The sequence below is a fragment of the Neovison vison genome, chromosome 8 (genome assembly GCF_020171115.1).
Source record: "Neovison vison isolate M4711 chromosome 8, ASM_NN_V1, whole genome shotgun sequence".
Taxonomy (NCBI): domain Eukaryota; kingdom Metazoa; phylum Chordata; class Mammalia; order Carnivora; family Mustelidae; genus Neogale; species Neogale vison.
In genome coordinates this window covers 17,977,343-18,202,277 of record NC_058098.1, presented here as the reverse complement: position 1 = coordinate 18,202,277, position 224,935 = coordinate 17,977,343, and the positions used below count along the sequence as shown (strand labels likewise).

The 224,935-nt window shown below is 46.1% G+C and overlaps 1 protein-coding gene across 4 annotated transcripts; it reads right to left on the bottom strand.

Annotated features, from left to right (window-relative positions):
- Positions 1–27,429: 27,429 nt before the first annotated feature.
- CHD6 (chromodomain helicase DNA binding protein 6) lies at positions 27,430–220,562 on the bottom strand. 4 transcript variants are annotated; one of them, XM_044263022.1, is made up of 38 exons: positions 220,486–220,556; positions 207,661–207,744; positions 170,265–170,322; positions 158,447–158,967; positions 140,716–140,863; positions 138,812–138,961; positions 126,991–127,053; positions 126,113–126,171; positions 125,357–125,474; positions 120,829–120,915; positions 120,502–120,636; positions 115,946–116,067; positions 114,515–114,758; positions 113,158–113,334; positions 112,444–112,587; positions 108,739–108,994; positions 107,584–107,794; positions 98,307–98,502; positions 83,707–83,871; positions 82,018–82,197; positions 80,675–80,785; positions 78,707–78,909; positions 77,842–78,041; positions 77,004–77,163; positions 72,136–72,225; positions 69,866–69,969; positions 64,643–64,772; positions 62,785–62,845; positions 51,057–51,117; positions 49,919–50,135; positions 48,298–48,506; positions 45,442–47,019; positions 42,293–42,444; positions 41,715–41,921; positions 40,062–40,514; positions 38,263–38,454; positions 37,148–37,267; positions 27,430–30,783 (listed from the first exon to the last, which is right to left on the bottom strand). In XM_044263022.1, exons 3-38 carry the CDS (start codon positions 170,295–170,297, stop codon positions 29,887–29,889), a joined length of 8,154 nt encoding a protein of 2,717 aa, XP_044118957.1. In that variant the 5' UTR covers positions 170,298–170,322; positions 207,661–207,744; positions 220,486–220,556; the 3' UTR covers positions 27,430–29,886. The 4 variants fall into 4 exon arrangements, with proteins under 4 accessions (XP_044118957.1, XP_044118958.1, XP_044118955.1 ...); XM_044263023.1 differs by lacking the exon at positions 220,486–220,556 and adding an exon at positions 208,450–208,516; XM_044263020.1 differs by lacking the exon at positions 207,661–207,744 and having other exon boundaries at positions 220,486–220,562.
- Positions 220,563–224,935: the final 4,373 nt, after the last annotated feature.

The following is a 224,935-nucleotide window of genomic DNA, read 5'->3' as shown; positions in this document are numbered from 1 at the left end:
TTGACCTTGTAACCACTGGATTTCCCCTGCACTCACAGTGAGAGACATCTGGGTGGGACATAACAGAGCCAGACTCCTCACTCCGGGGCTGGGTTCTGATTGCCCCCTGCACCTCCCAGGAAGTTCTAGAAGAACCCGCCCCTGCCTCCCCCTCCCCCCGTACTACAGAAGCTGTGATCCTTTTCCAAGGGGCCCCAGCCCTGCTTCTCACTCCCTACCCAGCCCAGATGTGGGACCCACAACTCAGACAGAGGAAGCTGGACCCTGTCTGAACTTGGAAAAGTCCACATAACAGGGGGCTGAAAGGACAGTTGGACCCCACTTCCCCCTTCCCAGGTGGCTGACCTCAAACAACCTCTTCAACTGGAACAGTTTCGGGAGCCAGCCCTGGGGCCGCATCCTGGGGGAGGCGGGTTGAGCGGAGGACATCAGCAGAGGAGATACTCAGGGTCTGGCGGGATGCAGTCCTGCCAGAGGCTGGGGTCTCCCCCGCATCTGCCAGACAGGAGACCTAGGGAAGGCAGAGACAGGGGAGGGAGGCATTCGTGTTCCCGCCCCCGCAGTGCCTCCTCCCCACCCCCGCCACTCCCTCCAACCCGACTCAGCCTGGATACTCAACACCTGGATGGAGCCAGGCCGAGGGGCCACACATAGGATCCCAGTTTCTGTTCACAGGGACCCACACATCCATTTGCACACACGTTCTGTCTGTCTGTCTCTCTGACACACACCCAACTTCCATACACACACGCAGGAACATACTTTCCCAACCCTCACTAGCCCTTGGTAACAGATAAGCCACCTCTCTCTCCAGGGATGATGGAGGAGGCCATCAGGAAGGCAAGAGAACCTTGGACAGAGATAGTGGAGCCTCGCACTTGGGGACCATCAGGGAGTGGCCCAGTGGGCGAACATGAGGGGGAGCCTCCGCCAGATACTTCAGCCTCCCTCCTGCCTCCGTGGGCTGTCTAGGGCAGAGGGGAAGAACTGGTGTCTGGGGATGGAGAAGAGGGGAAACTGGGTCCCTGGCAGCTGCAGAGATGCCGGCTCTGCCTCTGGGTGGCTCAGGCGGTTGGGCGTCTGCCTTCAGCTCAGTTGTGATTTCCATTTCCTGAGTTTGAGCCCCATGGCAGGCTCCCTGCTCAGTGAGGAGTCTGCTTCTCCCTCTCCTTCTGCCCACCCCCGCCCCGCTTGTGCTGTGTCTCTCTCTCAAATGAATGAATAAAGTCTTTAAAAAAAGAGAGAGAGAGAGAGAGATGCAGGCTTGCTTGGTGGTAGGGCCACGTGGGACTCCAGCGCTTGGCATCCTGCCCACCTGGAACAGCTCCTCCTGTTCCTTCTCAGGGGCCAAGGAGTTTCCTCTCCCCTCTCCAGGCTCCTTCCACTCCACCCAGGATGTCCTCCCTGCTTTATCCAGGCCCTCTGCATCTTTTAATTCCCCTAAAAGAGACAGGAAGCGAAAGCTCTGGAACAACCAGTTTTGTGGCACAAGCCCTTCTCACCACAGATGAGCCCCCGTGACAGGGAGAGGCAGGCGCGCCCACTGGTTGCCTGGTGGGTGGGGCAACCGGTGGGGGCGCCAGCCCTAGGATACAGGCTCCTGACCATCAGCCCTTTGTCCCTACCCACAATCCCACCCCGTCTCCTTTCTTCTGAGTGTGCACTGCCTCCCTCCCTACAAGGGGCCACCTTTGGAAGTTCTGCACAGCGAGGATCTTTCCCCGGGGCTCACTCTCTCCCCAACATAAACACCAGCATGCTCAAAGCCCAATGGGTGTTTTGATTACACCCACACCATAAAAAACAGTCAAGTCCATACGTGTTTCTGGGGCAGGGGTTTGGAGTGACCCTTTCTAGTGAGGAAGAAGCAGGACTTCTCCAGGGCCCCAGGGGGTGGGTAGAGGTGAGTCCTCCAGGTGGGGGCCTGGGAGAGAGGCCAGAATCATGGAAATTGGACTCCATAAACCCTGGGGGGACTTCTACTGAGTGAGAGTTGCTTAGAAGCAACTTAAAAATTGTACTGATGGGGCCCCAAGGTCGACACATGCAAACCAGATGTAAATCGTTATGCAAATATATGCAAAATACATGCATGGGCCTCCCAACTATTGCAACTACCAGATGCAGGCCTTAGGGACTGTGACTTTAGCTGAGCCCTGCCGTGGGGCATGGAGATGGCCCTGGACGTGCCAGTCCCTTATGGTGGGCAGGGAGGCTTGAGCTCCAAGGTGATTCACATATGGGGGGTGGGGGGGGAACCAGGCAGATCTGGGTTCACTCAGGTCCAGCTCTTCCACTCACAAGTTGCTCCACCTTCATGGAGTCACTTCACCCCTTTGAGCCTCTGTCTTCCCATCTGTACAATGGTAACTACGAGAACTAAATGAGAACATTGGCTAAAAAGCTCCCATCTGCAAGGTCGGGCATCTCTAGGAGCCTTAGTGAGGGGGTAGGACTCAGAGTCCCTCACTGGGTAGGGGGTGGATGTCTGGACTTCTTTCCACTCACTGAAATTGAGGCTGCCATGCGCAGGACCTCCTCCAAGGTCAGCAGTGCCGCTGTGACCTTGGGCTAGGTCAGTGCCGGATGGGCCAAGAACCCACATAGTCTTCATTTCTTTAGAAATCTGTCTGAGGTCCTACTTGACCAGGGGGCAGGGCAGATGCTGTTGGTACCCCCGCCAATCCCCCTTTCCCCAGCTGGTGCCTCCATCATCTCCCCACTGTGGGAGTAATGACTGCAAATGCTCAGGGCCACCCCTATGGCAAATTGCCCCTAGCAGATGACAGCCATCTCCCCAGGAAGTTCACACCCTGCCCCTCTACATAGCGAAGGACAGGCTGCTCCAGGGATACAGAAGACTGGTCTCCTGGCCTACGGGGACAGCTCAGCAATGCAGACAGGCTCTAGAGTCCCCTGGCTCAGACCACATCTAGATGCCACCTGAGATCCCATTTTATTCTGGCTCTCCCTCCCCCCCCTTCCCTCCTCTCCCTCTTGTGTGTGTCTCTCTCTAGTAAATTGCATAGTCCTGAATCCTGTCTCCAGCTCTGCTGCTGGGGAGCCTGACCCGAGACAGGGGACAGACCTGCAAACAGAGAAGGACGGAGCACGTGATACTGTTATGGTCCAGGACCCGCAGGAGGCATGGGGTCTTAAGTCCAGGGAGCTGGGTCTGGGGTGGGCAGAATCCCCTCAAACAAGCAACAATGCAGCTCACCTGTGGGGAGAAAGCCTCCCAAGTGGTAGGCACGGCCTGCACAGGGCATGGAGGCAGGAGACGGCCTGGTGTGTCTGGGAAATACTACGAGCTCTGGGTGGGGACGGGGCAGGTCCCCTGAAAGGTTAGCCGGGGCCAGACAAGAGGAGCCTCGGCTACTTCAGGGAAGGGTCTGGACTTAACACCAAGGTACCAGCGCACAACAAATAGTTTTGAAAAACGTCCTGCAGCTGCTGCAACACAGACCAGGCACTGGAGGCAGGCTGCGCGGCCGCAACTGTCAGCCACAAGGGCGACAAGGGTCCAGGGGGGGTGACGGGGGTGGATTCCAGAAGCTTTCAGGACAGAAGGCTGATGGGCCCTGGTGGCTGATGTGGGGGCTGTGCAGTATGGGAAGGGTTTACAAGGTGCCAGGCAGAGGGAAGACAAAACATCAGGCCTGGGGCAGGGGTGACTGTACGTGACCAAGTGTGGGGAGAAAGGAGGACTTAATGAGCTGTCCAGGACAGGAGTCTGCATCCCCCTGTGCTGCTCCAAGGCAGCCACGGCCGGCCAGAGCCTTGACCGGGAGGCCTCTGGTACGGCAGGTGCTGACGCGAGTCGCGACACAGGCAGGGGGATCCCCGGGAGGCTGGGGGCCGCTCCCTGCAAGGGGGGAGACCCACAGGGCCCCTGGAGTGGTTCACCCCGCTCTCCTCCAGCTCTTCTATTCATGAGCACAGGAGTAAAAACCACACTGGATTACCAGCTGGTAACACAGGAGGCAGGCATGCGATGGGCCCGGGGAAGGGGCTTGCCCTCCACCGGGGAGGGGGCCGGGGGTGGGGAGGTAGGTCGTTGCCATGGCAAACTCATGCCTGGATAGGCAGAACCTGACCTCCACACAGACAATGCCCTTATCTCAGACCTGCTCTGCCTTCATTCCTTAATTCTCTAGGACATTGCTGGGCACCCGCTCGGTGCTAGAAGCACAGGCAGGTGGGCCTCAGGCTGAGCTCCAGGCACTGGAGACTGGGGGCATGCAGAGGTGGCTGTGAGTTGGTAGGAGTCCCAGGAGGGGTCAGAAAAGGGGCCTGGGGAGGGGAGGGGGCAAAGAGAGTGAGGGGTGTTTGTGGAGTGGGGGGGGGCAATGTGTAGGCTGAGGACTGAGGGTGCACGATGCTTGGACTTCAGCCTCGGTGAGCTCACTCACCCGCCAGCCCCTACACGGGCCTGTCACTGTCTCTGCCCAGAGGCCCCCCTCCAGGCTGCCGGTCGCTGATGCAGGGGACGCCTCCTGTCTGTGTTTGCTGGATGGTGAACTGGAGGTTTTAGTCACTCTGGAGCCATGAGGAGGATACCCTGGGGAGGCTGGTGCGGGACACAGGCAGGAGATGCTAGCGACGAGACGGGGCTGCCAGGCATCCATGGCACTGGCTGGAAAGATGGGTCAGGGCCAAGGTCACGGTGTGGACTCACACCCTGGCAGGGTCCCACCCCTGTCTCCCCGCCCATCTCACACTTGGTGCTTGGCCATATATTCGGTATTTATTCAGAGGGCTCCCTGCCGTGGCTTGACTACTCCAGTTCCCCAGAGCAGCCCACCCACCAGCTCTTGCCTCCCACCAGGGGACCCACGGGGTCTTTTCCCCCCTCCCCCGAGCTTCTGCAGCCAGGGACTCCCACATTCCCGGCTACACTGGCATTGGCCTCAGTTCCTTTGGGAAAGGGCAGGCAGGAGGCTCCCACGGTGGGACTTTATCCCTCCCTTCCCTCCCCTGCCCCAGGGCTGTGCTGGGAGGAGGGGAAGGCCACCTCCACTCCACCCCCACCCCCCCCCCTGCCCCCCCGTCCCCCCTGCTGTGTCCTCCCAGCGCCTCTCGCCTCTCACCGGCCAGGCCATTGAATGCATCAGCAATCCCAGCTCCTCTTGCCCTCACCTCCTCCTCCTGTGTCTGTCTGGCCAAGGGCCCCACTGTATGTTCAGCCCTCTCGTGGACTGCCTGGCTGGGTGATGGGGAGGGTGGGGGCCAAGGAAAGGGATCTTAGTGCTAGGTTAGGTTAGGAGGTTAGGTTAGCGCTAGATCCTAGGTTAGGAGGCGATGCTGGTGCCTGGGGTGCAGGTCAGGACTCGTGTGTGGAGGTGAAGAGGGAAGGGAGTGGAACATATCCGGGAACATTAGGAGGATGGGGAAACCCTAGTGGGTTCCGAGGGGCTACAGGATGCCTCTAGGTTTCCAGTGTGGGGGTCCTTCTTGCCGAGACAAAGAAAGAGGGGAGGCACAAGCTTGGAGGGAGGCCTGCAGATACCCTAGAGGAGAAGAGTGTCCATGATATGCACGTATTTGGGGTGTATCGTTTGTCTGCTGCCCCTTCCCATCTTGGGGGGCTGGGGTGTCCTCAGCAGGCCCTCTAGTGCAAGGTCAGGAGGTCTGCCCAAGACATACCACTCCACTGCAGTTTAGGGTTCTTCCCGGAGCCATGGGGAAGGGGCCAGCTCATCGTCCTGGTCGCCTCCTTCCTCCCAGAGGCCCAGTTCTGTCTGGGCAGCTGGCAGAGGCCCTACATGGCCCTGCTGTCCCTCGTTTCCTGGCCTGGCACCTCCCAGGCAGCTGCTCCACCACCAACCCCCCACCCCCCTTTGAGCTGTGTGGTGTATCTTCATCCTTCCTCCTCTCTCCCTGGTCTCTACAGGCTTCCTGTCCCGCTGCCCTCCCCCTCTCCTCCCCCGAACCTCCTCCTTCTCCTTTTCCATAATTAGGAAAAGCCTTGATAGGGCCCACTGTATCTGGGACTCAAGCTGGCAGCAAGAGAAAAAGTCGTTTCTCCCACCTTCAGGGCTTATGGCATGGCCCTCCCAGGAAGAGGTGGGAGATGTCTACATTCTGCCCTGGGGTGGGTGACTCCCCTCCCCAAATGGGCTGAGTGACTTTTAATTCAGGAGGAAATAAAGACCAAGAAAAGAAGTTTTTGTGACTAAAACAAATGGAAGTTTCAAAAAACTGCCCTGCCTGGTTTATCTGAATTTACAAGTTAATTCATTGACCAAAGCTAAGGTCATGGGAATGAAGAGGTATCCCAAGGAGTTCGTGTGGTGTAAAAAAGCAGCTGGGGACATTTAGGGCGAGAGCCAAGGAAGAAGAGGCATTGAAGGAGAGCAGAGAGATGTGCTCAGAGGAGCAACAGGGCTGGGGGGAGGTGGCAGGGGGCAGGGGAGAGGAAGAGAGAGATGCCAGCCTAGACAAGGGAAGGGAAGTCTCCAGGAGACTCAGGGAAGCCATAGGGGAGACCTTGACTTTCCTGACCTGGAGAGAAGGCAGGACGCCCCTTTACTAGGGCCAACAAGGCTGGGCTGAAACAGGGGGTGTGGGGAGTAGGGGGTCTGTGCTGGTGGGGAGGGGAGGATACTTAGAGAAGGCCAAGGGGAAATGCAGAGGCTCGGCCATGGCCATGGCGTCTGTGGCAGAGACACTGTAGTTTGAAGGTGGGGGCAAAGCTGTGGCTCACAAGACTTATCCAGGGCTATAAGCATGGTTTGGGGGAGGGAGGGAACACCCGGCAGAGTAGGGATTGGGTGCTCCTGGACCCAGCTTCCTGGATGAAAACAAATTTAGGATCAGCAGAAGCACGACAGTGCCTTTTTCCCAAGTTACCGTACCTGGTTACGTATATGACAAAGCATGGCTTCTCCTCTTCGTCTTGCAGCAATGGAAAAAGGAAAGAGAAAATCACCCATTTTCAATGAGGAAGAAAAGAAACAATGGAGGAAAACGTGCAATGTTTGGGAGCAACCCAACTGGCATTTCCCTGGGCCCTTCCCACCCGGTCGGTGTCCCCAGCCTGCCCCCCCGCCCGGCTTGTTTCTCACGGTGCCCGCAAACATCTCCTACTCTTCATTTTCCAACGTGTTGACCCAAGTCAGCTGTGGGTTCTTTCTTAGTAGTTGTGATCGGTTCAATACAGCCTGTTGTCATTTCCCCCCAGGAATCTCGAGGCTGCCCAGCTGATTAAGTGATGGTATGCACTTTTCCAGAATCATGGACACCTGGCGCCCAAGTCCATGGACGTGAGGGCGTGCGGCTGTTCTGAGCCAGATGCCGCTTCCTGAGTGAACGCTGGCAAAATACACAAGTTTTGTGCAAATTACAGGATTTTTTTTCAGAGTCTTGGTAATGAGATTTTGCGTTTTGTGACTTTTGCCAGCGTGTCGACCCTAACAAGAATGAACTGTGTGAAAGCTGGGAACTTTACTGGAATGAGAGCGTGCTTCGTCAGTCTTTTTGTGAAGGCGGCATTAGGGGGTTGCTGGAGATCGGAAAAAGGACTCAGGAAAGAGACGTCTTTTCATCGGTAAGGACGAGTGGTGGGTTCTACAAGAGTGTGCCAGTTCTAAGTAAATTGCTAGGAAAAATAAAAACAAATGTCACAGTTTTGAGACAATCAAGGTTTTCTTGGCTTTTGGGGGGGGAAAAATGAGTAACGAACCTCAGATTTGGATCCACAGAGATTCCTTGTGCTGTTTCCTCTCTTACAGTGTGTGTTTAGAAGTTTCCGTAATAAAAGTTTTTTTTTAATTAAAAAAAAAGAGAGAGAGAAAGAAAGGCTGGAACAAGTGACAGTAGACGCTGGTCATTCCTCTTTTCCCTTCCCATTTTGGAAGCTCCACTCTAGGTCACCCTCCGCTTGTGCTGACCTTCCCCTTTTCTGTTTTTTTCTGGAATTCCAAAAAGTTCTATTTTGCGCTTTTAGCTGCAAGCTACCAGGCAGTGTTACTACATCTCTCTAATGTGGTTTTTTTTTTTTTTCGTTAAAGCTTATTTGGTGCTTATCCTGCAAACTCTATCGCTAACGACACATGAATTAGTAGGCTCTCCGCTCACTGCTAGGTGATGGTCTCCTCTTTTCTTCATCTCCCTGGCCTGCAGTCGGATTCAATGATTGCCCAATTAGGTTCCTTTATCTGGTGTTTCCCTCTGTCCAGGGAGCCTTGCTCGGGGCCGGGCATCTTTTGTATCCCCATGAGACCAACGGCACCTTGGCTGGCCATAGGCTGCTTTGCTCTTTTCTCGCTTTGTCAAGGAGATGTGTGGCTTCTGTCTGATTCTCTTTTCCTCCCTGGAACGTGTTCCTTCCTTCGAGAAGCTTGTAAGAGTTTTCCCTTTAATCATGGAATTCAGGACTCTTCCCAGGCCGTGCCTAGATGTCTGCTTTTTTCCATCACTCCTGCCTGGAACTCAGTGAGCCCTTGCAAACCAGAGTCTTTCTTTTTTTTTTTTTAAAAGATTTTATTTATTTATTTGACAGAGAGAAATCACAAGCAGACGGAGAGGCAGGCAGAGAGAGAGAGAGAGGGAAGCAGGCTCCCTGCTGAGCAGAGAGCCCGATGCGGGACTCGATCCCAGGACCCTGAGATCATGACCTGAGCCGAAGGCAGCGGCTTAACCCACTGAGCCACCCAGGCGCCCCCAGAGTCTTTCTTTGAACCACGGAAAATCTTCTTTCTTGTTTTAAAGTTATTGCTTCTCCTCCGTTTCCTGGGTTTTCTCTCCCCTTGTAGGCTTTTTTTAGGCTTCGCATATCATGTCTCCTGGATCTCTCCCCTGCTAGGCTCTGATTTTCCTCCACATGTGTTCTGTCTTCTTCCATTTTATTTTAAAAGATCTTATTTATTTATTTCACAGAGAGAGATCACAAGTAGGCAGGCAGAGAGAGGGGGGAGGGAAGCAGGCTCCCTGCTGAGCAGAGAGCCCAATGCGGGGGCTCGATCCCAGGACCCTGAGACCAGGACCCTGAGACCAGGACCTGAGCTGAAGGCAGAGGCTTTAACCCACTGAGCCACCCAGGCGCCCCACGTCTTCTTCCATTTTTGCTTGGGTTTTGTTTGATCTATTTCACCTGCTCCCAGCTCTCCTTCAGTTCGTGCTAAATTTAAAATCATGCTTTCCTGTTTGGAAAGTATTTTCTTATGCATCTGATTTAAAAAAAAAGCCCTGATTGTTTCCTTTGTGTCATTGTGTGCAGGCTGTGGTCTGTCTCCTCCCGCGGCTCTGACGGGATCGGGATCTCGCGGGCTTTCTCCCGACCGCTGGTTCTCTCTGGCGCTCACTCTCTTCTCTGCATCTTTTCTCCCCCCAGGACGTCCATATGCATCGTACTCAGTTCCCAGGGTTCCCCAGCTTTACTGGGGTATAATGGACGGGAAAGACTGGTACAGATGTAAATGCACGAGGTGAGGCTCTGGTCGTGGCAGAGGGATCGCCGCCATCAGGCTGACGGACGCGTCCGTCTCTTCACAGGTGTTTGTGGGTTCTTTGTGGAGAGCACTCGGGATCGACCCTCTCGGCCAAGGTCAAGTATACAATACAGGCTTGTTAACCGCCGCGGCTGCGCTGTGCGTTGGGTCTGCAGCGCTCGTCCGTGCTGCATAACCGAAACTTTGTACTCTTTGACCTGCCTCTCCCCTTGCCCCCCAGCCCCTGGCAAGCCCTGCTCTCCTCTCAGCTTTGAGGAGTTCAACTCCTTTTAGATTCCACGTACAAGTGAAATCCTGCTGCGTTTGTCTTTCTGGGTCTGGCTTATTTCCCTTCGCACGATGGTCTCAGGGTTCATCCATGTTGTTGCAAATGACAGGATCTGCTCCTTTCTCGTGGCTGAGTGATACTCCATGGTACATATATATATACCACGTTTTCTTTGTCCGCTCATCCGACATCATTCCAAGTATCTTTTCCAAGCCCAGTGAAATGGAGCTAGAAATCATGAACAGTAGGAAAACGAGAAAATTCACAAGGAGGTGGGGGACCAGCTGGTACACTTATGAAAGACCACGGGGTCAAACAGGAAAGCGGAACGGAATTTGAAGAACATCCTGAGACAAATGATAATAAGAACACACGTCCCAAAACTTAGAGGACGCAGCCATAGCTGTGCAGAAAGGGAAGTCTGTCCCTACACATTCTTGCAGCTCTAACCGGCTGGAGGCTCAGGTCGAGCAGACAGGCTGGGCTGGCTGTGCCTGCAGGTGCCCCAGGAGGGTGGGTTCTGTGTCCCCATCTCCTGGCGACAGGGAAGGATTCTGCAGGTCCTTCCAGACCGCCCGCGGCTGCTGGCCCCAGCTCTCTGGTGGCTCCTTGCACCAGGTTCTACCCTGGATTTGGGCAGATCTGAGTCTCACCCAAGTCGCTCTCTGCTGCCGGCCCCTCCTGTCTGGCCGGGGTTTGCAGGGGGGGCCTCAGTGTAGGGCCCTTCCCCCACCCCCACCCCTGCCGCAGGGAGCCTTGCTGTAGGAGCACACTTGTAGTTGGGAAGCAGGGAGGGCAATTCTCCAGGAGGTTTCATTAAAAAAGAGGTTCTTGGGTCTCATGGATGCTGTTGGGCTGACTGGGATGGATGGTCTCCTGCAGGGTCATAAAAATATACCTGCAAAAAAAAAAAGGCAGCAAAGTGGAATTGAGTTGAACGTGACACCAGGTCTCTGACTGCATCTGGAAGGTACCAGCGCGCTGAGTGGCACTGAAGGCAGTTTGAGGAGGTGGGCGTCTTTCGGTTCAGGTAATAGCTCCGTAAGGAGAAGGACGACCTCCGATGGCCTCCCTTATGTTCTTGGCACGACACAGTGCACCTCCTGAAGGAATTTCCCTGGGCTCTGGAAGTGGGGTGCAGAGGAAGTGTGGGGGGAGCTGAGATGATTTCTCTAGAACCCCCGTGGCTGGGAGGAAGAATGTTCCGAGGCCAAGAGGCCACAGCCTATTGTCGTAAAAGGCCCTCCTCACCCTGCGGCTCTCGGGGGGTCCGGTGGATGGCCCTGGTCCCGAATTTGAACTTATCTCGTGTTTTAAATTTCTTTACCGCATGGTAAGTGTCCCAGGAATTTTTTTCTGAAGAGCTTCAAAGTGAAACTATAGATGCTTTCTTTGTCTCTAAAATCCAAAAAAGATCATCATCTGAGAGAAATTAGGAACATTTCAAAGCCGCTTGGGACAGAGTGGATACTTTATGCCAAAAACCAATTCCTAAGGACTTCAAAGTTGAAAAGTACTTCTTTCAGAAGGAAGGAACTCAGAAAGAAAGTGAATGGTGGTGATTCTGACGTTTGGCTTCCTTAGAAGAACAGTATTAAGTCAGTATCTATTATAAAGAAGGGGTTCCTGGATTATGAGAGTGAAATGTAGCCTTTCCTAGAAGTGGTGGTGACAAAGTGAAAGAAACTTCTGAACTTCCCTACTCAGATGGAACAAAACAACAAACAGAAATGGTCAAACATGGGCGCGACTCACGTAGCCTGGGAGCACTTATGATCCCTCCATTCAGGGGGGTTTTTCTAAACCCCCCCAAAGCACCCATTCTGCTGGGATCGCATTGGGCTGCTTGATCTCAGCGGCCCCGTCTCTTGGTCTCCGAGATCATGCCGGGCAGGGCAGAAAGCTCATTTTCTACTCTCTGTGGCCTAGAAACCCACTTCTGCTGCCCTATCACGAGAGAGGCTCTGCTTTTGATGGCGGCCCAGTGCGATAAATGCTTCCTGAGTCCTCACTTTTTCCTGGAAACACGCTGAACTCATGAGTTCATTCCATCTTCAAGCAACACTTACTGAAGGGATTATTAGCCTCGCTTCCTGGGTGAAGGAAACAGTCCTTCCCGGGTGAAGGAAATGAGGCTCAGGGAGCTCCAGGGACTTGCCCAAGAAGATCACACAGAAAGTAAGACTCGAGTTCAGAGCCCTTTGCAGCAAAGCCACTATGATCACTACGTCATTTGTAACCAAAAGGTTGAGATCCCTCTGATGTCCTGGATTTGCCTGCATCCGCTGAGATAAAAATAATGTGCTACTACTTTAATCTAGTTAAGAACTCACTTAGGGAAGTACAATGCATCTTAATACATTTTAGGATGATTAGATGTTCAAGTGTAGTTCTGGAACTGCCCGTTGAGTGGGGCTGCGGTCCGCTCTGTCACTGGGATGACACAAAAGACAGACAGTAGAGGGAAATGTTTTGTTTTGTTTTAGAAGATTTTATTTATTTGACAGAGAGAGAGATATCACAAGTAGGCTGAGAGGCAGGCGGAGGGGGCGGGGAGCAGGCTCCCCCCTGAGCAGAGAGCCCGATGTGGGACTCGATCCCAGGACCCTGAGTTCATGACCTGAGCTGAAGGCAGAGGCTTTAACCCACTGAGCCACCCAGGCACCCCTAGAGGGAAATGTTCTGAAACAATTCTGTTAAAAAATAAACTGCCTTGGCTAAACCAACTGTGGGATACTTATATCACAGGACACTACTCGGGTATGAAAAAGGAACACGGTCCTGATTCATGCAGCAACAAGATGGACGCTGGGCCAACTAAGCCACACACAAGGAATACTTAGTGTAGGATTTTATTTATATGAAATTCTAGAAAAGGTAAACCTGGCCTGTTCCTTTGCGTCGGGGGTCACAGATGAAGCAGCTTGAACAACAGAAACTTACTTTCTCCTAGCCCTGGAAACCGGAAGTCTGAGCTCGAGGACCCAGCAGCGGTCTCTCTCCTTGGCTTGTAGAAGGCTGTCTTCTCCCGGGTCTTCCTCCCATGTGTGTGCACATCTGTGTCCCACTCTCTTCTTAGGAGGACACCAGTCATACTGCATTAGGGCCCACCCAAACAGCCTCATTCTTCCCTCTTCAAGGAAACCATCTCCAAATACAGCCGCAGTCTGTGGTCCTGGGGTCAGGACTTCAACTTACGAATTTTGGGAGAACACTCGTCAGTCCAAACTACCTAGTGTACGGTGAACATAGCCAGTGTGGCAGCTGCCTCTGGGACGACCGGGTGGTGGGGGATGACTAGGAAGGAGTGTGGTGGACTTCCTAGGGTTGATGGTAAATTGTACCCACTGACAGGAGTATGGGTCCCAGAGGTACCAGCCTTGCCAGAATAGTACACTTAAAACTTCCACGTGTCATCGTATGTCAATATCACCTGCAAGAAAATCAGAAACAAACATCGAATTCTAGTTAGTTGTTTGCATGCCCAGTGTTAAGGGGTGAAATATAGTGACGTCTGCATCAGGGGTGAATAGAAGGGTAGAGTCAGCAGCGGGCTGACAACTGCAGGATCGAGGTGGTAGGTTAACAGGGGTGTTCACTGCAGAATTCTTGCAACTTTCCATATGCTTGAAATTTTTCATCACAAAATGTTGGGAGGAATTTTATATATATATATATATATATGTGTGTGTGTGTGTGTGTGTGTGTGTATGAATTTCCATTTCAAAATGTTCACCAGACATTTCTCATAAAGCCTCTTCAGTGCTAGATCAAGGCCCACCCACAGAACCACCACGACCCCAAGCCAAAGTCATCGGTACCTAGGTGACCTCTGGAGTTTTGGTCTGGGGGGGAAGGGCAGAAAGACAATTCACAGACAGAGGTCTGAAGATCCTAGGGAGTTCCAGGGACTGGCTAAGGTGTCAGAGGAAACTGAGGGACAGGGTTGTTCAAGCATTGCTGTTTGGAATCCAGGACACACCGCGATCTGTTTTTTTAAGCCATGACAGGGTAATTAAGGCATGAAGTGTTGGGGGTGGACATATAACAGTAAGGACCTGGCAGCAGACAGTAGGTGCACAAGGACTGAATAAATATTTGAATGACATTCGAGAGGGGCCTCCTGAGCATGTGGCCCTCAGGAGCCAGTGAAGTATCCGGTCTGGTAAAGAGAGTCTATCCCTGCCTCTGCCCTGGCCCACCTCTGGTCTGGCCCGAGTCACCTCGACAAATGGGCCCAGGAGAGGTGGCCTGGGCTCTGGGTTCCTGGACAGCTAGAGTGAGGGCGCTTTGCCACATTCTTAGGAGAGAGCACATCCAAAACAATTTCTTTTTCTAAAAACTCAGTGCTAACGGGTTCCAGATGTCCATTTGTTATATAATGGGGTTTGTTTTAATAGCGTCAACTTCCAGATGTGCAGCCTGGAATCAAGAAGCCCATTGGTCCCCTGAGGACACCACGAGCCAAGCCGAGAGCTGCCCGGGGGGGAGAGGCAGACGTACGTGCAGAACCGGGCACGGGAGAGGAGCTGGTGGTCCCAGCCCGCCGCCTCCTGGGCCGTTCACCTGCCTAGCGCTGCCCCCTGACCAGGGAGTGGAGAGGGCTGTCCCTCCAGCTGCCTGATGGCCAGCCTTGTCCCTGAACAGGGGCTCCTAGGGGACAATCACGGCAACCTGAGGGGTGTGTGCCTTGGGATTTGAGGTGCCCCGGTGCTACGGGGTGACCCTGATTGGGTCCCTTGGCTTTGCTGAGCTGCACTGTCCTCCGACCTGAAGTGGGTCAGCACCTTTCCACCCCAGGGCCATGGGAGAGGCAGGGTGGGGAAAGGGCACAGAGGAGATACTGGGAAGCCTTGGACCTTTTCCTTTGGTTACAGCACAGGGACCAGGCCCCTCGTAACCCACCACTTCCCGACTCACTCTCCCACCAAGCTGGGGAACCCCTGGCCATCCCCAGCGACATGTTCCCCCCAGAACACTGGAAAAGTACCACTGCCGGGCTCTCACCACCTCCCCCTGAGGCTGGGTTCGTGGCCCTGTGGCTATTCTCCCCTGAGGTGAGATTTCGGCTTTCTGGCGCCTTGCTGAGCACGTCACTCCCCGTGTACCTGAGGAGGACAGGGCCTCAGACCCCCAGGCCCTCTCCTGCCGGGTGGCTGATGCTGTAACAGAGATGGATGCAGGTTTAGGTGCCCTGAGGAGGGGTGTCCAAGATCCCGGACAAGAAAGATCACACAACCTGGAGGTAGTCACAAGACACACACACACACACGCATGCACGCACGCACGCACACACACACGCACGCACACACACACACACACCTTTATCCCCAGAAGAAAACTTCACTACCGTGAAGAACATAATCATCCCCAAATTAATCCATAAAAATAATGTGAGTCCAACCAAAATTCCAGTCAAACTGGGGGGGACGAGCCTACGATATCAATGGAAATTCTTGAAAATGAAATGGAAAATTGATTTATTGAAATTGCAAATTATTGAAAATGAAAAAATGAAAAATTGTAATGGAAAATAAATACAGTTACTAATTGCTAGGGACTGAATGTTTGTGTCCACTCCCCCCATTCATATGTTGGAATCCTAAACCCCAAAGGGGATGGTATCAGGAAGTGAGGCCTTTGGGAGGTGATGAAGACCGAAGGCAGAGCCTGCATACATGGGATTCGAGCCCGCATGGAAGGGTCGCACAGAGCGCTCTGGCCCCTCTTCTGTGGCCTGAGGACACAGCGGGAAGCCAGCAGCCTGTGACCCGGATGAGGGCCCCATCCAGAGCCCAGGGGTGCGGGCTCCCTGATCTCAGACTTCAGCCTGCAGAACTGTGAGAAACACAGCTGTTCACACACTGCCCAGTCTGTGGCGCTTGGTCCAGCGGCCTGAATGGAGACCCAAGAGCAGTGAGGTAGGACTGCCCCCAGCAAGCCGTCACAATACGGGCTCACACTCTAATACTTTGTGCAGGACCGTCCCCATACCGATGGGACCAGCACCGGCAGGGCAGGCAGAGAAATGGCACAGCAAACTGGAAGCCCAGAAATGGGCCTGTCTACAGCGCAAGAGGTAGAATGTGGTGAGGAAATGCATTTCCAGGGCGCCTGGGTGGCTCAGTGGGTTAAAGCCTCTGCCTTTGGCTCGGGTCATGATCTCAGGGTCCTGGGATCGAGCCCTGCATTGGGCTTTCTGCTCAGCAGGGAGCCTGCTTCCTCCTCTCTTTCTGCCTGCCTCTCTGCCTACTTGTGATCTCTGTCAAATAAATACAGCTTTTAGAAAGGAAAAAAAAAATGCATTTCAGACTGAAGTCAGTGGGAAGAGTCGACCGGTTCCCTTCGGGGAGAAGGACTTGGGCAGTAAGAGAGGAGGAGGGCTTGGTTTTCATGTTGTCTCTTTCAGAACTGTTGACTTTTCTGACACTGGATGTGTAGTACTTCTCTCTCTCTCTGTATGTGTGAAGATATATTTATGTCAATGATGTGTTCTCTGGAGATCTTTGCTCCTTTTAGGTTTTTCCCCTTTGTATATCTCTGTATTTAAGAGGAACCTAATAAATGTTGTGACGCTAACAGTAAAAGGTCGTAGAGCAAGCTGCTGGGGGCTGTTTTCTCAGGAAGCTGGGCCCGGGGAAGGTGCTCTCACCTTCTGAGTCATCTATGTCTATGACAATCGGATTACTTCTCTCCCATCTCGTCCTCCTCCTGCTTCTGCTTCTCTTTCTTCTTCTTCTTCTCCTTCTCTCTCTCTTTTTTGTTTAGGTTGCAAGTCTGACTTTAAAAATCGGAAAGATGAGAGATGAATTTTGAACAAAATACACCAGTTCGGAAATGATGGATTACTCACTGAACGGGACTGGACAGCTGGCTAACAGTTTGGAAAAAAACGAAGTTAGATTCCTGCCTTCCACCAAAATAAACCGAAGATGGCTTAAAGATTTACATGTTAGAAGTTAAACCATAAGGGAAAAAAAAAAAAAAAAGTTAAACCATCAAGAATCCTGATGCCTGGGGCGCCTGGGTGGCTCAGTGGGTTAAGCCGCTGCCTTCGGCTCAGGTCATGATCTCAGGGTCCTGGGATCGAGTCCCGCATCGGGCTCTCTGCTCAGCAGGGAGCCTGCTTCCCTCTCTCTCTCTCTCTGCCTGCCTCTCCATCTACTTGTAATTTCTCTCTGTCAAATAAATAATAAATAAAATCTTTAAAAAAAAAAGAATCCTGATGCCTGCACAATAATTTTATGATAAACAACAATTTCTAAGAAAACGTCAAATGAACATGCATAGATAGACCCAGACAACAAAAATATAGAAGGCTCCTTTCCATCAAAACAAAATTAAATTAAAGCCAAACTGCAAAAATAGAGAAAGAGAGAGGAGAAAGACAAGATAGCTCTGTAACAAAGAATCAAGAATTTCTATATATAAAGAGCTCTTACAAAAACTCCTGCCCACAGTTTTTCTCTTCGAAGCCAAGAACAGAGGGGACGGAGAGCACAATGAAAGCGGAGTTTCCTAGGGCAGGCTGCAGGTGGGTCGGGCGGGGCTGGGCCAGAGGGTTCAGAATGGGCGTGAAGAGCTCTGTGGGGCAGCTCCAGGGCTGGGTGTCCTCCATGTGGCAGGGGTTCCCCAGTCTCCCTGGCATCCACAGTCCCATCTGGTGCCAGCTTCTCCAGCCCAGCCTGACATACAGCCCGCCCCAGCACATCTAACATTTCCCATTCCTTCACACACATCAGATCCTTCCCATTCCCATGACTTTTCTAAATGCTGGTCCTTCTGCTGAGCTCAGCCCCTCTCATCTCTCCCAGAAGGAAAAAAAAAAAAAAAAAAATTCCAGCTGCTCTTTGAAAGCTCAGCTCAAATGTCCCTTGTTGTGCAAAACCATCTCTGAGCTGCCCTGGGATGGAGGAGCTCCCTCCAGGCTCCCGCAGCACCTGCCCAGCCTTCTAGCCCCCGAAGCACACTTTCCTACTTACCTGTCCCGGTCCCCTGCAGGACTCTTCTTCTGGATCTCTCCAGGCAGGGCTCTCTGTGGGATTCCCCCCAGTGCCCCACCGCTCTGGATCCGGTAGGGAGCAGGTGTGCGAACATGACATGCACAAGTGAACCCTACCGTGAGCGACAGAGCTGAGCGCTTGCACTTGCTCGGTGGAGCTTGAGGGTCAATCAGAGTATTTCCTAAAATAGTGCAGTTTTATTAACAGTAAGGACATGCAAATTATTGGACTATCGTGCAATTATGAGAAATAGGTGAAAGGAGAGGTGTCAAGTCACCATAAGAGCAAAAGAAGGAAACCCACCCAGGGGCAGTGATGGCCAAATGCCCTTGAACTTCTGTGAGCCACTGCTGGGTCTGGCTGTCATGGGCTCCTATGAGGCGTTGAACCAGGCATGTCCTGCCCTTGAGAGAGACCGCAGGGAGAGGGGAGGAGGCTTCGTGGTGACCCCAAGAGGGAAGCCATGGCCGTGCTTGCAGGATGCTGGTGCGGGGAGCCGTGTCTGAGACATGCGAGCCCCCCCAGCAGCGTGTGGTGTGGCGATGGGGACTGGAGCCCGCACGGCCAGAGGATTTGCTCTACCGGTTCCCTGCTGAATGTCCAGCATTGGAATCGTGTCTAATGCACAGCAGGCCTTCAGCAAGTGTGTTGACAGAACGCCTGGAAACGGTCCGGGAGCTGCCTGGGGATGGTGCAGAAGTCCACCGGGAGGGGGTCCCCAGACTGAATCTTCTCGGGCTAGAAAACGGGACTGTTCTCACTGGCGGTTTGGCCCACAGAAGATTTGGCTCTGAGGGAGACAAGGGTAGGCCTGGCCTATTGCAGGGGAAGGGCAGAGCGGGGAGGGGACCACTCCTGGCACCAGGGCAAAGACCCAGAGGGAGGAAAGAGACCGAAGGAAGGAGGGGAGTTGCAGGGGTGTCAGATGTGGTTCTGGGCGCCCCACTCCTCCCTGTGGCCAGAGCAGCAGGAGACAGCGGGGCGCTCCCGCAGCTCCACCAGGCCCGGCGACAGCCTGCTTGGAGAGGAGGCTACCGTGGGCTTGGGAAAGAGGCGGGCCTCCATCTGGGCTTTGAGCACGTCACGGGGGCTCGAATGAACACGGGGCTCAGAAAGGCCGGGTCTGTTCTCAAAGTCACCCAGCTAGCGACAGAGCCAGGATTCAGTGTCACAGCTTTCTAATTCCAGAGCCTGACCTTTTTGCACTGCTAAAAAAAGCGAGGTCCCTGGCCCAAGGCAGGCGTGGAGCCCCGGGGCCAGCTCCACGACCACAGCCAGCCACCAGGGCCACGGTTAGAAGCACGGGTCACTCTGGGGACAGGGCCAGGCACAACTGGGCAGCCCGCAGAAGACAGTGTCCCGGGGTGAGGGCAGGGCCTGCCGGAGCCCCTGGCTCTCTCCACCACCCTCCGCCCCAGCCCCGGCCCCACCTGAACTTCCTACCCAGAAGCCAGGAACGGGCCTGACCCCTGGCCTGGAGGGGGCCGCCGCTGCTCCCGCAGCCCTGGTCCCAGCAGACAAAGGCGCTTTCTTTCCCAGCAAGGGTCTTGATCGTGGGCTGCCTAGGAACCAAAAGTTCTTAAGAAGTAAGTGATTCCCTCCCAGGGTGTGTGTGTGTGTGTGTGTGTGTGTGTGTGTACACGTGCGCGTGCACATGCACGGGTGCATGGGTGTGTGGTTCCGGGGGAGCCGGGCTGTGAGGGTGGTCACGATCCCTCTCGACCTCCTGGGTCTGGCTTGGTGTTTCTCTGTGTGCGTCCTTTGTGCGTGTCTTGGGCGGTGTGTTCTCGTGCCGGGTGGGTCTGTACGTGTGAGCGTGTCCCCGCAGCTCCGTGTGGGCCTGCCTGCTACACGGGACCTGCGCAGGACTCTGTGTACACCAGCACGCGTCTCTACATGCTTCCAGGCCTGTGTATCTGTGTAACTGGGTCAGGACCCAAGTGCTTCTGGGGTCCGTGTAGGTCTCGTGTGTGAGTCTGCAGGAGACACCTGGTCCCCGCCCTCCCACCCCTCTGCCTCTGGCCGCCCCTCCGCACCCTGGCCCAGCCCTGGCGGGGGCTCTGCAATGCGCCAGGCCTCCTAAAGGAACCCCCTTCCTCCTCCCCTACCCTCCGCCCCCGCCTCGGCATTTGCCTGGGAACAACCTGGCCCCTTTCAGCTCTGGGAGGAAGACAGGTTTGTACAGCTTGGCTTGGCCCATATACTTACCAAAAGTTCCCTGGCTCCCAGCCGACTCTTTATAAAAAGGCTTGTGGGAAAGAGCCCAACAGGAAGGTGGGGACCCCATGAGGGGGCTCAGGACCCCCGCTCCTCCCCCCAAGATGAATTGGGAGCATCGGTCAGCTGAACGTCAGCTAGGGAGAGGACCCTGGGTCCTGAGGTTGTGCTTGGTCTGAGGACAGCCCACTCTCAAGGAAGGGACACAGCAACTCAGGACCTCATACCCAGGCTGGCAGAGGGGGCCGAGCACAGAGAAGGGAAGACCCAGAGAGGTGCCCCAGACCGTTCAGGGAGCTGAGCCCCTTCCAGGCATCCTGTTGGGCAGGTCCATGGTGAGCCTTCTGTAGGTCACCCTGGGTCTGCCCGTCTTCAGGGAGGGTGGGTGCTGCTGCCAGTTTCTGAGAGCCTTAGTGGGAGGCTCCGAGGCCTGGATGTCCCCTGCTCCTGGCCCGCAGGGCCTCCGGATTCCAAATCAGAAGGTTCGAGTTTGCACCGTGCTGGTATCTTGGGGTGGGTTTTACCCTGCACCCCTCTGCTTGGACTGATTTCTCCCAGCCCCACCAAAGCGCAGGAGTGGGGGCTTCTGCTCCATTCTCCCCACACTGATATGGGGGGCACCACCCTCTAATGGCACAGGGGACCCAGGGGCCCTAGGATGTTGGAAGGAAGGTTGTCCAATGGGGTGGGATCTGATCCCGAGTGGAGTTCAGAGCACAGAGGGCTGCCACTCTCCGTGGCTGTCCGTGGGGACACGTGAGCTGGTGCTGAAGGAGGTACCACAGCCACAGGGAAGGGCAGGCCGGGGCCACCCAGAAGAGGGGCCCAGTAGGCTCCCAGATGTCCATGGTGCGGACTCGGCTCCAGGAGGCTCCTGGGTCTGGAGTTGGATAGAACATGCTTGAAGAGGCTCCTTTGTTCAATCCCCACTGCCCCTACCCTGGCGGCCCCTCTCCTCTTGCCTTTAGGAATCTTTCCCTAGAAGAAGGAGGGGGAGGTGCAGTACTGGGAAGCTCTGCTCTGACTTGTCGTGTGTCCAGGCCGGGGACTGTGTTTGGAACGCAAGAGCCAGGCAGAGTCTCTATTCTCGCCGCCCGTTGCTGCATCTCATCTCTGAGAAATGAGCACAGATGGGCTGCCTCGCTTAGCGCCAGAGGGAGAGTGGCACCAAGGATCCAGGGGGAACGGAAAACTACCGCCAGCAAGGTCAGGGCTTCGAGAACATGGTGCATCCCCAGTTGACTCTGCAAAGAACCGCTTTGGATGGATGTTTGATGTCTTTCCAGTCCCCCTGGGGGGTGGGGGAGTAGCGAGGTCCAGGCAGTGGAACATGGCCCCTGTGCCCTGGGCTTGTTTGGGGTGCTGGGTTGTGCACTAAGAGTTGCCCTTCTGCTCCCTTCCCCCATGGGACACTAATTATCTCCGATTTGTCTGGGGGAGGGAAGGAAGTGGCTGCGGGGGCTTAGTCAGCAAGTCTACCTGCTGCCGGGCCACTGTCTGTCTGTCCCTGCCTCCACCCCTCTGTTTGTCTGTCCCTGCCTCAGACGCACTCCAACCCTGGGACCACTGGAGTCCGGGCCCTCGTCCTTATACACGTATATTCTGCCTCCTGATGGGGACATTGACAAGGGACTGCGTCAGAGCAGGAGGGTCCTCCAACCTGGGGGGTCCTCCAGAAGCCGGGGCTCCTCAGGCCCCTGTGATCCACCTGACAGGCCTGCACGTGCGACCCTCACTCCTCCCCAAAGACATTCATCCGGGCCTTGGCAGTCCCTCCGGCTCTTCGCTGGCCTGGAAAGTTTGGGATCTGTGAATGGAAAAGCCTGGCTCAGAGCTGGAGTGGGGAAGGGGGTGGGCGGCGTGGGTGCGAGCAGTGTCTAGAGTTTTCCTGGTCTGGCCTCCTCCTGGTCAGAGCCAGGAAAGAGGTTTAACACCTCGGCCGTCCTGACTCACTGCCTGGCCTCCTCAACCTGGACCACCCTCACCCCTGCCTCCCTCTACTCGCACCTGCAGGGGGGCCCTGGGTGCTGTCGCCCCCTCTTCAGAAGTGCCCGAGGACTTGTGGTGAACCCAAGTGCATGAGGAGAGTGGAGGGGGAGGCCCAAGCATCATCCCGAGGGGGGCAGGGGAACAACGGGCCACACACCCAGCAGGACCATGGAGTCCGGGGGCCTCATAATGAGACCGAGGAGGTCAGGCCGTCGGGCCTCCTGTCTGCTGCTGACCAGCGCGTGTCCCTGCAGTGTGGGTCGCCCCCGGGGTGGAGGTCTCTCCCCTCTGGGGGCCGCGGGCTGTGGGCGCTGCACTGACCTGGGCTCCACATGCGTTCCTGGTGTCCTGGCTCTGAGCCACGAGGGGTGACACAACGGTCCCCTCCCTACGACGCCTGCCCCTTCTGCGTCTCGCAGGTCAGCGCTGGTGGTGCGGGGAGCCCGCCGGTGCCCGGAGGAGCCCCAACTCCTCATGCAGGGAACGTGTGCTCTGGGCGCCGGGTCCAACCTGCACACACGTCTCCGGCGGCGGCCCCGGGGGCTTTTGTTTTCTGAAAACCGAGCTGACCGCATACATTTACAAATCAGGCGTTTTAAAATATCTGAATTTTCGTCCTCTGTTGGAGAACAAAAACCCAAAAACCCAGTCAGGGTACCGGGGACACACAGCCACCCTCCCGCGTGGCATCCTTGGGCTGTCCCTTTCAGTCAGGGCAAGAGGTTTCTGGTTTCCAGAATCCACACCCCCTTCCTGTTGCCTGACATCCGGCCCCCGGGCCTCACGTTCGTCAGCCGCCTCGGCCGCGGGGGGTGGGAGTCCACAAACACGGCCGCAGTTTCTTAGTCCTCTTCGGGCTTGGCCGTTCAGGCGGGGACGGACTGAACTCTGCACTCTGCCCGCACAGAGCTGCTCCCCTCGCCCAAAGCGGGTGGAGAGAAGTGTGGCTGGACAAGTTCTTGATGAACCCCTGGCACAACTTTAAAAATCCCTCTGACAAGGGTGCCCACTGGGGTTGATGTCACGCGGAGTTAGCCGGATCGCCCACCTTCCTTTCCTGAAAATTCCTCTGCCACTGCCCACGGCTGCTGGCGCCCGGTGCCTGCCGGCCCATCGCCGCTTCTTCTGGCTGCCCTGGCGTAATCCCACTAGAGGTCGGGAGACCGTCTGGCAGATGGAGCGGTTCCTCGGGCCAGTGCTGTCCTCCCGAACAGACTCTGGGGTCCCCAACCGCAGAATGCTGTCTGATCTGTCTCCCCAAGTCCTGCCTCGCTCAGTGCACAGCAGAAGAGGCCGGGAGTCAGGCAGTGTTCAGGGCCCCCCCTGCTGTCGGTCAAATGAAGGTTGAACTGGCCACGGGCTGGGGCCCCATGAGGTGTGTCTGCTGCCCTCGGTCACAGGTGTGGGAGGCGGAGAGATGGAAACTCGCTCATCCCTGTACAGATGTGGTCCCAGCTGCTCTTTCCTGTATTCCTCTTGACTCTGCTTCCAGGCCACGGAGGGCTCCCAGCCACGGTGACTTGCACTCTGCGCTCCCACGTCTGGCCTCCTGTTGCCCAGCTCTGGGTGAAGGTGACCAACGAGGCCTCCTCCCCCAGGCCTGTCTTCTGGAGGTTTCCCCTCTGGCCACGCTGCAGTAGAGAGCTCACAGCCACTGGCTGAGGCCTGTGTCACCGGCCCCTTCCCAAGGCATGGGCGGGGGGTGGGGGAGGGGGTGTTGCCTTCTGGTCCTCAGGCCATGTCACACGTCTCCCTCTGGGCTGTGTCCTCCTGACTCTGCCCCTCCTGTCCCTGCTGGGTCCTCTCTCTAAAACCTGCCTAGCTCCTGATCTGTCCTCCGGCACTCTCGAGGGGGAGGTGGCCCCTCAGGGCGTGTGTCCATGGTCCTGTGCTATCTTGAAGTCTGTTTTATCTTAAAAGTAGATGTCACTCTTACAGACTACTGTATGATTCATATTTAGGCAAAACCATGTTCAAATAAGTAAAATACCTTACATGACTTAGTTTTTGGACTGAATCTGTGAATAAAACTGATGCTCTATGACCGGGGTCACCGGTGGTTTCCGTGAAGGGCCAGACGGTGCAGAATTCTGGCTTTGGAGGCCTGGCACTTCTGTGTGACAATCCACAAACAGCCACAGAAAGGACAGAAAGGAATGGGTGTGGTCTGGGCTCTGGGCTCTGAAACTGGAATTTGGTGCGATTTTCACATGTCACGAAATAGTCTTCATCTTTCGATTTTTCCACTATTGACAAACGTCGGGTCCCCTCTTGGCCTGGGGGCCGGGCAGCAGCAGACGACGGCTGTGCTCCACAGCTCCGCGCTGGGACGGGGCTGGGCCTGTGGTCCCCCCCGTCAGACCCACCCTGGAATTCCCGCTGATAGCAGGTGACAGCCTTCCCGAGCCTTGTCCTCATGTGGAGGACACGCTGTGGGATGAGCTCCTGCATGTCAGGGCAAGCGCAGGAGGCAGAGCTGAAGCCTCCACAGGGGAGGGTCACGGCCGGGCTTCCCCGGGGCGAGGGGGGTGGGCGGCGAGGAGCTGTATCACCTCCTGCGCTTCCCCAGCTGCTCCTGCGGCACCCAGCACGGGGGTGGCAGGCAACCCACGGACAGACACCCTGGGGTGAGGGGTGAGCAGACTACACACGGAAAAGCTGGATCAGAGCTCTCCCAGCTGGGGTTTCTGGTCCTGCATACTCCAGCCTTGTCGCGGACCCTCGGTTCCAGCCTCGAGAGATGAGCTGCTGTCACTGGCCAGCTGCCCCTCCTCTCAGCCCCGGACTTCCCTGGGGCCCTTCCAGCTGAGACGTTACACACCCCCTGCCATTTCTCACTAAGACCAGCTGCTGCTTCTCATGTGGCCCCCTTCACCTGGGCTGGTGAGTCCGAGGCCATGAATGAGACTCCAAGAACACCCTTCGGCTAGCAGCGCGGGATGGGAAGGAGACCTCTTCCCCCAGGATAACTGGGCTCAGGGTGGCTGGCACCAGAATGGCCCCTTCCTCCCGCTCATCTTTCCTTTCACCCTCTTTCCCAAAGCTGCCTTGGAGGGGCGGCTTGCTCCAGGCCTCAGACTAGATCCCGATCTGCTCAGCTGATGGCTCTGGAATCTTCCTGGGCCCCCAGATCCCAGCTCTGCCAGGTACTGGTTGGGTAAATGGACAAGTTATTTCACCTCTCTGGGCCTCAGTGCTCTCATCTGTAAATTGGGGATTTTTGAATTATCGAGGGGATTGAGAATATGGCCGCAAAGCCCTCAGAGCGAGCCCCCACCCGAGGAAGCGCCTCGGAAACGTGCACTAGGACACTGAGGGAGGTTATCGGAGAAAATACGGGCTGGCTGGTTAAATTCAAATTCCAGATAAAAGTTCTTAGTAAGTGCGTACTGAATATTGCATGGGATATACTTATGTGAAGAAAATCAGTGTATCTGAAATTAAAACTAACTGGGTATCATTTTCCTCCCTCCATCTGGCAACTCTATGCTCAAGGAGGCTCCACGGATCCTGGAGGGGCCTGGGGCTCGGAGCAAGCCCTTCCTTTTCTATGATTTCCCAGCGACATCCTTGATTCCATTACCCTCTTTCTAGGGGACCAGTGCTCCTTCCCTCACCGGCTACTCAAAAGCAGTAAAGACACATTGCTCAGGTACAAGCCTCCTTTTCAGCACTGGACGTTGGTCTTTGCCATCAACCCCATCAACAACTCTCTGGGTGCGAGTTAGAATTCTCCCTTTTCCCTCCTTCTACAGATGAGGAAACAGGCTTGGAGAAGGTAGGGATGTGGCCCCCATGCCCTCCCCCAGAAGCCATCTGTTTTCTCCTCGTCTCCATCTCCATTCTGGGGGCCCCTTCGTCCTCCGACAGGGCTGAGAGCCAGAACTGACAACAGGACAGTCTCCACAGGGCCAGCTTCAGTCATGTCCAAACGGCTCGCTCACACCACCTTCCTCGAGGGGCTATACTTAGCTCACCCCTTTCCCTTACTTCCCAGCTCACCCCACAGACCCCGCCGAGTCTGGATTAGGAGGGGGGCCCGGTGCCGGCCCCTGGGCAGCGTGTGAGCTGGGGCTCTGAGCAGCCACGGTCTAGAACCGAGGTGCTTGTTACTGGGCTTGGTGAACCCCACTGCTGACCTACGAAAGAGATCCTTCTCTGACCAGGCAGATCAACAGCAATTCTTGCAAGAAACCATTGTAAGGAACTCACTATAAATGCATCAAGCATAGAGGTTTCCAGAGGGTGTGGCACAACTGTTCTGTTTTCCTTGGTACCCATTTTTTTTTTTTTTTAAGATTTTATTTATTTATTTGACAAACGGAGATCACAAGTAGACAGAGAAGCAGGCAGAGAGAGGAGGAAGCAGGCTGCCCGCTGAGCAGAGAGCCCAATGTGGGGCTCGATCCCAGGATCCTGAGATCATGACCTGAGCTGAAGGCAGAGGCTTTAACCCACTGAGCCACCCATGCGCCCGGTGCCCATGTTTCTGAGTGCCACTCAGTCCTATCTGGTCTCTGAGGTGGAGAGGGGTTCCCAGATGGGCATCACGAAGGCTGGCCTGTTCCAACCTCAGGCCGGTGGGACCTAGCTCCAGCTCTGTTCTCTGCGCTTGATGACATAGCTGTGCAGCCTTCTGTTGGCTTCCATCCGGCAGCCTGGATGCCGGCGTCCCTCTACCCAGCAACCAAGACGTTCCGAAGACAAGTGAGGTCACTTACAGCACACACACACACAAAACACCGCCAACACGAGCCCAGCGTGCTCCAAATGCTCTCCTCTGCCCTCATGGAGGGAGAATCTACTGGGGCAGGCTCCCAGGTCAAGAGTGAACCCAAGCTTCTTTCCTGCTCTTGCTGCATCAGTTATCACCCTGCCCAGAACGAGGGCGCCGCACATCTGGACTGGAGGTCGAGGAGGACTGTGGTACATCCTTCCTTGAAAAACTGCAGCGGAAGACTCCGAGGCCTTGGTGAACCATCCCTCAGGCGTCCTCCCTGCTCTTCAGCCACCCTCTGTGGGTGGGAGGCACCTAGTAGGGACCCAGCGAGGGCGAAACTGGTGGGTTTCCTGCTCCCAGTCTGGGACTTCGCCTAAAGACCACCGACTCCTTAATGAGCCTCAAGGACCCCAGCTACTGAGGCATTCCTGTGTTCTCGAGCCTGTTCTGAGCCCACCGAGGTACCCCGCCCCCCTGAAGTCCCAGGTGTGTGATTTGAGGGGCGAGCTTCTAGAAAGGGGTTTAAGAAAGTGGCATGGTTGAGGCATGAGCTCCCCTCCATGGCATAGGTCTTAAGCAGTGTTCTGGTGAGGAGATCCGGCCAACCCCCCCCCCCACAAGCGAATCCTTAACGAGCCCCAACAGTGTGCCCAGAACAAACTGGGCACCTCGGAAAGATTGTGGACTGCTGTGTGCATAGGGGCCCAGGCAGCAAGAGACATCCAAGTGCCACTGAATTTGACTTTTAAAATTGTTTTTTTTTTTTTTTTAAATCCAGGATCAAGACCACAGACAATTTATTATGTGAGACACGGGGGTGAAGAATGACCAAGGAAAGTTATGGCTGTGAGTGACATGGAATTTAGATGAAAAGGCTCAAGTTTGCTGAAGAGTTTTAGATTTGGCTTTTGCTCTTGGAAACGTCAAAAATAATCATAAGAAGCACTTATGCCTTACAGAGCAAATAATCCACAGAGTGTCATTTTCATTTTGCAAACAGGGACACAATAGCAGTCAAAGATAAGCCTAAACACCCAGAGAGTTAACATACAGGTTCGGTAAGATATAACAAGGGATTCAGCATGCTGGTGGGTTTTTAAATCAAATCCATATTGAACCCTGTGACCTACGGGAGGTTCTAAGCGGAACCTGGGGAAAGCAGCTTTTCCATACAAAACAACGCCGACACCGACAAAGGGAAACCCAGGCTCTGCTGGATGTCTATAATACTCATTTGCAGTAAGGCTTTCAAGATACATGAATTTTTATAGCATTTGTATTTTAAGGATTTAGGGCAAATACATTTTTTTTCTACTTGATAAAAAGAAAATTAGTACTTAAAAGGTTCAAAAATATATCAATTGAGTGATTTTTTTTTTACATAAATAAATTATATTGATTTTTAGGATTTAACAGCTGAAAAAACCCTTTCTGCTTCCACTGGAGGCAAAACTGAACAAAATGTTAGTTAAATAGAGAGCAGCATTTCTAAGAAATCTGTTGTCAGCATTTAGACCATCTATGCTACAAAGATGTCATTAAATAGGATTTGCTCATTCGCTTGATTCTTTCTTCATACTCATGTGATCAGCTACAGAATTCCTTATTTATATCTGATTCATAACGCTGGGACTCCACTGTCTGAAAATACATCTGATTTTTTTTTTTCCCGGTCACAATTTAACAGACTTCTTTGAGATGCTCATTTTAACATTTACATAATTTATAATCCCAAATGTATAAAAGACAATGACAAAAGCATCATAAATAAATAATGCAAACTGAAATAGTTATGTCGAACTTTTGGACCTTCTGATAAATTAGCAAAACTGTAACAGAAAAAGTAAAAAATACAGTAAATTGTGACAACACAAAGTGAAACTGGTACTAGTAACACTTCCAACATTTCCAACGGTCCTGCACAGCCCTGTGCCCCCCCCACCGAGTCCTGAACCATGAGCTTATTTCAAGTCTCAGAGCGTGATCGGTCGTAAAAGAGTTAAGACCCTCAGGAAGGATGGAACACGAGTGGGGAGGGGCAGAAGGTGGGGTGAGCGCCCCTTAGGCAGGTGCTTCCCGAGGGAGGAAGAAGGGAAAATGATGTTAATTTGCAACGATCTCAGCTAACTTGATTTGGAATCTGGGTCCAACTGCAAAATGGAAACTGGAGAGAGGAAAAAAAAAAAACAAAAACAAAAGAAACAAACGTTCACAGTCATTTTATAAAAGGTGGCACACACATGTTCTGACAACCTCAAATAATTTTGACGAAGGGACCTAACAAAGTGTGAAAAGTGTTGAGTGACGCTACTCTCCCAGGCTCCAGAAAGAGCCTTATTCTTGCTGAAGGGAAGCGCAAGGTAAAAACCCGTGCGGGCCCCGGTAGCGGCCAGAGTGACTCTTGAGAACAAGGGAGAACAGATGCCAGCCGCGTGCTTATGAGCCGCGTGCGGCTCCTCCCTTGGAGGGCGAGCCCCTCACCAGCCCCCCGCGGCCGGCAAGAACTCTGGGGGTGTAAAGCTTTCTCATCCTGAGAGTGAGCCTCCGACCCGGGGGACAGAGCACGTGTGCGCGTGACGATGCCCGGTCGGTGTTTCTTTGCTGCACGTTTCTGAGTGCCATGAAGGGGATGTCCTGCTGCTACCAGTAAGGTTTCTGTTCTATAAAGAAATGAATATATGCATTTTCAACCGTTTGTTATATGCTTCTGTCTACACTACTCATCTAGTCATCATGGTAAAATAGGGAAATATTGGAACGAAAAAATATGCACCAGCATTTCCTGTTTCTGTGCTTTTCGGTTTCCCCATCACATGCTTCCCATTCAACACAGCTCAGGGAAAAGAGGGGCCCCTCGCGGTCTCCGTTCTTCGGCCCTCCGGTGGGGAGTCCCTAGACAGCTTTCTTTTGCCATTGTCCCTCCTCAAATTAGTGGGAAACTTGGAGGAGCGGGGGAGGGGGCGTGTCACCAAGTACTGTATCAGCTACGGCTGCTGGAATGAACGAGTGGGTAGCAGAACGAGAACTCTGGGCCTCCTACACTAGGTCGACAACACTCAGCTAATGAAGTGGCAAGACCCTGCGACTATTAACATCCGTGACCACAGTTCTCAGAAAATTAGGTAGATAGTCTTACTTATGGAAACACAGGTTCTTATGAAGGTGAAGTGAGGAAGTAACAAACCTTTATGGGATAAGAAACTTACAAGTCACAATCATTTCTTAAATGAAAAAGTTCTAATTGGTGTCACTGTTAGAGTCTTTGAGGCCCCCCTCCCTGGCCTGGGCTGCATGTTCTCTATCCGGGGGCCCGGGGGCCCGGGATTCGGGGCAGTTCTGGTCGCTGCCTGGCTCCTTTTCGGACCCGGCAGCGGGCTCTGGGTTGGGGTTCAGACTGTCCCCTTTTGTTTTCTTCTTCTTCCTCTTCTGGCTCTCCAGACCCATCACCTCAGAGTGTCTGGCCTGCTGCATCGCCGGCAGAGCCATGCCCATGCCAGGGGAGAGAAACATGGATGGATAAATGAGTCCAGGAGACACTCCTGGGATGAGAAACGGGTTAAAAGCCACAGGACTACTGGTAGTTATTGCGGGTTCGGACTGATCAGAAAACGGACCAGGACCAGGCTTGTCTTCAGCCAATGCGTCCGTTTTTACATCATGGCTACTTGGCTTGTCCTCGACAGTCTTCTCGGGCGCCGCGGTCCCACTCTTCGTTGTGCTTGGCGGAGGCGCGGGAGCGGCGGAGGGGCAGGCGGCGGCCATGGGCGCGTTGAGGAGGCCTCCGACCCCGAGCATCGGGGGCACCGCGGCCATCCCCGGCAGCATCAGGGGCAGCATGCTCAAGGAGCTCTTGACCTCTTCGCCCGTGGGCATTGCGGCGAAGCCGGCTGGGAAGCCCACCAGGCCCGTGAGGGGGATGCCCGGCATGTTTCTCATGTTCTGGAGTCCTACCAGGTCCATCCCAGCGATGAGGCCGTTCATGAACAGGGGCCCCATCCCCGCCGGAGTGTCCGCCACAACAGCCGGCGCCTTCAGGAGCTCGCTCCGAGGCCGCCTCCCCCTTCTGCGGGGGCCCGCATCTCGAAGAACAGGCTCAGCCAGGGCGTGATTGAACTTGTTTTCTGGGAGAAACCCCTGAAAAAGGACAAAGAAACACAGGATGCGCAAGGTTACCGGGTGGCACGTGACGGGCTGGGGACAAAGACTAGGGTTCTGCACCAGTCTGGCCTGTCCCTGCTGCGCGACGGACCCAGGTGGGAGCCTCCCCCCGCGCCCGCCTGCCTTGCCGGCTCCTGCCTGCCCACCTGCCCGAAGTCGCTCTCTCCAAGGCCGAGAGCCACCAACCAGCACACGCAGGCGGCATCTGCTCTGGAGAAGCCTGTCAGGGCTCTGGGAGCTGGACCCCCGATAAGGACACCCAGGTCTTAGTTGAGACTTGCAGCTGGGAGCCCTTGACCAAAGCGAGCATTCCTCTTCCTCGTGACACAGGAAGCTTTTTAATGGAAGCAACAGCAACAAAGCAGAGGAGGGGAGACAAAGCTTTGCAGCCGTCGGACCTGGACCTCGGTCCCAACTCCGTAACAAGCTGTGGGACTTGAGCCACAGCGGTTAGCCTCTCAGAGTTCTGGGGAGAAAGGTCCGCGACAGCTATCTGGTAGTTACTGAAAACCAAGTGTGCAAGACGTTATCTGGCCCACGGGACGTGCTCACTGAAGGGATGCCAGTATCTGCGCGCACCCCACTCCCCCTGGGTCCCAAGCTCCTGGAGGACCACCGCTCAGACGCCGATCAGGGAGCCTACACGGGTGCCGGGACGAGGGCACTCTTGCACGTTGCTGGGGAAAGGCATCGCATCAAAGTGACGTTCTGGGTGGCCTCAAGGGAGACAATCTAGTTTTGCTCTGATCAGAGGGCTAGGTTGTGCTCGTTTTCCTGCTGAGCGAAGACCCCCAGGGCCAAGTGCCTGCAGCCTGGACTGTGACTGCGCCACGGCCGTGCAGCCACGCCGGCACCCGGGTCACCAGCCCTGCTCATGGGACACCCCGCCGCTGCCTCTGTGGATGCCAGAGAGGCAGGGAGCCGCAGGGCCAGTGCGAGCCTGGCAGTGGGATTGCTGCAGCCACACTCGCTCCTTCCTCTGTGCCTGTGGCCCAGGAGCCCCGGGGGCGAAGAGGACGCACCAGTCCCCGCTGGGGAGCCTGCTGTGCCAGGCCTCACTGCCTGCCTGCAGGGAGAGAACGGAACTACTGCTGCAATTACCAAGCATCTATCTCGAATCTGCTTCCAAAATAGCCTGAATAATCTCTGTATCCAGAGCAATGTTTTGCCCCAGGAAGCCCCACCCCTTCTCCCCCCTGCGGTCGTCCGGCTCATCTAGGAGGTGCACATCCACGGACGGCACTGGGGGTGCACGGGCACGGCTGCCACGCAATCTGTCTTCTCCGTACAGAGGAGCATAAAGAAAACGCCCTTCCCTGTGGGCCCCTGAAGTCCTCTCCTCCTCCTTGTCGTTCCTGTCACAAAGCTGGTATAATTCTACCACCTTCTCTTTGATCACAGCCACGGTTAGCCCCCAGATGTTCAGAGTGGCCCAGAGGGACCTGTAACCCTGGGTCTGTCCTGGGGACGCGTGTTGCCATTGGGGCCGGAACGCGGAAGCGGGGACGGAGCCCTGCACAGAGGCAGCAGGAGTGAGGCTCCCGGCGCTGCTGAGGCTGGAGGAGCCCACGCTTCTCCAGAGCCACCTCGGCTGCCTCTGCAGGATTCTCAGCCGTCTGTGTCAATACCTTCCCTTCCTGCAGGGCTGGAGTGGGGGGTGGGGACGTGGCAAGACACGCCTGAGGGTCCAACTGTCTACTTGGAGGCTCGGACTCAGGGATCCAGATGCAGGTCACACCAAGAGACGTGAGAAGGGCCCGAGAAACACTTTTATTAGGGCTGGAGTGCTAAAGGAGACAGGACAAGAAGGCCAGGTGCCCACAGATGCTTAAGGGCTGAGACTGGCAGCCAGGTGTGCGCACAGGCAGGAGGCCTCCTCACAGCCTGCCTGAGGACGCCCCCTTGGACTGGATTCCAGGATCTCTGGCGTCCCCGCTCAGCTCACTGCCTAACTGCTGAAGAAGTCAAATCCTCGAAAATCCAACACCTCTCTGCTCAACGGGGCAGCTGCGGAGACGGGGATGGGGGGTATCATGGGTTCAGGCTCTCCGGGAGCACACGTGTGGGGCAGCAGCTGGGAAGGGAGGCCTGAGGCCCATGGCGTGGGCAGTACGGGAAGCCGGCGACGGTGGCCGTCCCGGGGGCTGGCAGGGAAAGGAAGAGCAGCAGGAGTTAAGGACAGCACCATTCACCACGCTTTTACCCTGAGTCAGGCAGATGCTAAGGGCTCTGTGCGCATGATCTCAATTAGCAATCCCACCAACCCTGCAGCTCCAGCCCAATCATCACAGCCATTTCATAAAGAACTTCAAGATCTGGAGACATGTGAAAAACGTGTACTTGAATGTTCCCAAATCCCCAGGAATTATGTCATTTTTGAAATTCTACATCTGTCCTTCAAAGTCTTAAAGAATATTCAAGAAAAACCAGATCGTGAGCAAAATGCTTTGTGACGGTCGACTCTTAAGAAAACTCTTCTCAAAAAGCCTTGTTTAGGGGCGCCTGGGTGGCTCAGTGGGTTAAAGCCTCTGCCTTCAGCTCAGGTCATGATCCCAGGGTCCTGGGGTCGAGCCCCGCATCAGGCTCTCTGCTTAGCAGGGAGCCTGTCTTCTCCTCTCTCTCTGCCTGCCTCTCTGCCTACTTGTGATCTCTCTCTGTCAAATAAATAAATCTTAAAAAAAAAAAAAAAAAGCCTTGGTTTAGAATAGCAGAGGGAAATGTGATCGTTATGCTCTGCGCCCCCTTCTTTCTCACAGAGTAAGAGAAACGGGACCTGCTCCCCAGGGCACAGGGAGCCTGCTCTTCGTGGGGCAGCCGCTCACTCCGGCTCCAGGGACGATCACTTGCAGAGCCATTCCCGCCTCGTTCCTATTTCCGGAGACAGAGAGTAGGGCTTGATGGAACCAGGGCCAGACTAAAAGCAGGACTTCTGATGCACGCCACCTCAGCCGACGGCCCTGGCCAGGGGAACCACAACAGGACCACTGGGCATTTCCAAGACCTCTTCCCTGAAGCCCACCCACAGCCAAGAGCCAGGGAAAGGCGCCGGGGTGTGTCTTTTTCCTTTATACCCACGGAGTTCCTTCGTAACTCTCCAGCGGGGAGGGTGTGAATACAAGTCCGAGGTTGGGAAGCAAACCCAGAGCTTGCTGTCAATCAGATGCTCTCTACCATATTCTGAGTTCAACCGGGCATCTAGGGCCAGACAGCTCATCCAGACCAGCCTGCATCCCGCAGGAATCTACGACGCTCCTCAGGTATCGGGACGTCCAGAAGCATCCTTCTGTTGCCCTTGTTGTGAGCCTCTGATGTAGAGAGAGTGCTGAGCCCTCTCGGAACTGGGACCCTGCCAAGGAGGCAAGTAGGAGTTGCCTTCTCCTGCTCGGATCGGAACGGCAGCAGCAGAAAGGCCCCAGGGGTGAAGAGAACAGCTCCTCATCCACAGCGACAGACACCAAGAGGGGTGCTGGCACAGGAAGTCGGATCTCACCACTTCCTGTGGGAGCGAGAGTCCCTCTAGCCGCCCAGCTGCTGCCCACCCCCTCAGGTGCCCCTCCCAGCCGCTCAGCGACCACACACAGCGGCCAAGCTGGGATTTGGCAGCTCTCCCTCCTGGTAATTATACCCCGAGAGCAAACCTGCTTCCTCTTCCAGGGGAAGCCTGGGGAGAAGGCAAGGAGAGCAAGGAAAAGGAGAGTCAGATGTTAAGCAACACTGGAGGCAAATGTGCTTTTCCAGATGATACACGGGCATTCCAACTCAAGACATCGCCACCAACACAGGTAGCGTTTACTCCAAAGCCCATGGATTACAGCTCTCGAGCTGAACTCTTGAGTAGAGGTGGAGTGGAAGGTGATGACCAAGACGTCCCTACTCTTCCCAGCAAGGTGAGGAGATTTAGCCCACAAACATTCACTGAGTGGAGAGAGGCCTGACAACCAAAGAAGGAAGTACATGTGGGAATGAAGTTAAAATTCCGAAACACACAATAAAACAAAAACTGGCTCTAAAAGATGTTTTTTTGGGCGGGGGGGTTTGCCGCATGAGTGGCTCAGTTGGTTGAGAGTTGGTTGTCGGCTTGGGTCAGGATCCTGGAGCTCCTGGATGGAGCCCCGCGTTGGGCTCCCTGCTCAGCGGGGAGTCTGCTTCTCCCTCTGACCCTTCCCGCTCTCATGCTCTCTCTCTGTCTTGCTCACTCTCTCAAATACAAGAACAAAATGTAAAAAAAAAAAAAAAAAAGACATTTTTGGGGACAACTTGGGGAAATCAGAATGTGGACTAAATATTACTAACATTCCCGTGTGTGATTATGGTAATAGTTAGGTAGGAAAATATTCTTAGGAGGCACACGCTGAAGTGTTTAGGGGTGACGGGTTATCTCTGCAAGTTACTGTCCAATGACTCAACAAGAAACGAGCAGAAAACCCTACACACACGTCTGTGAGACAAAGGTAACTTCCGCCTACACGTGCACGTGCCCACACACCTCTCACGCGCGACCACCACGTACCGGCCGTCCTGGGAGCTGAATCCCACGTGCAGTCCATGGCGCTGGCCCAGCCGAGCCACAGCGCACACAGCAGAAGGGGCGGAGGGAAGGGAAAGGCTTCCTGATCTGAATCTGTTTCCAGAAGCAGGGGGTCTCCACGGGAAAGAAGGAGCGCAGCACACCCGAGAGGGCTCCTGTCCCAGCAGGAGCCGAGGGAGACGGGCCCTCCTGGAGTCAGGCAGAGTCCGGTCTGCGCTGTGCCGGCTCTTCCCCACCGGGGAGGCTGGGCAGCCCTGGGACCAGGTGCACGAGGGCTTCCTCGCCTCACCTCCCTGCAGGACAAGGGCCTCTGAGGCAGGGACTTGTGTTTATTTCACGAAGGAGGGAACATGTGTCTCTGGTAAAAGGCTGGCTTGCAAAACAGCTTAGAAATGGGTTTTCTGGCAAGGCATCAGTGTCTGTAGGAGCGTGAACATTAATTTCCAGAGAACACGAGGGAAACTGTTAGACATGTAGAAAGAAATGGAAAAGCCAAGGAGGAAACCATGTGGTTTTTCTGATGTGTGTCTACAGCAAGAGCTAAGAGGCTACAACAAAGCAAGGACCAGAGTCTGTCCTGGATGACTTTCGCGTGACGCCGCGTGTGGAAACGCCGGGAGATGGGGCGGCGGCCTGCGGGCTGGAGAAAGGCCGTTGGGCTAAGGACTACAGCTGCACCAGCGTGCACAGCACAGGTTGGTCTAAGCAAACGGGTGCTAGAGACACCCTCAGACAAGAGAACAAGACAGGGGCCAAAGGGCACCTGCCCAATGTGATGGGTTTTCTAACAAGCAGCCAACCTCGGGACGGGGCCCCGGCCCCATTCCCGCAGTGGCTGTGGTCGGGGACAGAGGTGAGGGGGCGCAGTTCTGTCTGCAGAGCTGCTGGAACAATCCAACAGGTGACAACATCAGTCACAGACTTCTTGAAAACATTAAGTTACAGCGTTCTTTTGCAAAAGGAGGAAATGACTAGGGTGGGTGGTCTTCTGGAGCTGAAAGAAGAAATCACATCCAGGCCATCCCACTAGGAAGGGAATTCATTCCCAGGGAGAGCTGCAGCTGGCGGAGCCTCGAGGAGAAGGCGTTCGGGGAAGCCTGTGCGTCTGGGGGACAACCCGAGAAGAGCAGATGCCCATGACGCTCTTCGGATGCTCCCTGTTTGGGGAGGACGCACTTTGCCGAGGTTGAAAGCACAGTTACGGATCATTTGCCCAAGCCTGACGCATTTTCAGGTTGGAATGTTATTACTGCCCCCTAGAGGTTATGACTTTCCTATTCCAAATCGGTCCTCCTCTGTGAGCTATAATTAACTCAGATGCGTTAGACTACAACTATTTCACAGATGTCTTTTGAAGTCTCTTCCAGGCTCAGGATTCTATATGAGGAAAAGGGCAGTGCTTGGAGTCGGCTGCTTTTCATTGCCAGTGGGGATGGACTAGGAGGAAATGTTTTAAATGGAAATTTCCAATAATGACATTTGTTAACACTAGAAAGAGATTCCTGATAGGGGTTAAGGTCTATTTCCCTGAACGCGCTACACTGTACTGGGACGCGGGTGCCAGATATCAAATTTTGGGAATAGTTTTACCAATTTAAACCAAAAGTTTTGGTGGTAAAGGTTGAAAACAAATGACCACGGGAAGTCCTATTGCTGCTCAAGAGTTCCCGATACCACTTATCACGACTTATCAGCTTCGTGTGCCGGCCTCTTGTCCTCTGAGCAGACGTCCCCTGGCTCCCCACTTCCCAGCTGGAGCTTTTCCCGAGTCTGCAAGGCTTGGCTTCACTGGGACACATCCCTCTTCCTTACCCGTAGTCCTGGCTCCTTGGGGACAGCAGGAACCCTCTCTTCCCCACTCAGGGAGTTGATGTCTAATTTTCCAGGTTCCTTACAGCGTGGCCTCCTCTGCTTTGGTTTGTCTGAAAAATTCTAGGAGGCAAATGGAAACCAACATTACAAACCATCTTGTCACAGATTCTTCTGATGAGGGTCGTGTTTTTCAGCTGCTTTTGCTCTTCTCTCATTAATGGACCTCTGTACAGGACCCCGTCAGGTTAGGCTGACAAAGGAAAGAGCTACCGGGCCCTCACCCAGGCTTTCTTTGAAACAATGGCGTTCCCGCAGGGAGCTGGAGAACACGCTGTGTGGGCCTCTTGGGTCAGACTAGAGCTGACCCAGTGCTCTCTCGTGTACTGCTTACTCCCTGGCCTTCTCCTCCTCCTCATTCCCCAGATTCTCTCTCCACGACTACCTATCTGGCGGGCTTTGTCTCTTTGGAGGGTGTGCGTCTGTGAATGTGTTCTCCTCCTCGTGAGCTCGCCACCATCCGCATCTTACTAGTCAGATATACCCAGGACAAAATGGCGACGGGATAGGCGAGCACGTGACAAAAGAACACCAAGAAGAGACATCAGCGGTCAGGAGCCCTCTCCTACAGACTTCTAATCTGGAGGATCTCGGGCAAAGGCAGTTCAGAGGACTTGAAGGAAGAGCGGCAAAGTTGTGACTCAAACAAAGAACACACCCCCCACCCCCTAAGGTGGTGATGTGTTAACTCAGAAAGAACACAGAGAAACACATTCCTGCACTGGCAGTGTTTTATGCAACCTAAAGATTTCTCCGTGCCCTTAGATCTTGCGTGGTAATTCTGGGGGAAGGGGGTGCTGAGCTTAGGCAAGTCCTGTCCTTGTAAGATGCTGCGCAACGACCTGGCAGAGCATTCTGACGTGGGCTGTGATTTCTGTTACTAGAAAACTTCATCAAAATGCAAACTTAGAAACAAAACCCTAACTTGAAAATGATGTTCTCAGTTGATACAGAGATCTCTGTCCAACTTCCTGGTCTCCCCGAGCACGCTCCTTATCAAACGCGGCAGCGGATCAGCAGGAAGGAAACGGCAGGGTCAGAGCAGCGACAGCACTTACTGCTCCAAAGCTGGGAACCTCTAAGGAGTAGTCCGCCTGCTGCCTCAGCCAGTCCAGCAGACTCTTGCTGGGAATGGCTTTCTCGGCCTGGCTGCCGGCTGCTGCGACTGGCTCGGGGGCCGAAGCGGCAGGCACCGGCCCTTCAGGGTGTGAGGTGCTCGGCGGGGCCAGCCCTGGGTCTTCGTGGACTTCCTGGACAAAGGAGAAACAAGCGTGTGAAGTCAGCACGACAGATTGAAAACTGGTTTCTGAAAGGAAAATGCACCTTGTGTCTTCCCATCCCTTTCCGAGTATTACTGTGCTTCGGCAAGAACCCTCCGCAACACTGACCCACGCGTGGGCCGCGGCACGCGCTGGCCCTCCCCGATGCTCCTCACCTTCCCGTCTGCTCAGGTTGTGCTACCGCCTCTGCCACCGTCAGGGACAGTCCAAGGCCACCCTACTTCCCGCACGCTGCCTCCCATCCCCGGCCCCCAGCACCGCTCACAGATTTTCCAATACCAGGTAATGCCACACTGCAATGCACTTACCTGTCTCTCCCTCTACGGGCGGAATGCCTGCCTCACTCATCTCTGCATTCCCAGTGCCCGTAATAGGTCTACAAAGTACCATGTGGCACTCAAGAAATGTCCGCATGATACATTTAAAAAAAATACTCTGATCACGACAGAAGAAACTATGGCTCTGCACTTCTAAAAAATGAGACAACTGTTTTAAAAGCTTGCAGGATTGGGCAGGGAAAGAACCTGTCACCTCAGCCTCCCAAATTATATAGAAAGTCTAGAAGACAAAACTTTAAAATACACCAAACAAAAGAGCTTAAGAATAAAGCTCACAGGCGCTAGTGAATGACGTCTTTGGCTTGGTTCCCTGACCTGCCACCTTACTGGATAATCCTGGGCAAGTTATTCAATCCTAGTTCGCCTCAGTTACTTCATCTATAAAATGGGAGTAATAACATCTTCACAGAGCTGCGAAGATCAAATAGGACAGTTACATGAACACCTGAACCCAGTGCCTGGCACAGAGCAAACACTCAATGAATACTGGTTATTATTATTCCTTTTAAAATAAGAAAACATGAAATGTGATTCCTGCTTTAGAGCCTGAAATTCAATAAATGGGAAGACCAAAACACAAAGGGAAGTCAGTTGTCTTTGACACATTAGGCAAAGTCTGAGGCGACCTCTCTTGGCCAGGCATACAGCTTCGAACCTTATCTGTTGTTTACAATGATCTCCTCTGGGTTTAGGCCGTCTTGGCGTGACGCTGGTGAACCCTCACAGCAGCAATCTGGGGGAGATGCGACTGGCCCAGTTGTGTCTGGGCCAGTGAGGCACCGCGGTGCGCTCCACGGAGCCCAGCAGGTCAAGCAGAAAAGCCAGGATCAACACAGAGAGCAGAATTGGGATCCTGACCCCTGTTCCCCCCACCCCGAAGCCCAGCTCCTGGAAAACCCGCTAACCCAGAGCAACCACTGGCAAAACTCAGCCCCGCTGTTCTGCTTCACTCAGTCACCAGCAGCTCTTCTGGAAATGGGGGGCGGGTGTCTGGACTGTGTGTGTTTGAAACGGCAAGACCCCTGGCTCGTATCTTCAGGTTGCACGCAGGTGAAGGGTCTGTAATGGGTTAAATGTGTTTCTAGAAAAGACTGAGGGCAACTTGTAACAAGAGAAATTAACCAGGATATTTGAAATGGGATAAAAGATCCACAAATTTAAAAATCGTGTGTCTGAGGAAGGGTTTATTACTCAGGGTGGAAAGGTCAAGGTTTTTACTTAATGGTCTCATATACCCACCAAGATTCCTGCCTGAAGCGTCTGCTCCTTCAGAAAGATGAGGTCCATCCCTCCTTCAACATGTTTCCGTCTCCCTCTCCGCCTCCTCGTGGCAGCGTCGTCTCTTCTGAGGCTTCCGTTGACAATCTGTCCTGTCACTGGATGGATCAGGCCGGCTTGCAGAATCCCAGACAAGTCCATGCCGAGGGCTCCTTGAAGTGAACCGATAGCCCCGATCTTAGGGGTGCTGGCGCTCACCGGGAAAGGAGACGTGGCTCCTGGGGACCCCTCTGACGTGCAGGAGAGATCTATTGCTGACTCCCCGTGCCAGCCATTGAGGACGATGGGGGGGTGCCCGTGGGTGGCAGAGAAGTGTTCCAGGCTCCGGGCCTTCACATCCCTCTCCACCTCAAACTCGTAGGGACGTCTGTGCTTCTGTTCGTCCTTTGTGAATACTGGAGCCAGGAAGCTCTCCTGCAAACACACACAGGTGGCAAGAGAGGTCTGAATGCCACTTCTGCGGCTGAATGGCAGCTCCTTCTCTGGGCCTGACTTCCTCGGGCAGACTAGGATTCCTAATCAACTTCTGAGAAGTTCTTTCCACTCAAGCCTTCTCAGATTTTAGCACCAAATAACCTGGAGAGCCTGTTTTCCAATTTTTTTAAAAAAGATTTTATTTGAGAGAGAGAGAGAGCGCGCACGCTCAGCAGAGGTAAAGGCAGCAGCAGACTCCCCTGTGAGCAGGGAGCCCGATGCAGGACTCGATCCTAGGACCCTGGGCTCATGACCTGAGCTAAAGTCAGATGCTTAACCAGTGAGCCATCCTGGCACCCTCGCCCGGAAAGCTTGTTGAAATGTCAATTCCCTTCAGTGGGCCTGAGATTCTGTAGGTCTAACAGGTTTCCAGGTGCTGATAACGCCGCTGGTCTATGAATTACCCCCGGAGGTGCAGGACCGTAATCTGGGGAATCAACCTCAACTGTACATTAGAATCCACTGGAAAATTAAAAAAAATTCCAACGCTCAGTCTACAGCCCTGACGCATTAAATCAAAACCAGCAGCTTTTCAAGTTCCCTACAGGTTCGCATGTGCACTTGGGAGAGCGTGAGCCCATGTGCTAACAATGTATCTCAAATTAAACTTGAGTTATAGCCTGGGCTTATAAAAACCGTTCTCTGATTTCCCTAATTTCTATGAGCTGCCATCATTCTCGTGGTCGTCCAAGTGTGGAACACACTGGTCCATGCAGGCCTCCCGCTCTCAGTATGTTGGCCAGTCACCGGGCCATGCCTGCCGACGCCCGCCCCCTTGCTAGTACCTACCCCGCAACCAGCCTGGTCGAAGACCTCATCTCCTCCTCAGATCCCCACTCGGCCTCCCAGCCTCTGGCCCTCTTCTTTCCCGACCCTCCTCTCCCAAGGACCTGCACACCACTTACTCCTGCCGAGCTGTAAAGCCCTGTTTTCATCATGCACTTCCCGGAGCAAACTTCCGTAGCTCCCTGCTGCCTACAGGATAAAATCTAAATTCTTCAATGAATACCAGTGACTTTTAGAAGGAAAAGGAAGAAACCAAAGAGAAAAACCAAAAGTAGAAAGAGAAGGAAGTCCTCTCCACTCAGTATTTGCTGAATGAATGAATGACTCGAGTGAGAAGTGCCAAGCGGCCCTCACCTTTTGGATCTGGGCCACCAGCGCCGCACTGCTGCTGAAGCCGTGTTCCGAGGCCTCCGGCTCCGAGGCGCTGCTCCGAGAACCAGCACTGCTGCTTAAGGCCGGTGTAGGCAGTGTGCCCGAGGGCTCATATGGCTGGGTGGAAGGCCACTTCCCCTTTAACACCACATGGCAGATATTATCCAGGCGGTTGATTATCACGCGATCCTATAAAAAAGACCAAAAGCTCTGAGGAGTAAGTACCAAGCTACCCAAATTCAGAGTCCCTAGAGATCACGTGTCACATTTTTCTAACCAGGAGGAGTTGATTAGGAAGATAGCACAGTCAGATGTACTCACTTTACAAGTCTTAAAATACTGAAGTTCTATGGTCTGGACAGTGAAAATTAAAGCCATAGTGCTTTAAATATGAAGACAGTTTTATCTTCTGGTCTAATTAGCCAAGTCTCTCTTTCTTTAATGTTTAAATGTGACATTAATACTTTTTCAAGACATCACACATTTCTCTGAGTTTATACTCAGAAATACTCTACAAGCTGAGAATGCTTTAGGTAGAGAACGCATGCTCTGGGGAGTACCTTTGGCCACTCGGAGAAGGAAAAGAGGGTCTTCTCCTGGAGCAGCTGAGCAATGGTGGGAGCCCGAGCCTCCTGCAGGTCATCCCCAAGGTCTCCTGCGATGCCTGATGTCGAGCTTTTGCTCTCCTCCTCAGAGTACTTCCCTGGGTAATCTGCAAAGAAGGGTTTAGAAAATTAATCTGGTACTCGGAAGACAGTAATGAGCTGAACGATTAGGCCACCTGATCTGTCTTTTCAAAAACTTAGCCCATTTAGTGCTTATTTGAAATTGAACAGTAATTACCATGCTATTTCCGGCAGAACCCTATCAGTTAAGCCATACATGCAGATCCTTTCTCTAGGGCTACCTGTGCAAGTCATGTGGTAACTCTGCATGCACACACAACGGAAACAACCAAAGAAAACAGGAGATTGTCCTGTGTACCCAAGAGTGAGAGTGGAATGAGCACCGAGAGGCTTGTACAGGCAGTGCGGCTGGCAAGACGAAGCTGAACACTGTAACACTCCCGTCCGTTTGAAGGCACAGTCTTTGAAATGTAGCACAGCAAGATGCTGATGTTAATGACAATAGGTGAAAGGTCCTGAATCTTACAACAAAGGTAAAATAGACCTGCTTCATGTAAAAAATGATGCAAAGAAAGCTAGAACACTCAAATTACTTCACTGATAGAAAGAAATGGAAATGCAGCTCATTCTTTTTTTTTTTTTATGGTTTTTTTTTAAAAGATTTTATTTATTTATTTGACAGAGAGAGAGAGAGAGAGAGAGATATCACAAGTAGGCAGAGAGGCAGGCAGAGAGAGGAGGAAGCAGGCTCCCCGCCGAGCAGAGAGCCCCATGCGGGGCTGGATCCTAGGAACCTGAGATCATGACCTGAGCCGAAGGCAGAGGCTCAACCCACTGAGCCACACAGGCGCCCCTGCAGCTCATTCTTTAAAGTTTCAGTGGTGAAACTTTATTATCCGTGTGAAATGGATCTTTAAAGACTCACTTACTACTAAGGGAGGGAATGATAGGGAATGAGCACAGGGTAGCAAAACATCCAGTGCAGGAAGTTGTGAGCCTCTTTTCTGGTGAAATGACATGGAATTTGATCCTCTGAAATGTGGAGATTTCACTGGAGACTGTGCACCAAGTCTAGGGAGCTGCAGGGACCTCTCACCACGAACAGGTCCTTGCTAGGCCAGCGGATTCAAGGATATACGAGACAGATCTGGCCCTCAGGCTCTTATGGTTCACGGGGGACAGACAGTCAGGAAAACAGTAATAATAAATGAACACAATTATAAACAGCGGCAAGTGCTCCGAAAAGAAACAAGCTACCATGATATGGAGTAAGAGTGGGCAGAAGGGAGGGCTTCTCAAAGGAGAGAACCCCCAGGAAGAGGAGGACAATGGTTATTCTGGACGTGCTGAGGAACTTTCCTGGGGGAAAGTACAAAGGTGAGAGTGGAAGGGTAGAATCATTTAGATAATGCTGAATTCGGTAATGGTAGACAATTTCAATTTTATTCTCGATCTGAAGGGAAGCATCACTGAAAGGTTTTAAGCAGAGAGGTTGGATTTGAGTTTTAAGAAAAAACCCTGGAAACATAGCCAGGAAATCTGGGGCTGGCCCTGACAGCTGTACCAGTCACTGTTCCTTTATGGTCGACTTCCAGGTGCAGAAACAGACCGAGCCCTTCTGCCCCACCTGTTCCATGTCTACTGTGTGTGGAAGACCCCTTCTGAGGGCTGCAAAAGCATTCGGAAAAGCACTGGTGCAAGGGGGCCCACCCATGGGTGTGTGTGCCGCTCACCGAAGCTGCAGCAGACGGCATTGGTGGACAGATGCTTCTCCTCTAACCCATACTCTCCCAAACTCTGTACTCAGTTCACTGCCTCGATTTCCATGGACTATTTGGTGATTTCCCCCACAACAAGGTTAAAAGAACAATGTGCGTTTTATAATCTAACACATGGCAGCGATCCTCTGTGGCCTAGGCTGAGGACAGACAAAGTCAGAGACGGCCCCCCTGCCCCCCGCCCCGTGTCAGCCGGGGAAACAAATCGATTAAATTCCTTTCAGAAGCCTCTCTTCATTATCCTAGCTAGCGTGTAAATTTTAACTTGAGTTTGGAAACCGTCTCAAGGGAGTCACTAATCACAAGGACTAGACCAAGCGTGAGCTTACCAAAATAAGGAAAGTTAGATCATGCAGGGGAGCTTGCCTGAGCTCCCCTCCCGTTCCTTCTGTGATATAAAAGTCACTGTCGCAGAAGGAGACGGCTGTCTCTCTAAATCCCTGAATACCAGTCCCGGCATCAGGCCAGATGTGAACAGGGATTTTGGTTTTTTTTGACAGTAATAAGGATAAACAGAATGATCTTTCTTCACTATAATATGCCCTCTTGGGCCCGAAGAAGTAAAAACAACAGTAAAAAAAGTTAAAAACCATTTCTTGTTGCTCAGAATCTCTAATCAATGTATTTAAATCCTCTGAGGCACAGAAATATCTGAGTCATTTAGACTCTTAACATTTAAAAAGTCCTCTTAACTTAAAGCCTTATTTAAGACTTCCCTATTTAAAAAGCTCAAATCTATCTGTATTTTTGTTGAGTTACTTGTAATTGTTATTTTTAACCCTGTTGAGTTATTAAAATGAATCTAAACCAAATGCACCAATATCAAATCACAAGGTTTGGATAATGATATGAATAAAGAGCACTACCTTTGCTCACCTAAATGAGATCACATTTACTCGTATTTTTGTGGAGTTCCTGAAAAATTAACTCTCCCTCTAGAAAACCGTAGGTTCTTGATGTTCCTAGGCTTTTCTCCTTGAACCGGCTGGAAGGTCCTCACCTGCTGGAAGAACAAGTTCCTTCCCCTCCGAGCAGCATCTAGTGTCTGCCACGGAGAAAGCAGCTTGTAAGCCCCTCCCACGTTACATGGCTGATGCAACAAAGATGCTACCACTGTTCACAATCCTCCTCAGTGTTCTAGAATGATCAGCGTTAAGCTACTTTGTCTCACCTTCAGACAAGGCCTGGTTTTAGACCACAGGGAACGTGTACAGGTGTGACTCAGAAGCCGCACATCTCCCCACCCCGCACCCCGCCACGTGAGGACTGGCTCACCAAAAATACCACAGCCCTCACCAACTGTACCTTGAGTGTGGCCGTTCCCCTCTCTGTCATAATCGTCTTTGCTCTCAAAATCCGCATCTTCGGACTTGAGCTCACTGGCTTCCGGATACACAGCGAAAGCTTTCTTCCCCTCTGCACTGTCTTTCCAAGGCTCGCTCAACAGCTCGTGCTTCCCCTGGGCGGGCTCTGCGGGAGGAGCGGGAGGCTCAGCCTCCACTGGGATGCTACTGGTTTTGCTTTTGTGCGCATCTGCGTTATAACCCTTGGGTTTCTCCACTTCTAACTCCTCGTTCTCGAGGCCACGCGCCCACCTCCCCGTGTGCTTGCAGTGACACTGACAGGCTGCTTGAGGAAGCGCCCCCCGCAGGCCAGGATTCTGGCTGACGGCCTCCAGGGTTCCTCTCTCGGCCTCCTCCACATGGAAGCCTCGGCTCTTCTCCCTCAGGATGTCAGCTGTGGGACCGGCTAGATGCACGACCTCGGGCCTTTCCCTCAGGCCTGCAGCCACGCCCACATTCTCCTCTTCATTCTCCTCCTCTTCCTCCTCCTCATCGCTGTGGCTCTGACTCAAAACCAATTTGCTTTCTAAACTTTTGTTTTCTAATAAGTCAATTAATTGTTGATCTGATGACAGGCTTCTTCTGGAGTCACACACACTAAGATTGCACATGTCTACAAACCCACTTTCATTTCCTTGATCCAAGGAAGGGGAAGCTAAGCACTTGGCTTCCAGCTGCCCGATGCTCTCAGGTCTCTGCCCTGTCTCACTGCACAAGTCCCCTTCCCTGGAAAGAGAGAGCAACAGATGTTTTCCATTTCTGATGTTCATCTGAGCTACTCCTGCTTCTAAGCTGCTCAGAAAAGAGGGGCCCGCAGGTAGTTCTGCCTCTGGGCCGCCAGGCTGGCAGTTCCCGTCCTCGCCTGCTGAGAGGGCCAGCGCATCCTTTCTGGGTTCTGTCCTGGTAGTGGGGCTCTCCTGGAAAGAGCCTGGCTCCCGACTCAGGGCCTTCTTACCATACATCATGCCCTCCAAGCACTCGGGCAGCAGACTTTCGTCGTGGGTGACGGACATGACATCCTGAACTTTAGAAATAAAGTTTTCACAAGTCATGTCAGATAAACTGACCCCAGGTGGAGCGGGGTGACCATCTCTACCTTCTATTTTCACGAGGTTCTCAGGCTCATTTTCAAGGGGCTCTGAAGTCCTGCTCATCTGAGTGTACGTGAGAGATTCGTATAGTTTGGAGTTGGTCTGGTAAAGGCAACAGAGACTTTCTGGGGCCTGGGTGTCCATTCTCTTGTGCTGGGCGTAGTTCCTGTAGGCGTCCAAGAAGGACAGCTGGGGGTCGGTCATGATGTAATAGTCAGTGCGGTTCAGGCCGTGTTTGGCGGTGCCGACGAGCAGGTCTCGGTCATGCTTCCCGCACTCCCACCAGACCGGGAGGTAGAGGCTGGGCCTGCAGAGCTGGAGACGCTCGTGCAGCTGCGGACACCTCAGCACCTGCTCGCGGACCTTCCGCAGCAGCTCGATGCGGTACAGAGTCCTCGCGGCCCGCTCCTCGGTGATGGGCTCCACGTAGATGCTGGGATCTGGGGGACCTGGAAAGGCCAACACAGAGCCTATCACTGAAGGCAACCCCAGGACACCCGCCACCCACCTGAGCCCCTGTGCCTCCGGTCGAAGTGCTTCCCTCCCTGGCATACAGTCTTTGGTGTGTGTGTCCCCGACACCATGAAAAGCTACGAGAAGGGAAGGTTTCTGTGAAACTAGGACAGACCCAGTGAGGGTGAGGGAGGAGCACGAGAACTCTGGTTCTAGAAGATAAGCTCTCGTTTAGTAGCCATGTACTCTGTGCCCAAGTACTGTACACACATCACTGAGTTCTCACGGCAATGCTAGGCTGGAGCATCACTGCCCCCGTCTGAAGGATGAGGAAGGAAGCTCAGATATGCTCCAGGTGCCAGAACCAGGATTCGAGGCCAGGTCTTGTCAGTGGGGCAGCACGGCCCAGGTCCTTACAATCTACCCAGCTCCCTGGTTTTAATGAAAACACCCTAACCACATCACACGGGGCATGCTGCTGTCAGCCCAGGACCCACACGGGCTGGACTCCAGGCTTGTTTTAGCTTTTCCACAGCACAGTCAGATGGGCCGTATCTAGTTCAGCTACAGGCGTGAGGCGGGAGAGGGACGAGGAGGAAGCTGCTGCATCCCAGCCAGGAAGCAATTTCTCAGAAGGCGTCTCTCCTGGACTGGGGCATGTGGAAAGACAGCCATTTACTTTCCGTAGCTACAAGTCAATACACGGGAAATGAGTTCAAGTTCTTACAATATAATTAATGTACAGCAGAAGCGAAGTTCACCAGAGTCAATCTCTGAGACTTAACAATACGCTGGAGAAAGTAATTAACACTAGCCTCTCGATACTTCTATGTGGTGTTAACTTCAATTTTTTTTTTTTAAGATTTTATTTTTATTTATTTATTTGACAGACAGAGATCACAAGCAGGCAGAGAGGCAGGCAGAGAGAGAAGAGGGGAAGCAGGCTCCCCGCTGAGCAGAGAGCGGGATTCGGAGGAGCTTGATCCCAGGACCCTGAGATCATGACCTGAGCGGAAGGCAGAGGCTTTAACCCACTGAGCCACCCAGGAGCCCCATTAACCTCAATTTCAATTTCTGTTGACATGGCATCGTTTTGGGAGAGAGATTTCATTTTATGAGAGTGGACCCAATGAGCAGTTCACGAATTTGTGAAAACTCACTTGTCTTTCCCTGGATTCTTCAGGCAGATTCTACTCTTAGAACCGAGACTACCCGAAAACACACATGCCCTCTCCCAGTCTCATCGGGGACCCACGGACAGAGAGCATTCTCACCGCCATCCTTCCATGTGGGCAGACGACACACGTTCCGGCACATAGCCACAAAACTATAGAAGTAGTGCTCCAGGCTCTCATCCGACTTCTTGTCCAAACGGGAAATGATGCGGAACTGTGTCCAGTCAAAAGTTTTCTTTTCTTGATCATAAACGACGCCAAAGGAGGACACCGCTCTGTAGAAGTCTGCTTGCTCTCTCCTAGTCCACCTTGGGATTTAACCAGAAAGGGAGAGTGAGCTGCTTTCCCTTAAGGAAAAAAAAAAAAGCCAACAACTACTTACTTACTGAGAGCCTACTAGGAGAGTCCGCAGACTCAAGAAAGCAGGTAGGCCTGGTTTGCCTACTTTATACTTATTATTTAAGTTAAGTTGGGGTGAGAGGCTTATAATGAAAACAGCCCGTTATCCTACCACTACTTTCAAATCTCAACTTTTTCTCCCAGTATTTATCTATGTTTAAGTGTGCAGACTTGCGATCTCTTCATTTATTAATTTTAGAGACTACCTAGTTTGTATCCACTGATGGGAGATGAAGATCTTAAAATACTATGTATGTATGACAACACAGAATCCTGGAGGGACCTGAAATTCACCCCCTTTCTCTTCCCGATGAAGAGACTGGTCCAGAGAAGGGAAGCAACTCCCTGAGCCACACAACCCTCCCCACCCCTAGTTCATGTTGGCTTTGTTTTGGTTTTATGTAGGCACGTAGCCCGTATCTGGGACGCTAAGGTTCTCCAGCCTCTACATTCTTCACAGTTGAGATAATGACAGGAAGTGGCTGGATTATTATCCCCTACCCACGGTCTTCATGAGGGGCTCCTGGGCACGGTACTCTCCATCCCCAGAGCAAGTCAGACCAGGAGTGTGGGGCTCAGGGTTCGGTGGAGGAGTGAGAAGCAGGGAAGACGGGCTTGAGTTCTTCTCTTTGGAGTTGTGAAAGACAGTATTTTCCCTGAATTACCAAATTTCATAAAGTCAGAAGGTGGTTTTACTTTGTTTTTGTTTCTGGTATTCTTTTCATTCACTGGATGGTACATCAGAAGGGTGGATAGACAGACTCCAAGAACTACAGCTTTGTTGATTTTTCGTGGTGGCATCCTTCCTAGCTTGGGCTGGCCTTCTGTAGCCATTTTTGGTGTTGCTCTCAGATGGGCAAGTAATTCCTGATAATTCATCTCCTTGTTCTGGGCTGGCATTTTATAGTACTTTCTGCTCTCACAGGCTTGATAAGGACTGGTAGCTACAATATGGCAGCTTCAGTGCACACTATTTACTTGGCTGCTAAAAGAATGTGATCTGATATATACGCTAATTTTAAACCACATTTCCAGGGATTGGGGTTCAACTTAAGAAAGAGGGTCAAGTTGGAAAATCATTAAAGTCTGGGGATTGTGAACAAAGGTTTTCCTAGATCTCATCAACTCCCCAGCCAACTCCCTAGACCTCGTCAACTCCTCAGCCAACACCATCACTGGAGGCTGGACTGAATTAGTTCTGGAGACCACCTAAGTCCAAGATGAGCACACTGAACGCGTTTGGTCTCTAGCTGTATCAGCATCCCCTGGTCACCTTTACTCATCGGCAGCTCCGTATGCCCTTTTAGCCCTTGACTTTTACCTCTTTTGAGCTTCCTTGTTGATGAGATCCATTTCTGAGGTTCTCCTGAACATCTCTTCCTGGACCCAGTATCCTTGGTTACCTGGTCCCAGAATTTCCGGTCGGCAGAGTTCTTTGCGGTTACAGCGCTGGTACACGGTGACCAGACGCCGGAGGCGAGCCGTGAGAGCAGATGAAACTGGCCAGGGTGATTTGTCTGGGTCGGAGCCATCCTGGGCTTCAAACATCAGTGAGGATATTAGTATTTACAAACGGAACCAAAACAAAGGCGGCTATTTTGTTGTTTTGTTTAAATAAAACCACAGCTGACTCAAGGACCAGATCAACCCGCTCAGGAGCCCGGCACGGCCGGAATGGCTGCGATTCTGCTCTAGAAACAGCTTTCGCTGTGGCTGGCTCGGTCATCTCTCGCATACGGATGTGTCCGTCCACGGGGCCAGAACCGATCCAAGGATCTTGCTCTGAGGCATGGGAACAAGCAGACCCTCTATGGCCTTCTCCATAATAGAACCACGGGCTTTTGTGCAGCTGAGTCTTCCAACTGCAGAACACTTTATTGAGTTCAAATTCAGAAAAAAACAAAACGAAAGAACAAACCCTCTCTAACATTTCTCTCTCTAAATTAATTAAATAAATAATAAATCAATAAAACCACAATTCCTTTTTCTCTCTCTGACTCCATCCTGACCTCAGATACCACAGATCTCACTTCTGAACTTTTAAGAACGGTGGCGGGAACTTGCCAGAACTACATGAAAGCTCTGTGTGCGACTCCAGGAGAGTCTGATGAAGGTCAACTTGGCTTTAAAAGAGCCTCCTTAAAAAAGCCTATTTTTAGGGACGCCTGGGTGGCTCAGTTGGTTAAGCAGCTGCCTTCGGCTCAGGTCATGATCCCAGGGTCCTGGGATCGAGTCCCACATCAGGCTCCTTGCTCGGCAGGGAGCCTGCTTCTCCCTCTGACTCTGCCTGCCTCTCTGTCTGCCTGTGCTCACTCGCTCTCTCTCCCTCTGTCTCTCACAAATAAATAAATAAAATTCTTTAAAAAAAAAAAAAAGCCTATTTTTACTACATGTAAACCCCAAGATAACTACAAACCGTGACCTTACTTTTCTTTGCCTTCAGAGGGACATAGTCTCACCTGCCCGGCTGTCATCCTTCTTTTCGCCAAAAATGCCGTCGCCTCCATCACTGGAACTCTCCTAAGGGATAAAGGAAGCCATGCCATCAGCAAAAGCCGCAGCCCAGGACAAACTAGCTCAGACAGCCCTCATAGAGCAGGGGTTCTTTCCTGCCCACGAACACCTCAAAGACCTCAATCGTCCCCGGTCAATAAAGCTTACTTGTGCAGTTTTAAAAGAACCAGAAAGCAGTTTATTTCAAATAAGCATTTTTAACTGGGACTGTACGAATGATTCTGTCTACAGAGAATCAGCTGAAGGAACGATGAGCTGGCGTGCTCTCCCCGGCAATTACATTTTACAAGCACGACTTTAGCTGTGAATTTAAATATTTGCATTACCATCATCTCTTGCAATTTAATACTGTCACTTCACAAAGGTGGTGCCTGCATTCTGGTTTCTTTTTTTTTTTCCTTTGCTGTGGAAAAGTATCATGTTCATGTTCATTACGGTTAGCTTACTTCACAGCAACAGATGCTCTTGTCCTAAAACGTGACTGCTCCAGACATGAGTCCTGATGGCGCAAAACCCCCAGGAATTTAAAATTAAAATCACAACTGAGGCTCCAAGTGAATCTGGAGTAATTTTGCAGGCATGAGCTTATCCAAGCTGGAGTGTTTGTCAAACTAGCTCTAATGGATCCCTTTACAAACCCTCTCTTGGTCTCAGAAGGGAACTCTGAAAGTTCTTTATGTATGGTGTGTGGGGGAGTTTGGGGTTGGGAGAAGAGAGAGTGCTATTTTTCAACTGGACCCCATTTTTAACATGAAAACTTACTGTCTTTTGACCTGAATGATGGAAGAGAGTAACCCCAGGATTTGAGACTCTGGCCTTGTTAGGGAGGGTCATATCAGAGTAAGGGTCAGGAATCTGTGTGGCCTGTAGAGTCTTTGTATGTCCCTCAAGTTACGAAGAGTTTTTACACCTTTGAACGGGAAGGGAGAAGAAGAAAATGGGGACGTGGGAGAGGCAGAAGAATATGCAACAGACTGAATGTGGCTCCCACGCCTAAGATACTCACTACCGGGTCCTTTACCGGAAATGTCCGCGGCCTCCTAGAGGAGTGCACACAGCACAGACCAGGAATCTAGGCTCGGTAGGAACGGACTGACACCTGTGATTGGAAACAGTAAGAATTCTATCCATTGTCCTACGTCCCTAATACCACGGAAGAGGCTGAATAGAGAAAACTGAAAAGGCAGAGAGGAGCAGGGGCGCATTTTCTCTGTTACAAAATAGTGATAACAGCTAACATCATGCAGAACATGTGAAACCCCTTACGTGGCTCATTTTTAGTTCTCAGCAGTGCTTCACGAGGTAGAAACTACGACTCTCCTCCTTTTACAGATGCAGAAAACAAGCCCTAGAAAGGTTCAGTAATTTGCCCAAGGTCACACAGCTGGGTTTCACACACAGTAGTCTGATGACAACCACTCCAACCATCCAAAAAAGAGGGAAAACAGAGTCTGGGTTGAAGGTCTGCTCTGGGGCGCGAACATACTTAGAGCTGGAGGACATCGCTTCAAACTCTCTCGCTTGGCCCACACGGCTTCTGGCCTTCTAAGTGGAGAGAGGGCGGCCTCAGGCTCATCTGCTGTACCGTTCTGGAGTGGTACTTAAATATGCTACCTCGTCCTTTCCCGCTTCTTGGGTGGGTACAAAACAAGCAAAACACTACCAACCATGTCCTGGATCCTTTCCTGCCACGGAGCACATGTCTGAGTATCCTCACAGAACCCGCAAAGATCCTCTGAATGCTCTCATTTATAATTATAGATGCTTCCAGCCGGAGAAACGTCCTACAGCCTACAAAACATGGGAGTGAGGCGCCAGAGCCACCATGCTCCTTATTACGTCAACGGGTGGCTAAGTTGGGCTTCCCCAAACCCCAGATCTGCACGAGGGCTCCCAGCTTGGGGTGAGGCAGACACGCAGGCCGTGCACGTTTCCCTTCAGGTCCCACTCGTGGCTTCTGCAGGTGCACAGTTAGGAACGTGAATGGCCTCAGGCGGACTCTCGAGTAAGGCAAGACTGTGGGATCGGCAAGTGCCTGTCCCTGTAGCCTGCCCTCTCCTGGAGGCACTTCCTCCCTCTGGAAATGACAGCACGGAGGCCACCTGGCCCAGCCTGAGTGGGAAAGCCGTCATGACTTCAGCTAACGGCCGCGGCAGAGTGAGCGTGGTCTGCGCGGCTGCCGTGGTGGGCGGGGCCACAGGGAGTCCCCGGCAAGTCCCGCCTCTGAAGGACACAGGCTAGCGTTGAGCGTTTCAACGTGTGCTCTCTCAGACCGTGGATCGATCTGAATTTAGTATTCATTTTCGAGGAGGTGTGAATCTGTCATTTCAGCAAGAAGGGTCCGGACTGCTGACCGCAAGAACCGCAAAATAAAGGAAACTGGAAAGGCAACAACAGCAAACAACACAAAGGAAACGGGTCACACCACGTGCTGTCCCCATCTGGAGCGTGCGTGTGATTTGATCTGGGTCTGCAGTCTGAGGGTCCCCAGCCCCTTGGCCTTGGGCACGCTGTTTCAGTCTCTCCAGCTCGTTTCTTCATTTGCAAAGTGGAGGCAGTAATACTTTATAGGGTGACTGTGGGGCACACATGAGTCGATTACGTGACATGTTGAACCAAATGCGGGCCCAAAGCAAACGCCTCCTGAGTGGTGGTGGGGGCTGTAAGATGCTGACCAACAGTCCCCACTACCAGACAGAACCTCCCTGGTCCTGTCTTTCACCTGCGCGTTGTGAGGCTGGCTGGAGGACGCAAGGCAGCAGCAGCCACGGAAACTCTCCTGGGACCCGGGTCAGCGAGTCTCCAGACATTATGGTACTTCTGATGCAGTTTCCCTTCATTCATTATTCCATTTAGACAGGGGGGACACTGGAATGGGGAGGATGATCATTCTCACCTAAGATCATACATAGTTACTAAGCGGTGAAGGTGGAATTGAAACCCTGAAGATCTGACTTCAGAGGCTGAGCTCTAACCACTGGGCAGGACTGCTCTGGCCAGTGGAAGCCACAGGGGGCGGAATCCAGAGCAGTGTTCTTGAACTAAGTCCAAACACGTCACTTCTCCTCTGAGGGCAGTGACATGCATGGACTCCTAGTTACTGAGAACAGAAGGTCCAGTCTCCCGTTTGTGGCCAGCCCCTTTGGGCCTGGCTGCCTGCCCTATTTGGCCTTGACGTGGATGGAGGCGGTGGCAGCAGCACAGACCCCGTGGGACCTGCAGACCCGGGGAATGTCTCCCGAGTTCTAACAAAACCCTAGGATCAACACAACAGGCAAGGAGCTGTCCTCTTAAACTGAGCAAACGAGTATCTCAAGTGCTAGGAACTGCACTGGATCCAAGGGCTGTAACAGTGGGAAAAATGGAACCTTTGTCCTTCCAGGGCCCATAGTCTGGAGGTCATGAGAGATAGCTGGAGAATACGGGCCACGCTGTGTGATCAGTGCTCCTAAACACAGTGGGAAAATAAGACAGAGTCACCAACTCTACCAGACCCAAATCAAACAGGGGGAAAGACATACACGAGGCTTTTGGGCTCCCTACTGAAGGACACAAAGAGGAGGTGGCCAGAAGTTAAGAGCTCTGTGAGAGGTAACAGGATAAACAGAGGCAGAATTAAAAAGATCCCACCGTGGCTTCCATTTCACAGGACAACATATCCAGCATTCTACTCTTGCATAAACTTCATGTGGAAAGTAGATGCACACCAAATGTCATTATGTGACTCAAGGGTTTTAACAGGGCAAGAGGGCAGGGTACAGAAAAAGACTGAGGAGGAGAGACACAGCTCTCGTGCCCTCTGGCCAGTAGGACTTCTTTTTTTGAAGCTGATGAAAACGATTTCAGCTTCCTGCTCTCTCTAGAACGGGATAAGAATAACGCCTAACTGGACGGGAAGCACGCTGTTAGCTGCGAAGTACTTCACACTCAGACATTACTACCGAGTGCAAAGAACCCTCAATGTCTGAACTTGGAAGAACAGAATAATTATTACTTCCTAACTGACTTCTTCTTACGTTGGGATTTAGACCATTTTAGGCATTACGTTTCTCAAGAGAGTTTTTCCGAGCTCACTCTGGCTCTGACTTCCTCCTCCAGCGACAGACCTTCTGTGTCAGAAGTGGGCACGGCTGCAGAGCGAGGACAAGACACCTCATTAGAAGATGTGACTGTATCAGTGGGCTGCTCCTTGTCACCGTTTTAGTTAAAAGAGCTGTTACTCTCCCTATATCATACCGTGTTTGATAAAGAGAGATTCTGTTTACAGTTCGAAGCTCCAGACCATTCCAAACACAAGTAAACTTTCAGCCTAACTGCTGCAGAAAGTCTCTGCATATTCACGGACTCCAGATGCGTGGGCGATGTGTAACTGTTTACCAGTCAAGTTCTATTGGTATTAAAGCAGGGAGAGCGTGGGGGAAAGGGAATAAACTAGATCTCAAATGTCCCTTCTAACTCTGACATCCCGATTCTCTGACCCTCTGACATCTTAAGGGGGCTGTATCTATAGTGTGCTCTGGAAGGCGCCAGAACAGCGAGGGTCTGGAGACAACACAATATAAAGAAAGCAGAGAACTAGGGGCACTTCACCTGAAGAGACATTTAAAAACACGAAGGTTAATAGTTAGCTGGCCTCAAGAATTTAAAATCCTGGGGCACCTGGGTGGCTCAGTGGGTTAAGCCTCTGCCTTCATCTCAGGTCATGATCTTGGGGTCCTGGGATCAAGCCCCACATAGGTCTCTCTGCTCAGTGGGGAGCCTGCTTCCCCGCGCCCTCTCTGCCTGCCTCTCTGCCTACTTAGGATTTCTGTCAAATAAATAAATAATTAAATAATTAAAAAAAAATTTAAAATCCTATCAGAGAGGAAAGAAAGAACAGTTTTGTTCCACAGTTTTGTTGAACAGCACCAGGAGAAAACTAACAGAATGCAGGGAACGAACTAGGAGCCAGATTTCTGGGACGGTATAAGGAAGTCTCCTTGGAAGCCAGTTTTTTCTCTTTCTTCTTCCTATGTACTCTGAGAATTACCTAAACCTACCTGGAATGACCTGACGGCAAGGCTGCGGAGGGGACAGAACATTCAGAAACCACTGACACACATGCTAGGGCTCCTTGCGATACTGGGATTGTGCCAATCTATTTAATGTCCCCTGTGCCCATGTGTATTTAATTCAGAGGAATTCCCCTAGTTATAGACAATGCAGGCTCTTTCGGCAGCTTTAGCCCTGCTTGATGATCTGCCTGTGAACAGAACTGGGAGAAGGAGACACCCAGTCAGTGTACTTGGAGTTGGGGCAGGAGGTATGGGAAGGGAGGATAGCAGGGTGGGGAGAGCAGACTGGGTTCAGACGTTGACTCTCCCTCTACATCTGTTATGTTAGCACATGGACCAGAGGTGAGCTTACTCTATTTATAATCTGTCCACATCAGAATCTGGCAGAAGCCCCATTCTATCTGCTTCTGATTATATTCTATAGCCCAGGTTTTAGGGTTTCAGAAGCAAAATAAACAATACAGGTGTTAATTTAAAAAATGAATAAAATGTAGTTCTAGAGAAGTTTAACCCTACTGTAAGGAAACTTGAGTTATTTTACAATTCTGTCATAAGGCATTCGGTGCCCAGATGTCTCCCCAATCAAAGATGGATCAGCTCAGCGTATAAGCCTGACTGTGAACATGTTTCAGAGCCGGGCTGGCTGTGGCAGCCTTTCCACAGAAGCGGTAGGTATGGCAGCTGAAATACTTTCTGCTTTCTTGGCTATGAAAACAATACCTGATTAGGGAACACGAGACGAGGATATCCAGAAAATATCTAGTCTGAACTCTATCCCCTGGTAGCTGTACGAATTTGGCAAAGTCCTTAAAAGCTCCTGGGCCTAAGTGACCGCAGCGCTCCAAGGAGGGCAGTAACATCGGAAGTGCTTATGTCCTCAGACGAGGTAAGGATCGATGGCAACAAATGGAAAAAGTATTTTGGAAAAAGTGAATTTCCATGAAGTATAAGGCATTACTTGCATTTCTCTGGTACTTGAATTGCTTCTACGGAAAAACACATCCTAAATTCCAGACAAAAGGGGTAACAGGAGAAGACAGGGACCGGAATAGCAGAACCTGGATTTCAACTGTTGACATCAGAACCCAACTTCCTTTAGGTCAGGGTCAGAAGTTTCATACTGATCTGCTTCAATCCACTGCTTCTCAGACTGAGGGGAGATATGGAAACAAAACTTTGAACAATAATTATTTCCTACTTTGGGGAAGTGATGTCATTGTTACTGTTACAGGAATTAGAGCTGATGGAAGCCAAAGTAAATACCACACATTCTCCCAACTAGAACCAAAAGAAAAGAACTGGTAACTTCTGGGTGGTGGTGAAGAGAAGATCAGAGATTATCCTGGCAATGCACTCAGTTGGGGACAACTGTACAGTAACCTCTGGGATTCAGAATCCATGAAATCCTACCAGATTCATCTGCTCTCTAACTCAAAGCCAGGGAACACGTGTGGTCAAATGGTGCTGGGGCCCTGGAAAGGTCTCAGTCTGCTTATAGAAAGCCCCAGAAACTCATTTGTAAAATGCAATGCAGACTTCTGGGAAAATGCACGTACCCTATTGCTCACTCTAAGCCCTCTTAAAACCCGGACATTATATATGAAACAAATGTAAGAGAACTCTGAAAGGTGAGAGAAAGCAAACCAGCTAGGGACTCTGGGACCCAAAGAATGACATAGTGGTGAGTTTCATGATTTTCTTTTTGAACTTTTATTACTAGATTTGGGAAGAAAGAAGCTGGCTACCTAGAAATGCCAAAGGGTACAGACAAAACAAAACAAAACAAAACAAAAAAGAGCCTCAACAAAAGCATGTTAGGAGTACACAAAATGTTAAGGCAATACCTGCTACCTCCTAGCCCAAGAACACAAAAAATACTGGCTCAGCACACCCATGGCCAAACACATCCGAAGGCCAAGTGGAGAATCTAGACCTCCACCTTCACCGGGCTGCAATAGAACACCCCATACTCCTGCTGGGGTGGTGTTAAAAAGCCAAGGAGGGAGCTGGGACTTTCATCGCTGAGAAGGAGTAATGAGGTCCCCATCCCCATCCACAGTGTTAGCAAGACCACGGGCAGAGGTGAACTTCCATTCTGGTGTAGCAATAATGAAAAATATCCCCCTCAGGTTTCATTGGGGGCTGGCTGGAAATGTGGACCTCTACTCCAACCTGGCAGCGACAAGGCAGGACCCATCCCCCACCCGACTCCCCTGCAAGACAGGAGTCAGAGGTAGTCAGCTAAAACAGAAGTTTCAGTAAGATCCCAAGTCTTACAATACCAAAATATCCAGATTTCAGCAAAAAATCTTATCATTTCATAGCAAGAAATAGGAAGATCTCAAACTGATTGAAAAAGGACAATAAATGCCACTGAAATGACAGAAATCTTAGAATTTGACATAAGAATTTAAAGCAGTCGGGGCGCCTGTGTGACTCAGTGGGTTAAAGCCTCTGCCTTTGGGCTCAGGTCATGATCCCAGCGTCTTGGGATCGAGCCCCACATCGATCTGCTTCCCCCACCCCGCCCCCGCCTGCCTCTCTGCCTACTTGTGATGTCTGACTGTCAAATAAATAAATAAAACCTTTAAAAAGAAACCTAATAATTAAAAAAAAAAAAAAGAATTTAAACCAGTCATCAAATGAGCAATTCTGAACATGCATGCTACAAATGAAAAAAATCTCTGCAAAGAAACAAAAATCTAAAGAAGAACCAAGAAGAAATTTTAGATTTGAAAAAATACAATAACCAAACCCTAAAAAACAAAATAAAACAATGACGACGGACAATCTCAACAGCAGAATGCAGGAGAAAAAGAAAAAAATTAGGGAACTCAAAGACAGAAAACCATAAAGTACCTGATCTAAAAAAAAGAAAAATAGATTAAAAAAAAAAAGAGCATTAGGGGCCTGTGGGATTGTACCAAAAAAAAAAAAAAAAAAAAAAAAAAAAGATTTATTTGAGAGAGAGAGACAGACTGAGAACATGAGCGCGCACACAGAGAGAGAGGGAGAGGGAGAAGCAGACTCCCCACTGAACAGGGAGCCTGACATGGGGCTCCTCGCTGAAGGCAGATGCCCAACTGACTGAGCCACCAGGCTCCCGAGATCAGTGAAATTAAAAGAGAAGACAAAGAGCTGAAATAAAGAGCTGATTATTGAAGAAGATAACGTACACAAATCTCTAGTAAGACAGATAAAGAAAAAAAGGGAGAAGACACAAATTTCCAGTATCAGGAAGGAAATAGGGAACAGCACTATAATTCAAAAGGATAAAAGAATACAATGAACATCATGCAGATTTGACAACTTAAATGAAATAAATCAAATTCCTTAAAAAACACCAATGACTATAACTTACTCAATATAAAATAGAGTAGGAGTCATAATTTTAAAACTCCCTCAAAAAGGAATCTACAGGATGGTTTCATGGGAGGATGCTACTAAATAGTAAAAAAAAATTAATACCAATTCTAGACAACCTCTATCAAAAAACAGTTGGAGGCAACACCCAATTCATTTATAAAGTTAACATTAAACTGGTATCAAAAGCAGACAAGGATAGTACTGAAAGACAACTACAGACCAATATTCCTCATGAATATAGATGCAAAAATCCTTAACAAAATATTAGCAAATAGAATTTAACAATAAGAAAATAAAACAATTTAACATTAAGAATCATACACCATGACTGAATGGCATTTATCCCAGTTTATCCAGGGATGCAAAGCTGATTCAATATTTGAAAATCAGTCGATGTAATCTACCATAGTAAAAGCTAAATAAGAAAAATCACACGATCATATTAATTGGTGCAAAAAATTTATCTGACAAAATTCAACATCTATTCATGATAAAAATCCTCAGAAAACTAGGGATACAAGGAAATGCCTCATTTTCAATAAAGACAACCTTCAAAAAACCTAGACCTAGCATTATACTTAACGATGAAAGACTGAGTATCTTCCTCCTTAGTATCAGGAACAAGGTCAAGAACGTCTGCTCTCAGCATTCATTCAACACAGTCCCAGAAGCTTCAGACAATGCAATATGGCAAGAAAGAGAAATGTAAAGCATATATGTCAGAAAAGAAGAAATAATACTACCCTTGTATATGCAGATGACAGGATTGCTGACACAGAAAATCACAAAATACCTTAAATTGAAATAGTGCTGATCAAGTTTGCAGGATACAAGATAAACATAAATACCCCAATTACAATCACACCAAAGGAAATGAAATACTTAGATGTAAATCTACAAACATGTACAGAAATTGTTCTCTGTAAAACTATAAAATAGTGATGAGAGAGATCAGAGCTTGAAATCAATGGGGAGATATATAGTAAGATTCGATATAGTAAAGGTCAATTCTGAAAGGGATATATGGGTTTAATGCAATTCCTAGCAAGATTCCGGCAAGAACTTCTGTAGATACAGATAAGAGTATTCTAAAATTTATATGAAAAGGCAAAAGAATAAGAAAAGCCAAAACAATTTTGGAAAAGAAGTGGGAAGAATCAGTCTATCCAATTTTAAGATTTCCAATATAGCTACAATAATTGATACTACATGCTACTGGCAGAGGGGCAGATAAATGCAACAATGGAGCAGAACAGAGAAGCCTGAAATCGATCCACACAAATCTGCTCAACTGATACTTCGACAAAGGTGTAAAAGCAATGTAATGCAGAAAAGATAGTTTTTTTTAAAAAAGATAGTTCTTTAAAACCAATGGTTCTAGAGCAACCGGCCAGCAACAGGTTAGAAGAAAGAACCTGAATCTAATGCTCTCCATTTACATGAAAACTAACTTAATATGGACCCCAGAATTACATGTTAAACCTAAGGAACTTTTAGTAGAAAGCAAAGAAGAAAACCTTTGAGATCCACAGAAAGGCAGAATTCTTACACTTAAAACCAAAAGCATGACCCATAAGAAGAGAAATTGGTAAGTTGGACTTTCTCAAAATTAAAAACTGTTACTCTGTGAAAGACAATGTAAACAGGATAAAAAGACAAACTATGGGTAGAAGAAAGTACTCGCCAACCACATGTCTGACAAAAGCCTGGTATGTGGATTACATAAAGAGCTCTCAAATACCAACAGGAAAACAAAGAAACAAACAATGCAATTAGAAAATGGGCAAAAGACACGATGAAACATTTCACTGAAGAGGCTTACAGATGGCAATTAAACTTATAAAAAGACGTTAAACATCATCAGTTATTAGGGAAATGTAAATTAAAACTACAACCAGATATCACTATACAACTATCAGAATGGCTCAATTACAATGGTGACAACTCCAAAAGCCAACAAGATGAGAAGAACGTGAAGCAGGCCAGCTGCTTCGCCTGCGGGGCTGGCGGCAACGTGAAGGGATATGGCCACGCTGGAAATAGCTTGGCAGTTTATCTTATTTTATTTAATTTTTCAAGATTTTATTTGTTTATTTGACAGAAATCACAAGTAGGCAGAGAGAGAGGGGAAAGCAAACTCCCTGCTGAGCAGAGAGCCAGGACCCTGGGATCATGACCTGAGCTGAAGGCAGAGGCTTTAACCCACTGAGCCACCCAGGCGCCCCAACTTGGCAGTTTAAAAAAACAACTAAACATGCAGTAACCATATCATCCAGAAACTGTACTTATGGACATTTATCCCACAGAAACGGGAATGCGTGGTCATGGAAAATCTGTGTGCAGATGCTTCTAAAGGTATTTCTAACAGTCAGAAACTGGAGACAATGCAGACTCCTGCACTCGGACATCCAGACCACGGACTGCTACACAGCAATGAAGAGGAGGGCAGTACTGTTACAGAAACCAGCCTGCAGGAGTCACAGGGGATTATGATGAGTGACAAAAGCTAACCCCCTAGGGCCCTTATTGTTATGATTCCATTTAATAATATATATTCTTAAATTCTTAGTACATATCTTAAGAAATAATCTTAAAGTAACGAATTATAGAAATGGAGTACAGGTTGGTGGTCACCACCAATTACAAAGGGAAAAAGGCAAGAGGGAAGGGGATGTGGTCATCAAGGGCAGCACAAAGGATCTCTGTGGTCATAGAAACGTCCTGTATCTTGACTCTAACAATGTCAGCATCCTGGCTGTGATGCTGGACTACGGTTTTGCAAGATGTTCCCAAGGGGGAACCTAGGTAAAAGGGACACGGGAGGGCGCCTGGGTGGCTCAGTGGGTTAAAGTCTCTGCCTTTGGCTCAGGTCATGATCCCAGGGTCCTGGGATCGAGCCCCGCATCGGGTTCTCTGCTCAGTGGGGAGCCTGCTTCCTCCTTTCTCTTTGCCTGCCTCTCTGCCTACTTGTGATCTCTGTCAAATGAATAAATAAAATCTTTAAAAAAAAAAAAAAAGGGATACGGGATCATATATCTTACAGCGCATGTAAAATCTAAAATGTATAGTTGTATCAAGATCAACTAGATTAAAAGTCAATGCAGTCTGTATACTGAGGATTTCTATACTAAAATGCTGGGCAGATGCAATGCAGCTGCAGCACTGCAACCAAGCTCCCCAAGCCCGCTGCCGAGACGAGGACGCGTCTCGACCCTGAACACCATGTGGATAATAACACAGCAGCGGGACTCACCGGTTGCTTCTGCGGGCTGTCTGACTTGTCTTCAGTGTTGTCTTCTTTATCCACGTTGCCTCTGAATGAAAGTAAAATAAAAAGCATCATGTACCACCCAGGAGCTATTCTGCAACCAGAATGTTTACAAGAAAACCCCCTAAATCACTGAATGAAAGGAAAATTAGTGGATCCCTTTGCCCACAGGCCTCAAAATCTTGGTTTCTACCAGTGTCGTAACTGCTACGGGCAAGGACCCCCACTCAGTTGAAACCACAGCATGAGACGATCTACTCAGACACACGGGTGTCCTGCCCTCAGGTGCTCCGTGCTTGACAAGGGCGTGAAGCAGGCCAGCTTCTTCCGGCAGCCTCCCACCTGGCTGCGGTCTACTGCAAGTTCAGAGGCCAGCTGTCTGACAGTGATACTGTCACAAACAAGGTCACGACTGCCCATCGAGAGTTACCTGAACATGGGCCTTAAATAAGAGAAGAGACTCCAGAGACTGAAGCCTGTGCAAATCTAGCGAGTCCAGAAGCGCTCCCAACCCTCTTCCCCCACAGTGGGGTGAAGCTTCAGGCGCAATCCCTTATGTGGTGGCAGCCATTTCCTCAGGAGGGAGCGGGGCCGCTCCTGCTAGGAAGGAAGGACATTTTGCCCTCTCAGCAGCAGACACCTACCTCAAGCTCAGCTGTCTCAAGTCTTCTGTCTTATGAGCTTAACCACAGCTGATGCCCGATCTTACATGGACTTTGAAGTGTTCCTGTCTCAAAGATTCTCATTGATGCTGCTCAGATCCTGGAGGCAGGAGAATCTCACCTACCCTAACTACCTCTCGGACGCCCGACAAAAATGTAAGCTTTCCACCACATTCAAGTACCTCACCCATGAAGCATTTCCCCCCGCATCTACGATCAGTGTCACCGCTCACTTGGGCTTCTGTTAACATCTCTCCAAATGAGTCTATTATCTGAACAGAGGAAATTTCTCTTTGGAGCAGAGAATGTTCTAGTAGCTAAAGTGTTCATCATGGGTTAAGGACAGATGGAAAATCTATTTCACCCTTTTTTTGGCCTTAGAAAGTGGTCAGGAGCTCCTGGCAGTGCAGGTTCCCCTGGCTGGGCCTGGCCACAGCCCTAGGCAATGCAAAGCAGTATCTGCTACTTTTGGGGAGAAGATCAGTTCAAAGCACCAAACACAAGCTAAGAGATAACATAAAATGTTTCCCTATAATTATATATATATATATATTTACACACACACACACGTGTGGGTATGTGCACGGGCATATGTATAGATGCCCCGCAGTTTATGGCTGTTTATTTAGCTTTCCAACAAATTTACACATTTGGAGGCTATGCCAACACTAAGTAAAACTCAGCCAAAGGAGATGCTTCTATGCTTTTTTGCACACAACCCACAAATAAGGCCTAGATGCCACAGCCATGAAGCAGTGGCTCCTAAATTCACTGTACGCATGAACAATGCATTCTGAAATGCTGCCAGGATTTCATCTGAGGAATTTCAAGGTCACGAAGACTGTACTCGCAGTGCCTCTTAGCTTTTTGCCAGGTATGAGAGGTCCGAATTCTTCCTCAAGAATCCTCTGACCAGACAAGAGATGAATAGGGTAGGATGGTGGACAGCTTGAGGAACCCAGGAAGAACAGAACTAGTATTTGGTTCAAAATGCTTAGAAGTCAAAGAAAAGGTCCGAGAAGTAACAGGATCTAGCGAATGCGGCAGTCCTGGAAAGTGGTTCCAGCACGGCAAGATTTAAGGGACATGCTGGGCTGTGGGAAGAGACTGTGAGAATGCTGGATATCCGAAGAGGAGGTCAGAGAGTCACGGCATAACATGTCACATCACGGATGGCTCACCTTTCAGGAATGTCTGAGGTCCCATCCGTAACACCTTGCTCTGCAGAAAGGGACTTCTCATCTGGCATCCCAACTTTCTCCAGGAAGCAAAGGGCCGGGTCTGCTCGCATGGCACTGTACCTCTCATACCCTGATCGGGGGTAATGAGAAATGTCAGAAGTCACCAACTCTCCCCTGGGCCCTGCACAATCATCGTTTCCCTTATTGAGTGAAAAATAAAACAATCAGAAACATTATTTAAGATTAACTGAATCCTGTAAGATTTCCTATCAGAAGAAGATCCCTGAGCTAAAGTAGATACCTATGAGTAAGTGTTTGACCAAAAATAAAAGCTGACGTAAATGTTCTGTGTCCATGAAGAGACACAAGGTACAGATGTAATGCTCACTTGTTTACTTCTTTTGGAAGCAAAGGGGACCAGGGAAGCTGGTTTTGCAACTTCTTCCTCTCAACCCCCATCTCTGGACACACTGTTACCTCCTGATGGGCTTGTTTCTTGACAGTCCGGTTTTCTCCCATGTCTTAGAAACAGAAACTGAACCAAGTGATGGATACAGGGGACAAAAATACAAGGAGGCCTACGGTGCTTGTTAATCAGATTAAAAGTGATTTATTGCCTCCACAGTCACCAACTCAGTATGAAATCCTAATCCACTGGCCAGGGCTTTGGAATTACCTCTCACCACATCCCCAAAGTCAAACAGAGAATGAGCATATTTCACTCAGAAGAGACCCCTGAAAGGGAGCCAAAACAATGAAATAACATCACTTTTACTTGGATAATCCCAGGCATGAGAATTTTTGTGGTTTTTTTTTTGTGTGTGTGTTTTTAACTGAATGGAATCTGAGACAGGATCTGGTCACAGAAAAGATCCAAATCTATTGTTGTAGCAAACTATCTTGAGGGAAACACTTTCGAGATGGTCAAAACCCTTTCTGCATTGCTCCCAGGAAACAAGGTTCATTTCCAGCTCTGCAGCACGTACAGAGAGGGCCCACTGCAGGTGACGGAGAGCCCGTACGGGTGCTAATAACAGACTCGGGTTTACTTTGCCGGGTGTGTGGCCTCCACGCTGGCTTTTGTTCCCTCCTCCCTGTGGCTGGAGTTCTGTCCTCCACCCCGCAGGCAGCACCTGGTTCTCCAACGAGCCGCAGGTACTTCATCTTTTAATCCAAAGGGACTCCTGTGCAGTCTCAATGACAGGTGCTGCCCGCACGAGGCACATGGCAGAATAAACTGTGAGGCCTTATGTTCTTTATTTGCTGTTCCTTAGGACGAGTACTGGATTACTGTCAGTCTCTCTCATGAGACTGTGGGCTCCGTAGGGAAAGAATCTGGCCCTGTTTCCTCAGCATTACACATTCTGTATCTAGTGCGGGGCCTAACACCACATACGCACAACGGAAGATCGAAGGGGTCAGTTTTGCCCAGATTTTCTCCAATAATCATTGTAAAAGAGCCATTTGCACCCTCTCCTCGTGTTCTACCACAGTTCGTGGCAAAACAGGAATGTCCTCAATGCTCCTGCTGCCCTGAGGAAAGTCCTGCTATCTCCACCTGCTGCGCCCCATGAAAAGAGGGGTGCTTCCTCTGAAAGCTGAGAGGCTGAAAGCTTTCGCTGCCAGCCTTTACACCCGAGGGAGGCTCACTGTCCGTGTGTCCTGCCCTCAGGTGCTCTGTGCTGGACAAGGCGAGGTTCCTCCCGCAGCCCACCACCTGGCTGCAGTGCCCTCCGCACTGTTTCTCTTATCTTGTGTCGGTCTCAAGACCAGACAGATTCTGCATTCCTATTTCTCACTGAGCTAAGAAGCCGGAGGCAAGGAAGAGTCACTGATTCAGTGTCCTAGAAAACCCCAACGACTGCCCTCTAAGAGCAATGCCAGTTAACAGAGAGTGGGTGACAGCCTTTGAGGGGTATGGGCTGCTCGTCTCTTCAGTCTAGAAGCTCCTTTCTAAAAATGTCAACAGAAATGCTAAACTTCGTATCCTAATACAAACGGTGTAAATCCAGGCTGCCATAGAGGGCACAGAGAGCTAGCGAGAGCATCACTCAGAAGAGGTCTGCTGCAGGGCCCTTCTTGCTGAAACAACCAAAGGTGCAGGCAATTCTCTCACTGGGGTTAGCTCGGACACGGAACCATGGCTCTACCCCTCTGATCTGCTCATAGCAGGGTATGTCTGGGGTGGCCTGCAGGAGTCAGAACTTCAGACAGTGGACGGCTGTGTTTCTTCACAAAGAAAATGGTGGCAGCATCACAGCTCATATTTAGGTCTCCATGAGATGGAAACAGAGGCAGAGGGCTTCCCGACACAAATTCCTGAAAAGTGAACACCACACAGCTTGGCTTTCTGGGAACCTCATACCTCTACCAGCTGCTGGGTATCTGGGGACTCAACTGTCACCTGGTAAGACCTGTTGTGGGGGCTAAGTTACACAGGGGTGGCTGGTACATTGTCTAGATGAGGATGGGTCCAAGCCTACATTCACGGAATGTTTGAAGGGTAGCATCCAGTCAGGGGGAGCATGTGATCTGGATTCTGGAAGCCTCCAAAGAGGACCAGTCCATGAAGCCAGCCACAGGCATCTGCCCCATGTAGTCTGGTAGATCCAATGTCAACATTCAACTGAACAGGGCTGAGTGCGCATGTGTGGCTTAGGTCGCGTCCCCTAGTGCTGGGTACACCTTACAGTGTCTGAAGTTGTCATATGCCACAACCAGCCACTTCAGGCATCATGCACCTGCCCCCTAAGACTACTGAGTTCACCTCAACTGGCAATCTGGGGGAATCTGAATGGAATGGGTGATGCATCATCTCAGAACCTCAGGAAAATGATCAGCTTAGGAATGATTCACTTAGACCCTCCCAAACTGCTTCAGGAAGCAGAGCAGTTTTAGGTACAGAAGTGACCTCTGACACCATCTGGCTGACCCCTGAACATTCCTAATGTAAGACTAAGAGAGATCAACTGCTTGATCCTACTATCCTAAAGCTGGCTCAAGGATGATCAAGTTAGTAGGTATGGTGCCAGTGCTAACTTGCCTTTCCTACAAGAGAAACGGTCTTGTGCCCCCTTGGAGTCCTGTCCTCTGACGTATTCTGAGGCCACACTGTTGGCCACATCTTCCTTGTGAACTACACCCACCATTGTTGTGCAAAGCCTCTTTATTCCAAACTATCCTTCCTTCCTTCAAGACCTTTGGTAGGATACGGACTTCGCCATACCAGGTCTTCTAGGTCTTCGGTGCTCGGTTTCTGGCTGTTGTCAGTGTCTGCCTGGCACACCTTGCTTTGCCCTCCCATGGCAACCACCTTCTCTTCCACCTCATCTTCCATCTCTGCCTCCCTGGGCCAAAGAGCCTTTTCTTGCCCTCTTTTCCTGGAGGGGCCTGTTTCCTTTTTCTGTGTGGGCATCAGAAACCCAGTCCCTCTGGTTTGCTGTCCTGGCAGTGAGCTTTCAGCTCTGGCTTTAAGTGACGTCTTCATTGGGCGATTTCCCTTTATTTGTTTCATGGGCAGCTCGGTAGTTTCATGTTATTGTCCTAACCTACCCAGGCCTTCTGTATGTCTGTGGCGTGTGTGTGCTGGGCCGGAGGAGGGCCGGAGGGGAAGTGTGTAGATTCTGTCTGCCATCCTGCTGGGGCTTCACGCTGTGTCCCCTTTCCACCTCACATTCTCTCTTCCAAGGGTGTGGCCATGTGCCCTAAAACTAACACTGAAATGAAACACAGGGTCAACAGACTTTCTTGCACACCAAGTTCAGATGCTCTAATTTGCCTGCTTCTAGCAACTGGTCTTTGGGTTCTTTCCCAAATTAGATAAACCAAGTTATGGCTGCACCATGGTCCCCTGAGCTCAACAGAGAGGTCATGTGTTTCTTCCCGCTTCAGTGCTGAGTTCCTGCACAACCCTGTACTGTCCCAAAGAGGAACCACATGTGGTTATTTAAATTTCAATTAATTAAAATTACATAAAATTAGGAATACAGCTGTTCACATGTATCAATCATATTTCAAGTATTCAATAGTCACATGTGGCTGGTGGATTCCACAATGGACAGTGGCAGAGATAGGACATTTCTTCCATCATCACAGGTAGTTCTAATGGACAGCACTGCTCATCCTAACCCCAGTGGTTTGACAAAGGGCTCTGGGCAGCACTGGGACTTCTGCTCTAACACCAGAATCCAAGTGTTGATGGGATTCCTCATTAAAATAAGTATAGGCATAGTTGTTACGTGATTGGCTGGCCTCCAAATGCGGAATTCCACTGATGACGCATACCTGAGAAAGTTAACTTTCCAAAGGGAGAGGAATAAGTAACAGCAGAATAGTTCTAAATATCTCCTCCGCTTCTATCGACTGCTTAGCCCTGCCCTAGGCAGTCTACAGGCCTGCTCTCACTGAATCTTCAAACCACCCTCTCTAGGTGGGCTGCTCTGATACTATCCCATGGTACAGGTGAGGAAACTGGTCAGAGATATTTATGATTTGTTCAAGGTCTTAAATTTAGTAAGTGGCGAACTGACAGTGAAAGTCAGATATGACCAACTCTCCCTACTCTGAATCCTTTCCAATTTAAGATTTCAGTTATTCATCAGGCAAGGAAGGGAACTATCAGGCACATTACACTGACTGTCACATGGCACTTCCATCACTGACCCTGACCGCTGGCTGAGGGGAGGGACAGTGCTTAGGACAGTGCCAGAAGTGAGGAAAGGAGGTACTTACTTCAGTTCTTCCAAGATATTCAAAACCTCCCTCAGTCTTCTGGACTCTTGGTTACCATATTTAAAAACAGAGGTTTGTACCATCTTGTATTCTTATATTGTTACACCAAGGAGACAAAAAGATACACACTAGAAACATGTAGATTATCTAGAATGATTTTAGAATTCTACATACATATGAAACGCTAAAACCTAACATTTTCCCTATTTATTCCTTCACTCAAGAAATGCTACGTGCCTACTGTATGCCAGGAACCAGCCCAGGTGCTGGGATTCCAAGGGTGAGGGAGAACATGGCAGGCCAAGGCCCGACAGGCTCTTTGCTGCCACAGCAGCCCTTGTGAAGCTCCTCACCCATCCTACAAACATTCACCATATTTTCATGACTCACACATTCATCGGAGAGGACAGAGGTTGAGGCTACTTTCTAGCAGAGATGTGCACAGGTTATAGAGTTTCTCAGGAAGGGGAGAGCATTTACTGAAATACACACCATGTTTGAACACGCCTATCAGAAGGGACTTATCGGCCTCAGCGTCCCACCAATCCACTGGGATCTCCACGTAGTCAATGTCAGGCAGAGGCACTTCTAGTTCCCTGTGAAAGGAAGGGTGTGGACTCAGAGTTCCTTCAATGCAGACAGAAAACAATGCAAGAACTACTGGCTGAACCCTGTATCAAGCCACATCCCTAGTCACATGCTAAGAGGCTGAAGTTACAAGGACTTAGAAGGCTGTGGGCCACGGTTTCCTAACCAGGACCTCCCCTCACCCTCATCCAGGAAGCTATTCCCACATATGTACTTGCTTCCCAGGCTTCTTAGACTGGAAGCCTGACTGACACAAAACTCTGAAGCACCTCCTGGAGAACCCATCAGTACGTCTGAAATTGGGGTCCACATGTAAGATGTAGACACCCATCTTCAGTTGAGAACCACAGCAAAAGTCATCAATGTATTGGTCAACTGAAGGTAGAACATCGCCCACATGGTCGAATTCACACATAATCAAATGCTGAAAACTCCCTGAATCATCTTGGTTCAATAAGTAGAGATTTTGAGCACTGAGAAGAAGACAGTCAGCACTGGCACATGCTGGGAGCTGAAGACAGCCTTTCAGAGTCCCACAGTAGGGGCACCTCCTGGCAGTGGTCTGCTGGGTCAAAACTGATCACTAATTCCACTGCTCCTGGCCAAAGGGATGAATGTAACTTGATCTCAGGAGCAGGCCTATAGCACTAGCAGGCCTGTACCATCAGTCCCTCACTGAATTCTGTCGGTATTCTGAAAGCTCACATGGACCCTCGGCTCACTGTCTTCATTTGAGCATCATCCTTACTTTAAGGCTTTGGGTCTGGAGGAGAAAAATCCACCTGATGGCTCCTCTCTCCCACCTCCCAGCTGTTTGGGATGGCTCCTCTGTAGCATCTTAAGTTTCTTCTTCCAATAGGCTCTTCTTGTGACACACGGCTAACTGCCCCTCCCCAGGCCCAGCTCCCTCAGTGGGAATGGCGGTCCAGGGTCCTACCTTTCCAGGCAGTGCTCCCTATATGGCTCCACTGTAGGGCCCACTGCTCTGCCAGGGTGTGACCATGAGCTGAATGACTTTTCTGGGATGAATGCTTTTTATTCCTCATGGCACAATAAGGGCCAATGACAGCCAAGATTGAGGAGAGTAGCAAGGAGGGAAGGGTGTGGGTAACGGACTCTCCATGTTCTATCCAGATCCCTCCATCTACGTGTTCTAAGAAAGCATGGTAGGATGAGAAAATTCAGGTGGTTTACTTCTGCCAGATAACACCTCATAGAAATCATCAGGTTGGATTCTGTTGCATTTCTATGACCGATAAATTGAACCTTTTCACCAAAGCACTCAACCTCCTTATACCCATTAGAAATGACTGCAGTAACTACAGAAGACTTTATCAGGTAATGATGGTCATTGTAATGGTTGCTCCCCACTACAAACTGCCCCGTGGGTAGGATGGTCAATGTTGTTTACCGCTCTCCTTCTTTAGTGTCCTCCCTCCCACCCTGTGACCACTAAAGCCATCAGCATTGCCCAATGGACAGAAAGAAGAAGAAACCATGGCCACAGGTAATCTCAAAGCAAAGGTGAAATCCCACCCCCTCTGGTTTTCTCCAGCAACGACAGGCATTGTAGAGGACTAGAACAAAGAGCCTATCTGGGAAAGGTGAAGGAGGCTGCCTGGCTTTATCTAGTGGTAACTGGGAGCATGGCGGCCTCATTCTCCGAAATCTTGGGAGAGTTCCGCAGGATTCTACAGCTTTAGAAACACTTATTTACAAAACTAAGGTGCAAACAATCAAACAGGGCACCAGGTATTATTAGTATGATTAGCAAATACAGAGAACTCCCCAAATGTGGAAGCGCACCATGGCCAAGAGTAGGATTCTGACCAAAACGCCCAGCACACACCCATCGCACCAAGTGTATCAGGGTATGAACACTTGTACCTCAGTGACAAGCTAAGGCAGAGAATTGACTGTTCAATGTTACACCACCCCTGGGAAAAGCAAACCAACTCAAGACCTCGCCAAGAGCTGTGCTGCGGAGGAACAATTTCTCCTTCATTTCACGTGGAGGGGGCCTGTCTGCCCGACCGTGCAGGTAACTGACCCTGGGCTGGGTGCCAACACGGGCCTCCAGGAGCACGGGAGGCTTTGTCCTTCACCGAGAATAGGCCTCGTGTGGCAGCTCTGTAGCACCGAGAGCTCGGAGAGCTCCAGCTGACTCGGTTTACCTGGCAGGGCTTCCTTCAAACGCTTTCTCAGCTGCCTCTCCCAGTATTTCAGCTTTTAGGTAGTAGAGCATCCGGACTCGCAGAAGTACCCTGTGGAAGGTCAACACATGAACGCACAGGTGTCAGAGCCACGAGTTGCCTGTAAGCTGCCACCCCAGGTGGATGCTGGGAAATTCCGGGTGTTCCCACGTTATTAGTGATGGGAAGTGATATATGAGAAAGCGCTAGAAAAATGAAACCCAAGGTATTGATTACAGATGCTACTGGGATTATCCCCACTTAACATGGAAAAATGCATCTCACCATCACCTGCCGGGTCACCCTGTGAGCGCTGGGCGGCAGGAGAAACAGTTCCCCGGGCTCTATGAAAGCATACTCAACCCTCCCACAGGGACTTCCCGGGCAGCGCCATCCCCTGAGAGGCTGGTTAACGTTTTCTCATCTACTGAAGAGCAGGTCAGGCTGAATGGTGCTGCCTTCAGTTTCACCTGCACACAGTTTAAAACTGGATATTTAGGACTCTTTTTTCACGGCAACTGCTAGGATATACCACGTCTTCTCTCCTGAGGGGCTCAGTTCCCTGGATTCTGCACAGAGCACATTCAAGCTCCGAGGGCAGGCACCAAATGAGTTTGAGACAAGGCGATTAAGCAAGTATTGGTTGGGCAACTACTGTGTGCTGGGCTCCACGCTGGGTTCCGTGAGGCACACGATGAACGTAAGGGATTTGGCCCTGTTCTGGACGTGTCTACAGCGTCTAACTGTGAGATGAGACCAACCAGGAAAGAATCACAGCACAGAAGAGGAGCAGGGGGTGGGGGGCGAGGGTGGGGAAGGCTCGACAGACCCAGAACCAGGCTGAAGGGGAGGGCAGGCACGGGGACGTCACCCGCGGCAAGGAGATGCTTCACATCCGCAGCAGAGGTGCTAAGGGGTTTCAAAGGGGACTGGTAACCTGTTCAAAACCAGGCAGGAGTAAAGGCCAGCTACTGTTAAAAATAAAGTCCCATTTACATACACAGGAACTGACCTCCACAGAAGTTATTTTAAAAAGAGAGAGAAAGAGGGCACAGAGCACAAATAGTATGTAAAATGCATGTTATTTTAGGGAAGATAAAAGAAGGCTGTGCATTCACCTAAGCTGGTCCATACCCAGAATATCTAGGTTAGCAGTGGTTGCCTCTGGGGGGCAGGGAATGGGAATTGGAGGAGGGAGGAAAGGTTATTTTTGACAATTTTAAAAAAATATATAAAGTGCCACTGTGGGCTCGAGTAGTAGGTGGCAAAAGACAAAGTAGAAGTTTCAGAATGGAAAAAACCCACTTATCTTTCTGGTATGCCATTCCTTACCTCAGCTGTCAGTTAACTCAAATGATTCTGAGATTTATTTTTTTTTAAAGTTCAGATAGTAACAACTCTGAAGAACTTTCAACAGTCACTGACCCTTCTACCTTGCTGACAGCAGCTGCTGGCCTTCTCAGTAAGAACCGGAACAAGGAGGCCTTGGGAATGGAAATCCTGCCTGGTTAGAGCTAGCCCCATTGGAGGAAGCATCTCCTGAAAATGAAAGAGCTGTCTCTATTTTTCTAAACAGAGATGTGTTGATACTTGGAAAAATCTACAGCACGAGGGAATAGAATTTAAAGTAAATAGTATTCACTTTTCTCTCAATGAGAAGTGAATCAGTTCGGAGGACGGATGGGGCAACCCTCCCCAAGTGAGAGGATAAGCCCCGTTGACCCCTAAACTCAAAGGGAAGGAAAACTGGGATAGGTCCGTAACACCCTCACGGGAGTCCAACGAAACCCATTAACATGTGGGTGGCATCACTGCTCTGCCTTCATCTCTTTCTTGAAAACAAAAACAAAAACTCCATAACATTTTGTTGATATGAACTATATTTCCAGAAAGTGCACTTTAGGTAAACATATAGCTAGATGAATTTCCACAAACTATGATTCTAGGACCGCGATCAGGAAGCAGAGCATGTCAGCAGAAGGCTCCCTGGGTCTCCTTCCAGTCACTACTTCCACCCCCAAATGGATGGCCACTCAGGATCCTGGCTTACAGCTAGGATCTGAAGCAGCTGTTCTTTAAACTTTTTAAAATTCTCTTGATGACAATTTCCTGTCCCTAAATACTGTGCTTCCATTGCTACTGAACAATGCCTTGGGCGCTGACTACTGGCAGTGTGTGTTAGCTCCCTTAATCCAAACAGCAGTGCTAAGAGACGGGACTGTTATCATCTTCATTTTCTAAGAAATCTTTCATTTTCTTTCTAAGAAAGAAAAGAAGGCACAAAGAGGTTAAGTCATGCACCTGCTGATAGATAAGAGGACTGGGGTTTAAATCCAAGCAGCTCTGACCTCACAGTCTGTCTTAAACTTTATCAGGTGCTGGAATGGCAACACATTTGCTAACAGAGCCCACAATTCTAAAAGCACACAGTCCAGTTTTGCTGCAAAAAGTCTTCCTGTTCTCCAAGGTGCCTCAGGGCAGAACGAGGACCCCAGACCAATGGGTGGAAGTCTCAAGGAAGCAGATTTTAGATTCGATATACAAAGGATGATTAATTAGAATCATCTGGTAATTAAATGAGCCTTGCAGAGAAATGGTAAGCAAGGGGCCTTCCCATCAGCAGGAAGGCTCAAGCACAGGCTGAAGGTTCCCTGTGGGGACCGCCCACAGAACTCCCACGCCGAGTGGGAAGAGCTGCAAGGTCCCTGCCCACTCAGAGCCTCGGACTCTTCCCGAGCCAGAACTGAAGAGGACAGCCGTCTCCGTGAGATTCACGGTAACAAATAACACTCAGCATCTCTGAACGCAGAGAAATGCTTTACTGCATTCCTTTTTAAAAAGTAATCTATACCCGGGGCACCTGGGTGGCTCAGTGGGTTAAAGCCTCTGCCTTCGCCTCGGGTCATGATCCCAGGGTTCTGGGATCGAGCCCTACATCGGGCTCTCTGCTCAGCAGGGAGCCTGCTTCCCCCTCTCTCTCTGCCTGCCTCTCTGCCTACTTGTGCTGTCTGTCAAAAAAAAAAAAAAAAGTAATCTACACCCAACGTGGGGCTCGAACTCACAACCCCTAGATCAAGGTCGCACGCTCTGTGGACAGAGCCAGCCAGGCGCTCCTACCGCATTCCTCAATTCCCAGGGTCAGGCATGCACTCGGGAGACATCTTGGGGGTGGTGGTTAGAAACGTTAAGGCCTTCCTCAAAAAGGTTCTGGTCACCTTCTGTGATCATCGCCGCAGCTGCCCAGGGAAGTTCTCCATCAACCTCTCCGGTTCAGCCTATTTTCAGCGCTCCACACCCACATGCACAGCTGTGAATAGAACAGCCAAACGCTGCTGCCGCTGACTTAGCAGGGCAGAAAGACCCCAGTCCTTCGTTTTGCTTTTCATCGGTCAGTGAGTGTAAGGATCCTGATTCTGTCCTGGCCCAAGCGCCACTAGCCCCTCAGCCAGCGAAGCTCGTGATCAGAGAGTTAGCGTTATTCCTTGGTCATGTCTCTCACAGTTGACCCTTTCTCCCCAACTCACCCTCCTCTGGGTCCTCAAGATCAATACGTACATTATGACAGAACACTCCTAGACGGCCGTTCTGCTCTAGGTGACCTACTCCATCTTGCTGTTGTCAGATTAATTTTTCTCCTCAAACATCATTTTTTTACCGTATGTCTCATTTGTTCAAGAAAGATGGCTGCTCAGAGCAGCAGAGCACCCTCAGTTAGCTCGCAGTGCGAGGTCTCCTGTGAGTCCTCTTACCGAGGCTGCCTCCTCTGCGTATCCATCTGTGGTGACTCTGAGTCAGTCGCGTGGAGCCCGCTACCAGGTCCTGCCCCAGGCAGGTCCCACCATCCAGCATGGACGTGCCCTTGGATTCTCCGTCCCAAAGAGCCTACACTGTGCGATTTTTACAGTTTGGGACATGAGGCCTCTCTTTAATGGTTCGGTGAGATGAAGGTAAAGGAGCAGATTTCATCCATAAAAGATAAAGAATACAACCCAGCGACAACCACAGGACCATTAGGTTGATGTCAAAGGGAGGAAAGTAAGCCCTATCAAAACATTATAATTATCAAAACATAATAATTAGGAAGTTAAACTCTTACTTATCACTCAAATTCTATGGTTCCAACCAGAGGTGCGGCGGCAGAGCAGGAGTGCCAGGGAGATCACCCTCGCCAGGCCTAGGAAGCTGGAATTGGGGGGTGGGGGGGTATCTCCAAGGGCCCTTTAAGTTCTGACAGATCCCCCGTACCGTGACACGAGTGTCTGGCTTGGGTGCCCCACTTCCCCAACCTCAGCTGCACAAGGGCAGTTTCATCTTCTGTCACTGCTTCCTTCGCATCCCTCCCTCTGCACGGGGCTAGCCTAGGACCCAGGCATACAGGGCTACACTCAAATGCGTGTCTGTCAAACGCCTGGACACACAAGCAGCAACAGTGCATTAGGAGAGGAAGCAACTTGGCACGGGGGAGGGAAGAGGCTGAGAGCGGCGGCCACTAAGGTCCGTCTTCTGCTCTCCCTAACGTGACCTCAGGGGCAGAAGGAGAGAGAACAAGGCAATCACCAGTGTCCTAACTGGATTTAGAGACTTGAGTCAGAAAACCCTCAGGCGTACAGGCTGCGTTGGTAGAGAATCAAGGCTCTGGGGGGAGAGGAGATGCTGCTAAAGGAGTAAGACAGGCTTTAGGTGATGGGATCCTGACCCAACCTAGACCACACATCCTACCTTTCCAGACCGTGCACGGAGGTAAGGATCAGCAGGAGTCCCCCACCGGCCCACGGTGATCCCAGGAGTCTGGACAGCCCAAGTTGAGCTGCCAGGGGCGGGGGGAGTGGGGAGAGCAGGGGCACACTCACTTGTTGCAGTGCTGTTTGAGGTGTTTCTTATAGCCGTCATCATGGAGGACCACCTCAGGGTTGCAGGTGGCCAGCCAGTCCGCATTCTTTAACTCTGGGAGCAGCAGCTGGTTCTTTGTCTTCTTCCCCTTCCTCCCTCTGGGGACAGGAGCAGACAATCCTGGAACAGAAAGGCAGGTGGATGAGCCTAGGCAGCTTAAACATGGGGGTTAGAACAGAGCTGGGCTGGGGCTGCAAACAGGCAGCCAGGCTGTGCGTGGTGGCCCAGGATGACAGACCCCACTCCTCGGTCCGCCACGCAGGGCCGAGAGTGAGGAGAAATGCCTGGGCCCCAGCTCAGTCAACTCCAGGTGTACCCACGCAGATCAAGAACGTCACCTGTGTCCCCTGGGGACCTTACAACCAGGCCAGGAGAAAAGGCACCCTCGACCTGAAACGTGAGGGTGAGCTACAGCCAGACACAGGGAAGGAGAAGCACAGCACAAGGGAAGGCACGGGCACCGGGGACTGGGAGAATGGAGAACGGCACAAGAGAAGCCACAGCGCACACGGTGGCCCCGGTTCAGAGGATGGGCCCTGTAATGCTCAGGTTGGTGCATGGGAGGCGCACGTAGGCAACCTCGAGAGGGCCCTACTGGACTTCCACAGCACAGTGAGGGTGACACTGGGGGATTCTGCGGGAGAACTGAAGTACTCGTCTTCCTCTCCCACAGCTAACATTCTCCAGTGCATCTGAGGAAGAGAAGTCTGCAAAGCACAGTGACCTGGGGCAACGCGGGAGGAGGGATGGGAGCCCACAGCAGCTCCCGCCAGCAGGCACAGCCCTGCCACCGCTCACCTGAGTGGTTCTGGAGGGTCTGGGCCTGCCCATCTTTGGTAGGTGTGATCAGTTCCCAAATGAAACTCTTGATCTTCTCGTCCCCCTTGTAATGCTTGACACAGTATACCAGCAGGGCCCGGCAAATCATCTCCATGTCCTTCTCATTCAGATGCCATTTGAATCGCCCGTGAGTCAGGATGTCCTTCCACCGGCCCCAGCTGAGAGTGGAAATACAGAAGGGCGTTGGAGGGAGGAAGGGCACGCGTGCCCTCAACACCGCAGGATAAACAGGAACCAGGGGTGCTTCTTGTCGTCTGTCAGGTCTACTAATCACCCTGAGGGCTATGCCCTGAAAGGTCTTCAAGGACCACATGTTGTAGCACACCAAATGTCACTAAGGTGACCTGGACACGGAGAGCTTCCTATGGCCACCAGGATGTTAACAAGGGAGGGATGCAACTCTCTGGAGCAGGGGATAAATCTGGAATTAAGAGAGTCCAGCTGCACTATTCAAAAGCAATGGTCAAGTCCCAGAAGCTAACCCTTCTACTTCTACCAGAACCAGAGCCCTGCACGAATCACGCCCAACTGCAACATCTGTAGGTGGACTCCTCACGCGTCCCTGGGGGGGAAAGCAGGAAATCAGTACCAGGCAGCGAATTAGTAACAGATCTGCTGTGACAAGCGCACGAGAAAACGATGGCACGTCTGCATCAGGGCAGCAGAGTGTCCGATGACTGAGCGAGCCGTGGGCAAAAAGCACATTTCTCTTCTGCTCTCCCAGACCGTTCGCCGGCCCGGAGCCCGGAGGTGACTGGGGAGACAAGCTGGACACATCTCAGGGACTGGAGAATAGTCACACACAGGCAAAGCGAATACCCACCCAAAGATGAGCAGGTTCTTCTCCACCCGGAAGCACTCGGCTCGGAGGTAGCGCCTAGTTTTGTCATTGAGGCGTCTGGACCTCGTGGGCCTTTCATCCGAGTCACTGTCTAGCTCGGAGAACTCCATGAGCTCATCCTCCTCAAAGGAATTGTAGTGTTTGGTCTGCTTTCTCACTCGAGGCCGGTCGATCACTAAGCTCTCCTAGAAACAGACAGGTCGGTTGGGGACAGATGCCTTCTTTGCTCTATCCCCATCACAATGCACACGCATATCCTGTGGCCAGTCCTGGGTCCTGAGGACACACCCGGGAGAAAGCCACACTCGGCCTCACCCTCCAGCAGGAAAGGATCTTCCCAGTACATGTGCCATGACCACGACAAGCAGAGGGGATTCTTGGAGACTCCCTGGAGATGGCAGGTTCCCCCAAGCTGCCAGCGCTGTCCGCCACCGCTTGCTGTTTCTGCAGTCCTGCTAGCAGGGCAGGTGTGGCGAGCAAGGCCCCCCAGCGCCCAGAACGGCGGTCCGCTCTTGCCAAGAAAGGCTGCAGGGACACACCCCAGCTGTCCGGCCCAGCATGCAGCCTGTGCTCTGCAGACAGGAGGGGCTGGACCAGTCCACCTGCTCAGCAGCTTTCTGAAGACACACATATTTCCTGGCTCCTTTACGCTCTGCCTTCCATGGGCATGAACTGCTAACCCTTCTGTCTTTCACTGAAGACAGGATGCCCAGCCCGGGATCCTCTCTCTGCCCACTCCTGCGGCTCCCCTGCCAGAACCATCGCCTCTTTTAACAGTCCCCATTAGCTCCTGCTCCTTATCCTTCCCCCCCCACCCCCCGCACCTCTTCCCAAAGCTCAGCTCAGCTCCCGAATACGTGTCTGTGTAACCCTGATACACTGTGGCATCACCCCTGCTTCTGTCACCTTGCTCCCCGTCCTGCATGCTCCGGCTGCTTCTAAACATCTCTAGGACGAGCTTTTGCTCCCCACCCTCACCCACCGTCCAGCACACATGGTAACTTCTTGATTGTGACCTGGTACAACAGGTGTTACTGAACAGGTTATCAAGGGACTTCAGACCCTCCTACTGCAGAGAAGACAGTGGACCGGGCCAGCTCCGGTGACCCCACGGCGGGGTTAAGGCTGGGTGCTGGTTACCGAATCAGCCAGCTCTGCACGGGGACTGTCTCCCGGGCTTGTGGATCTACAGTTCAACAGCCACCAGTGAAGACAAGTAGAAAGGGATGTGTGTGCATCCTAGCGTGAGGTGACAGGGCCAGGGATGGAGGAAAGGGATGAGACGAACATGTACGGGGTACCTCCCCATAGGCCGGGCAGGTGGGTTCACAAGTATTATCGCCAGCTCTGTGAGGGGACACCACCCCCTCCCTTTGTCCCGCGTCTTGCTCACTTATCTCAGTGGGGTCAACTACCTTGCCCAGAGGCACACAGTCAGAGGCGGACTGATGTCAGACTCTGGTTTTGTTCCAGGGCTAGTCTCTTCCTCATGCTCAGAAGTAGAAGAACTCAAGCTACTGGGAAAATGGAGGGGAGACCAACAAACCCCTTCCTCCTGCTCTGTCTCCTCCAGAGTAGCTGTCATAGGCGAAGTCTCCTTCACAGGAAGTGTGGAAGCAGAGGTGAGACAGTCACACGCCGAGGATGGGATGCTGGCTTGGGTCAGAGCTAAACTTGACCTGTGTGTGGCCAGTTCCAGTTCTAACTGCCTCTGTCAAACTTCCCGGGTGCCCAGCCGACTACATGTTCCATTAGGTCATTTAAAAATTTTAACAGCGAACATCCATCAAGCTCTGTCTATGTGTCAGGCATATTTTAAGTATGCTACCTACAGCAGCTCACGTATGACCTAAGCCTCAGGACTGAATAACGACTTGAGCTGTTTGGGAATTTATGGTCCTATGAGACACACAGAAGTTGTGACGGAATCGAACATTCTTGGTACTGTACCTTTTCATTCTTTGCTTCAGTGTCCAATTCAGCTATTTTGGCCCATTTTTGCCAAAAGTTTGGGTCATCTAAGGAAATATCTGTCCTGTTTCCTGAAGCCACAAAGCTAGCCTGTGGAGATAACAAAAGCCAATAAACTGCACTTGAACGTAGTACAAACTGGTAGCACCACCTGTGTTACAGCAAACATACCAGAATCTCAAGTATATGCTAGCTGTGTTCGAAACCAAAACCCCGAATAGAGCCTCTCAAATGAATGTGAAAATCTCAAGACTGATCTTTTCTACAGGCACCTGGGTGGCTCAGTGGGTTAAGCTTGTGCCTTTGACTCAGGTCATGATCCCAGGGTCCTGGGATCGAGTCCTGAATCAGGCCTGTGCTCCGCGGGGAGCCTGTTTCTCCCTCTCCCCTCCCCTGGCTTGTGTCCTCAGTCTTGCAAATAAATAAAATCTTAAAAAAAAATACTGTTTTTTTCTAAGGATAGGGTACGGAAATTACAAATTCAACATGTAGCATTTTTTGGAACTGGAAGTTGGAAGCAAGAGAAAGCCCTTGGAACACAATGGCAATGTGTCACTTGATGTCCAGTTTCCTGTGAAATGGCTGCTTATTCCAGCTTCCCTAGATAGGATCTTTCTTCCAGCTCACCACTTTCTAAGTGACTGCTGCAGAAAGGGCACCGAGCTGGGCAGTGAGGGGCACTGAGGTGAGGGGCACCTGTAACGCACAGGCTGTCCCACTGAAGAAGTCCTACCTAAGTCAATCACACAGGCCACAAAGCTCCTGAGTCTGTAGTCAGGGACCCGAGAGTGATCTGGTAAGTGGTCCCATTAGTTCAATCCGAAATCCAGTGAGCTGAAGGGCAGAGGAAAGGGGCATGTAGACTAGCAGATGGGAATCTAGACTAACATCTCTTTTCTCACGGAATGAGCAAAAACACTTGCTTCAGTTTGGAGAATGGAATGTCCATCAGAATTGCAGGGCTTGGACAGGGGTCAAGGAGGGCTCTACGGGGAAATGCAGAGGAGCACTCAAAGATGTCAGAGCCGTCTTTGTGAAGAGTGAACAGTGCAACGCTATAAACCAAGGTGTCTTTCCTGTCTGCTGAAGATCAGCTCCCGAAGTCAGGAGTGCTGTTTTCTTTCCATACAGCTTCTGGCTCGTCACTCAGAATCCCCATCCCCCCCCGAGAACCTGCATTTTTAGTCTCACACGAAACACATGTATAGACAATCTCAATGGTTTGATATAGAGAAAACAAAGCCTGGCCAGTGAAGATCAAAGAATAGCTTTGTCTCTGCTTCCGCTCCGAACACACAGACTCTGGACAGAAGGTGCCATACCTTGGCGAAAGTAGACCCTTTCCCTTCGGACTGGATGGTGATGGTGTGGGTTCTTCTCTGCAGAATCTGGTCTATGTCTTCTTCACAGAACTTGGAGCCTTCATCTTCCTCGTCCATCAAAGCTCCATAAGCGCCTTTCCGGAGCAAGTCCTCTACCTCCATTTTTGAGAGCTGTTGTACCTGGACAGGTCACCAAAGGCTACTCACAAAGCGGAAAATGCACAGGAGAGAAACAGCCTCAAATCTGGCCTTCATGATTCAGTACACACTTCCTCCACTAACCGCACATGTCAGAATAAAGATAGGGGCTACAAGTTTTAGAAAATTAAAGCCCAGGGCGCCTGGGTGGCTCAGTAGGTTAAGCCTCTGCCTTCGGCTCAGCTCATGATCTCGGGGTCCTGGGATCGAGCCCCGCATGGGGCTCTCTGCTCAGCAGGGAGCCTGCTTCCCTCTGCCCGCCTAACTGCTTCTCTGCCTACTTGTGATCTCTGTCAAATAAATAAATAAAATCTTAAAAAAAAAAAAAAGAAAGAAAGAAAACGGAAGCCCAGATAAAGACCGTCAAGAAAACCATGGAAAAGGCAGGCAGATAATCCCCGACGGGGAGCTCTGGAGTAAAAGCCAGTACATGACCCAGTGGCCCTAACATTCCTCAGGACATTAGTTACTATCAAATGTCACAAGTCACTGAAACTACGTACCATGAAGAGGATATATTTAATGTTTTAGTTTGAGTCTGTATCTTTAAAAACCTCCAGATGTACTAAACGAGCTAAAGAATGATGACTTATTCATTATTAAATAAATACATGAGTATTGGAAATGATGTCATTTCTCAACTAAAGAAAGGATCCTGTGCCAAGTGTGATCCTCTCAACTGCCTGTTGAAAACAGGAAATGGGAGTTCAAAACACCCTTTCCTGGTTCTCATTAAGAATCTGGTTCTCTTTCTATCAATCACAAGAGGGAATTCCATGACTCCCAGCACTGGTAACTTGAAGTATTATACTTAGCAACATATGCACGGCTAAGAGGATATAGAACATCTGGGCTGAAGAGAACTCATTTAGAAGGTTTTAATTCCCAACCTTTGATGCCCTGAGTCCAGAGATTAAGGAGATACTCTGCTTTGCGGGCCTGAAATTTAATACGATTTAGGAATCTTAGCTGCAATTTTTCATCCCCGTGGAGGGGGAAAGAGATTTTATTAACTGTCATATCGCAAGCTGCTAATTTATTCATTCATTTTTTTCACGGACCATCATGCATTGAACATCTTTAATATGCCAAGTGCTGTTAAGGGCCATGTGGGATACAGATAAAATCGGTCCCACTCTACCCTCAGGAGGCTCAAAGTCTGGAGCATATGGTGACAAGAGATATTTAGAGTGTTAAGTGTTAAGATCTACTGACTTCTAACGGGCATGGCTGGAAACTCTGCTCACTGAAACATTGCTGCATGTTGGGCGATCCTACCCCATCACTGAGCCTACAGATTTCCTTTATGCCTCCGTAAAATGTGGACAGCTGACCCGGAATTACTTTCTGCTGTGGGGAATGACTCAACAAAGACGTGTGAGCTGACTCCATTCAGTGAATGTGACTCTCCAAACAGCTGTAGAAAGGAAGATTCCAGAGGGGCCCCGGCTGTGTGATGAGGGGACCCTGGGTAGGTACTGTCATACTCACTCCATTGGTGCTGCCCTTTCGGTTTATGTCCTGAAGAACAGCCTTGTCCAGGCCCAGCTTCAGGCTGGCCTTGTCAAACATTTCCCGCTCGTAGGAGTTCCGAGTAATGAGACGATACACCTTCACGGCCTTGCTCTGGCCTATCCGATGACATCGGGCCTGAGCCTGGGAAGGAGGGAAGGTCATACACATCATGTCACCAGATAATAATGGCAGCAGCCCAAGGAACAGGGAAACACTTAAATACCATGTGGCGTGAGTGGCTGGCTCTCACAGTTATGAGTCACGGGACAAGTTTTGGAACAAAATTCACCCAGATGTCAGCTGCCCCTTCAAACTCAACTCATTTCTTCACACCATTATTTACAGAGTGACTACCATATGCTGGGATAAAGTGATGAGAAGGACATGGCTTCCCACCCTCCCCAGCTTGCCGTCTGAGCGTAGGAGCTCATTCCCAGGAGCCTGTCCCTCTCTCTGGGCAAATGCTTCAGAGCTGGTAGCAGCACTCTCTCATTTTACTAGGAAGAAATTCTCACACAGAGACAACAGTAGAGAAAAGTAGAAAGATCTCTTATGGACAATCGTTTCTCATCTCTACCATGCCTCCACCCTCTAAGACTATTATGAAACAAATCCTAGGGATCCTAGGGTTTCATCTTTACATACTTAACGTATAATTCGAAAGATAAGGACCCTGGTCTTTGCCACTGCCACACTTCAAAACATGAAAACTTGGCAGAAACCATCCCATCAGTGTCCCAATTTCCCTGCTTATCTCATAGGCATATTAAGTGTACTTGTTTGGATCAGGATGTAAATAGGGCCCATATGTTGTAGCGGACTGATAGGTCTCAAGTCTCTTTCAATCTATAGACACTCCTTGCTTTTCGACCTCTCCCTTTTTCAGATACAACTTTGGAAAAAAAGCTTTTATTTATTTATTTGAGAGGGGGAGAGAGAGCACGAGAGAGCTATAGGGGGAGGTGCCAGAGGGAGAGGGACAAGCAGACTCTGCACTGAGTGGCTAGATCCACTATTTCATGACCTTGAGATCATGATCTGAGCCGAAATCAAGAGTCGGACGTTCAAATGACTGAGCCACCCAGGCGCCCCTCAAATGCAACATTTTTGTTGGAGAGACCAGGTTTCTGTCCTCTAGGCAAATCCACATGTTGCCACCTGCATTCTGGCTGTGTCACTGAACAAGTTCCTACGTTCCTATGTTCCCTGTATTTCCTCTAAACTGGGAGCTGGACATCTTGAGACTTGATCAGGTTAAGATTTGACTTTTGGCAAGTGTTTCTTGGTGGTGTCTGAATTTCCATCAGGAGGCATATGATGTCCCGCTGTCTTTCTCTAAGTGATAATCATTGGCTAGATCCACTATTTCATTAGAGGTTACAATCCCTCATGAATTTTTTGGTTATCCTGATGTTCCGTTCCTGTAGAAAAGACAAGCTAAATGCCTGATTCTTTCTTTATTTTTTAAAGCTTTATTTATTTTAGAGAGAGACAGTGAGAGAATGTACAAGTGGGGGAAGGGGCAGAGGGAGAGAATATCCAACCAGACTCCTGCTGGGTGTGGAGCCCAATGCGGGGCTCGATTCCATGAGCCACGAGATCAGGACCTGAGCTAAAACCAAGAGTCAGACATGGACGTGGCTAAGCCACCCAGGTGCTCCTTCTTTCTCTTTGTTTAAATCAGTTTCCAAAATAATATCCTCTAAAAGTGACCAATGAAGACTTTTCTATTTATTTTTTAAACACCACAATGAGGTTATGCATTTAAATATATATGCTATGTTTTATCCCACTGCCGTTATTCTTTCTCCTGTGGGAAATTTCTCCTGAATTCTTTTGACATGATCCAGCTGAATACAAAAAGGAGCATGATGAGAATAAACTCTGGTGTTAAAATGGATTTGGAGATATCCATATGAGCCCATGGTTACAGGTGGGTGTGAGCGCACGCGCGCGCGCACACACATACACACACACACACACACACACACAGAAAGAAATAGATATGGACAGGCTATTTGTGTTTGCTTTCTGGTATGACATGTTCCCTGTTCCTACTATAAATTTCCTGCCCAGACCTGGAGTTTGGCCATGTTCTTCCGGGAGTCCTGATTTCTTTCAGTGACAGTCTGGATGCTCCAGAGGTGCTCCCTGTTATTAGGTAGGTCATTGTTTCTAGGCTGATTCAGAAGTGTGTGTGTGTGTGTGTGTGTGTATAGTGTATACAACCATGTGCATATATAAGACAAAATACATCATAAGATCATACCATTATTTGTAATCCAAACTTAAAAGCATGGCATTCTAACTTTAGCAACCACACACCTGTATCTCTTTCTAACCATGTCAGAAGGCTCAATTCTCAACCATACCAGTATCATTGTTCATTTGATTTATCCCACAACTTATGTAACAGTCTCAGAAAAACTCTTATTATTATGATCTCCTCAAAACATAATTACTAAAAACAATGCAAGATTTTTGTTTTCCTCCCCTCGGGGTTATATCCCACTAAGTATGTACACTCAAATTGCAGTGTTTTAAATACACAGTGGCAGGTAGGTTCCTTTTTTTGCCCAGTGGTGGGGTCAGAAAAGGTGAAACTACTTTCTATGTAATATAGCATTGAGGAAATGGGTAAATATACTGAGGAAAATAGGAATTAGGGTTTTCACTGTTGAAGAAGGGAAGTTTTAAATCCAGAAAGAAAAAAAAAAAAAAACTAGAGTAACTGTGGTATTAGAATGGATCTGGAGAGGTTTCAGCATTAACTCGTGGCTAGGTGTGTGTGTGGATATAAACATACACATACGTACAGGTCTAGAAACAGATATGGGTATATGTGTGTTTATAGGTTTATTATACATGTGTATATATACACATACAAATGAATGCATATTTTGTATCTATGTGCATTTATATTCTCTGTGTGTCTGTATTCTAGGTATGTGCACCAAATGCACCTAGGAGCAACAGTATCTCAATAGCAAAGGCCGTAACTCACTCCCAGATCTTGGTTTCTAAATATATTCTCCATTAAGACAAAACCTAGGTATGTGAGAGAAGTAGTTAATCCCAGGGTTGGGGGCAGAAAAAGTACAGGACGAGCCCCAAACATATTATTGGGCCAGAACACAAGGAAGTGGGCAAAGAAGGATGGAGGCATACCCAAACAGCACCATCAGCTTGAAGAGGTTTACCACTGGCTATGTCCAGGATGATCTGAGTACCCAAATAAACATAGTAGTGGAATATAACCCACTGAACGAAAAAAGAACCCATGAATACATGATGACATAAATAAATGGGAGAAAAAAGGGAAAACTTTCTTATAGTAGAATATGACTAACAGAGTTCAAGTAACAAAGCTTAGAAAAATATTTATTTATACAGTCTTGAAGTATCTCTCCAAAATTGCTTATTAGTTTCAAAGGAAAATCAGCAACTTTATAGTGGAGACATCTGGTAGATACCCATTAACTAAGATATCTAAGTGCCTATTAACACACAAACAGACATCATGTTTCTCCTGATGTGATATACTGAGAAGGATGTATCAACTTCAGTGGTATTACTAAGCCCGAATCCAATCCTGAGGAAATAAGAAACACAGAAGGAGGGATAATACGTAGAACTGGCCTGCACTCCTTAAAAACATAGGGTTGTAAAAAAAAAAATGAAAGACTGAGGAACTCTTCTGACTCAAGAAGACTAAAGATGTGGGCAGTAAGGTGATGGGTGCTCCTGGACTAGACGGGCTTCAGGCTGGGGAAGAGTGGCTATAAAGGACACTGAAATAAATGATAAATCTGAATACGGACTGTGGATTGAAGATCATTTTCTTATTTCCTGATTCTAAGAACAAAACTGTGGTTCAAAAAGAGAATATCCTTGTACTTAGGAAATACATACTAGAGTACTTGGGGGGAGTCAACTTACTCTCAAATGGTTCAGACCAAAAACGGTGTGTGCACACATCTGTTTAAGTCTACCTATGTACTCAGAGAGGTAGGAGAGCGAGAGGGCAAAATTATGAAGCAAATGGGGCAAAATATAAAGAGTTTATGAATCTGGATAAAGGCTATACTGAATCTGCAAACTGAAATTATATCAAAATGAAAATGTCAAAAATATTAAATAAAATATTTGAAATAATTTCTCCCTTGGGGTTACACCGTCCCCTTGATATACAGCTAGATTCAATGGTTTCATTTTGCTTCTGCATTTTAAGGACTGATTCCCACCCACCCCACACACATTAATTTAACCATAATGAAGGGAGTGGGAAAGAAGAAAACCAAACCAAGTAACTTTGGAAAATGGTATTTTGATTATATACCACAAGACTAATGACAAACATACAAAAAAAACCAACCCACTACTACAGTCCATTGTATGGTGGTAAATTTATTTATTTCACAGAATATGGGTTAGGAACTCTGCAACGAGTTTATGTACATACTAGGATTGAACAAATGAGTAAATATACTGTGTTATTATGAGACTGAAACTTCTCACAGAGAAAGGAGTTAAAAAGAAGGAAGAGGGGAAGGCTGGAGTGCATCCTGTGCTGTTGGACTGGAATCAGCACCCACTGAGGTAGACAGATAGGAAGAAGTAAAGATGTGTGGTGTAAGTGCTTGTGTCAAGTACATGTACGTGCATATCCCAGCTCTGTCTGCTCAGAGAGTCTAGAAGCTAGCAGCAATGGGCATGCCTAGTAGCCAGATCTTGGTGGCTAAATGCCATTCCTTTTTTTTGTTTGTTTGTTTTAAAGATTTATTTATTTATTTGAGAGCAAGCAAGTGAGCAGGAGGACGGAGATAAGCAGACTCACCACTGAGCAGGACACCCACCCCCACACGGGACTTGATACCAGGACCCTGAGATCATGACCTGGGTCAGACGCTTAGCTGACTGAGCCACCCAGGTGCCTGTAAATGCCATTCTTACATGAAAGGAATCCGTGATCCTTGGAAGAACTGCCAATTTTACGGCTGTGGCAGGAAAAATGCAACAGGAGCCTGAACGTCTTGTGGGGCCAGAAAGGAAGTGCTCAAAAACTGATGAGGGCAGGTCGAAAGGACACAGGAGCCAACTGGAAGGAGCTCCTAGTGACCAAGTATGAACAACAAAATAAATACGGAGAGTAAGAGATTACAAGCCATAAATAAAATGAGTCCATACTGGTATAAGGAAATAAAGAGGGAGAAGGAGCTGTTCTCTATAGGATTCCAATTAATAAGTGTAAAGGAAATGACAGAAATAGAAAATTACGAGGCGCCAAACCCCACGGTATTAACTGTTGAAGGCAAAACCACTAATGGATGCTAAAATTAACAGGCAAAAGTATGGTGAGAAACAGGATATTTACAGAGTCTCAAGATATCCCCTCCCAAGATACTAATTAAGTTTCAAAGTAAAAATAAAATAGTTATTTTACAGTGAAAAAACCTGGCAGATATTACCTTGACCAAGTAATCAAGGTTAACATCACAAGCAATAAGATGTATTAACCCGTATACCCCCAAAATGATGCACTGAGAAGGACATGACATCACTTCTATGATATTCTTGCTGAAAATGCGTAACCTCAAATCCGATCATGAGAAAACATTGGGCAGACACAAACTGAAGGACAGCTGGTCAGAACCCTTCAAAAGTGTCAAGGTCATGAAAGATAAGGAAAGACAGACTCTGTCGCAACTGGAGGAGGCTAAGGAGTCAGGATTTCTAAAGGAAAGAGGAGAACGTGCATTGGATCCCTGACTAGAAAAATAACATTTCTACGAAACTGAAGGAATATGAATATGGTCTCTAGATTATTGTGTCAATGTTAATGTTCTGGCTTCAATAAGTAGGCTATGATAACATGAAATGTTAACATTAAGGAAAGCTAGGTGAAGGGTCCTAGAACTCTGCAATATTCTGCAACTTTTTTTAAAGTTTAAAATGATTTCAGAATAAAAACTTTTAAACTCTTTTTTTTTTTTAATTGTTTCTAATTTTCTGAACGCTCCCAGTGTGGAGCCCAGCACGGAGTCTCAACTCAGGACCCTGAAATCAAGACCTGAGCTGAGACCAAGAGTCGCATGCTTAACTGCTTGAACCACCCAGGCACCCCGGACACTAAAGTTTTTAAAAGTTAATTTTGTTTTATAATGTTATAAAATACTTAGGGTGCTTCCACAATCAAATATACAAAAAGGCATGTTTGAAAAAAGTAGCTTTTATCCCTGTCACCTCCATGCTGTTCCCTCACTCCCCCTATAGGCAACAATTTAAAAATAAAGCGTTTTTTGTTTTATCTTTCCTTTGGGAGGCAGGGCAGAAAGAGACAAGACACACACACAGCTTTTTTTAGATAAACGCTGGCATGCTATACATATTTTTTCCACTTTATCTCCCCCCCACCCAAAAATATACTCAAGAGACTAGACACATTCCTCATTCTTTTATGAAAGTTGAAAATACCATGGCTTAGTCAATCAGTCTTCTATTGCTAGACAGCTAAGTTGTTGAGCCTTTGGCTATTATAATTAGTTGTCACACCTCCTTTCAGTATCTTTAGTGGCAGTAGATCTATCAGAAGATTTGATGGGAGGGAACAAGGTAATAATACGGCACGTGGGACGTGTAAAGCAATATTAATATGTGGCCACAAGTAGGGACACTGATTTTCTTTCTCTGGTTCATCTGATGTTGAAGATAAATTATAAGAGGGAGTTTAAGAAATGTTCTGAGCACAGGTCGGATACAGGAGTGCTGCACACACCACTAACTACCTTCCTGGTATCCACACTCCCTTTATAGCTCACTCCCAGAACCCTGATCCTTGTAGAGGGCAGCAGCGTGTCCACCAGAAACCATCTCCAGCCTCCCCGGGATGATGAGGAACACCCTGGACAGTAAGATGCAGCAGAAGTCGATGGGGATTCTGGGAAACTTCTGCTTTCCCGAGGAATGCATCACAAGCTCCTTCCCTATCCTTCCTGCAGTATCCATCTCGGAACGTAGGATATAATTCGCATTCCCGGAGGATGCTGGAGCAGAAAGACAGAAGGAATGCAGGGCTCTGATGATACCTTAAATCCACCTTACCTTGGACTACCATCTCTAGATTCCTTGTTAATGGAGAAAATCATACCTGTTTTGGGGGGTGGGGGACACTGTCACAAGCAGCTGAATGACCCCAGAAGATACATATATGCTCTCCCAAGAGGACTTACCTGAAAGATAAGAGGATGAGTCCTGTCACATTTAAGATACTCATCCTTTCACGATTAACCCCCCATGGCAGTCCTCACTTCCCTAACCAGAACTCACACACAAAACAACGTGGTAAACGGAGGAACACTCAGAACCAGGGCAGCAGCTGAGATGACGTGCAAACACGACCCTCAGCGAAGGCGTCGGCGCAGAACCTCCAGAGCCGGCCCCAAGGACAGGGCGGGGAGCACCACGGGAAAAATTCTAGAGCTCTCGTGCTCTCCCGCATGATGTGCCGGCTCAGGGTTTGTTCTTTACGATTTAATACGTTCGAAGTGAACAAAGACAGGCCTACAAGAAACAAGCAGTGACGTTCAGAAAATTAGAAACAAACAACCAGGCACAGATCCCAGTGACTGCAACGGGAAGAAGTCCGGGGAGCAGCTGAACTGAACAGCAACAGATTTCAAACCGGTACCAGCCCGCGACTTAGCTGTTGTCGATTCCAAATCCAGAATGTGGCATAACCTTGTATGATCACCTAAAAATTAAAGAGCTCGTACAAAGAACCAAGCATAATGTTGACTCCTCTCCTGACCCTGATCTACTTTTTCAAATCATGACCTACATTTAAAAAGTACGTTTTCTCTAATACTTTATTTACAATGCTACTTAGTCCTCAGTGAACATCTGCGTCTCAGAGAACACAAAAACAGCGGCCTGAGCCCGAGCCCATCTAGCGTGCTGGCATGGCTTCCCAGGCCCACCTTCTTTGCCCCAATATTTTATTTCAGGCCCAGCAATTTTACATCTCTCCTGGCACTCTACAAGTCTGCATCCACTGGCCAACTATTGTTGCAAAAGACGGCCCAGCGGCTCTCCCTGCAGCAGGAAGCAGGGTGGGCTGGGCGCTGTCCTCCCGTAACCATCTCTTCTGCAGGCCTGCTTTGGAATAGAAGTTTCTGGCTCCAAATTTGTTCCTTTGGGAAAGGCATGATCCTCTCTTAAAATGTAAACATTTTTGGGAAATAGCACAGATACCTGCCCTCTCCATTTCTACTGCGTGACTCAGTTTATCACCCAAACCGAAGTCCTGAGCACTGCTGTCTCCCCAGGGCCTGGCCTCTGTCTAGGGCTCACTAAAGGGGTCAAGAAGTCAGCCAAGAGCAGGCTGAGCGCAGGAGAGAAGCGTGGGTAGCATGGGGGAAAGGATGCTTCGGGGCAGCCAAAAAAGTGGGGAGTGAAAAGGGGAGGACGTTGTTAGGAGAGGCAGGACTTACTACCTGCAGCCGGTGGTGCGTCCTCAGTGCCCTCTCCAGCTGCCCCAGGGGCACCACCTATGCTTATTCCCACCCTATGTTCCCTTGGTCTGGAACATTCTTCCTTCTGATCTCAGATTTGGATGCTACCCCTCACTTGGGTCTCTGCTCAGATGTCACCTTCTTAAAAGAAGGCTTCCTAGACCGCACTCTAGGACAGGGCACTGACCGCCACCATTCTCATCCTTTGAGTCTGTTTAACTTCTTCGTAACGAGGATGGCGATCTGCAACTAGCTCATAGTTTTCCTTGTCGGCCCACGGAAACGAAAGCCCCAGGAGAGCACTAACCACCGGTCTTGCTCACTGCTGTGTCTCCAGCCCTATGAACAGCACCTGGCATGCCCCAGTGTTCGGCAAATACTGAATGCATAGACCATGTAACAGAACATTCACAAATTCCCAACTTTTTTCCAGCAAAGAAAAGCAACGCCAGTGGAGTCTAGCCCTCCGAGGTCCGGGCCTACATACTGTTAACAGGGTCGGTGCCGGCAACGCGCGGCCATGGAAGAAGAGGCCGAGGAGACCGCCAAGTTTCCCTTCTTGGAGCAGGGCATCAGGCCCCTGGGAACAGACCGTGGAAGGGGCTCTCGCTCCTCATGGGGGATTCCCTCTCCCTTCCCAAAAGCTGTGGACAGGCAGCTGTCACACTCCCCTGGAGCTGTGCCCTCTTCCAGCAGCTCTGCTCCCATGCCTTCTGAACCCTCCTTCCAGGGACCTCATCAACAGGAGGGACAGGCCCTACCATGGTGACCCTGAGCCCCGTCCGACCCTTAGGAACTCTGGTCTGAAAGACCAAAAAGTTCCCAGAGGAGCATCTGAGGTGTCAGAGGGCCATAAGAAAGCAAGGTGTTGGTGGCCTCTGTGAGGGGATGCATGGTACCCTACTACTCCCAGAAGGCCGGTCTCTGCCCTCACAGCTAGCAATACTGCTGGCTTCCTGCAAACCAGAAGAAAAGAAACCTGCTTTTCATTGCTCGTTTTCATGCTCAGGCTACAGTCAATACCCTTTACTATTTCTTAACCTTGGTGCTCTGGGAAACCTGACGTACCAGAACTGGCTCACAGCTGTGCCTCCCGAATGAAGGGGAGAAAGGGTGAACTTACGCTCTTGATTGTCTTTTTTTTTTTTTTTTAAAAGATTTTATTTATTTATTTATTTGACAGAGAGAAATCACAAGTAGATGGAGAGGCAGGCAGAGAGAGAAGGAAGCAGGCTCCCTGCTGAGCAGAGAGCCTGATGCGGGACTCGATCCCAGGACCCTGAGATCATGACCTGAGCCGAAGGCAGCGGCTTAACCCACTGAGCCACCCAGGCGCCCCGCTCTTGATTGTCTTATATGCACTGAAGTTAACACAGACACATTCAAGGTCTGAGGGAAGACGTGGCATTTACCGGCTACCTCTAGGGAAGATGTGCCTGTTAAAGGGACCTTGAGTTGGTTCACCTCTGAGACAGGTGCGGTCCTTCGGTGCCCCCTGATTCTCTCTTTATCCCTGAGTAGTGCCTGGCTCCTATCCTAGATCCTAATAAACTTCACTGTTCTGGAAGGGGGGACAGGGAGCTGTGGGAGGGAAGTGCTGCCAGGCTCACAGAGCAGAAGTCCTAGGTCCCCATCTTTGTGCTTCCAGAGGGAGTGTCTGCTCTCAACCCTCCTTCTCCCTGTCCGTCTTCCAAAATGGAGGAGATGGACTGATCAGTGAAACCGAAGTGAGCGCCTGTAGACTCGCCCCTTCCCCTCCTCTCTTGAGCAGTGCAGACGCTCTTCTAACAGCGGCAGCCCTGATCAGTGGCAGCCTCTGTCCGCAGACAGCCGCCAGCAGCTCTCTGTGGGTCGGGTCAGTCTTGGGGTTGGGGGGGGGTGGCCTCTGTCCGCAGACGGCTGCAAGCAGCTCTCTGTGGGTCGGGTCAGTCTTGGGGTTGGGGGGCGTGGCCTCTGTCCGCAGACGGCTGCCAGCAGCTCACTGTGGGTCCAGTCAACCTTATGGGGAGCGTGTGTAAGTACAGGAGTCTGAGAGAGCCTCATTCTGGCAACAGGTCAAGCTGTGTCATCTAATCCACCTTCACAGGTGATTAGAGCTGGTTTTTTTTTTTTTAAGGATTTTATTTATTTATTTATTTATGCAAGAAAGGGAGGGAGAGAAAGATCTCAAGCAGACTCTGCACTGACTGTGGAGCCCAACAGATCTCATGACCCTCAGATCACGACCCGAGTCAAAATCAAGAGTTGGACACTCAACCGACTGAGCCACCCAGGCGCCCCTACAGATCATCCTCTGATCCCCTGTTGTACTTCTGTGTCTATTTCTTAAATGGCTCAGATCTGGGCATGAAAGAGCGACAGAATTTACTGGAGTCCTCAGGCTCTAATGAGACCAAATGAAGGAGCGTAAGACACCTGATGTCATTTGTTTTATGAAAGACCTAGATTAAAAAAAAAAACAAAAAACAAAAAACTTAGTGATTCCTAAGCCTAATTCTATCCTCAAAGCACAGAAAATCCCAGCCATACAATCAGAAGAAAACGATGAATCTGGACTGACATTTCAAAAAAACAAAGGAGCTGCCTCTAAGCTACAAAACCTTTACATAAAAAGGACAACAGTGTTTAACAGTAACAACAGTGAAAAAGCACCAGAAAAGGTGTAACGGTGCTGTCTGACTTTCAGCTGAGCTCTCAGAGAAAGGAGCTATGCTCGTTTGTCTGCAGACCTGCCTCAGGGACTCAGGCCTACTTAGCTGAGCCCAGCCTCTCCTAATCAGATTGGGTTCACTTCCAAGGCCCTGAGAGGGTCTGCCTTCAATCAGTCAAGAAACAGCTTCCCAGCACTGGCACTGCTTGCCCATGCGGGCCTCCCTCGGGATATCCATGGACTGTACCACATCTTTCCAGGCTGTCTGAGACCAGAGTGAACACTCACATCTTCTATCATCTGAACTGAGGCCTCTGGAGCATTGCTGAAATCCCACTAGGGTAGGGCGTAAGACCCTGTTCATAATGAGATTCTTTTTTCTGGGGCCCTGATATTTACATTAGGCAGAACACACCTCAATCCACCCACAGATAAATGTTCTGTGCCAAGGCCACCTTCCAAAAGAAATACAATCATCTTCTATCAGAGCAAGAATTGTGGTTCTTTAATAACCATAGAGAATACAGATGACTGAAAGCTTTCACTCGTTTTACGGAAAATATTAGATTTTGCACATACATGTGAACAACTATGTATAAGTAAACGTGATGTAACTAAAGAAGGAAAGTACCAGGGAACAGTCCGGTTAAGTTTTCTGTTAGGGTTAGGAATGCATTTTGCTGATGTTCACAGCTGAACTTAGCTGAAGTGCTGGGGACCACACGATGGTCTCATGGTCCCAGTGTCCAGACTCTCTCCCCCACATCGTATTTATGGCACACGGCATGAGATATGTGGCAGGGAGAGAATGCACACTGAACGTGCACAGTTCTGGGGACAGCCTCACGCTCCTCCCCAGGCCAAACAAGTACACGACCTTGCTCCGTCTCTGTGGGTGACTCAGAACCACACTGCCCTTTCTCTATCATGTCCTCTTCACAGCCCACCAATCCCACTCCCCATGAACTCTGCACTGATCTGACTTCCTTGCCCCAACATTTCTCTTCCCAATTCTTTCATTTCTACCCAGTCTGGTTGACATTTCAAAAAAAAGGGGACAGTTCCCTCTAAGCTACAAAACTTTTACATAAAAACAACAATAACAATAGAGCAAAAGGCAGGAGATCTAGAAGACTCAGTGGACAGTCTGGGGGCCCACGAGTTGAGGAATTTCCCCTCTAGCTTGGACCCGGAACTGCCACTGCCACCCTCACTCATTTACCTTCTGCCGCATTCCTGGTTCAAGTTCCCACCCTGGATGGCCCAGGGTGCTGGTGGTCTTTGTTTCTCCACCAAAGCTGAGCATTACGGCAAGTTCAAGAAACTGACTCAGCAGACTAAATGCTTCACACAGTCCAATTTCCGCCTGACTTTGCTGCTATTCCTTTTATTCATCTCGTGCCAGCTCCCCAGCAGTGGACATTAAAAACAGCTTTTGCAAAGCTTCTTCCTTCTCCCCAGACCCCGATTCCGGAGAGCCGCACCCACCCTCTCTGGCTGCTGCGCATACAGAGCAATCACCTCGGATGACTTCGCCTTCCCCACCAGGCTCCACCACCCTCACGCTGGCCAGATCCATCTCTTCGCACGGGCACCTAATCACAACTGGTCATGTCCAGGATGTCACCAGGTGAAGCGTGGTGATCCCCAAGTCCTTGTCATGACCATGACCTGCCTCCAGATATCAGGTACATGCTTCCGATTTCCATCCTGGAAATTCCTCCAGGCGTGCCTTGCCATCATGGGCTCAAATTGGCCATCTCATTTCCGCATCTCATCCCATCATTCTCCCAGGTACCAAGGCTCATAGTCAGCGGAGCACCGCAAAGGAGCACGGAGCTTCACAGGTTTGGCAAGGACTTAAGGGAGCATCTGTCATAGTAAATATTTTAGATGTTGTGGGCTATGGTCTCTTGTGATAGTCAACTCTGCCACCGTAACAGGACAGGGCATGTGTTTGGGTGTGGCTGTATTCCAATCAAACTACTTCAAACCGGCTTGCCAACAGGTGATAGCTTCCCACTACGTGGTCAATAACACTATCCTAATTAGGTTCTTGCTAGTTACCTAATCAAATGTTAGTTTTTGCTTATTTTTAAGCCAGTGTTAAGTACATTATGCTTTTAAAAAGTGGCTATTTATTATATCTAGCAACTCACCTTTGACCCAAATATCCCTTCACCAGTAGAGAGGCCCGACGGGGAACTAGTCGTATCCACTGATTTTCTCTGAAGCTGGACACCCAACAGTGCCGCACAGTTTGTTTTACCCCTTGATTTTTACCCAACTGTCACCAACTTAATAATTTAATTACTGCCATTTTTTCAACTAGTAGACTGCTTTCTTCAAATAAAATCTTATTTAGAAACTCATTAAATGAAAAAGGCAAAGCAGAACGACTGTGTGAAGTGGCGGGCCAGGCAGCAGCTCAAACGCCCCCAGCTGAGCTCCTCTGCTTGGCTTGCCGTCCCTCACAGGGTCCCCTGGGGGGGAATCTCCTTCAGATTTGTGACACAGCAGCCTCTAAACGTCTTTCATCAACTCCCTGTATCATGGAAAAGGTTTTGAGCTACCCACCCCCTCCCCACTACACACCCATAATCCTAGTATTGGCAAATATCCCATGACACAATATATACTTAGGGTGAGTTCATCATTCATGAAAACGGATATCAACCTAGAAATTGTATTTTTGACAAGTCAGAATCTTTCTGGCTGACATCGTGTCCAATGTGGCCAGAATGGCATTACTGTGAAGCAGGGTAGACGGAGGACTCTGACCCGAGAACTGTTAGCTCTGTCATTTTCTTGCTTGTTTATGCTTATTTTAAAAACTGTATTAACTCTAATCTTTACAATAATCGTAAAGCCACCAATTATTTAATTTGGTTAAAACTAAAAAACATGTCAGCAAATTCTCTCGATTGGGCACACATAAACTCTGGCATGCAGCACGGAGTCGAGAGCAAATGGAGGAGGGCGGGTGCCTGTCTTCCGGGCCATGCAATGGAATTCTGGGTTATCGGTCTCCTTCACTACACAGGACATATGACCATCTAAGAAACCAACCAGTGAAAACGCCTGAATCACCCTGTATTATCGAGAATTAGAGAACTAGTTAGGCTTAATATTTTTATGTTGGATAATAAAAATAAACAGTAGTTTTATTCTATATTTGGAGGCTATCACTGTGAAAAACTATTTGGCTTAAAGCAAAATGAAAGAACCACTCCCTGGTTAGTGGGAAAGGCCAACACTGACTTTCATTCAGTTGACCCCTGCCCGAGGCCCTAAGCCTGCCGTCCTGCTGACAGCACAGTGCGAGGAGGGCAGAGGCTCTACAGCAAGCCGGCCCCGTGGGGATGTTCTCAGACCCAGGGGCAGCTAAGGCAAACAGCAATCATCCTAGTGGTTACCTGCAAGTCATTTTGTGGGTTCCAGTCTGAATCAAATATGATGCAGGTATCGGCGGCTGTGAGATTGATGCCCAGGCCTCCCGCTCTGGTGCACAGAAGAAAGACAAAGCGGTCTGAGTCTGGCTTACAGAACCGGTCGATGGCTGCCTGGCGCAGGTTTCCCCGTACTCGCCCATCAATTCGCTCATAGGTGTATCTGAGGGGACCCAAACGAACGAAAGCCCAGGTGTTAATCATACTTCAATGGAGAGCAGCAAACAACTCAGGAAGCTGTTGACCCCGCGGCCTTACATCCCTCACTTCTAAATTTGGACCAACCGACAGCGGTCTGTGAGGAATCCCTCCCATCCATACGGGCAGCAGGGCAGGCGCCTAAGACTGCACTTTAAAATGTGCCCCACCCCCCAAAGACAAGCAAACAAAAAACCAAACCAAACCAAAAATAACAGCCACGAACCCACAGCATGAGAAACTTAATCTCCAGTATTTCCCAGTTATTACTTGTACTGAATCTAATCATAAGACCAGGAAAAGCAAGGAAGAGCCTCAAACATCTACTTGAAGTACTGCTCTTAAACAAGGACTCGAAGTTCAAGTCAGTGTGTAGCTGCTCTGGGGAGCCGTGAAAATGGTAAGCAGACTGCACCCACACGCAGGCCTTGTGCACCTGGGCTGGTCATTTCGGGCCCATCAGTTCTCCTGGGCAGCACACTGCCATGTGCAGAAACCACAGGAAGGTTTCTGAGCTGTGTTGAGGGCAGAGGGACAACAACTGAGGACTTTTTAGAGGGAAATAAAATGGGGAAATGAAGCGGACTATCATTAAGAAGGCACATACCTGTGTGGAAACAAGGGGGAAAAGCAGGATGGGGGGACAGAGTAAAATGAAGAATAAAACTAAAACTGCTATGGGAACGTATTACTATCTGTCCATTCAACTGAAGTACACAGACGGTATCTTTATCAAGGAATCATGTGATTAATACAGAATTGAAACAGAGTAGCAATGCAGACAGCTGCTGACATCGTATTTTCTTATTTACCCTAGCGATGAATAAATTCACAAGGGGATGTTACCCTCGGCCCAATCTGACCACCGAGCAGGAACTGGTTGGTAAAGTAGAACTAAAAGGAACATTGTGAGTAAAGGACCAAGTTGTCCTGGACCCAACGGCAGTCAAGAACATGGATCCTGACAAAAACCTTACCAGCAGCCCACAGTTTGGGAAATCAGATTCCTATGACTTCAGATAAATAACTGGTAAGAGAATAAGGACAGACACCCTAAGGGTAGATGACTCTGATGCAAATGGCTCTAGAAAACAGAGTATGGCAATATAATCCTGACTTCCTCGAGAAAAAGGAAAATCCATGTAAAGAAACCATCCAAGGATATAACACGGAGAGAAACAAGACCAACTCAGGCTCAAAAGGGACATGTACAAAGCCAAGAACCAAGTCTGAAAACACTGTCTTATAAGGCCACAGTGCATCAACACCTGGAATTACAGATGTAGATTTCCCCTTTTTCTTCTTTTTTTAATGCAATAAGCTGAAGCATAATAACGTGGGGCTACAGTCGCACGTAAACCAGGAGGCAGTGACATAGAAAGGAGACTAGAATGAGCTTGTTGTCATGAGACAAGAGCGAAGGGCTGGATGTCTGGATTCCATAAAACCAGAAGGGTAGTTAGAGACAATGGTCATTAGCATTACCAAGAGCCACAGCAGTAACATCAGCAGCAAGCTCTTCGGCGTCAAGCTCTGTGCCAGGCACTGTGAGACATGCTTGATATGCACCATCCCATTTCCGTCTCATGATGACTCTACGGGCTGGTTTTATTGTTATCCCCACTGTACATTCGAGGAAGCCTCAAAACCAAAAACAAAAGCCCCACAAGCAAACTAACTTGCCCAGCCACCGAGCAGGTGAGTGAGTTACACTGACACCCACCTGACTCCAAGTCCACATTCTTAGCCAGTCTGCTGTACGGCCTTCATACTGCACCCTACACTTCAATGAAGGAGGATGGAAAGACCCCCCTAAAAACTTCAGAGAAAACTAAAGATAAACAAGAGACACTGGTAAATTTAGGAAGCTGTCAGTCTAGTGGAAGCTGGAAGAAACTATAGACACCGAGACGGTTCGGGTAAGCCAGTACACTGAGGTCTGTACTGGGCACTCAGGAGTTGGGGCACATGGGTGATGGCACAGAAGCAGCACAGGATTTGGAGTCAGAGGACAAGGCTGAGATTCCATTAAACAGGAGCTGCCACCCGCCCCCACCATCACCCGTGTGGACAATGAATGCTAAAGGCGCAGAGGACCCAGCAGCCATCACACAGGAGCCGGATGCCCACGGCTCGAGGGGGGCAGGGAATCAGCACAGCTTTAGGGAGGAGGAGAAATCGATGAATAGCGAGGCTAGAGCTCAACCCAGGGAAAAAGTTCCCATACAATTAGAGGGTTTTGCCAGCTATGATACAATACCAGTTTTAGAAACTGCAGGATGACTGAAGCATTAATTCTCATTTCTATTACTTGTTCAGTTTTGAGGGAGTGCGCTCAAAGAACACAAAACTAAAAATCCATCCCATTATGTGAGTTCTTTTAAACTGTTCCTCACCCCCTCTTTTCTGAGCCAAATCCCTTGGCTATGCCCTCACCCCGGTATGAGAATATGGCATGAAATTAAACGGGAACAAAACCAAACTGACAGCTGGAGAGGCAACAAGGCTCAAGAACAAAGAAAATCTTGAGGGCTAGTAAGTCTGAATGAAGAAATCAGACATCAAAAAATTCTCCACACCACACATCAGTGCAGCAATTAACCCTCTGCGTCAACTACATTTTGAACAAAGTCCCTGGGAGTTTATGTGGCTCATCAAACTGTAATTCGCAGTCACTGTCAAATTTCAACAAGACGCAGGTGGCAGTCTGGAAAACCTGTGTGTTTTGTTTTGGGGAGGGAGGCGGTGACGCGCTTTTGGCACAACAGGAAATGCTGACCTCAGAAGGCCTGAAGGGAAATGAAAGCTTTTTCATCTCTCAGCAATAACTAGCTGGGAAACATAAAGAATTAAACAAATAAAATCCCACTCACAACAGCCAGACACAGACAGAATACTCAGGATTAGGCTCAGAGTGAGAACTATGCTGGACTCGGAACACGACTCTAGGTACCATGCTGCCTTGCTCACCGTGTCGCTAACGCCTACAAGGTTCTAGGCCCAAGCAGGTACTTCCTAAGAATTTACTGAGGCAACAGTGTATGTAAAAGACCTGAATATGTGCAATGAATATATCAGGTTCTTCAGTTTGGCAAAGATGTCAGTCCTGTCCTACTAAATGTGAAAAAGCCCATCAAAATCCCAACAAATGGATATATGTACGTATAAATACAAATATGCATATGTGTGTATACGCACGTATTTTTTTCTGTAGTCAGGGACTACAGTCAGGGAGAGATTAAAAAAGAGTAATTCTTAAGTTTATCCTCAATAATATAAGAGCGAAGGAATAGAAATACTAATCAAAAGAAGATAAAGGTTAAACACACACCAACATAGATAATAAGTACATTTTATGGACAGTGTTTTATATGAATGGAGGAAAAGATGTACTATTTAATAAAAAAATCAGACACATTTGGAAATAAATTAGATCCCCATTATATACCACGTACCAAAATTGCAGAAAGACTACAGACGGAAATGTAAAATAAAAGGCAATCAAAGAAATCCAATTAAAGATTCTCAGGTGAGAAAAACTTATTAATTCAAGGGGTGCTTCGGTAGCTTGGTTGGTTAAGCATCTGACTTAATCTAAGGGCCGTGAGTTCAAGCCCCGTGTTGGGCTCCATGCCAGGCATGAAAAATCAAAAGAAAGAAAGAGAGAAATAAATAACTTAATTCAATACTGCAGAATATCCAAAAGTATCAGGCATTGGTGGTACCAGGTAATCCTGAAAATGGGGATGCAAAGAGTCTGAAACAGAGGAACTGGCTGAAGGTCAAGTACCAGCCTATAGATTCCCCCACCCCAGCCTCGAAGAGGGTAGAAACAGAAGACCTGTACTGTGCTCTACCACATGAGATATTAACCACAGCTATTTCTCTCCAGCGCTTCCCCACAACCGGCTCCCAGTACAATCAAATTCCCATGCTCCATGCAGAAGAGAGGGAGAGACGCCCTGACATACAAACACGGTGGTCCAGCTACACGGACAGTGTTCATGCACAGGAAGGAAGCCTCTGACCCGAGTCATGGGGGCTCTGCTTCAGGGATGGAGTGGGCAGGTCCTTACACACCAGTCCTCTAGCAAGTAACCACCACAAATGGACAAAATACAAAAATCCCAAAACCAAAAAGGCCACAGATGAAGAGAAAAACCAATCTGAGGGCACTGGAGAGTTGAGGCAAGAAGGCTGATTTTGGGGAGGACCAGACACGTGCAGTTCCAGCCAGAGGGGACGCCATTGTCACGGTCGCAGAGGTACAGGGCGGCTGCCCTTTGGATAAACAGACCCTGTCTTTTGGACCAGACGCACCAGAGGAAGGAGTCTGGGGCAACCAGGACTGCCAGTGGGGAGAAGTGATCTACAGAAAGCAGAGACAGGGAGATGGTACACCCCAAACTCTGGCTCTAGACTCTACCGAAGACAAGCTGACGTCTCCCACTCACACATGACTGAAGGCTGCCTCAGCTCAGGCCAGAGCTGCTGCTGACCAGACACCGACAGGAAGAGCACGCAGAGTCTCACCTAGTTAACTGCCTCCAAATAAAACTCACTCTCTTTGCAGCAGCAGAACAGAATCCTGAACGTCCACAACAAAATATTCACAATGTTCTAGGGAAACCCCAAAATTATGCAATGAAATTGTGTGAAGAAACAGGAGAAATGTGACCCATTATTGAGGGAAAAGACAATCAACAGGTGTCACATCTAAAATGTTATAATTAAAGCAGCTATTATAATTACGCTCAGTGAAGAAATGTATGTAATAAAGAAAAGACAGGACATCACAGCAAAGGAACCCGAAGGTAAGAAACACGTAGAAAGCTTAGAACTAGAAGACAAGCTTTAAAATACGGAAAGCACTGAAGGGGTGTAGTAACAAGCAGGGCAGAAATGACTTGAGGAGAGAGTCAGAGTGCCGGAAGACAGAAAAAACAGACTGAGACAAATAGAAAAACAGAGCTTATGGAAAGTGGAACAATAAGAGAAGGTCAAATATACAGGTGATTGGAGGCTCACAGAGAAAGAAAAGAATGGGCAAAAGGGAAAAAGAACCTGAAGGAATACCGACCAAGCCCTCCAGAGCTGGAGGAAACATAAACACGTACAAATTTAAGCAGCCCACTGAAAGCTGCACAGGGCGAAGGCCACACATCACAGTCAAACTGATTTTAGATAAAATCATAGTAAAACAACATATTACGTACAGGAGAAAGAGGGACATAAATACCGGCAGACCTTCTTGTCAGAAACCGTGGGGCCAGAACACAGTGGAGTAACATTAAAAGGGCTGGAAGGAGAAAAAACGCAAACCTAGAGTTCTACCATGAAGGGGGCACAGACGAACAAAAAGAAAAAAAAAAATCTGACTTGGAGAGAGCAGACACTGTAGAAGATTAAAAAAAAAACAACCACCACCAAACAACCCTCTATAATGATATCTCAGAAAGGCAGACAATGCATCTGTGAAACAACCAGTTAAATGCTATGAAAATTAAAAATTTAGAGAAAAAATGTTCTAGGAAATTGAAAATATAATTACATAATGAAAACTTAGGGGTTAAAGGGGGAGGACAGAGTACAAGAAAGAATTCCACCAGAGGTGTAGTAAAACATAGTGAGATGGTAAGGAAAGAAAATCAGGTGACTGGTCCAGAAGGTCTGACATATAAACAACAGGAGATCCACAAAGAGAAAACAGAACAAGAAGTTTTTAAATGGAACATAAAATACAAATTCCCCAGAACTGAAGGAACTCCGATTTCAGATGAGAAAGACCCGCTCAGTATCGAGTTCAATGGATCCCATACAAAGGACAGTTCAGTGCAGAATTCCACAGCACTGGGAAAAAGAGGAAAAATCAAAGCTTCTGAACAGAAAAACATGTCACATGCACAGACCACGAAGCACAAGGGCTTTGAACTTCTAAGCAGCAACCATGGAAGCTAGACGACAGTGGGCCAAATCCTTTAAATTCTGTGGGGAAATTATTCCTAGCCTAGACTCCCAAACCCAGCCAAACTGTTACTCAAGGAAAGTGGCCTGAAAACATTCCAGGGACTGTCCACGTTCCCTTATCATCTACCCTTCCTCAGAAGCTCCCAAGCCATCCATGGAATCTACCACGGAGATTTCATGCAAGTGGGAAGGGAAGACACCTGCCAGTGTGACGAAGGCAGGGAGAGGTGGCAGCGGGTACGAGGAAGGGAAAGCACCTGGCAGGGGAGGGGCCGTGTGGGAAGGGCGGCCCTCAGCAGACACAGCGGAGACTGAGACAACCAGGGTATGTTTGGGCGCAGAAATTGTAATAAGGAAATAGAAAAAGAAAACCAGGCAATCAAATAAAAAGATAATTTTTAGTTTAAAAAGGTAGAAAAAAAATCATAAACAGCACACTAAATGGCTGGGCTGTCGCTCAGTATCTACCCAAGTCATGCGGCAGTGACGGGGGCAAGGAGAGAAGACCCATGCTTGTCTCCCACACTGGGAACAGGTAATACCTAAAACTACAATCATCAAGAAATTACAACTGCTAACATTATTTAGGTATGGCTATAAATACTCAAAGAAACAGCATAAAAAGAATTTAAAGTAAGAGTTTCTGGGGCTGGGAGGGAAGGGTGCTATCCAGAAAGGCGCTTTCTCAAAAGTCTGACAAAACAGTTTGGCTCTTTAAAATATGTGTGTGTATAACTTTGCTGGAAATAAAAACTAAATTAAAAAGAGAAAAGTTAACAAGGATATTAAGGCCAGAAGAACACTGCTAGATGCAGCTAGGGTGAAGAAACCACACAAAAAAAAGTGTAAAGAAAATACTTAGGAATATTTAGATGAGTGTGCGGTTCAGGAATAGGCGAAGCCTTTTTAAGCCTATTAGTTTACGCATTTAACTTTAAATTTAAGCATAAATAAGCATTTAAGTTAATTTAAAGCTGTTGTAAGAATACGAGTTTTGACTATTACAAAACTTGAAACTTCTAAAAGAAAAAAAAGATAAACAAAACCCATACCCATAAACAAAAAGTCAAAAACAACACTGGGGAAGTATTTATGCTATATTCTTAAGTAAACAAGTTATTCTTATATTAAAAAGGCAAAGAGCAACAGAAAACGGAGGAAAAGCATGAATAAGCAGTTCACGCACACAAAACTGTAAATAGCTAATATATATGGAAAATATTTACTTTCATTATTACTCAGAAATACAACTTAAAACAAGAAACCATAATTTTGGCTCATTGGATGAGCTAAGATTAAGTGGCAAAAACATTACTGATCAGAGTATGTGGAGGGGAAAGCACTGCTAAAAGGCATAAAAGTAGTAATATCTTTCAGAGGGTGTTTTGGAAATACGTATCAAGTGCTTTTAAAACTGTACATCAGCATTTATCTTAAGGAAATAACTGGGAACATTCACAATGACCCTGAAGGGATAACCACAGAGTTCCTTAAAATCCTGAAAAACTGGGGAATAACCTATGAGACAGAGAATCATCAAAATTATGTTGTAGAAAATGAGTTAAAAAAAATCACAATATATTAAATAAAAAGGTGAACTACGAGGTAGAACGTAGAATATAAACTAATGGACAACAAAACTAAATGCTTGTTTGCACAAAATGAAAAAGACACCGCACACCCCCGAGTGTGAGTGGGAGCCTGGAGACAGTGGTGGGGTTACATACGCCTGTACTTTCAAGAGACATTTAATACTTAAAATATCTGAAAACAAAATAAGCAATAGATGATAAGGACAAATAGGATAAAAAGGAGGTACACTGAGATCTGTACTTAGTAGAAGTCCGTTAATCACACTGTAGCTCATCTGGCGGGGTTCTTTAAAAAAACAAACTGTGAACTAGTAGTTCTATGTATTTTGAAGGGCAAGATGATGTATTTATAAGAAGCAGGTGTTCTGGCAATGTGGGTTTCTAATTGTAGGGAACTTATAAAATATGAAACTGCTTTAACTAGTTTTGATTTACTCATTATACCTTCCTCAAAGAAAAAAATGATGTAAGTCTCAAGAATTCCCTACCCAAAGACCTTCACTATAGGACTCTGAGAAAGTCTTTTATTGTCTAATTTGGTTTTGGAAATTTATTTATGTAACACTGAATATCAGCATACCCCATAATTGAACGTCATGTCTTTTAACCCTCCTTCTATAAATTACATGTTACAATAGCAAACAGAATTTCCAAGGATCAGAATATTTAAAACAACTGTGATTTGCTATGATTATTATATGAAACCAAAGCTTTCCTTTAAACTTAGCAATGCCTAAACTAACAGTTCCTATGACCTTGAAAAGTCTTTTACCATTGCATAAATTCTTAGAAATCCCTTTATCATCTTGGGATCATTGATGTATCCCAGCGACTAAAAACATAAGGCCCACTGTATAAAGTAATAAACGTAGTGCCCACACAAAATCCCAACAGCCCATATAACATAACATCACACACTTTCCACCTGCGTGAGTGATGGAATTTATAGGAATATGAACAAGAACACAGATCGGAATGCCACAGCTAGTGTATCATAAACCTTGGAGGGTTTGCTAACAAGGGACATAAAGTATCCCCAATTCTCTTTTTGTGAACAATCACCTTGCACTTTTTTAGCAACTTGATACAGTGATGCTTTCCAGGATGTATTTCTCTCATCGTTATTAAGGGGAAAAAAAAGAAAGGGAAAAAAAAGCAAATGCACTGTTTTCTTAACTTTCTTTTCTCTAATGCTTTTAATTCTGTTTCTTACAACTAAAGAGGATACAAATAAACATGGAGAATTTCCTTTTTAAGCAAACCAAGGGCTCCATATCATAGCCCGAGAAATTCACTTTAGGCAGTTAAAATTGGGCCTATTTGGTCACAGATTTAACTCTGAGTTTTAGTCCATCTTCAGGAGATTACTCTTCTCCATGTTTGAATGTTTAGTTGTTGTTAAAGCATAGTTTTTAGATGAATCAAAAAGGTACCCAAAAGAGAACTGCCCACAGCACCTGATGCATGGCTTTGAGTCAAGTTCTCACCTTCGCTGGATGAGATAATCTTCCAGGATATCGAGACAGCGCACCATCTGGGAGAAGATGAGGACTTTGTGACCACCTGCGATCAGCTTGGGGAGCAGCTTATCAATCAGCACCAGCTTCCCTGCTGCTTGGATCATGGCCTGCAGCTGAAAGTCAGGGGCATCAGGGCTGTGGGTTTTTCGGAAATCTTCCAGAATTTTCTCCTCTGCCCCTGAAAAGGAATGCAACAAAACTATTCCTTGAACAAATTCTGAGGGTAAAAGCTGCTCTCTGCTTTACAGATCCTGAAAAAAGAATTGAAGTGAACTGCTAGATCCAGACCAACAGTCCGTCGAGGCGACACGGTGTATGCACGCCTGGTCCGTGCCCTCAGTAGAGGGCTCTGCGGTGGGAGTGGGGCCATCATGCAGAGAACACAAGTGCTCTGCCTTCCTGGGAAACCTCACCAGGTGGAGGAAGAACTGGAGATATGAAGCTGCCTCATTCAAGTCAAGAAACCTCCACAGAAAGGCAACAAAAAGACATACTGTTGACATCATAAAATCTAGCTAATACAGAATCCAAGCCCCATTCTGAGTTAAAATTTTATCAGAAAGCTTTATCATCAAAAAAGCTTCTGATGGGGCGCCTGGGTGGCTCAGTAGGTCAAGCCTCTGCCTTCGGCTCAGGTCATGATCCCAGGGTCCTGGGATTGAACCCTGCATCGGGCTCTCTGCTCAGCAGGGAGCCTGCTTCCCCCTCTTGCTCTGCCTGCCTCTCTGCCGACTTGTGACCTGTCAAATAAATAAATAAAATCTTTAAAAAAAAAAAAAAAAAAAAGCTTCTGTAACTGTTAATTTACCTATGGACTGCATCACGATCATTTATTCAGCTAAGTAATACAACTCCCTGTCCCGAAGGGCACGGTGTGGGCCAGGCTGCAGGTCAACAAAGGGCAGCAGACTGGTGAGTGCCGTCCGTCTTCTGACGGCAGAGAGCTGGTCGAGAGCTGAGCTCCGCGCACTGACTACGAGATGGCTGACCCAAATCTGTCCACCTCTCTGACACTCAGCTTCATACGCCGGAAGAAGGCGAGCACTGAATGAACTCAGTACGCAGGCAGGACTGGTGGTTATCATGGGCTATCCCGAGCGGCCGCCTGCTTCCGGGACTCACCGTTGATCAGGTAAGGATGGTTGCAGCACTTTCTCAGCTCCATCATGGTGTTGATGAGATTGGGCATGTTGTGCTGATTCGCCCCCTTGGTCAGGAAGGAAAAGTTCTTCTCCAAGATGGCGCGGTAGTATTTCTTCTGGATATTGGTCAGCTCTACTTCAATGATCGTCTCTTGTTTGGGGGCAAGGTTCTTTTCCACGTCATCTTTTAGCCGCCGCAGCATCATGGGTTTTAGGATAGACTGCAGTTTCTTTACCTGTCCGGGGAAACGAGAGCTGTTCACCTACCCATACGGGATTTTAATGACTGGTTACCGGGGTAGTCCAACCTTCACTATACTCTCCTGAGCAGCTAATCACAGTGCGATGGTGGTAGACTGAATAAAAGATCATGACTAATCCCCAAACACGGGGAGTCTGTAATCAGACCTCGAGGAAAGAAGGGGGGGGTCTGGTTTTAATTCCCGAGTAGTCACTGAGAACCCAGGTGGCAACCTTACAAGGGATAAAGGGAGATAGGTATAAAAGATAGTACCTACTCTCTAGGAGGGAGAAAACAAATCCTTCTTGCTCTATCATGTATGCACGGTGCAGCAACTGACCTGAGGACAACTGTAGCTGTGTGAGGAGGGACAAGTGACACATTGCAAAGGGGAGACTTAGATACTGAGAGAATAAACTAAAAAGCAGACGCAATCTGGGGTAGGCGAAATGTGTGAAGGCGAAATGTGTGGGGTAGGCTCAAAAGGGGTGAAAACTTTCAGTTATAAAATAAGTCAGTCCCGGGAATGTAATTCAGAACATACGGACTATAGTAAATAATACTGTATATCTGAAAGCTGCTAAGAGAGATCTTAAAAGTTCTCATCACCAAAGAAAAAAACTATACTGTGGGTGTGACCGATATTTAACTACACTTAGTATGGTGATCATTGCATAACATGTACATATACTGAATCATTATCACACACACGTGAAACTAAAGTTATATGTCAATCATATCTCAGGTTAAGAAAAACAAAAGTAGAAGCAATCTGGAGGCAGACCCCTCCTCCAGCTTTTGAGTAATGGCAGCAAACATGTTTGGAGTAGCAGCATGTGGAGAGTTAATGCCGTAAGACGATGTCTCCCATGCCATCAAGCAAGCTGTCGAATCTGGGGCCCTTTGAGCTGACAGCAGTCTTTGCTATGATTTGTCTGTTCTTCTCCTAACAGCCCGGACCTGGACAGCAGATCTCCACTCACCTGACTGCACTGGCAAGGTGACCTGCTCCCTGTCCCAAGAAGACAACGACAGAGAAGGGATTCAAAAATCAAGACACCGGACTTAACCCTGAGCTTTAAGATGGTACCAATAAGATTAATCCTGGTGGGAAAATAAAATAAGGAAGGGCAAGTGCAAAAGATTGAGTTTTAAGTTCATAAAGGGCTGTTTAAAATGTTTCAGGGCACCTGAGAGGCTTAGTCGGTTAAGTGTTTGCCTTCGGCTCAGGTCATGGTCCAGGTGTCCTGGGATTGAGCCCCGTGTCAGGCTCCTTACTCAGTGGGGAGCCTGCTTCTCCCTCTCCCTCTGGCCCTCCCCCCTGCTCATGCTTTTTCTATTGCTAGCTCTCTTTCAAATAAATAAAATCTTTGAAAAAAATGTTTTAAAAGGGGGTACATTCTGCATAAATAAGCTGTGTGTGGTGTCAATGCTTCCTGGAAAAAATATAAAGTGACTTATAGACAGTGATCTAGTAGAGTTATCAGAGCAGATCTTAAACACTGACAAATGTGCTTTGCTTTGGAAGCTGATGCCTTCTGGGACTTCTATTTCCTGTGATTTAAAATATAGACATTTGATGCCATTTTTGTGGTTTTCTCCTAACTAACCCCAAGCTTAAATTTAGCCCATTCATGGAACCTTGATTTCACCAACCATGGTACTTAGGAATCTATCCCCCAAGTGGATCAGGAATTACTGTATAAGAGCCCAAAGAGAAAAGACACAACTCGATAATTTTAAAGATATGGATAAATGCCAATCTGCCACATGCTGGGTTCAGCTTTGCCCTTCACTTGGTTCCTACCTTGAATCATTTAGAGTATACTACATGCCAGACACTGTGCTGGTCAATACAACAAACACAACTTTGGAGAAGAGGTGGGCCTTGTCCTCAAGGAGGTCATTGTCTAGAAGAAAAAATGCATACCACAAAATAAGTGCAATGGGAGAAAAGGACACCTTGCAAATGGTCCAAAAATGGAGAGAGGGTTGAGAGCTAGCTTTTGAAAGATCAAGAGCTACTGCAAACAGAGAAGTGAAATGAAGTTTGATTACTCACTGCTCTGAAAGTCTGACTTGCCACAGAAGTACAAACAGACAGACTTGAACCACAGAGTGTACTCCTGACATCTGTTAGTGAAATCCCCAAACCTTCTTAGTCCCCCAAGTCTCTGCCCCAACCCATTCTCACACCATTGCTAGCTTAATTCAGCGGAACTAATTATGTCATTCCTGCAATCAAAGCCTTGTGTTGCTTCCATAAGACCTCCCAAATTCTTTAAACCATCTTCCAAGGCCTTCCCACAATATAACTCTCTCCCCCTCTAGCCTCATACTTCACAATTCATCGACCGTTTCCAGCTCAATCAGATGATTCCCTATAATTGAATAAATTCCATAGCTGATTATGCCAGGTGTTTTTTTATTTCTTTGCAAAGCAGACATCATCTTTTCTTTCCACAACTGAAAATATACCCACCTTTCAATTTCCAAACTGTTCTCTTTCCATGAAGGCTTTCCTGATTCCCAAACAGAGGTGACCTTCTCTCTTCTAATTCTATTACTTGTCCTTCTTATGGCATTTAAACTTGTCTGGCTTACTTCTGTAATTTCTAGTCAAGATTTCTACCCAAGACAGATAGACACTTATTAATATTGGCTGTTCTGAATTAGATTTTAGTCCAATAAGCTTAGACTCAAGACTAGATCTTTGAAAACCGAGGAAATCTGGGTGATTTGGACAAAACTAGACTTACCAACTAGTATATGACTGCCTTCTTTTCCTTACTACCTGTGCAGTTTGTCATACTCAAGAAGATGAGCCTGGGATGGGGCGCCTGGGTGGCTCAGTTGGTTAAGCCGCTGCCTTCGGCTCAGGTCATGATCCCAGCATCCTGGGATCGAGTTCCACATCGGGCTCTTTGCTCGGCAGGAAGCCTGGTTCTCCCCCTGCCTCTGCCTGCTACTCTGCCTGACTGTGCTCTCTCTCTCTCAATCTCTGACAAACAAATGGGTAAAATCTTAAAAAAAAAAAAAAGAAAGAAAGAAAAGAAAAGAAAAAGAAAAAAGATGAGCCTGGGAACGTGTTGCAGATTATGCAGGAGGAAGGATGAAAGATGAAGAAAGTCGAGGAAGGCACCACGCTCCTGAGTTCAGGGCAAAAGAAAATCACTGACCTCCCACGTGAGATCAATGAAGGCAAGAGGCCTGATAGGCTAACACAGGCTATTTGGATGTCAATTCATTATACCTCCAGAGTAACAGAACGCCTAATAATCAGTTTGCCCTCCTCAACATAAACAAATTAAATAAAGGAGGTAATGCTCATTTTAGCAGGGATATGAGAACTTGCTAATGCCTGTCCCCACAATGATTTGTTCTGGCCTTCATGATGAAGGTAATCATCACATAGTCTCCTCGGTCTTTCAGGCTGCTATTTACCTGTTCCTCTGTTTTCAGATCTCCAAATTCCTCCAAGAAAGCAGTCTCTGAAGGAAACTGGGATGGCTCCAGAAAATTCAGCAAGCTGAAGAGCTCCTCCACAGAGTTCTGCAAGGGCGTCCCAGTGAGCAGCACTTTGTGTTCCTGCACAAACCAACAGCACACGACAACAGTGTTGGAGCCGGCCGGCGAGTACGCTTTTGAAGTCAGGGCATTCTGTGCTCATGGGGCAATTCAGTTTTGCTTTAATGAAAAGACAGGACGCCACCGTTCCAGGGCAGGCACGGTGAGTTCACAGATCAATCTTCCTTTCACATCACTGATTCCAGCAGCAATTTCACGTTAGTGAAAGCGACATCCATCCATCCATCCATCCATCCATCATTACTACTCTCTACATACTGGGCACTGTGCCAAGGCCGTCGTCCTTGGTACCAAGCTGAAATACCTTACGTTTACTGGTCACAAATTTCATGGTATTTAAGACTCCCCTGGGTACCCTTGGGAATCTACTTGTGGCAAAGGTCAAACTGTTGACCCAGTTTGTAACAACAAAGCCTTCTGATGCCTGCACTATCACAGATATAGACGGCAAAAAGAAAACCAGGAATAAACAGACTATGCACAAGTAAGCTACATGCAGAATGGCTGCGGGACGCTTCCATCGTGAGCAGACAGAACCTGTGTCAATGTAAAGAGCTCGCTAGCTCTCACCAGGGCCATGAGCTTTAGACCCTCCAGAAGTTTGCAGTTCCTGTTCTTCAATCTGTGGGCTTCATCAATTATCACACAGCTCCAGTGAATCTTTTTCAGCTCCGGGCAGTCTGCCAGGATCATCTCAAACGTTGTGATGACAACATGGAACTTGAAGACTCCTGAAAGGGGGTTTCCCTGAGGGTGACACAACGGAAGGTGAAGCTTTATGCCATGATTACAGAATTCAGCTGATGTGTTCCCAGTGGGAGCAGAGGAGGCAGCACGGAGAAATGCTAGGGCCTAGGTAAGAGAAGCCAGTAAGCACTGTACTTCCTCGTTTGGAAAAGAGAGAATAGAGGGATGAACCAGCTACTAAGACAAGAGAGAGACCTGGTTACGTTGATGAAACAGAAGTTAAGAGACATGGGCCCTCACGATGGTGAGACATATGAGCAAATACAGAAGACAGAGCAAGGAAGCCTTTTAGTTATTAACTGCCAGGGTAAGGAAAGCAGATGGGTACTGATTCACACACTGCCAGCCAGGACTGGTCTCAACCACACAGAGCCTGAATACCCAAGGAGACCTTCTTTGCTCCTTTTCAGTTACTTTGTAACTGGGGTTCTAGCATAGGTTCCAAGTACGCTTCCTGATTCACCAGGACAAGACCTACCAGGCAGACACATCTTTGTCTTTTACCTATCTTCGTGTTGTCATTAAAGAGCAGAGCTGCATCATGTTAGAGCACATCTTAAATTTCTTCTAAGTGTCTCCTTTTGCTATTAACGCAATCCCCGGGGGGGAGCACTGGCCCTCCTCTGGTTGGATTCATTTTTTACCTTGCTTGATTATAAAAACCAGTGCCCCAGACAAGTTTACAAGCATACTCAGTAAAGTGATTATAAGTAACAAAACCCCCAAAAGCCCCACAGTCTATTACGCTTTTAACAATTTAAATCCTGTCTTCTCTTTATCCTTCCCTGTTAGCCTCCTCTCCAAACTCCCTGGCTAAGAACCCATCCTCTGTACACCAATTCTTCCACTCAGTTTTTTTCACTGAGCATATAACAAGTCACAAAAAGTCTTCTGCACATCAAAGCAACTTCATAAGCCAATGAAGAATTCAAGTTTTCAGTATCCTAAAAAGAGCCTCTGGCATATTTCAGAGAGTGGAAAGCATGCCCTACAAATCCTATGTTTTATCACAAACTAAACTATCAAGGAGGAGCAAGAAGTCTGCCTCCATTAACAGAAGACTCTACAAAATCAGTCATCGGTAACCCAGGGTACAGGGCATTAAAACTCCTGAAGGTAAGTGACAGGAAGGCTGATCTGAACGATGACATCAGGCTGTCTCCAGGTCTCTGAGACTCACCTGGGCATCTCTGTACACCATCTCATACTGTTGGATCATCTGCCTGCTGATCTGGCTGCCATGGTACACAATGGCATTCATCTCTGTCCACGTCCGGAACTCCCGCTCCCAGTTCGTGATGGTGGAGAGTGGGGCGATGATAAGGAAAGGGCCGTGGATCCCCCGGAGGAAAATCTCCGAGAGAAATGTGATGGACTGGATGGTTTTTCCAAGGCCCATCTCATCAGCCAAAATACAGTTTTTTCTGAGGAGAATAAGAAATACAGATAATTCATCATTGATACAGGAAAGCAGTAGAGGTTGGGTGTAACTAAAAAGATACTTCAGAGGCACACCTTGACCTGTAAAGGTCATCAGTGAAGGGCCTTGTCTGCATTTTTTAGAGATGCAACCGAGACTCATTTTTATTCTTATGATTCATACCCTGCCTACTTCCAAAAAGGAATTATGGTAACTTGAGAGAAAATACAGGGAAAACGTCCATGTACTCTAAGCTGAAAATACTAAAAATTAAAATAACAGTGAGACACAAGGAGAAAAAAATATGCCTCAAACTTAAGCCCATTTCTATACCTGACAAACTTCATGGAAGCCAAGGCAAAAATAAGAAGGTAAGTTACGTGATTTTCATGTCTTTTATTTGTGTCATCGAGGGTGAACTTTTAACCCACACAGTAAGTTTCTTATCAAGGTAAAAATTTTGGTCTCTCCTGGTGATCCAGAATCCCAGACTACACAGAGCTGGGGCACTCAAAGGGCCTCCCCCACCCCCTGCCCAGTCTCACTCCTCACTGCAGAGGTAGGCACTGGAAAGCTCGGGGGAGCAGTGCTCCAAGCGGCTCTGTGAGTAGGTGGCACAGACTGCGCTAGGGCACAGGTACCCAGGGCCCCATCTGATGTGTTCTCCACGGCAGCATGCTGGCTTTAAATTCAGACTAGGGGTACACTCCAGAATGTTACAAAAATCTCAAATGTCACTTGTTTCATCTAGATTCTGATGGGAATTGAAGCATGAAGAGTCCAAAAGTAAGTGGTACAGCCCAAGTCTAGAGGATCCAGGGCTCACCAATAAGTGGCAGAGTTGGGGCTCCAATCCAGATCCGTTTCCTTTCTACAGCCAATCTTTGCTAAAGAATTAGAACGATCTTTTGGATTTTGTTTCATTGAGGTTGGGCCTAATCTTTTGGCTGGGATGGTAAAGAAAAAAGAAGCACAAAGTCAATGATGTCTAAAATCACTCCTGTAACTGGAGAATCACCTGGCGTAGAGTCCTGGCATGCCTCATGTACAAAGATCAGTTCCCTAAACCACGGCTAGGTTACACCCTCTCACCACCTTGCTAGCTACTGCTGCTCCAAGCAGGTACGACGTTTGGGTGGCGGGGCGGGGGGGTAACTGCCTGTGGAGACAGCCCCGGTTCCGGCTCCTCACCTGTTATACCAGTTAAAAAGAAGCCAGTTCATCCCCTCCAGCTGGTACTCCCGGAGCTGGTTACTGTTCTTGTACTCTCGAGACTTCTCCAGCTTCTGCCAGGAGTCCGAAGCAGGCCTCTCCTAGCGGAGGAAGGCAGACAGAACAAACACACAGAGAATGATGTCTGAGGAGTATAACACGAATAGGGACACAGGATAATAATGGGGAAGGTGGCAAATCTCACAACACTGTCCTGAAGCTGGCTGGCTTCAAGCTGCAGTTACTATGATCTGACTAAGGCGTACATACATACATACATACATACACACACACACACCCCAATATAAGGCAAGCCCCCACATTTTCTAGCTTATACACACACACACAAGACAAGCTCCTACATTTTCTAGCTTTCACCAGAATGAACTAAGAACATCTCTATAAAATTCGCAAGTAATTAACGAAGGAGGGAAACAGACCCACCTACATCTTGATAAGTGTTACACTGTTTTACTCAGACTCTGGGATGCCACTCCCACTTACACTTCCATCTCCCTGCAAACCAAAAGGAGTCAGGTGTTTTGGTTTCTACAGATAATTTTTCTGTGTGCATATGGCATCAGCTCAGGAAACTACAGTGGGTCAAATATTTTGTTGATTAGTTCCTACAGTCAATGTAAGGCAAAAAACCTGTAAAATCAAAACTGCAAATTCCTTAAATATCCCAAAAACGTATTTTCCCATATGAAATACTAATTTCTAAATATAATTTATCTTTTCTCTACTGATAGGAAGTGTCCTATTTATCACATACTAAATTTCAATACATCCATGGAGCCGTAAATAGATTCTTCATTGTGTTCCACTAGACTATCTAGTACTGTCACAAAACCCAGTTTAGAATTATTATAGGCTTTTATCTGATTAGGGAATTACTTTTTAAAAATATCTCCGCTATTCTTTCTTATTTGCTATTCTGTCCTATTCTCTAACTTTAGAATCAGTTTGTCAAGTTCTTTTAATTCCCACTGAGAATTTAATTTATCAGGGGAAATTTTTAAATCTTTAGGTGTGGAGATTTCCCACCCCAAAATTTTATTTAGGTTTTATATTATTTGGGCATAGACTTGGTTATTTTGCTTACAGACAAACTGACAGATTAAAAATTCCCAATTCTAGCTATAGTTACGAATGGGAACTTTAAGACTATAACTTTTCTAAACAGTTTTAGTCTTTAGTAATTTTGCTTTGGAGTACTACAATATAGTTTATACTTGAAACACCTTTTTTTTTTTAAGGTTTTATTTATTTGACAGAGACAGAGAGAGAAAGAGACAGGGAGTGCAGGTGCACAGGCAGGCAGAATGGCAGGCAGAGGGGGAGGGAGAAGCAGACTCCCTGCTAAGCAGGGAACTAGATGTGGGAATGGATCCCAGAATCCTGGGATCATGATCTGAGCTGACGGCAGACGCCCAACCAACTGAGGCATCCAGGTGCCCCTTGAAATACATCATTAACTAAAACTAAACCATTTGCAATGTGAAATTAACAAAATGGCCCCAATTACATCATTGATATTTGGAGGTATGTAAGTGGAATCTATGATCTTCCAGAAAAATATGTATCACAGCTTACCTATAAAATTACTACCAGCTGTGGTTAGGCTAAGCCCCTTAACACAGGACTCTGTTGAAAATTATTACTAGTGTATTATTACTAATGTACAGGTACAGGTGCTCAATTTTACTAGGGAGAAAATAATTCAGTATGTAAGAAAACAATGATTTTAAAGAAAAAGCTTTTAAGCAAAGATATTCCTATATAAACCCTCTTGCTCTGTTTCCTTAAAGAAGTTACATTCTTCTTAACCTACAGGAACCAGTCAGCATGGATTCCCCAAATTCCACGTACCCCTTTAATCAGGCACGCTTCCCTACTTTACTAGATACTGTGCGGGAGACTTTCTGGAATGTGTTCCCAGTGACGTAAGTGGCTCACTCTCATCACATAAGAGCCGGAGGATGGACTTTAACTGCAGATTTCTACTTTGCTGCCTTGGTAGCTCTCTACAATAGAGTAATCACTCTCCAATCCAGTCACCCCTCTGTCTTTCCATCCCTCCCCAGTGCTAAAGGGTTTGGTTTAACATCACCTACTGGCCAGAAACTTCAGCCATTTGAACACAAGACCTGAATTCAACTAGAAGTTTCTGGTTGATTCATAAGTAGTACAGACTACAGGAAACAACACACCCCGGGGTTCCACAACCGTCAACGGCTACGTAGTTAACCTTGAAGGAGAAGTGATTCTTGGAGTTTCCAAAGTGGCTCTGGCCTGTTAAAAGACTGTCCCAACTTTGCACAATCATCTCAGACAATGTCACTTCTTGCTTTCTCACAGCTCTGTATTTTATCTCTAGGTAACTGATTTTTACCAAAAGCTTTCAGGTATAAAACGTCCTGTTCATCAACTTCAAAGCACAGCATAGATCCCTTTAAAAAATTATTCAGGTAAACTCCCGTTTGGAGCTGGTCCTTTTCTTCACACATAAAAAGACAGCTTCAGTTATATTGTGAGCTACTATTCCAATTTAGAATTTTTGAGATAACATTTCAAACTGTGCATTTTAAATGAGAGAACAAATAAGTCAAACAAAGAGACAAGTGTGAAATAATACGATGGTTCACGGAGAGACAAAAACAGCTGCATCACAACAGTAAAGAAATAAAGGAAAAGTGAAATTGCCCGAAAACACTTGAGAATTCATATTCTTGCCAAATGCATGTAGTCAGTCTGAGGAAATAAGTGGGATTCGGGTTGAGAGAGTAAGAATCCTGATTACTTCGAGATACTAACTTACAATTAGCTTCAGAATGGAAAGGCTCTCTACCTCTCTGCCCCACAGCGATTTGTCCCTGCCTGTGCCACACACCCCCATTAGTCTGGTGCCGTGTGTGACCACACCACACACACACACCTCTCCCATTAACCTGTGAGCTCCCAGGGGCTGGGCATGCATCTTCTTTGTTATTATGTCACTCAAGAGTCAGCCAACAGCAGATGATTAACAATGACTGATGAATTAACAATAGACAACAGTTGTAGGAGAGGTTGAAAGAGAAATTTATCGGACGTCTGGGTGGCTCAGTGGGTTGGGCCGCTGCCTTCGGCTCAGGTCATGATCTCAGGGTCCTGGGATCGAGTCCCGCATTGGGCTCTCTGCTCAACAGGGAGCCTGCTTCCCTCTCTCTCTCTTTCTGCCTGCCTCTCTGTCTACTTGTGATCTCTGTCTGTCAAATAAACAAATAAAATCTTAAAAAAAAAAAAAGAAAGAGAAATTTATTAACCAGTCATGTAGACAAAAACACCATTAAAAATTATGCATATTTCTAACCACACTGTTCTGTAGCTCAGGATTCCTCCATACACTTCATATACCAAGAAACAAAAAACAAAACACTGCTTTTCAGTAGATTCTGACAGAGATCTAAGTTCAATGTCAAGCTCTTATCTCCTAAGTCCTGTCTTTACAGGGATGTAAAAACAACAAATAATAAGGAACTGGATAACGGTTCTTCATATGTAAGTGGTGACTTTTTAAAATAGAAAGTCAACATTCCAGTCTATAGCCATACTCAACAACTCTGATTCTCTTCCCAAGTGAGTCACATCCTAATCGGGCTCTCCTAATTCTACAACTTTTTAATTACTGACGCTTTATATACAATTACTTGTCAGGTGTGCTGGGACATTTATGCAGCTTGGTGGGAATTATCCAGATTCAGAAAAACTGATTGAATAAATACATATTGAAAACCTATGTTCTCTCTGTGAAGCCCAGGATCTATAGAGATAAGACAGTTCCCCTTAAGAATATCCCAGCTGGGGGCACCTGGGTGGCTCAGTGGGTTAAAGCCTCTGCCTTCAGCTCAGGTCATGATCTCAGGGTCCTGGGATGGAGCCCCGCATTGGGCTCTCTGCTCAGTGGGGAGCCTGCTTCCTCCTCTCTCTCTGCCTGCCTCTCTGCCTACTTGTGATCTCTGTCTGTGAAATAAATAAATAAAATCTTTAAAAAAAAATTAAAAATAACTAAAAAATAAAAATAACTAAAAAAAAAAAAAAGAATATTCCAGCTGAGTAAAAGCAGAGGTCAAAAACAAAAAAGATCACTGGTGGAGCAAGAGGTAGTAGGAAACAAGAAAGACACTAACAATTTACTGAGCTTCTTTCCCATGCAGGCGTTTCTTCCATGTTCTACCTCACTGACTCCTTACAGCACCCTATACCAAGACATCTAAGCTCGTATTCAAGGTTCTTAAATGTCACACACACATCAGAATAAGAGTCTAGACCTAACATTAACCAGAGCGCTAGCAAAGTCTGATCTGGGGAGAAAAGCACGCTGAACTGCATTTCAACAGAGAGTGGCCAAAGGCAAGACACTAACAAAGGCCACTTCTTTTTTTTTCTTCTTTTAAACAAAGACCACTTCTGAGCAGAGCCCCATAGCCATCCAGGACTGCCAAGGTCATAAAGTTACATGTTACAACAGGTGCCAAACAGGGATACGTTACCACATGCTTAATTTCAGGGAGAATTTGGAGAGACTCGAATTCTTTAACCTTTGCAGGATCGACGTCTTCCTCTAGCTCCCACGTGCTTTCTTCGTAAGGCAGCGAGCACCACTTCACCAGGTAATGGGTCACTTCCTGGTGGGACACAGGAGAGGAGTTCATGTTCTACTAGATTAAAGGAGTCTGTCACACTCTGGCCAAGCTCTGAAAAACCCACCCTATCACATGCAAATGCCATTAAAACAAGGACCGTGTGTTAACAAAACAAGCAAAATACATAGTAAGGAGGGAAGGCTCTTTAGGGGAGTCAAAAGGACCGAATCCCACCTCTCCTGTCTCTGCATCTTTGGTGTGGGCCACCTCCAGGACGCGATCCACTTCTACATAGTCTGGGTTGAACAAGTCTTCATCGGGCTAGTGCAGATAAAGGAGAAGAGTTAGAAAGTGTCCCCTTCCCTCGAAACCAACATCCAACCCTCAAAATCCCCTACTTTGGGCTTATAGGGAAATATAGAGTGGAAGGGGCAGCTTGAGAATAAAAGTCACAGTACAGACATTTCTTTACTGTCCCAAATCTTCTCTCCGTGACTGAAGTTACAGGTTATACCATGGGCAGAGTAAGACTCTCCTAGTGGTCATTATGGTACTGCACAAAATTCAGCACAAGGATTCCCTTTTTATTACTGCTTCTTGTTCCAAAGATAACCTTGGAAACTCAGGAATTAGTTTCTTTTTCTTCTATATACCCACAATAGTAGCAAACATTGGAAGGGGGCACAAGGGGAGCTTCTGGGGGACTGATAATGTTCCGGGTCCTGATCTAAGTGATAGCTACACAGGTGTGTTTATTTCGTAGAAATTCACGGAGCTGCACCCTTAGGATCTGTTTACCTTCATGTACATTACGCTTCCCAAAAAAGTGTACTTACGAAATAATAATAAGCATCACCTGGAAATATTTAACCTGTGTCCGGAGTAATGCTAAATGCTGTAAGTCTCAAAATCACTTTATGGTCTAGAAACGATCATTACTTTTTAGATGAGGAAACTGACAAAAGTCACAGAGCTGTGTGAACTCGAACATTTACCCAGGACTTTCTTACCCAGAAGCCCTCCTCCCGCACTGCTAGAAGGTTCTTATTGCCCCTTTGGTCAGAAGGCACTTTCGGGGCTATCCAGTTTCGCCTTCAACACAGGAATGCTTTTTATAACTTCCCTGGCAACCCTCTCTCAGAGTCCCTTACTCGCTGTTTGGGAATTCACTGCCCTCTACTACCTGAGCCACTGCCAAGACAGCTTTACCTCTGCCTGCCCAGTGGTAGCACCATGATCTTTATTCAATTACAGCCCAGTCTCCCTCCCGTAACTGGGGCTTGCTGGTGTGATCGCTTCTTCCAAGGTAGCAGTAGCTACGTTTGTTCTCCTTCTATACCGGCTTTTCAAAAAACTCCACCCAGTGTGGCCGAAACTACTCAAGGTGTTCAACTGCTTCTGGCGGTCCACGTTTCCAGATCCCTTTGTGATGGAAAGAGCTAGCACTCGGAATAGTGGCCATGGGCCACCATGCTAAGCACTTCTGTAAACCCTGTGTCATTTAATCCTCACAGGTGTTCTGGGAGGCTATTAGGAGTTCCGCTTTACACAGAGGAGGACATTAGGTCCAAAGGAGCTTATCCAAGTGGCCCAAGGCCACTGAATTCCATATGTGTCTGCACACACACACACACGTGTGTGGCAGTGGTGGGAATGGGTACAGGGGGGAGGAACAGAACCTGCAGCCTGGCAGGCTGGCTCCAGAGCCCGGGCTCCTAGCACCGTGTAGTCCAGTTTCCACATTTGCTGACAAGCTCTCAACTGAGCTTCCTTCACCCGTTAAGAGTCCTCCTGCAGCTGCACTCAGGTCCACCAATTCCCCCCGAACCTGACACTGAAATGAACAGAACACTGGGGAATGTTCTAAGATTACTGTTACTTCTTAAGCAGCTTTACCCCCTCCTCCTGACCAAGGGGGAATTTGTCATTTAAAGGGCACTATCTTTTCTCCCTAGGACTGCTAGTCCGTCATTTCCCCCACTCTGAGGTTACAAAGATTTAAAAACCACAAATGTGTGACATCACCCACATTTACTGCCATTCTGTTTCATTAATCCTAGCCTGTCCAGTAAAGCCGAACATTGATTTAGTCATCTATTCTCCCAGCATCGGGTCTGGTTTCCAAGAATCTGGGTGCGGTCAGAAGGCCTCTACTCCTGCAGAGTTCCAGAAGCCTCTGCCTCTCGGGCCTGAGTCTCTTGCACAGGTGTCCCCGGCTACTTTACAAAGCAGCTGGAAATAATGGATATGAAGAAGCTCCATCCAAAACATCCAAGTCATTACTGATCTCCTAAGACTATTATTTACCCAAGTCATTAATAAAAATGTTGTACAGGTCGAGAGTGAAGACAGCATTATAGGAACTACTCGCCACTCTCCCTCCTCCTCAATCTCAGGATGTTGTCCTCTGATCTTTTCGAAAGCCTTTCCTTCCCACAAGAGTTATGTGCTCCTGGTACAACCTGGCTTCAGCCCTCTATTTCCAACCCAGTAAAAATCACTTCCTTGGGAATAAAGCAGAAAACAGACACGTGGGGCTTTGTAGGCTCTGTGAAGGGCTGTGGACTTTATTTCAAGAAAACGTGAGGCGCTGAAGGGTCTGGAGCAGGCGAAGTGTGTAAGCAAACCCTGTCCCTCGTCAGGGGGCAGCCGAATAATTACTGAGCGCTGACCCCGTGCCTGGTACCAGGGACAGAAATACAAGGAGACATGTCCCCGTCTGTCTCCTAGGACTTAAAATGGAAGAAAGAGACATGTAAACAAGTTACTACACTGCAAATCCCTGCTAAAATAGAGGTGCAAATAAAATGTTCCAAGAACAGAGGGCAAGGATCCAGTGGGGCCTCACGACGGTCTTCCAATTCCACTTGTCGTCCTCTTCCCCCAGTCCTCTATGACAAGAACAATGCCATGAGCAATAGCTTTCACATTCTTTGAAACAATCCCGGAGAAAGCTGGGGCCAAACACTAAGGCTAAAGATGAAGGACCCCACTCTGGGATGAGAAGAACACTTACTGACATTAACCTAAAATAACGTTCTGTCACTCGAGGAAAAGGTGCACAACATGAAGAACGAGTTGGTTAAACACTGCAGCAATGTCCTAAAACTTGATGGCACCTGAGTGCACTCTTGAGGACCAGAGCTTGCAAACTACATTTTAAGAATAATTTTTAAGGGGGCGCCTGGGTGGCTCAGTGGGTTAAGCCTCTGCCTTCGGCTCAGGTCATGATCTCAGGGTCCTGGGATCGAGCCCCGCATTGGGCTCCCTGCTCAGCAGTGAGCCTGCTTCCCCCTCTCTCTGCCTGCCTCTCTGCCTACTTGTGATCTCTCTCTCTCTCTGTCAAATGAAGGAATAAAATCTTAAAAAAAAAAAAAAAAAAGAATACTTTTTAAGGCTTCTTTTCATTAAAGTCATCTGTATAAAATTTTAAAACTACATGCTATTTAGAAAAGAAAAAATCAGCCACCACGATCCCATCAACCAGAGAAAATGACACCAGCGTTTTCATGTATATCCAAGACATTTTCTGTGCATTATCACAGTGCCTCCTTTCTCCTGCATTCCCTGAAATGAACTCTCCCCCCACTGTAAGAGGCTGTCATCTGGTACTACAGCCTCTTCCTATGTCATTAATGACTGTTCTCCCATATCACTTTTACTAGAGCAGAGTATTCTAAGGGATGTACACATAATTTAACAGATGTCTATTATCTAACAATATGTTTGTTTGCAATTTTTTACCAATATAAATGACTGCCTATCATAGGTAACACTGTACAAAGATTCAACAGTTTCCTTTAAATATATGGCAGAATTAGAACTGCTGGACAAAGGATGTGAACATTCTGAGACATTACACATCTGATGCCATTCTGTTCTTCTGACAGGTCGTACTAGGTAATGTTCCCACCCGCTAGACACAAGACAGTCTTTGCCCTACACCCTCAACAGCAATGAGTAATACCTATTTTTAAAACCTGCAAGTATTTGGTAAATAAAAACTAGAAAATTCCTATTTTAGTTTGCATTTTTTTGACTACTAGTGAAAGTGGCCACATTTTTGTAAGATTAATAAGCATTTCTAATGATTAAAATTATTTGTCGTGTGCATGTTATGTCTGTATAAATGGGAAGGCTCCCATACCAGATAAGAATGTATGCCACATATCTATGCATATGTATAAGCTATATTCTTAGGAAATATGTGTATGTATGTAATGCACACAGTTCCTAATTATTTACTTTAAGGTTTGTTTAGGAGTATTTTCTAATATACAGATACTGTAGATTCATTTAATGCCCCAATCCATCAATCCTTCCTCTCACTGTAGGCACCATACTTAGAAATACCCAAGTTTATATAAAGTTCCTTATTTATTAACTCTCTAATATATTTAATAATAGTTTTTATTTTTTACATTGGAAGGTTATGTCTTTTTGGATTTCTGTTTCAGGAGGTGGGGGGAGGAGGGAATGAAAGAGTTCTGCAGATTTGTCCGGCCCTAGCTATTAATAGATATTCTGACCAAGATGCACATTCTCATGAGCTGTCAGTTTGTAAGCTTCAATCTTTGTAACCCGGTGGATAATTTTCTCCCTTTGGCTTAAATCTGGATTGGTTTTGCTGCAAATCAGTGCACATTCAGCAATGTGACTTGCACAATGGATCTGCCCAGGACTTCGACTTTAAGAAACTTAAACTCAGCATTTAATACTGCAAGAAAAGCAGCAATCAATTAGTTGGTAAATATTGCTTCACCTCAGTAAAAATGTGCTTCATCTGGGCTTGTTTATTCCTAAAGCGCTTGATCTTCTGTGCGATGCGAGGATCCTTTTCCAGCTCTTCCATTGTGGCCCATTTACAATGTAAGTAGGAACTATCCGAAGACACATAAATGGTGAGACAAGTGCAAACTACCAAATCATTGAGCTTTAAAGTGTTTCAGTAAACGGGGTGACCATCTAACCCAGAAGCAGTGGTCTGTAGTGAAACTGCTAGAGATTGGACTGAGACAGGCCTTGCACTAAGGGCGAAAAGAAACAACAGAACAGTGCCAGGATTCCAAACAGCCAAACCCTCTACGCCTTCTACAGGAATGGCCTCAGAACAGAGCGAGGGCAGGCATAGGCAGGTTATCATTAATGCACATCAGGGAAAGTGGGCACGTAGCACAGAAATAAAGAAAAATGCAAGAGGGAAAGTGTGGCCCACAGGACCACGGTTCTCCACCCTGAGTGTAAATGAGAATGGCAGAGAGCGTTTTTAATAAAGCACCGATCCTTGGGACTGACTCCCAGGGTCTGAGTGAGCTGGTCCTGAGTGGAGGAAGGGCTTCCCTGGTGACTGTGCAGCCAAAGGTGAGCCCACCATTATCTAAGGTGAACTTGAGTCAGCTGGGATCTGTGGGTCAGGTCTCAGGGACCATTCTTGGAAAATGCAGAAGATGATTTGATGAGGAAAAGGAAATCTTATTCATAGAAATCCAAACACAAATAATAAAGGAAAAAGACGTACAAATTTCTATACTTAACGTAGAACAGCTCCAAGTCGAACGGGGGCTCTCCTGGGTGAACCTGTAACCAACAGCAAGCAGTTAACGGCCAGGCCATCACCCTTATGCAGCACGAGAACACAGGTGAATCAACACCCTGCCTGGTTTTTGTACCGATCTCTTGAGGATGTTCTCATCTTCCCAGTCTTTTTCCTGACTCCTACTGAGCAGCTTTCCCAAAGGATAAATCCACAGCTAGCTAGAAGGTAAAAATGATCCTCCCGGTGTCCTTCCAGGGTCCAGGCTGGGCCAGTGCTCGGCTGAGAAACCCAAACCGGCCCAGGGCTGAGAGCTGTCCGGACCAGAGCCCGCCATGCGAGTGAAAACCTGGGTCCCTGGCGTGCCCTACAACCACCACCCTGAAACATCAGGGCTGTTCACTCGCAGAGTAAGGACGTTTGCTCTCATAAATACTCAAAGGCGAAACTGTGTTCTCAACCAGCACACATGCCCTCTGCCCCAGGCATGCTCTCTAGAGGATCCCTTCGATGGCCCCAGCATGTCTAAAGAACCCCCCACCCCCAGCAAAGGTTTTCAATAGGACTTTCCATGTCTTCTCTTCGGCCCACTGAGGACTGCCCTTCCCACTGTCCCTGAGGGCTACAGCAACTAAGGGACGATATCTTTTGCTAGGAACACTATGGAGGAAAAAACTATTTGGGTCTCTACTCTTAAATGTTTAAGAATTTTATGACCTAAAATCTTCCATGGGGGTAAATGTTCCTGCCTAGCTCTCACTCGGGCCAGTCACGACCATTCCAGGTTCTCCAGCCAAGTATCTCTTCACAGAGGGTCTACAGCCTGTGCTAGTGACAGGACTGCAGGCACATGGGCCACCGACCTCCTGGACGGTCTTAGATGCCAGGATCTTCTCAATGATGTTTGCGTCATCTTCTGGAGGCTCCTGAGGACAGAAAAGTTGAAAAGACAGAAAATTACTGGCACCACAGAATCCAACAAATAATTGTGTAAGAAGTACTATAGCAGGTATTAGTCTGTCTGAAAGTTCACCTGTGAGCGCCGAGGCCTCCCTCCTATCAGGCCACAGACTGATTCAAAGATCACAAACATAGTAACCTCCGGGCACAACCCTAACACCTTCTTCTTCCACACGAGCAGAGAAGTCACTCTGCTTTTCAGACTCTTAATCTCAGATCTGTGTTTAGTATCACTAAAATTGGTCCTAGGACTTCCCTTCTCTGCCAAACCTGCCTACATGCAGTGGCATAAAATTTGCAGCAAGGTGTAACATACAGGAGTCTGGGGGCCTTGGAATCGGAGAGTCCTAATTCTAACACCTACCAGCTACCGACTTTGGATAAGTCAATTAACACCTCTTAGTTTCCGTATCTATTAAAAAAGGAGTTAAAAATACTTATCTCACTGGGTTACTGGGAGGATAAAATGGTATGTGAAAATATTTTTGGAACAGTAAGCACTATGCAAATGCAAAGTATAATTATTCTCTACTAAATGATACCATCTTTCCCCTCTGTGGCTGGAAATGGTTGTTTCACTGATCATCCTCTGACTATAAATCCTAACTGAAAACAAATTAATTTCTATCTTTCTATCCCAGATACACATCAACATTTCTAGGCTCCTGCGCTCCATGAAATCTTTCTACAGAGTATCTATCAAACAATGACAAACTTAAAAAGGGTGCATTGAGTCAGAACCTCTTGTGTTTGACATTCTTTCTAGGACTCTACTGGAGCCGTTCTATTTCCGAGGTTTCATAAGCACTACATGACCTTGTCAGATCTAGTACAACAGTATACGAGAAGAACACTCATCATGATAGCCCTAACTCCCAAAATAACTTGGGTTCCTGATCAGAACTTTCCAGAAGAATGACTTATGCTACATCTCACTGTCTTCAGTCCTACCCATTGGAGGGCTCAGCTGTCCCAGAGCCGTACCATTACAGAAAACATATTTTCTAAGATCTTAAATCAAGCTTTCCCCCAGAAAAATAATACAGGAAAGGAAAGAAAAAAAAAAAAAAGAAAAAAGATGAGGAGGGCAGATGGTAGAAAAGAAGTATGGAGATCAGCAGGCGTTGACAGATGCTCCCAAAGGTTACAAATATTTATTACATTCCCCTAGACACATGGCACTGTGCTAGGTGCCATGCCAAAGTTAATCCAAAGTGACAAGAGTCTCTTCCCACTACTCCACGTGAAGACAACTGAACTGTGCCTACCAGGGCACAGGGGATGGGAAGGGATGGGAAGACAGACAAAGCTTTTGTTTTTCTGCTCAAGTATTTTTCTATGGTTTTTTTTTTTTTTTAATTTTTAATTTTTCTGTTTTTTTTTTTTTTTTTTTTTTTTTGAGAGAGAAAGAGAGGACACACACACCTGTGCACAAGCCGGGGGGTGGGAGTGGGGGAGGGGCAGAGGGAGAGGGAGAGAGAGTCCTAAGCAGGCTCCAGGTCAGTGCAGAGTTCAACACCGGGTTCAATCTCATGGCCTTGAGATCATGACCTGACCCAAAATCAAGAGTTGGACGCTTAACCATCTGAGCCACCCAGGTGCCCCTATTCTGCTTGATTCTAAGCACAAGTAAGGAAAAGGGAACGAGGCAGTTGACTATTGCCTGTCTTCTCTCATTACAGTATAAACCTTCTGAGGGCAGGGATCCTTATTTGTTTTATCCACGGCTAACAGCTAATACCTTGAAGACACCCAGCAACAGTGGGTGACAAGAAGTATTTGCTCAATGCTAAACACAAGCAAGACAGAAAAAGAGGGGACCAATGAGGGAATAAAGCATCAAACTCATTAGGATCACAGACTGTAAATGGTTATTATTCTTCATCTACACCACTTAATTAAAGTCTCCCACTTCTCCAGACATTCCGATCTACCTAATATTGTCAGGACGGCTAACAGCAAAGGGCCAGAACTAAGCGTACTTTCTTAAACCAAAAGGTCACTACCCCAACCTTCCAGCCAACAGAGCTCTGACTATGGCAAATGCGCCGTGAGCAAAGGAACAGGTGTTAGGTTAAGAGAAAGTAGATTAATGAACCAACTTCCTTCCTAACTTCCTACTTTATTTCCTTCCTAAATTTCTTCCACATTATTTACTGAGTGTCTGAGTTATGTTTATTCACTGGTCTTACAGAACTAGATGAGCTACAGTCTTCATCAGCAAGGACTACCAGATATGCTAACAGAACGCTTTAAAAATTATTGAGCTATGGCATTCGTAAAGTATATAGCGATCTCAAGGGTTCAACAGAGGAATTTTTACATACACACATATCCACTCGCATAAACACCACCCAGATCAAGTTACATAACATTTCTGACATTCTGGAAGACTCATGCCCCCACTGGAAGTAACCACTCTACTTCCAGACTTCTACTACCATTGATTAGTTTTGTCTATTACTAAACTTCATGTAAATGGAATTATATAATATGTGATTCATTCTTCTGTATTTCTGCATAGTATTTTGTTGCATAATTATACTACCATTTATTTGTCCATTCTATTATAGAGGAATATCTGGGTCGCTCCCAACGTTCATATAAATTATATGTCCTCTGGTGGACAAATGTACTCATTTATCTTGGATATACACATAAAAGTAGAATTACTAGGTTATGAGGTAGGTTATATGTTTTGTTTTAATGAATATTGTCAAAATTTTTTCCAAAGTGATTGTAACTATTTTTACACCCATCAGCAAAGTATGGGAGGAGTTCCAGCTGACTTGATACTGTCAGTGTTTAAAATTTTAGCCATTCTCCTGGATAAATAGTATTATCTCTCTAATTCACATCTCCCTGATAACTAAGGATGCCGAGGATGTTTTCATATGCTTATTGGCAATGAAGGCAACCTCTCTGTAAAGGTCTTGCTCAAGTCATTTGCCTATTTTAAGAATTGTCTTTTTTTTTTCTTTTTTTAATTTGCAAGAGTTCTTTATACATTTTGGAATAAAAGTCCTGCCAGTTACATAGATCACAAGTATTATTTATAAATCTATGGTCTGTCTTTTGATTCTGTAAATTTGTCTTCTGATGAACAGAAGTTCTACATAATCCACCTTACCAATCTTTTCTCTTCCTTATTCTTGTGTCCTGTTTAAAGATTCTTTTGCTGCCACCAAGGTCATTCATTAAGCCACAAAAATTAACTCAAAATTTTCTGGTAGCCACATTAAGAAAGTAAAAACAGAGGAAATTAATTTTAATGAATATATTTTCTTAAGCCAATATACCTAAAAACTTATCATTTCACTATGGAATCAATGTAAAATTATTAATGAAATGCTTTATATTATTTTTTTCCACACTAAGTCCTTAAAATTCAATGTGTACTTCACACTTAAAACACATCTGAATTGAGACTAGCTGTATTTCAAGTGCTTCATAGCCACATGTGGCTAGTAGGAGCCTTACAATGTAGCTGTTTTGTTCCACTGGTCTACTCCTTGTTCTAATGGCAACATGGCCATGTCTTCGTTACTGTAGCTTGTTACAAGTCTGCATTATAACTTAGTTCCTTTTAAAGACTGCCTTGGCTATTTTAAGGTCTTTTGTGTTTCTATCATCAACATCTATCAGAAAAACACCCCGCTCAGACTTTGACTGCGACTGAATTATAGACATCTTAACAATACTGAATACACAAACGTCATGTATCACTCCATTTACTTAGGTCTCCTGTCATTTCTTTCAGCAATGTTTTTCATTATAGAGAGGGCCTACATATCTTTTGAGAGTTACTCCAGGATCTGATATGTTTGATGATGTTACAGAGGGCATTTTACAATTTTCCTTTCCTGATTTCATGTTGCTAGTTTATAGGAATAAAATAGATGGTTTTACATATTGTCTTTGTGTGCCAACAATTTAGCTAATCCACATTTCTAAACGCTAATGGCTTGCCAATTCTATTGAATTTTCTATACATGGTCCTGTCATCCACAAATAATGAATCTTACTTTCTTCCTTTCCATTCTTTCAACCTTTATTTTCTTCGTTTTCCTTACTGCGGTAGTCAGGACCTCCAGTGCATTTCTGAATATAATGATAATAGGTGAATTTTTTTTTCTTATTCCCAAATCCAAGGGAAAAGTATTCAGTATCCTACCATTTAATACAATGTTAGTACTCAGTTTTTATCTAGTGGTTTTTCACTCTTTGGTTTTCTACAGTTTCAGATATGTCTAGGTATGGTTTTCACTTTTGTGTTTTTTCTGCATGGGAGTTGTACCTGATGTTCAATCTATTGGTTGATATCCCCCAACAGTTTATGGAGTTGTGGGGGGGAGGCGGTCTTGGCCATTAATATTACCTTCAACCAGTCCTCTGCCCCCATCTCTCCTCCCTGCCTGGGACTCTAATCAGATATATACTACACCTTTTCACTGCACCCCAACTGTTTCTTATGTCTTGTTCTGTTCTTTGCATTCTTCTTTCTATGCTTCAGGTTAGAAATTTCTATTGATCGTCTTCAAAGTCACCAATCTTATCTTCTGCTGTATCTAATCTGCTTTTAAAGTTATCCACTGTGTTCTAAGTTCTTTAAATTGGAATTTTCAGTTCCAGACTGTTGATTTGATTCTCTTTACAGATTCATTTCTCCACTGGAGTTTGTCACTTTAGAACTTTTTGCCCATCTTCTTTTATTTTCTTTCACAACATAGTCATAGTTATTCTAAAGTTCTTTTCTGCTAACTCCAATATATGGATCATTTAGAATCTATTTGTATTATATATGTATTCGCTTGCTTTTTAGTCACATTTTTTCCAGCCTTTTCAAATGTCTAGTAGTTTTTTACTTATGGTAGATCTTGTGAAAAAAGGAAAACATAGCAGCTCCAAACAATATTTTCCACAACTGTTCCTATTTTCTCTTGGACAAACTATGAGGGGGGTGGTCCCTTGAGTCCAGTCAGAGACTAAACTGAGTCAGGCCTGTGTTACCGGTAAAATTCAGCCCATCTCATTTTACCCTGTTTCTCAAGCATTAATGTCCAAGGTTACCACCAAATGAGTCTGGCAGATCTTTTTTTACCCCTGAGCCCTGGTGTCTCCAATCCCAAGCAGGTTAAAAATCTCTCCTAAGGAAAAAAAAAAAAAAAACAACTCTCCTAAGGGAGAGTCTGTTCGTCTATACTGGGCCCATCCCTTTAGTGAGATTTTTCCCTCCAAGTACCATAAGACTGTGAGATTTCAATCTGCCTTCTGGATGAGCCACTAACTTCTTGGGCTACCCCAGAATTCCATAAGTCTCCTGGGGAAAGCCCCTTGCTTTGGGGATTCCTCTAGTTTCCAATCATCTCACCAACCCTGTATGATCCATCACCAGCAGGGTCAGATGGCTTCCCTTCAACCCAGAATAATCTGTTTGCGCCAAGCCTGATCCTCAACCCATGCCCAGAATTGAGGAATGTTTCCAGAGAAGAAACAGTGTGCAACTGTCGGCTCATCTAGGAATAGCTCTTTGCTGTCTGGAATTTTAGTTTGTCTAATTCTCGTTGCTTCCACAGATATCAGATGTCTTTAAAAATACATTCTTTGAGGGGCACCTGGGTGGCTCAGTGGGTTAAAGCCTCTGCCCTCAGCTCAGGTCGTGGTCCCAGGGTCCTGGGATTGGGCCCCGTGTCGGGGACTCTGCTCAGCAGGGAGACTGCTTCCCCCCACCCCCAGCCCCCGCTTGCCTGTGGTCTCTGTCAAATAAATAAATAAATAAATAAAAATACATTCTTTGCAATTCACATTTTTTTCCCCCTGCTACGACTGACTGTATCTTCCCTGGAAGTAGGAATCCCCCAATATCAACTCTAATTGTTGGAGCTCCCTAGGGCCTACTTTTTACTCTTTTCCATCTATACTCATTTACCCGATGATCTTGTCCAGTTAAGTGGTTTTAAATACGGGCTACATCATGACACCAGCTAAGAACTTCTCCTCAATTCACACACTCATGGATCTACTTGTTATGTGCCATCTCTACTTGATGACCTCGGAAGTATTTCACACTTAAAATGTCTACAAGTAACTCCGGTCACCCTGGCCAACCTCCCACCCTTACCCACCTGCAGTTTTCTCCCACTGGAGTGACAGAGAGCTCTATCATTCTTGGTGTTCAAACCCAAAATTTTGGTGTAATCTCTCTCTCTCTCTCTCTTTTTTTTAAATGATTTTATTTATTTATTTGAGAGAGCAAGACAGTGCAAGTAGGGGTAGGGGTAGAGAAGAAGGAGAAGCCGACTCCCCACTGAGCAGGGATCTTGACGTGGGGCTCAATCCCAGGACCCTGGGATTATGACCTGAGCCGAAGGCTGCCACCCAATCAACCGAACCACCCAGATGCCCTTCTTGGTGTAATCCTTGATTCCTCTTTTCTTTCTACATACCATGCCTGATTAGCCAAGAAATCATGCTGGCTCCGTCTTCAAAATATACCCAGAATCCAACAATTTCTCACCACTTCCACTGCTTCTACTCTGGTCTAAACCACCTTCATTTCTCACCCAGATGATTTCCAAAAGCCTTCTAACTAGTCTCCCTGATACTCCTGCTCAACTAGTCTATTTGTAATATAACATTCAGAATGGCCCTTTTTATTATGTCCCTCTTTTACTTAAACTCCTTAAAAGGGTTCCCTTTTAACTCCGAGTAAAACCAAGGATTGTTCAAGGCCTACAGACTCTGCTGGACCTCACCAAGCCTCCCATCTCCCATCAGCTTTCCATCTCCCTGTGTTTTCATCATATATGCTGGCAGCTTGGGTCTACCCCTGACACTGCATAAGCTATTCCCTCTACCTGAAATGCTCTTTTCCCCCTCATGACTCCGTCATTCCTTTGCCCTCTTCCGTTCTTTGCTCAGATGATACCCTTGTGAGGCCAAGATGGACCACCCTATTTAAAACTGCAACCCTCTTTCATCACTTCCACATCACTCTTCTGCTGATTTTTTTTTTCATAGCACTTAACCACCATGAAAAAACTACACAATTTTACTATTTTTTGGTTTATTCCCAGCCTCCCCCTCGTTATTTCCATGCTTTGGAAGTTCTAAGCTTCGCCCTTGGGCCTTCTATCTCACGAGGTTCAAAATGCAGCAACTGCGAAGGTGAGAACACGTGTACAGTTTCGCAGGCTTCCTCCTCCACTTGCTGTGGTTCCCTCTGCGAGAGCGGGGATCCTTGTTCCTTTTGTTCCCTGAGATTATCTCCAGTATAAAACAGTTGGTGGCAGGTATCAGGTGCTCAGTAAGTATTTCTGAATAAATAATGGTAAGAGATTTTGCAATACAACATGGTCGTAATGGTATAAAGCAAGTGCTATGGGAACACAGAAGACAGGGAACCGTGTGCGATCTCTGTTAACCAGCATTAAACTTTCAGAATTGCTGACGACCTCCCCTACCCCCTCTCGAGTCCATGTAACCCATACTGGCCAGGGAGCGTTCATACATGTACACACATGCTGAAAGAACAATCACCTCTTCCTCACTACCAGACTGTTTCACACATTCTTATTCTTGTCTTCATGAAGAACAGGAAAAGATAAGATTTTAGTAGTAGGATTCTGGTGGCTCTTCGGAGTTTTTAAGTAGGACCAGCCAAAGCCAAGGAAAGGTTAACACATGGACAAGAAAGGATAGAACTTTACTCTGAGTAATAAATGGGAAGAGGGCTTCAAACATTCTTTACCATAGAAAATTTTCAAGTAAAAAATTAAGGAATCTGAAATAAAGTTTCAATTTATCTTTTGGCACTGGTTAAAGAAAGAGGGATGAACACTAGTGTTTTTTTTTTTTTTAAAAAGCAGTGGTTATCATGAAAATACCGTGAGCCGGTATTACCCTATCCTAATAAAAGGGAAAGGGAACAGCCTTTCCAAAATACACATCAAAGTAGGAAGGAAACTAGAAAATCAGGACTTTTCTAAACAGAGATTGTGCATAAGCACGATCATATGTGTATAAACACTCAGTGTATACAGATACACACAGATATAAACTAAATCTGCTTGCCAAACACACTTCCATAACAACCATCTGTTCTCAGCTACTTGGAATTTTCTCAAATTATCCTTCAAAGAAGGCCATTTTAATTCATTCTCTTCATGTCAGAGACTCATATAGTTTAAACTTTTTTTCCTTGGGGAAAATTTCAAAAATTTTCAACCCAAGTTGCCCCCAACCTCAACCAACCACCTGATTTATTTCTACTTAGGTAGGCACATGGGAGAGGCTCTAGAAAGAAGCAAATCACTTTTCAAATCACCACGTATTTACTGAGTGCCACAGAGGGTACACAGGTAGCATCAGACAAGATGGGCAGTCTCAGGAGCTTACATGCATGCAGGGAAAGCAACATAAAACATTTTTCTTAGAAACGTCCCAGGATAAATTCTAAGTGGTGTGACAGGAGCCCTAAGTCAAACAAGAACACAGAAGGCAAGAACAGCTTGGATTTCACAAAAGAGGTGAGGTTTGAGCCTATTTTAATGGTGGCTCCTAAGAAGACAACAAGCAGGGGGCACCTGGGTGGCTCAGTGGGTTAAAGCCTCTGCCTTCGGCTCAGGTCATGATCTCAGGGTCCTGGGATGGAGCCCCGCATTGGGCTCTCTGCTCAGCAGGGAGCCTGCTTCCTCCTCTCTCTCTCTGCCTGCCTCTCTGCCGACTTGTGATCTCTGTCTGTCAAATAAATAAATAAATCTTTAAAAAAAAAAAGAAGAAGAAGAAGAAGACAACAAGCAAGAAGGAAAGCTGAAGTGAGTCCAAAGAATGAGCGAATGAGTCCACCGGAAAGCAGGAAGCATGTACTGAATACTAAGTAACAGTCTTAGAGGAACAAAAGCACTACACGGAATGAGGAGGGGAATAAATGAGGGTAAACAGATAGTGTGTTTTAAAAAACCAGGCAGGGGTTGCCTGGGTGGCTCAGTTGGTTAAGCATCCGACTCTTGATCTCAGCTCAAGTCTTAATCTTAGGGTCATGAGAGTTCAAGCCCTGTGTCAGGCTCTGTGCTGGGCATGGAGCCTACTTAAAAAAAAAAAAAAATCAGGGAGGAATTCTGATTTAATCTAGGCGTTAAGAAGCAACCACCTTAGAGCGCAGAGCAGGGGTACTGCCCCCTCAGCTCGGGGAAACTAGGGGATTCCTAGGGAAGGAAACACCTGGGCTCAGCCTGCCAGGCCCAGCAGAAGGCCAGGCAAAACAGGGTACAGGCTGCAGAGACAGAGTGAGGCCCAGGAGGACCCAGGGAACTGAAGCCTTATTCAAATTACAGTCCTCTGTTCTAAAAGGCAAATCATGCAAGCTGCGCAAACTCCTGGAGGCAGAAACCGAGAGAGCCTTGTAAAAATCTACATGTAAATGTGCAGCGACTGCAGAAGCCCATCCCTATTCCAGGCACCAACATCCACTGGACAAAGACTAAGAAAGCAAAGAGTCACCGTCAGGATGGAAACTTCCTTCCTGCCCCAGAATCCCATACCCCAGTCAGGGGACTGTCCTCCAGGCTCTGGGGCAGAGCTGTGCCACCATACCCGTCCCGGGCTCCAGGGAAGCCTGTGTGAAGATGCTGTGTGAAGAAACTCCCCACTGGATAACTGACGCCGAGGCCGCCATCTGGGGCTGAACCAGGGGCCGGGAGCCACAGGACCGGGCAGGGCATGCTGCTAACACACTGCCAGAGGTGTGACGGGGGAGCAGTGGGGCTTCCCTGGTGGTGACTCACACCCTTCTCTGCCCCCAGCCAAAGCCAGCAAGCAGATGCGACAGCCATCCAAAACACCTTGGGAGAAGGAGCTTCTTCAACTGGTTTTCTGTGCCACCTGGGCACTGAGGGTTGTCTGGAATCCTAGATGAGACTCAGGGCTTTCAAACTGTGCATCAGCCTGGGAAATCTTTGTTCAAACCTCTCCAGGAAGCCCCAAATGCAAACCAGATGCCGCCAGGGGCTCCATGGGGCGCTGACCAAAACCCACTCGCCGCCCCTGCAGGGCCATGTGCCCTGCCTGCTGGCCCAGACCCCCGGGCACGCCAAACCACGGACCAGGCCTCTTCCTGCCTAAGTTTAGTAACAATTTCTGAGGCATAATTAATGCAAATTCAGGTTTCATCTTATATTTCACCATAGATTAGTTCTCTCTGTTGTATCCTCAAGAGGATAAAAAGAGGCTTGTTAAGATACGTAAAATTTCCTGAATTATTCCTGTCAGATCAGCTAATGCTGCCCTTTAGGTACCACGAAAGAAGTCATAACAACAGCTGAAATATGGCTAACGGCGGACTAAATGGCTACCAGGAGAAAATAAATTCCCTCATAGTGTTTTAATGACCAAACCAACCGTAACATCTCCAAGGAAGGAAAATCCATTCTGGAGCAACAGATTCCTGTCGCCTCCCAGCAGTCTTCCAAGCACTACTCTTAACTGTCTGCTGGAAGAGTACTGCGCTGACCCAACATCCAATTACTATGCCTAGTAAGTGCTGTGTCCATTGCTTGGGTGACTCTTGGCACAGAGACTGGAAATCGGCTCTGACATGCTAGTCACTGGTCAGCTGCTGCTAGGTTATCCCATAACCTGGACGGTTCTGTGCCTGTTTCTTGTTTGTTAAAACGGGGACAATGACCCCTGCTCCCAGCTACTTTCCACGCAAGCACAGAGGGAAAGGATATGTGAAAGTATATGAAAATGCTTTAAGCTGGAGGCAAGGTGGTTTAGAAAGATAAAGCATTACCCGCTTCAGGGAGCAACTCCCGCCCCCAGGTGCCCCGGAGGAAGGGCCGGAATTTGCGCTCTGCTGTGTATGCAGAGCATGCAATCTGCCAAGTCAGCGACAGGGACCCCAGAACAAGAGCCAGGCTGGGTCCCAGAAGGTGCTGCTGGCAATGGTGCCCCTCCCATGTGCACAACCTGTTTCTTCTCTTGCTTCTAATGTCTTCTCTGTCAGCTCCTTGGCACAGACCTTTTCAACATTTACCTCTCTTCCTTCTAGCATCTGGATATCAGGTCCCTCTTCCTCCTTGAAAATGCTGCCAATGGAAATCCCAAAAGTGCAAATAGGGCCATCCTGTTTCTTCTCTGCTTGAACCCTGACCTCAATATCCTGCCCCCACCCATTTGATCTGCAGTATAAAGGCCAAATACTTTAGCCAGTATCTAGGCCCTACATGATGTGATTCTTCCTACCACTCAGGGCTCATCTCCCACTATGACGCCTCAGATCAGACCCCAACATCCAGCTGAGCTCGTCTGCCTATCACACTAGAGCCCGCAGTACCATTCAGGTTGTGGGCTTTAGTTCATGTTGGAAATGCCTCTCCTAAAATCCTGACCTCCCCCCTCTCCTGTCCACTTCCCCTTCTGAGTGGTCTCTGTATCTAGCACGTTCTTCTTCTTTTTTCTTAACGAGAGAGAAAGCACGAGAGCAGTAGGAGAGGGGCAGACAGAGGAGGAGAGAGGATCTTAAGCAGGCTTCACACCCAGTGCGGAGCCCAACACAGTGCTCTGTCTCACTGCTGGGAGATCACGACCTGAGCCAAAATCAAGAGTTGCTTAACTAACAGAGCCACCCACGCTCAGCTTAAAGATTTTAACTAATCTCTAAACCCAACACGGGGCCAAAACAACTGTCCAGCCAAGGCCAGTACCCCACCCCGAAGGCCATACCTCCGCCTGCCAAGCCAGCGTGGAAGCCGAGAGGGCGGAGGTGCGGCCAGCCCCGAGGACGGCGATCGTCTCTCCGTCGTCATCCACCACCTTGAAGTCCAGGTCCTCGTTGTATTTTCTGCGCTTCACCTGCCGTCCTGAACGTCGCTTCTGCAGGGCAAACACACCGACCACAAACATGCTCTGTGAGCCAAAGGCAAAAGCCTGCACGACAAAGAACACACTCATCGACACTCACTAACATGCACGGGAGGCCCCGCCTGCTGTACACAAGCAGCCTTCCTTAGACACAACTCTTTAAAGAATTAAGTTCACTCCAAATGAAAGGTAGCTGAGGGAGATTCTCCTCTTCCCTGCGAAGAAGGTCCACGTAGTCGCCAAATCCAGTGACATGTGCTGTGGTCATTAATGACAGTGGCTTTTTTTTTCTCCTTTCTGGAACCAATTTCTATTCCAGTAAAACAGGGATGGGAAGTAAACTCCATCATCTTTCAGATCTCTCAGAGCATGGCTGGAAGCTCCGACTTTAGGGAGATATAACTGTTTCGGTTTTGGTCAAATTCACCATACTTACCGTATTTCTTTAAACATTAAGTGATACCCATTTTATTAGGACTTACTTTGAGAATCTCATACCACTACTTGCAAAGCAAGGAGACATCTTAAGTGTGACAAAACAAGATTCATGAGTCACCATCTGAGGACTCATCTATAATTAAGTAACTTGTGACCTTTTAGAGAGACAACATTCTACAATAAAGCAGCCCCGTGGCTTTCCTCAAACATAAAAGCACATGGTTTGTCTCATGTACACATCATATCCAAGCAGCAGAGACAGTTCTGGGAACCATGCACCAGCTGGTTCTCTCTCCAACCTCAACCTTAAAGAGCAAAAACAAAAACCAAACACTATCTCCCTTATTTTTTAAAGAGCAAAAACAAAACCAAACACTATCTCCCTTATTTTTTAAAGCATACGTCCTGGGCCTCTGTGTTCCCACTGTGTTTCTTCACTAGGTCACCTCTATGACACTTAATTTTCCCTGAGGGATTCCCCATGAAATCCTGCTCTCCCCCATCCGATGTACAGATTACCATCCTGGAAACAGGCTGGGATGGAGAGGGTCGCTGCTCTGACACCGCAGACACTACTAATTTCCACCGTGACATTAGAAGCTGACACTCTCCTACAGTGAGGACCATCTAGGAATCTGTGAGGATTCAGAGGATATTTGAAGGTGCAGTAGTTGGATGATTTCACATGGTCCCCCAGCGGCAGCATAGCCCAGATCAACTGCTGTGTGTATCAGAGGAAATAGCACTTCCAAATATCAGAAATGCTATCCAAGACAGGTGGCCTCAACTCAGGGAGGAAATTCCTACCAGTCATGAGTTCCCTTCGGCAGTTTTGGAAATCTCATTCATGTGGGCAACTCCTTGTTTCCATGTTTGGCCCAACTTCCTTGAGTATTTTGGCAAAATGAATACATTTGTCCCTGCCTTTCCCAGCATCTGGGATTATGAAAATGTCCTTACACAGACTGGCCTAGCATTCTGAGCCCTAAAAGCATCACCTCCATGGCAAGTAGGCCCTCCAAGTCTTACCCAGAGTACCCCACAATTCTATTCCCCACATTCATTCTTTCTGCAGCCTAACACCATGTCCCTTCCCAAGAAGGAAGCAAACACCACTAAAAAAAACTTGGGAGACCATCAGTATAAGGATCAGGATGTTAGGGGAAAAAGCCTGTGGTCTTCGGTGCTCACCCACCCAACAGCGAGAGCCCAGCCTGGGTCTGTGCGCAAGGGGTGTGGGCTGGAGACGGAGAGAGGAGGGCAACAGAACTGGTGTCAGCGGGATTTGTGCGGCGGCCGTAACGTCCGGCAGGGCTCCCGCACTGTACCTGGCTGTCTGCAGACTCAGTGGACTCCTCGGGACTCCGCAGGGATGAGTTCGGCAGGCCCTGATCCAGCTCTAAACTCTCCACTGTGGTTTCACTTTTCCTCTTTCCTTTCTTCTTTCTCTCCACTGGGGTTGGTCCTTGCTCCTTGCTACAAGGAGAAATTCAGAATTAAAACTCTTGGGCAGTTTTTAAAACTAAGAGTGCTCAAGTGACGAAAGTTATGGTACCACATTCTGGAATTCTTGTCCTGGGGTAGACTTTAATGGGGAATCTACAAGAGTTTCTTCCCAGAACTACACAGAAAGATGGGAAGAAATGTGGCTTGAGGTAGAATTCACTTTTTTAAACCCCTATCATGACTACTTTGGCTATGATTCATGTGGTAAGAAATAAAATAATATGAACATCCCCAAAACCTCACTTTCAGTTTATATAAATGTCTTCTCTAGTAACGTTAATTGCCAGATATTAAGATACTGAGAATCAGTCAATTAATCTCCCTTTGAGTTACATGGGAAGAGATATTTCCCTAATCTGTCAACATCCTCTACTGAAAATGGTCTATATAAGCCTCAGAGTAAGTACTAGGAACTCAGAAATGAAAATAATACTGTCCTTGCCCTTGAGGAGGTTACAATTCTGAAAATCCTACAGGCCACCTATAGCCACAGCCAGAACGGTAGCTGAATGCCTCCAGAGAGAGGTGAAGACAGGCAAAGTCTAGCCATCCTGAATGGTCCTAAGACGGCAACACCTTTAAAAGCTTTTCCTGACCTCCTAGCTGAAAAACCCTCTTTTCCATATTCCCAAAGCACCTCGGCAATGCTTTGTCTAAGGTACGCCAACTCTGTCTTTCACCAAACTTAGTCTTTCACTGTGACATCAGTCTCAGAACCACTCAGTGCCTGGCTCCTGCGTAGCTGCTCCACAAACCTTTGTAAGCGGATAAATATTTTATACGTCTCTGATCTCTCCTACCAGACTCTGAGTTCCTAGAGGACAGTATGTATCTGATTAAGGTTTGTATTCCCCACAGTGAGCAGTTTCATGCCTTCTACATTAGTGTACCCAGCAGACGCTTACTGAATAGACGGATGCATCAAGGTCACTCGTCACTGGGGAGATACGGGAAAATACAACCGAGCAGGGATGGGCACGGAACAGAAGTTATAACAGTAGCAGTAATAATAATTGTAGCTACTAGTTATAAAGCTCCGATTACACACAGGCACAGCTCTTTAAGTCTCTCACATGCATTACCTCACTTAGTCTTCACATCCACCTTACGAGGCAGAGGGTACTAATATCCTCGTTTTATCAGGAAGCACGGTGAGGCTCAGTTAGATTTCCAGGGTCATATGGCTGGTAAATGGCGAGAAAAGGATGTGAGCCCAGGCCCGCTCTTAACCACCCTGGCACTCTTGGGGGAACGGAAGAGTGCTAAGCGCACATCTATTAAAGGACAGCCTGCAAGTGAACAGAAGCACTAAGTAATGAGGCTGCAAGGAAACTGGTACATACCCAGCCAGAGAGCTCTGGCTTCATTCTGTGTGACAAAAGCCAGACGACAAGCCCAGGCAAGAGGAAATGAAGACCCAGGCTAAATATAATCAATGAAAACTCAAAGGTGAAGAGGATTTAAAAGATCCAGGAGAAATAAAACCAGTACGTGTGAGCAAGGGACAGAATATGGAAGATGAGGAAAGAGCCAGAACCATGTTCTATCCGGTAAGAGATGAGAAGGTGGGCGGAAGAGAAGGAAGCAGACGGCCTTGTTTAGAGACGGGAGACCCAGCACGATGAACTTCTGTCAGGAATACCAATCAGTGATGATTGCTGGAATCAGCCTGCCTCTCTCCTGAACACCCTTCACTGCCCATGGACCCTCAATCAGGTCAGCACAAAGAGCACGTCCTTGAAGGCTCCGGGCTGAAGAATGGCTTGCTTACCGCCCAGGAAAGGTCTTTACGAAAATTATTCTGTCCAACCTGAGGAAATTAAACTTAAGGGGTCCTGCTATTTTGGAGATTATACATTTTAATAAGGGACCTGTATTCTCCAACACGGAGGAACAAACAAAGGTTCTACTGATCAGTTCAGAACAGGAGACACAGGTGAAATAATTTATAAAGATTCTAAATTTTTGCAGGATATTCATGTCATGTTATATAGCTCTTCACTAAGAAAACTGTAAAGCAATTTACATTCTATGAAGCGCTTGTGTGTTCCACATCTCATTTCACTACTAACAACCCCAGTCTCATGAGGGAGTCAGGGCAGGTAAATGAACCTCAAATTCCAGATAAAGAAAACAGGTTCAAAAGCTGCAAAGGTCCCAAAGTCACCAGCAGAGGCCCACGCTCAGCTCATCTGACCCACGGCCTGTGGCTTTTAACACCATATTTTGTTTTCTGTCTTCTTCTTAAACCCTAGTCTCCCTTTTAATGTAAAAACTTCAAATCTCTTTTAATGTTATTTGAATCTCAAAATAATGACCAAAAGAAGTAGCAACAAAATATTCCAATGACCCAAATACAGAAAAATAAATCCACAAATCCATAGTTGTTGACAGTTTTTTATATGGATCTCTTAACAAAAGAAGGTTTGTGCTTAATTTTTTGGACACAAATTTAACAATAGCTGATTAATATACTAAGAGTCACCATAATACAGTCACATGTTCAGGGCCCAGTTTAATCTTTAGTAAAATCTGAAATCCTTTCTCCCAACAACTGAAATCAATTTATCTGACTACTAAATATAACTTCATTATGTTACAAAACTCTGTCTACATATTTACTCTTCATTATATGTATTTATCTGTATATATACTAAGAAGTACTCAACTCAAACTCAATCTCAAACCTAAACCACGATCAAGCCACAATTAAGGAACAGAACCTCCTCAAAATATGCATCTTTACTACATGATCTGTATATATTTTATATTTGCCTTCCATTTTTCAGAATCACATTAAATAATGAGTAATAAGGACAAGTTACTGAGGCACTTTCAAAGTCAAGCCTGGGACACTACTAGATTTTCCTAGCCAGAAGCTGGGGCCAGGTGGAGTAGAGGGAACAGCTTCTTAACTACATGTTGGTAAAACAGGAAAACAAACTGGTGAAACCTGCTTGCTTATTTGTGGGTAAGTTAGAAAATACTCCAGCTCGGAAATCTTCTGAGTGATTCCTGTAGGGTTACCTTTGGCAACAGACTCAATTTTGAGTTCCAAAAATTCTTCTTGGAGCTCTTCAGATAGTATCAGGAAGAAAAGATTCTTTGTAAGCTTATAAATGGGATTTTCAAATAGGACACAAGAAAATATCACCAAATTCATTCTCCAGGAAGAGTAGATAAAATGTGTTTTCTCCCTCTTTGGAATAACTTCTGAAAACTTAATGCTTGAGAGTTTTATCAAATGAAGACATTTAACCTCCAAATTGTTCTACCTATAGACGGATTCAGTCCATGGAAGCTTGTTTGCTCCCTGAAACCCCAGGCTCTTCAAAAATAGTGGTCAAATAACATGTAATAAAACTACGTATGTATATACCCTCTGATCTAGCAGTTCCATTTATAGGAATATACTCTAAAGATACACCTCCAACAATACGAAAATACATACGAGTGAGGTTACTCACTGCAGCATTATTTAGTAACTGCAAGTTAATAGAAACTATCTACATAAAGAAACGAGAGTGAACAAATTCAGACACCTACAGTAGAGTACTATGCAGCTGTAAAACTACTAAGAATCCCACACACCGATGTGGAATGATTTCCAAGATGCACTGCTAAGTGTGAAAAACTAAATGCAAAATGGTCTATTATGCTACCTTTTGTGGAAGAAAAAAGGGAAAATAAGAAAATATGTCTATTTGTGTTTTAAAAAGAGGGGCACCTGGGTGGCTCAGTCAGGTAAGTGTCCAACTTGATTTCAGTGCAGGTCATGATCTCAGGGCTGGGAGATCAAACCCACATGAGGCTCCATGCTGGACGTGGAGCCTGCTTGAGATTCTCTCCCTCCCAGGGCACCGAGGTGGCTCAGCTGGTTAAGCAGCTGATCCTTGATTTCAGATCAGGTCATGGTCTCAGGGTCCTGGGATGGAGCCCCACGCCAGTCTCCACGCTCAGCTTAGGATTCTCTCTCTCTGCCCCTCCCCACGTTTGCTCTGTCTCTCAAATAAATAAATCTTAAAAAAGCAAACAAACAAACTCTCCCTGTCCCTCTAAAAAATGTAAAATAAAACTAAAAAACAGGGATGCCTAGATGGCTCAGTTGGTCTGACTTCAGCTCAGGTCATGACCCCAGGGTCTGGGATTTAGTTCTACACCAGGCTCCGTCTGCCTGCCACTCCCCCTGCTTGTGCACACTCTCTCTCTCTCTGGCAAATAAATAAAATCTTAAAAAATAAAATAAAAGAATTACAGGAGGGATGTACCAAAAAACAATGATTATCCATAAGGGATAGGTGGAGAGAATGGGTTGGAACAGATACAGGAAATGAGTGACTTCTCTTTGACGTCTCTGAAAGTATCTTCTTCTAAAGATTTGAGTTTTAGAAGCATGTTGAAGTTCTACATAATAAAAAATTAAAAGTTAAAGGTGAAAACAACCTTAAATCAGTCCAAGTATGTCCCTTCCTTCCCCCACATTGTATAGAGGGGGGAAATCTCATTAATTTATGAACACAGTAGTTGACCATTGAGCAATACAGGGGTTAAGAGAACCAACTTCCTAAACAATCAAAAATCCTTGTATAACATGTGACTCCTCAAAAACTTAGCTACTAGTAGCCTACTACTGACGAGAAGCCTTAATATAAACAGTCAATTAACACCTATTTTGTATACGTATATTCTACTGTATTCTTACAACGAAGTGAGCGTATGTTACTAATGAAATTTTAAGGAAGAGAAAATCCATTTACAGTACTATACTGTAATTATTACGGAAAATCTGCATATAAGTGGATCCATGCAGTTCAAACCCGCGTTGTTCAAGGGTCAACGGTATTGGACTACATACCTTCAGCTTTTGGGGCAGTGAAAAAATCCTGGCCTTTTTGGTAGGCATATGGGTGAAGCAATTTTGAAGCCATTTTAGATGTGATACGGGATTAAGCAAATGAGTAAATGTGTTGATGTGAGGAGTCATGGTTCTCAATGAGGAAGAGGGAAGATAGAAGTATGAAATGTTGTTAAGGCGAGGAAGATAAAAGGGGATCTGAACTGCAGGCATTAGCAGGGACTCAGGGTTTCTAAAATAAGCACACATATGAACACATGCATATAAATGCGCACACGGGTATTATGGATGTATCATGCATGTGTGCATATAGGTGTTGTACATGCAAGTAATCTGCACATGTATGTGTGTGTTCCTCCTCGCTCTGACAACTGAAAGAGCCAAAAAGTGGAGACGTCGCAGTCACAATAGAACGACCCACCCAGCGCACACACCTTGGTCTGTAATACCAAAGTTCCTTCCAGAAATAGCCAATTCCAAGGCTGAGGTAGGAAGATATGAGATGAGCCTGAAACATTCTTGCTATGTCAGAAAGTAAAGGGGTGCTCAAAAAAATGAAGGCAGCTTGGCGAAAAGACACAGGAGTAAACCTGAAGAGCTCTTGTGGGTCAAAACTGGGACCATCTGAGCACCAAAGCAACTAAAGACTGTGATAAGTTACGGAAACTGAGAACAACAGGAATCCAAACCAATAACGGATAGACGGATAAATAATGAATGTGTAAGGGAGAAGGGAGAGCTCTTGCTTCCTAAAGAGCCCAAATGGTAATAAACACAGAGGAAATGTGGAGGTGGAAGATCATTCTGCAACCACTAGAGGAAAGATGAGTCCAGTCCAGACCATCCAGGAATGGATGACTGTTGAGAACATGGGAAGATGAGCAGGATTTTTGCATGACCTTTAAGTGTCTCCCCACAGAGTGCTTATTAGCTGCGAGTGAACAAAAGCAGTCAACTAGACAATGGTTAGGGAAGAAAATGGTCCTACTACTCTTAGGAAAAACTCACGGGAGTACTTAGGGATAAAAAGTCAGGATACATGCACCTTATTCTCAAATAGTTCAAGAAAAAATGTAATTACTTTCATATATACCTATGCCATGACTGGAGTGGATACTGTGTGTGTTCAGCATTGTTTTGCTGATAACCACTATGGAGCTTCCAGACTACAAAACTGGGCAGAAGGTCAGGCGGGACTACAGTACCCTATTCCTTTTACCACAGTGACTGATCCGGGGATGGATACATGACCCAGCCAGGCCAACTCAGCAGTCCTTCCTTTAAAAAAAAAAAAAAAAAAAAATTGGCAGGACTGCATAGGAAAATGAGTCTCTTTCCTCCTGCATTACAAGGTTGTTAAGCTGTGAGCCCATAGCTGCAGGCCGCCGCAGTTCAACCTCCAGAAGAAAAGCAAAGGATGGAGCTGACACCCAGAAAGATGCAAGGGAGTGTTGGAGGCAAAGAACACTAGCAGAATCCTCAATTATACTTCCCGGTTCTGATCCTTAAAATCAGTGAACCCTCTGTTACTTTTTTTTTTTTTTTTTAAACTTAATTCAAGTTGGGTTTACGTCACTTGTAACCAAGGGAGTTCTGTATAACACAAAGACCTAATAATACTCTCACCACTTAATGGCACACAGGGCTAGATCAAAGCAATTTCATTTTTATAATCCTCTTTTCTAGCTTTCAGGGTTAGAACAAACTAACTTGCAAGGACAGAAAGAAAAATGACAGACAAGATTTTTGAAGCTCAAAGCACTTATTTTTAGTAACAGAAGTCAAACTTGATTTTACAATAAAACATGTATGTACCACGCAAGTAGGACAACTAACCCATGTAACTAACAACAGCTGATTAGCAGGCCTCGCCCCAAAGCTCTCCAGATGTCTTCTACACAGCTTCATCAGCCAAGAAGGCTTTCTACTTCTTTACTTTCTGCAGTTTGTATTAGGAAAATAAGTAATTTGGGGGCCTTCTGAATAGGAAACTACAATACAGTAGGCACTTACAGAAAATTATATAAAAGCACTAGATAGACAAGGCTTTCTCAAACTTTCCTCCCAGCCTCATCTCCAATTCCCAACCTCCAGGTTTCTTTGGTAGAACTGAGAGTTAGAAACTTAGCACCAGATCTGAATATGAGAAAGATCTGGGTATGTGTCACAACACTGTTCTACCAGGAGTCATTCATGACTCTGCCTCCACAGATTCCAGATAGTAAGAATTTTTATCTATCAAACCCCACTATTTCAAAATAATTCATCATCCCATTTTTATTTTTTATTTTATTTTTTTAAAAGATCCTATTTATTTATTTGACAGACAGAGATCACAAGTAGGCAGAAAGACAGGCAGAGAGAGAGAGGAGGAGGCAGGCTCCCCGCTAAGCATAGAGCCCGATGTGGGGCTCGATCCCAGGGCTCTGGGATCATGACCTGAGCCAAAGGCAGATGCTTTAGCCTACTGAGTCACCCAGGAACCCCATCATCATCCCATTTTTAAATTAAAACTTATAGAATATCCATTAAAATCAGCAAGAAAAATCAGTTACTGCCATAGGGAGTTGCTGTAATTCCCAAATTCAGAACTGAAAAGAGCACATGATGCCAGTTATTACCTTCACAGACATGCACATGGCTGGGGAGCACACAGCCCAGGAACTGCCTCCACTCCAGGAACAACCCTTCAGAGAAGCTTCCAGTCCAGGCCTTGCCACAGGCCCTGATCCTCCTCCCAGAAGGACATACTGTAAACATGGATATTACCCCCAAAGAGCCCCCCGTACCCTTACTGCAACTTTTACTTAATGCCCATGTTGGTTCAGTCTATACACCGAGAACTAAGTTGGCAGAGATCGCAAAAATGCTGGTTAAATGGAAAAAAAAAAAAAATATATATATATATATATATATATATATACACACACACACACACACAGAACTGTTTTGGTACAGATATAGTCAACTGCACACAAAATGAGAAGCAAATCTACCCTGTCCTCTGTCCCTTTAACTGTTACCACTAGCACCATCAAAAACAAAGATTACACTAGTTTGTGATATTATCCTAGCAAAAACATTACATACTTATAAGATAAAAAAGTACAGTTTTAATAAGCAATCTTATTAAAAGTTATAAAAGGGGTGTTACATGCAACTAATGAATCTGAACACATCAAAAACTTAGATGTACTATAATATGCTGGCTAACTGAACATTTTTTAAAAAGTTATCAAAGCAAATAAAATTTCAAAAAATATAGGATTTCAAATGACAAGCCATGCCTACTTCCACCAAATCCCACTTTCTAGAAAGAACTGCCTTTGAATGAGAGCACCCTAACTCCAATGTGTTCATGCCTCTAGTTCTCCACCTGTCAACATTAAGCAACAGCTAGTGACATCCTGGTAGGAGAGCTGATTAATTTAGATCTTACGTATCTCCCCTACTCTCTCCTCTACTCAATATTTTTGTTGCATTCTTTTAGTTTAGGCAGTATGTTTTAAATTTTCATTAATTCTTTCTTGTTTTCTGACTGCTCCTGTTTCATAACTCATCCTTGTTTTGCAGACAAAATACCACCTTGAATCTGAGGATGCAAATTTAACATCTTTACAAGTTTTTTCCTGGACTTCTTTCTTTTGAGGACAATTGTTCTGCTCACTCCCCTTTCCTCTTCTTTGCTGCTTAAAATTTTCCTCTACGGCCTCATGATCTTTGGTGGATTGCTCTTGTTCAAAATGAAGGAGGTTGAGGGGCGCCTGGGTGGCTCAGTTGGTTAAGTGTCTGCCTTCAGCTCAGGTCATGATCCCAGAGTCCCGGGATCCAGCCCCACATAGGGCTCCTTGCTCAGCAGGGAGCCTGCTTCTCTCTCTTTCTCCCTCTGCCTGCCACTCCCCCTGCTTATGCTCTCTCCTTCTCTGTCAAATAAATGAAATCTTTAAAAAATAATAGAAAATGAAGTAAAATGAATGAGGTTGATAATAAAGGTAGCTGGTGAGACCAAGTCTCACCCCCGAATGAGAAGCCTGGCTTAGTACTCTGTACACACAGGTACAATACCTTTTAGGGTATTGGCAGGGAAAAGGCAGAGCAATAGCCTTTAGTCCTTTCCTGTTGATGGGAGTCTCCACATGGGAGTCCGAGAGCATCCCCCGGGGCAAACTGCTCAATACCTTTAGAGTAACTACCTGATTTCAGCCTGGAGCTGGCCAGCCATAAAGCCACTACATGCAGTCCCTTCAATCACCTTCACTTCTGGCCTGCCTCCCACCCCTTCTCCAGGGCTGCCAGGTCAGGTCCACTGTGAGGAAGCAGCATTTCTATCTCTACTACAAAGAGCTCCTGCATGCTGGGATCCCCCCACAGCATCCATCCACCAGTATGATACAGTGGCCTGCCTTGCCCAGAAATTCACATTTCTCATCTTTAAAGATATATTCCCCTCTGTCCTTCCTGGCATTTCGCTATCATTTGGTTAAGAAGTGAAAATAAAAGTATGCTCAGTGGCTGTGTTCAAACTAGTAGCTCTGGATTCTCCCAGGAGCCATCATTCTTCCTCTTCCCATGAGCAGCCTGCTGTGAGCTCTGAAAATGATCTGCTATTCACCTGACCCAGAAAACCCTATGAAATCATGCAAATCAAGAGGTTCAAATCTTTGGTTCACTCTACGAACACACGTGAAACTGCCCAGGCCATCTCGGGTGGGCAAAGCCCACCCCGAAAAGCCCCAAGTATGTGACGGCCACGCTGTGCAGAAGCGGGGAGAGGTACTCGGGCGCTACTGCCTGGGGCTGGGGGGTGGGCCCAGGCTGAGGAGCGGGGCTGCACGTGGGGTGCGGGGCCCACAGCAGTGCTGAAGTTTTACCGCACGGGCTTAAAAATGCTGAGAATAATGCTGACTTAAGGGTTTAGATGCAGATTCTCTGGCCATTGAGCACACCCAGGTGAACAAACCCCAAGACGCGGCGCTGAATTTACACAGTTCACAGTCAGATTAACTCGCACACGAGCTCTCCTGGGACCACGAGGTGAGCCTTTCTGATAAAGAGCAGACCGTTCCTAAACCAGCAGAGGCGGCTGCAGAGAAGAACAAGATACTCCAGAAAAAAAACAAAAAACTTATGGCCTGGGAATCATTTCCGCATAAAATAAATGCAAGTAAAAGCAAATGCAGGAAAAAAAAACAAAACGAAACCGGAAAAGCTCCCCCCCACCACCATATTTATTGAAAAATATTTATTTGGTCTTTTTGCTTTAAGTCTTTTCTTGTCTATTAACTCCTTTAATACCTGGCTCCGTACTCACCACTTCCAAGGGACTGACTCTGGCACAACTGAAACACTCTTGATCTGCCAAATCCTTCCAGTTCTTCTGTATACGGTTATACTAGGGCCTTCTGCTTGTTTATGTTTTTGCCTGATTTTGGAACCCTCGCAGGGCTGTTTCTCTAACCCGTGAAGCTCCTCTGAGACAGGGCGGAGCACAGACGACGCTTCTATGCCACCTTCCTCCCTCCACTACCTGACTCCCACCGAAAGGACTCATAAATAAAGGCACGCAGGAGGCACTACAAGATACAGAAAAAAGAGGCAGGTATTCATCCAGCATTCGTATTTATTAAGTGTTCCCTTCAGATTCAGTAAAAGCCCACTGTGTACCCAAGCCTAACTTAAAAAGCCCTGAGCACGACAGAGTAATAAGCACCCCAGGTGCTCCTAGAAAAACACGAATGGAGACTCAATCCGAAACTTTGGAGGTGGGTCTCTGGCACTGTCGTTCGCAGCTCCTCCGTACTCCCCATAAAGCCCAGTGGGTTCCGAGCACAGGTCTCTACTCAGAACTCGTAAGTCTTCACATTGGTCTTCTTCCTTCTAATAAGCGGTCAGAATATAAAAACAAGTCCCCCAACAGAAAGAATGCTGTCAACACACACTCTTGAGCCTAAGCCCGGCTCCGTTCAGCAAAGATCTGCAGTCTCCACAAAGACGGGTGATTGACCTTCAAGCAGTGACACGGAGCTGGGCTGAGTTTCACTGCCCTCCTGCATCACAGTGGTGGTTGACTCACAGCTCTAAGGGTTATGGAACCGGAAGGTCTGGGCTTAACTTCCTAGAAGCAACCCTTCAGAAGGAAACCAGAAAAGGTAAAACCTTTCTTCCAGGATACTACTAGACTTACTAGATTTGGGAAATAATATTCTGTTCTGGGTTGACAAGCCAAAATAAAGGGGGTAAAAGCTGAGGTCCCAAACTTGGGGTTTGTTTTGGAAAAAAAATCCCCAAAAAACCAAAACCAAAACCAAAACCAAAAAAAACTGTCATCTAACAAGCAATTCTCAGGCACAGCGTGTCTGAGAATTCAACTCAACTCTGACACTATCTACCTGGAGATAGCATCAGATTCCACAGGTTGTGGACGCTCTGCCACAATTCTGCCCCTACCTGGCCTCCCCACTTCAGATGCCAGTCCCGAGTCCAGGTTCACCTGTGCTTCTGACCAATTGCCATACGCCAGAGGTTCCAGTGACCACTCCCCCCCATCCACCCACTCTCACCCCATGTTCCATTAATTTGCTAGAGCAGCTCACAGAACTCAGGAACACACTTACTTACATTTCCCAGTTTGTTAAAGAATATGACAAAAGACACAGACGGACAGCCAGATAAGGAGATCCACAGGCGAAGTCTGGGAGGACCCTGAGCACAGGAGCTTCTGTCCCTGTAGAGCTGAGCTGTGCCACCCGCCTGGCACGTGGATGTTATTTACCCACCTGAACGTTCCCCCAGACCTGCTACTTTTGGGATTTTAGGGAGGCTTCCCCACATCGGCATGATCAATTCTTAACCCCACTTCCAGCCTCTCTCCCCTCTCTGGATAATGAGGGGTGGGGCTGAAAACTCTAAGCTTCTAATCGTGGTTGGTCTTTCTTATGACCAGTCACCATCCAGGAGTCTACCCAGAGTCACCTCACCAGAACAAAAGATGCTTCTAGTATTCTGATCGCTTAGGAGTTTGCAAGGGTTTAGGTGCCTCGTGTCAGGAACAGGGTCACAGACAAACGGCAGAACAAGGAACGCTCCTCGTGTTCTCAGCACTGCAAAGATTACAACAGTTTCAGGAGTCTTGTGTCAAGGACGGGTCGAAGACCAAATGTTAGAATAAGAGAGAAGACTGGTATTTCCATCACTCGGGAATGTACAAAGGCTTCAGGAGCTCTGTGCCAGGAACCAGGGCAGAAACCAATACATGTAGTTCTTACTACTTCACAGGCTCATCACACCGTTCGTCTCTTTTCCTCTTTTTGGTTTTCCATGCCGAGCACATGTTAAATATAAAAATGTAAATATGTTCCACTTTCCCAGTGATCTTTTATCTGTTTCTCAAAGGATGGTCTAAGAACCAAGTACACTTTAATTATCTGGCAAGCTTTGGAATTTGTAGGTTCCTGGGTCCACCTCAGACCTAATATAACACCCGCTCTGGGGAGGTAGTCTGGAATCTACTTTCCTAACAAGCCGTCCAGGTGATTCCTTAGGCACAGCAAAGTCTGGGCTTCAGAGATCCAAGCAGACGCTCCTCCACATGGGCTAGTTCACTGTTCAGTTTCTTTCTTTTCTTTCTTCCTTTCCTATCCTTTCCCTTCCTCTTCCCTTACCCTTACCTTTACCTTTTCTCTCTTCCTCCCTATCTCCCTCTCTTTCTTTAAGATTTTATTTATTTAGAGACAGCGAGAGAGAGCATGCGCTGGGAAAGAGGCAGACTCCCCGCTGCCGAGCAAGGAGCTCGATGTAAGGCTCGATCTCGGACCCTGGGATCATGACCTGAGCCCAAGGCAGATGCCTAACCAACGGAGCCACCCCAGCGCCCCCACTGGTCAGTTTCTGGACATAAGTTTCTGACATAAGTGGAAACTCCAAAGCTTGTGCTCTGCCTCCAACGAAATGAACACTAACATTCAAGACCCTGGCTTAAAAAAACTACCTCCAGCTCCATCCAAATGTTCAGCTCCTGATTTGAGAAGAGTGCAGCCTGAAGGCCATCAACCTAGTCCTCAAGCAGTCCTCCTAGATATGGAGTAAGAACACCAGATGGCCTCACACACGCTGCAATGGGTCGTCTTTCCTGCTCATCGAACCATGCTGTGATGCCATGAAGCTAACTTTTACTAAAGGCTATTTCAAGAAGGAGAAGTATGAAATTCCCAGGCACGCAGAAGCATCTGATCCTAAAACTGTTGCTGAGGACAGAATCCATTACATCTTGGAAGGTTCCATAGTGAGAAATTTCTTTGGCCGCCCTAAGGAAGTGCCAAGGTGCTTTCCTAATACCGAAGCATTTTCCCAAAGCCCTATCGACATTCTGTGGCCCCCAGGATTGGACTTGCTGCCTGCCTACCTTTCTGATGCCCTTGCTGCAGCCAGACAGGCCCTGTGTGTCTACATCTAGATAGGTCTGTGTATGTGTTTGGGTGTACAGGTGCATGGGTATCCTTGTCTATATGTCTTCTTACACCAGTGGCCCCTTCCTCTTTGGGAAAAGGTACTGTAATTAAAAAGCTGTAAAAGCAATTAATCTATACTCAGTGAAATTTACATATCAGAGTCAGGGAAACGACAGCCTTAATATGGCTTCTTCCTGGAAGAGCTTTTTTGCTTAAGTTTTACTCAATAAAGAAGTGCTCAAACTCCATGTCAGTTTGAGGAGAAAGGACGAGATGGTAGTTAAAAGTTAGTTTCCCCCTTCTCTTACTTGGGCATCACTACTGACATCACCCTTGAAAAGGACAATCTGCTAGGCTCTGTCACCTGTTCAGAAGAGGAGACACGTTCGGTTATCTGCTTGCTGTCTCAAGTGCAGGAAAAGCAGCATGGGAAAAAGCTGGAGCTACCTCACAGTCTCTAGAGGATTCGAGGACACTGTGGGTGCACAAACTGAAATTCTACAGAAGAAGGGCCATTTCCTACAAATAAAAAAAATAATTTCTCTGACACTGGAATCTCCCCACCATTTTCCTTTCCCAACATTTCCCAGTGAGGCATTAACAGGTACGAAGTTGTGGGAGAAAAAAGTGGGAGCCCGGAGTCAAATCCCAACAGTGCTGCCCATGAGTCTTGTGCCTTAGACAAGTTATTTTTAAGATGTTCATGTCTTTAGTTAAAGTCGAGACACCACCTACTATTATTTAACAATGGAAAAAAAATAATGGGTCTTATTTTACATGGGTCTTATTTTCAGGGAAAAGAGCTCTATTCATTTGTTCTAGGAAAACAAATTATATACATAAGATATACAGTGTATAATACATAATCATATATAATATACAAATATGAAAAGTATGTAAATTATATATTATAATACATAAATACAAAAACACTCTTAATGTACCGAACAACCTGGCAAACCTCTCTGGTGACTGACCCCTAAGAGCATACGAGACAAAGCACAGTGGTCCGGACCTCAGGCACTTAACTGATGTTGATGAGACAAGTCGTACACAATGACAGCTTATGACTGAAAGGCACCATCTGCGAAGGGCAATGTACAGGACTGGGGATCAGGAGGTCTGAGTTTATGACACACCCCTGTACACAAGTCATTTCTCAGTGCGTCTCCCTCTTCCTGGCTGCAGTACGACAGGTCAGACTCGCTCTCCTCAGTCTTCCCAGGGAAAAAGTCTCTGATTCACAATGCAGAGCAAGGCTCCAAGTGCTATGGAAGAGGGGACACGCCAGCCCACTGGTTTGGGGAAGCTCTATAGAGAACCAGGACTTGCACTCAGATCTGGAAATGGAAAGGACTTGGGGTCCTAGGAGAAGGACAAGGGCGTCATGTGGGAGGAATATAGCAAGAGCGATCCAGAAGAAACAAGACAAGTGTCTTCAGGGGCCAGTGACAACAGTCTAGCTGGTGAGGTCGCTTGTCAGAGACCAGAAGTGGGGCAGGGTCACACTCCAAAGGGTTTAAATAACAGAGAAAGGAGTCTGGACCTTGTCTTGGAAGCAGTAGGAACAACCAGAAGTCGCAGAGCAGGCATAAACTGTTGGAGGAAATCTCATTCCCCGGTCCCCCGGTTTTACTCCTGAGGAGGGAGTAATACTGGTGACAGACTTTCAGCCCTTCTTCAAACTCCTCCCACGTCTCTGATCAGAGACCTCGGGGACTGGAGAGACTGGGAAAAGGAACAGCGCAGACACCACCCAGCACGTGCTCCAGGCTTCAGTGCGTGCGGTTCTGGGGGACAAACTCAACGGAGGGAGTAACAAGCAGCCCCATTCCAGGCACAAGATGGCGGAGGCTCTTCAACCCGGTTTATAATAACCGAGCTGATCACTGCAACTCCATCTTTGTTGACTATTTCCAAACTGATTTGGAAAGAAGAGAGGATGAAGGCATTTGATTCACCACCTTTTCCAACTATAAACAGAAATAAGATAGTAACAGTGCTTCTCAAAGATTCACCGGTGGAAGCTGGCAAGATGAACCAAGGGTGGAAAAGTCCGGAAGCCTTAAATCAATTATGGAGCTCCCATGATAATCCAAGTGCCCAGTGAATGATCTGCAACTACCAATATACCAATCAATACCTACTCAAATCAAAACATGCACCTGAGCCAATCTGCAAGAAAGCAAAAGAGAAGCATAAAAAACTGAGACTCAATTCCCAACATTTTTCTTCAATTAATGTCCTTTCATAACTAAAACTGCTTCTGTTGACCAGTGGGATCTTTAATTAAAGGAACTAATGCAATTTGCTAAATATATAAAGGACAAGACATGAAAGGCTCACCAGGGCAAAATCCCACCAAGCTACACAGAATTCTATCATGTTACAAGTCAATTTTACATAGGCCCCAAATCAAGAGAGAAAGCCTCATGTAACTTGCCCGTGTTGCTGAAGAGATAACCAGCTCTGCCAGTATCTTCTTAAAGGGTGTCTTCTGCTGCTAGAAGTCAACAGCCCCTGAAAACATTGCCAAGCACTTCTCCAGCTCACTTATACTGTATACAGCTTACTAAGATCATGGACAGTGATTAACAGTATTGCTACACATATACAGGACACCTAAAGCTGTTCTGTGAAATGCCTCCTTGTGGCCCCCAAATTATGGCAATGTCTATACGCTCATCTCCGTGTTTCATAGCTCACACTAAGTAAATGTGAAATGCTTTAAGCAGGTAAGTAGGAGAGACCAGTGCCAGTGAGCTCGGATTCCTATGGCTTTCTAATCCCTTCTGCCAACAGACCAAATCCTCAGCAGAGCTGTGAAAACTCTCCCCCCATGACCCTAATTCTAAAACACTATCCTCAGGAATTCCTCTGTTCTCTCAAAGTCACCCCACTAGCTCACATCTGCTGCTCCTTCGCATGTGTTACTGCCCTGAAGAACCACTTCAGCTTCTCCTAGAGATGAGAGTTAGAGCAGAAGACACACATGCCACGCCACACACACGTCAGAGATCAGAGTACGCTCACTTGCTTACCTAAGAAACAGAGCCAGCAAGTTTCCTCTTAGTGAAATCCTGATTTTTACCTACCTTTCTTAACCTTCGATAAGGTACTTTAGGTCCTGTCTATAAACTACTACAAGCGTCTATGATAGATAAAAGATGCAATCCCCTGCCATGGAGAAGGGAATGAGTATTGTAAGGCAGCTTTAACTTGGATTATGAAGTTATATCTGGTCCCAACAAAGTCCTTTGAAAACGAACGGAACTATATGGTAATTCTGAGTCATGGCGTAAACCATCCAAAATGCTTTCCTTTCTTTAAAACTTACTTCCTCCATGCCTGACCCCATACAGGTCTGATGGGTCTCATTACTTTACATTAACATTCCCATCAATCTCTGGGTTTTTATGGGTGCTCCTGCTCTACCTTCTGCCTCTGCACTGTGATTTTAGGAACTTAAATTCCTCAACTTCCTTTTAACTATGTAGAGGTTACATATTTTTTGCTTTACATTTCCGTACCAATTTTAAATATAATGTTCTGCATGAAGAATTTAGAGAGACAAAATAAAAAACATTCCATTTGTACACAATTGCAAATACAGAGTTTCCTGGGTGAAGAGGACCTGTGGATGCTGACAGAATCTCTAGCCGGGATCCCTAATGCCACCCACCGCACGCCCTCTGAACTCTCCACTGGGGTCTCTACTGGCCTCTAAGCAGCCCCCCTTCCTGAGCACCCCCAGGCGTCTGGCACTGCGGTAGATCCTGAACAAGAGAAACACGCCAGGAGTGGCCCCATACTAGAGAGTGTGTGGCCAAGGGAAGCCGGGCAGTCCTCTCCTGTCTGCGCACACCCACGGCTCCCCCAGACTGCCCGAACACTGATTCCCGGGACCGGGCACAGCCCTGGGAGCTGTCCCTCGACCACTCCACATTGCTGCTGTCCCCCAAACTACTGCCCTCCCTGTGTTGTACCTTGGATGTCCCCACCCTTATACCCTGTGTGTGCAAAGGTATTTTCATTTTTCTTAATCCAAAAGGAATGTAAGAAACGGCAGGGCCAGTACTGAGGTTATCCTTCTCTCATCAGGAGGTGAGAAAGTGGTTCATTTTGGATGAAGCAGGAGAGCTCTGTCCAGGGGCTGGAGTAAGGCCAACGGCAAACCATTCTGTGCACACAGAGCCAAGCATGCCAGGGTTTGGGGTTGGGGGGCGCTTTGGGGGGTGGGGAGAGACGCACCTGGCCTTCTTGGACTTCGTCCTGCCTATGGAGTCGGCACTGCTCCTCTTCTCTTTGGCCTCCTTGGTGCCCGAGGCCTCCCGGGGCTTCCGCGCTTTCTTGGCTCCGTCCTTCTGCTTAGGCTCCTTGGGCTCCTTGGCCCTTTTGGGCTCCTTGGCCTTGCGGGGTTCCTTTGGCTCTCTAGGTTCTCGCTTCCTCTTTGGCTTGGGCTCCCTGTCCTTGCTTCCCTTTGCTGGACCCTCTTGCTCCCCTGGATCCTTTTTCTTCCTTTTTTTCTTTACTCCAGTGCCTCCCCCTCCACTGTCCTCCATTCCATTATGGGATGTCATTTTCCTAGGAAAAAGGGCCTCGGCTTCCTCTTCTGCAGCATATAGGTCTTTCTGAGGCAGACAGTGACTGGCAACATCTTCGATTTTCTCTTCCTGATCAGTGCTGCGGTCAAACGGGGAGGGGGATTTGTAGTCAAAATTGACAGAGGCATCAGACATTGGGGAGTGATTCAGAACTTTTAAATTTGACAACTGTGAAAAAGAGAGAGAAACAAGAACATTACTTTTCCATTGCACGCTTCCTACAAAAGTGTTACGACGTCTGAATGCATGATTTATTCAACCTTTACTGATTTCCTACCATGTGTTAGTTCTTCATGTGCTGGGTCTTGGGGAAATTGTGGCAACCAGGACACACTTTATTTGTGTTTGCTTCTGCCTTTGTCGACCTGCACCAAGCCACTGTTAGCATACGAAAACAAAAAATTTGTATGTTTGGGAAAAAAAAAAAAAGAAAAGAAAAAAACAAAACCAAAACCCTACCACTCTGAAGGATTTCCATGTTGTGCGCCAAAATCTGAAACACCTTAGAAGTCCCACGTCTTGAACAGACAATGATGATGTCCCACAAGGTACCTTTGGATCCCAGGCACACAGCTGACCCAGAATGGCATTTCTCACATGAGCACACAAAAGTTCTGCTCAAATGTGCTCGTAAATAAAAGTGGTATCACTGGATGGCAAGGACGCAGCAGCAAACTTAGCGTGGTGCTGATTTCCCCAAATCTTTGCTCTCACTTATCTTCAAGCTGCATCAATATTCAGCTGGTTTGATTTTCAACATAAAACCTGGATCATTCAAACCTACATCTTTTATTTCTCCTCTGTATGATCACCTAAGCCCCCAGATACAGCACCTTTGGCCACTTGTAAAGCAAACAAACAAACAAAAAACCCCACCAAAAAAAATCCCTGCCAATATAGGAGAAAGCTTTATTGTGACAGACGCTGAAGGCATCTTCCTAAACAGGAAGTTCTGAAGCTGTTTTTGAGCACCATTAAATAGAGGTGCAGCTTCCCAAGGTGGCCACTTTCAGGAAACATCCCTTTGGAAGGAGAAGTTTCATCTCAGACTTTCAGGTCTAGTTACACAGAGTGTATCTGTCATTTCACCACCAAGCTAAGGTTGGCAATAATCCGATAATGTGGGTGCTGGTTTCAGGAAATAATTTAAGGAAAGCCTGGGTAGGACAAGCAGGCTTTCCAGGAAGCTGGCTACAATCATCTTGGCGTGATGGCTTAAAAACAGCACCATTTGTGACTAGTCCGCTCCCCTAACAAGAGGCTTGGTGTGTGCTAAAGGGCACAGACACTTGCCTAGGTGGCATGGCTTCCTTCCAGTGTTCTGGTTACCCAATCTGTGCTCAGACTTCCTGGCCCACCCTGGGAGTGATGGAGTGCAAAATTCAGCTGCATGTTTCCCCTCCTGGGTTTTGCAGCTCCCTCCCCTCATCCAGTACTCCCAAACATAACACTGAGAATCCCAGGAGAAAAAGATGAAAGAAAAGAAGGATTTTTTTGGATCTTTATCATAAATAAAGTCTAGTGTCATAAACAAGCCTAAGTCCAGAAAGAATTGGTCTTTCTGGCAGCATTTACTACTTGAAAGACAGAAAGGAAGAAAAAGAAAACAATACAATTCAGTTTGACTACCTCACTGCTGACTCAGTGCTTAGGATGGCTTAGAAAAAGGAGAAGCTGCGAACTTAAAAGGAATTTAAAATCACCACAAGAAAGTGGTCCGGATGGTAGATTTTATGCTGCACTTTTTACCACAATAAAAAGAAAAAAAACAAGGCAATAAGAAACGTAAGAGTGCGTAACAGGTACCCTGGTGAAGCTCGAACCTGAGAGGACACAGCCATCCCTGGGATATTACTGAATTCTGTGCCAGGGACACCTGACCCTCAGGAAACAAGATATTGCTTAGTGTGCAAGGGTGGAAACACTAAAAAAGCAAGAGATACAAGTTAGTTTACTAAAGAGGCTTTCAAAGATGACATATTCAAGACCAAATTCTACCAAGGCAGCTCTCTGTAGTTTTTATAAAAGTGGGACCCTCTTTTCAACTCGTACCCCATTTCAAGGTCTATCTTTTGAAGGCTAGGGCCTTCCAGAGCTGAGGCAGATGGAGGCAGGCAGTGGAAACGGTATATTCCATCACTAGGGCAGTAACAACAGCAACAGCTAACATTTGTTGGACATGTATCATACGGATATACTCAGAATTATGCAAACATGCTTCCTGATATCTCTATCTTTACAACAACCCTGAAAGGTCAGTATAAAGACACAAACAGACAACTACTGATGTTCGGTGATATACCCACAGACATACACCTAGGGAGTAAAGGAATTTGGATCTGGACCTTTCAGCCAAGAGCTAGTGTTCAATTCACTGAGAACTTTATGACATACATCCCAGGAAACCACAACTGCTGGCCACAAGACCAGTGTGACTGAACTTCCTTAGAAATGTTAAATGGACTTGGCCTATACAACCATTTTGGGAAAAGGTCAGGTAGTTCTTATAAACATAAACATAGAACTAGTTGACATCCCAGCAACTCTACTCTGAGGAATCACGAATAGTTACCTGCTTTCATTTTACAGAGAAGACAGGTCAGAGAGATGAAGCAACTTGTCAAAAGGTCAGATTCCAGGGCACCTGGGGGGCTCAGTCAAATAAGGTCTGCCTTTGGCTGAGGTCATGATCTCAGGGTTCTGGGACAGAGCCCTGTGTCAAGCTTCCTTCTCAGCAGAGAGTCTGCTTCTCCTTCTGCCTCTGCCTCCCCCTTATCCCCTGGCCTGTGATTTCTCTAATAATGAAATAAAATCTTAAAAAAAAAAAAAAAAAAAAGGTTGGGATGCCTGGGTGGCTCAATTGTTTAAGCGTCTGCTTTTAGCTCAGGGCATGATCCTGGGGTCCTGGGGTCGAGTCCTGCATTGGGCTCCCTGCTCAGTGCAAGCCTGCTTCTCCCTCTGCCTGCTGCTCCCCTTGCTTGTGCACTCACTCTCTCTCTCTCCCTGGCAAATAAGTAAATAATTTTTTAAAAAGTTTATATTCCTAAGGAGTGGCAGAGCAGGGACATCCTACAGGAAGAAGGGAACCCCAAGAAACACAGCACAATTAGTCAATGTTAAAAAGGGAGAAGTATCCCAAGAGGAAGATATTAGTATTGAAAAAATAAAACTAAATCCCCAAATTCAATAACCCACCTGAAATGTTTTAAGGCACCTTGCTGGGGGACTTGGAAAAGACATCTGCTGAGGATTAAAAAATTTAACAAAAAATATTTCTTCCATGTGTCTCAGGGTCAATGGAAGAGTCAAAGGCCTCAATAAACTGTTTTCAGCCTCTACCAAGAAAGACAGTAAATCACCACTTGGAAAATAGCCCTAAAGGGAACAGACTGGCAATGATGGGCACAGTACCAACAATATTTCACAGTATACTGACAATTTACTAAACAGAGATGAGCACCTAGAACACAGGATGAAATGGAGTGGCCAGCTATAAAAAAACAAACAAAAAACAAAACAAAACAAAACAAAAAACCCACTTAGCAATACTAACTCATTAACTGCAGTATTAGCACTAAAACCCACTTCTTTGACTCAAAATTAGCAACCTATGATATTCCTGGAAAAGACACTTAAAGATACGAATCCAGATAAACTGGATTTGGGTCAGCTGTAAAGGATTTAAGAACACAGAGCGATTATTGCCTAGGTCAATGGTTCCCAAACAGAGGTCCAAGGACAAACCAGGGTTATTCCCCCAAGAATCACTTGAGTACTTGAAAGTCAAAATAGACTCTAAAAGAAAATCACCCATGGAACAATATGGACAAACCTTGAAAACATGCTAAGTGGAAGAAGCCAGGTACAGAAGACTACATATTGTATAATTCCATTTATATGAAATGCCCAGAATAGGCAAATCCAGAGAGACAAGAAGTAAATTAGTGGTTGCCAGGGCCTGAGGGAAGAGGAAATAAAGAGTGTCTGCTAATGGGCATATGGTTTCTTCTGGGGATGATGAAATGTTCTGGAATCAAATAGTGGTGATCTATATACAATCTTGTTACTATACTAAAAACCACTAAATTGCACAACTTAAAAGTATAATAGAATTTACAGAATATGAATTATATCTTAATTTTTAAAAATCCAATACAAGAACAAATCAAAAATGGTCCTCTCAGACATCGCTGACAGCTCTGTCAACTATTAAAAAGACTTCTGCAGGGAACATAGTAACAATACCAAAATTTTAATTATGGATATGCTTTTAAACTGAGTGATTTCTCTTTTACAGCGCAAGCTAAGGAAACATTTAGGTTCTCTGAAGACTTAGAATATCTGATACATAATTTCTAACGGGGGGGGGAGGGACACTATAAATAACCTATATGTCAACCTTTAGTAAAATGTTTAAATTAACAGCACATCCATTATATGGGATAGTATTATGCAGCCATTGTTACATTATCATATTGTATCATATTATTATTAATTATAAAGTTTTAGTTAACATAAAAAAAGTCCACAACATGTTGGGGGGAATCTATGATCGAATCCCATTTTTGTTTTTTAAAAATGCTATTTTTCAACACTAGCTTTTTAAAATAAAATTAGGACCATACCAGAAGTTAACCATCATTATGTCTGGATGACAGGACTGTGGGTAACATTCACTTCTTTCTTTATAACTTTCTGAAAATTATTGTTTGTTCCCATTTGTCTCCCATGACGAGAATGTAAGCTTCAGTAACTGAGGTATTCCCCAATCTTTGTGGCTTATGATAAAACTCCATCATACAGTTATTGAATGAAATGAGTATTTTCAATTTGAAAAACAGAAAGAAGTCTATAAAACTGTACATGTAAATAAAAAAAAAACACAAATTCCTGTGTATAGAAGAAAGAATGGAAGAAAATCACAAAAAGTTAACAGTCATCATTTGAGGCTCTGCAAATTTGGTTGTTTAATTTTTCTACACAGACATCTACATTTTCAGTAACAAGGATATTACTTTTGCAATACCTGTAATAAAAATATTTTCACATATATGTAACAGAAAAATCTTACAAGACTTTAACAATGAACAGAAAAGGCTTTGTTGCCAGACAATTCATACTCCTCCAAACTACCATGATTCAGGAACCGAAGGCCGAAGACGAGAGGCCCCAGCACTGCGCTCACACTTGACTGAGTGCCGGGCAAAGAGAGTGCACGTTGCCCTCTGGTCGGAAAGCGCCCCGCACGCCCTCTGTCCCAAAGCGCTTCGGCGTGTCTTGGACCCAGGGGTGAGCGAGGCCCAGCTCCTGCTGCTGTCTGCCTCACAGTCTACCATCTTTTCCAGCAGGAAGATGAAAAGGCTCTATGTTTAGACTTACTTAATGTCAAGAAATTAGCTTAGAATAGCTTATCTCAATTTGAGACCTTCTGACCTTTTTTAACGTCTAAATAATAAAAATGAAACTAAGATCCACTACTATTATTAATGATTCGGTCTGTAGACATTTTCAGGTGGCAGAAGTTATTTTCCAATTAAAATTCAGACTGTCTTACTCTTTCCCCTTCACCTTCTTCTAAAAGAATATTTCCTGTGGTTACCTGACCGTGGGATAGACTAAAGGCGAAAACCCACATTCCCTCGCCTTACTGCCGCTGCACTGGGCTCAGTCAGTGGGCAAACAAGCTGTGCTGGGTGAGCAAGACCCAGGAACAATGTCCAACTGTGTGTGTGTGTGTGTGTGTGTGTGTGTGTGTCCCCTTCTGTGTTTCCTCCTCCGTTTAGAATATTCAACCCCTCTTTACCCAGGAGTGCTGTGCTCCGGATGACAGAGCAAGGATTCTGACCCTGGCGTGGCTCCTCACATAGTCACAGCTGGTTAGCGCCAGCAGGAGGGGAGGTCAGTTTCAAGGCATCTAAGGATAATGCAGGTATAGGTGTCCACGAGGCTCTTGGGTATAACTTCCAAAAGACATTTTTCCTTCCTTCCTCCCTTTCTTTTTTTAAAGATTTTGTTTGTTTGTCTGTTTGAGAGAGAGACAGAGAGAGCATGAGCAGGGACAGAGGGAAAGGGAGAAGCAGACTCCCCGCCTAGCAGGGAGCCTGATTCGGGGGCTCAATCCCAGGACCCTGAGATCATGACCCAAGCTGAAGGCAGATGCTTAACAACTGAGCCGCCAGGCACCCCCTCCAAAAGACATTTCTACAAGAATGAGTCAGAGAAGAACGGACAAAGAGAAAGCAGGACCAAAACCTGCCAAGCACTAATATTAAGGGTCCCCAAAGGAGGACCTACAGAGAGGGTGAGAAAGAGCAATCAGGTCGGTGATATAGGGGGAAAGTAAGACAGCGTGGTATCACAGAAGCCAGAAGATGAGAGTGCTTCCAGACAGAATGACTACAGGCATCCAGTGCTGCTGAGAAGCTGGTAAATGAAGGCCTGAAGAGTGGTGGACAGATGTGCAAACTTCAAACTCCCTCTTGCCAGAGTCCTAGAATCTGTCATTCTAAGTCCCCATCTCTATTATCACACTTTTGCATTTAAAACCTGGGAGTGGGGGGCGTTTTTCTCTCACCATGTTTCAAGAGTCTCAGAGATTTAACTTCTCCAGACCTGCAAAGTCAATCTAAACCTTGTTAATTCCGGGCAGTAACAAAACCCGGGGCAGGAAGATTATTAAATTTAGATGCAGACAGTGAAGAGTAAGAAGGAGAGAGAGAAAATAATACTTCCCGAGCACCTTGCCCGCCCTCCAGTAATGCTCCCCATGTGACCATTCGCATCCAGAGGCCCAGCGACAGATACATGTAATTTCTTTTCTTCACCGGATGCTTTTAAACCTTCCCTTCTTTAGGCTACGCAATCCTAGTTTCACCCATCATACTTCATATGAAGTAAGTCGGCGTTCTTTTACCGTCCTGATCACTGTGCTCAGGCTTCTCAAGTGTGCTTCAGAACACAGAACGAATTAGGGCAACAACAAAAAAAATCTGTCAAGGTACGTCAAAGATAGAGAAAAACAGTCAATGCTCAAATTTCTTTCCTTTTTTTTTTTTTTTTGGAGGAGGAAGAATTTGGGTAAGATCCATTTTAAGTCCTTTTGAAACATGACTCCAGGGTGAGGCTGTTTAAAAGCTTGCTTCTACTGAGAAATTTACTAACACTCCCTCTGTAGGCATGTTGAAAAGGCCTTCCGGTGACTGCCAAATGGAAGGTCTGGCTGGTATCAGCTCGTATCTTAAGACCCTCTGCAATATGACACTGAAAAGTCAAAGAAATGAATTATTTATTCATCCATATGAGCTACTCCTCTTTCACTGTTCTGAGCTGTGGTGATGTATATTGGTGGTACACACCATCTTAGGGAGGGGAGTTCTCACCTTCCCCCCACTAGAGAGCACATCTGGGACTAATTTGTTTGGGGATCTGATGGCCAGCTCAATCCATCATGCTTTTTTTCTTTCTTTCTTTCTTTTTTTTTAAAGAGTTTATTTATTTAATTTGAGAGAGAGAGAGTGCAAGTTGTGGGGGGTGGTTTGGGGCAGAAGGAAAGAGAGAGAAAGAGAATCCCAAGTTGACTCCACACTGAACACAGAGCCCAGTTCAGGGCTTGATCTCACAGCCTGGAGACCATGGCCTGCACCAAAATCAAGAGTCATATGCTTACTCATATGTACTTACTCAACTGAGCCACCCAGGCACCCCAATCCAGCATGCCTCTTATCTTAGTTTATCTTTGGTCACCACCCAAAGTTTAGCACTCCACACTCCAGGCCCTTCCACTCTCTCCTTTACTTTCATATGCTTCACCTTCTCAAACCCAACCATATACCACTCTCTTCCCTCCCAAGCTTTCCTCCTGGATCCTCAGGAACAACCTGACTAAGCCAGGCTCTACCCAGAAGACTCCATCTCTTGGAAACCTTCTCAGATTCTCTGGTGGGGCTGACATGCCCCAAACCTCCACACTCCCCAGATCCACAGCATCACTCTGCCATCCCCACGGCAGAACCCTGAGTCTTCTGCCACCTCTACTGTAACTGCCTGTTTGTAACCAGGCTAAACTTCCGTAAGAAAAGAAAACCCAACTTTCTGTCAGTTTTGTAGCTGGCCCCACACAGACCCTCAAATATTTTCTGATGACTAACTGCTGGAAAAACTCAACAAATATTTGTTTAGTGAACAAATTACATCCATATTCACTCTAGAGAAGGAAACAGGGTCTAATAATCCGAAGGTTGTTGAGATTCCCAACATATATCCGAAGAAAACACTTTCCGCTGCACCTTTTCATTTTCTGGAAGTCTCAGAATAAGGGGCTCTATGGATCTGACTTTTGGTCATGGGATCTGGAGAGAAGGTTCTCTCCTAACTACTGCAAGTCTAGGTTAACCTCCTGGTCAGGCTCCAGTTTTAATCCTATACCTATTCCTGTTGCACTCGTGCTCACGAACTTTCTTCTACATCGAATATGTGGCACCAAAACCCCACTTACCACGTACCATATATCAAATGATATTAACCATATCTTGTACTTCTCTCAGTGCCATGCAAGGAGCTGGGATGAGTAACAATCAGTACTTCCTTACCATAGGTTTGTTACCGCTAACATGAACTACAGCTCTTCCCCTTACAAAGCAGTAGTTACTCCACAACAGTAGCGGTGCAAGGGTTTTCAGTGATTGGAGTGCACATCTTATTCCTCTAGCAAAATGTTTCTTTGCCTAATACTGCCTGGTTTTCTTGGGGATTACAATGTATACATTTCTTAGTAGAAGAAGTTTATTTTTGATATAGATAAAAGACTATAGTGCCCGAGTGACTAATTTTTAAATATTTTATTAACTTCTATTTTTCTTGCAACACTTCTTTAGACAATACAGAGTCAATCTCTAAACCTTTGTCCTTGGCACACTACTCCCGTATGCCCTTTCTGGTTAATAAGAAGTATGATTATTTATTTATTAAAGATTTTCTTTATTTATTTGACAGAGACCACAAGTAGGCAGAGAGGCAGGCAGAGAGAGAGGAAGAAGCAGGCTCCCCACTGAGCAGAGAGCCCGATGCGGGGCTTGATCCCAGGACCCTGGCATGACCTGAGCCGAAGGCAGAGGCTTTAACCCACTGAGCCACCCAGGCACTCCAAAGAAGTATGATTATTTATTACTAAGTTCTGATTAACTTGTAAAATCTTTCATCCCCATTTAATTTACCTTGATAAAATTTTGGACAAGGAAATGAGGATTTTTCAAGATCAGAACACATTTAATGTGTCATTTTCCACCTCCAGAGAAGAGGAAAAATGAATTGATAGGAATGAGAGTTTTTTAAAGAGAGGACATTTTATTTGCTGTTACTTCTAACACCTTAGAAACACGGTAAGGGAAAGGACAAAGTCTGATGGTTAATTTTCTCATTCTACTGGATGATTTCCTTGCCACTGACACACTGAATGCCAAGTACTTGATAAGCCATCCTATTTAATCCAATACCTTAGAAGGCACGTATGACTGCTTCCATCTAAGTGATAGGAAAACAGGCTGAACTTGTCCAAAGTCACACAGTGATGTGGTAGTCAGTTTCAATCTCCTTCTACCAAAATCTTTTGTCAGGCACTGAACTCTACACATGTGCTCAATCCCGGTACCTAGAGACTGCTTTGGCATGAACCTAAGTTTCTATTTTCACGCCCTGTAGTTCAGTCATCAGTATGGTCTATCACCTGGAAAAGAAGCAGAATCAATTCCTCCTGAAAGTAACTCCACTGAATTAACCTGCTCCTTTACCATAGCTAATACTAATTTTTAAGGAGAAATCCTGCCCCACTGGTCAATACTACAGTCGAAATGAAAACTAATCTAACTGAGGCTGTGTGATAGCAGGCTGACAGGCTAAGGTCTTCATATGAACCAGTAAAATCTCAAGAGAAAGAAACATAAATTCATGCTGGTGTAATTCTGGTAAAGAGTTTTCTTAGGGAGAGGGGTGCCTGGCTGGCTCAGTTGGTTGAACCTGAGACTCTTGATCTAGAGGTCATCAGTTCAAGCCCCATGCTGAGTGTAGAGATTACTTAAAAAAAAAAAAGAAAAAAAAAGTGTTTTAACTGAAACAAAAGATTATCTTAAAGAATGTTTAAAACATTAAATATGCAGAATGTTTTAAGAAACATACACCTGCCCATGTATCATAAATGATGATAGTTTTGAAGGCTTGGGGTTCTCTTCAGTAATGCGTTCTTTTTAACAGAAACTGTAATATTCCACTAGGTAGATATGCTGTGATATAAACAGCCCCTTGTTTGGTGGAAACGTACATTCATTTCCATTTCTGTGCTATAAGCAAAGCAGCAGTGAAAATCTTTGTTCACCCAGTCGACACCTGTTTGAGTATCTCCATAGAAAAAACTCCTGGCAGATGGGACGGCACTTGCTGTAGTGTTTGTCTACCAGATGAGGACGCTCGAGAGCCAGGACGGGAAGAAATCAGTGTGGGGGACAGTGTTTAGTCATCACTCTTCCTGTTGAGAACTGGCAGCAGATGTGTCGATTTTCTCCTAAAACCATTTGTTTTGGTTTGGTTTCACAAGGACCTATCCACTGGGACAGACCAGAGAGTAATCCTTGTAACCATATCCCCAGGTCACCCTGTATCTGACTAGTCAGTGCTCCCCAGAAGCGGAGAGCAAAGTGGCTGATACCAACCAACCTCTTTGCACAGAGTCTCCGTGAAGGCCAGGGGTTCAGATATCCCCAGTTACCGGACTGTCCTTCAATTCTGAAAAAGGAAAACCAGCCCTTGAGAGACAGTCTGTTTCTAAGAGACTAAGCACTCCTCCCTGAGCCCCACTGGTTGGGGTCTCTGGGTTCCTCTGAATAGGGAACCAGAAGTTTCAACCAGGAAAAGATTTTGGCAGAATGAGTCACGCTGGCCAAATGTTTTTATCAATTCTCCCCTTTCACGAAATCGAATGCCAAATAGCTGGTGTTCGTATTCTTCTAATTAGTTCACTATTTTGTCTAGGAGGAAACTTTCACAGGTCATTATGAGTATGAATTTTCTAAATGAGAATGCTTTTAGATTAAGCAAACATCCAAAAAGATAGATATATAAACTATGAAGAATTGACCATATCTCAGAAAGCTGTTCCAGGAGAAGAAAAAATTTCTCTTCCATATAGCTAATTTGAATAATATTTTGACTTAGTTTTCATTATACTTATTCCCATATGGAGCTGACCTGAGCACAAGTAAAAATTAAGTCATTCAAAACACAGCTCTCAGTGACCAGGTGGAGAACGGGGAAAAGCAGCAGCAGGGTAACCGCCAGAGGCTAGGAGCTAAGCCCTAACTGCCAGCAACTGTACGGGGTAATATGGGGATAAAGAAGCATCAGGGAGCGTAGTAGGCTGGGTGCATTCACCTAAAGATACGTGATTGAAAAAAAAAAAAAGATATACGATCACTTACCTGCTTCTCTTTCTTTTGTATTTTCATTATCATCTATTGAAGGAAGATACTTGTATCTCTAAAAGATTAAAAAAAAAAAAAAAGGCAAGGATTACGGTAAAATCCAAAATGAAACATTTAAGGTGACCTCAGGATTAACTGTGACACATTTAGAAAACATAAAAATGAGGTTGCTTCTACAGAACATTTACAATTGTGTAACAACAGTCAATAGCCACCCCTAGAGTATTTTTTTTTCTTTTAAAGATTTTACTTATTTAATTGACAGAGAGAGGGAGAGAGGAAACACGCAAGGGAAGTGCCAGAGGGAGAAGCAGGCTCCCTGCTAGGCAGGGAGCACAATGTGGGGCTCAATCCCAGATCGTGACCTGAATCAAAGGCAGAGGCTTAACCGACTGAGCCACCCAGGTGTTGTGTCCCTCCACCCCCATGGTCCTAACCCTATCTAACCCTAACCCGAACCCTAATTTATTGCTTCAGATGGGTGGAGTCAAAAAGAAACTATCTTTGTAGGTAAAATAAGTTATAAGAGGTGCTGGCATATTAAATTACAAAGTAAACTAAAAGAGGAATCTTAAAATAATGATGTGACTATACTGAGAGGAGTGGAAGAGGGGCGTAAAAACAAGTCCCCATTTCTTCTGGAAGGAAATCAATAAAACATGTCACAACTGACAAATCAAGAAATAGGAATGTACACTGTAAAAAAAGAGAGAGAGAGAAAGAGAGAGCTAAAGGATTTCAAAGTGGTTTTCTTGAAGGCCAGAGAGGGAGGCTGGTGTGAGACAGGACCGGTCAGTCTGCCATGTCGTCACATGCCCCTTGTATTATCTGATGTTTGAAACCACATACATATGTTATTTGACAAAATAAGTTCCATTCCAGTATTTGGTAGTTTTAAATGACTGATTTTACTGTACCCAGATTTAAGCCCCCATCTCTGCCCCAACCATAACACTCATGATGACACTGAACTTTTTTTGTAAATGACTTTTGAGGACCACAGCAGTTAAGAGCCTGGCTTTAGAGGTCCAGAAGTGCTTTGGTACATCCCAGGAACCAGAAAGAACCCGAGTCTAAGAAATCTGGAATCTGGGGCTACCTGAATCACTAACTAGCAGTCCATCAGGTCTCAAGTTCTCACCTTCTTCATATACAAACAAGGGAGGGATCCCAGAATTTCAGCTCCCAGTTCTAGCGCAGATACAGATACTGCCTCGTGTTTATCGTGTACTTTGATTTCCTGGACGTTCCACAGAGCTACAGAACACCACTCCCTCAGGAAACCATCCCGGAGGCACATAATTATCCTTATGTTCATAATTATTTCTTATATCCCAATGAGCATGATGTGTAGGCAGTAGGCAGAACTTAAGATTAAAGTGTGAGGGATTGTTTTTTAAGTGAGTTCATGATGTTTGATGCAAACTGAGGAAAATGAAGGATCTGTGATTCCAAGCATCCTTGGAGCCACAATTACAGTTCATCAGTTTAACATCTGTCCACTTGGGTTTTTTCCTCCAAAAGTCAGAGGGATTTCCTGTAAGAAGAACCATAGGGGGCACCTGGGTGGCTCAGTGGGTTAAGCCTCTGCCTTCAGCTCAGGTCATGACCTCAGGGTCCTGGGATCTAGCCCCACATTGGGCTCTCGGCTCAAAAGAGAGCCTGCTTCCCCCCACCTCTCTCTGCCTTCTGCTCTGCTCTGATCTCTCCCTCTCTCTGTCAAATAAATAATTAAAATCTTTAAAAAAAAAAAAAAAAGGGAAGAATGATAAAATGCTATCAGGATATTGCTGTTCCCGAACAACACAGCTTCCAAGGAGCTAACAAGTTGCAAAGTGGACAGAATCGGGGGAAAGGGAAGAGGGCAGAGAAGAATCGGCCAAATCAGGGAAAGAGAAAGTCAAGTTAGAATGATGATTCTAAGAACTGCTGTGAGGATTAGCATTTGATAAAACAAGCATTCATTTCAAGAAAATCATGAAATCCAGAGAAATGGTAAGTGCTCTTAACCAGGGCAGTTAAAAGAATTTTACCCCTAATATTCATCGTACTGGAGTCAGCTCTAGGTAAATTATGTTAGCACAAGTTTATCTCCTTTATCTGTTGTCAACTTCAAATCATCAACATTCTCACCCATCACAAATGGCCAGAAATTCTGAAATGAAGAAAGAAGCTGGAAAAATAAATTCCAGCTAATAAAAAAGGAACAGGGGCGACTGGGTGGCTCAGTCGGTTACACGTCTGCCTTCGGCTCAGGTCGGGCTCCCAGCTCGGTGGGAAGCCTGCTTCTCCCTCTCCCACTCCCCCTGCTTGTGTTCCTGTTCTCGCTGAGTCTCTGTCTGTCAAATAAATACATATAATCTTAAAAAAAAGAAAAAAAAAGGAGTATTATCAATAATCGGACATAAACACTCAAAATTCTGCCCCCCAAAATTAAAATCAGTCATTTAAAAAACTACAGAAAACCCCACCAATGCCAATAAAAATTATTTTTTTAACATCTAAAGAATAAGTATACTGCAGAAGAGCCATCAAGAAACCGTTTCTGATTAAGTAGGACTAACTAGCATGCACAAAAGCGGGGCCACAGCATTGCCAGGAACGTGTGGAAAACAGGTCCAACTTATCATCGCTAATGGCACTTCCCTAATTGTTTCAAGCTTTCTGAGGAGCACTCAGGCAAGGTGCCACTGGATCTATAAACTGTTGAGTCCTTTTATCTGCCGATTCCACTTTAAGGAATACATGGCACGAAATAAGCCAGTAGGAAATAAAGCTGGGCCATGGAGGAAGGCCAAGGGAGGCGGGAAGTGTGAACGTGCCCATCACAGCGGAGCCTGGGCAATGGCGGGGGCACGAGGATCACAGGCCCGAGAGCCGGCGGGCCTGTGACATCACCGGATGTGTGACAAGGCCGGCTCTCGGGCCTGTGTCATCACCAGACCCGAGCCCACCAGAGAGGGAAGAGAAGAACAAGCTGGAGAGACGAGGAAGAGGTGGGCTCACCCAGGTATGGCTTGAGTCTGATCACCCGACAAAGAGAAAGCCTGGGAAAAAAGGGGTGGTGACGGCCTCTTCCCCAAATCTCCCAGCCGCCAATCTGTTCACGGGCAAGATCCTACTACCGGCACCTTTACTCATATCAGGCTGCACAGGTAACCCCACGCCATCCTCTGCGAGAGGGCGAGCGAGCACGGGTGTGAAATCCGAGTGCGGTTATTTTAAGAACAAACAATGGCTCTCGTCCCTAGACGCGAGCTCCGACAAGCCTCACGCGACGACTGTGACACCCTTCACAGGCCCCGATGGACCGCCACACACCAGCACGTCGCCCCTACAAAATGGCAGACATCGTCAGCGACATCAGCGGCTGTTCAATAAGCATTTACTGACTTCTAGCTCTGCAAACACTATCTAATACTTTACAAAGCACCACCTCGAGTTACCTCTACTTTTTTACCTGCCTTGAGCGGCACACGTTTAAAATATATAAAACTAAAACGATGCCATCTTTTTGCAAGGCTATACGCAGCAGGAATGGACGGACAAACAGAAGCCAACGCGTGTCCTTCCACACAACACTAGAAGTGGCTTCCCAGCTTCCGAGGCTGTGCTGCCCTCACTCTGGAGCGGCGAGCAGATCCTCTGGGCACAATAAAAAAACGAAGTACCTTCAGGTCCCACAACTCAATTAGAGAGAGAATACAGACAAACTCGGAAACCCCCAACTACGTGCGCAAACCAGGAAATTCATCCACAGGGAGGCAAATCACGCGTAGGCCTTCTGAACTGGAAGAAAACCGGAAGGACCCGGCTTTCCTCACTGCGCTGCAGTGCTTTCGTGTGAGCCTCGCCTTTGATCACCTCCACGAGACAACCTGCTAACAATGTAAAAAGCAAATGTAAAAACTCCCGTTCCTTCTTATACTCACTCAACTAACAATGCTTCTGTTAAGAAAAATGGGTGCCAGGTTTCCGCAGTAACATTTTGAAAGCTCCTCCGTTTTATTCCTTTCTCTCTCTCCAGTCCAAAAACCCTGCAAGCGCGCCTGTGCCTTTTCGAAGTTCCTCTGTGCTGTTATGGACGCTTTGAAAAATAAATAAAACATCAGGTACACACTATTCCACCATTCATCCAGAAATTATCTCTATTTACTCTACCCTGAGAATTCTGCCATCCCAACAATCCCCGCTCAGTCCCGGGGGTCTGTTTCATTTCAAGAACATGGGTTTGACACACGCAGACAAGTGCACAGACGGTACACTGCTCCCACGGTCCTTCATCTTCACAAGGGCAGCACGAGACACGTCTGGCCGCAGGGAGAACAAGGCCCTTTGCTGTCAACAGGCTCCCAGGCCTTGAACTCTATCAGGCCCTTTGGAGCAAAGAGTACCTGGGAAGCGATTTTAAAAATCAGGCACACCTCTGAGTTTCCACAGTGAATATGTATTTTTACCATCTATCTATGCTCACCCTCAGCCCGAAGTCTGGTCCCTAAGAACCGCTCTGACGCCCATAGGCGCAGATAAGATGACCCCACACGATTACAGGGTGGGGATTTTAGAAGGGAAAGGAACAGAACATGGGCAACAACTCACCTGGGGTGACTTTATGAAAAGGGCAGACAGGTCTTGGGTCATGCCCCCTTCCTTAGAGCCCTGTTCAAGGATCCCTTACCAGAGTGCCTGACAGACATCCTAGACCACAAAAAGGGTCCAATGGGTGAGACCCCTCAACTTCTCACTTCACAACTCTGGCACCCTCCACAAACTGTGTAAGTTTATTGTCTGTCGCTAGGCTTGGAGCAATCTACAGGAGGACAACAGCAAGAGTGTGAAGTGCCAAAAAGTAGTGTAAATGATGAGCCAGGTAAAAGCTCTTCCGGTTTTATTGTGTCACCTGTACAATGGTGACAATCCTTACCTCTTAGGGATTCAGGAGAATTAACAGGGATGAGAATCTCTAGTGTCTGTCACACGGTGAACACGAACTCCACAGCAGACACTGGTGTTGCTTGCCCTTACGGGCTTCCCTCCAGCATCAGAGGAAGGTGGCTCTCTCTCGAGGACAACTAACCCTTCCATCAATACTTGGGCCCAAGCTCTCCCACTTCGCAGCCTGACCTCAGACTCTGCACTCCTGCGCAGTCGGTCCTTCCTCATTTCATTGAGGTCTCTCTCCTCAAACGTCAGTGATGTCCCCCCTAACCACTCCACTGCCCTCACCCCTGACTCTCTATCTTTGTACGCTTCTTTCTGGCACTTGTCAGTTACTGGCTGACATTACGTCTAGTTGATTAGAAATGTCTTACCCATGAGACACGTGCACACGCACACAAACGTGATCAGCCCTGTTTTGTTCCTGCTGTACTCTGAGTCTGAACAGCAAGCTCCGGGCTCACAACAGGTGCTCCATAAACATTTGCTGACGGAAGAATCATTTCTGCTCCTTATCACTGAACCTCTCTCTCTCCAGTTCTCTCCTCCACAAAGAGGCAGGTTAAACTTGATTCTGGAGTAGTAACTATGCTAACCAGCCCTCACCCACCTGTATTTTCTCTTCTTCCCCTATTACTTCCCTAAGCCGCTCTCAGCAATGACTCCCTAGGAGCCAGATCCAATGGGCATTTTTAGACGCTATTCTGTCTTGCAGCATTTTAAACCATGGGCCATTTCCCCCTCTTAAAATTCTCATCTCACTGGTTTCTTGGAGAGCATGCTCTGCTGATTTTCCTCTAATTGCAGGCTTCCAAAGCTCAGCTTCCTCCAGAGTCTTCTCCTATTATAAAGCCTATTAAATGTCAGTGTCCCCAGGGTGTAACACTGTTACTAGCCCTGGGGCCTGCTGAGTTCTCTACTCAGCTCCTAAACTTCCTCTCTCTGCACCATGACCACTGTGCCCTCCCAAATCCAAGCCTTCCTCCGTCTTCCAAGTGGACAAAGCCAACCATATCCTGGCCAGTTCCAATTAGGCGTTCAACAGATGAAACAAAAAACTCACATCTTTTTCCAAATCAAACTCCGTACTACCTTTGCACACATACACGCCTGCTCCTATGCTCCCTCATCAGAAGCTAATGTCCCACAACCTGCCACCCAGCCCAGAATTCAGTCATCCTTAACTCCTTCCCTTTCCCCAATTCCTTCAAAATTCCCGAGTCCCTTGGTTCTTCCCCAGGTCACTTTAATTTATTCCCACTCTTTTGGGGCCTTTTTTTTTTTTTTAAACTTGAAATAGCCTCCTAAGTGCCTTTATCCTTCATGCCTCCTACCCTCATCCCATCCCTCATTGCACCAAGAGTACGTTTTCCTAAAGTGTAAAGAAAATTAGATTGTATCTCTGTAGTGCCTGCAGAAATACAAATTCCCCACAGTGAAGGGCCCTGCATAAGCAATCAGGCCCCTGGTCCTGGTCTCCTGCTCTGACATTACCTTCCTGCATTCACCCAACTCTTCTGAACGTTTGCACGTTCTGAAACCAGCCCCGCTGGCTCAGATCTTTGTCCAGGCTGGGCTTCCGTCTCCATCTGGAAAATCCTTCCACTGCCTTTCCTCTCCAGTCTCATCCTTCAAAACTCCGCTCTGGTGTCACGTCTGACCTAACTTCCCTAAGCCCTGAAAACATCCTGTGAAAAGCACTAATAATTACAGTAACTCTATCACCATGATACCATCTCTTCCCGTTTTCCCTGTCTGCCGGTGCATCAGCTGTTAAGTGCCTAAGCACCCTCGGGGAAGGAACTCTGTTCTGTCATACCAAGCTTCATATCTGGACTTTGGAATGATTATGTGTGGAATGAGTAAGTCAGTAAATGGGAAAACTAAAGAAAAGGCTCTGAGTCCCGTTTTCCTCACCGTAACTGGTCGGCTCTTTTTCCCCTTTCCTGTTTATTCTATTCTCCTAGTCCAATCAAATTTCTCAGTAATCTTCATTCATACTTCCTCAAAGTAATACAAGCACTTAGCTTAAGAATTCAATATCTAGGGTCACCTGGGTGGCTCAGTGGGTTAAGCGTCCCACTCTTGGTTTCAGCTCAGGTCGTGATCTCAAGGCCTCGTGTTGGGCTCCACACTGAATAGGGGTCTGCTTGAGATTCTGTCTCTCTCTCCCCCCTATTCCTCCCATCACCTGTGCAGGCACACTCTCTCTAAAATAGATAAACAAAATCTTTTTAAAAAAGAACTCAATAATCTAAAGCTTAACACACAAAGTATTCCTGTAGAATCAGTTGGCTTAGGGGGTAAAACATGTGACTTTTGATCTCAGGGTTGTAAACTCAAGTCCCACTTTGGGTGTAGAGATTACTTGAAAATAAAAAATCTGGGGCACCTGGGTGGCTCAGTCGGTTGGGCGTCTGCCTTTGGTTCAGGTCATGATCCCAGAGGCCTGAGATTGAGCCCCACGTCAGACTCTCTGCTCAGTGGAGAGCCTGCTTCTCCCTCTCCCTCTGCCTGCTGCTCTGCCTACTTGTGCTCTCCGCTGAATAAATAAAAATCTTTTAAAAAAATTATTTCAAAAAAAGAAAATAAAAAATCTGGGGTGCCTGGGTGGCTTAGTTGGGTAAGCGTCTGTCTTCAGCTGAGGTTATGATCCCAGGGTTCTGGGATGGGGCCCCACCTCAGGCTCCCTGCTCAGTGAGGAGCCTGCTTCTCCCTCTCCCTCTGCCACTCCCCCAGCTTGTGCTCTCTCAGTAGCTCACTCTCTACCAAATAAATAAAATCTTTAAAAAAAAAAAAAAAGGTAGTATTCCCCTACTTCACTCATCCCCATTCCTGATTTACTCTTCCCACTAGAAACCATTTGATCTATAGTCATTCCTCCTACTCTTTTCCGTAATATTTCTGCAAAATACGCTGATACTGCTATTAGATATTTTCCAAATTTATTTATTTATTTTTAGAGATTTTTCCTTCAAAGAGAGAGAGCGCACAAGCAGGAGGAGCGGGAGAGGGAGAAGCAGCCTCCCCACTGAGCAGGAAGGCTGATGTGGGGTCCGGTCTCAGGACCCTGGGATCATGACCCAAGCTGAAGACAGATGCTTGACAGACTGAACCACCCAGGTTCCCCGATTTTTCCAGTTTTAAACATTATTTTAGGAGTGCATGGGTGGCTCAGTTGGTTAAGCCTCTGGCTCCTGATTTCCGTTCTGGTAGTGAGACCCAGCCCGGTCAGGCTCAGCACTCAGTCTGTTTCAGAGTCTTTCTCCCCCCGGCTCATGTTCTCTCTCTCTCTCTCTTCTCTCTCAAATAAATACATAAATAAATCTTTAAAAAATATAGTTTAAACACTATTCTACTGACTTCTTCCTGAGGAATACAAGGTGGCAAATATCTTTATAAAGGCCAGATGATAAATCATTTATGCTCTGCAGGTCATAGGATGTGATCTCTGTTGCAACAACTCAATTCTGCCATGAAAATAGCCACAGACAATATGCAAATGAATGGGTCTGGCTGCGTGCCAATAAAACTTTACTTACAAAAACAGATAACCTCTTGTTAAGGAAGATGGAAGTCTTAGCTTCCCAATATACTTATTATCACCATTATTTATTAAATCAATATCTAATTCACAGCTAAGCCATGAAGTATATTGTGCTAAGAAAATTCTGTGTAACTCATTTTATGTGTTTTTTTTAGATTTTATTTGAGAGAGAGACAGAGAGAGAGCGTGGGTGCAACACAGGGGCAGGGGCGATGGGGAGAAAGAGAGGAGGTGCAGAGGGGGAGGGAGACAGAAATCTCCAGCCAACTCCACCCTGACAGAGAAGCCCGACAGGGGGCTCGATCTGGTGAACACGACCTGAGCTGAAACCAAGAGTCAGACACTTACCCAGCTAAGCCACCCAGGCACCCCAGTAAGTATCTCATTTTAAAACCTGCATTGTAAGGCGCCTGGGTGGCTCAGTGAGTTAAGCCTCTGCCTTCTGCTCAGGTCATGACCCCAGGGTCCTGGGATCGAGCCCCACATCGGGCTCTCTGCTCAGCGGGGAGCCTGCTTCCCCCTTCTCTCTCTGCCTGCCTCTCTGCCTAGTTGTGATCTCTGTCAAATAAATAAAATCTTTAAAAAAATTAAAAAAAAAACCCTCCATTGTAAAATTAATTAATTAATTGATTAATTTTTTGGAAAAAACCTTCATTGTTTTCTCTGAATCACTGACTTATCTCAAAATGCTCTCTTCAATCAGAGAAAATCATTTTAATTCCTAATCCTGTGACAAAAATCAACTTGCTTGATACAGATCACCATTAAGGTAAGTAGTAGAAGAAAGCCAGGCCCTACCAGAGCTGTATCAAATATCGTACTGCGAAGTTAGTTTATCATTGTTTATCATTACTGTTTATTATTAGACCATATGCCATCATGTCAACTGACCCAGATCAGGAATGATCCCACCAGTGAACACAGGATTGAAGAAACCAATCTCCTGAAAGTACAGCTCAAGGTTCAGAGCCCCGAAAACGCAAGCTATAACCTTTTGGGGGAAAACAAAGGGCTTAAGAAATAATACTCCATATGCACTCTCAACGGGCCTCACCAAGTAACATAAGATCTTTTGACTCCTCACACTTTATGCCTTTTTGTGGGAAAAGAGTAATACCCGTAGACCGGGGAGTGAAGATATTTAAGTTCTGAACACAAGGATGGTATGATTTATGCAATTTATTCAATCTCCCTGGGTCTCAGTTTCTTCATTTGCAGAATAGGAACAAAAACCACCTTTTGGGAGAGGACAGGGATGAGTTCTACTTTGGACAGGCTAAGTTTGAAGGAACTTAGGCAAAAGCTTAGGCAAAGCAATCCTTTTATCTTAAGATAAGGAAAGGAAGGGTCAGAGGAGTGTGATTGCCCAACCGCTCACAATTATTCCAAAGCATGAGAACTGGATTTCCAGGATTCCGATTCAGCTCTCAGCACTACATCGAGCTGCCTTGAGCAAATGAAAAGCAAATGAAAATAGCAAAAGTGAGAGGTCAGGATTTGGAGATGTTCTATTTGGGGTACTCAGAGAGTGGGCAGAGGTTACATGGATATTCCATAGATAAAGTACAACAGTCTGGAAGAGGAGAAAAGGAAAAAAGGAAAGCCCCACATGGCAGCAAGGGAAAAAAAAAAAAGCAGGCTACAACAGAGGGCGGTTTTGATCCATCCACCAGTGAAGAGGAAGCAATTAAAACAGCTTGATAAAACTATCTGTCAAGAAGACCGATTAAGCACGTTTTTAGAGAAGATGGATGGACCCTTCAGATAACATTACATACAAGGGAAGAAAATATTTCATGAAGTAATTCTTACCATAAACACAGATAAAATCTTCAGGGATATATAACTGTAAGTAATTGTTTAAATTCTTTATCTATTTTCATAACACCTTCCATCTGAATTCTGAACTGTTACACAAAATTACTTTGGAGTAATTTATAGTAAGGAATAAAGCCTATCTGATAGCTATCCAAGACAGCAGGGAAACAAAGTAAACACGTTAACAGAATTATAATACAGACGATCCTCAGCAGAGTTTCTACTTTGGGATAAATAATAAAAGAAAATTACATATTTATGATCATCCAGGCTAAGCTTTCTTTATTCTATGGGAAACAGAGGAGCCAGTCCAAGAGTAAACCAATCTACAACCTGTAAACATCCCCATCACCTACATTTTGGAATTCCTAACACTAAAAAGATGGGCTCTCCCACTACTTCTACAACTCCGTTGTGTTCAAGTAAAATAAAGAGCCAACATGTTTCCAAAGAGCTTTTCTCTGTCATATAAAGACAATACAAATAATGGATTATAAATCTGACACAAACTTCCTTACGTTCCAGTTTTAAGGTAAAAATCCTGACACCTAACTTGCACATCCTCCGTGTGCTCGCCGGCTGCAAAACCAGGAAGAGGCAGCAACCTGACCAAGTCCACCCCGACTTCAGTACCTAAAACCGGTTCAACTCCGGCACGTCCTGCCCTTCCCTTAGGGTCTAAGAATTCAATAAAATTGAGAATTTTATGAATTTTTCAAAAGATGAAACAGTTCTCCAAACCTCTTCCACCCTCGAGTCCCCCATCCCCAACGCCCCCCTCAAAAGGAAGAGAGAGCTGTGATAAATGCAGAAGCAGTCTGCAGGGCTATACAGAAAGCAAGATGCTGTGTTACTGACACGTACGTAAACAGTTCTTGCAAAAGCACGCACGGACAACACTGCCTAATGGCGAGGTGGGTGGCAGGCAACAGAAAGCTCTCGTCAATAAAATGCCCTGGTTCTCTGAACCTGGCAGGAGGGCGCAAAGAACGGAAACTGCAGGCAGTAAGCTGAACAGTCAAGAAACCACCTTAGGCACATGTAAGCCAACTGACTGACAGCTGTTGACACCATCTCCATTAGGCGTGGTTCACCTGACTACAGATTGGTAATCCGATGTAGTCACCTATTTTAAATCAATGTATTAGCAAACATCCGTACTGTTAAAACTACTGACTTCTAACACCTAACACCTAAGTAATTACTTACCTGTAAGTAACACTCAGTGGTACTGTTTTAGGAAGACTGGTCTAAGATGTTAGAATCATGATTGAATGAGCAAGAAAACCACACAGAAAAGCCTGTTAGTTTACTCGGCAAACAGTATCCATTCTCAGATCAAAGGACAACGTTTTTGAGATATAAACTTCTTAACACCCATCATTTCATGCTTCTATTACATTACGTTTGCACTGCCATTCCGATGCTCCCTTCTACCCTCAGCACTGAGTACCAGCTGTATTGATGTGTTTTCAGACTGTTCTACATACAGATGACCAGTCTGGAGGACAGAAAATTTCCAAACTGCCACTCTGGAGTACATGTGCACAATGAGATTCATGTCTTCAATCGCGGGCCCCATTTCCTTAAGATGCCAAATTTGCAAATGAAGCCCTTTATTAGTGGTACAGTATAAGCCCAGACTAGTAATAAAATTAAGTAAATAAATGTCAGGAAACTCATTTGCCTGGATATGAAATCCAAGTATCAGATCTCAAAGGCTCAAAAGAATCCTAAAAGAGTTGGTAACAAAGCTGTATGTCACAGACAAGTAGAATAAAGGCAGCCCTTAAAGAGAGTAACAGAAAACAATGATCCTCCAGAGGGCCTAGGGACTGCATCGGATTCACATTTGAGTCCCCGGAACCTAAGACAGGGCCTATGATACAGTAAATACCTATATATAGATTGGGTAAATACATGTACTGGATTTTTTAATGAAAGGCCCATTGGCTAGTTTTACCAGTCACACTATTTTTTTCCCCTTTACCCTCAAATGACTTAAGGTCAAGAAATATAAGGAAACAATTTATGCAAGGGAATCAATCACTCTAGGTTCTCAGCCTTCTGTGTTACATGTTTGTGGCGACTCTTACCCTGGTCAAAGCCTCACTAGTGAGAGTACAACCAGCCATTCAAAGCATGAAAACAACCTCCTATCCTATCAATGTGGAGATACCAAGCTCCCTAGAGAAAAGTCGGTAATACTAATTCCATTACCACTATTCACTTCAATTTGATTTAATAACAACTGGGCTTTAAACAGCCAGCTCCACTAAGTTCTATCCACAGGGTAATGCCAGTTTCTTAGCCACCTTCGCTTTCTGGGAATACAACTCCTATCTAGATTCCATATCCACCTCCTAGACCCAGGTTCGACTCTCAACTTGTGGATTCCTTTCCTTCTGCACCCAAACTGACTCCTGAACAAACCATAGTACTAAGCTGCCTTTTTAGAGCTTTTAAACCCCCCCACCGCCCCGAGTCTGTCCTATCACCACCAATTCCTGAACCAACCATCTACTGTTTCCACTGTCATTAACCCCCGCATGGAAGTTACCATGGTGGGCTTCCAAATCTCTCAGCCAGGAAAAAGGGGGGCCGGTGATCTGTCAGCGGCTGTGAGAGGAAGGGCATATCATGACAAAGATAAAAGCAAAGATAATGTCTACAGAGAACAACAGTGATATTTTATTTACACTGTATCTGAAACATTAAAAAAAAAATAAGAAGCTGCTGTTCAAAGACTTGGTAAGAAGAATGGCAACAAAAGGAAGTAGAAGTTACTCTACAGGTGGCCTCAGCTATTAACAATTTGATCCCAAATGAAAAGAAAGGTGGCCTGGCAATGAATATTTTTGCTGAATGAATTAGACACCTGGTTTTCGACTTCAAGATGTACAACTCTCGGGGTGCCTGGGGGGCTCAGTGAGTTGTGTCTGCTTCTGCTCAGGTCATGATCCCAGAGTCGCGGGACTGAACCCTGAGTCCACATGGCTCCCTGCTCTGCGGGGAGTCTGCTTGTCCCTCTGCCTCTCTCCTGCTGGTGCTCTCTCTCTCTCAGATAAATAAATAAATAAAATCTTTTTTTTTTTTTTTTTTAAAGAAAGAGAGATGTACAACCCTCAAATCAGTTTTTAAAAATAACAAAAGAGTGAGATACGCAGGATTATTTTGTATTTCCCCTTTTCTAGACTGGATCTTCCTTTTAAGCTTTCACTTTTAGAATCAAACTATAGCACATTTTAACTTCTATTGAAGCAGAATATGCACTAAAATGCTAAACTAAACTAAACGCAAAAACAAAAAAACCAGCACCCTGCGCAAACTGAACACACCCACACAACCAGCGTCCACATCGGAAAAAGCACACTATTACCACGGAAGGTCCCTCCATGCTCTTTTCTGGTCACTACTACTTTCCTCCAAGGTTAACCACTAGCCTGACTTCTAACAGTAGAGTTTCCTTGTTTCTATACCTTATAAAAGCGGAACTACATTGGAATTATATAGTAAGTGTGACTGGCTTTGGTACTAGCTATCAATACACTGCCTCTCAACTCCAAACTCACCCTTCAGTACCTGCTCTGTGAGAAGAGACCGAGCTCTTGGAGCGTTTCTCCTCCATAGAGCACGACGTTAAGCTTGGCCAGTAGAGGGCGCCGGAGGGACGTCGCAGGAGGAAGGGAGCTTGTCTCCAGGCTCCAGAGTACAGTGCTTGTCTACACAGGGTCGCCCTCAGAGTATATAGGAACACCTGGCGGTATGTTCCGCCCCAGCCACATGCTCAGAGCATCAGACCATTTCTCCATTCTCAGAGATGATCTGGAAGATTTAACTGGCCAGCACAGGCCCTACCTGTACTTGAGGATAATGAAATCATCCTACTGCCTTATACTTCTTTAAGATAAATTCTCCCAGGTACTTAATATTATTTAATACCTGATATATTTTCTGTTATCTCCTGAGTTTTCTATGTTCTGTATTTCCCTTAATTTGCAAAGTCAAAAGTGGAACTAAGTACTTTAGCTGGTTAAAGCAGTTATCATCTCTTAGTAACATCCATTGGAAACCAAGTCAAATCTTACAGTGAAATGTCCAAAGCAGTCCTATTAAGAAAGTCAGGAAAAAGACAAGGATGCCCTCCATCAAGAGCTGCTCTGGACATTCTAGAGAATATGGGGAACAGCTATGAGATGTGTAACTTTGACAGAAAGATACAGAATTATTATTTATTTATGACGTAACTCCTTCTCTTATAAGCCCAAGAAACAACTTAAAAATTATGAGAAGAAAAAGACGATTTTGCAAAATGATCAGTAAAAAATATATTTATACAAATGTCAGTAACCCAGTGGGAAGAAACCTCAAGCTTTCTTCATGTGTGCAGCTGCTGCTGTTCACATCCTACATGCCAAGGGAAATCAGCTCTACTGCTCTGCCTCTGATTACCTATTGAAGGGACTAGGACCAGGGTAAAGGCCCACTTACACAGGCCAGGCATGAAAGGCCAACCTCCTACAGTTTAGCACCATACTGGAACTGACCCAATCAGCCGAAAGGCCATGCAAGGACAATGCATGCTTAGCTCATCTTTATTAACCTAATACTTTATGTCCAACATAATATTCATTTTGAAATTCTATTTTACCAAATTCAACCCCTTATCAATTTTCTCCCTCTCATTTTGGGGTTTATTGTTTCTGAGTGAGGAGCAGCCTACCTCACTCAGGAACCAGCAAGAGAAGATATGCAGGACAGTCTCCAATGAAACTGAAGTGACCATTTCTTCAACTATAAAATGAAACTGTTTGACCGGAGATTTTGAAAATCCTTTCCTAGCGATCCTATGCTCTAAAATCCTATACTTACTTCTATGACCTCTGTACACAGAATAACTACACAGCAAGAGAAAAAAAAAAAAAAAAAACCTATGGAAAGGGAATCCTGCAAAAACATTATTATGTTCTCTATATTACTGAGTTTTCCATTCTCTAAGGAATAAGAAAGCTGGGTAAGAAATTCTACTCTCCCCCCGCCCCCAACCAAGAAAAACTTACTAAAAAGGAAGGGCTGCACTTAAGTCAAGAAGATGATTCAGGAACTGTTTCTGTTTTAGAAGACATGAATGTCCTTTCTAAAACATGCTAAGTATTTTAAGAAATTCTCTAAATTTGGGAAAAATTAGTGATGCAACAATTATAAAAATTATATACAATGTCAACATTTGAATCTGTAAACAGGATAAATAAAATTAAGAAACAGGTTGTCTTTAAGTTCATCCTCTCTCTCACTCCTAGACAATCAGTCCCTTGAGGACTTTCCTATTAAATTTTACCAGTGGCACGCAACTGCTTGAAGCTTCAAACGCAGAGTGAAAAACACTAGATAAATCCATCTCTTTTGGATCCTGACTTGAGGAAGCTTCCTCATTAGTTCTGTGTTAACACAGCCCTGCCCATGATAGCCAACTGTTCAAACCATCAGATTTTTTACAATATTCAGATTCTTGAGGATTTAGACATTTTCTTACCCCGATTAACCTCTTATCAGACTAATACAAAATAAGCACAATTCAAACATAAAAACATAAAGAAAGGTAGAAATTTTCTTGTGAAAGAACATGACGCTCAAATTATTCACTGTTCTCATCTGAAATGACATTCAGTAGAAATAAATTCACTTGCTAGAGTAAAAACAGAATGAAGGACAGAAAAAGCAGTGAAGAAAATTACTGAAATTTGTTAAAATATGAGACACACCTCAATTTAAGAAAAAAATCGCTTATTAGAGACCAAAGATAAACTTGGGCAAGACAGTTTACACAGTGCCTCCTGACTCTTGGTTCTATAATCAATATCTATGACTGCTACTTATTGTGATTTGGAGAATTTGAAAAACTATTTCAACGGTATTGAATACTAGCTATATGGCATTCTGCTCCAAAAATATGTAGGTAAGATCTGGATGAATGGTTAGAGTGCAAGCAACCTGAACTTCATGGAAAAAGGTCCAAAGGTCAGAGCAGTATCCTGTGTGAATCTGACTGAGACCTGAAGCTGTCTGCTAGGTTTCCTTTGGGGCCTCACCATCTATTCTGACCTCGTAAGTCCCTCTACCCAAGATGATATTATTAGAGTCAGGACACTGTTTCTACTCCACCTAAAGTTAAGAGATTCAAAAAAGGTCTCAGAGTCAGAAAGACCTTTTTAAAAAAAATACTTTTATTTATGTATTTGACAGAGAGAAGGATTTATTTATTTGACAGCTAGAGAAGGAACACGGCAGAGGGACTGGCAGAGGGAGAAGCAGGTCCCCCAGAGAGCAGGGAGCCGGACGCAGGGCTCGATCCCAGGACCCTGGGATCATGACTTCAGCCGAAGGCAGATGGAGACGCTTAGCTTAATGGCTTAACGAATGAGCCACCCAGGATACACATATATGTAGATTATTTACATATGAATACAAATAGATTATCCTCCAGGACTAGTAGAGGACCATACACTTGAGATATTCTTCTAGTAACAGAGACACTACCTAACCCACTCCGTCCTTCTGCTACAGCAGAGCATAAATCCTACCACCAGACTATCTAGGTCCCAATCTAGGCCCTTGACATTCATTAGTTGTATGACCACGGCAAATCATTTAATCTCTCTGCCTCATTTTCCTCGTATGTAAAACAGGGCTGATAATCACGTAAGAACTGAATAAATTGGTATGCACAAATTTAAAAGTATAGTGTCTGACCCACAGGAAATACTTTATAATGTCAACTATTTCTTTTTTTTTTTTTTTAAAGATTTTATTTATTTATTTGACAGACAGATCACAGGTAGACAGAGAGGTAGGCAGAGAGAGAGAGAGAGAGAGAGGAGGAAGCAGGCTCCCGGCTCAGCAGAGAGCCCGATGCGGGGCTCGATTCCAGGACCCTGGGATCATGACCTGAGCCGAAGGCAGAGGCTTTAACCCACTGAGCCACCCAGGTGCCCCTATAATGTCAACTATTTCTATTGGTATTATAGAATAGCCTTCTACGTAGGCTTACCAAAAAAAACCCCAAAAAAACAGAAAACCAAAAAACACATTAAAACAAAAAACAAAAAACAATGTGACCACAACAGTGAGAAGAAATGACTTACATGGATTCAAGTGACCTATATGGATTCATGACCCATAATCCCCAAACAAAGTAATCTCAGAATTTTACTATCCTTGGAGCAAAACCCAATGTAGATAAAAATACTTCACAAACACATAATAATCCGAAAGCAGGAATCTAACTCAAAATCTGTTCCCATAAAACCTTTTAAGGACAACTTATTCAAAAACAAATTTACTTAGCAGTAAATTTAGCTAAACACACAACTTTTAAACATTCTTTTCTACACATGTCCTTTACTAGCCATAATCAGAGAAAAAAACATATTCTGCACAAGTTTCCAGACACCTCAGAGTTGACCTGCGGTTTTTTTTCCAAAGTTCTTATTTAAAAATTTTCCTTTTCTTTAAGTTTCTCACGTTTTCTTAAAATGTTAACAATAGTGAAACAAATGATGCAGGCCATAATCACCCATGAATGTTAAATTAAAACCATTAGCTGGAAGGTACAGACCTGGAAATCTATAGGTTGTCACAATGTCACCCCATGGATTTTGCAGGTCAAAGGGGGGAGGAAAAACACCTGATAACAAAAGGCTAGGCCAACATGAGTCCACCAATCAATCTTAGTATACAAAGTAGGACAATCAACATGGTCTTTGAATGTGAAAAGCAGTTTAATACACCATGTACAAATAATAAAAAATACGAATGATTATAAAAAGTTAAGCCTCGATCTAACTGTTTACAAGGAAACATGGAAAAAGAATAGCATGTTACATAACACGTGGAGGAGGGAAACAATCCAGTTTCTTCAATAAATAAATGGCATAAGCAAAAAAAGAAAGAAAATAAAAATAAAAATAAGAAAGTGTATTATAGATTTAAAAAGATTAAAGAGATAAAACAATGAAATGCACTAAGTGGATCTTATTTGGACCTGATTTAAAAGAGTCAGGACGCCCTGGGTGGCTCAGCTGATTAAGTGACTGCCTTCAGCTCAGGTCATGATCCTGGAGTCCCAAGATTGCATCCTGCATCGGGCTGCTTCTCCCTCTGGCCCTCCCCCGCTCATGCTCTTTCTCTTTCATTCTCTCTCTCTCAAATAAATAAAATCTTAAAACAAAACAACAACAACAACAACAACAAAAAACCAGAGTCAACTGTAAGAAGACATTTTTGAGAAAAATCAAGGGAAGAGATTCAGTATTAGATAATATTAAGGAATTAGGTTTCAAGAAATTTTTGGGGTATGATAATGTGCTTTTCTATAAAATCCATATCCAATAGGTGTAAAAACTAAAATAGCTATAGATGAAATAACAGGTTGTCTGGATGTTCTTTAAAACAAGTCAAAAAGAAAGTGAGAAAGGGGGCACCTGGGTAGCTCAGTCATTAAGTGTCTGCCTTCAGCTCAGGTCAAGATCCCAGGGTCCTGGGATTAAGCCTGGGTAGGGCTCCCTGCTCAGCTGGGAGCCTGCTTCTCCCTCTCCCACTCCCCCTGCTTGTGTTGCTTCTCTCACTACCTCTCCGTCAAATAAATAAATGAAAGAAAGAAAGAAAGAAAGAAAGAGGAAGGAAGGAAGGAGAAAAGGAAGGAAAGAGAGAAGATAATAAAATAAGAACGGTATGATAATTTGTTGTAGTATTCTACTTGTGTGTAAATTTGAAATTTCCCAAAATAAAACGTTTTTCAAAGGTTAAGGGAAAGAAAGAACAGGAAATCATAAGCAAATCTAAGTCTGGCCACCATCAATTCATGAGGCAAGAAAACTTGAAGAAAGCCTGTATGTAAAACAAACACAAAAAAAGCTGACATAGTGGCCTCTAAAGACAGTATGTGAGATACTTTGGGCAGATTTCTTTTGTCAGCAGAAATTCTACAACATTCCCGTGGGGGTGTGCTTTCCATTAGGCAATGTTCCATTACCAAGGTGTGGAGATGTCTTGATACCTCTTCACTCTGAGGAAAGCTGTTCAAGGAAACTGACTACCAAAACATGCATACAGTTGTCCTCCGAACAACAAGGTTTGAATTGTGCAGGTCCATATATACGCCTATCTCTTTCAATAAATACAGCCCAGTACTGTAAACACATTTTCTCTTAAGATTTCCTTAGTAACATTTTCTTTTCTCTCACTTCATTGTTAAGAATAGAGTATGTGGGGCGCCTGGGTGGCTCAGTGGGTTAAAGCCTCTGCCTTCAGCTCAAGTCATGGTTTCAGGGTCCTGGGATCGAGCCCCACAATCAGGCTCTCTGCTCCATGGGGATCCTGTTTCCCCCTCTCTCTCTGCCTGCCTCTCTGCCTACTTGAGATCTCTGTCTGTCAAATAAATAAATCAAATCTTAAAAAAAAAAAAAAGAATATAGTATGTAACAGACAGAATGTGTTAACTGACTTATCGGTAAGGCGTCCAGTCAACTGCAGGCTGGCTAAGTCTAAACTGGTTAAGTCTTTGGGGAGTCAGAAGTTATATATAGATTCTGACTGCTCAGGAGTCAGGGACCCTAACTCTAGCACAGGTCAGGGTCAAATGTATTTTTTAATGGCAATTGGTCTCTTTATACTTTCCAATTTCTCTAACATTCATACAAATAAATGTGATTTTCCAAATTCAAGAAATAATATTTTGTATTATAAAAAAAATTCACTGTGGTTAAAAAAGGTTATTTCAATCCCCCTTCTTCCAATCCCTTCCCCATTCCCATTCCTAGTATTACCTCATACTTGCTATCCGAGTAGTTAAAGCATTACCTAATTATACGAGATCTGTGGGTCCAATATATCACCTATTTTCTTCCAAAACTTGAAATATGTATGAATAATTATCCTTGTCCTACATATAGCAGCGTACTGCATTTATAGAAGAGGATACTGTCTAAATGTGATAACTACTAACCTAATAAAGGGGTTCAGTGATAGAGGCACCAATGGTACCCAAAGCATAATCCTCTCTGACCCACAACTATGTTTTCCACCCCTTCTTGTTAGCTAAGGAAAACTGTGAATCAGAATATTGTGCCTTACCAACTTTAACAGTATCTTCCCAACAGCTGTCTGCCAAACAGTTTAAGTAACTCTCACCAGGCTATCATCACCTTCCCATGATTCCCTCTGGATTTTATGTATCTATTCAAACATAATTTGATCAACAGAGGTGGTAAAGAAGAAGATGCTGTAAAAACAAACAAAAAATAATACCAGAGGATGATTACAGTTTTAACATATAACTAAAAATGAACTGGGGCACCTGAGTGGCTCAGTGGGGTAAAGCCTCTGCCTTCAGCTCAGGTCATGATCTCAGGGTCCTGGGCTCTCAGCTCGGTGGGGAGCCTGCTTCCTCCTCTCTCTCTCTGCCTACTTATGATCTCTCTCTGTCAAATAAATAAATAAATAAAATCTTGGGGGGGGGGGGGAAAGAGCTGTAAGTGCCTTTGGTCCCAGGGAAGGCTGACCTGGGAAATCTATGTCTGTATTGACCTTATTCCCCTAGGAATAGGGCACCCTGTCCCTAGGGTAAGAGAGAAGGCGTAAGAATATATTATTGCTAGTAAGGTAGCAACTACTCAGTTGTGTTCCCTTTCTACTGTAAATACTCACACCAAAGGTTATTTCCTTAAGTAATACAGAAGTGGTTATATTTATCCACACTGGGACAGATGGTTTTACAATATTAAAAGTCCTCCTACTGAAAGAACTTAGCTTCTAAGAACTTAAAATTGGATGTGCCTTTTTAACATGCACTGTTAATAATAATTAAACTGGAATGCACCAACTAGCATTTACGGCATTCTTTTTTTTTTTTTTTTTTTTTGTATTTTTGTAACAGTGTATTGTGGATTTATAAAATATGTAAAAGTAAAATGTATGAAAACAGTATCACACTGGATGTAAGGGGAAAACCAGAAGTATAATGTGTTGTGACTTTAGAAGAGATACTAAAAGAGACAAAGAAAGCCATTCACATAATGATAAAGGTTAATTCCCGAAGAAAACATAACCATCCTTAATTTGTATGCCTCTCACAACTGAACTTCACAACACATGAAGCAAAAACTGAGAACTCAAAGGAAATATATATATATAACATATAATAAAATAGATAACAATTATGTATGTATTATAGGTGGAAAATTAACACTCCTCTTTTAGTAATCCATAAAATAAGTAGACAAAAAACTTGTAAGCATATAGAAGATAGGGCTAAAGCTATCAACCAACTTGACCTAACTAACATTTAGAGAATGCTCTACCCTGTAAGAGCAGAATATAAAACCTTTTTTTTTTTAAGATTTTATTTATTTATTTAACAGATAGAGATCACAAGTAGGCAGAGAGGCAGGTGTGGGGGTGGGAGGAGTAGGCTCCCTGCTGAGCAGAAAGCCGGGTGTGGGGCTCAATCCCAGGACCCTGAGATCATGACCTGAGCCAAAGGCAGACGCTTAATCCACTAAGCCACCCAGACGCCCCTAATCTTTTTTTTAAATTAATATACAATATTTTCAAGTGCACAAAGGACATTCATCAATATAGTCTATGTTCTTGGCCATAAAACAATTCTCAACAACTTTAAAAGAACTGAAATTACAACAAAGTATATTCTCTGACCACAAGGTAATTAAATTTGAAATCATTAACAAGAAGGTATCTGTAGAGACCACAAATATTTGGAAATAAAACACACTTCTAAACCACCCTGAGTCAAAAAGGAAGTAATAACAGAAATTAGAAAATGTTTTGGGGCGCCTCAGTGGCTCAGTTGGTTAAACAACTGCCTTTGGCTTGGGTCATGATTCTGGAGTCCTAGCATGGAGTCCCACATTGGGCTCCCTGCTCAGCAGAGCGAGGAGTCTGCTTCTCCCTCTGACCCTCCCCCTTCTTGTGCTTTCTCCCTCTCTTAAATAAATAAATAAAATCTTAAAAAAAAAAAAAAAAAGAAAGAAAATATTTGGAATTGAAAGAACATCAAAACAATATATGAAAATTTATAGAATGCAGCTGAAGCAGTGCCTAGAGGAATGATTATAGCATTGAAAAATTATTATAAAAGAAGAAAAAGTCCTCTTATAAACTAAGCTTCTACCTTAAGAAACTAAAAAGGGAGACCAAAGTAAACCTAAGGCAAGTAAAAGGAAAGAAATAATAAAGAATAAAAATTAATGAAATTGAGAACCAAAAAATAAGAGAAAAATTAGTGAAACCAAAAGCCAGGTCTTTAAAAAGATCAATAAAATTCTAAATCTCTAACCAGAATGATCAAGAAAAAAGACAAAAGACACAAATAACCAAATTCAAGACTCCAAAGGGAGACACCTCTAGGAAGCCTACACACATTAAAAAGATAACAATATTTGAGGTGCCTGTGGGGCTCAGTTGGTTAAGCATCTGACTCTTGATTTAGGCTCAGGTCATGATCTCAGGGTTGTGAGACCAAAACCTGGTGTTGGGCTCTGTGTTGGACATGCAACCTGCTTCAGATTCTCTCTCCCTTGCTCTGTGTCTCTCTCTAATTAAAAAAAAAAAAAAAGAAAAAAGAAAAAAGAAAAAAGGATAATATTAACATCACGCCGTACATTTGCATAACTTAGATGAATCAGGTAAGCTCCTCGAAAGACACAAACTGGCAAAACTCACTTAAGAAGAAATAGAGAACCTAAAGAGTCCTTCGTCTATTAAAGATACTGAATTTACAGTTAAAAACTTTCCAACTGGGGCACCTGGGTGGCTCACTCGGTTAAGTATCTGCCTTTGGCCCAAGACATATCTCAGGATCCCTGCAATGGGCTCCCTGCTCAGGGGAGAATCTGCTTCTCCCTCTCTCTTTGCCCCTCCACCCTGCTCATGCTCTCTCTCTGAAATAAAATAAAAATCTTAAAAAAAATAAATAAAGAAAGAAAACTCCAAGCCCAGATGGCTTCAATGGTGAACTTCATCAAATATGTAAGAAGAAATTATACCAATTTTACATATACTCTTCCAGAAAACACAAGAGGAGGGAACCCTTCCTATCTCACTTTATGAGGCCACATTACCCTGACACCAATCTAGCAATACAAGAAAGCACAAGGCAAACACAACAATCAAAACAAAGACATTAAGATCCTTAACTAAATACTAGAATGAACTGAATACGGCAACAGATGAAAAGGATAATACATCACGACCAAGGAGGATTTATTCTGGGTATGCAAGAAGGATTCAACATTCAAAAATCAATTAATGTAATTCACTGTATCAATAGACTAAAGAAAAAAACCTACAGGATCATCTCAATAGATATACAAAAAATATCTGACAAAATCTGACATCCATTTATAATTAAAACTGTCAGAAAACTTGGATAAAAGGGAACTTCCTCAAACACATAAAAGGCATTGATGAAAAACCTAAAGTTAATTGAACTGCATCATTTCCCCTAAACTCAGGAACAAAGTAAGGATGTCTAATCTCATCACATCTATTCAACATCATACCAGTGTCCTAGCCAATGCAGTACGACAAGAAAAAGAAGGTATACAGATTAAACAGGAAGAAATAAAATTGTCTTTATTTGCACTTGACATAACTATCAATGGAAAAAATTCAAAAGAATCTACAAAAAAGCTTCCAGAACCAGCAAATTCAGAACTTCAGAATAAGTGGACTTATTTGCTTCTCAGCTATGGAAAGTTTTGCACGAGTCAGCTTTTCTTCCACTAGATGATCTCTTTTCTCACATCTTCCCTTGAAAGAGGTTCATCCTGAGAATTCATGCTATAAGGTTGATATCTTAGAACTAAGAAACTGAAAAAATGGAATGCAGCCCCAGAAAATTAAATGCTTTCAAGAGCCAAGTTAAAAGATTCCCCTTGGGTGAACTGATGAGCCCAGGAACTGACAAGCTTTAATACTCACTAAAATCCCCAGATGACATAAAACACTGTGTAAAAGACTTGTCTTATCACTAAGTCTTCCACACATTCACAGCCTCTGTTAGTAAGGCAAGGACTAAGCGCCTACGTATTTCAGACACATTCCTCCTCCCAACACACCCCCAGGCACATCTAACAAGACCAGAGGCAGACCCCTAAACCAAAGGCAGCCAGTTCCCATGGAGGCCAACAAGTGAGGACAGGACATTTCTGGGGTAGGGGAAAAACAGTAAAAGGCAAAACTGATTTCCTCTCAAATCTGAAATCTAAAGAATAAGATATTAAGCAATAGGAGTACAAGTTGAGAAATTGTGAGACTGAGACCATGAAGGAGCCATTGGAAGCTTGTCATGGAAAAATTAAGAGAGAGCATAACATATAAGTAAATAGGAACTATAAAGGAAAGGAGAGCAGTAAGACAGAATGAGGAAGCCAATGGGTGGGGAGAGAAGAGTGGGGCAGATTTACTGGGAGTCCCATAAACGGTAAAATACTAGGAGAGACCATGCAAGAGAGACAGTCACTAAAGGCCCAGGAGCTGTCCTGGATCCAGAACTATATTACTCATCTATTGCCAAAATAATGCTGTACAGCGAAAGACCACAAAATCTTAGTAGCATGCAACAATAAGCATTTAACTTGACCTCGGGCATGTGAGTGGGGTTGACTCTGCTTTAAACTGCGGGCCTACTGGGCGGGCCCTGTTGCACTGTCTCACTCTGAGGTCTATGCTGAAGAGGCTATAGCTACTCAGGGTTCTTCTCTTGGTGATGGCAAAGACATGAGAGGACAAGCAGATAGGACAAGCCTATCTGCACAAACCTGCTGCAAACCTGTGCTTTCCTGTCTACTAACATGCCACTGGGCTAAAGCAATCATCCAGCTAACCCTAAAATCAAGGGATAGGGATATTATTCCATCCATGAACTACAGCAAGGGTATGAATGTAAAATACTACAGAATACTGAATAAGTAGGGCCAATGACTCAGTCTACTACACCATTTCACACCACTTTTCTACACTAACTTGGCCTAAATCTCTGTTCCTTGCAATTAAAAAGATCCAACTAAAACACAAGGATTAAGAAAATTCTCTAGGGGCACTGTCAGGCTACACTGGGAGCTCCTAATCTCCAGTGCAATGTAACCTATGGATTCCATTTCTCCCTTCTTCCCTTTAAGAGATCAGAAAACATCTGAATTATTTGTTGAAATATTTCTAATTAAAAGGGGGTTAAAAAAAAAAAAAAACCCTCTTAAGAAAGTCGAGACCTGTCTAGAAAGTCAAAGTCCTGTCTAGAAAATATGGCAGCAAATGCTCAAGGATTTCCACAGATGGAAGATGCTAATAAAACATGCACACCACTGTACCAAAGTACATAAAATTTCAAATCAATCTACGGTCCATCCAGTGGCCCCAGATTTTCTATAACCTGAGCTTTTGAGTACTGCCAGCCTTTTAATGTTTAAAAAGCACTTTTCTAGAATAGTATTAACCACTTAGTTTGTAAAAAAGAAAAATGTCACAAACCACAAAAAGAAGTAAGAGTGGACAGAGTCAAATCTAAGATTAGAGTAGAATGAAATGGTAGAAAAGAAAATAAAAACAAAATATAAAAATTTGGAAAGTTTAAACACTGAATTTGCTGGGGGTACAAGAAATACTGTTTACTGGCTTTAAGAGACAAAGTTTTGAGAAAAACAGTCCTGTTTCTTCAAAAAGTAATAACTAAAATGCTAGGTACATTTTTGAACTATGACCCACTTCAAACAATGAACTTACTCCTTGTTAAGTGAATTAACAATGACTCCGTAATACCTGTTAAAGGAACCTCATTCCTCAGTAAAGAGCTAAGTAAGTCAAAGACAACACAAATATTCTATTAATAAAACAGAAATTAGAGCCACAACGTACACTTCCTTTGACTGCTGTCCAAAGATTTTTAAATGCTTACTTCCAATCCAGACCATCCTGGCAAAATGGAATTCATAGTCAACCAGCCCACCACTAATGGGTGGAACAAAAAGGCACTGGAACTGCACTGGCATTAACAGGGATGCAACATGAAAACACTGGGGTATGCCAGGACTTCCCAAGATCCCTGCCTCTCATCAGGCGAGGTCTAATATTGAGTAGATGTGAGCGAACACATCTCATTCAACTCTGCGTAAGTTCTCTTAATACCCTAGAAGCTTTAAAGATCTAATTCTGGAACAGGGTCTTTGAACAGCGACTCTGGGACACAGACCATTATAACACCACTATAATAAACACCATTACCTTGAAAAAACAAAAACTTCTAATTATCACGTATGTATAACATGCCTCATCTGCTACCACAGAATTCCAATGCAGATTACAACAAAAGCAGTCCTAAGAAGAGTTCTCTGTCTCCAAATAAACTTAAGGCGTGACTCTCTAAAAGCACTTTCAAGAGATTTTATCAACAGAAAGAAAAATACCCACCCACCACGCTCTCAGTGGCCACCACAGGAGAAAATTCAAAATAAAATCCTTCTACAGACAACAATTTCCTGCCCCCAGGAGGAGGAAGGTTGAGGTGATCTGATTTAGAAATGACTCTCTGGTATTCAAACACTTTGGTAAGGAGAATGCCAAGGCTGTTTTAACGCCAGCCTAGTCAGAAAATGGTTAGATGATAGATCAAAGGGATATGATTTGTTCAGCCCGGGAACAGATTATCACAAGTTATGAAAGTAATGGGGCACCTGGGTGGCTCAGTTGGTTAAGCGTCTGCTTTCGACTCAGGTCGTGATCCCAGGGTCCTGGGATGGAGCCCCAGCTCCACGCTCAGCGAGGAGTCTGCTTCTCCCTCTCTCTCTGCCCCTCCCCTTGCTCATGCTCACAAGCACACTATCTCCGTCAACCAAATACATAAAATCTCTATTTTTAAAATATTTTATTATTTATTTGACAGAGCAAGAGAGCACAAGAGGGAGCCTGATGCGGGGTTCGATCCCAGGGTTCACAACCTGAGCTGAAGGTAGATGCTTAGCCATCTGAGCCACCCAGGCGCCCCAATACATAAAGTCTTAAAAAAAAAGTTACAAAAGCTATGAAACTATCTTTGTGATGGCTATCTGGCCTTCACCATTTAGGTTCTTTTCTTCCTAGTTCCTATTTTCACCCTTCATTAATGGATAAAATACCACAGTCTTAATGGTGTTAGACATAGTAGCCAAGGCTCACAGGTCTGTGTGTGCCCATGGGCCACTATGAACTTAAGAGACAGCCACTGAGGAGCAAGCCCAGCCTTGGGCTCTACACCCTGCTTTTCCTGGTACTGTCCTTGCCCACCCCCTACCCCAATCTTCGCCCTTGCACAGCCCAACAACATTATGGCAACTTCTCAAACATTGGTGTTATGAAATGAATCATGTAGCCCCCTCCACACACCAAATTCATATGCTCAAGCCCTAACTCCCAGTACAGGAGAATGTGACTGTATTTGAAGAAAGGGCCATTAAATAGGTAATTAAGTTAAAATGGGGTCATTGGAGTGGGCCCTAATCCAATACAGCTTGTCTCCTTTTTAAGTAGAGATTAGGATGGTGCCTGGGTGGCTCAGTGAGTTAAACCTCTGTCTTCGGCCCAGGTCACAATCTCAGGGTCCTGGGATCGACTCCTGCATCGGGCTCTCTGCTCAGCAGTGAGCCTGCTTTCATCTCTCTATCTCTGCCAGCCTCTCTGATTACTTGTGATCTGTCTGTCAAATAAACAAATAAAATCCTTAAAAAAAAAAAAAAAAAAAAGATTAGGACATAGCACACATGGGTGGGGACAATGGTGAGAAGGAGGACTGCAAGCCAAGGAGGGCCTTCAGAAACCAAACCTGCCACCTTGATCTGGGGACTTCTAGCCTCCAGTTGTGAGAAAATTGATTTCTGTGAAAGCCATCCAGTCAGGGTATTTTGTTATGGTAGCCCCAGCAACATTTGGAACAGATTTTGCTACAAAATCCCATGACTGAGGACAGACCCTCCATTTAAAATCCACTCTCGGGGAATTTTTTCCCAAAGATTTAGAGCAAAGGCAAGTGGGGGGAGGGGTAAAGGGAGAGAATCTTCAAGCAGACTCCCCACTGAACACCAAAATCAACCAGGCCTCCACCTCTGGTCTCGTTCTCATGACCCCTGAGATATGACCTGAGCTGAAACCAAGAGTCAGATGCTTAACTGACTGAGCCACCCACCTGCCTCACCTCAGGGAATTTGTGATGGCTTTATGGGACATCTCAAGTCATCTCAATTATTGCAAAAATATCACCTTCATAATAAGCATTTCTGCAGGTTCACCTAACCTTATAGAAGTCCTCCTCAACATCAATAGTAAAGCACTACTGGAAGCTTCTCCTAAGCTACAGCAATCACCACATTTCCCTTCCATTCCCTGCCATCTCCACGATGACACAATCACAACCATTCCCAGAGTAGTCCTCTCCCACGGCCCTAGCCCAAGAGGGAGGTCAACCTTATACACCGATGGTTTCCTCAAAATGTCTTCCCAAAGTACTATTTTTGGCATTCTCATACCTCTGTATCAATCTAAAATCAAAGGACTCTGAAGACGCCATGCGGCTTCATATCCCCACCTGTGTCACCCGACCACCTGGAAAACTTCTAGTAATCCTCTACCGGAAATTTCACCTTCTCTATAAAATCTTTCAAAAACCACTTTCACCTCTAAAAGGCGACCGATTCTTCGCTCTCATAATTACGTAAGTACTCATCCTGTTCACCAGACTGATAGCCCCGTGACGGCAAGCACTCATTCTCTTTGGTTGTCAGGCTCTTGCAAAGCACCTGCTATGTGGCACTTGGAAATGGTCCCTGAATCAGTGATTGCCAGCACTCAATGGCATCAATCACATGTGATTATTCTAGGTCTCTTCCTGGCAGGGTGACCGGTAAATAATCAATGCTCCCCAACAAGCTGGGTGAATTTCACAATCATAAGGTTGAGTGAAAAAAGCTAGATACAAAACAGTACATCCTCTTTGATTCCACTTAAAAAGTTCAAGAAGAGGCAAAACTAATTTTTGGCAAAATATATGATTCAGAATAATGTGGGGGAGGGTGATAATACATAAGTATTATCAGCAAAGGGCCATGAGAGAAACTTCTGGGGTGCTAGAAATGTTCTCTATCATATTCTGAATGTTGTAGTTAAACAGACAGATTCACAAGTGAAAATCCACCAAGCAGTACACTTGAGATCTGTATGCTTTACTGAATAATGATATACTTCAAAGACCCAAATGCTTTTTTTAAAGATTTTACTTATTTATTTATTTGTCAGAGAGAGAGAGAGAGAGAGAAAGAGAGAGCAAGTGCGCATGCACAAGCAGACAGAGTGGCAGGTAGAGGCGGAGGGAGAAGCAGGCTCTCTGCCGAGCAAGGAGCCCCATGCGGGACTCCATCCCAGGACCCGGGGATCATGACCTGAGCCGAAGGCAGCGGCTTAACCCATTGAGCCACCCAGGCATCCAAAGACCCAAATTCTACATATGGTCTTCATCTACCCTCCATCCCCAAAAACTCAGTGCTCAGAAAACATCGGTGGCTGAATGACTGAATTTCTTCTGAATAACAACAATTTATCAACTATTTTCACACAAGAAAATAAATATCTCAGGGTGCTTCGGTGGCACAGTTGGTTAAGCATCCAACTCCTGGTTTTGGCTCAGGCTGTGATCTCTTGGTCGTGGGATCAAGCCCCACATTGGGCTCCATGCTCAGTAGGAAGTCTGCTTGAGTTTCTCTCTCTCCTTCTCCCCACATGCTCTTGCACTCTCTCACACACACTCTCTCTCTCTAAAATAAATAACTAAATCTTAAAAAGAGAGAGAGAGAAGAAAAAGCTCTCCAAGCAACTGCAATCAAAGCTTTGGTTAGAGCCAGGCTACACGAACTCCCCTTCCCCCAAGGACGTTTGCATCTGTCCAAAGCTGCAGCACGTCTGCGCACGCTACGTGGGCAGCATCTTTCCTTCTTACAAGAGGCTCAAAGCATAATCCCCACATGTACAGCATCACTGCTGAAGCCTGGGATCCCGATGGCATTTCAAGACACTAGGGGGAAAAAAAGAAATTTTACAATTGGAAGCTCTTTCTATTGCATTAAGGATCTAAACACACGGCGATAATATCAGAAGGGAGCTTCTGTCCATCTTCCCAGCATTTTTCACTTAATTATTCTGCGACTGTCTACCTACCTGATAAACTCCTATTTATCCTTCAAAACCCAACTTGGATGTTAACTCCTCTGGAAAGTTCTTCCTCATCTTACCCTCTTGTATGTTCCTCTCTCTGTTCTACATACTTAGTTTCACTGCAGTTCCAATATTGGTCTTGTCTGTTTCTCCTACTGCACTGGGACCACATGTATTACCCCCAGCACCGAATATATGGCAGGGAACTCAGGAAGCAGGCAAACGCCTGCTGAACTGACTTGAAATATGCTAAATTGGACAAATCTTACCATTTAAATGTCCAACTCTAGAGTCCTAAAATAAGTGGTATTTCCCAGATAAGGCACAGTCTGTACTCAAGAGGGAGTGAAAAAACTATAAATATTGTCTAGGACAATGTTATTTTTAGTATTGTGGTCAGCAGCCTCTAAGAATGAACTTCAGGGTGGCAACCTGGAGACGAAATGACTTCAGTGAGGACCATGGGACCCGCCAGGTAGACAGTGCTCTTGAAAAGCGGTATGGCGGGACGCCTGGGTGGCTCAGTTGGTTGGACGACTGCCTTCGGCTCAGGGCGTGATCCTGGAGTCCCGGGATGGAGTCCCGCATCGGGCTCCCAGCTCCATGGGGAGTCTGCTTCGCTCTCTGACCTTCTCCTCGCTCGTGCTCTCTCTCACTGTCTCTCTCTCTCTCAAATAAATAAATAAAATCTTTAAAAAAAAAAAAAAAAAAAAGAAAAGCGGTATGGCACAGCAGACATGGCCCCAAAGTAGTGGGTTCACCCTTCAAGGCAGGCTCTCCAGTGCCCTACAAGCTTCTATGATATGTAAGAACAAGTAACCATGTGACCCTGAACTAGTTTCTTTACTTCTGTGTGCCTCAGTTTCCTGCTTAGTAAAATGAGGGAGTCACAAGTTATCTAAAACCCCATACTGTTTTAAAGGGTCAGGTGAGAGAATAAATATAAAATGATTAGTACCTAGCACATTGTACGCACTCAATCAAAGTCTGCTTTAATTATCCTGCTCTCTGGGATGGGATGCCTCAGCTTTATTCGGTCCTATCATATTTCTGCCTTGCCTGGCACTGGGGCCAAAATTAGATGGGCAAAATCTAGTTTCTGGGCCTTTCTAGCACGGGCTTCCATGTTTGCACAGCTGATACCCTGTAGCTATATGCAGGGCTTCCCTCTGACCATGAAGATACCCCAACAGAGCAAATCTACGTCTCCTTCTTTACACCCTCTCCTCTGCCGTTCTCCTAATGAAAACTGAAAGTTTCCTATTTCATTTCCTCAGTGCTCTATACTCTTAGCAGATTAATGACAGCAAATTAATCAAAGACACAGATCCTTACATTCACTTTCTCAAATATTCTTATGCATAAATCCACTAAATAATGAGAATTTCAAGAATTTCAGGCTCTATTATCTAATGTCAAATCAACCTTCCTCCCTCCTAACCCCCCTCCAAACTGACCTCTCTTCCTTCCTTCCTCTATTTTAAGGGGGGGCAGGGCCTACTGGCACCACAAATCAAAGAATGAAGTTGCTAATTTCACCTTCCTGAGAAGCAAGCCATGGTTGCCATCAGAGCTGTTTTACCTGTGGGCTTAAAAATCTCAACTGGCAGCGGTTCCCTGCCATGAACTCCCCCTTCTTCTTCCATGCCAAGGAGTAAAACTGCCAGCCTGGGCAAGTTCAAGGTCATTTACTGAAAGCCCAATGACTCCAGTGAGCACAGTGTTTCAGGACTCTGCCCATCCCTTTCTTCTTGCCTTTCTGGTAGACGGACGTACAGTGGTCTCTAGACTAGCTAGCTACACCTTGGCATGGCTCTTCCTGCTGGCTGTCATGTTTCTGAAAGTCAGTGGGTCACAAGCAGCATTTTTTTTTTAAGATTTTATTTATTATTTGACAGAGAGAGAGAGATAACAAATAAGCAAAGAGGCTGGTGGTGGGGCGGGGGAAGCAGGCTCCCTGCTGAGCAGAGAGCCCGATGTGGGGCTTGATCCCAGGACCCTGAAATCATGACCCGAGCTGAGGGCAGAGGATTAACCCACTGAGACACCCAGGGGCCCCAAGCATGACTCTTTATTTTGACTTAGGTCATGATCTCAGGGTCATTAAGATTGAACCCTGCACTCAACGTGAATCTGCCTGTCCCTCTCCCTCTGCTCCTCCCCCCTTCTCCCACTGCTCACTTGCTCTCTCTCTCCCTAACCTAAGTAAACAAAATCTTTTTAAAAATTTTACAGAACAGGGCACCTGGGTGGCTCAGTGGGTTAAGCCGCTGCCTTCGGCTCAGGTCATGATCTCAGGGTCCTGGGATCGAGTCCCGCATCGGGCTCTCTGCTCAGCAGGGAGCCTGCTTCCTCCTCTCTCTCTCTGCCTGCCTCTCTGCCTACTTGTAATCTCTCTCTGTCAAATAAATAAATAAAATCTTTAAAAAAAAAAATTTACAGAACAAAAACAGGTGACTTTATGGTATGTAAATTATCTTAATAAAACTATCTTTAACAATACAGTGGATACAGTGCCTCACAAGTAGTAAGAATAAATACTGAGTGTCAAAACCTTTGAATTACATATATGTGTATATTGGGCACAATATATTGTGTAGTTATTATGTGAGCTGTGGTCACAACAGGATTACGAAACTGTAGCTTCAGCAGTCAGATGCGAGCCTAAGGTAAATTCTCTGGGGACAATAAAGATGGCAGGAGGACTCTTCAGCCTACTTTGTTTCTAGGCATTAGACTGCTTCCAGTCTAGGTTAAACTATGCATTTTCAGTGGGGCAGTATCACTCAAAGGGGAAGGAAAGGCAAGGCCATGAACTAAATAGAGACAAGATCATGATAATCAGTGTCCTCAAGAAACAGCAAAAGACAACTAACTTCCAAGGTTTCAGCTGACTTATTTTTATTTTTATTTTTTAATATTTTTTTTAAAAAAGATTTTATTTATTTATTTGACAGACAGAGATCATAAGTAGGCAGAGAGGCAGGCAGAGAGAGAGAAAGGTGGGAAGCAGGCTCCCCGCTGAGCAGAGAGCCTGATGTGGGGCTCGATCTCAGGACCCTGAGATCATGACCTGAGCTAAAGGCAGAGGCCCAACCCACTGAGCCACCCAGGCGACCCAGTTTCAGCTGATTGAGAGTCAACTATGAAAATCTTTTCTCAAAGTCTCATTAATATAATCACAGTTCTTTTCCTTTTAAAGGTTGTATGTATTTATTTGAGAGAGAATGAAAGAGAGCACGAGAGGGGGAGGGTCAGAGGGAGAAGCAGACACCCGCCTGAGCAGGGAGTCTGATGCGGGACTCCATCCTAAGACTCTGGAATCATGACCTGAGCCAATGGCAGTCGCTTAAACCAACTGAGCCACCCAGGCATCCACATTTTCTTTTTCTTAGTGAAGCTCCTGGGCAACCGGAATGGCTTTAATTCTAAGACAAAAAATAACCCTGCTCAGGATAAAGCCTCTCCCAGCCTCAGGAAGATGTACACGGGCAGGTCTGGCCCGGGTGCAAGGTTCCACTTCAGAATCTGCCACGAGTCTCGGCGGGCCTACTCCGAGCCAGCCGGGGAGAGCATGGAGGCGAGCTGGGAAGAAGGATGGGAAGCTGGGCCGCCTGTGCGGAGATTTTCATTTCCATTTCTGAAATCCCGAGACTACTGGGTCACACTAATCGATAGTAGGATGTTAAGGACACATGACAACTTAATACAATGTATGGTCCTTCACTGGATTTGAGAGCAGGGAAAATACATGGGCTGGAGACTACGTGACCGGTAAGATTTAGATAAGGACTAAGTACTGCTTTTATGTCAAGTGGCCTGAATGACACAATTATACTGTAATTACGCGTACCCTCTCAGGATAAAGATGGGCAAGTATTTAGGGTGAAGTGTCATAATGTCTGTCTGCAAGTAGCTCTCAAAGGATATGGCTAAAAAGAGGGAGAACACGCCCAAACAAGCAAGGAAGTGAAAATTTGGCAAAACAGTAACTGGCGAATCTGAGTAAAGGGGAGATGGGTGTTAACAGTACCACTCCCCGTAACTTTCTGTGGGTTTGATGTTTTTCAAGATACCAAATGGCAGAGGGGAGGTGTGAATGGCATCAAGTATAAAAAAGTTTTTAATTTCTATATGTTACAATTCCCGTCTCTTAGAACAGAGAATGAAGAGCTGACATAAAAATGATTCACGGCAATTTTTGAATACTATCCCCATTCAGAAACAAATATATTTGGCAAAGAAAAATTATTTCAAGCGCACAAGGCAAGTCAGATTCTATACACCACATGGATAAATTCCTGAATTACACAAATTAACAGAATCCAGTGTTAAGGCTCACTTCCTACATATTGTTGTGGAAGCTAAACCTTAGCACTACTTTAAGAATCTCGGGGTGCCTGACTCGCTCAGTCGGTGGAACGTGCAACTCTTGATCTCAGGGTTGTGAGTTCAAGCCCCACACTGGATGTAGAGATTACTTAAATAAATAAAACTTTTCAAAAAAATACTTCAAGAATCTAGATACTTTCTGGGGATTCTTTAAGTAAACAGTGTAATCACCACTGATGGGTTTTACATAAATGTCAAGAGTTAAAGGCAAACTTACTTATTTGCACTACTAAGGAAAGATCAAAGGGATAAACCAAATCCATATGCAGACTTATTGAATTTTAACTTCCTAAATCTTTAATTGGAACTATGAGGAAGTAAAAGTGACTAAAAAGTCTCATTTCCATCCACTAGCGTCCCTAAAAGAATTTCTATTTAATAACAAAAAAGGAAAGAAGCAAATGAAATAAAAATGCCTTAAGTACTCAACTCTGAGTACCTGAACAAAAGAAAACGAACTTTAATCAAGGCGAATATTTATTGAGAACCTACTATGTACAAATCTCTGAGGAATTCAAAGCCTAAACACTGGACCTTGTATCCCTGGGTAGAAGGGCCACAATTCTGTTGAAAACACAGAGGAAGAAAACTGAAGAAAAGTAACAATGGCTGGCTCAGTCTTCCCTTGCCTGTTCCCAATTCCTCAATTCAAAGACTTCTTTCCTAGCTGGCCTCAGCAACAGCCTCCGCATTTACTGACCCGTCATCAGGCCTCTCAAGCCACAGGTTCTCAGTCTTGGGTGGCATACTGGACTCACCTGGGAAGTTATCAATAACCCAGTACCAGTGTCCCTCGTCCAGACAAGGATTTTACTGGGTGTGGCCTGGGCGCTAGTATTTTCTGAAGCTCTCCAGCAATTCTCATGTGCACGAAGATTTGAGCACCATTGATCTAAGCCAACCTCTGCTGCCCCCCAAGTACAGCACACAGACTACACATTGGTCATGATGACTCCTCAGGGCCCACACAAAGCTCAACTCCTTACGTCCTTTTCAAAGCCTTTCAACATCTGCAATCTACTCCTCCAGGTCTACTGCCCACCACAAATCTACATCCCTACACTATACTCCAGCCCCAATGAACTTACCACCTGCCCGCCATCCCCGCGCAGGGCAAGTCCCACACAAAAGGTTCTCCGAACTCACAGATACCAATCCCCATCTCTGGCTATTAAATTCCAAATCAACTTTCAGGAACCAACGTGGACGTTTCTTCCTTTCAAAACTCTTAACTCCCCTGAGTAGACGGTCGCTCCCTCTTCTTGCATTCCAACCAAACTCTGGACACAGCTCTAATTTGACATTTATCCTGATGCCTGTAGTAGCAGCTTACATTTCTCTCCTTCTAACAGACTGTGCATTCCTCAAGGGCACAGACCATGTGCATTTATCTTCAAGTTCCCAGTGCCCGGCCATGGCTGAAACAAACTGAAAGCCTGGTAAATTGTTTACTAAATAAATGGGAATCACATACTTTGTGGAATAATGACGAACAATATGAGAAAAGACAGAGGCAGTTAAGTAAGAAATGCCAGGGGCGCTTGGGTGGCTCAGTCAGTTAAGTATCTGCTTTTGGCTCAGGTCATAAACCCAGGGTCCTGGGATTGAGCATAGCAGTGGGCTCCCTTACTTCTCCTTCTCCCACTCCCTTTGCTTGTGTTCTCTGTCAAATAAACAAATAAAACCTTAAAAAAAAAAAAAAAAAAAAAAAAAAGGAAATGCCAAATGAGTCAGTCACATAGGCCAAAACTGACTTGACAAGTGCAGAAAGGAAAGAGGGTGCTTCCAGCAGATACAGACGGGGAGAGCCTCATGAAGACGTGGGACTTGAACTCAAGTCTCAAAGGAAGGAAAATATTTTGACAGGCCAAGAACAAAGGAAAGAGAACTATGAACACAGAAAATAGCAAAGATACGGCTCGGTGCACATGAAAAAGCCACTTGGCTTGGCTTTGGGTTTCTTCAAAAGATACCCTAAGAAAAACGCTATAAATGAATCATCACATTGTTCTTAGTTATATAAATCTGTATGTCACTATACTCTCCTTAGTCCTTCTCTCCGCCTGATACATTATGGCTCTGTATATTCATATATTGTAACACGGCACCTTTCGTAAGAGCAGGAACTTCTGTTTACTGGGGCATCCCCCCAGGCTGACATCAATACCGAGCACACAGTAAATGTTCACTACGTATTTGCCCAGTGGATGAACGAACATGTTTATTACAGGCCTCTGATCTAATGTTTCCTTCCACCTGGAGGCTTCCTCCCTGCCACACCCAGTCTCCACATCTGAATCCTGTCTACCCTTCCAAACCGAATAAATGCCCTGACTCAAAGCCTTCTCTAATATCCTTCCTCCCCCTTGTCTGAACTCCCAAAGAACACTTTTTAGGGACTACCTGGCAACAGCACAATTATCTGTATACAGGTATTTACGTATATCTTACCTCCCCTATAAATTCTTTGAGGGCAAGCTCTAGGTCATTTTCCCCCCAGAGAAGAGGAGCCTGTATAGAGTTGCTCAGCAATCCCTGTTAAATAAAAGGAAAAATTAAATTAAGTGTGGTATTAAGCCTTTAAAATATTAGTATCAGAAAGACCAAGATCAGTAATGATTTCTCTCCACACATCTTGGCCCTGTGAATGCCTGATTCTTTCAAATCATCATATCCAACACAGACCATGCTTACAATGTGCCAGGCATTATTCCAAGGCTTTACATAAATTAACTTAATCCTCAAAAGGACTATATGAGATGGTTATTATTATAACCTCCATTGCACACATGAGGAAACTGAAGAGTAGGGAGGTTCGCACAGCCAGTAAGTGGCAGCTCCAGGATTCAAACTGGTGGTCTGGCTGCAAAGCCATGCCCTTAACTACTGTGCAGCAAAGCCTTGTGATTGCTGGGCAGCCTCCTACTCATTTGGCCGAATGTGGCCTGTGGAGAATGTACTGTAAAAATGTTAGAGATGCAAGGATATCTAAGGCAAGGAACGATCCCCGTCATAGGAAAGACGGACTTCCAGAAGGCAGTAAAGCAGGTAACAGATGACAGAAAAGGAATGGAGGCTTCTGCAGTACAACACTGGAAAAGATAAATACTAGGAAGAGACCCTCGGACCTGGAACTTCAGGAGCCTCGGGAGAAAGGGCTGAACAGAAAGGAAATAGAAGCTCTGGCATGAAATTACGAGTGCGGAGTTGGTACAGCATACACAATGGCAGCAAACTTACGAAGTGCTTAAGAAGGCAGAGCTCGGGGCACTGGAGTGGCTCAGTGGGTTGGGCCGCTGCCTTCGGCTCGGGTCATGATCTCAGGGTCCTGGGATGGAGTCCCATATTGGGCTCTCTGCTCAGCGGGGAGCCTGCTTCTCTTTCTCTCTCTTTCTCTCTCTCTCTCTCTGCCTGCCTCTCCGTCTGCTTGTGATATCTCTCTGTCAAATAAATAAATAAAATCTTTAAAAAAAGAATGCAGAGCTCGGGGCACCGAGGTGGCTCAGGCAGCTAAGCATCTGACTCTTGATATCAGGTCAGGTTTTGATCTCAGTCAGGGTACTGTGATTGAGCCCCACGTCCAGTTCCACGCTTACAGGGGAGTCTGCTTGAGGATTCTCTCCCTCTCCCCCTGACTCCTGCCCCGCTCACATGTTCTCCCTTCCTCTCTCAAATAGATAAGTAGATCTTTGGGTGCTGGGCATTGGGGGAGAAGGAAAGAAAGAAGAAAAAAAAAAAAGTAGGGCTCAAAGTGCCGGGGCTACCAGTTCTGCTAGACAAGTAAATAGAATTCCTCTGCCTCCATTTCCTCAACTGCAAAATGGGCTAATATCAGCATTAAGCCTTGAGGATCAATGATGAGAATCCAGGTATACTTATATTCATCAGGATGGGTTGGGTTATGCTACAGTTAAAACTCCATTTAAAAAACTCAGTGGTTTAAAGCACAGGCTTCCTGCTTACATTATGTAACCACTTCAGATTCCTTTCAGAAAAAAAGAGATATTTGCCTAGAAGTGTCTCACATCACTTGCACTCAAATTTCAATATCCAAAGCGAGTCACACAGTCATGCTCAACTTCAAGCATGGAGAAGTGCTACCCTACCATATACACAGAAGAAGAAAAAAAAAAAAGATTATCAGTGAGCAGCTCTAACAACCACCACACCACGAAAGAGACTTGCACCATATCTGTCACGCAGTCAGCGCTCAATGACGGACAGCTGCTACTATGATCCCAGTAACTGGGGGGTCTGGGAAGAAACCTGTTCTACCAACCCCAAGTTACTGAAAAGCTAAACGAGTACGCAGATGTGAGGGGGGAAAAGTCCACGTTATTTGCAATAACCCAAGGTAAATTTACAAAGGGTTTCACAATACTATCATGGAGAGAGATGCCAAAAAGTTTCTAGTAAGCAAAAAATAGTAAACAGGAGTTACCAGAATAGTACCACAAGCCTTTAACCAAGATATAGAAGGGAGGCACATGCCAAAATGTTTCTAGTAAACAAGACATAGTAAACAAGAGTTACCAAAATAGTACTACTCACCCTTATTCATTTAAGACATGTAAAATTTCACTGATATCTTTATTCTGAGAACATTAAAAAACATTCAGCCTTTCGCAAATTCACTTCTAATCTCAGAACACAACTTCCCCATATTATTCCTGTAAATTCTTAAGGAAATTATCCCACGGGGGGTTTTAGGACCTTAACCATCGATCAGGGAGAGACCTGCTTAGTAAAATGAGAACTGAATTCTAAGCCAAATTTGGCCCTAGACCAGCTCTATGGTCTCACAAAATATTTACACGACTAGATATCCATTCAGTCATCCATAAGATGACGAAATTGGACTAGAGGGCCTCCAAAGTGCCTTCCAATACTACTCTTCCTCAATTCTGAGAAGCCAGAAAGATGCTCTGGTTTGGAAGAATCTAGCTCAGATGCTGAATTATGTAAGCCCTGACAACGCTTCAAGCTTCAACTAGAAGTAACGGCCATAACCACAGCTATAACAGCAGCAGGAAGGCTGAGTTCAACAGAACACAGGGCAAGTCAGTACCCAGGGAGAGCCCTGCCAGCATGGAATGCCCCATGAGAGCGGAGAAGGCTGGACAGAGTAGGACTACTCTGTGTAAGTAAGAAGACTGCTATTTGGCCATGGCTTATGAAATAGTCTTTTAGTAACATTTCTTTCTTTCTTTCTTTCTTTTTTAAAGATTTTATTTATGAGAGACAGAGCGAGCGAGCATGAAAGGGGCGAGGGGCAGAGGGAGAAGCCGGCTCCCTGATGAGCAGAGGGCCTGATGTGGGACTTGATCCTGGGACTCCAGGATCATGACCCGAGTCGAAGGCAGTTGCTTAACCAACTGGGCCAACCAGGTGCCCTCTTTTAGTAACATTTCAAACAACATTCCAGTCCCAGCTCTGGGACCTAGTGACAGTGATGGGAACAAACTTGAAGGAACTGACAAACATTTTAAACTTGGTATCTGTCAACTATCAGATTTCAGTGCCAACACACTAGGTCTTTCAACTCCTTAAGACTCCAAAGCAGGGGCGCCTGGGTGGCTCAGTCAGTTAAACGTCCAACTCTTGCTTTCGACTGAAGTCATGATCTCAGGGTCCTGAGACTGAGCCCCATGTCCGGCTTTGCATTGGGGGTGGAGCCTGCTTGAGATCTTGAGATTTTCTCTCTGCTTGTCTTCCCCACACCCTCCCCACCCCAAGCGTGTGCACAATCTCTCTAAATAAATAAATAAATAAATAAGAAGACTCCAAAGCAGTAATCCAAATGTATGTCTAGAGGTCAAGAACTTGAAACTCTTTGGACAAAGTCAAACAAAAGAGCCCAAAGCAGCATGTTACAAAATGTTAGGCCCCCAGATCAGCCATACCCGTGTCCTTTTCAGCCAAACAGAAACTCCTGGCAGGACATCTTTACTCACTCTGAGAACTAAGACTGTCCCTACAGCAAAATGGAAAATGGTGCTGGCTTTTTTTTTTTAATTATGTTATGTTAGTCACCATACAGTACATCATTAGTTTTTGATGTCGTGTTCCATGATTCATTGTTTGCGTGTAACACCCAGTGCTCCATGCAGTGCGTGCCCTCCTTAATGACCATCACCAGGCTAAACTGCCCCCCGAGCCCCTTCCCTCTAAAACCCTCAGTTTGATTTCCGGAGTCCGGTCTCTCATGGTTCATCTCCTCCTCTGATTTCCCTTCCTCCTCCTAATGTCCTCCATGTCATTCCTTATGTTCCACGAATAAGTGAAACCATATGATAATTATCTTTCTCTCTTTGACTTATTCACTTAAAATAGTGCTGGTTTTTCAAGAACACCAATGGAAGACAATACCTTAAACTCATGCCATAAACAAAGCTGAAAGACACTGCTACATTAAAAATTTTGCTATTCCTGCAGCCCTAACCATGATCTTTAAGGAACCTACTATGAGGGTGTAAACAATTTGGGACATCCCCATTGTCTCTCCTGCTTCAAGAGTCACTGCCTATATGCAATCTCCTGCCTGAAAACCTAAAACCTGGCAAATATATTTAATAAAATTATGGTACAATTAGAAAAGACTCACTGTGTCTGGACAGCATTTTAAAAAGCTATTTATTTTTACAGCTATGCTTCCTGCTACCTGTCAATCACAAAATAATCTCCAGTCCTGCCATGGACACTGATCGATATATTAGAGTCAATGCTATCCTTGATTTTTAGGAGTTTAAATATGAAGCACAAGTAGATGGGGATGGAGACAGGGAAGCATATACAACCCTAAATGAGTAAAAGAAATCCTTTTAACAAATCAGTTTTTAAATATATTGGAAGAGGACAGAAGACATGGCTCTATTTTTCAAGGGAGGTTTGGTGAATATTATTGAAAACAAAGATCACCTTTATAGAATGCAAAAACCGTCCTCTAAGTAAGGTGATAAACCAACAATACTTTACATAGGAAAAACCTCTATTAACCAGTCCAAAGTGATGAGAACTCCCAATGATCAGTGCTTTCTACTGAGGACTGGAAAACTGCAGTATTGCACTTAAAAGCTTCAATATTTACAGAAAAGACAAAAGCTTCAGAAGTTATACTGCAAGACATCATGCAAGTTAGTCACAGCCATGAAGGGTCACAAGGCCTCACTAAAACAGCTACCTTGCTGTTTGCAAAACCTTCTGTGACACAGATCTAAACTTATTTTCTGACCCTACTATTTTCTTAACATCAAATCAACTTCTAGATAAAAAGAGGTAAATATAAATGGGCAAATAAGTGCCAACTTTTATTCTATGATTTGCTCAGTCTGATTTAAAGCTATAGGACAGTCTTGTCCTATCCTGTATTTTCTAAGTGAAAGGAAGAAAAATCCACTTTTGCTGCCCCCACCCTGAAAGGGGGACCCCGAAGTATCTAGACCCATGGTGTCAAATGCCCATGCCACTATGTGACTAAATTTAAATGACCTAAAATTAAATAAAATTTAAAATTCTGTTCCTCAGTCATACCAACCACCTTTTAAGGGCTCAAAAGCCACATGTGTGACTAGTAGGTCCTGCACATAAGACATTTTTTATCATAGCATAAATTTCTACTGAACAGCGCTGATCTAGAACAACGTTTCTTAAATTTAAATGTGCATAAAAATCATCAGTATCACTTGCTCAACAAGATTACTGGGTCTCCACCCCAGGTCATTTATTTCAGATCAGTCTGGAATGGGGCCTCAAAATGTTCATTTCTAAACAAGCTGCAAGATCATGTGATGTTACCTATCCCCTTAAGTAGTGCTGCTGAGGGTTAAGAACTACTTTTGAGGGGTGCCTGGCTGGCTCCATCAGCAAAGCATGGAATTCTTGTGTTTTTTTTCTCCCAGATCTTATTTATTTATTTGAGAGAGAGAAAGAGAATGTGTAAGCAAGGAAGAGAGAGAACATGAATGGGGGTGGGGGTGGAGGCAGAGGGAGAGGGAGAAGCAGACTCCCCGCTGAGTAGGGAGCCCAGTGTGGGCAGAAGGCAGAGGCTTAACCTAGTCACTCAGGGGCCCCAAGTGTGCAACTCTTCATCTCGGAGTTGTAGGTTTGAGCCCCACAGTGGGTGAAGAGATTACAAAAACAAAAACATAACTTTTTGTTATTTCTCAATCCATCGTGGACTAATACTTTTATAAAATACCAGAAAAATGAATTACCAGGAGGAAAAGTTTTTTTTAAAAGAAAGACTATACTATAAACTTACATTTCTTAATAGACTCAACAGACAAATCAATTTTATAAAAAATGCTGTAAAAACAGCTACATGTTTCAAGTGCTCTACTTACCTCAGCGGCCAGTTAATAGTCCACAGACCTGCACAGATCTGCAGATTATGAGTAGCCTTGATCTAGAAAAGCTTATTTCACATTTTAACGATTATCTCTGACTCTGCCACATGGTCAAAAAGGATGGTGCCTTGACTTCTTCAGGCTAAGCTACAGTTGAATTTAGACTGCTAACTTCGTACAAGTTGTTAGACCAAAATATACAAATGAACACTGATAACATCTTTGTGTTAAATTATATAAAAATGTCTTTCAGTAGGGGCGCCTGGGTGGCTCAGTGGGTTGAAGCCTCTGCCTTTGGCTCGGGTCATGATCCCAGAGTCTTGGGATAGAACCCCACATCAGGCTCCCTGCTCCGTGGAGAGCCTGCTTCCTCCTCTCTCTCTGCCTGCCTTTCTTGCCTACTTGTGATCTCTGTCTGTCAAATGCATAAATAAAATCTTTAAAAAAAAATTTCTTTCAGTAAATAAAATCTATGATCTGCACTGGCTCACTGGACATAATCTTTCAAAGAATTTCTTAGACTACTGTTGGCTTCCTTGAACCCAAAGTAAATAGTCCAAGCACACTTCTTTGCTCATATACACTTAGGGAAGGAACAAACCAAACAGAATCCCTTCACAGGAGTCAATGCCCTTCCCCAAACTGCCTCACGCTTAAGGTGTTTTCCTCCAATGACATATCAAACCAAAAAAATGGATTTTTCTTCTATTCAACTTCTGGTCTGGCCCAACAAATGAACTTCTATGAGAAAATTTCCAGGATTTCTCAAGCTTGGCCACTTCCTAGAGACTACTTCTGGAATTTTCTTGTCACTCTAAAATTTTGTTTTACCAATTTGCTTGACTTTTACTTAAGCAAATTATAAAACAAGGCTCTGAGAATTTTAACACTTGATTCTTTTTCCTACGGTAACATCTGGTTTAACAGAACTCGACATATACCCATGTTATCTGTAAAATAAGCTCACAAGCTCAAACAGACATTAAGAAAAATTCAACCTGAAATTAACCTTAACAGAAAAGTCAGAAGGAATCACATACAAAGTCTGGGGACTATAAAAATGGGGGGATTTTTAAATTCTTCCTCTTACAATGTAAGGGGGAAAAACCCTTTTCCTCCTAAAATATTGAATGAAGCAGTAACAGAATGATTAAGAAGTATTCAAAGCAAGAAAATGTCAGGAGAGTTTGCCATGGCCACCCCTCCAGTCCCATCTGCAGAGGCAGATGGTTGAGGCAGAGAGGCCCAGGACCCTCTAACACTGTTTTGCATTTGCCCTCATGGCTCCTGCTCCAACCCTTACTCTTTTACCAGTGTGCACCATCAAGGGTAAGTAACAGCTTCCCAAGATAAGGAAGATAAGGAAGGGAAGAACTCGGGACAACCCTTTGCCCAGATGCTGCCCGAAGTGATACCCAAGGGCTTCACCAGACGGACACCACAGAACCTCCTAAAGGCCCAACAAAGTCAGCCTCCTGGAAAAGATTTTGCTCCTAAAAAAAACAACTATTTCTGAAACAACCTAAATCCATGATCTTCAATATTGTTTTTGTGTGTGGATGGGAATAAATGATGGGGGAGGAGAAGGTAGAGGGAAGGAGAGTGGGAGTCAGAGATCCCTTTGAGAATCACAAAAAGAATGGACTCATGTCTGATCGAAGTGCACCAACAAAATTTTCTATGCTATTTTGTGGAGTTCAAGACAGACCAGACCTAAGGGTCCGTGAATCCCAGGATAAAAAGCCTCGACCTAAATAGGTAGGAACCAAAGGCCAAGGTTACCACAGTAGTTAGACCTCCTTTTAACCTGAAGCCTGACCTTCTATATAAAGACAATCTTACAATTAAAAAGTATAGAGGGGCGCCTGGGTGGCTCAGTCAGTCAAGTGTCTGCCTTCATTTCAGGTCATGATCCTAGGGTCCTGGGACTGAGCCCTTGTGGGGCTTCCTGCTCAGCAGGAAGCCTGCTTTTCCCTTTCCCACTCCCCGGCTCCCCTTGCTTGTGCTCCTTCTCTCTATAGAAAATAAATAAATAAAATCATTTTAAAAATAAATAAATAAATGAAATTTTAAAAAACCAAAAAGTATAGAGATTCCAGGGGCACCTGGGTGGCTCAGTTGATTGAGCGACTGACTCTTGATTTCAGCTTAGGGTACAGATTTCAGGGTTGTGAGATGGAGCTATAGTGGGCTCTCTGCTCAGCAGGGAGTCTGCTTGGGATTCTCTCCCTCTCATGCCCTAAGCCCTCCACCCCACCGCATGCATGCTCTCTCTCAAGTAAATCTTTTGTAAAAAAAAAAAAAAAAAAGTATAGAGATTCGAAAAGTAAAACACCTTGGTCACATAATGTACAAGAAATTTCAAAATACATTTTAAATTTACTGACAAAATATTTGGTCCATAAAATTAGATCAGGGATACTTCCTACAAGAATCTTTAACTAATAAAGGAGTAGAAAAATAGAAATCTCCTTTTACTTTTTTAGAAAATTCAAACCCAACTTACATTTTGATTTGTGTCCTTAAGTTATCTTAAAATTCTACTTCCGAGTTTTCCTCAAATTTTCAAATACTGTCTTAGTAGGTTAGACTTCTGAAACAGCCAGTGAATAAAAGTACCACAGAAATCTATTAAAATATCAGGTTTTCTCCCTTGCTAAAAAAATTTTAAGTCCTCCATTATGACAATAAAGGAAAAAAGTTCATCAACTTAAAAAAAAGGACTCTTCAGAATAGGAACTATAGATTCTAAAGGTCTCAATTATGGCAAATGACAAAAAGAATTAAGTGTAGGAGGATGTAAAGAATCACTATTACAAATGATAAAAACCAACGAATGCAGGTACTACAAGCAAAAAGAAAACATTTTCCTCTGGATTTTATGCAAATAATTTAGTTCAGAAATGGGAACGGGGATGGATATTTTAAAATAACTCCATTTTACTACCTTCAGGACTTTTATGGAAGTAACAGAATTTCTCAAGAGGGTATCAACGCCTCCACAAAATGAACTAAAGAAAGGAACATTTTGGCAAGGAAAAAGTGACTGCATTCTCCTTCTGCACTTCATGGCTATTAGTACCAGGCTAGGCTGAACTCTTAAGTGCCCTACAAGGACCTCTCCTACACTAGTGAGGCAAGGGGGGGGAGGTTAAGGGTGCCCTTACTGTATCCTAATTTGCCTCTTCAGTGACAAACTCTTGAAATGAGGAAGTAAAAATAGATGAGTGTGTAGAACAACTTATGTGAGTGAACTTAACCCCATACCACCAAACATGACAGCACACTCCAGCTTTTAAAGAAATCTTGAGAGGGCAGTAGATGAAAAGAATATTTAAATCCAGCTGATCTGGGTTCAAATTCTGGCTTCAACATTCACTAGCTTTAATAGCCTTAAATAAGCCACCTCACCTCTCTGAGCTTCAGTCCAGCCTCCTGGAGTGACCATGAAAATGGGAGACGTTTGTGCATCTCCGCAGCCCCAGTGCCTGGCTGAGTCCTGGACACACACCAGGTATTTATTCAGTGCTAGTTCTTTTTGCTTGTCTCACAAGTATGCCACATTCTATTGGGAGGAGAAAAAAACAAAAACAAAAACAAAAACCCAAACCTGTTCTCTTGGAAATAGATACCTAAACCCTAGCTATTATTTTATGTATCAAAGAGTTTTCAATATAATAACCTGCTACAGGAGAATGCAGGCAGTCCCATGGAATTCACTGCAGCTTTTCACCTGAATTAAACTAAAGCTCTGTATGAAGAAGGGAAGTATAAAGTGAACCGCCAAATATTTATTAAAAATAATACTATTTCGGGGCATCTGCATGGCTCAGTTGGTTAAGCCTCTGCCTTCAGCTCAGGTCATGATCTCAGGGTCCTGGGATCAAGCCCCACACTGGGCTTCCTGCTCAACAGGGAGTCTTGTTTCTTCCTCTCACTCTCCCCTGTACTCTCTCTCAAATAAATAAATAAAATCTTAAAAAAAAAAAGAAATAAACTATCTCTAACCTTGTTATCCTGGGGGTGGGGCGCCAAACTGGATGGCAGGGAGTGAAAACATAGTCTCCTCAGTTTTAGATACAGTCATTGTCACATACCAAAAATATTTTTGTAGGCAGAATCCTTGAATCCTCTAACCTGTTCACAAGGATTGAGAACATGTTTGTCTCCACTTGGCCATTACCAATACAGAGTCTATCTGTGAAAACTGAAAAACATAGGTCCCCACAGTGAGAATCAAGCCTGAGAGTGTGGAAGGCTTTTTCCTCATTGTTTAAGAGGGGAAGACATAACCACGATCTCTGCTTGAGGTAAAGCCATGCTTCCAAGAAAACCGAAAAACTTGTCTGAAACTTCTATAAATCAAAGAGATCTCTAAGACACAGGGGCCCAAATGTCTGCTGTTTCTGGTTAAGTTTTCTGTAACGTAATGGCAAAAAAATCACAAATGAGATTTGGTTTCTAAAGAGATATGATTCTGCTTGAGATCTTTGGCATTGGAAATGTTATAAGAATAGTAAATCAATAAAAAAAAAAAAAAAAAAAACACTAACTGCCGAAGGACCATCCAGAAATACAGCAAGTGTTACTTGTGGCTCTCCCATTTCACTCCAAACTGGTCTTTCAACTTCTTGTGTGGTTGGCATGAATATACCGATGAGTTTAGAGAACTTCCAACCATATCAATAAATTATAAAAATAATGATAAGGACAGAGTATTAAAAAGCATGGTAAAGGGGCGCCTGGGTGGCTCAGTGGGTTAAGCCGCTGCCTTCGGCTCAGGTCATGATCTCAGGGTCCTGGGATCGAGTCCTGCATCGGGCTCTCTGCTCAGCAGGGAGCCTGCTTCCTCCTCTCTCTCTCTGCCTGCCTCTCTGCCTACTTGTAATCTCTGTCTGTCAAATAAATAAATAAATAAATCTTTAAAAAAAAAAAAAAAAGGCAAAGAAATAACCGATGTAATTCCAGGCAGACTGTCATAGCACTTCGAGACACAAATAATTTCACAAGAGATCTAGATTTATTTTGCCCAAGGCCAGACTGCAGCAAAAACAGTATCATATTCTGGTTGCTATAAAGGAGACTCCAAAGTTAGCAAAAAGGAAAAAAAAAAATTATAAAGGTTAGCTTTTAGTAGTAAGTAGCCCATGAATGAAGAAAGAGTTTAAATAATCCATCACAATTTATTTAGCTCTGCCCTGGGAAGAAAGAAGCCCAAAATTAATCATTTACCACTCCCCATTTTCCCAGGCCTTTGGTTACAGTCACGCATTGCTTATATGAAACCACCTGTTCAGGCTGGCATAAACCATGGTACTTGAAGATTCGTGCCTAATCATTTTTTCATACATAGATCTCAAACTTGCTCTGTCCTGCCAAAGAGCCACAAAGTTCACAAAAACTATATCCCTGAGGTTGCCAACGGGATCTACCAATTTATGTTACCAACAAACTACTGTATAGTGCACAGCCAGTGACAACAGATCTTCAGAAAGGAAGGCAGCTCGCAGTTAGCCTTGGGAGCACAGTACTGTGGTCCCTATGAGGACTTATTCTAAGTACCACAAGCATATCCCCATAAGGTATGTCAAAACTGGGGGCCTCACAGGACTGCATTCCAGTATGCCATTTGAAAAACAGTAACTGAATCTCCAGCAACACTGCAGACACTCTAAAAATTAATTAAAAAAAATTTTTTTTAATGTCTACCTTCTCTGTTCATAGAACTGTTACATCAGAATGAGCAGTTTTGAAGGGTTGGAGAATAAGGCACATATAACAGCTCCAGAGACGCCTGGAGATGCCAAGGATTCACTAGAAGCCTTGGCCAGATTACTAATGGTCCATAAACCCTAATTTGGAGAACACGGGCCTACAAGTCGAAAATTGAATTATATTGCCTTATTAGATCCCACACTACCGAAACCACAGTCACATCAGTCATAACTGGAACGAGGAATACTTTATGTACACAAATATAAGTGCCTGCTTATGTATTTTTAATTCGATCAAATAAAACTGAAGCTGCAAACAAACTCAAATTTCAATTATCCCACTAGTGAGGGGATTTCCTAATAGCGTCTTTTTAAAAACCAAGTAGCTGCCAACCGTCTGCACATCTGACAAGCATGTCCCTGGAAATTTGGGAGCAAAAGGCTCCCGTTACTTCTCAACAGCGAAGAAAATAAATACCCTAAAGGGGACAGATTTTTTTTTTTTTTTAAACTCAAGCATGCAATCTAATAATGCACAAAACTTGGCTGCGGGGCTGCTGGACACCTCCGGGGTTCCAATTTTCGGGGCGAGTGCGCGCTAGTGCGTAAGAAGGGGGCGGAGGGGGAGCGCGCTCCGAGGACGCGCCGGGGCCCCCGCCCCCTCCCGGAGCAGCAGCCTGGCACCAGCCCACCCTCCTCCACCCCTGCAAACAGACGCAGGACGCCAATAAAGCAACTTCTCCGCGGGGGCGGCGGCAGAATAGCGGTCACCCCCGCCGCGCGCGCCGCACGACCCAGCCCGCCCGGGGGGTCCCTCTACGGCCCGCCCCAGGGGGGAGCCTCCGCACGCCCCGCCCCTGCCCGCCAGGCCAGGGGCCGGGGGCTGCCCGGACCCCCGCCCCTCCGCGCGGCCCGCAGCGGCGCACTCCCAAGGACGGCCGCCCGGCCCGAGCGCGGCCTGAGCGCGAGCAGGAGCGGGGCGCGGCGGAGGCCGGCTCCTCTCCTCAGGCCTCAGGCCGCCGCCTGCCCTCCGCCAGGCCGCCCGCCGCCGGCCCCGCTCGGACCCCGGCCCGGCCTCGGCGCCGCCGCAGCCCCTCATCCCGGCTCCATTCATAGGGGCACCCCAGCCCGGCCGGCGGGGCGGGGCCAGGGACCCGCGGACAAGGCCGGCCAGAGGAGGCCAGGGAGGAAAATAAAAAGTTAAGAGAAGAACTTACCTAAAATGGCTCCTGCAGCAGCCAAAATACAAACAGCTATTATTTGGTGAAGTTTAGCTCAGACACCCTGCAAGGACACCCTAACCCAGCTCGGGCCCGCCTTCCCTGCAACGCCATTGGGCTTCGCCAGCCCAAAACACAGAGTCATTGGTCATTCTGGCTGCCGCTCAGGCAGAAGCCCATTTCAAGCTTGCTTGCAGGGGCGAGTGATGGGCTCGCTCCATTGTGCTCGTATTTGCATGGATGTGATCGCGGCGCTGATTGGACGGCGCCGGGGCCGCCCCGCCCCCTGCCTCGCGCCCCCCCGCCTTGGAGACGCTGCTGCGCGCGGCCCCGCCCCCCGGGACGGAGCGGCGGGGCCACGGGGGCGGGGCGGGGCCGGGGTCCTGCGGGCCGAGGGGGCGGGGCGGGGTCCTGCACGCCGCAGACCGCAGGCAGGGGGCGGGGACCCGGAGTGCGCGCGGGCGTGGAGGGGTTCAGCCGGCAGGTGGAGGTCTCGCAGGTAGCTGGCTAGCGAGCTGGAAGATCCGGGGCTGGCGTCTCCCGGGGTGCGAGAGGATGTGGCTGGGGTCCCGCGACAGAGAGAGATTCTGCTTGGGCCGAGGTCCCGCAGACAGAAGCGAGGAGAGGCAAGGGTCCCGCAGGTCAGAAAAAGATGCGGAGAAGCCAAGCAAAGAGCCAAGGAGTTTCATTCTGTGTCTCCAGCCGCATCTCCTACCGCTCTGCCTGGCTCCCTGGCACTCCTGGCACACGACAGGCTTCTTCCCAAGGCCCCTGTACTCCCCAGGAGTTTTCAGCCCCAGGGATCCTGCGGCGCCTTGATATACCTCCGAAAGATCAGGTGTCGAGCTGTGGTGTATTTATGTTCAGGCCTATCTCCCCCACCATCCTTGCAGCATCCTCAAGGACAGGGCCCGGCATATGGCAGAGATTCAACTAATTGTTTAATACTCTTTAATTCGTTCGTTAGCAGCTAATTTTTGAATAGTCACCAAATGCCAGGCATTGATGTAAGAGAGGAGATACAGCGGTCAATAGGACAAAGGCCTCGCTCTTGTGGAACAGGCGTGCTAAGGGGAAAGAAAGACAATAAGTAAATACAAGGGGCCAGTAGTGAAAATTTCTATAAAGAAAATATATGGAGAAAGGGAGGGGGGGGTTATCCACCTGCCTGGTCCAGTATCCTGTTACTGGCCTCCTCCCCAGTGGTGATAGTCACCTGCCCCATCCCTCCCTGCTTGCCCCTATTGCGGGTGTTTCCTTAACACCCACTTAAAAAAAAAAAATGGCTGGATTATGACTGTAGAGGCACATTTTACCTCAAGTAGGAATGATCTGAGTCCTGGTTGATTCCAAAAGCAGTTTGTTGGATACATTGAAGATGAACACGGCTTGACTGTCAGGAGTAGCTATAATGATGTAGCCAAGCCTTACTGTACCCCCAGAGAGAGGATATTTTTAGTTTCTTTGAAACCCAAGTGTTCCTGTGGTTTCCATCCTGTGACCCTAGCTCCTATCTGAGGATTACTTCTTGACTTCTTGGCAGACACCAGAAACACCAGAGATTTCTCCAGTTTGAAAATATAGAGATAGCAGAGCCCCCTGCCTCCTGTCTACCTCACTTGTGCACATTTCTCTCATTTCACTCAAGGTTGGCCAAGATGCCTTGTGGTCTTTCCTTCCTCCTCTTTCTTCCTTCCTTAAAAATAAAATATATTTATTAAGCACCAACGGTGTTCCTGATATTGTTGTAGATACAAAGGCAGACAATATCCCTGTCCTCAGGGAGCTCATAATCTAGTTGGGATCAAGATGGGAAATGTACACATTGATCCTGAGGACCTCTAGTCCTGCCAAGCTGTTGGTGCGTGAGGATGGAGAGAGAGGTTTATTCCCCCGCTGTCAAAGGGACAGCAAGCTTGTCCTCCCGAGCCAGCTGCTACAGAGCCTGAGGCAGAACCGGGAAATTAGTGGCCACAACCCCTTCAGTCTGACATAGGATCAAGACTACTGATGGGGCTCAGGTCTGTGCACTTTAGTTTCTGGAAAGGTTGAAAGGAGACTTGGTGAGTCCTACACGGGAGTCAAGTGACCCTCCCTTTACCAAATTATGTCCCTCGCTTACAAAAGATGAAATAACATAAACGAGGTGGGGAAGAATGGAGCTCCAGGCAGAGGGAGCAGCGTACATATGCCAAGGCACAGAAGCAAAAGACAGCAATGAAAGGTGTGGGAGCAGGAAGGAGGCAAACTCGTCAGACGGTAATTCCTGCTCTTAAACTTGAGAAAAGTCTGTAGCACAGAAGAAGTCAAACATAGAGATACAGATGTTATGTTACCAAATAAGAAATCAATAGCAGTGCAAAATTGATCCACAAATGAATGGTACAGGTACAAGCAAAGGAAAGGTCTGGAGGCTCCACTCTACTCACTTCACTCAACTCAGTGAGCTTGACCCTCATAGAGTCAGGTCTGCAGGACAGAACAGGGTGAATGGAATCTGACCCTTAAAATACTGGTGCAGCAGGGTACCTGGCTGGTTCAGTCATTAGAGCAGGCTGCTTTTGATCTTGGGGGCATGAGTTCGAGCCCCATATTGGGTGTAGAGATTACTTAAATAAATAAGTCTTTAGAAAAGGGGAAGAAAAACACTTCTCCAGCATCCAGGGACCCGCAGGTAGACATTAGAGGAAAAGCTGTCTGCTAAGTGGCTTTTAGCTGTGTGCATCTGTGGGGATGTCTTAGCCACTACGACACAGAGCTTGACTCTATTGGGCAGAAGTGAGAGGCAAAAGGTGGAAGGTAGGAAAGTGAAAAGAACCAATACCAGGATGGTATCTGGCCTCTACTTCTTCATCTGGCCTCTACTATGTGTGGCTGATGGCTTCAGCAGAAGGGATTATCTTCTGAGAAGCCACATGACCTAAGGCATAGCATAGCCTATGGGAGAGGAAAAGGAAAGAAATTTATCCACCAGCTTATATCCCATGTTCAGTAGTTCATGCACAGGTGCCAAGTGGGGCTTTGGGGTGTCCCAAAACTCAGTGTTAAGAGGCTTACGGCAGGGTCATGAGGCAAAGATTTATCAGGATACGGCTCATGAAGTCAAATGGAGCCCGTGTAGAGCTGAACACCATAGCAGCTTCCAGGACAAGAGATGGTTGGCACTAAGAGGCCCTGAGGGTCTGTTATGAAGGGGACAGTGATGATGCACAACTTTCCAGACCATATAGTATGTCCATATGCACAGCGGACCCTAGAAGAGCAATTCTTAGGAGCTCTGAAGGGGAGCCACAGAAGGGCTCCCAGCAATTCTAGAACTTTCTGGTAGGAACTCCATAAACACAGGTTATATCCTGCCTGACCATGTTCTTTCTTGCCTTCCTGCCTCTGTTAACTTGTCTGTTTCCTCCATTAGACCATGAGCTTCTCTATTGTTCTTGCTTACATATCTCTGTCACAGAAAAGGCTATTTGCACCAGTCCATTTCATTTTCATCCTAGGCTTGTAGAAAAACCACATTTCTCAATAATCAGATTGGTCCACGTGACTAAATTCTGGATAATGGAATCTGGTCAGAAGTGATAGATATATCTCATTTCTAGGCATCCCCCAAAACCTCCTATGTGGGCATCCAAACTCTTCTCCTTTCCTCATTTGCTAACCAGATGCAAAAATATCCAGTGGAGGACTTAGAGACCCCCAAAAGTGGTGATGGAATGAGCCTGGGTCCCTGACTGACTGCATGGAGCAGAATCCCTGTGCTTACCCACAATGGACTGTGCCTAGAGTAAGAAGTGAACTCTCTTAATGCCACGTCACTGAAATGGGAAGATTGCTTATTATGGCCATTAGCAGACTCTGACTAATACAGTGTTTGTCTAACTTCATTTGATCTGATATCCCTCCAGGCCAGGGATTCTGTTTATTTGGCTTTGGAAGGCAAGTACTAGTGTGTTGTCTGATACATAGTAGGAATTGCTTAAAGCATGAATGGAGGTAAATGAGTTTAATACATCAGCCTGGTCTTAAAGGATCAGAGGTAGAATACCAGTCAAGCAGGCAGGTAGAAAGTGTTCCACTCATAATGGCATAGCATATGCTGAGTCAAAGCGACTGCGGAGAACAGGCGCAATTCTCAACAGTGCAAATGGTTCGTGATGTGAAAAGGAGATTGCTAAGATGAGGCTAGAGAGAAGGCAAGGGCCAGATCACAAAAGGTCTTATTCATTACATAAAGGAGTTTCCACTCTATCCTATAGAAATTGTTCAAGGATTTTAAACAGATATGTGATATTGTCAACTTTATGTTTAAGAAAGCTCTATTAGCCTAGAAGAAGTATGAATTAGAAAGAAAGAAGCAAAAATATAAATTTTTAAAAAGATTTTATTTATTTATTTGACAGACAGAGATCACAAGCAGGCAGAGAGGCAGGCAGAGAGAGAGGGG

What these genes read in the sequence shown, in the direction of transcription:
- CHD6 (XM_044263020.1), bottom strand. Translation starts at nt 170,297, where the DNA reads ATGATAATGAAAATACAAAAGAAAGAGAAGCAG. An exon ending in TACAAAAGAAAGAGAAGCAG is followed by an intron (nt 158,968 to 170,264) that starts GTAAGTGATCGT and finishes TCTTTTTCACAG; the next exon opens with TTGTCAAATTTAAAAGTTCT. An exon ending in CTTTTTAACTGGTATAACAG is followed by an intron (nt 114,759 to 115,945) that starts GTGAGGAGCCGG and finishes TATTCTCCTCAG; the next exon opens with AAAAAACTGTATTTTGGCTG.